Here is a 245,267-nt window from a genome sequence, read left to right on the forward strand (position 1 = left end):
GTCGGGGCCTGCGTGACAGTCGGGGCAAGGCCGGAGCCTGCGCGGGCGGGAGAGGAGTAGGGAAAGGGGACTGTGCCCGGCGGGGGCGGGGCTTGAGTGGCTGACAGGGTCGGGGCGCGGCGGAAGCGTGCTGTGGGAGCAGGATGACAGTGAGGGCAGGGCTAGGAGGGGGCAGCACCACAGATAACTGAAAGAGCAAGATGAGCCAGGGCGAGAGTGTAGCGTGTCCTGTGAAGGCAGTGCAAGGAACACAGGGCAAGGGACCCGCCCGGGGCTGAGCGACTGAGGAGGAGCTTCAGGGTAGAGGCCGGCGGGCGGCTGAGCAAGGAGAGCTGGGCGTGGCCAGGGATAACTGACAGGACTGGGCTAGGACTGGAGACGGCGGAACGCAGACTACTAGGTAGAGCCCAGCCGAACGGGGGCACAGTGACTGCCCAAGGGTCGGGGAAGGACGGCTGGCAGCTCGAGGACTGGGAAGGAGGGAGGAGACGCGAGACGTGGGCCACGAAGTATGAGTGACAAGGCAGGTGGCGGGACCTAGAATAAGGGCCGCTTCTGGGTGGGGCTAAGGGGCCATGAGTGACAGCCAAAGGGGTTGGCCTCAAACGTCCTTCCTGGCGCTCTGTAAGGAATTCCTCTTCCGGGCGAACACCGTGGGCTTTGGGCATTTCGTGCCCCAGGATGTGGTGGTGCAGAGTTATCAGGCCCGCTGGAAGGAGATTTCTATCTTCCAGTCCACCGGTCCCATCCCGTCCCATTGAAATCCAGCCGAGGGAGTCCACCTGACCCTGATCGCGCTACGGGGTGGTTCCTAGGGCCAGGAAACCCGCCATTAGCGACCGTCCCCGTGGCAGCCATGGTTCGGCGTCATTTCTGACCCGGCCCGCCTGTCCACGGTTGCAGAAGTGCTTTTTGGACTGGCCTCTGCTGGATCTGCGGGTCTTCGCGAGACGTCCTCCGAAGCGCTGCCGCCCCGGCACCTTCACTCTGGCTCTGCCCGTCGCTATACAGGCCTCAGTGTTCCGGAATCACGGCATCTCCGGAGTCCGCAGGTTAGCATGCTTTCCAGTTGGTGAGAGGAGCAGGCTTAGCCCCTCTGTCCTGACCATGCCCACTCTGTTCACCGGCCCCTCCCTCCGACCAACTGGCCGCACCCCCTTAGTGCCTCCGTTTCCCTACTCTTCTCTGGGCCCCTCTTTACACGCAGTCCCCGCACCTAAGGATAAGCTCCGCCTACTTCTACCTTTCCCTGATCCTCAGTTCTGTGCTCCGACAACCCTCATCTCTGGCCCCGCCCCTCCTGTCCCGGGTCTCCTAAAGTTCAAACTGCTCCAGGCTCCCCATGGGCCATGACGCTTTGTCCAACACCTCTTACTACTTTCGCCTTTGGGTCTTCCATGAGGTCAGGGTCTTCCTGAGTGTCTTCTCTGGCCTGAGGGCTAGGAGTGGGTCCTGCATGAAACCTGAATTGGGCCGGGGCGGAGGGGTAGTCAAACCAGCAGGATGCTGAGATCATGGCTCAGGTCTTTGTGTCTGGGCAGAATCTCGGGGGCTCCCTGGATCTGATCAAGTGCGTGAGAGGTGCCCTTTTCTATATGGGTTTCCACTGCGGGGTCTGAGCCGCAGGGAGGCTGGAAAGGGACAGATCCCTCTCACCTCCCAACCCTGCTGTTTCTTCAGTCTCAGCCTGCATTGACACGTAGGGCCCACTGCAATGAGTGGTGTGTAATACCCCATCCGGAACCCCCCTAGTGCCCACCAAGTTTCCCGGGGAAGACTCCTACTCCTTAGACCTGGGGAGGCCTAAGTGACCTGCCTTATAGGACAGTCTGACGATTCCCAAGCTCCAGACCTTGAGAGGCTGCCTGGCATCACCCCCCAGGCAGTGGTGCTGCCCTATATCAAGCTTGAGCCACCAGGGAAGCTGTCACCATCAGCCCTGGGGGCTGGCTTCCCCAACAGCTGTTGCTTGTCACAGTATCACCCCACATCTGGGGCCTGGAGTTCCCACGGAGGTGGGGGTGGGAGAGGGCAGAGAACAGAAGGCTCGAGTTCTCCAGATGTCTTCCCTTGGGAGGCCCTGTGAGACATGGGGAAACTGAGGTCCAGACATAGTGTCACTGCAGAGCAGCCAGCACTTATCCGCCCCTGGAAAGGTTTAGACTCAAGGTGTGCCCTCCCCAGGTGGCATGAAGGAGGCTCTTCCCTCATCCTTAGGGCTACTCTTCAGGACACCCTGGATAGCATCCAGAGGTAAGGTGGTTCTCTTGGGGTTCTCTCAAATCTGGAATTCTCTGGATCATAGGGAAGGGGGAGGAGCAGCCCCAGAAGTAAGCATGGCTAGTTCTGGGAGCTGGGGCCCTCTTGGACACCAGGAGACTCCCATGCTGCCTTTTCACCTCCCAGAATGAAGGTGACATGCATCCTGCCCACTCCAGGGTCTCTCTAGCACCAATTCCTGAGTCCCTGCCCCGCTAGGCTCATCTGCCCCCAGGGAACTAAGCCCTTCTTCCAGACACTTGCTAGACTGGGTCTCTCTGGCTTCACTGGGCTACCGGAACCCTGATAGATGGGTGGGTGCTCAGCACAGATCATGGGCCAAGTGCTTGGAGAAAGCTCTGGCCCCTGGCCACAGAGGGCACCCACAGCCTTCATCCATCAGTCCACCAGCAGTATTCTAACAATCCCAAGTCACATCTGCTGAACTCATGTTCTGCTCCATTAAACTACGTCACTCCCCTGCTTACCTTTGGTGGCTTCCCATCTTTAAAATAAAATCCAAGATTCACAGTGTAGCCTGTGAGGCCCTGATTGGTGCTCCAGCCCCTTTCCAGTGCTCTCTTTTGCCCCTTACACTCTGGCCAAGATGGCCTCTCTCTGTTTGTTGAACACACCCATGTTTTTCTGCCTCTGGGCCTTTGCACAGGCTTTTCTCTGCTTGGAACAGGATTGCAAGTCCTATAATGACAGAGACTGTGTTTTGTTTTGTTTGTCACTACAGCCCCAAGCATTTAACCTGTTAAACAATAGATACAGAGTAAATACCAGCTGTAATAGGTCTTAATAAATAATTCTTGAATAAACGTGCCTGATGCTTTTCTGTTGACTTACTTAATCTTTACAACAGCCATGCAAGGTAAGAACTATCATTAGCTCCCTTTTACAGAAAAGAAAACAGAAACTCAGGGAGGTTTGGCCATTTGCTGAATGTCACACAGTTAAAATTTGAACCCCAGAGGGAGGCTTTTTTCACCTCTCCTTGGGTATGGGGGCATGAGCGCCAGGTGGTACAAGCCAGTTCCCAGATTCTAGATGCTTGTAGACTTACTGGAGCAAGGGGATTTGGGTCTGGGCTGGAAAGTTGGAGAGACTTGGGTCCTCATAGGCCCTAAGAGAGCATTCTGGGTGGAATAAACAGCAGTGAGCAAAGCTGTGGAGGTGGGAAGATTCACCTCCTGGGACTACTGAACTCAGCGGACTGGGCCAGCCCTGGACACACAACACATCCAGCTGGTCCCAGGGTGCTGTCAGCTGGAGGTCTCCGGAGGCAAGACCCCTGTGGGCAGGGAAATTGAGGCGGGGAGTCACTGTGCACTCCCTCTCCCCAGGCTGTGGCTGGGAGCCCCTGGGGACGCGGGCTGGGCGCTCCCAGGCCCCTCAGAGGCGGGAGGTTCCCACGCAGGGGCGGCCCTGGAAAGGGTTGTGGGGCGGGCCCCGGAGACGGGCGCCAGCGCTCCAGTCCCTCTGCAGCCGGTTCTCCGTTACTTGGACCAGCTCGGGTCGCTCTCTCCTTCCTGCCTAGCCGGGAGGTGAGTGGGTGGGAGAGCCGGGGCACCCCAGCCCCGCCGGTGGGGGATGTGGTGGGAGACGCGGCTGGGACTCTGGCTTTCACCACCCGGTGAGGGCCCGTGGGGGTCGCTGCTATAGAAGAGGGTCGGGGGGTGGGGTGGAGTGGGGGGCTACAGGCAGCTCAGAGTTGAGGACTCCTGGGGAAGTCTCCTCTGTCCCCATATGGGGCGCGGTCTCTCCTCAAATGTAGATTACTCCCCTCTCCCCATACGTGGAGCTCTTCCACCGACTTATCACCGATGGGGAGCACTTCCTTGCCAGATGTGGAGCCCCTTCCCACTTACCACATGTGGTAACTCCTCCCTCTCTCTAATTATTGGGTGCCGCTCGCTATCCCTAGATATGGGGGCCCTTTCTCTTTCCAGAAGTGGAATACCCCTTTCTTCTTTCCAGATGTGTGCCCTCTTCCCCTCTCTGACCCAGTTTGGTCCTTGTCCTCCTCTAAATCCCCTCCTCACCCCCCTGAGATGCCAGCCCCTGAGATTTTTCTGAGGATGGTTGGGGTTGGGGTTGGGGTTGTGCTGGCCCATCACCTTCCCCCACCAGGTCCCACAGAACAGGCTCTCCAGGCACGTAGGCAGCTAATTATGGGGGAAAGGGTGGGGGCCAAACCATCTGCAGGGAACCTTGGCAGATGGCCCTGTAGCAAAGAGAGTCCTGTTCCCTCCCTACCTGGACCCCCACCCTGTTTCCTCTGGAGATAAACAGCTGAGGGAGGTCTCCCAACACAGCCACCCTGAGCTGGGGCTGGGACCAGAACCCAGGCCCCCAGCCCCAAACTGTTCAGACCCTGCCTTAAGAGTTAGGCCTCCTCCCACTTCTCAGATGGTAAATTGAGGTCCCAGGAGGCGGCTCCAAATGTCTAGGACCCCCATCAACCCCCACAGGTATATCATACAAAATTAGAAAGGTCAGGGACAGGAAGTGACCTTGAAATTCTGGGACCTGCCCCCACCACACCTGTGAAAAAGGTGTTTGAGTCCTGAGCGGACAGGCAGGGGCCAATGTGGGAGCAGGACTCATCCACACACGCGCCCCAGATGTCCTTCAGAGCAGCCTGGAGCTTGGTGCTGAGAAAAGGAGGACTTGGAATTCGAGGGATCCACAGCCCAGGAAGCACTGGTAAGACGTGGACACACTCTTCTCTAACCTAATTCCAAGGCCAGGGCCAGGGGTCCTGTCTGCAGGCTGGCCTGGTCCCTTCCAAGCTGCCCTGGGCCTGCCTGGAACCATCTCCCACAATCCCACTCCTTGGTCTGGGGCCACGTTCCTCCAACAAATGGAGCCTGGGGGTGCCCAGACAGCAGCCCCCTCTGTCCAAGTTTCCTCAGGGCCTGACCCCCAAACTTCAGGCCCCTCAGGCCTTTGGGTCCTGAAGTGGAGGGTGCTGACAGAACCTTGGCCCTCCTTTCCAGACCCTTGTGTCCGTAGTCAGAAGAAAGAGGCCCAAAGCAGGGGAGACTTCAGTCAGATAGCAGAAGGGCCTTCCTAACCCTGGGGAGAATAATAACAGATAACATTTATTGAACCCTTACTGTGTACCCTGAGCTGTGCTAAACATTTTACGTAGATTGACACATTTAGACTTCACAGCAGCCACATGAGGTGAATGCTGTGCTGTTATCTCCATTTCTCAGATGAACAAACTGAGGCCTGGGGACCTAGATATTAAAAGAGCCAGGACTCCTTGCCCAAAGCCATTCCCATGCTATCTGGGCAAGGTGGTGCCAATGCCTTCCCTGTGGGCATCTCTGATGACAGTAAACAGGAGAAGCTTTACTGAGACCCTTCTAGCACCCAGCCCTGTTCTGGGTACTCACACAGAGCCCTTGAGGGCTTAGCCATAAAGGAAGGCTTCCCAGAACGGAACCCAGAAGTAAAACCAACCTCCTTCTATCAGTGTAATTTATGGAGCATCCACTGTGTGCCAGGCACTGTGTTAAGCCTTTTGAGTGTGTTTATCTTGAAGCTTCCACAACAGTGTGAGGTAGGACCTCTTATTACCCTGACTTCTCAGATGAGGGCACTGAACACAGTGAGGTGAATGGGCTCATCCGAAGTCATGCCCTTGACCACTCATTCAAAGCATGCAGATAGCGCTTAACAGTTTGCAGAGCAGTTTCCCATCAGTCTTCTCAGGCCTAACATGCCCTCCTCACCTCAGATCTTCCAAGGGACACAGGATTTGAAGACAGAGGGGCTGAATTGCAGCCCTTGCCCGACTCTCTGTTGCTCTGTGAATTTCAACAAGTCCCTTAGCTACCCTGTCCGTAAGATGGAAATAATATCACTGTCTCAGAGTGATGCCCAGTCAATGAGTCAACCCCCCACAAGGCCTTAGAATGGCTTCTGGCACACAGTAAGTGCTTAATATGTGCCACCTCTTTGTTGATATTATGATTAGCGCTGGCACATCCCAGGCTCAGACTGAATTCAGCTCCTCCCTTGCACCCTGCAGCCCACGGCAAGGAGAAGATGTCTCCTTACACCAACTACCACGCCCAGCGCTCCTACCCCATGCCAGACGAGCCCTTCTGTGCAGAGCTCAACGCCGAGCAGCAGGCCCTGAAGGAGAAGGAGAAGGGCAGCTGGACCCAGCTGAGCCAAGCCGAGAAGGTGGCCTGTAGGTCTCAGGGTCGGGCTGGGGTTGACTTTGCAAAGAGGGGCCTGGCCTGTCAGGGAGCAGCAGGCAGGGAGAGCCCCCGGCCTGGACAGCCAGAAACTCCCAAATACCTGAATGCATGCATGAGAAGGAAAATTGATTCCTTTGTTCATTTATTTTTTTTTAAATTCACTCAGTGGCTTGTACACAGCCTGATGCTAGGCAGTTCTGGGAACACAGAGGTGAACCACTCGGATGGTTCCTGCCCTTGGGGAGCTCTCAGTCCATTGGGGGAACCACGTAAACCGAGATGACTTTAATACAGGATATGTGGCTAGGGTGAGGTGTGTTCAAGGGGCTGTGAGGACCCAAAGGAGAGAGAGCGATGGAATCCTGGTGAGCTTTCCAGAGGAGGGTTGCTCCAGCTGGCCTTGAATAGTGAGGGAAAGTGTGCTGCCAGGTAATGGGAACAGCATGGGAAAGGATATGGGAGCCAGAGAGCATGGAGAGTCCTGAGCATCACTGAGCAGTGTGGGGGTTTGGAGAGAGGCAGCTGAGGTGGGTGGGAGAGCAGGGGCCTGACCCTGGGAAGCAGGAGGGATGTGTGACTCCAAGCACTGCCCACCAGAGATGCCCCTTGGAGCCTGGTCACCAGCTCCTGGCCCAGCTTTGTACACGGTAGATGCTTAATAAGAATTTGCTGAATGGACAGCATCTGCTGCAGGGAGGGGGAGGCTGGAGATCCCTGAGGCCAAGAGTCAGCTGGATGCTTGGAATGGATGTACCTGAGGTCCCTTCTCCCCCCAACTCCCTGCCTGCCCTCAGTGTACCGGCTTCAGTTCCACCAGTCCTTCGCGGAGATGAACCGTCGCTCCAACGAATGGAAGACAATCATGGGCTGTGTCTTCTTCTTCTTTGGATTCACAGGTCTGATGATCTGGTGGCAGCGGGTCTTCGGTGAGTGGCAGGGCCTTACCTGGCTGCAGCCCTTGGCCAAGCCCTGTGGCCACGGCCTCCAGCTTTTATAGGGGAATTATGCTGACACTCATCTGAAGAGTTATGAAAAATCCCCCAAAGAGGTGTAGGGTGAAGGGCAGAGCATGGCTGCCTGGATTGGAACGTAGCGCTTCTGCCTCTCTGGACCTCAATTCCCTCATCTATAAAATGGGAATACTCGTGCCCACATCTCAGGGTTTTTATGAGGATTTAATGAGAGAGAGCTGTAGACTAGTGCCTGGCACATAGTCATGAATGGTGGTGTTACTGATTGCTGTTATTAACCATTAATTTTTCAGTATATTTTTTCAGCTGCTGTAGCAGAGTCTCCAAAAGACTTAAGAGCTTAAACAAGATAGAGATTTTGTTCTCTCTCACACAAAAGGCTAGGGGGAGTATGGGGATTCCACAGTATCAGGCTCCTTCTGTCTTATTGCTCTGTCATCCTTAACATGCAGCTTCCTTCTTGACATACAAAACGGCTTCTCCAGCTCCAGCCATAAAGCCTACATTCCAGCCAAGAAAGGGAAAGGGAGGACACACTCCTCTTTAAAGTCCAGAAGTGGCACCACGCACATCCTATTGGGTAGAAGTGGTCATATGACTCTGTCTAGCCACAAGGGAAGCTGGGAAATGTTGTCTTTAGCTGGGTGATCATGTACCCAGCTGACCATTGATTACTACAGAAGAGTGACTCTCAGAGCATTCTCCCTGGGCCAACAGTTTCATTTGCATCTCAGCCCCACTCTGGATCTCCTAAATCAGACACTCTGAGGCTGGAGCCTAGCAATCTGTGCTGTAACAGCCCTCCAGGTGATTCTGACGCCCAGCTGGGTTTGAGAAGCACTGCTCTGGAAGTAGGGGGAGAGGATGTCAGGGATGAGCTGGCAGTCTCTGCCTCAACTGGCTTCACCTCCAGGGGCCTCACCTTGTTTCCTCTTCTGTAAACGTGAGGGAATTCCTACCTTGCGTGAGGATGAAATGAGAGAGCCTTAGGGAAAACATTCTATTCTAGCCCAATATTTGGCACTAATAAGTGTCCATAAAGATCTTTCCCTTTTTTCACACCCACTGGGATGGAAAGTACCAGGGACGAAGTTCAGGATGGCTGAGTCAGCCTCAGGTGCAAATGGTCCAGGAAGAAGGATATGAGCATTGCTGGGAGTTCAGGCCCCCAGACCTTCTTTCATCCACACCTATAGGCACCTAAAATGCCTCCACGAGTTCAGCCTTTAGTTTAAGTATTTCCCTCCCTAGATTTTTAAAGTGAATACTCCTATCCCACCTCCTACTTCCAACCCTCTCAGGAAGCATAAGGAATTGTCTTATCCCAGACCCTTCCCAAATGAGTGGGAGGAATCTCAGTGTGTATGATTATAGTAGCTATCGTGTATTAGGGGCTTCAGATCTGTCTCACATTGTGCCAAGTGCTTTATAAATACTAACTCACTCAGTCCCTGCAACCCTAGTGGATAGGACCCGTTCTTGACAAGTAGGAAACCGGGGCTCAGAGAGATGAAGTGACTTGTTCAAAGTCAACATAGCAAGGGAGTGCTAGAGCTGGGGTCTGGATCCAGATGGACTTCAAACCAGAGTTCCTCTTACCATTGGGCAGTGTAGGTGAGGAAACTGAGGCTCAGAAAGGGGAGGGACCTTGGCCCAGTGCCTGCAGCAAGTCTAAGGCAGAGGTGGGATGAGAACTCAGCAGTCCCTGGAGTGCAGCTTTAGGGGGGAGTCTGGTGGGGGATGGACAGGGTGGAGAGGGGTCTTTGGTGCAGGCACCCTAACCTTGTGCTTGGAGACCCTCGCTCAGCACAAGGAGGTGGGCCTGGCAGGGTCCTGAGTGCAGCCATCCCTACCCCGGAGCCTTCCCCACCCACAGTGTTCCCTAAGAAGCCCATCACCCTGACGGACGAGTGGAAGGCCCAGCAGCTCCAGCGCATCCTGGACATGAAGGGCAACCCTGTGCAAGGCCTGGCCTCCCGGTGGGACTATGAGAGGAAAGAGTGGAAGAAGTGACCTGCTGTTCTCCCTGCGGCTACACCCCAGCCCCCTCCCCTGCCCTCCCCTTAATCCCAATAAAGCTGGCCTGCTCTCATCTGCCTTTAGTCTCCACTACAGTCTTCACCTGCCATGAAACCTACAATCTATACCTAAGATTAGGCAGGACAGTAGGTGAGGGGCAATAAGCCACTTTCCAGGGGTTCAGGGCCCCACTTATCAGGGAGGGCTTCCTGGAGGAGGAGGGGTTGAGTCCTAAAGGATAGGTGGGATTAGAAAAGACAGGAAGGAGAGGGAAGGCATTCCGGGTGGAAGGAATGGCTTGAGCAAAGGCAAGGGCACCCCTTTATTCAGTCAGTTAACAAATACTTACTGAGTCTCTGCTATGAGTCAGGTACTAGTCCAGGCCCTGGAGACAAGGCAGTGAAGAAGACAGACGAAGTCTCTGGCCTCAGGGAGGAGGCATTTCTTCATGCAGGTGCGGGGAGTACGGAAAATTGAATAAGTAAGGATAATATACAGTACGTCGTGACATGGTAATATGTGCTATGAAGGAACAGAACAGAGTAGGATAAAGGGACAGAGTTACAGGGGGACTCGGGGGTGGTGGGTGAAGCCTCCTAGAAGAGGTGACATATGAGAAGAGGTCTGGATGGGATGAGGAAACAAGCCTTGTAGCAAAGACAAAACAGCGAGTGCAAAGACCCTGAGATGGGGTTGTGGTATGTCTGTTGGTGAAACTTCAAGGCAGCCACAGTGGGTGGAGTAGAATGACTTGGAGAGTAGTAGGAAGGTGTGTGTTGGGGGAGAAAGCAGATTATATAGGGACCCCTACTCCACCCCCAACCAGCAAGAGAAGACTCCTTTCTTCTTGGTATGTCCCCTCCAGCACCCTGTACTGTAAAGGAGGCAATGCTCAGAGTCCAGCTCACTATTTTAGAGGCGGCACTGAGGGATGAATTTAGGCGTCTCTGTGTGGGCTTGTCTGGGCTCCCGCAAAGCACAGTGGCTAGGTTCCAAGAGCGACAGTTCCAAGAGAGCAAGAGGGAAGCGTATTGTATTTTTATGATCTCGCCTCAGAAGACACATAGTATCACTTCTGCTGAACCTTGTTCATTAAGGAGAGGACATGGGCCTCCCCCATTTGATGGGAGGACATTAAGGTCAATGTAAGATGTGAGATGGGAAATATGTTGTGGTCATCTTTGGAAAAGACAGTCTGCCAGCCAAAGTCAAGCCCACCATCAACGAGGAGAGAAATGTCCTTCAGCACAGCGCACGGGGAGAGCGTGGAGAGGGAAGGCAGAATTGTGAGCAAATGATACAACCTGCCGCAGACGTGTAGAAATAACCAACACAAAATCAAACTGACAGAAACTAAAACTGACTGCGTTAAATTGGATATGGACTAAAATTCAAACAGAGAAGAAAATTTTGACATTTAGATAGTCAAATGTGACCTGACAAAATTGGACCAATTGGAAATAATGGACACAGCAGACAACACACAATGGCAGGAAATGGGTGAAATCAGATGTAGACTAAAAATGACTGAGAGAAGAATTAAATCTTCATGGTGGCATTTACTCCATGAAACCAAGTGATTATCATGAAAAAATAATTTTTTAAGATTAAATTTAAAATGGGAAACATTAGCAAGAATTTAACTTTGGTGATAAAATAACTGATTAAGGATTTGAATTGGTTTTATGTAACTTGCTCACGAAAATTCTTTCTTGATGTATTGGATTAGTGTAATTCTGTTAAAAATAGTTGAACCCAAAACTCACAGTTGAAATAGTCTTGGGGTAAACACATTTATGAGGTCAAACCATTTGGGTCAAAATATCTTATAATATTAAAATTTTCAGTGAAAGGTGAGAAAGAAACTCAAAAGACAAGTGAGGAAATAAAAATTATGTATCTGTATGAAAGATAAACGGCTGATTTCCTTAATATGTTTAAAAAAAATCTGCCAAATCAGTAAGAAAAAAACAAGAATGCAGTAGAAAGTAAGCAAAAAATATGACCAGGGAGATTACAGGAAAAGATAAGAAATGGCTTAAACAGTTCTTATGGAAAAGTTCAGATACACAGAAAAGACTAGTCTAACAAACCTGCATTTGCCTTCTGGGTGTCTGCAATTATCTGCTTATGGACAGAATTTCTCCACCATTGCCCCTGAATTATTTTAATGAATCCCAGGCATCATATCATTTCATTTGTAAATATTTCAGTATGTCAATAAGCACCATTTTAATATGTATAGCCAAAATGCTATTATTAGACAAAAAGTCTTAGTTCCTTAATATCAAATATTCAGTCAGTATGCAAATTTCCCTGGTTGCCTCAAAAATTTTTATTTATTTGAATTTTCTTGGAATTGAGGACCTACCTTAAATCTAGATTGCAGTTGGTCATCTGAATCTTTATCTGGTTTTGGCATCATGGTAGGTCCCTTCCCTCTGTTCTCTGGAAAATATTGTCCAGAAATAGTGTTAATTCTACTTCAACCATTTGGTACAGTTCTTCAGTGAAATCATCTGGGTCTGGAGATTTTTTTTGAGGGGCAGCTTTTACAATGTAAATTCAATTTCTTTCACTTTTAAAAGACTATTAAAATTATCTATTTCATATTGAGTGAATTGTGGTAGCTTGTACTTTTCAAGAAATTGATCCATTCAAATCTACATTGCATTTACTGCTATAAATTTCCCCGTGAGAACTGCATTTACTGCATTTTATTTGTCACTAAGTATTTTCTGATTTCCTTTGTGACTTCTTTGACTAACTGGTTATTTAACACTGTGTTGTTAAACTTCCACATGTTTGTAAATTTTCCAGTTTCCCTTCTGTTATTTGTTTTTAGCTTTATGCCACTGCGGTCAGAGAAGATACATTATATGATTTCAATCTTTAAATTTAGAGACTTGTTTTATGATCTAACATATAGTCTATCCTGGAGAAAATTTCATATGCACTAAAGAATGTGTATTCTGGTGTTGGTGGTGGAATGTTCTACAGGTGTCTCTTTAGGCCTAATCGGTTTTTAGTTTGCTTAAGTCCTCTATTTCTTCTCATTTTCTTTGGTGTATATTTTTAAGATTTTTTAAATGGTTACCATGGGGATTACAATTATATACCATGGGGATTATAATTATAACCATTTAGTTTGAATTGTTACTAGTTTTGCTTCAATAACATCTGAAATCTCCTATATAGCTCTGTGCCTCCCCTTTTATATTATTTTTGTTAAAAATTATGTGTTTATACCTTGTGTGCCCAATAACATAGGTTTCTAATTTTTTTATGCATTTGTATTTTAATCATGTAGGGAATAGAGTTAAAAACCAACAAGACAATAATACTCCTTTTATATTACTTATGTAGTTGCCTTTATCAGAGTCCTTTATTCATATGTCTTCAAATTTCATTGATTTCTGCTCTTATCCTTATTATTTCCTTCCTTCCACCTGCTTTGAATTTACTTTTCTCTTTTTCTAGGATGTGAAGTGGGAGTCTAAGTTATTGAGCTTTTTTCTCTTATGTGATGTATGCGTAAATTTTCCATTTGGCACTGTTTTAACTGTGTCCCACAGATTTTCGTATTTTGTATTTTCATTTCATTTAGTTCAATGTGTCTTTTTTTATTTCCCTTGAGACTTCCTCTTTGACCCATGAATTACTTAGAGTTATGTTGTTCAGTTTCCCAGTGTTTGGACATTTTCATTTATCTTTCTGTTACTGATTTCTAATTTGATTCCACTGGTGGTCAAAGAACACACTTTGTATGACTTCAGCCCTTTTAAATTTGTTAGGGTTTGTTGTATGGTCTATCTTGATATATATTTAAAAGGCTCTTGCAAAAAATGTGTTGAGTGTTCTGTAAATGTCAATTGTTTGTTGATGGTGTTGTTGAGTTCTTCATATTGTGGGTCATTTTCTATCTAGTTGTTCTGTCACTTGTTGTGAGAAGGGTACTAATTGTGGATTTATCTATTTCTCTTTTTAGTTCCATCAATTCTGCTGCTTTCCTTTGATTATTGATTGTATGGTATACATATATTTTAACATTTTTTTAGGTGGGAGGTAATTAGGTTTATTTATTTATTAGTTAGTTTGTTTGTTTACTGGAGGTACTGAGGATTGAACCCACGACCTCATGCATGCTAAGCACGTGTTCTACCACTGGGCTATACCCTCTACCCCCATTGGTATATTTTTTTTCATTCTTTTTCTTTCAACCTGCCTATATATTTTAAGTGACTTTCTTATAGACAGCATATAGATGGTTTTGTGAATTTACTCTCCTAATATCTTTTAATTTAGACCATTACACTTAATATATTTATTGACATGTTAAGACACACCACCTATTTTTTTTTTCCTGTGGGTTCTCTATGTTACTCATTTCCTTGTTTTCTTTTTTCTGCCTTCCTGGGGTTATTTGAGTGTTTTTTAAAAATTCCATTTTAATTTATCCATAGTGTTTTTGAGTATGTCTGTATAGCTTTTCTAGTGGTTGCTGTGGGTATTACATATACATAACTTATCACAGCCTACTGGTACCATCATTTTCCCAATTTAAGTGAAGTGTGGAAACCTTACTTTCTTTTATGTCTCTTTACCCGCTTTGGTTATTGCCAGATGGGGGTGGAATTCCAGGTTCCCAGCGTGGTCTCCATTGGCATTGTGGGGAGAAGGGGCTGCAGGAGAGGGCTCATTAACTGGCAGCAGAGAGGAAAGCCCTGGCTCCCTTGGCCTTATCTCACAACAGCCCACAATGGTAGGGGTGTTGGGGCACCCCGAATTAGGGTGGAGTCTAGGCTCCCCACTCAGCCTTTGCTGCTGTAGCTGGCCACAGTTATCATAGTTTTTTTCAGTGGCATTTGGCTGGAGAAGAGCTGCTATTGTCTAAAAATTTTCTGTCTTGCTAGATTGTTTCTTTCCCAATCCTTTGAACAGAGAGACAGGCTTTGGTTGGCGCTGCTTTTTCTTTTCTATGTCCATTGACTTTTTTGGGTGACCTGTTCCAGTTTCTTTGGCCTCAAGTCTGGGATCTCAGAGGCAGAGAGAAAAACCAGGGAGCTTGCCACTGTGTCGTTCTTCAGGTCGTGAGGTCTCTGTCCAGTCCGCCCTCTCTCCACCTTCTGGAGTTTTCTTACGTTTGCTGCATACACACTGTCCAGGGATTCTGGTTTACTTAGCAGGAGAAACAGCAGGAGGCATATCTGCTGCATCTTCCCAGAAGCGGAAGTACAGAACAGGGGTCATTCGTCCTGAGGAGTTTCCCCTAGTCTGCATTTTAATGATTGCATTCATCTGTATCATTTATTGTATCCTTCTGGTGGTCACATTTAGAGGCTTTGGTCAGATTCAGATTTGACTTTTTGGAAAGAATATTTTGTAGGTGTTCTTTTGTCAGGAGGCACACGATGCCTCACTATCTGTGTGCTGTTTACAGCCTTCGCTGGTGATTGTGTAGATTCGTTAACTTATTAGCTGTACAGACGGCTTTTAAAATTATTAAAAGATGTCAACCTCAATTAGAGTTTCAAAAATGAAAATTTAAAATATGGCATACTATTTTTTCATTGGCCAGATTGACAAAGATCAAAGAATGTTAACACAGATGTTGGCAGGGGTGCAGGAGACATTTTCATAGGATGCTGGTTTTGGGTGTGGCCGTCAAAATGAGGAGCAGCCCAGCAATTCTGCTTCTGCAAATATCCTATGGCTACAACGCATGTGTGCAAAATGATGGATCTGTGAGGTTGTTTATTTGAGTGTTGTTTGGATTAGTGAAAGTGGAGAACTACCAATCATTCCTTCCTCAGGCAGAATTTCCCACCCATCCAACTGGTTTGCTACAAAGTCTTGTAAGTTGTGGCAGATGTCTTGGCGCTCCTGCCATGTGCCTTTGGACCACCTCGAAGGTCGTGTGCAGCTTTGGTGGACAGTTCTCACTAGAACAGGTGCTGTGTCTCCTTGACCTTAGGTTTATGCTTAGCCCAAGCATGGGTCAGGCAGGAGGTGCCAAATGCTGAGGAGAAATAAGCTAGCTGCAGCCCTCAGGCAATGAGGCGTGGGAGTTAGTGGATAAATACCTTTGTGTTCTTGCCCCTAGAATGTTCCATGGGTCTTTCAAATGATCCCCTGGGAAAGAGCCCCATTGCCTGAGGTGGCAAGTTACTCACCATTGCACCTTCTAGTGACTTCCTGTCTTTCTCAAACTCACTGTCCCCACTGCCCTGGGATTACCATTTAAACTATTTACACTTGAATCCTTTACACTTAGGTTTGTGTTTGAGGGATATCCATACTAAGGCTAGAGCTTGGGACAGTTGGAGCCCCAGACTAGTCCCCTCAGGGGTCCTTAGAGCACTGGTGGTGAAGGGTGGGAGGTCTGACAACATAGCCTGATAAAATTTATATACTATTTATGGTGCCAGAAACCCTTCTTAAGTACTTTATAAGCATAAAATTTGCATTACATCTGCAATATACCCATCAAGTAGGTATAATTATCATTCTCATTTTACAGGTGAAGAAATTGAGGCACAGACAGGTTAAGTCACTTGTCCCAGGGCCCTCAGCTACCCCAGGCTGTCTGCTAATAGAGTCCTGCTATTAACCTGTCTCTCCTCTGGCCCGCACTACTCCAGCAGGATGAGCTAAGCACAAAATTGGGGTCTTTTTTCCTGGACCTCTACTGCAGTGGTCACCTGCATGGCATGTGGCCACCATGGGAGGGCCACCATGGGAGGGCCACCCACCATCCACAAGGACCCTCCACAAAGTCTGTGGAGCCACTAGAGAAGTTAGTTTTCCAGATGCCCAGAGAGCTTGGCACAAAATCTAAGAGAGATTAATGTGCCAACCAGCTATTGGGGGATGTTCCACCATGTAAACGGTTTGCAAATAAGGCCCTTATTCTTATTTTTGTTTATTGTTATTATTTTTACCACGCAATAGGATGGGGGCACAGGTTTTTTGTTTGTTTGTTTGTTTGTTTTTGTCCTGTTTTGCTTTGTGGCTGTAGGAGTCAGGGGTTGGGGGGAGCTGTTTTCCACATCAGTGCAATTCAAGCCAAGCCTTCCTGATCCAAATATTGGTCATTTTCCACTCAGCAACATATTTACAAACCTTGCAAAACATCTAAGACAGGGGGTGGATACAGCTCAGTGGCAGAGTGCTTGCTTAGCATGCACAAGGTCCTGGGTTCAATCCCTAACACCTCTGTGAAAAATTTTTTTAATTAAAAAATTAAAAAAAAAAAGTAAGACAAACAACTGTAGCGGGCTAGGCCACTACATTATGTTACATGTTTTTTCATTTTATTCTCAGAAAACCGTTTTCTTACTTTATGTCCATTTCCTCAGTACCTTAGTGTTTTAAGATTGACTTTCTCAAACTTTAAGACTGACTTGTTAAAAGAAAAAAAAAAAAAAAGACTGACTTGTTAGAAGTTTGTAGTAAGACCCCTTAAACTCATAAGAATTCGCAAGGCTCTTTATCATGGAATTATTCAAGCTAATTATTCATGTGTGAACCTACTGAAATGGGCTGCTTTAAATAATTTAGGAGGGAATTAATACTCCATATGCCCTGAATTCTAACATTAGTGCAAGGATATTTATTAAAAATCAAAGAAGACATAAATTTGTAGGGACAATGTATGTTCATTTCTGTTATTTTCTATATAGTAAGAAAAAGTTCCTGTTATTTTTGCCTCATGATGAAGGCTGTGATGGTGGAGATAGAAAAATGGAGACCTGGATAGTATGTAATGAATTTGATCATGATATAAGTTGCTGATTTTTCTGCATGACTTGTTAATTTTAAAAAATTGCACAAGGAATGCACACAATCATTATCCTAGATGTTTATAGAATTCAGGCAGGTATAAAAAAGTGAAAGCTAACTTTCAACCTTTGGCTCGCTAAAAGATTTTTTTTAATCATAAATAGGTGTTGAATTTACAAAATACTATTTTGAGATCTACTGAAATATCATAAGGATTTTCTTTGTTAATGTTTCAATACAATGAATTACATGGAAAGATTTCCTATTTTGAGTCAATCTTGTTTACCTGAAATAAACCCTACTAGGTCATGATGTCTTACTCTTTTTATATGATGTGAAATTCCATTCATTAATATTATACTTAGAACTCTGGCTTGCATTTTCATAGTAAATTGGCCTAGAATTCCTTTCCTTTCTTTCTTTGCTTTTCTGCCTCCTTCCTTTCTTCTCCTTCTTCCTTTGTGCTTCACAGCCTCGCTCAGTTTTAATAACAGTTATATGATTTTCTCAAAAAAAAAAAAAAAAGGTTTGAAAGCTCTTGGTCATTTCCTGTATTCTGGAACTTATGATTATTTTAAAATACCCAAAATGAAAAAGTTCATTTGGATTTGAAATCCACTTCATTACAACATTGTATTTGTCAATTAAAGTAAGGGAAGAACTACTGGAGCATAGTTATATTTAAATTAAACTTAAATGAAATTAAAATATTTCAATTGTGAACTTTGGAATGGTTTAACATTTTCTTTTATCACCTCCATGAGGTTACAAAGTCCTGTTGATGCTAACTACCAAGAATCTGAGATCATGGATAATAAATCTTTATCAGGGATTGTGTAAACCATTCTGATCATTTGATTAAAACCTCAAATAAAAAAGTTACATTCACAGAGCAAGGTCAAATTTCTTAAGAAATAAATTTTAAATAATGCATTTAGGTATTTTAATCAAAGCTAATACTTCATACTTCTCTAGTTGTATTTCATTTCGCTCATCATAAAAATATATGGAAATGGAATGAATTTTCCCCCAGGACCCACAAAGACAGTCCAAAACCACTTCCAGCTTTCTCTCAGTGTGCAATTCCAAAATATTTTATGTGAGTGTCAGGGCATGTTTAAGGTTGGAATCACTGAATTCAAGGTCTAGTTAAAAAGAAAACATGGAATATTACATGGCTGGAAAAAAGAGTGGAGCTGCCCTGAATTAACTGCTGAGGCTGCAGGATGAGTACATGAGGACTCGTGTATGAAAACGGAAACTTCTATAAGAGATACTATTTTGGTAGAAAAAGCAAGGCACTGTGTGTGTCTGATTATGTTACTATTTGCATTTTTAAAAAGATATTTATATTTTTGTATTAGCCTGTATGTGAAAAGACGTTTCTGGAAGGATATCAAGCATCTGGGGAAGAGACTTGAGTGGCTACAGTAAGGGATGGGGGCCAGGGACCTATCGTTCACCTAGGGTTGGCAGGAGGCTGGATGTTTTCCTCTTAAACTAAGGGGAGTGGTGACCCCGAGCCCCGGGAGAGTCATGGAAAGCTCTGAACTTGGTACCCAATAATTGGAAGTGTCGACGTCCTTCTGGTGGGCAGAGCAGGGTCTGGAGGACACAGCAAAAAACTGGCCAGGTGGGAGACCGAGATTGTGGGCACTGTGCGAGGACACCTGGGGTTGGAGTGTCTGTCAGGTGGCATCCCTCGGCCACCAGGGGGCAGTCAAGCACGGGACGGGACGGAGCGTCCGAGGCAGGCCCCACCTCCAGGCCCGCCCAGCCAGCTGGAGTGCAGGCCTCAGGAGTCCAGCTCCCTTTCCTAGACCCCTCCCCGATCTCTGGCCACAGCCACGTGGAACACCATGAGGAGCGCCTCCTGCTTCCTCCGGGAGTGCTTGATGGTGGTGTTATCATTGCCGCGCCCCTTAACATCCAGTCCCCCTAAGCTTGGCTGGGTTATCTCATTCAATCTCGACCACAGTCTCTTGAGATGGGTACTGCCATCCTATCCATTTCATAGATGGGAAAGCTAGGGATTAGAGAGTCTAGGTAATTTGCCCAAAGACCAGGAATGGTGACCCAGGATACACACCTAGCCTGTCCACCCTCACACTGGAGCGTTAACCAATCCTCGGCTTCTCCACTCTGCTCCCCCTCCAGAACCTTCTTCACCTAGCAGCCAGAGGGCGCTTTGGGGACTCTAAGGGGTATATAGCTGACTAACTGACAGCCTTCCTCTGGCTCTCACTGACCTCAAGATCAAGTTCAGTCTCATGACACCACCTCTCTGGCATCATATTAACCCAGGAGCCTCCAGGCATACCAGCTTTTCTTCAGCCTGAAGAAAACTCTTGCTCATCTCGTGCACTTGCTTCTTCATTTTGCTTCCTCGCTTCTTTTGGAAAACTCTTACAGATTTTTCAGGCCCTGGCTCTGATGTTACTTCCTCCAGGGTGCCCTCCCTGATTCCCAGACAAGCTCAGGTTCCATAGTAAATGCACTCACTAAAAGCCCTTGGGTTGTGCTGGCCTCAGAATGTGCTTCATTTTGTAATTACAATGATATACCACTTTTCTGAAATCTCCAATCACCCTTGGTTCCTCTTCTCTAGAGCTCTCTCTAATCCATCAGCCGATCTTGTGGGATTATCTTTAAGATGTTACTTCAAGTATGACCCCTTCTTTCCTCCTTCCCCGCTAAACCTTTCATGTCTTGCCATGCTTTCCTCGGGGTCATCCTGTTTCCACCTTTGCCCTGCAACAGCTAGAGCCATCCTGATATTCATGTGGCTGTCTCTCCTCGACCAGAATGGAAGCTCCATAAAGGCAAGAGCTTTGCTCCCTGAAGAATCCCCTGTGCCTCAGACTGTGCTTGCACAGCCCAGGGGTCAGTAAACACTTCCCAAGTGGCCACTTGACTGTTTCTCCCACTAAAATGTCAGCTCCTGACAGCAGAGGCTGTGTTGTCCTGCTGACAAATAGCCCCAGTGCCCAGCACACAGCAGGTCTCAAATAAAAGCCCAGTGCACAGGTGGAGGAATTCAGGCCCAGAGGAAGGAAGGGACTTGTCCAAGGTCCTCCCCTGGAGGCAGTAGGGCCAGCACCAGCACCTGGCTCTCCTGCAGCCTCTCTGCCAGCCGAGCAGCCCCTCCTTCCCTGTCCTCCCGGAGCACACAAGAGCCCAGGCCCTTTGTTCACTGAATTAACAGTTTATTACTGAACACTTTCACCTTCACACAGACTATTTCAAAGAGCTGGAACAAGTGTGGGGTGGGGTTGGGGGGAGGGACAGGTGTCCCTCAGGAGCCAGGACCCCCGGCTGGCTTCCCCGGACCAGGGCAGGGGAGGGAGCATCAGGCCGTTCAATCTCCGGGCAGCAGCTCTCCACGTGCACGCGCACAGCAAGCCAGCAGCTCCTCACACATAAATACAGACACGCTTAACAAAAATAGTAATATTATCTTCACAAGGAATAAAAACTAGTCTCAAATATGTACAGCAGAGAGCCCGGGGTGGCCGGGGCTAGGCCAGGACCCCCAGGGATGAGACAGGCCATGGGTGGAGCAGAGGAGAGAGGGAGGCCTGAAGAGCTCCTGGCCAGGCCACTCTGACCTTGGCAGCCCAGCTGCCCAGGCTGAACAGGGGTGGGGCACAAGTTCTTCAGGCCTGGCAGGACTGGCCCCTCCAGCCAGCCCTACCTCCACCCCACACACAAGGCTCTCCTTCCTGCCCCTCCTGCCTGAGGTAGGGAAGACCCTAGGGCTCCCACAGCTGCTCCCTGTAGCTCCCCTTCACCTCTGGGCTGAGGCCCCTGAACCCCACAGGCAGCAGCCTAAGGCAAAGATGCCACAGGCTGATCTCCTTGCAGGAAGTGAGGCAGCTGAGGCCATAAACAGCTCTGGGGCACCTGTCTTGGGCCCAGTTGGTCCCTCAGTCATGGTCATGGGAGCCAGGGAAGGGGAAGGGAACTGGGGTAGTGCTACACTGCAAGGCCTACCCGAGCTTTGGCATGGGGTGCTTCCTGCGGCCATAGCCCCCTCCATCCCGCTGGGCTGGCCTCTAGTCAGAGGCCTCTAGAAGACATTGAGATTGGGGGTAGGGACTTGGGCCAGGCCAGAGGTGGGGAGGGGGTCCTGGTCCTTGTTTCTTTATCCCAAGCAGCCTGAATCCCTAATTAGTCAGAAGTGGCCCCTAAGTGGCTCTTGGACGGTGGGGATGAAAGGAAAAGGGAGCCCAGGTCCGGGAGGAGGAGGAGGAGATAGGAAATGATCAATTCTGAGGCCACAAACATCAAAACGAAGGCAATCTAGTCTCTCTTTCTAGGGAAAAGGGTCAGAAAACTTTCCAGCTCCCTGGCAGGAAAGCGTTCTTGGGTAGGCTAAGGGGGAAGAGGGTTCCACCAACCAGGCAGGGCACTCTAGCCCCCAGCCACAACCCTCCCCGCTACCTGTTAGCTTTCATGGGGCAGATTTCAGGGAAACTTTGTGGGTTTTGAGGCCAGGAGAACTGAGGTGTTGGGGAAGGCGGCTCTCACAGAAGCATGGTAGATTCTAGAAAACTAACTGTGGGGACCACGTCTAGGCCCAACCCTGTGATGGGTGGGTGGCCATGGGCTGCATGTAGTGGTTCTCCTGGTGGCAACGGTGGCTGGACGGAGGGACGCGGTGGAGGCAGGATGGGGGTGTGGGAGTGTGAGTGGGTGGTCAGTGTCTGGTCATTTCCGACTGAAGAGCGAGCCCAGCAGAACCACACCAGCCACAGTCATGCCTGTCAGGAACCAGCGGTTGAAGCGCTCCTGGCCCTTCCGGCTCTCGGCTGCTGCGTTGTTCCCATAGAGTTCCACAAAAGTGTCCTGCAGGGAGACAGAAGAGAAGGGCACATGCTGTTTGAGTCCTCACAGTAATGTGGGTGGGTGTGACAGAGCAGGGCCAGCGGCAGGCAATGGCCCTGGTGACCTGAGAAAACGGTAGCTGTCCATGCCCACTCTGAGCCAGATGAGGGTTAAGGGCTGCCCTCCTTCCTGACCTTCAGTTGGGGATAACCAATCAATTTTATCATGGAGAAAACAGGTGGGAAGTGGGAAAGAGTTTTGTCCAAGGTCAGACATCTGGGAAGTGGTACTTCAGGAGGTGGGAAAGCAATGGGCAGAGTCAAGGAACTGACAGGAGGCCGAGAGAGGAGGGGAGAGAGGTGTAGGGCTGAGCGATAGCTGGACCACACGTGGTCTGGAAGCCACAGAGGAGCTCGGAGTTGAGGCTGAGGGTAGTGCAGAACCAGCGGGCCTCAGCCTTCCCACTGCAGCAACAGAGGGAGGCAGGCAGAGAAAAGTGACAGGGTGAGATTCCGAGTGATTCAAGGGCAGAGCAGGGCAGAGTGGAGATGGTAACAACGATGCAGGACAGGGATGAGGTCTATGAGGCCTCGGCCCGGTTCCCCACCCCAGGGGGCTTGACCTTGGTCCCATGAGGAGGTGAGCATGGGACCATGAGGAGGTGAGCACCCTGAAGCCAGTCAGGAGGGAAGCACATGATGTGGGGAAGGAGGGGCTGTGGGTTAAATTTACCCAGCCTAGGGTGCAGCCAGCCTGCGGGGCAGGGAGAGGGAGCTTGGAACACCCTTTAATGAATGAGCTTTGCACCCCATCTGTCCTTTAATCCGCTCAACAATGCTGCAATGCAATGCTGTTTCTCCTCATTGACAGGCCAGGAAGCTGGGCCACTGAGCGCAGAAGGACTTGGTCGGGTGAGCCAGATTTGTGGTAGAACCAGAATCCAAACCTGGTGCCTGCCACCTAGAAATCAGTGTGTTTTGTGTCCAGGGAGGGAACAGATCACTGGCTGGTTCTGGAGCTCACACCATGGGCCCACACCTCCACCTGGGCCCAAATGGCTGAGGAGTGGCCGCCCCCGACAGCGCCTGCCATTTCCAGTTGGCCCCAGGGCCCATGCAGCCAGTTTGCTCACTGTAATACCTGCCTGGCCCAAGTCTAGTCATGACAACATCCCCTCAGTCCATGCTCCGCACAGAGATTTTTAGAAACACAGATCAGATCATGGCTCACCAACAGCTTCCCCTCACACTTAGAAAGCCAGCGTCATTTCTGTTCATATCCCTGGTGCTTAGTAGAGGGCCAGGTGCACAGAGCTGCCAACCTGACTCCAAGAATCCTCAACATTTATGAAGCCATTAGGGAGGGAGCAGTGATGCAGGAGCCAGAGTGACCAGAGAGCTTAACATGTGCTGAGGAGAAGGCACCGGGAGGGGAAGGTAGGCAGGTGGGGAAAGACCCGCCATTCAGACCATATCCCTCTCCAAGACTCCCCATCACACAGGGAATCACGTCTTAACCATGCCCAGTGAGGTCCAGTGGGACCTGGCCCCTCCCCAGTGCACATTCCACTCCAGTCGCACTGGCCTCCTTTGCTGTTCCTGGAACATCTGCTGAGCTCAGACCTTGCCGTCCTTGAGTGTGGAGCACCTGACCCCAGGTCAGCACCTGCCTTACTCCCTCATTTCACTCCTGACTCTGCTCAAATGTCATCTCCTCAGAGACACCTTCCCTGGCCACCTTGTCTAAAATGGTTCCCCCAGTCCATCTCTCTCTACCTACCCCCTTACTGTGCTTTATTTTTCTTCTCGGCACTTTTCTTTTTTTTTTTTCTTTTTTTTTTACATTTTTATTGATTCATAATCATTTTACAGTGTTGTGTCAAATTCCAGTGTTCAGTACAATTTTTCAGTCATACATGGACATATACACACTCATTGTCACATTTTTTTCTCTGTGATTTATCATAACATTTTGTGTATATTTTCCTGTGCTATACAGTGTAATCTTGTTTATCTGTTCTACAATTTTGAAATCCGTCTATCCCTTCCCACCCTCTACCCCGCCCCCCCCCCCCCCCGGTAACCACAAGTCTGTATTCTCTGTCCATGAGTCCATTTCTGTCCTGTATTTATGCTTTGTTTTTGTTTGTTTGTTTGTTTTTGTTTTTTAGATTCCACATATGAGCGATCTCATATGGTATTTTTCTTTCTCTTTCTGGCTTACTTCACTTAGAATGACATTCTCTAGGAGCATCCATGTTGCTGCAAATGGCATTATTCTCGGCACTTTTCATAAGCAGAGTCTACACTTGATCTTTGTATTCATTTGTTTCCTGCAGTAGCCGTGGCTTGCTGAGGCAGAGATCTTGGCTTGTTCCTACATACCCAGTACCCAGAACGGTGTCTGGCACAGAGTAGCACCAAGTGCTAAATAAACATGAACAGAACGAAGGTCTGCATGTCTCCTGAGTGCCGGGCACTGCCACCCCATTTCGCTTTTATCAGAATTCCCAGATGTAGAGCTCTGAGCCCCATTTCACAGATGAGGCAACTGAGATTTAGAGTAGGAAAGACCTTGCTTAGAGTCACCCAGCTAACAGATGGCAGAGACAGGATCAAAATCCAGGACTGCCAGGCCCCACAGGGAATGCTTCTACAGCAGGACGTGTCCCTGTGTGGAGGCTGGGGGACACCCAGCTTTGGGTCTGGGGAGAAAAGGGCAGCGGTGGTGGCAGCTGCCAGCGTCCTCACCCTTTGGCCTTGTTGCTGCCCAGTCTCTCCCCCTTCATCCTTGGTTAGCCTCTATGGGTGTTGGCAGATCAGAAAATTCTTATAGAAATTTGAATTTTTCTGGTCCCAAGTGAAGTAGGCCCAGGTAAAGTCACAAAAAAGACTGATCTGGGATGGGGAAGAGTCCTGGGCCATGGAGCATGGGAGAAGGGAGGCAACAGCCAGAGGCCCTGGTTATCCCACGGGGCCAAATGTCCCACAAGAAACCAGGGACACTGGGTTGCAGCCAAAGTGGGAGAGGCCTGGCTCCCTGGATGGGAACTTTCCTGAAGGAGAGGGCTGGCAGCCACAGGAAATTTTCGGCTCTGGGGCTGTGTTGGAGTAAACAGGCCCTGTCCCTGCAAGGGCACAAAGCACTCACTGTCCAGGAACAGTCATTCCAGGGAGGAGGGAACATTCTCACGTCGGTGCCACAGAGACAAGGCTCTGACTGGCCCAGCCCCCACCCATGCATTCCCGGTTGGACAACCTTCATCTCCATTTCAGAAGCTCCTTCTCCTAGGGAGGAGGGAGAGGATCTCGAAGGGCCGTGGATTCCGGGGATTGCTTTTGCAGAGAGAGCATAAGCAAAACGGGGCGTGCTGTTCCAGGGCGGGTGCCGGGGAGGCAGTGGTGTGGGTATATTTAGCCCATGGTTCACACGACACACTTGGAAACAAACACAGCCATTTTCTCAGCGGGCGGCTGCTCTGGGTAAATAAACAGGATTGCAGAGCTGCCCTGGTCTGGAAAAGCAGAGATAAGCCCCCACTGCTGCTCAGTGGCTCCCACTGTTTTGAGCCAGGGCTGGCACGGTGGGCAGGGGGTGAGATGTAAAGGTGGGCTGCAGGGAGGTCTCTGATGTAACAGAGGCTTTCAGGAGACCCAGGCCTAAGAGACTACCTGCATCCCCAGCTTGGATTAGAGCACAGTGGGCCAAGTTTCTCTCTGGAACTGTGACCACTACCATGGGGAATCCACGGGGGGCGGTTTCAGGGCAACTGGGGACAGGCAGTGGCTAATGAGCTCCATGGGAGAACCATGGACTCCTAGGCAGGCAGACCCCCAAGTCAGCAAGGCCAACCTACCCACCCACTTTACAGTTTCAAACAGCCAGTTTGTGGCAGAGCTTGGACTAGGTATTGGGGGCTCCTGATTTGGCATTGGGGCCCTTCTGAGTGGTGGGACAAGAACCAGGGTCCCCAGGAGAAGCTAATGCCGGACTACTTTCAAGGTCCTTCCTCTAACAATGCTGGCCATACTCATGGAATGGCCCCACCCCCACCCCCCAGAGAGCCTCATGCCCCTGCGTCTCCGCCAGCACTGTGTCCTCTAACTGGTCACCCTCCCCACATCTGCCCTCCTCAGTCAGCAACCCTACTCAGCTCACATGACTCCACTATGGAGTCCTGTCTTCCAAGACCTCCCTACTCATCCCTCCCTTGACTCCAGGATGAATGTCTGTCTCCTTTATGCTTCCAGGACTTTCCTCTTTGAACCTTCACTCACGCCGTAACTACTGAGCGCCTACTATGCACTAGAGACACAGGAGTGAACAAGACAAAGTCCCTGCTTTCACGGAGCTCGTGTTCTAATCCACGCATTCTCCATGGGGGGTGGTGGGGGCACAGCACAGAAAGATGCACGGCACAGCTGCAGCATTCAAAGTCATGGCAGGGCAACTGAGACAAAAATATCAGTCTGGGGGCTCAAAGCAGACAGGGACCAAGACTGACCCATATCAGAAGCCAGGGGCCCATCCAGACAGGAAGACTGACTTCAGCTAGATCTCTGCCCAGAGACAGCCAACTGAACAATGCAGGTCACCCTGCAGCCACTTGAAACCCTAGAGAAGTCAGAAAAAAGGCTGGCACAACGATGCCCCTGGGGCAGCGGCCCGAGTGCCAGAGGACCACCTGCCCTGCCAGGGGCTGAAGTACAGTCCTCCAATTCCCACCCTTCTCCTCTCTGGCCTCCCCCGTCTCCATGCTTCTTCCTAGCAGTGTGGCTCTGAGCAGGTTACTTTACTTCTGTAGCCCATAAGTGTTCTTGCTTGTTAAATAACAATAAAATAACTTATTCTAGCAACTGACCTTTATCCCACAGCTGAGAGTTGTACCCGTGCCAGGTGCCATTCTAAGTGAATCTCTTTGAGAGGAACAAATGAATGACTACTTTCATTTAATCCTCAGAACATTTATCACAGCCTCATCCTACAGATGTGAAAATGGAGGCTTCCGCGTCCACCCACGATCTGTCTCGGAAGTGGTGGGACTGGGATTTGTCTGAGTTCTGGCCTCATGCTCATTCTGCTGTCTGACCCTGCCACCTCTGTCCGAGCTGTCTCCACCTGCAGAGAACTAGCCTCTGCAGTGGCTGCGGCAGCAGCAGATGACATTTCCTGAGTACTTACCTTTTGAGACACTCTTTGTGGTCCTTCCTGTGGATTCGTTCATCTGACCATTTCTACAGCCTGTCGGTCAGTGGGTACTACTGTTAACCCATCATACAGCTGACATACCAAAGGCCCATAGATGATTTGTGACTTGCCCAAGGTCACACACTTGGTGGCCTGGCTGGGCTGCCTGCACCAACAATCCGGCTCCAGTGCCTTTGCTCCTAACCTCGACAACAGCATTCTGCTCACTTTCAAAAGGGCAGTTCTTCTTGAGACTCCATCACGGGCCAAGTGCATGCACTTCTGTTCCTGAAAGAGGTCCTTATTCTAAGCCTATGTAAACTGAGGCTCGAGACACGAGAGACCTGCCCCAAGTGAGTAAGTGGGGAAGCCAGCTCATTTTCTGGGCCAGGTCTAGAGTCTTGAGTCCCTCTAGGAGGAGGAAGGCGGCCTGAGGCCACCAGCTGAATGAATGAGTTCTAGCCCCCAGCCAGCTGAGGGGAACTGGGTGCCACAGGAAAAGGATGTGACGCACGCCAGGAGAGAAAGTGAAACCCTTCCGTCCTGGCTTCAGTGGGGAACAAGTACCTCTGCCAGACGGCCCTTCCTTCCTCTAGGGTGACTCGGGAGGGCCCAGACCCACCGCTTCCTTCCTGCTTGGTTATTTCGGGAAAGAGGTAGGTGGAGAAGAGGAAGGGGCTCCGAGCAGCCCGGGGAAAGTGCCAGGGACATCAGGATTGTACCTCACCTGGCCTCGTCACAGCCCGGCACGGGCAGGCCAGAGTCCCTTTCTGCTCCCAGCCTCAGTTTCCCTGAGGGAGGGGCTGGTAAATGCCTGCTGAGTAGACAAATGAGGCCTTACTAGGAGATCCCAAGGAGATGGCAGGAAGGGGCATGGGGAGGGGGCAAATGAAGAGACCTTATCACCCTCTTGGCAGGGAGTTGTAGGCGGAGACTCGGAAGAAGTGAGGTTTGTGGTTGGAATCCACTTCCCTTGGCTTTCCCGGGGGAGCTGTTGGCCTGGGCAATGTGAGAGGAACATTCCTCTCTCCTCTACCCTGGGGAATGTGGGCCTGGAATGTGGGCAGCCCAGAGAGGCCACTCAGTGAGGCAGGGGCAAAGGGATGGGGGGCCAGACTGTCCCGGGGCCAACGCCTCAGCCTAGCCAGCCTGGCTGTGGGTGGTAGGGCAACCTCTCTGCCTCTGAGCCCCAGCTTCTCCTGCACCGGTGGTGAGACCGGGGAAGGGAAGACTTGGTAAAGAGAGGTGACCTTGGTGTTAACTGGCTGAAGAGGGTGTCATGAAGGACCCAGGCCATCTGGGCTTTAGGGAGTATTTGGAGGCATCCTCACTGCAAACTTCGTGTTAATCTTTCTCTAACTGCCCCCATCAGCTGCCAGCCTCTCCTCCCCCGCCTCCTCCCCCACCATTAGTTCTAAGAAGCGCAGCCTGACAGATGTGCTCATTTCTCAGAAAAGGAAGTGGTTGTGCCGAGAGGAGATAACACCTCCACTGGGGATTGAGAAAGCTATCGTATCGGGCCCAGCAGTGCGAGCGTGGGCTCCCCACCTCCTCAGCTCAGAAGCGGGCACTAGTCTTGGAGGCAGAGAGAGAACTGAGAAGAGCATTCGCTGGGGGCACAGATGCTCACTGAGGGGCTCATGGCTCCTTCCAGTGGAGTGATGGCTGATATTTATATGAGCACTTACCACGTAGCAGGCATGGTGCTAAGAGCTTCGTGGTGTAGACAAATTCACTTAATCCTCATAATAACCCCACGAAGTAAGTGCTATCATTACTCTCCATGGTACAGAAGAGAAAACAGGCACGGAGAGGTCAGGCGACCTCCCAAGGCCATGCAGTTCATAAACGGCAGGGTAGGGATTTGAATTCAGGCAGTCTGGCTCCAGAGTCCAAACACTTAAGGGCTCCTGGGCAGCTGCTACCTGCTCAGATGCCTTTATGTCCTAGAATTCTGAGGCCTCCCCGCATCTCATCCTTGGTAACTCCCTATTCTTTCATCAGTAGATGGCCTTTCATTCTTCTCCCAGTGTCCAGAGTGAGAAGGCCCAAGGCTCACCCTTGAAACAGTCAGACACTCAAAAGTGACCTTTCAACATATTCATCCAACCTTTACGTGATTTAGCTTACCCCTAACGTTCTCATTTCCCAGATGGCGTTCAGAAAGGTGGGGCACCAATCTACAGATTCAGTGCAATCCCTATCAAAATACCAATGGCATTTTTTACAGAACTAGAATAATTATAAAATTTGGATGGAAACACAAAAGACCCTGCATAGCCAAAATAATCTTGAGAAAGATGAGCAAAGCTGGAGATGCCACACGCCCTGATTTCAAACTATACTAAAAAGCTACAGTAATCAAAACAGTACAGTACTGGCACAAAAACAGACACATAGATCAATGGAACAGAACAGAGAGAACAGAAATGGACCCACATTTATATGGGCAATTGATATATGACAAAGGAGGCAAGAATATACAACGGGGAAAAGACAGCCTCTACAACAAATGGTGCTGAAAAAACTGGACAGCTGCATGCAAAAGAATCAAACTGGACTACTCTCACTATGAACAAAAATAAATTCAAAATAGATTAAGGACTTAAATATTTAAGACTTGAAACCATAAAACTCCTAGAAGAAAACACAGGCAGTACGCTCTTTGACATCAATCTTTGTAATATTTTTTTGGGTATGTCTCCGCAGGCAAGGGAAACAAAAGCAAAAATAAACAAATGGGACTACATCAAACAAAAAAGCTTCTATATCGGGAAGGAAACTGTCAACAAAACTAAAAGGCCACCTACTGAATGGGAGAAGTTATTTGCAAATGATATATCAGACAAGGGGTTAATATCCAAATACACAAAGAATTCAACATCAAAAAACAAACAACCCAATTAAAAAATGGGCAAAGGATCTGAATAAACATTTTTCCAAGGAAGACATATAGATGGCCAACAGGCACCTAAAAAGATGCTCAACATCATTAACCATCAAAGAAATGCACACCAAAATCTGTGCACATCACATCTGTCAGAATGTCTAGTATCAAAAAGATAACAAATATCAAGTGTGGGTGAGGATGTGGAGGAAAGGGAACCCTCGTGTACTGTTGGTGGGAATGTAAATTGGTGCAGCCACTACGGAAAACAGTATGGAGATGCCTCAAAAAATTAAAAACAGAACTACCACATGATCCAGCAATATCTCTCCTTGGATATTTACCTGAAGAAAACAAAAATACTAATTAGAAAAAATATATGCACCCCTATTTCACTGCAGCACTATTTACAACAGCCAAGATATGGAAGCAACCTAAGTACCCATCTACAGATGAATGGATTAAGAAAATGTGATATATGTATACATATATATAAATGAAATATCAGCCATACAAAAGAATGAAATCTTGCCATTTGTGACAACATGGAGGGACCCAGAGGGTATTATGTTTAGTGAAATAAGCCAGACAGAGAAAGACAAATATTATGTGAATTCACTAATATGTAGAATCTAAAACAAAACAAATGAACAAACAGAACAAAATATAAACAAAATTATAGATACAGAGAACAGGTGCATGACAAAGTGGAGGGGGAAGGGGTAGGAAAGAAATAGATGAGGGAGACTGGGATACAAGCTTCCAGTTGGAAAATAAATGAGTCTCGGGGATGAAATGTACAGTGTGGGGAATATAGTCAATAACTATGTAATGTCTTTGTATGGTGAGAGATCTTAACTAGACTTACTGGGGTGATTAGTATGAAATGTACAGAAACAGTGAATCACCATGTTGTATAACAGGAACTAAATAAACAAACAAATAAAAACTTGTAGAAAAAGACATCAGATTTGTAGTTACCAGAGGCAGGGATGGGGGGCTGAGGGGAGGGGAAGGAAGAAGGTGGTCAAAATGTACAAACTTCCAGTTATAATACTCGGCATATGAGGTAGAACATGATAAATATAGTTAGCACTGCTGTATGTTATATAAAAAAGTTGTTAAGAGTAAATCCTTAGAGTTCTTATCATAAGAAATAAATTTGTTTTCCTGTTTAATTGTGTGTCTAAATGAGATGATGGATGTTCACTAAACTTATTGTGGTAATCACTTCATGATCACTTCATGATGTGATCAAATCATTATATTGTAAACTTTAAACTTACACAGTACGGTATGTCAAATATATTTCAGTAAAACTGAAAGGAAAAAAAAAAGTTGGAAGGTCCAGATCACATAGTAGGTCTGTTTCACTCCAGCGGGTCCATACCCCTGGGAGTTCAAAGTCATCTCCAGGGCATTCTCTGCTTAAACATTTGTGAGAAGGGGCTCCTTCCCTCCTGTGGGGAGCATTTCATCTTTGGGCAGTTCTTTTGGAAAACTTTCCCTTCAATCAGCTCTACCGGAAAACTTTTTCCTTTCCCTCTACCTCCCTCCATTGGCTGGCCTTAGTTCTGGTCCTCTCTCCTCTGCTGCTCTCCTCCAACTCTGAAACCAAGAGCTGCCTAAGAACGCAACATGAGCTGGTGGGACACCTTGCCGGTCTTGCTACGGGCCCTGGACCAGGTCCTGCTGCTCTCCAAGTATCAGTTTCCTAATTTGTAAAATGGTGATACTATCTAGATGAGGCCAAGGTGACAAATTAACTTCTATTTTTCCACCAAGCTGGGCTACCAGAGCAAAGAGTAGGCAGGTACCAAAAGAGTCTTAAAATTAGACTAAGATGTTTAGCTTTGGACCTCTCTATAAAATAGGGATTAAAAATGTACTTATTTCACAAGAACAGTGTGAAAATTCAATAGTAATACATGGCAGGCTCTTAGAACTATGTGTAACACATAGTAGACTTTAAGCAAATGCGAGCTATTATTTCTGTTCTTATTATTAGACCAAGGCTCAGCTTGAGTCTTAGAACCTTCTCCATGGCCTATAAGACCCTGCAGGTTTCCTCAGCCTTGACTAGGGCCAGGCTGCTTCACCTCGCACATGTCATGTTCTCTTCAGCCTCAAGACCCTGGCTCATGTTGGTCCCTCTGCTGGGCTCTCTCCTACTGATCTCATAGTTCTCTGAGGAGGCCTTCTGCTCTCCCCCTCCACGTCTCCTTCGGCTCTCTCATCAGTTTGCTGAGCTGCTCACTCCTGACCACGAGCTCTGCCCACCAGCCCTAGGTCAGCACTGGGCCCAGAGACAGTACCAATGAGTATGGCTGAGAAGTGAGGAGGGAAGGGAAGAAGGCCAGTTCCTTCTCTCTTCATCCCCATCCTCAGTGTCTGGCAAAACTAAGGAGGCCCTGAGACACCAGGTGATTGGGCAGGGTAACTGGGGCTCCACAGACACCAAGTTCTCCCAGGCTCATGCAAAAGTTCTGGATAAAGCATCTTTTGCATTGTGCTGAGGTAACAGGCAGGAAGGACTGGGGTAGCAATCTACAAGGAAGAGGGGCTTTGTCTCTGGGGCCAACCTCCTCCCTAAAACTCTGCTTCCTTCTGGGGTCTATGCCTCCAAGTACTCCATGGTCCAAAGCAACCACTCCTTCCGCCTTTCTGCCTGAAGCTGCCTCCACTCCCTCATCTGGTGCTGATCAATGCCGCATGCTGTGGAGAGCACTGGACTGAGAGTCAGCAGGTGTGGGCTTCATGCCCCAGCTCTGTCACTGGCTTGCTTGCGGTTAGTCCATTCTGCTGTCTGGGATGCTGGCAAAGTCTGGGACTTTCCTCATCTGCAAATGAAGGGGATCACCTCAGGGGGCTCTTACTAGTGCTGCCGCGTGAGGAGGATGAAAATAACTCACCCATGGGCAAATATGTGACCACCTGTGTTCCTCTCTCAAGGGTATCCAAAAGTTCTGATAATTTAGTGTGGAGGGTGAGAGGCAACATTCTGGAGTAGGACTTGTTGCCTCCACTTCAAAGCCTGCTGAGCCTTGTCCTCCAACCTGCAGATTCCAGAGGAAAAGGGCAATGGGCAGGTCTGTGACCAGGGCCAGCTCCTCAGTGGGCCAGACCTTGCCGGGCTCTGCCCCAGTGGCCTCAACCTCCTCACCCCAGCACCGCCTCCAACTAGCCCAGACAAGTCCCGGATATTTTCAGCCACCTTTATCTGATCGGAAATGTTTGGAATTCCACAGCAGAAGGCAATGGCTCTGGAGGATTTGGGGACGGGAGCAAATCCACCCCTCCAACATATGAATGCTCACACACACACCCTTGTAATCAAAACCTCAGAGCTGAAGGCTCCCTCAGGCTGCATTTCGTACATTCTGGTTTCTTCCAGTCTTCTCATTTCATCTCCAACTCAGTCCACCTGCCTACCTCAAGGTGCAGAACAGCAAGATGCCTGAGGTGGTGCCAGGAGAGCTGGCGTACTCTGTCTGTAGCCGATGATGCTGGGGGACAGCACCTGGAGGTTTGCTGTTCATAGTCAGTGCCCACAGGACCAATAAATTACAGATCACCAGCAGCAGCAGCAAGAGGCCCAGAAGCAACTCACTGAGTCACCTGATGTGGCATGGGGAACCACTCAGAAACCATGTTTCATGATCTGTGGTTGACAGAGATGTCTAGTTTGACCCCGACCCTAGACAGATGGGAAACTAGACCCGAGGAGGTGAAAGGATTCCCCCGCACAGCCTCTTCACCCCTGGAGCCCAATGGCGTGGATCTATAAAGTGAGAACACTGTCCTTATGTCACAGACTCAGCAGCAAGAATTAAATGGTCCATGGAAAGCACCTAATAAATGTGAACTGTTATTATCTTTTTATATCTAAACATGAATGACCCCATTTGTGCTTCTCACCTTGTTTTCTCATTATTTACAGCTACAAATAAAAAAATAACATCTCATATTGACTGAGCCCCTGCTTGAATTTTCAAAATCTTGCAAGTAGGTGTTGTCCCCATTTTATAATTTACATTTTATAAGGAAACTAGGACTCAGAAAGGTTAGGAGACCTTGCCTGAGATCTCTGGTAACTGAATGAGGGGGGCTGACTCCACAGCACGTTAAATCTGCCAGTGCAACAGGACAGATGCAGAAGGATGTGACTGAGCTCTTCCTTCCTTCCCCTTTCACCCAGCCACCACCCACTGCTTATTGAGGCTCTTGGGCCCTGGATCAGAGATGACTTTGAGGACAGGGCAGAGGCTTGTCCCCTGGGCGCCTTGGAGGGGCTGGGGAGGGGTGGGGAGAGGTATGCGGATGGCGGCTCTGTGCTTCACCCCACCCCCAACCCAGCCCCTGCAAGGCCAGTCCTTACAGAGAGCCCTTCCCTCCATCTGGTCATTATCTTGCAAATAAAATGATGCCAAGTAGCTTTGGTGGAGCTGTTAGCTGAGTTTTCTAAGATAGACCTTGACCCTTTTGTGGGTTGACCTGTGGGGTCACAGGAAAGCTTCCTGCTTTGCTCTGGACACCCATTCATTCCATAAATTTTTATAAGTGTGCACTAAATGCCAGGCACTCTGTTAAGTGCTGAGGATAAAGCAGTGACTAAATTAGATGAAAATTCCTTCCTGCATGAGTTTATAATTTAATGCAAAGAGAGGCAACAAACATATGTGTCAGCTGGTGATAAGTGCCAAAAAGAAAAATAAATAAGAGAAAGGGATTAGAGAGAAACATGGAAAAGTGCGGAATTAGAACCTGAGGTCAGGGAAAGAGAGGTGACATTTGATCACAGACCTGAATGAAGTGAGGGAAGCAGCGATGCAAGATCTGAGGAAAGGAAGAGGGAACAGCAAGTGCCAGGCTCCATCAGGAATGCACTTGGGGAACTCCGGGAACAGGAAGGATGCTGGTGTGGCTGAAGCTGAGCAAATGAGGGGAGACTGATAGCAAAGGGGTCTGGCCAAGGGTGAGACTGTGCAGGGGCCTGTCCTTTGAGTGACAAGGGAACACTCAAGGGTTCTGAGCAGAGGAGGGACATGATCTGATTTTGACTTTAACAGAGTCCCTCTGGTTGCTGGGTGGAGACCTCCAGGGGCAAAGGTGGAAGCAAGAGGTCTGATGAGGAGCTGATGCAGTCAGCCAGGAGAAATATGAGGGCGGCTAAGCCAGGATGGTGCCAGAGAAGCTGGGGAGAAGCAGTCAGATTCAGGATTTATTTTTAAAAGTAGATCTGAAAGGATTTGCTAATGGACCGAATGCGGACTATGTGAGTTGCTTGCTTCTCTGGCCCTGTTTCTCACCTACAAAAGGCAGGGGAAGAGGTCTTTGAGGATTTTTTTCCAGCTTGATAACTATGGGAATGCTATGGGATGGAGAAAGAGACAAAACCATTTCTGCTGTCATGGAGGCAAAGCCATTTGCTCACCTGACCTCCAGGTATGTGCAGGATCATGGAGTGGCTGGCCTAGGCGGTGGAATGGGGATAGCTTGATTTATATTGGGAGGGAAGGGGCATTAGAGCTGTGCTGGGTGGCCAGGGCCTGTTTGGCAGAAAGTGCTTAGTGAGTGAGTGAACGAAGCAATGCCAGGAGGCCAGGATGTGTGCAAGAACTTTCCAAGTCCTTCTAAATGAACAAGAGGTTAAGTGTGGCCCAAGAGATTCCTCTCCTGTCATTCCTTCTGCATCCATTACATTCTAGGGTGAATCTCAAGTCCCCATTCTTCATGAATGGGAGACTTTGAGCTCTGAAATCACTAAAGCAGAATTTTAGAGCTTAAGGAAGCACAGACACATCTAACCACAATTTCATTGTTTTGGCCTTATCCATGTCATTATTTATCATTAACATCTTCCTGTCAATTGATTTCCCTTAAAAAAAAAAAAACTTAAATGTATTGAAAATTCTTAACCCACCCCCCAACTTGTTCTTTCAGCAACTTTTCCCCTCTCAGTGAATGGTAGCACCTTCATCCTTCCAGGTACTGAAGCCTAGAACACCTTGGAGTCATCCTTAAGCCCTCTCTAGCTCCGATCTGTCAGAAAATTCCTCTGGATCTATATCCAAAATTTATCCAGAATCCCATCACTTAACCGCCCCCACCCCCATCATTTGGTCCAAGCCAACATCATTTCCTGCCTGTATTGTTGTAACAACCTCCTTACTGAGCTATCAGCTTCTTACTTTCTCGTATGGTCCCTGACCATACAGTAGCCAGAAGGGTCTTAATAAAAGCAGTCGGATCCTCTCTGGTCAAAACACTCCACTTCCTTCCCACCTCACTCAAAGGACGAGCCACAGGGTCTCACACAAACCTTTAACTTCCACCACTTTCTCCTCTGCTCACTCTGTTCTAGCCACACTCATCTCCTCTGCTCTTCCTCAACACTTGCCAAGCACACCTTTTTCACCTTGGGGCCTCTGTACCTGTTCCCTCTGTTTGGAATGTTCTTACCACAGATTGCTACATGTTTACTCCCTCAGGCCATACAGATCTCTGCTCATGTGGCTCCTCATCAGAGAAGCCTTTCCCAATCACTCTTTAAAAAAAACAATACATAAATACCAGAAGTTACCTAGCCACCCTCCACCCCCACCATCACTTCTTGTCTTTTGAGAATGTAAACTCCATGAAGGCAGATATCCCCAGCAGCTAGAATGGTGCTTGGCATAGAGCAGACATTCAGTAAATATTTATTAAATGAATAAACGAAATGAAAAGTCAACTTATTACTACTATAAATAGAAAATCAGTATCATTTGCCACAAATGGAAATCAACACAAAATAAAAACACTGACTATTAATAATTTTAAATGTTTATTTGCATATTACCTATAAGTTATCTAGACAATCAATGGTACATGTACTGATCTTGCTCCCACATCTTTATGAGAGAGGTATGTGAGGCCTAGGGCAGAAGAAAGCCTCAGGACAAAATCAGCCAGCCACTCAGAGGCCAGTCCAGAGCAGCCACACAGATGCCCCCTCCCGGCCTTGGAACCACAGCCCCACACCCCAGAGTATACGCAAAGACGGTGAATCTTGGGAAGGGTATAGCTAGGTTGGACCAACAGAGCTGGTCTTGACGGGCCAGGAAAGTTCTCCCTTGGGCCAGGCACAGAACTGGCAGCTCTGCTGAAGAGAACAAAGGCCAAGGAGGAGCGTGCCAGGCTGGAGGAGCCTCACAAGGCTGCATCGTGGGAGACAGGCACGCTCAAACCTGTAGGTGAAGTCCATGGAGACCAGACAGCTGAGAACAGAAATGAAAACAGGCTAGGTCCCAAAGGGTGGCAGCTTTAATCCTGTAAACACCAGACAGACGTGAGGGTTCAGGTGCAGGCTGGGGGGGCAAGCTGAGCCCAGGGGAAGATGGGACCTTCCCAGTCTCCTCTGTCAGTGATGATGACACTAAGCTGAGCTGCGCAGAGGCACCGCCAACCCTGCTACTAGTCACAGCAGCCATCAGACACTAAGGGGGAACATGACGGAGACGCCCTCCGAGTCCTGATATTCCAGACGGTCTCTTCCGGCACCCTCCTCAGTCTCAGCCAGCTCTGCCTCCATGGGCCCTTGAGGATTTGACCCCTGTTTGGAGAGGAACATCCTTTTCCCATCCCCACAGGGCTTAGCAAACATGGCTGCAGGTGCAGGGGGTAAAGCTAGAGCTGTTATAACTGCCAGGCCAGCAATGCCTGACCTACATCTCCATGGTTGGTTGCACGCAAAGAAAAATACCAGGGATTTCCGTTGGTGTTCACCAGATGCAGCTGCCAAGGGAAGGCTGGGCCTTCTGAAGGCTTATTGTGAGGAGGGCAGGACAAGTGGTGAGCTGGCTGGGAGAGGCTAGGGGGCTGGCCTCTAAATTATTTCCTGGCTTTGAGGACCTCCCTAGATTTCAGAGAATCTACCAAAATTTTACTTTTTTCTCTACCAAAATCTTCCACTGAAGTTCCCCTCCCCTCCTTCTAGTATATTACCTTTACTAAGAATTGGGAGAGAATGAGAATGAGATTCTATCTGGGAAAAAACTCCCCAAACTAAACAGTCGTTCTAATTGTAAACTGCTGGCATTCGGAGTGAGCCTTTAGATTTGCATAGAAAAAATGGCAATGTGGAAGTTTTGCAAGGCAGTATAAAAAGGATCTGAGGCCTTAGTGCTAGGACACTGGGTTTACTCCTGTCTTTGGTGGCAGAAACATATCTGGCTATGGACATCTCAGTTAAGCATCCTGGCCTCACTCTTCCTATCTGTCAAGTGTGGAGGATGGACCGGAGGGTCTCTAAGGCCCTCTCTCCAGCTCCAAAGTGCAATCATTCTATTCCTAGGCCTTCCTCTAGCACCCCCGCACCCCTGCAGGGGAGCAGTATTGTGTAAGAAAAAGTAAACTCTGTTAGGTGACAAGGGACCAGAGTTCTAATCCCAGTGTTGCCATTTATTAACTTTCTGTGTGGTCTTGGGCAAGTTACTTCACCTCAGGGTGCATCTCACTTTTTTCACATGTAAATAAAAGACTTGAAAAATGTGTTGAAAAAAAAGTACTATAGGAACTTTGGTGTTATCATGCCTCCCTTATGTCATTCACCCCTCAGCATACGCCTGCCTCCTAAAGGGCATGGTCTTCACCCTTCACCTGCAATTGCCCCAACCTGCAAACCGTAAGATCCTGGAGACACAAAATGGAAAAAGGGGGTCAGAACCCAGGTCTGTCTGATTGCAGAGCCTGTGTTCTCCCACTACAGAAATGTGGAGGCAGCGTGGATGGTGCAAAGGACTTGGGACGTGGAGTCAGAAGACCTCGGTTCTCTGCTTGGGAAGAGGAAGATCTCTTCTACGTCTGCCAGCATAGTCAGAGGCTCAATGCGACAGTGTACGGACACAAAGAAGCACTGGACAAACCTTAGTCAGTGGTCCTGTGCTATCACTTTGGGACCCAAGCCTGGGTTTCCCACGGAAGAAAGGAGAGCAGCAGGCTCAGCTGTGATATCTTAGGGGTATTACAGCTCCACTTTTCAGCCATTAGTCCTAAACCTCTTCTTGTCTTCTCTTTTTTGGTCTTCTCTCTTGTCCGTATCTGGACCAGACTCCCTTTACCCAGCACAGAGCCCAAAGCCCACAGCAGTCTCCCCTGAGAGGCTGTGGAGGGGTTCAGTTCTAAGTCTGACACTTATGCGCTGCACACTCTGGGCTGATCACTTAAACTCTGAGTCTCAGGGTCCTTCTTTACAAAAAGGGCATCAGACCCATCCCAGTGTCAATAAGGGTTTGCTACAGGTCTAACTATGTTCTGCCTCCTGTCTTGTCTGAACTCCTCTAACCCTTGTAGCCTTTTCCACTGACTTCAATACTTGCAGTCTCATGACATAGCTGTCGAGAGCTAGGCCTGTACTTTATTCATCTCTTCTTTCCCATGGAAGCAGTAAGCACAAGAGAGGTGTTCAGAGAGCACCTGCTGTGTGACTGGGAGACAGGTCCTTTCTGAGGCAGTATCAGTGGGCCATCGCCCAGGGTATCACCCACTAATCCTTGGACGTCACACTGCAGCTACCCTGGGCTCAACACTGGGGATGGGGTGGGGAGTATGAGGTAAATGGAAGCTATAGGCCCTCTCCTTTAAAGCAGTCAGTGTGAGGAAGAGAACCCAGATTCATCCTCTGAAGGGGGCACCAAACAATACAGAAAAGCAGAGAGAGCCAAGGGAAATCCACGGATGCCAGAGCGAGTGAGTGAAGGCATCCGAGTCTAACAGATTGCTATTTGGATTCTGTCCTTATTAGCATTTGACCTTGAGACAACTATTTAATTTGTCTTGCTCTCAGTTAACTAATCTGGACAACGGGACAACAAAATGCTTCCCAAGCAGGATTATGGTCAAGGTTAAAATTACAACATAACATACTTTACTGCACCTTGCACATAATAGGTTCTTAACAAATGGCAACAACTGTATTTCACTAGTATATTAATCATAGATGGGTTACGTCTATGAGCCCCTCTGACAGCCAACAGAGTTCTCACCAAGAACCAGTAAGACTGTGGTTCTCTAACAGCAACTGGAGCTCTGGATGGAGAAAGTTCTCCTGACAGAATCCTAATTAGATTTGGAAACTATCTCTATGGAAGGAAGGGAGGTAGCTCCGAAGAGATCAGAGGCCTCAGATCAGACATGTGGGTCCCACTGAGGACTCCATAGCTTCCTGGCTGTGTGTTCTTTTGGCCACTTACTCTCTCTCAATCTGAGTCCTTATCTGTGTTAGACTCCAAGAGCCCATGTGATTCCTCCTGAGAGGCAGTCAAGGGTGTTCTTTAAGAACACTGGCATTGAGGATTCAAACCTGTGTTTAGATTCCAGCTCTGCACTCACTAGATTGGGTCAGTGACGATGGTATGCTATTTAACCTTTCTGAGCTTCAATTTTCTCATCTGAAAACCTTCCTTATTGGGTGGCTCTAGTATTACCAGATAATGTGCCTGTGTTTGAAACACAATGACAATTTCATTTGATACATGAAAGTGTTATCTTTGTATCCAGGGCCTGGCACTGCAAAGCACTCAGGAACTGTGCTGAATTAAACCCTGCCCCAGTGGAAGGGGTGCAGGGAGAAAAGACACCCCTGTAAACTGGCTCTGCGGCTACCAGTCCAGGTTGGTGGTATCTATCAAAATCACAAGTGCATACACCCTTTGACCCTGTTACTCCACTTCTAGGGATTTATCCTCCACAGATACCTTGTATTCACACATGGGCCAAATGACAGGGCTGTTCACTGAGTATTCTAATTGCAAAAGACTGCAAAAAAGTGTCTACCACTGGGAACTGGTTAAATAAAAGTAGAAGACAGGACCATGTATGCAATGCTATGTAGCTATTGAACAGAATGAGAAAGTTCTTGAAGGACTGATATGGAATGATCTCTAAGAGACAATGTCAAGTGAGAAAATCAAACTACCAAATAGTGTGTGCACACCATTTGTGTAAAAATCAGGCAAAACATATGTGTTTGCTTATGTCTACAGAATCCATTCTCCCAGGAAGGGAACTAGCTGGTTAGAAGACAGGAATGGGAGGGGAGACATTTGTTCCTTTCAAATTTTGAATCCTATGAATATATTACCTGTTCCAAGAAAATGAATAAAAAGTTAAAGGGAGAGAGGTGGTTTGAGAGAAGAGAGAAGAGAGAGAGAGAGAGAAATTAATCCTCCCATGAGAAGCAGTTGGGACTCCCCAAAGACAGACCCTTTGGCCAGTTATCAGGCTATCAGAAAAGAATGACAACTCTGGTATTTGCATCCTGTGACACCAAAAGAACACCACTACTGTGTGACCAACTGCACTAGAGTTAACACCATCTCAGCCTTTAGCCCTAGGAGAGGACCAAGATCCATGATGAGGTTCCTCTATCCTCTGGGTTAAGTCCGTCCAGGTAGAGTAATAGGGAAAGAAGGTCTTGGTTAAAGTAAAAATTATCCCTGAGAGTCCCTGAAGACAAAAGGGAAGGGAGGGAACCTAGTCTTGGAGGGAGTTGGGGCAGTCAGGCTCTTAGGGGAAGGGCTGGCAAGTAGGCCTGAGAAGCCTCCTCTTTTTTCTTCCTTAAGCTCCTACCACACTTTTTCCTGTTTTCTTTAACAATTAATCAGCCTGCTGCTAAGTGCACTCTGTCAAGGAGTCCTGGAAGTAGATGGAGACCCAGCTGGCTCTGGAAGAAATATAAATGGCTAATAAAATATTAGAAAAGATGACTTATCTCATAAGCAACCCTGGAAATAGTCCTTGGACATTTTTAACTTTTTATTGAGAATATTTAAACATGTACAAAAGTAGACAGAATGATAAAATGAACTACCATCATTCAGCTTCAACAATTATCAACTCAGTACCAATCTGATTTCATCTGTTTCCACTATCTCTCACCCCAGTATTATTCTGAAGCAAATTCTAGACATAGCTTAGTATGTATTTCTGAAAAATAAGGAATTTAAAAGAGAAAAAAACCATAACCACAATGCCATTATCATATCTAAAATTTGAAAGAAAAAAAAAAGTCTTGGAAGGACTTTAAATGTGATCAAAACTCTTTCCCAAAGAGGGCACCTTTGTTCAATATGAAATATTAATGCAGTATATATAACAAGCTCTAGGTACAACTCATGTTATAAATAATTCAGATTTGTAGATGTTAAAAACCTATCGAAATAAAGGTATTCCCCTAACAAAAATACTAAGATGACATGAGAGTCAATTTCAGATCTCTTAAGGACTTAAATGTGAAAAGGCAAAACTTTAAAACTTTTAGAAGAAAATATAAACAAATGCCTCTAGGACCACAGATTAGGAAAGGATTTCTTCAACATAACATAAAGGGTGTAAATCATAGAAGAAAAGATTCAACTATGGTAGAATTCTAGTCATCAAAAGCCATCATATACAAAGTGAAAAGGCAAACTACAAAACCAAGAGCCTATGTTATAACACACGTGGACAAAAGCATTCAGTATATATATAGAATTCCTATAAATCCATAAGAAAAAGGCATAAGAAAAAGAAAACAGCAAAGATTTGTACAGAAGAGGAAACATGAATGCTTAATAGATGTAAGGAAAGATTCTCAACTCCACCTGTAATCTGGGAAATGCAAATTAAAACCACAAGATACCATCTCACACCTACCAGCTCTATAAAAATTTTAGTCTGACCCTATCAAGTATTAAGAAAGATGTAAAGCAATGGAAACTCATACGCTGCTGTTTGCAGCATAAATTCTTACAAACACATAGGAAAATATTTGGGCATTACCTTCCATCAAGCAATTCCACTCCTCGGTATACACACACAGTACAGCAATATCTGTCGAAGTGTGGTCCCAGGACCTGCAGCAGCATCACCAGGGAACTTGCTAGAAATGCAATTTCTCACGGCCCCAACCCAGACATACAGAATCAAACCCTGTGGAGGTGGAGCCCAGCAACCTGTGGTTTAACAAGTCCTCCAGGTGATTCTGATGAGCGGCTAAAGTCTAGGAACCACTGCCTGGGAGAGATTCTTGAACATGTGCATGTGAAGGAGACATAAACGATGTTCAAAACTCAGCTGTTTGAAACAGCAAAAAAAAGGGAACAACCCAAATAACCACTGACAGTAGAATGGTACATAATTTGAGATATAATCATCCAAAGGGATATGAAAATGAATGAACTACAGCTATACAAACAACATTGATGGATCTCACAATGTTGAATGGAAAAAGCAGACTCTAGATGAATACATGAAGTATGGTATTTATATGAGATTTAAAAGTTTGCAGAATATATATCTATATATATGTATGTATATATGTAGTAAAATTTTTTTTTTTTAAAAAGGCAAGGGAATGATAAACACAAATCCCAGGAGAATGGGTAGGGTATGAATGTAATTGGAGAGGGGGCTCTAAGATGTTCATAGTTTGATTTCTTAAACTAGGTGATGAATTTACAGATGATCATTTTCCTATTCTTGAAATTTACATAGTCATAAGATATTCTCTGTTGTATTTATGATAAATTTCTTTAAAAGGGGGGGGGTTACTGGAACAGTGTAATATATGGAACCAGAACCACAACCACTAAGTGGCTACATGTGTGGTGTCCAAAGGGTTAAACCTTTTCTCAGCCTGTGGGTAGGAGGGCAGGCAGCAGCTGGGGCACAGTGGGAGTTCCTGGCTCCAGCTGGCTCCAACCTAGATCTGCCTGGGTCAAGCACCATGCCCAGGAACTGGCACCTGGTGGGGGGGGCTCCGGACAGGTGGCACCTGAAGCCCTTGATGACCTGAACCATGAGAGGGATTGAGCCCAGTCAGACGGATGGTAGCCTCCTCCTTTAGGAGCCCCTCCACCTGGTAAGAAAGTGTGCTGGTGGCAGCTTAGAGCTGGTGAGGAGGAAGAGGGTCGGGGACTCCAGGTGGGGGTGGGGAAGGAACAGGGTGGGCTGGGCTCAGATACCAAGGGAGGCTGCTGGGATTAGCACCTGCTGAGAATGAGATTAGGTTTCTTGGGAAGGGCTCATCTATCTAATGCCCCCCAAAAGCTGTCTCCCTGTGGCTTTTCTCTGCTGGACAGATGGTGTCTGAGCTGCCTCTTGGAGGGTGGGCTCCTTGAGGGGGTGGTGGAGGTGGGGTGGGAGCTGATGCCTGCTTGGTCATGGGATTCCCTGTCTTCCACAATAATCATGATCAGAGCTCTTACTGAGGACTTACTAAATGCTAAGCACTGTCCTAAACCCTTCACACAAATTACCCCCATTTAGTTTTCACAGCACCCAACTGCCTATGGCCTAGAGAGTAGGTTTACATTTGAGGAAACCTAGGCTTGGTATACTTAAACACTTGCCCAAAAGTTAAACAGTGAACTAGGACTTGCATGCAGGCAGCCCTTGCAGGAAACTACAACGATGATATCTTCCCCTTCTCATTAAAGGGCAGCAGGCTCCTTTCAGTTGCTCAGGCCAAAAACCTGGACTCTGTTGTCTCTCACACACCCTTATCCAATCATTAGCAGATCCAGCTGGCCAGACCTTCAAATTATATCGACGCTCTGACACTGCTCACCACTTTGGCCACACCTCTACCCCCACATCATCCACATCACCACCTGCCTAGCTGCTAAGCTCCCACCCTTGCTCATATAGTGGATACTGGGACTTTGGTTTGTTTATTACCCTATATGCCCAACTTATAGCTCAGTGCCTAACACATGGAAGCCACTCAATAAATATTTGTCAATGAACAAATGGATGACCAACATCTCTCAGGAAATGACTCAGATTCAGAGGGGAGGAAGGCCTGCCTGAGTGCCTTTAGCTTTCTCAGTCCTGATGACCTCTGGTATCCCAAGGCAGTGGTCAGCGCCCTTCCCTATTATGAAATGTCCTGGGTGTACAGCATCACCACTGTGTCACCTACTCATGCCTGCACACAAGCACATACACAGGGACACAGGAGCTGGACAAGGGCTGCTCCTGAGAAGGAAAGAACCTAGGGCACTTATTTCTAGGGGACTGTCCTCCACCTGTCCCTTCACTGTATACACTTTGGTTTTTATTCTCAAGAAGGAAGTCATTGGAGGATTCTGAACTGAAGAATGACATGATCTGACCTCTACTTTAGAAGGATCACTGGTTGCTACATGGATAACAGAAAAGAGGGAGGCAAGGGCAGAGGCAGGAAGGTGGCTGGTAGAGTTGTCCAGGCGAGAGAAGGAAAGAGCAATAGCTCTGCCCTCTCAAATCCCACACACAGCCTTTAACCTGGCCAGCTCCCCTGCCAAATAAGAAACAGCAACAGCACATGCTTGGGACTCCCTCAGCATTTCCATGATCAATATAGCACCCCATTAATCAGAGAAGAAAACGGAGGCTCTGAGAGGCAAAGTCACCTGTCAAAGACTTCACAGTAGATTGTCAGCATCGAAAGTCTGTCTTCTTCCCACCTGAATAGGCTACTTCCAGCCAGCATCCATCCACAGCCCACCCAGACTCCAAAGCCCAACTCCCGGACCTTAACTCAATGGCCTTCCTTTGAGAACCTATCTACAGGGCTACCATTCATGGTGCACCCCCTGGGTGCTGGGTGCTCTGCTGATTGCTTTACATGTGTTACATAATATCCCAGTGATCAAGGGGCCAGATACCCTGGTGAAATCCAATTTACACATGAAAACAGTGAGGCTGAAGAGGCAAAGTCACAGAGCAAGTAAGCTGTCTATTGTCCTTCTCGCTTGGCACTAAGCCAACTTTTTTTTTATTACTTTCTTTTGATTTTCTTTCTTCTTTTTTAAAAAAAATGTATTTCACTTATTTTTCTCCCTTTTCGGTCACTGGGTCAAGGGAGGAGATACAATAGATCATGGTGTGAAGGATGCTCTGCTCTAAAATGTAAGCTGTCTTTTTGTCCCCTTGACTCAATTCTAAAATGTCTTAAGGTCAAAGTTCACAAATAACATTTGTTTGTCTATCCTACAGTGCTGGGCCTGAGCCTTGGACTCGGGCAAAGGAGATCAGAAGGGTCAGGAGTTCTTGTCAAAGTCACAGGGCTAAATGAAGTTGGAGGAGAGGCACAGAGGCACTCTTGGGAATCCTACCCCTCAAAGGTTCCCCTAGCTTGAGAAGCCTTGAGGGCACCTTTCTCCAGGAAATGCACCTTCCAGCTTTTTTAAAGCGGGAGAGAGCACTATTCCAGCTAAGACCCTGCAGATAGGTGGAATGCCTGCACTCAGCCTTGTTCTGAAGAGACTTGCAGAGTGGGAAGGAAGGGGCAATGACTTTCAGTTCCCGTTAATGTGTCTAGAAGCAGCAGCTGATTCAGCTAGATGATGTCACCTTCCCAAACCTCCTGACCAGCAGCTGAGATGGTAAAAGCAGGAAACTGGGGGATACTCAGCTGGCTAAGCCTGAACATGCCTCTGACAAAGGCCAACTGTGACCCCAGGCTCTGGGGCATCCTCCTGCAGTTGAGCACAGAGTGCCCTCAGGTGAGAGGACAGCAGGTGTCCTTCAGGACCCTCATTCCAAGATGCTGCCCAACTCTCCTTTTGCTCGGCAGCCTTCCGCATGTCCTGGACTAACAATGCTTCACTTATTCCGAGGGTGGAGCACTGCAAAGAAGCCTGGATTTGGAGTCAGACCAATTTGGGTCAGAATCCAGGTTCCACCATGTCCAGGCTGCAGGTCCCTGGGCATGGAACTTCCTCTCTCTGATCCTCAGTTTCCTCATGGCAAAGAAACTGGGGCTAACAGCCCCCTCACCCACAGACTGGATGGGAGAATAAACGAGAAAATGGATGTGGAGTGCCTGGCGTGGGAGAGCGGCTCAGTAGGCGGTAGTCACACTTACTCCCTGTGATCTCTGGGAGGGAGGAGTGAAGGACCCAGAACACAAAGGGAGGGCGAGGCCCAGACTGGGCCCACCAGTGTCAGAGCTGAGTATCTGTGTGGGCCTGAGGCCTGGCTGAGCCAGGTTCAGTCTGCCTTGCTTTTCTGTTTGCAAAATCTTTGCTTCAAATCTTTCCAAGCTGGCTCTTTCTCCTTAATTTACTCTCAGGTCAAATATCACCTCCTCAGAGAAGTGTCTTGACCTCCTTGTATAAAATTGTTTCCCTAGATACAGCATTACTCAGTTTCTTTAAATCACTAAATCCTCTATCAGGAATCATCTTATTTGTTTATTTCTCGGGCTAGCTGTCTCCCCAGCTAATATAACAGGTCTGCCAGAGCAGAGTTCTTGACAGTCTTATTCATCACAGTGCCCCCGGCACTGAGCACAGGGCCTGGAATGTAGTTGGTGTTCAATAAACGTCTGCTGAATCACCAAATGAATGAACGCACTTGGGACGGCCAAAGGCTGAACTGATGATGATCCCACACTTCTCTGCTCACTGACAGTTCAAGGTCCTGGCTCTCATTCCAGATGCTGGCACTGCTGCCTGGGAATCAGTGGACTGACAGGCGGCCGGGATGGGCATCCATGCCTGGCAATGACTCATATACTGAGATACCAGGACTGACAAGGAGGACCTCAGGACTCTTTCCCTGGCACTCAAGGATCCCACAAATCTAGCTCCAGGTGACCAGTTTCCGGCTTTATCACCTAATAAGTGACCCTTCTTCGCACACTCCAAAGTGGACTGCACTCCTATGGGCCTCTTGAGAGTTCACCCCAGCCTGCACAATTGTGCTTGCTCAAGTGGGGTGCCAGCCCCTCCTTTGCCTGTCTCCATGGCAACTCCTGCACAAACCTCACCTCCTCTGTGAAGTGCTTCTCTTATTTGGCATTTAGCATCTATTGTGGGCTTTCACAAGATCTCTTCTCAGGTGCATTATTTCTTCTCTAACTCAATTGGAAGTGTTCTGAGGGCAGAAACAGTTCTTCGAATGGCGTTATTTCAATTAATCTTCTGGGAAAAGGCTCTCTTTGAAACAAAATTGGCTGGGCCCAGAGGGGTTTGGGGAGAGGACCAGGCTCCTCGTTGCTGGACTGGGCCCTCAGGTGAAGGAGGAGGAAGAGGCCATTATGCTGCCTCAGCCCAGGAGCCCAGCTATGAGGCAGCGAGGGAGCCAAAAAATCCTGGACCATCACATGCAGTCTAGGACAATCCCAAGGTCATGTGTGTGACTGGATTTTTAAAACACCATCATTTTCAAGAATCTGGGAATAATTTAATTATCAATAATAAAGAGTGAAAGAAAAACTTTGCTCAGTTCAAAGGGACTTTGTGGTACCTGCTTCTGTGAATTAAGCTTAGTCCTGGCCCTAGTCTCCTTACCCATACTTTCCTTTCCCTAGACTCCCCTCGCTATTTTATCCTTTTGATCGTATGAATTTTCCTAAGTTGTCTTCAACTCTTTGTAAAATAGAGTGAGACTCCAATAAAACACAGGAGTTGGTCCAGTTTTCTTTTAAATGCCACATGGTGTACAAAAATGATGTTCTAAACAACTCATCAGGACAATTAAAGATAAGTGCCAAAACTCATACATGTGAATCACTGAGTATCATGCTTGGCACTCAGTGAGCATTCAAAAGGTTAAGTTGAAAGAACACACAATTCTTATTAGCGTCTCTTCTCTGGGCTGACTCAGTTTTCTCAGGGGTAAAATAAAAACAATGTCTTAAAAGTTGTTCATTTTTTCAATCATTCTTTCCAATATCATTCATGGAATGTTTACTGTACCTATAAGGAAAAGTTCTAGGTACCAGAGATAAAATGATGAATAAATCAAAGTCCTTATAATCATGGAGCTTATATTCTAGTAGAAGAGAGGCAGAAAACAAGTAAACAAACAAAAAGAAAATTTCAAATAGAGGTTGGTGCTATGATGAAAATACAAGAAGGTAAAAGACTAAAGAGTGATTTAGAAGCAGCTCGGCTACTTTAGACCAAAGGTCAAAGAGAACCTCTCAGAGGAGATGACCTATGAGCTGTCAACTGAAAGAACTAGCAAGACAAGCACCAGGGGCAAAGCACTCCAGGAAGAGGGAACAGCAACCACAGAGACCCTCAGACAGGCATAAGTACGCCAGGAACCAGGAACAGCAGGAGCCCCAGTGGCTTGAGTGCAGAGAGGGAGAGAGAATGATGCAGGATGGAGAGGCAGTCAGTACCAGAGACTGCAGGCCTCAGAGGCCTTGGTAAGAACTCTGGGTTTTATTCCAAGTGAGTATTGGGTTGTAAGCAAGAATGAAACAAGGTCTGAACTTAAGTTTTCAAAAGACCACTCTGCCTGCAGTGGTGGAGCAGAAGTTGGTTTTTAAGGTCCCTTCTTAGCTCCAAATATCTGACTCTTTTCTCTGTTCATTCTAGGTTTCCATGAACTGGTTGCTTGGGCAAGAAAGATGCATCCTCCTCAATAGAGAGGGAGCAAAGAGAAAGAGCCTTTTCTGTCCCGGCTGAAGCAGGGAATCTGTGTCACCCTGCTCTGCAGGAGACGGAGGGAGTGGCCCAACCAGGGAGTGGTGGGAATCCCAGCTTGGAAAACATCCCCAAGCCACCTGTATTGTTTCTACCTCCCTGTGGAAGTTTCTGTCAATGACACAGTGCTCTGGAATGCTCCCCCCCACCATGCACACCCAATCTTCCGTTTACAGAGGCACAGTTGTACTTTGCATTCCTCCCAGGATTTAGCTCAAATCTAGCCTACAGGAAATGGTCGATAAAAAGCTACTGATTGATTAATGAAGAGAGGGAATATTCTCAGCCATTAGGCAAATATTAATGAGTACTATGAGTACTATGTTGGTCTCTGGGGATACAGGGTGATTAGTATGGGTTTCTTGTCTTCACTGAGCTCAGAATTCAGCAGGCAGACCAAAAACCACAGACAGCTACAATGCTGGATACAGGAGTAACAGGAGCTGCATTTACTAGACCCTCTTTATCCAAAAGCAGAACACTGTGAGCTCTGGAGCCAGACTGCTGGGGGTTCAAATCATGACTTCACCACTTACTAGTTATGCATTTTTGGACAAATTCCCTAACTTCCCTATGCTTCTCCTCTGTAAAATGAGAATTACAGTAAGAATGCCTACCTCATTGGTACTCTTTTTGAGAATTCAATGAATTAACACAGACGAAACACTAAAGTGTAAGTGCTCTATAAATGTTAGCTATTAAAATTACTGTCGCATTTGTGCTAAGCTTGACATGTATGATCTCATTTCATCCTTACAAAAACCCTACAAGGCAGGTATTATTATCTCCATTTTTCAGATATGGGAACTGAGGTTCAGGAAGAGGGGAGCATGTGCCCAAGATCTAACAGTTGGCATGTGATGGAGCCCAGATTCAAATTCAGCTCTGTCTGACTCCAGAGCCCGGAATTCCAACAGTGAAATGATCCCATTCTCTTAAAAAGCCCCCAACACAGTGCCCAAAACATGGCAGAGGCCCCATAAAGGGAGCTACGGTTATTATTCCATCGTTCCTGGAGATTTTCCAGTAGTAGGTGCTGTGGAGCCTAGAGGAAGTGCCTCTTTCACCCTGAAGGAGTCTGAGAAGGGTTCAAAGGTAAGTGACCTAGGCGCCAACTGCAGGCTCTGCTTTGGAGTTCTATGGGTTCTTCTAACTAAAGCTTGGGGTACTAATTTGGAAACCTACCTTCCACCACTAAATCAGACCCAGAAACTGCCCCCAGGTGCCCAGACACCTGCATGGACAGGCAGGCAGCTTCCTCAGGGCTGACTTCTCGTCTGGCCCTACACATCTCTCAGTTTCACCACTCAGCCACCAGCCTGGGGCCTCAGGCCTGCACCTGCTGCTGGACCCAGTCCCAGGGGACCCTTTCCCAAAGGACCATCTCTGAGTGACTTTCTGGGGACTTTCTTCATATGGTAACCCCTAGGGTTCCATATGAATGTGGGTGCTGTGAACAAAGGGAAATTTTTCTCACCAAGTAGCAGACGGAGTGGGTAGAACAAAGGGGTGGGTGGTTCTTGTTCTGAATCAGAGGTGAGTGTGGGGTGAGGCCCACTGGGCATCCCAATTTTATATTTAAGCAGCACTGATCCTGGCCAGTCAGAGCTCCTACCCAGCAGTCTGGCTGAGGTGGGTGATGATCTCCTGGGCTGAGGAGGTGATAGTCATTTCTACTTCCCATCTGAGTCATACTCAGAGGTCTGGCCTAGCCGGGTAATTTACCTGCAGAAGGCAGCCAATGGCTGAACCAATGACTGACCAAACTTGACAGTGAGAGGAAAAGGAAAGACACACTCTTTGGGGAGGTTTTACTCCTCACCAGGCTCTGTGCTGGGGCACTTTTCATGCACCGCTCATCATTATGAATGTTTATCAACTCGGACACTAAACACTCAGCCACCAAGTGCTAGGTCCAACAGTAGCTGATGACAGTGAATGAGACGTGGTTTCCACCCTAAATAGGCTCAGAGCACCTTGCTCAGCCTTTCTCCCAACAATCCTGTGAAATGAGTATTATTTCCCTTGTACAGATGTCTAGGCTTAGAGAAGTAAAGTAACTTGTTCAAATTCATGAAGCTAGATAAGTGAGAAAGCTGGGATGTTACTTCTACTCAAAAAGTGCTTATTGGTTGAATGAAAGAATGAAAGAATGCATAAATGGCACAGTTATGGTTTTGATCTCAGTCAAGGAGCAGCAACAAGACCAAACATTTGTAGTTCTCAAAGTGCTTTTTCATCTATCATCTCCTTCGGCCTCTCAGCTAGCCCACGAGGGAGGCACGGCAGGCGTTATCTTTCTTCAGCAGATGAGGCAACAGGCTTATGGCCGTGCAGCAAACAAGGAGAGGGGCCATCCTGGAAAATTTCCCAGTCCCCATGGCACCTTGTTTAATCATTCGAACACATGTCAAGCATCTACTATGTGCTAAGCATGCTCCTAGGCTCTTTAAATACTCAACTCATCAAGTCTTCCACTCAGTCAACAAATAATGATCGAGCACTTTCTACGTTCCATGTTCTGTGTCAGGATCTAGGGATACAGCAATGAACAAAGCAGAGTAGGAGACCCCTGCCTTCCTGGAGGCACTCAGCAAAGATCAAAGACAATATGCCCCATTGCCAAATGCCCAGTCAGCAACACTGGCCAAACCCCTACTGTGTACAAAGCATGACTTGAGGTCCCTGTGGAGGAGGCTGGGGACAAGGTTATGAGCTATAGTCCCCAGCTTTAGGAATCTTAAAATCTCCAAGCTTTTGGTTCAAAGGACATCCACATTCTCTGTCAGCCTAAAAGTCTGCTCTTGGAGAGTAGCTACAACAGTGATCACAGCTACCTGATCACCTGTGAAGGCAATCTGCTCATAACAGTAGTAATAGTGGCCGGCATACCACGTAATTACTATATGCCAGGCTCCGTGATAAGTGCTCCATGTATTTTACCAGTTATTTTCATGATCAAAAGAGTCTTTCAAGAAAAGTACTACATATTATTTTCACCTTTTAATAGATGAGGAAACTAAGGCTGGGGGAGATTAAGTAATTTGTCCAAGGATAATTAGAGAGCAAGCAGGATTCAGCATTGGTTTGTCCAATTTTATACCTGGCTCTTAACAGTGACAGAATTTCTCCCAGGAAGGCACTGGTGAGGCAGACACCAAGAATACCAATAGCAGCTGCTGCCTGGGAGGGCTGGGGCCTCTGGAACCCCCAGCAGATTCTTCCTCACCCTCTTTTATCAGGTTTGAAGGTCACACTGATATGGAAAGGTAAGGAGGGAACGGTTAGGTATGCTCAAGCTACCCTAGGGCCACAGGAGTCTTTCCTTTGCTGCTGAACCTCCAGGGAAGAAGTTTGTGACCTCCATTTGCCACCACCAACCCCAGAGAGAGACAGAGGGGGTGGGGATGGGGGTAGGGAGGGGGTCTTTTCCCAGAGATAGGGAGAAGTGGGGCACACCAGGGAAGATGGGAAGAAACCTGATTGACTCCTTCCTGTCTTGAACAAGAGGCCTGCGCATGCGATATGGTTCATGTCCTTCACATGGAAGCCTCATGGGGGAATGCCAGGGTACCTTTTGGACCTAAGAAGCCTCAGAGAGGAGAGACTGGCACAGCCCTGAACTGCAAGCTACGCTAACAATTTCTAAGCATTGTAACTAGGTCATCAGGTTCCTGGAGAAGCCAGCTGTGGCTGGGGGATGGGGAGGGAAATTTTGCAGTCTACCAAGATCCTTACTTCCCTTCAGGCTCCACCCTCCCCGAAATCTGCACCTGCTCCCAAACTGACCCCTCCCCCAAGCTGGGCCCAGCTGTCAACGGCTCCCAATGCCCCACCCCTGCCTTCCATGGGCCAGAACCATGCGGAGGGGGGCATGGGCTCTTGGGCAGGAGGTACCTTATTGCCGCCTGAACCCCTTAGAAAGGAAGCTGTGGGGCAGGGAAGGAGTGGCCTCTCCTGGGGGTATTTCTTGCTCCACAAGGGCAGCAAGAGAGCTGGGCCCCATTGGGCCTGCCAAGGGTACCTTCCTGGCATTGTTGCCGCAGGTGGCAGGAGACAGGTGATGTTTACCCTGCTGAGACCAGAGTTGCCAAAAGGCTTCAATCAAGCCTTTGAATCTGCACCTGGCCTGGAGCACCAAAATAACAACCAAGGCAGCCTACCTGATTGGCAGGTCACAGGTGCCTCTGACTCTTTTCCCCCTGCAGCTCTGCCTGCTGAGCCCTGGCTGCCAAGGGATTCTCTTTTCCAGTGATTACTGGAGACCTCTCCCCTTTCGGCCCACCTCTACCATCAACCATTCCCATCCCTCTGCCCAAAGGCCTGCACCTCAGGCATCCTTCCCTTCTTCCTTCCAGAACCCAGTCTGCCTCTTCACTGTCTCCCAAATGCTTCATACACATTTCCTCCAGCTCTGTCTGGGTGGTTCTTACCTACCAAGGCTGCCCTTGCCACATTCTTTCCACCTACTGAAAGCCTTCATGGTCCACACCTTCCTAACAGGTAGTAGTAATGCTGCCCAACGCTGACAGAGCACGCCGTGTTCAGGCACTGTACTAGGTGGGCTACAGTCACTCACTCATTCAACAAGTATTTGCTGAGTGTCTCCCATGTGCCAAGCATTCTACTAGATGCTGGGGATGAAGAAAAATGAGACAAAGCCCCTACACTCTGGGAGCTTAGGTTTTACAAGAGGAGATGGGCAGTAAAGAGGTAAACATGTGTGGCCCCTCTGGAGAGGTGATATCTGAGTTGAGATCTAAATGATAAGACAGCCCTGATCAGACCTAGGGGAAGGGTGACCCAGGCAAGCCTTTGCAAAAGGGATCACCACCACTATCTTCATCAAGGGATGACTATTACCTTCATTTTACAGATGAGGAAACTGAGGACTTGGTGTGAATTGCACAAAGCCACACTGCTGAGAAAACTATTATTCAAGCCTCTAGTCACCTTTCCTCTTCCTGACACTTTCCAATTCTGCCAAAGAATTGGGCCTGGGCTGGCGATGTAGGTGGAGAGGGAGAAGGTGGATACTGATGATGCAGGCTGAGGGTGGAGGCCGCCGGTCTGACAGAGGTCCAGGGCACCTGTGAGATGCAGCCAGTGGGTCTGTCCTCTTCCATTTCTGGAGCCTATACTACAGATTTGGCATAGTTCGCCTGGAGCCATTCACCAAGTGTTGTGGGTCTATTCCTACTGCTTTAAATGAGTTTAGCACAGAGACATCTTTGTAGTCTAACTTGCATCTAATAATAACAACTCTTCATGTTCATTGAGCAGATCCTGGCTGAGCCCTTGCCCAACCCCAGGCCCTGTGCCAGGTACTCAGGGTAAAATAAGCCAGTCTGGGCCTGCAAAGAAGCAATGACGCTGTTGGCTTAAGTGTAGGCTTTGGCACCAGATACAGCTGAGTGCAAGACCCAGCTCTGCCTATCACAATGTGTGTTACTGTGGACATGTTACAGAGCCTCTTGAAGCTCTGGATTCTCCATCTTCCCACAAGAGCAGTTGTGAGGACCAAACAGGATGATTATGTCAGGGGAATAAACATAGCACCTGGCACAGAGCAAGCACTCAACACATAGCATCTGTCATTATTACTAAAAAACACTTCTGTATTTCACTTGCTCATCTGAGCCTCACTTCCTCTGGTAGGCTGGTACTACTCTCTCAGATCTATGGATGAGAATTTAGAGATGATTTGCTTAGTGCCACAGCACCAGCAAAAAATTAAGCTAAGTGTCAAATCTTGAGTGCAGTTTTATCTGTGGGTGTGTCGAAAGTGATCAGTACATACTATAATGAACCCTGCCTGGTGTGTCTGGGAGCTGAGGGGACGGAAGGGTGATGCACACGGCCTGACTCAGACAGCAGAAGGACAGCAGCAAGGCCCAAGGTGTGGGGCACGGAAACAGGCCACTGAGGGATGGGACCCAATCCCCCTGACTGCAAGAGCCAGTCTCCCCAGCATTTAGCAGGTACAAAGCATTCATTTGCTAATTTAACAAATGCAATACAACTCGGAGCACAGCTCTGAGCAATGAATCCAGCCTTAGGGAAGGCACGCAACATCGATAACACTGAGTTAAAAGCCAGAACACAGATTCTCAGCCATTTACTGTGGGGTAAGGCCTCTTGCCTTAGCTTCCGCTCTGATGTGGGACTGAACATACCCACTTCACCCACCTCACTTTGAAATGATATATACAAAAAGGTGTGGTAAATTATAAAGTATTATCATGCATATAAGAGCAATTATCCTCATGCTATAGACCACTATGGTGGTCAAGGGTTATGAAGTCAAGCACCTCAAGGTTGAATCCCAAGTTGTCCTGGTACTAGCCTGTGAAGCCCTGAGCATGTCACTTTTCTCTGAACCTCAGTCATCTTAACCATAAAATGAGGATAACACCACCTACCCCGTAGGGTTTTTTAAGAGGGCTTAGAGATAAAGAACATAGGCGTGGAGTATGACAGACTTGGTTTCAAACCCTGACTCTACTTCCCACTGAGTCCCCCCAAATCCCATCATCCTATAATAATAACGTTGTTGGACGGTGACACAGAGAGGACATTGGTAAAAGCCCTGTCACACGGTGAGCACTGGATAAATGCCAAAAATCATTTAGACATTGGTACAGTCGGGGGAGGGCACAGTGTAGTGTTTAAAAGTGGGAGCTTGGATGCTACCCTCACAGGCTTTGTCACTTACTAACTAGGCTACCTTGCATAAATTGCTTAACATCTCCGGACCTCGGTTTCCTCATTTGTAAAATGGGGATAATAATAGTAGCAACTTCAGAGTGTTGCTGTGCGAATGGAATAAATGAATACGTGTAAAGCATTTTGAACAATGTCTGGCATAGAATAAGCACTTGATAAATGTTAGGTGCTATTAATAGTAACATTAACAATAATATTAATCACCAAGTGGAATAAGAGGGAGGGACTATATAACCCTGGGACATGGGCATCACATGGAAGAATACCAGGGAAGCCCCTGGGCAGCTGTTGCAGGCCAGTTCTCAGCCTCTGAGAGAAAGACTCTTCTACAGAAAGGACATGAGGCAGGGGGCTCCTGAGCAAAAATCTCAGTCCTGCTGACCAGGAGGCCAGCCTCTGGGGAGGCAAGTCAGGCTCCTTGGAAGGACACAGTGTTCCTGGCCCCGCCTGACTCAGGGGAACAAAGGCACGTGTGTGTGGCCAGGGAGGAGGGAGGGGAATGTTTCCCTTTCAAGAGCGGAACAAAGGATCTGAGGCATAGTTGAGTGCGTTCCAATCCCCTCCCAGGCTAGCTCCCATTCCTCAGATGATTGTCCAACAAGGTTTTCAACCTCCTAGCTTCCTCCTGAAAGGTGACCGCAGGGAGCGGTGGTGGGCTCTGCTTCGCTCTACCCTCTGTCATCGGTCTCCCAGAGCAGGGTTTCTATGTGCCAAACCTCTAAGACCTCTCTCAGGAGTTCCAGGCCTGTGCAGGGGGTGGAGGGTGGGGACTCCTAGGGGAACTCAGGGTTAATGGATGACACAAAGCACTGCAAGTGACAGGTTTAATGTCCCTCTAGGGGGAGTCCAAGACTAAAACTGCTACTTAGTGGTGGAGCCATCAGAGAACACGGGAGTTCTGACCAACCCCCAATGTGGAGTGGGTGGAGAGGTCTGACAGAACTCAGTGGAATACATTTTCTAAAACTTAAAGGGATGATCTTGGGTCAAAGAAAGAAGTTAGGTGAAGGGTGAGGGGGAAGGGAGCAAAGAAAGTAACTGACAAGAAAGGGAAGGACATGGCCAAAAAAAGTACTTTGTGTGCGTGGGGGGGGCAGCCTTTGGGGATACTTTCCAGTTTCCACACTCTCGCCAGCAAGAATCCGGCTGCAGGGCTGGGACAGGAAGCAGTCCATGGAAGTCATTGCAATGGTATTTCCTGAAGAGCAAGAGAAAAACCTCTAGTTCCGAGGGGAGCTCTGGAGTCTGCCCACAAAGCCCTGTAGCTCGGAGCTAGCCTTAAGGCTCCTGCTTGGCTTGAGAGTCTCATCAGGGATGGAACCCAGTAGCAGAAGGTCCCAAAGGCAGTTTCTTTCTGCAAAAACACTATTTACAAAAATCAATATGTAATAAACAGGAAGCCAGATGTTGTGACTGAAGGAGCCCTAGAATGTGGCTGCTGATATGAACAGATACTATTCTGAGAGGCTTACGACCTGAACTAACTCACGGAATCTTCAGAATAAGGTGTTGTTATTATTGCCATTTACAAGTTAAAAGACTTGCCCAAGGTCATGCAGCAAGTTAAGTGGTGAAGTCCAGATTTCAAAGTCCTGCGTCCTCCTCCTGCTGTAACCTTGGCCAAGTCACTTCATCTTTCTCAGCCCCATTTCCCTCTGCTCACTTTCCTGGACAGTTTATAAGCCTCAAAAAGGCCAGGTGGATAGGAAAGCACTTTCTCAGCTGTAAAGTGCTACGTGAATGTGGGGTAGCATTTACTGTGGGATCAGTGATAAACTACCCTCCATGGATACTGGGATTAGTTACTTTTTAGCAGTCAGAGTGCTGCAGTTGTTCATAGGAAAGAGCCATCCTAAAGCGTAACTACTGTGAAATATGCCATAATGGTGGAATCTGCCACAAGGTCTAAGGCCAGTGAGAACCAGGATTCCTAGACTGTCTACTTCAACCCTCCATCCCACAGATGGGGAAGCTGAAGGCTAGAGGTGAAGTGACCTGGCTAAGGTGAGACAGTGAGTTGAAGCAGATTTGAGTGTAGAACTGGGATCCTGCCTCTAAGACCAGTGCTTATGCCAACATGGTAAAGAAGCACTACAGAGCTCCTGCCATGACAGGAACCCTGCTAGAGCCTGCCTGCCCTAAGGATGTGCCACAGCGTCACTACGGAGTCCAAACAAGGGAAAATAGATGCTGAAGATCCTGTGAATGGGTATCTGACATGAGTTCTGTGGCAAAGATGATCAGAATTATGATACCAACCTGTGCCAGGCTCTATGCATCTCAGGCAGATCTCATTAGGTCTTTGCCATGACCTTGTAAACAGGTAATATTTGTCCCAAGGATCAGAGAGTTCAAGGAGCTTGCCCAAGGTCATAGAGCTAGACATGGGTAAGCTGGGACCTCAACCCAGAGTAGTGCAGTTATTCAGACAGAAATAATGCTAGAGTAGGGGGAATCATTCAGGATACCACATCTGAAAAGAACTATCCCCGAAGAACATCCAGCTTATTAAGCCCTGATTTATGATCTTCAAGTTGTTAAAAACTGTGGCTTCCAAGGTGGCCAGACCATTCAATACACCACATGCAAGCCTGGTCTTGTCCTCTAGTCCGTTTTTACTATTTCCACTTTGGCCTCCTGATCCAAGTCACCATTCTTCCTCACCCAGCAGTTACATCAGCCTCTTCCCTGGACTCCCAGCTGCCACTCTTGCAGAATTCGGATCACTTCCCCCTCTCACTCCAGATATTCTCCTGGCCTCTTTCTCACTCAAAGCCACATCCTCATCATGGCCTACAATGGCCTATATGATCGGGCCCCTGGCGACCTCTCCCTGCTCAGTCCCAACCACTTTCCCTTCTCACCTTTGGCCACTTCCCTTCTGCTGTTTCTTCTCCAGCCACACCGGCCTTCTTGTTCATCCCTGAACCTGCCAAGCACACTTCTTCTTGAGCCCTTCTCTCTGCTTATAATACTCTCTCTACAGGTACCCATAACATTCACCACTGACCTTCTTCAGGTCTTGGCTCAAGTATCACCTTTCAGTGCTGCCTTCCCTGACCACTCTTCAAACTGCAGTCCCACCTCCCTTGCTAGGAATGCCCTATGCCTCAGCCTGCTTTATTTTCTTCACAGCTCTTACTATCACCTGGTACATGTTGTATATGTATGTAATTACATGCTGTCTGTCTCTCCCCACTAGAACGTGAGCTCCACAACACAGAAACTTGGTTTTGTTTAATGCTATACTACTAGTACCTAGGACAGCCTGGCACACAGTAAGAAATCAATTAATACTATTTGAATTCATGAATGAATAATTAGATAAAAGGCAATTCCCATTATGATTATTCCAGTTTGATAACTATCTGTTTCTTCAGAAATGTGGTGGGCAACTCTTTCATTAGGTACCTGCTACGCCTAAGACTTCTGCTAGCGCAAAGGAAGCAAGTATGGACAAGATGTGGACTCCACCCTCCGGAAGCTCCTAAACCTAGGAGAGGTATGGTAGTTTTAGAAATGCCTTCTTCACACTCACTTAAACTGTACCAATGTGACTTTCCTCTCATATATCCAAATTCTGCTGGGTACCATGCCATTAAAAGGCTTAGCCCCTCTTCCTACAGATATTCGAAACCAGTGATCATGCTCTCTTGGGTCTTCCCTTCCCCAGGCTAAACAAAAAGACCCAGTGGGATTGTCTGACTCAGATCTGCCAACTGGGAACAGGGAAGACAGACTGTTGGCTGGAGAAGCAAAAGAGGAGGGGATCCAGGAGTAGAGTGACTCCTTCAAAGAAAAGAGCGAGTCCTTGGGGAGGACTCCATGGAATTAGGTTGGGGGTGGGGACAGGGTCTTGCTAATTAAGGTAGTAGGAGATTATGTTTCTATAGCAGAGCAGCCCACCGGGATCACCCCCAAATCTATCTGTGCTAAACCCAAACAAAACCTTGGCTGCTGAAAGAAAGTCCTGTGATGGAAGGCTGCGGGCACTGGAAAAACCAGGGAGGCTGAGCACAGAAGAGATGCTCAAGCCCACTGGCCTAAGGATGGATACCTGCCAGGGAAGGGACAACTAACAACTGCTGCTTCCTGTAGCCCAAACAAACCTGGTGACTGCCCACACAAAAGTCAAAAAACTCTGGGTTCCTCTGGGGCTGCCTGAAAAAATACCTGGGTAATTTTCTACCAAAAGCTGAAGGGTTCTGTGGGGCTACTGGGGAAACTAGTCCCAGGATGTCTGGAAAACCCTGTGATGGTGATGGAGTTTTAAGGGCAACTTTAAATGTACATCCAGAACTGGGTGTTTTGTTTTGAGGGGGAGCCCCTGAGACACTTCTACCTCACTTTGGGACCTGAATGAGATTACTAAAAATTTCCACGTTTGGGGTTTCTAATGGGGTTTCCCCAAGAAAACCGCAGAATTGCCAGCAGCTGCTGAGACCTGCAAAGGTCACGGAGGTGCTTCAGTGAAGCACGTATCAGTGTCAAAGAAGCCAGAACAGGCAAGAAGAAACCTACGGAAACTAGAAAACCACGGAGCCATGAAGCCCGGGAAAGGCCAAAGTATGTTTTCTCCCCCCACACACTCTTCATTGCTCTCAACAAGGTGTTTCCATCAAGCTATGGGGTTTTCCAGGGACAGTAATTCCAAAATGGCCTGGCCCACCTGGGTCCTCACTCCAGAACTGTTCAGATTCCCATTGGAAAGCCCCAGAAACATGCTGTCCCTTCAGGGAAGGTCACATCATTTACCATTCTAGGTGAATATCTCAGGGGCTGGCTTTGTTTCTCCAGAAACTCTGGGGGCAAAGTTCAGTTTTCTGAGGCAGGTAGCCCATTCATTCAAAGAGGTGGCTCCACCCTACAATTAAGCCCAGGAAGAGCCTTTGTTCTAGAGCCTTTACTAGAGTCAAGCTATGGCAGGTGGCTGTCATTATTTCATTTTACAGGTGGGAGAGATGGATGGACCAGAGAGACAGGTTCAGCATCTTGCCAGGTGACTCCAGGTAGGCAGCATGGCTATAAGCCTAGAATTCCAGCCCTTAGAGAATCATGTACAACTAAGCAGATATACCTGGAGCAGGCCGTCATCCCCTTTTATGCACACGATATTCACCTATTGGTTTTAACAACAAAAAATTAACCAGAAGCTCACTGTCCCTGGACAAACCCCTGATAACCCCTTTGAGTTTTGCCAATGCCAGAATCTACAGAGGCTACACCCATGCCTCGGGGAACCTGTTCTTCCCGCAGTTTCTGAACTGCTCACAAAGGTGCTGCTCTTCCTGCAGCTCCTGAACAAGGCCAGCATCACAGATCCGAGCGAGCACCTTCACAGGCATGATGTGCTTGGCCCAACAGCATCTCTGGCTCACATGATTTCTCCTACCACAACCTGATATGGATGGAAAGAACTTAGGCTTTGGAATCAGGCCCACTTAGGTGTAAGTTCTCACTTAGTCACTTAACTGGCAAAGGGATACCTGGGGCCAGTCACTTATCTACCAGGAGCTTCATATGTAAACTGGGAATAAACCCACCTACCTGAGAAGGTTATTGTGTGGAATATATGAAATAGCATGTCATTTCCATGAGGGAAAGTACTGTGTCTGGCTTATGGCCAGCACCTAGCACATGCCCACCTCATAGGAGATGCTCAGTAAATTTTGGTTGCATAAGTAAAAGACCTAACACAATGCCTCATGCCTAAGATGTATTCCATAAAGGCTCATTTCCTTTTCCTTTCCTGTAGGGATGCTAAATTTAGAGCATATCCCAGGGTGGAATGGCTCATAACTCTTATACTCATGGACTCCCCCAGCCGCAGCCTCCAGGAAGGTTATGAGATGCCACTGCAGTAGCCAGTCTGTAGCTCAAACAGGATGATACCTGAGAGGGAAGTGGGCAGGTACCTTCTACCCAAAGGATCCCACGTCAAACGTTCTTTACCTCCTGGCCTCAGGGAGAATGCGTGCACAGAAATGGTTCTGACATAACTGGCTCTTCTGCACACATCCCCTCTGTTCACCAAGAGGAAGTAACATATGGTATGTTGTCCAACTGGCTCTGACAATTCTTGAGCAAAGAGACAGAAGATGGAATTTCAACCCAGGATTGATCTAATGAACTTGCCACATGCTGTGTCTAAAGCCTCTTTCCGTGTGCAACACTGGGTGACTAGCAATTCTCTGATCCAGGTAGCCCTCTCAGAAGCTGGCTGGCAGACCAGGAACCTCTCCCACACTGCTTTTTGTTAATAGCTGGCAACAATCCACCTGGTATTAGGACCACTGGCCAAAGACAATAGTCAGCGAAGTGGGCAAATGGCCCAAGTCTCTACCTGGAGATGCTTCTGAGGGTGTGTCTGAAGTGCTGGAATCCTGTCCCTCCTGTAATAAGCTGAACAAATATTTGCCCCAAAGAGAATCAAAGCAGGAGGGAATAAGAGAGGTCCTCACACTAACCAAGAGGAACTATTTAATCATTTATCCCCCCAGGGAGTTCATTTACAGAACCGCTTTCAAGTCTGGTCAGCCCAGGCTGAAGAGAGCCCTCCACCTTCACCTTCCCCAACCCTACCCCAGTCATCTGACCCCTACTGACTTGACCCCTTGGCTTACAAGAACCAACAGTGGGAAGAGTTGATGAAGTTGCAAAAAAATGGGTGGGGTTCCAGGAGGTCCCCGGCTCAGTGGTAAACTGAAGTGCCTGCCACGCCTTAGGCCCAGCCTCTGGATGATTGCATTCTTAACATTCCTGAGTCCATGGTGCATGGCCCTTCCACCTCAGCTCCTTCAATAGATGATGAATTTTCCACAGCCAGCTCCATATTCTGGGTTTTCTGAGGGGAAGGAATACCTCTCATAAGCCCTGCACCTCCCCTAGGCAGGGAGATAAGCAAGGAGATAGGACTAAGTTCACCGCAAAGAGCAAAAATAGCCTACAGTGACCACTGGTAAAGGCTCTCACCACTATCTCATCCTGACTTGGAGATGGGCAGGGGAATTCTCTTCCCTGGGAAAGGAATGAGGCATGACTCCCGGGCCCAGAAAGTGTATCTGGGACCATTAACAACTTCTACAGCAAACTTGCTGGTGTCAGTCAGTGCACTCATATTAGATCCAAGATTTACAATATCTGCAAGGCAAGGAGGGCTTGCCACACATTTTTAGTGGAAGAGACTGAAGGTAAAACTGGCCTGTCCAAGGTCACATGGCTAATTAAGTCACAGGGCTGGGACTTGCACCCGTGTCAGTTTCCTAAGTCTGCCACTGAATCTCAATGTCCCACACAGCCCCACAGACCGGGTTCTTGCTTTGCCAGCAAAACAGTGCTCAGTGAAGAGGCCCCAGGGCCCCGGCCGGAAAGCAACAGGCAGAACAGCTGGAGCTCCCCAACCGACTCCAGGCACTGAGGTGCAAAGTCCCTGGGCTTAATGCGTGACACAGCAAGAGCTCCGCAAACAGGCCAACCACACAGAAAGTTGCACACTTTAGGGCCAATGAACACAGGGGTGCAGGAGAAACACAACTGGCCCACCGTAATGGCTTACACCCTAAAATCAGACAATCCTCAGCCATCCAAGCCAGTGGAGCTCCTGCCTGGCCATATAAACCTGAAATAAAGTGAACTCGATTTGGGGGAGGGAAGCTCGGGACACCACTGACATCCTGTGGGAGTAAGACTGGAGAAGCTTGTGGGTCACTGATTCTCCCTATCTTCTCCAGGTGTTACACTCATCACCCCTTAGCGTGGTGAGCCATTATGTCAGGGTAACAGGAACACTGGACTAACTTTCAACTCTCAAAGTTTTGGGACCAAATGAACACACAGGCTATGTTTTCTTCAGCAGAGAAACTGGAACACAAGTATGAAAGAGTAGGGTCATGAGGATGACCAGAATAAAGATGTCTGGTCCTTGTGGAACTAGGTCATGTGTATTTTAGAACAGTTAACCTCTTGTGGTGCAATGAGGCCAGTACATCTCCTTAACAATCAACATCTCCAATAATCACCCAGCACAACAGAAAGAGATACAGGGGAAAGGCTGTTAGAGATCTGCCAAAAGGTCAAGGAAAAGGAACACACAAGGGGCGTGGTCCTTACCCAGCCGCCGTTCTCCTGGATCCAAGGCTCTAGGTGATCATTCAGGTAAGTGGCCATCCAAGTTGCGATCCGACTCACCAATACCTGCATCTCCTTGTCTACGCTTTCCACGCACAGTGCCCCACCGAAGGAGAAAAAGGCCACAATGCGACCCCAGTTCACCCCATCCCGGAAGAGTTCATTCACTACCTGCTCAAAGCTCTGATATGCTGTCCCTGGGGTGATGTGGAGCTGGGACGTCAGGTCACTGAATGCTCGCCGGTACCTCAGTTCAAACTCATCACCTGCCTCCCTCAGCGCTTGCTTCACCGCTGCCATGGGGATCACCTCCCGGGCATCCAAGCTGCTGCTGCTGTGGCCAGTGGCTCCATTCACCGCGGGGCTGTCTGCCAGGTGCCAGGATGGGTTGCCATTGATGGCACTGGGGGTTTCCATCTCTGATTCAGTCCCTTCTGGGGCTTCAGTTCTGTTCTCTTCCACATCAATAAACTGACTCCAGCTGTATCCTTTCTGGGAAAGCTTGTAGGAGAGAAAGTCAACCACCAGCTCCCGGTTGCTCTGAGACATTTTTATAATAGGGTTGGGCTCGACCAGTCCATTGTCCAAAACACCTGCTCACTCACTGAGTCTGGTCTCTGCTTAGTGGTTCTCTTCTGAGATCCAAAGTCAAGATGAGGTTCTGAAGAGAGAGAAAGAGCTTAAGAAAAAAAATAATAAATGCATGCTATTTACGCTACAACACCCCATTCCCGCTCCACGTACCAGAACTGGGTTCTCTGTAGCTCTTAAGAAGGTCTAGGTCTAGCTTCCAAGGGACTTCAATGAAGTCAAATTGAAAGCACCAGTGGACTCTGAATCATCACACCGGTCTTTTTTTTTTTTTTTTTAAACCCCAGCCACCCCCTTTTCTCCGAATTGTCTTCCTCAGAAAGTCACCCCCATGGGCAGTCTGCCCCAACCACAACCCCCGCACCACCTACATTCAAATCCGTCTCAGGCGACGGCAGGCAGGTGCAGCCCCCGGAAGATCTTTTGTATCATATAGGTCGGGAGAAGAGGTGGCAGCCGGGATGCCGGTAACTCAGCCGGCCTCGAGGAGGCTGGCAAAAAAAAAAGGCAGCTCTGGCTGGAGGGATCATACGACCCGGCAGACCGAGAGCCCAGAAGGCAACACAGGAATTACGAAGCTTAGGAACCGGCCCCCTCGCTGGCTTCTTCCTCCATCGCCCAGATCGAGGGCGGCCGCTCAGCAGCCGCGGCCTCCTGCCACCCGGGAGCCCAGCCCCCTCGCTCTTGCACGCCCCTTGGCTCTCCGCCTCCTACTGGGAGCCAGGAGAACTCTCCCGGAGGTGGCTGGTGTGAGGTTTAGTTTTTGTTTTTTTTTCTATTTAAGTACCAGCCCAGTGTGAGGCTTCCGAAACCCTGAAGGGACTTCTCAATGAGGCTCAAGGTTTCGATGAGGGACGGAAGGAGGGGGAAACTGCCTCGGATCTGCGGTCTGACTTCGGAAAGGCCATCCCCGGGCCTTTCTGGGAGGCTGAAAGCCGGGGACCCCCCAGAAACGCCGCTGGTTTTTTCTGAATTCCCCAAAGGCCCTGGACGTGGCGGTGGCAGTGGGGGATTGCAGGGTCCTCCATTCCCCGCACGGACACAATGGCCGCCGGCGCCCTGCACAAAGACCGGTGAGGGTGAGGCGCCGGGCCTCTCCTCGGGTCAGCGAGAGGGGTCGAGGCCTGCTCGAGGGCCCCCACAGCTGAGATCACGTTTTCCTGGGGACAGGCCCAGGGCGGCTTCTTGGCGCCCCCGGGAAGGCTTGGGGGCCGGGGGCTGCACCTCCCCGGAGCCCGGGGTGGGAGGGCTGCGGCCTCGCGGCTTCCTCCGCGCGCTAGGCCGGGTACCCACCGGGCCACCGCCCCGTTGCTAGGCAACCGCTCTCCCTCAGGGGCGCCCCCTAGACCTTTCTGGGAGGAGGGGTCTCGCCCCCGGCGGCCCGCCCAGGCGTAGCCAATCAGCGAGCCCAGGCAGCAGGGAAGCAGGACGGCGAGGGCTCCCATTGGGCGCAGCGCCTGCCACGCACCGGGGAGGCGGCGCTCTCACCTGCGAGCCCCGCGAGCCGTTGGGGGCCACATCCCCCCTTCATCGGCCGGGTCGTTTCCAGACGCGAGCGCTCTTCGCGGCCGAGTTCTGCGCCGCGGACCCGGGCCGGCCTACCTGGCTGACGGCTCGCGCTGTCTCTTCCGAACGAACCGGCCTCAGTTTCCCCTGAAGAGACCCGGGGAACTTGCAAGCTCAGTCACTTCCGGTGCCGCGGCAGCGCGCGCGAGCCCGAGACGCAGAGGGAGTGCGCGCCTTGAGGACTGGCGTCAAGACCTGGGCGAGAGCGCCCCCTTGCTGTAAAGCTGGGGAATCCGGAGACGCAAAAAAAAAAAAATTTACATTCACTTTTCCATCCATTCATACGCTTATTCAGTTTCATCCACTCATACGCTTATTCAGTTTCATCCACCTGTCAGTTTGCATATCGAAAAAACACCGTGTTGTGGCTAAGAACCTTGTGTCTGAGATTCCAATTTTGCCAATTGGGGAAGTTACTCAACTGTTGTGTGCCTCAATTATCCCTAACTGTAAAATGAATAAAAACCAACCTTCCTCATTGATTTATTGCCATGATTAAAAGAGTTGTTATTTGTTAAGTCCGTAGTGTATGCCGCATAAACTCATTCAGCAAATGTTTCTTTGGGTTGCTGAAGATAGAGTTAGGAACAAGACAAGACGTGGCCCATGCTTTCACAGAGACTTAAGCCTGTGAGATGGAGAGACAGTAAACAACTAGGATAATAACAAACAAGGTAATTTCAAATAGTTACTAATGCTATGAAGAAAGCAAATCAGGGTGTTGTTATAAAGAGGGTGAAGGAAGAGGTGCTGCTTTAGGGTGGGTGGTTACGGAGGTAAGCCCTACCCTCCCTGCCCAGGGAGGAAGTGAGGCATTTTTTTCAACAACTGTGCGTAGGGTGGCCAGGGATGCCCTCTTTGAAGAGATGACATAGAACCCAAGACTTAAGCATAAGAAAATGCCAACTCATCTGAAGAGTTTAGAGAACATCAACCTAGACAGAGAGAACAATTTGTGCAAAATGTCCTCAGGCAGGCAGATCTTGGCACGTCCCAGAAGGTGAAAAGGTAGTGATGGAGGACACACGTGAGGCGAGAGGAGTTTGGAGAGTTGACCATAGAAGTGAGTTGGACTTGATTGTAAACATTTGAAAGGTGTCTTATTTTATAGTATTTAATCGAGTAAAAATAGAATATTAAAAATATACCAAATAGCATAGAATTAAAAAGTAAGTCCTCATCCCACTCCTGCTATTCAATCCACAGTTCTTGTCACAGAGGTCATCACTCTTAAGCCCTTTCCTCTGTTGTCTTTCAGGAGATGGTCCGTGTATTCACAAGCAAATTTATATATATAAAAGTTTTACACAGATAGTAGCATGCTATAAACACTTCTACATCTTGCTTTTTTTTTCTTTTTTTTTTTTTTTGCTGAGCTCTGTGCTTTGAGTCTGCCTCAATTTTTTAAATTAATGCACAACTTTTTAAAGATACACTTTAATTTATTTGCCCAATCCACTGTTTGGGAACACTTAGGTAGTTTCCAGTCTTATCTTATTACAAATAAAGCTATAACTTGTCCATTTGTTATTTTGAATATGTGGGAGTTTATCTGTTAGGTAAATTCCTGGAAGTGGAATGACTGGTAAATGAGTATATTAATTTGTCTTTGTTTTGTTTCAATGGATATTGGCAGAGTGCTCTACGTAGCAGTTGTACCAGTTTGTCCTCCCATCCATACGGTATGAGACTGCCTCTTTCCTCACATTCTGAACTACGCAGTGTGTTATCAAACATTTTTACTCTTGCCAATCAGATAGATAAAAACTGAGAGGCGCTTTTATTTTGCTTTCCTTTCTTTCTTTCTTTTTTTAATGGAGATGCTGAGGATTGAGCCCAGGACCTCCTGCATGCTAAGCATGTGCTCTACCACTGAGCTATATACCCCTCCTCCCATTTCTTTTTATTAAGAGTGATATTGAGCAATTTTTCATGTTTATGAGTCCTTTTAGGGGGGGCTCTTATTCTGGCGAATTCTCTGTTCATTTGCCCTTTTTTCAGTCAGTCTGTTGAACTTTTTTTTCTCATTGGTTTATAGAATTTTTATCCTTTTTTTCTACATGTAAGTTGTAAATAGTTTTCCAGGTATTATTTATTACCATGGAAAAACTTTTATTTTGTATGTATTTTTATTTATGAGTCTCTTCCTTTGTTGTTTCCGGGTTCTATGTTATTCTTACAAAGACCTTATCCAGTTTAATATTATAAAAGGAATTCTCTGGTTTCTTCTAGTTTTTACATGGTTTCATATTTTATGATTCAATCTTTGCTCCATCATATGGTCGCTTTGGTGTGACATGTGAAGCAGGAGTCCATCATTTTTTTCCAAATAACTACCCAGTTATCCCAGTATTATCCTCTTTTCCCAACTTACTTGAAATGTCTCCATTATTATAGTCTGCTTTCCCCAGTGTACTGTGTCAATTTCTGAACTTTCTGTTATGTTCCATAGAAGGTTTTAAACCAGAGCAGGACATGATCTGATTTCCAGCTTTAAAATTTGTGGTATCACAATCATTTCAATGTGGAAATTTTCATTATAGAGGTTTATGACGTGCTTTGGGAGCCCAGCAGAGAACAGATCAACTCTACCCAGAGACATGGGCTTAACTGAATTGGTCCTTAAAAGGAGAGTAAAATTTTGCCTGGGAGAGAAAAGAAGTGAGGGATATTTTAGGCAGAAGGCACTGCCTGAACAAAGGTATGGAGGGTTAATGTGAAAGCCCAGGTGTATCCTAGAAATAAACTGGGATGACTGAGAGGGAGTGGTGGCAAAGAAGACTGAATGGAAACATGTATCCACGTGTGCAGGACACTAAATAGACACTGGAGAAGCCAACTGGGCTTTCTGAACAGAAAGGACATGAAGAGATTTATGTTTTGGGAAGATAGAGATTTTGGGGAAGAGAACTTTGCAATATTTATCAAGAGCCTTCAAAAATGGCTCTGGAAAGATCATTGAGAAATAATCTTTGACTGGAATCAAATTTAAGAAAAGAAGTGAAATGCAACCAAAGATTTACCAACAGAGATATTTACACAAGGTTATTTATAATACAGGAAAGAAAAACTAAAACTGAGCAGTTCAATAAACAGGGTGATGCTTTAAATGGGTTAAATTCATACAGATTTAATGATGTGGAAAAATGCTCAAAATATAACACTTTGTTAAAAAAATTAACAAAGTTATACTGAGAATTATTCTAATTTATTGAAAAATGTACAATTTATGCAAAATACAGAGGAAAGAATTATACCAGAATGCAAAAAGGTGATTATTGCTGCATAGTCAAATTATGGATGATTTTATTTTCTTTTTTATACGTCTCTGTATTATCTAAACATGACTGTATTTTCTTTGATTGGAAAAAACTATTTAAAAAAATATTTGCTAAGATTTAGATGATGAGGACATGCTTATGGTAATGTTTAGTGACAATAAAATTATACAAAATTAGATGTGTGACATGATCTCAACTCTAAATACCATGCAGAGGAAAAAAGGCCGGGAAATCAACATGATAAAGGCACAAGAAAAATGGAGGAAGCCCTGTACAAATGCTAAAGAGGAACAGAAACAGAGTGGTCAATAAACCAGAGTTTGAGGTAGATGCTCAGCCTCACTAGTTATCAGGGAAAATGCAAATTAAAACCTCAGTGAGATACCATTTCATACCCACCAGATGGGCAAAAATGAGAAAATCTGATAAAATCAAGTGTGGTTCAAGAATATGGAATAACTCTGGAAAAAAATGTATTGTTAATGAGTACAACTGAAGATGCCCACAACCTATGACCCAGCAATTCTATTCTTTGATATACACTCAAAATAACCCCCCCCCAAATAACTCTTGCATATGTGTGAGATGCAGGTATAAGAATGTTTATAGCAATACTACTTGTAATAGCAAAAATTTGGAAACTACTCAGTTGTCCATTACAGCAAATGGTTAACCAAAGAGTAGTATGTTTAAACATAGTAATATGATACACTGAAAAAAAATAAGCGGATTTAGCTACACTCAGCATGAAGGAATCTTAGAAACATAGTGCATGAAAAATATTGTAAAAGAATAATGCAATAGGATTCCATTTATATATAGTTTGAAAATAAGCAAAATTAATCAACATACTGTGTAGGGTTTGTGGCAGCCAGACTCCTCCAAGATGGCCCCCTGCCTTCTGGTATTCACACTGTTGTGAAGTCCCCTCCCACCATGTACGAGAGTTGTTCTATGTGACTGATAACAAATGGCAGAGATGTTGGCATGTCATTTCCAAGATTAGGTTACCAATCTCCCTCTTTCTCTCTCTCTCTCTCTCTTTCTCTCTCATCACCCTGGGAGTAGCCAGCTGCCATATTGTGATCAGCCTTATGGAGAGGCCCATGTGTGATAGGGAACTGAAGCTCCTGCCTCCAGTCACAGGGGGGTCCTCCTGCTCCAGCCAAGCATTCGGATGACTACAGTCAACACTTGACTTTAAACTTTATTTGAGTCCCTGAGTCAGAACCACTCTCTGAATTCTTGACCCTCAGAAACTGTATATGATAATAATATTTGTCATTTTAAGCTGCTAGATTTGGGGGTAATCTGTTCTGCAGCAATAAATAGATAACTCATACAGGGAAATATACCTATATGGTAAAATGATAAAGAAATATAATGGAATAATCAACATGAAATTCAAGATAGCCATTGCACATTAACAGGGGAGGATACAGAATGAACGGGAGAACAGGATAAAATTGGGACCTTGAAAGAGAATGGAAATGTTCTTCTTACTAAATTGAATTGGATGTATACAGAATGTGTTGCCTCATTACTCTTTAGACTTTTTATGTATTTTACACACATATATATTTATATTTGTATCTACTACTATTTATTATATCTAATAAATCAGTTTTAAAAGGACTGGAAGGAAATACACTTAAATGCTAATAGTGGAGATGTTGCCTGTAAAGGCTAGGTTACATTTTTTTTTAATTTCTTCCTTAGTAAATTCTGTATTTTCCAAAAACTACAAACAAGAAGGTGTTACTTTTGAAATGAAAAAATAAAGACACATGTATAAAAGTATAAAAATGCATGTGTGTGTAGATATAGTTATATGAAGGTTTGTATTTGCATCAAAAGATTTTTAAAAGATACACATTTATCTTTCAACACTAGTTTTTTAACTGAGGCATAGAATTGGCATGTGAAATGGGGGCATTTTCACTTTTGACTTCATACCTATTTATGAACACTGATGGACCTGGCTGCAAATCTTAACCCTGCTGTGTGACCTTGGGTAAGTCATGTCACCTCTTTGAACCTCGTTTTTTTTCCTTCTGGAAATCGGAAATAAGAGCACCTACCTGGTAAGGTTTTTACAGCAATTAAATGAAAGAATAAATGTACAGCATCTAACATACACTCTCATTCTGTCATAAGCATGTATTATTTTTGTAATTTAAAAACTTTTCTAAAATAGAAAAGTCTTAACTATTAACTATTACCTTGGCCTAGGCCAGGGCCGACTGCAAATGCAGAGGATGGAATTTCAAGCGATTCCCTTCTTCCTGCTCCCAGAAGAGGACAGAAGCACCACTTGAGCCTGGTTACTGCTGATCTTACATGAGCTTTTTTTTCTTTAAACTTTTTTTAACTGAAGTACAGTCGGTTTACAATGTTGTGTTAATGGCTGGTGTACAACATAGTGATTCAGATATACATATATACATATTCCTTTTCATATTCTTTTTCATTATAGGCTATTACAAGATATTGAATATAGTTCCCTGTGCTGTATAGTGGGACCTCACTGTTTGTCTGTTTTATACATGAGCTTATTGGGAAAAAATCTGCATCAGTAGTTACTGTCTATCCCTCCAGCCCCCAGCCCCTGACAACCACTGATCTACTTTCTGTCTCTATGGATTTGCCTGTTCTGGAAATTTCATTTGCATGGAATCATACAATATTTGTCCTTTTGAGTCTGGCTTCTTTCACTTAGGATGTTTTAGGTTCATTCATGTCCTACATATCAGTACTTTATTCCTTTTATTAAAGAATACTACTCCATTGTATGGATTTATCACATTTCATTTATCCGTTCATCAGTTGGTGGACACTTGGGTTGTTTCCTATAGTCTATTACTTTTAATCACAGTGTGCTAAGGTCTCTGTAGTCCTTCCTCCAAAATAAATTCCGTATCAGCCATGAAGGAAGAGACTGGGACACCCACAGAGCTTCCTGTGCTTGTTTGGATGGGAACTGTGGAAGACAAAGTGGTGGCCCCTTCCCCAGGGATCCTTTTGATGACTGTCACCTGCAACCTTCTGCAAGGAGTGTCTGTGAGTGATCACAGCCACCTCTCCTGGAAGTGTCTGAGGGTTGTGTTGCACCCAGAGCCAATGACCAACAGTCCTCTGTTCTCCACGAAGGAGGTCTCCATTGAGTTTGAAGGCAGGTCCATATTTCTGGCTTGGAGACACCAAATAGATGGTGGAGAGGGTGACAGACACAGAGTGAAGAAGATCTGGAAGGGGCAGGTGTAGAAGTTGGGGCTTTTCCCTCTCACTTTTTAAAACAGAGCCTGAAGAGCCTGAATAATTTCTCTCAGACAGGCTCCCCCTCTACCTCTCTTGTAAAGGGTTTGGCCTCTAGAGTTGGCCTTCCTGGGTTCAAATATTGGCTCTGTCACTTACAAACTTGTGTGTGACCTTGAAGAAGTTATCTAACCTCTCTCTGAGTCTCAATTTCCTCAGTCTATAAGATGGAAATGATAACCTTACCTACCTTCCAAGGTTATTGTTAGGATGAAATGACTTAATACGAGCAAAGCATTGCCAACAGTGCCTGGTAGACGTAAGTACCAGGCAAGTGCTGGCTGTTGTCACTTATTCACACCCTTGGGAAAGGTGGAGCATTGTTCTGCATATTTTTAAAAAACCTAATGGTTTCGTAATGAATTTATATTAATCAGCAATTTATGTTTTAACTAAAAAATGTGTCTCAAAAATACCTCCCTGTCACTTCAGATCTGTACAAACTCTCTTAGAACTGATGTTTTGTATTTCGCTCTGTAGACACTTGATTGAAATACCCCCAACAAATAATGGACATTTAGGTGGTTTCCAATTTCTCATGACTTTGATGCAACAGCCTACTCATTGATTTCTTTATTTCCATGCTCGTTCCCCTTCCGTCTGTTTTCAGCACAGCAGCCAGAATTATCTCATTAAAAGCACAGACTAAATCAACGCTCCAAACCCTCCCAGGACTCCCACCTCATTCAGAGTGAAAATCAGTTTCCTTACAATGGCCCAGCTGGTCTGCATCCAGCCCAGAATAAATCTGGCCTCATTTACCGGTACTCCCCTCCTTGTCTGTTTGCTCCAGCCACCCGGACTTCTGACCTCTTTCTAAAACGTGCCTCTCTGCTCCTGCCTTTGCACTTGCCGTTCCCTCTGCCTGGAACACTCTTCCTTCAGATATCTGCATGGCTCACTCCTTCACCTTCTTCAGGTCTTCGTCCAAATGTCCCTGAACTACCTTATTTAAAATTGCAACCCCTTTCCTGTGGATAAAGCCAAAAGCATAATGCCTGCAATTGTGGATAGAGTGGACCAGGTGTGTCTAGGCCTCCTTTCAGCTCTAAAATTCTGCTTCAGTGATTTCAGGCCTCAGTCTCCCATTTATAAAGAATGGTGACTTGCGACTCAGCCTACAATATAATGGATGCTGAAGGAATGACAGGAGAGGAATCCCTAGGGCCATGCTTACCTCTTGTTAATCTGGAAGGACTTGGTAAATTCTTGCACACATCCTGGCCTCCTGGCATTGCCTCATTCACTCACTCACCTTCTGCCAAACACGTCGTGGAAACAGCACAGCTCTAACACCACTTCCCTCCTGAAGTAAAGTAAGCTACCTTTACCTCCACCCCTACCCTGGCTGCATGTACTTGGAGATCAGGTGATGTGTCTGCTGAAAGTGGACAGCCACAGCCTGGACAGACTCTGTCCTCCCTTTGTCAACGTCAGCTTCCCAAAGACAGAGATTTTGTCTGCCTTTTCTCTGCTGTTTGCCCATACTTAGCACAGTGGCTGGCACATAGTAGGTGCTCAGAAAATGCTGCAAGTGACTGTGCCTCTGTGTCTCTGTCAAAGTTGGTTAAGTGTGTCTTTTGGAATTAAACCTAGAAATAGAAGTCCTAGGTTGCAGGGCACACGTGTTTGACATTTTTAAAAACTTTAAATGTTAGGTTTATGGAGGTTTAATTGATGTAAAATAAACTGCGCATTTAATGTGTACAATGTGATGAGTTTTGCCGTATGTATAAACTATTACCACAAGCGATATAAAGATATCCATTGCCCCCAAAAGTTTCTTCATGCATATTTGTAATTCATGCCTCCCATGCTCCATTCCCACACATTTATTTGCTTTGTGTCATTATAGATTAGTTTGCATTTGCTAGAACTTTACATAAGTTAAATCAAACCTTTTAAATAGATGTTGCCAAATTGCCCTTTCAAGCAGCCAAACCCATCCATGGTCCCACCTGCTGAGTTACCTTGCACATCCTTGATACCATCAAACTTTTCATTTTGGTCAATCTGGTGGGTGAAAAATGGTACCTCTTTGTTTAACCTAAATTTACATTTTAACTTCAGTATTACTAGTGAGGCCAAGCACCTTTTCAAGTCTTTAATGACCAGTTTTGTACCTTCTTCTAAGAATTGCTTATTTTCCCCATTTTTTTCCTATTGAATTTTTGTCCTTCTCTCATTGATTCATAGATTTTTTTTGTTTACATTCTAGGTTCTAATCCTTTTTTACACGTATTGTAAATATTTCACCCCTCGATCTTTGTTTTCCTTTTTAAAATGTAATTTTAAAATTGTGATTTGACCAGTGTTTTCCTTTATTCCTAGTTTTCCCCTTATATCTTACTTAAAAAATTTTACCCACTGTCGTAAACATATTCTTTTAAACCTTTAAAATTCTTAATTTTGGTATCTTTAGGGTTTTAATTCATCTGAAATTTGTTTTTGTAAACGGTATTGGATACAAGTCTAACATAATCTTTTTCCCAAATAAAAAGCAAATGTCCCAACTCCGTTATTTGTTTGTTTCCATCTGATCTGAAATCCTACTCAGCATTTACTAAATTCTGATATACATGGGATGGTTTCTGGACTCTTAAAACTTTTCTATACTGATCTGTTTATTTTTAAGTATTTTGTGGCAATATCCTGTTTAAAAAATTGTGGATAAACTATAAACAACAAGCTCCTACTGTATAGCACAGGGAACTATATTCAATATCTTGTAGTAACCTATAATGAAAAAGAATATGAGAAAAATCTATCTATATATATGTATAACTGAATCACCACACTGTTCACCAGAGACTAACACAACATTGTAAATCGACTATACGTCAATTAAAAAAAAACAAACTGGGGAAAATTTCAAACACATATATATGTATGTGTATGTATCTATGTATCATGAACCTGTCACTCAGTTTTAACAATTTAATTTGTGGCCAATCTTGTTCTATCTATACTTCCACTTACTTTCCTTCCTGGGAAACTCCTGATTATTTTGAAGCAAATTCTAGAGTCATTTTATCCCTACCATTTCTATATGTATCTCTAAAAATAAGAAGTATTAAAAACAAAAACAAATAAACAAAAAAATGCCACTCTTGCCGTTTATCTTTTGAAGAAACAAGACCTTTTGTCCTGGAGAGTTTTCCAATCCGGATTTTGCTGATTGCACCCCATGGGGTCAATTAATAATACTTTAAAAATTACTGTAATTTCATAATATATTAATATGAGATCTGGCATGGCAATTCCCCTACCCCCGCCCCGTCCCCTACTATTTTTCAAAATTCAGATGCCACTTCTCGGGCTTTTCCTCTTCCGTACGAATTTTAGAATCAATTTGGCAAACTCCATGACAAAACCAATTGGAATTTTCACTGCAATTGCCTTGAACTTTTCAAATGGAAAATTAACATCTTTACAATATTAGATCGCCCTATCCGTTAATTAGGTATGTAACCTTATTTAATTATTTTTATAATTATTCAACAAAGTTTTACAGTTTAAAAAACTTCCCGTAAAAGTCTTGCTTTTTTTTTTTTTTAAACTTCGTAGCCTTTTTTGTTATTACGAACGTCGATCTTTTTGTTCTCTTCTGACTATTGATGTATGGGACCAGACTTTCTTAATTCAAATCCCATCTCCTCCACTTAAAAAAAAAAAATGTGGTTTTAGACAAGTTTACTTAGCTTCTCTGAACCTCTTCCACAATTTAGGATAATGAAGCCATGGAAGTAGATGCAATTAAAACGGAAGAACCAAGCACACAAAATACCGCCACTTTTGCCAGGAACAGGGTGTGGATTTGGATAGAGTTTGAGAGACTCCTTCACGTTTGGCAGAGACTCTGGGGCGAGTCTATGTTGCATGCAGGGGGCTCCATGATAAAAAGAAGTGAATTCCTATGAATATTCAAGAGACTATGTACAACTTCAGGGAGAATAATAAATGAAGGATTTTCTTCCGCGAAACTTTTGGGGGGGTAGAGGACGTGCACCATCTGTTACCTAAGTGGACTCCCCTGTCTCTTCAGTTGGTGGTACCACCTTTCCCAGTTTGGAGCCGAGCATTTTGGGCTTTGTAGTAATTTCCTCATTCGGGCTGTTCCAACAGGCTCACGCCATCTTACGAGACTACATTTCCTAGGAGTCTCCGGGGCCGGTTGTTTGCTTGTCCCTCATCCTGACTTCCGGCGTCGCTGCGCTCTCTAGAGCCAATCGGGAGGTTGGGATTGCCGGTTCCCGGCACTCTGATTGGTCCGTTTGACTGAGTCTGGGTTCAAATTTTCAACCGTAGTGAATGAGTCCCGCGGCGGGTCTTCCGGGCGGTTGGTTGTCAACGCTGAGGCGAGGTGAGCCGTGAGGAGAAAAGGGGAGCCGACTGGAGCACGGGGCCACCTTCTCCCTGATTTCCGAGCGGCAGGAGGTCGCCTCCCAGCACCCAGCGCGGCTCGCGCCTCGAGGGACAGGCTTCTGGGACGTTGTGGTGCGAGAGGCGCCGTCCTGTCCGGCGGAGCTGGAGCGGGGCTTCCGGCCTCCCTTCTCTTGGCGACAGGATTCCCCCTGAAGTTCGGCGGCCCGGATCTAGCGGGCTGTGTCTGCAGGTAGAGGCGGAGGCGGGCGGCGGGAAATAGGCAGAAGGAGGAGTTGAGGAAGGCTGTGGGCTAAGGATAACGGTGACTACAATTAGATTATTATCCTGCACACATGAAATAAGCATTTACTGGACGAAACGCTCTGTGATTTCTCATTTAATTTTCGCCGCGAGCCAGTGAAGTCAGTACTGTTCGTAGCCTTCCTTTATAGGGGGGAAACTGAGGCCTGTAGTCTAGACACATTTCGAGAAATGGGTGAAGCAGCAGCCCTGCCCGCAGGACGTGTGGCAGTTGGTGAAGGAAAACAGATGTGGTTACAAACAACTACATTTAAAAACTACTGTGTAAGATAGAAAGGTAAATGAGGTAGTGTGGGAACATAATTGAGGGAGAGTTTAATTCCACTTGGAATTGTCTTTCTGTTTTGAGAGTTAAAATTCTCTGTTTTATTCCTATTTGCCCAGCCCTCCCCTTTTGTGGCGAATCACTAGGTATTCTTACCTTTCTAATTTCCTGTCCTAAAACAGGACAGCAGGAAGGAAAAGTGAACCAGGCTATGTAATATTGTAGGATTGTTTTGCTCTCTGTTTTCTTAATATGTGGTTACTTTTTCTCACACACAATTTTCCAGTATTTAAGTACCAAGGACTTCCCTCCGGTCAGTCCTGCTTGGGACTTGACAGCATCTGAGTGCTCTACTGATTTTGCTTGGAATTTTCCCTGGTTCAGCCTTACCTTCTCTTGACATCCTATGGTCTGTCTTTGAATTTGTCACACTCATCAGATGTCAAAATTCGAACTATTTTCTGTGATAATAAGGAGATTTTTGTTTTGTGGCCTCAGTGTATCCTGTGTCCTGTCAAGCCACCCTTAAATCAAACTTGAAGTCTTATTGTGGGTATGTCAATTCAGTATTAAGTTGTCACACACGGGATCAAAATTATTGTGGCTCCTAGCTCACTTAGCTAATTAATTGACCTTTGACGTTTTACTGTGTGCTTAGATTGGTGTTAGATACTTCGTGTATACAGAAAAAGGGTTTTCTGGTTTGCTTGAGGACAAAAGTCTGATTCAAATGGACAAGTAACAGAAAAGACAAGATAGCATCTGAGTTCTCTATTGTTTTGTACTGTAAGTGCCCTGGCAGTTTAGAGGTGAGGAAGATCTCTGAGGCTTAAGCAGACAGGGGTGGCTTTGTGAAGCAAGTGGGACATAAACTCCTCTTGAAAGGGGAGTTTGGTTAGACAGGAACTAGAACAGTCTTGGTGCACAGAAATCACTCATTCAATATGTGTTGAATTGGAGAGGCAAGAAGGCGTTGTCTAAATTGACTACAAAATTTCAGGTATGGAAAACTGGGCAAAGTGAATTAGGTTGATACACTTGTTTAAACTTTCAAATTATTTAAATGAAATAGAGTTAATTTGGTCAGGCTTATTCTTAAGTCTGTATTCCCAACCTTAAGAAAGTTAATTTATCCTGCAGTTGCAATTAAGCTTCTCCAGGAAACAGGATTACGTGCAAAGGTCCTTCATTTCTTGTTTAGGTACCAGGAGAGGTTCAGAGTTTTATAGTCCCTAAATATTTTTTTCTTCAGCCTTTCCTGGATCTCTTCCTTAATTCTTTTTGAACTGCTGAGGAAGAAAGGAGGAGGAGAGATTTAAATGTCCTTTGGCAAACTGAATTTTCTTTGTGGTAGGTGAAGGTAGGCAGCAGAATTGACTCCAGAGAGATTGAACACCCCAATCCATTCTGTGAATAGATTGTGTTTGAAACAGATCAGCAGCCCAAGGTGCTTTGTGAAAAAAGTATAGATGACTGGGAAGGGTTCTGTTTTTGTTTGTTTTCATCGAGAAACTTGATTGGAGAAAATTAATGATTACTGAGAAAGGTATAAAATTGTATGTAGGCACTTACTTTAGAAATTTTTAATAAAATTCTATTTCTACTTTTTTTAAACTGAAAAAGATAGTAAAATGTTTTTCTTATTTTAAGTGTCCCTACTGTTTCTCCTGATGTTTGAATAGGATAGAAGTGCACACTACCACCTCTTGGTATCAGTGTTCCTAAATTGCAGGGTTTGGAAAGGTTGTTTGTAAGTGGCAGTATGTAATGTAGAAGACACCAGGAGACAGCAACTGTAGACTGAAAAAAATTAAAAACACTTTTATACTAATGGAACAACAATCTGCTAAGTTTGGCATTTGAGGGTATCCAAGCTATTTAGACCTTAGCTCTCAGAAGAACTCTTTGGTTTTAAGAGTGGGGATCCTTGGTCTTTTAGCTCCTCTGTTTTCTGTTAAGCTTTTTTACTAACCTTTTTTCTGCTTCTTCAAGGTTCCTGATAAGAAGTACTTTTTAGACTTCAAAATTTCAGAAGAGAGGTGAAAGAGTGTACTGCAACTTTGAGTCAAGTTTATAGGCAGGTGGACTGACAGACGGATTAAGCTACAGGTAAGTCTGTATCCACGGTGTTAAATTCAAAATGAATAAGGGTAACATTAATATATTAGCTTCAAAAGTGTTAAAATAATTTTAGTTTATTATTATAAAGTAACATATTTTGGAAGAAAATTTATGTAATATGGAATAGCAAAAGAAAGTAATGTTACCCACTACCCCATCTCTCAGATAAACTATGGCTAGCACTTTAATAGATTTCTTTCCAATTTTTTTGTGTGTCTATATTTGGTTTTAAAAGTTAATGTACTAAAAACCTTCATTTTTTTGCTTAATAACTAGGTTATGCCTATTTTGTCATATCATTAAAATTTTCTGTAACATTGTTTTAATGGCTATATGGTATTCCACAATATGGTGGAACCATTGGTCAAAAAAATACATATTTTTTGTATCTAAAAAAAAATGATATAAATGAACTTATTTATGAACCAGAAATGGACTTACAGACATAGAAAATAGCTATGGTTACCAAAGCGGAAAGGGGGAGCAGAGGATAAATTAGGAGTTTGGGATTAACATATACACACTACCATATGTAAAATAAATAGACCATAAGGACCTACTATATAGCACTGGGAACTATATTCAGTATCTTGTAATAACCTATAATGGGAAATAATCTGAAAAAATAAATATGTATGTAGCTGAAACACTTTGCTGTACACTTGAAACTAACACAACATTGTGAATCAACTGTACTTCAATTTAAAAAATTTATTTCTCCTTTAATTTGAAAAAAATGCGTATTTTTAAGATCCTTGGTACATAACACCAAATTGCCTCATAAAGTTATGCTAATTTACATATCCACTAACAGTTTATATTTACACAGACACAACTTTACATTTTAAAAATATGTAATAGATTCACATGACACAAAAGTCAAAATAATATAAGAAGATTTATAGCTAAAAATCTGCTTCTAATCCCTGCCATCTCATTGGTAATCACTTTTTCAGGTTCCCAGGAAGTGTGTGTGTGTGTGTGTGTGTGTGTGTGTCTACTTTCCCAACCAGATACCTTTTGAGGGATATAAATCTCTACAAGACTGAGTAATTGAGATTTGACTAGGATTATAACCTCCTACAGCCCCACTGTCAACCCTTACAAACTCTTTCAGCTTCTTTTGGAACATCAGAACACTTTGGTATTACAAAGATCTGTGTAATTTGGCCTAAAGGTATAAGGCATCTTTGATTTCTATCCAGGTTCTAGTAATCGTGTCAGAGTGGATTAAGGTTTACAGAGTTCTGTGGATGAATTTTAAAAAGCAGAACTGAACTGAATTTGTAATCCTTGAAAAAGAGCGGTATGAAACTCATATGTTTGGGAGGGAAATGATAGAAAAATGTATTTGCTTGAGATTTCCGGACAGTGATGAATTAGAACAAGTGTCCATGTGTCCTGTGCTGACTTCTGAGTGCTTGGACAGTGAGGAATTGTCATTGGATTTTAAATTGACCCAATTTTGGAAGCTTCGTAGATCTGTTTCTGTAAACAGATCCGATTTCAGCATAGAAGTTAGCAAATGAATGTGGAAACACAAGGTCCATTAACTTCCTTCAGATTTAGTTTGTGACTCTGGTTAACAGTTAAAATTGCAGTCTGGATTATGTTGCCATTTACTGTCTCCTGCCAATCCTTATATACAGAAAAAAAAAAAAGGGAGAATGTAGGTATTTTCTCCCTGGGTAAGATGAAAATAACTCAACTCTATTTAACTTGTGGTAGTGAAACAGGATCTCTTATCCCTTATGAAAATAGAGTGTCCCTGGATAAATGGCACTGCCTGGGATGGGACCATCTTAACTAACTACACGTCTAATGGGGTCTTGACTTACTCTGTTTATTCTATTGCATTTCCAATTATTTAACTCATGATTTTTCCTCCCACAGAAATAGGCAAGACACAATTCACAAGCGGGATAGTGAGGTGCTTGAGAGCACCGAGGTCTTTGTTTTGCTTATAGAGCTGTCTACTATTTCAGCCTTGCTTAGAATGCACCCTTTTGCAGCTTTCCCCCACCTCCTCTGAACCTGCAACTTCTGATTTATAGAGCTTGTCATGGCTAGTTATTTTTGGTTTGAGAGTGAAGAGAGACAGGAGGCCTTGGAGGTTAATTTCAGATAAATATGAAAATAGGATACATTGCTGCTTCTTCAGTCTTCCTCAGTTGTGTACTTCCCCCCGTATGTTTTCCCCTTTCCATTTATCTCTTCTCCTAGAAAAAGTTGATATTCATCTTGAGCTTGTAGAGCTCTGCAGGGCTGTCTTTTATGTATCACTTCCACCAGGAAGCCTTCTCTGACCCACCTCACCTGCTCCCCTTCTCTGTACTCCCATAGTGCCTTTTGTTTATCCCCCACTACAGCAAGGGTCACCCTGTATCCTAATTGTCTGTGAGTTCCTAAATGGAAGGTATTACATATATCTTTTTAGTCTTTGTTTTTTGGAAACAAAAATGAACTATATGATATGATTGATAGCACTTAATAGGCACTTTCAAAAGGAGCCTAACCAGTTCATAGCATTTGGAAGAAGCTTTTTCTTCAGGTCTGTTGTAGGATTATTGGTCAGAAAGAGCTATCTTCACTCAGAATGTTTCTAATTTTGCAGGAGTCTGAAGCTGTGGTGGATTCAGATAATTTTGAAATGTGAAGCTGATTCTTTTGCTTGGCAGCTTGATTTGTGTAGGGGAATGTGCTTGACGCATATGCCTTTTTTTTTTTTCTTCGGTGAAACCTGTTGACAGAAATTCAATCTTGATTAAGGGGTGCAGGAAGGCGTCCAGTTCCACCCTGCTTGGGGCTCTCTCATTTAAACGGTTGGCTTTGACCCTGGCCTATTCCATTTCCCACTAGGCATTTAATTTTTGAAGGTTTTGAATCCTAATATTTATTATTTGTGGGAGAGGCAGTGTAGTGAAGCTGGCATAACCCAGTAGTTAACTTTTTGTTTTGCTCATCCACTTGTGCTATCACCCGTTATTTAGGAGAGTCAGACTTCTCAATTCATATGTATTTATTTATTTGTCCTCTTTTTTTGGTGGTGGTTGTGGGGTGGTCTCTTGAGTTGGCCATATAAGACCAAAAGATAGCTCAAGAGAAGCTTTTTTAAAAAGAAGTCATTTTTAGAAAATAGTATTTTGCTTTTAAAATGTCACCTAAATAAAGATAAGGTATATTTAGGTTTGAGCTGCTTTGCCTTTTAGTAGATCTCAGAGGACATCCCTCCTTCTGATGCTTGAATACCCTTTTCATTGTCTCTTCTACTCTGGAATATCTACTGAGAGGTTCAGACTAACCTCTATCTTATTTATAGCAAAAATTTATATGCTCGAGTACAAACTTAAAAAAATGAGAAGTTAAAGGGTGATATTTTACTTTAAGGAAGATTCAGCTCAGAGCTTTCCTGGTGTATTTAGAATATGGATTTTAATTTACCAGAGTGTTCTCTATGAACAACTTGTCAGGGATGCTTAATTTTTGTATAGAGCATAGTTTATTTTTATATTTGTCTAACAGGTTAGTAAGATTTGGTTACCTACCTCATATTTGAAGGAATATTTGTAGGAAATCCTGTATATTATAGTGACCCCAGATTTTGGAATCTTATAACCTGCTAGTTGGTGATCTCAGAGTAGCTTAACTTCTCTGAGCCAGTTGCCTTATTTGTAAAATGGTGATGATGTCATCTGCCTTCTATATTGTTAATGCAGTTCACATGAGATGATTTATGTGATGTGCCTGGTAAAGTACTTGGCCTGTACTGGTAGTATTTGGAAGTTATTATCTATAAATGGTTTTGTCTCTTGCTCCTTGATATTTGATATTGTTCTTTATAAATATCTATTTTTAACTAAATATGAGAGGCAGTGGATAAGAACACCCCCTTTCGGGCTTGTCTGGGTTCCAGTCCTGGCTTGGCTGGTTTTTAGTTGCATGATCATGAACAAGTAGTAAATCTCTCTATGTCTCAGTTTCCTCATCTGGAAAATGAAGATAATGGTACCTACTTCATAGGATTACTATAAGAATTTAGTGAGTTAATACAAGTAAAACACTGCCAACAGTGTTTGGCATGTCATAAATACTCAGTAATTAATAGCTATTATTATTTTTTAACTTTGTTTTCAAGTTTATATACCTTTTTATTAGGTCAATATACAGGAACATTTTACTTTTACACAGAAACGTTAAAAAAAATGTGTAGTGTTTGGATATGTAAAGTTAGTAGCCAGTTTGCAGGCCATGTAAATGTGAAGCATTATTTCCAAAAATCAAAAGGTTTAACAATTATTGCTGGATTATAAGAATATTTAGTAAAAATTCCAGAAAGCCTAGTGACTTCTAGGCTGTAAACAAAGATTTAGGAGGAAATAATACTGCTTAACTAGTTCTTTAAACTGATACGGTATGCATTTATGTAACAAAACATATACAAAAAGTATAGAAGTTCATATATTGAAGTCTTCGCCTGGCCCAGACCTGCCAAGCTTTATTCCCAGACCCAAATACTGTTAACACTTTTGTGTTTTTCATAATTATGTATTTATAAGGGTATATATGAGTATACATTACCCCTTTCCCTCTTTTTAACCTGAATGGTAGCATGCACTTGTACATTTTACTTTTTTCATTTAATAGCTCTTGGAGTTCATTTTGTACATATCACATATATAAAGTTACTTAATGTTTCATTATATGATTGTGCCATAATTTATTCAAATAGTCTATCTATGATGGCTGCTATAGCTCTAGCCATTACATCTACCTTCAAGGCAAGAAGGATGAAGGGAATGGGCGAGAACAAGGGCTGCTATGTGAATTTTTTATACTTACATATGCATAAATACACATCAATAAGATAAATTTCTACATTTGGCAAGATCTATCAAAAAGGAAAACGCAAATTACCCTCCAAAGAGGCTAGCAGTATAGCTCCATAATTAAGAAAGATAAAAAGGATGTGAGGGGTTAAATTTGAATACTTTCCGGGTGGTTTTCAGCAGCATCCTTTGGTGGAATCATAGTTTTTAGGAGGCTAAGTGGAGTTGCTACATATTACATTCCTGCCTCTTTCCTCCCCCAGCTTTAATTGTCTTCATTACATTCCTGCCTGGGAAGTGTTCCCAGTGACCTGGGTTAGGCATTAAGATCATGGGAATCCAAGATTTTCCCATGTCTTCCAGCATGTTTGTTCACAAGAACAGGGAGACTTCTTCCTTGCAGCAGGGGAATTTTAACCACTATCAGTTGCTGGGGAATCTTTCAGTAGGGTCCTTTGAATAGAAGTGTGGCCAAGAAAAGGAAAACTATCAGTAGGTCGAAAGGCAGTGATTATATCACATGGTAGTGTATTTCATAGCACTCAAAATACTTTCTCATTTGTTTATAGGAAGCAGGTAGGCAGAAATGTGGAGTGACTTGCTTGTTGTCATGCCAGAGACGGGGCTAGAATTCTGGATTTCTATGTTGGGGGATTATTTTTGCCTATATATATGTGACAGAAAATGTGACTTTAACAGCTTATACAAAAAGAGTTTTATTGTCTGGAAATAGATGGTTGCTGATATTTGATTATCAGTGACGAGTATCTCTGATGTCTGGACCATTGTCTGTTATTCTCTTTGCCATTCACTTCTGTGTACGTGATGAGTGCTATAGCTCTAGTCATTACATCTGCCTTCAAGGCAAGAAGGATGAAGGGAAAGGGTGAGAACAAGGGCTGTAGCTGTATCAGGAAGGTAAGAGATTTTCTATGAATACCTCAGCAGATTTCAACTTTGTTCTCATTGGCTAGAACTGTCCCATGGCTACTCCAAGCTTGGAAGCTTGGTGATATAGGGGGTGACTTCTGTAAGAGTACAGTTACTATTTTGATGGTGTTTAGTGAAAAATATTTTATCATAGCTTGACTTAAGCTTGACTTAGTCTTGAATTCTCTTTATACTTATAGTTTGTACTATATAATTTAAATGTTTATACTGTCGTATTTATTGAGTGTGATAGGATTCCTGTCTAGATTTTAAATTCCTTTGTGTTACCAGTATTTACTTCTCTTCCAAGATACAGAATACTTTAAGTACATGTTGTTCTGTGTGAAGACAAATGGCTCATTGTGTTTCATAGGGAAATTATTTGCCAGTGAGTGTAGCCTCTAGGCTGTTTTTCAGATTACTTTCAGCTATTTTCTTAACGCACAAGGTTTCAGCAGGACAGGACACAGGACAGTACTTAAAGTACAGAGAAGTAGGAATGGGCCCATATCTTTGTTTGACTTGTTTCTTTTACCTCATTTGCATGTTGTGCCTTTTATATATTTTTGAGTCTTTCTCTTCATGCCCAGGAATAGTATTTTTATGAAAGCATTTTCTAAAGAAAAAGCTTGTACTTGGCAAAACTGTATTGAACTCTTACTATGTGTGAGATACTGTTGTAAGCACCTTGATGGATGGATAAGGTATACACAAGTGAGTAAAACCCATCCTTGCCTACAAGAACTTAGTGTCTACTAGGAGAGACATTTGCATAGTTAACTAATATAAAATTGGTTGGCAAAAAAGCACTATGCCTTTGGAGAGGTAACAAGTATGTATGATAGCTGGAAACTGGGGAAGAATTTACAGAGAATTGAATTGAACTTTGAGTGATGACTAAGATACTGGTTGGCATGTATAAAATTTAATGGTGTGTTTCAGAAATTGGGTTATTCAGGGCAGAGAGAAAGTAAATTTAATGTGGGGGAGGCTAGAAATGAGAAAACGGTAGATTGAGGGAAAATAAAATAATGAATGTAAAACACATGTCACAGTGCATGATGTGTTCGTCAAATTTGCCCTTTCCCTAATTCTAACATTTTTACCTTAAGGAGTCCTTCAAGTTACCAAAGAAGCAAAATTAACTTTTAGTGTGATTTGAGGAGTAAGACATACTGCCCAGGTGGTCTTCAGAATTGCAGATATGATAGTAAAAGCAAGGTAATTGCTAGGGAATCAGTACCTTAGATAAATGTACAACCAAGTTTCTGAACCATTTCTTTCCTTAGGAGGTGACTTATTGAGAAAAGTGACACGAACACTGGGGAAAAGCTGCTCTTCTGCACCAAGGGTGGGGAACAATGTCACAACTTACAACCTCTTATTCCTATGATGCTCCCACGGACTTCATCAATTTTACATCTTTGAATGATGAGGAAGATACCCAAAACATAGATTCCTGGTTTGGTGAGTGTCTGCTTTATTTGGTCATTTTTAGGGTCAGTGGTTTGCTTTGTGCTGAGGACCTTTCAAAAGTAGAAAGAGTTTTAAGAAAATAACTAAAATACAAATTTCTTTCTGCAAGGTACTTTGTCATCCATGATATGATAGAAATAATTGAAATCCTCACTATTTTGGGAAAGGACTATCAGTAGAAATCAGTATTTTACAGTTAAGAATGACAAATATTTAAGCTTTAGGAACATATGGGGAAATCCAGATAAGGCAAAGTTGATTGAAATTCTCAGACATGTCTGTAGTGAGGGCAACCACATAAAAACTTACTCTACTGTCACTGGACATAGAATATAATATTGCAACTGGGGCAGTGATACTGATACACTCCACCAATCTTACTCACACTTCCCCAGTTTCACTTGTACTTCTTTTTATTTATGTGTATTAAGTTCCTTGCAGTTTTATCACCTATGTAGGTTTGATCTACCCCCAAGATAGCAAATAGTTCTAACGTCACAAGGATCCTTACGTTACCCTTTTATAACTATACTCCCCTCCCTATTGCTGCCTCTCCCCAATTCATTTTTAAATGGAGGGATTATACTACTCAGAACCAAATCTCCAAATAGAGTTTGGATTGCTTGTTGTTGGGTTGTGTGGTATGACACAAACCCTGACACCAGGTCAACAAGTAAGGATGTGATTTTGTTTTTATATTACGTTGGAATAAAATATGAGACCAGTGATATGTCAGGCTAGTAGTTGCTGGGGCACTTTCATTTTTTTCTTTCTCATGTCCTTTTCTCTTCATTCGGAGAAATCAGTATGTAATGGGGGACAGAAATGAGTCCATTGCAGCTATACTCAACACTTATAATGTAGTGTCCAAATGTGATGGCACTTGCCATTGTCTTGGAAAAGGACTTTAATGAGATGCGGTGGGGATCCTGAGAGGAGGGGTCTGCTGGGTGTGGTGTAGGAGGAAGGGTGGATGAGACAGTCATCTGCCACTCAGAGGTCTTCCCTATGCCCTTATCCACTGAAACCCTGAGAAGTAGCTGGGTTGTTTGAACTAGCTCTTTTTCCAAGGTTTTCTTGAAAATGAGAAAGGAAATATTAGTATGACAATACTATTAAATACAGTTTGGAAGAAAAAATGAATCCCACAATTTTTTCAAAATCACCTTAGCACTAATATATTATTTCCTAATTTTCTTCTAAATAATCTCATCTTTTTACACAGTTGCAATCAGAGTGTACGTTCATAGAGTTAGTGCTGGGACTCACTGCATTCCTGAAGCTTCTATTAGTCAGCTGTTGGTGGAACACACTTTTCACTGCTTTGCCCTAGCCTTTATGTACAGCAGAACCAAAAATAAAATTTTTTGAGAGCCTAGCTCTGTTCCATCCTCACATACCCCACACTCGCCTATTTGAGGAAGAACCTCAACTCAATTATAGACTGTAAGGTGTTGCTTGTAAGCCTTGCAGATCTTGCTGGCTACAGTTTTCTTTAAGAGGAACATGATGTATTTACGTGGTAGATAAGGCCAGTTTATGCTTGTATGGCCCTAAAGTGTATCAAGCAAAGATAAGCTAATCACAATGCAGAGTCTGCACTTCTCTTTTTTTCTAATACATTGTTGCAGTGTTGCCAGTGTTTTAGTGATAGTTTTTGCAGTCTCTATCTCCGATGTACAATGTGTACTTATTTTTTCTTGATCACTAGAACTGTGCTAGTACTTGCCAAATGAGTTAGAAGTCTACTGGTAGGAGGCTTTAAGTATATGGCACTGATTTATTTTGCTTCTTTGCTGATTGTTTAGATGATGATGGTTTTACTTTTTCACAGAGGAGAAGGCCAATTTGGAGAATAAGTTTCCTGGAAAGAATGGTACAGGAGGGCTTTTTCAGGGCAAAACTCCCTTGAGAAAGGCTAATCTTCACCAAGATTTCACACCTTTGAGACCAGGTAAGAAAGAACATCTCAGAAAAAAGCTCTGTGGCAGAATGGTGAAGCAGTATATTAGGAACCTGAGGGATCTGGGGAAATTACCTAAATGCTGTATCCCTTGGTTTTTAATTGGTGAAATAGGCTAATTCATTTACTTATTTCATGGTGAATGTGAAACTAATGATGTGCTACATTTTTTCCCCAATCTTTTGGAAATTAAGCTAACATAGAATTTTATTGCTTAGATATATAACTGTTTTCTTTTTATGATAAGATTTAATGTACCCTAACCTGAATCTGGCTGGGAAACAAAACAGCAGGAGAGAAGAATGTACTGCTTGCACACTGTACAAGAATTCTTTGAGTTATGTATCTTATTTTGAAAGATGATTGACATTTAAACTAGCATTTACTAAATCTGCAAAGTATTGTCTATTTGATGTAGAACAAGAGAAGAATTCTTTAATAAGTCCTAAATTCTCAAAAATGATTCTTGTTTTGAAATAGCAGCTATATTTAGCTATAATTTTATATCATACAATTCACCCACTTAAAGTGTACATTTCAATGTTTTTTCATATTCACAGTGTAGTTGTGCAACCATCATCACAATCAATTTAGAACATTTGAAAATTAATCTTTACACCAGAAATTGACACAACATTGTAAACTGACTATATTTCAATTTAAAAAAAAAGATTTTCAAAAAAGACAATTTGGGCTTTTTCTCTTTTTCTTGATGAGTCTGGCTAAAGGTTTATCAATTTTGTTTATCTTTTCAAAGAACCAGTTCTCAGTTTCATATTGGACAATGATCCTTGAAAGGTATAGCCTCTTAATCTGGGGAGGGAATTATTTTTCTTAATATCATCTTAGTATTTTTGCTGCCTTGTTTCCTAGATCTTATTTCTTCTTTCTTGTGTTCTTTCATTTGTTCTTCATTTTGCAGGGGTACATTCTCAGGGAACTCCTAATATATTTTAGGTGTAGGAGAGGACAACTTTGAATTGTCACATGTCTGAAAATGTCATCTTTCCAGCTTCATTCACAATTGAAAGTTGAACTTAATATAGAATTGCAGATGAAAAGATTTTTTTTCTTGACTTCTCTGAAGGCATTGTTCCTTTGTCTTTTATCATCCTGTGTTAACTGATGAGGAATTCAGCTTATCCTATTTTCCTTACTTAGGTAATTTCTTTTTCTCTATGGAAACTTTCAGAATTTTATTTTTTTTAAATGTCATGAGAATGTGTTTGGGATTATTTTTTCTGAGGTAGTACCTCAGGCTGGCAAATAGGCAGGGCCCCTGGATACTTCATTTCTGCTTCAACCAAAATAGCTTTAATAAATTTTATTGGATACTAAAATTTTATTGGAACTAAAGGTTCCACTGCTTGAGAGGGATATATACACACACAAAATTTTCAATCTAGAGTTTTGTATTAAGTCATATACATGTAGATGTATCTCTCATCTCCGATTTGTTTCCTTGGGATTTGAGTACTGACTAGTTTTTGCTCTCCTGCAGTTGACAACACTTACAACAAAGAGGCGGAAAAAGAAAATCTGGTGGAAGAGTCCATTCCATCAAATGCTTATTCTTCCGTAAAAGTCAAAGGAACCACAACAAGAAATACTACAGCTCAGCCTCAGAGGTAGGACTGTTTGGGGCTCAAAAGTGGTGATTATATTAATAATGTTCAAAGAATAGTAATTGTAGCATCTACTATGTGAACTACATTGGACTCTTCGTGTTACCTTTTTTAATCTTCATAACATTTATGAGTTATACATAATATACCTGATTTATAGATAAGGGCTCAGAGGTGCTAAGTGTCTTGCCTAAGGCAAATTTATTTCAGAGACAGGTTTCAAACTGATCATTTTGGCTCCAGAGTCCTTGCTGTCTGCACTAGCAACATGGGTTGCCATTTTACGTTTATTTGTGTGGATATTTGACAGGTTTTTTTCCTGTTGTAAGTAAACTCCATAAGGGCAGGTATCATGTATGTTTAGTGCCTAACAGTGTCTGGTAGGAGCAAAGCTGAAAAACTGAGCAAACGGGTGGATGGATGGGTGGGTGGGTTAAGCTGCACTCTTGGCACTAGTGACTTCCGAAATCTAATGTCTTTGAATGTTGCGCTTTGTTTCAGTATCCTCTTTTTAACCAAAATACAGTGTTGGTCAGTCTTGATATTAGTTGCCTTCAGATGGCAGTAATCAAAAGAATACTCAAATTAGATTTTTAAAAACTTTTACCACCTAATAATTACCACTCACTCATAGAGTTTAAATTCTAGGACTGCTTATTGCTTTATACTTTGATGTCACCAGAATATCCTCAAGGAAGAGGAATGGCAGAGGTATTTCTAATACTATTGCTCAGAAGTAATGAAATGACCCTTTACAAAGCCTCAGGCTGATATAAGAGGATCACCTTTTGAGGATGGTATCATACATGCTGATTTTAATCTTTCCTAGTTAAGAAGCCCATTTTAATTAAAGAATTCTATGAGATCTCAGCCAACTAGGTATGTATCACAGGAGATATAAGAGATTGCTATTGGTTGATACTGTGGTTTCTGTTCCATGTTTAGATTGTTAAGTGAGGCATACGGAAAAGGGACCCAGTGTCCTATAGGTTTTTTCAGAATCCAGAATAGTGTTAGTGTCTTGGCTTCTCCATTTTGTGTATGTATATGATTACTAAAAATGTCCCACATTCTGACTGAATTTTGGAGTGATTTTTGAAAATGATATGACCTAAAGCCAGCTGTTCTCAGAGTCAGAAGACCTGAATTGTTTTTTTGTTTTGTTTTAAAGGTAGGTACCTCTAATACTCAAAACCTTAGTTTACTGATGTATCTCAGGCTTATTGCAAGAAATAGCAAATAAGGTAACATGTGACATTAGTTTGTAAATGATACTGCATTATGAAAATGCATGAAGAAGTAAAACATTAGTGCCATTTATCTCAGATCTCAGATTTATCTTAGTCCAGGGATGCCTAATATAGAAAGGAACAGTAGATGAAATAGGGAAGGTGTAGATAATCATACAAATTCACTATTTCATTTTCACATGGTTTTGATGAATAGGCTAAAAGATGGCCATAACTCGTTTGACACAGAATAGTTAAGAGTTAACAAGGCCTTAGTCTACAGTAATAATTTCTCCATGCAGGTGTTGCTTTACTACAAATATACGTTTTAATTCTTGTAATCTCATCTCTTAGTGATTTCTCCCTAAAGACACCCAGCAATTCTTCTCTTGACTTTATAACATCATTGTATGCTGAGTTTAAGTGATAGTCCAAAATGGTCATGTCTTCATGTACTTTGCCTTCTTTCTAATATTTATGAAGCCATGTCCATTTTAAAAAATCAATTTTATTGGGGTATAATTTGCATATAGTACAATGTACAGATCTTGAATGCACAGTCTGATTAGTTTTGACAAATGTATAACACCATGCAACCACGACACCATGATTAATATAGAACATGTCCATCACCTCAGAATGTTTCCTCATTCCTACCCCTTTGCAGTCAACTTTTACTGCTCACTCTTTCTGCTTTCTCACTCTCCCACCCGCCACCCAGAAGCAACCACTGTTCTGATTTCTGTTGCTATAGATTAATCTTGCCTGCTCTAGATATTTTTATAAACGAAATTATATGATATGTACTCTTTTATATCTGCCATCTTTCACTGAACATGTGCTTTTGAGATTCATCCATGTCATTATGTGTATTAATATTTTGTTCCTTTTTATTGCTGGTAATAAATTTTATTGAATGGATATACCACAATTTATCCGTTAACCAGTTGAGGACATCTGAGTTGCTTCCAGTTTGGGGTTATTATGAATAAAGCTGCTATGATTAGTTGCCTGTAGATTTTTCATGAGGAAATGTGTTTCTCTTGGGTGACTATCTAGGAGTGGAATTGTTGGGCCATACTGTTAAGTGTGTTTTTATAAGAAACAGCCAGAATGGTTTCTGAGGTGACTGTACCATTTTACATACCTATTAGCAATATATGAGAGTATCAGTTGCTCCACATCCTGGCCAAAACTTGGTATTATCATTCTCTTTGATTATATTTCATTGTGTTCTTAATTTGCATTTTTCTGATGACTAATGATGTTAGTCACATTTTCTTGTATATTTGGCCATTCATATATCTGCATATGTAGTTGCTTTTTTGGTCTGGCTCCCTAGAGTCTCCGCTGTGCCTGAAAATGTTAGTGGTCCGCCAAGACTGAGTAGAGGTTATACTCGGGTTTAAGTGTTCATCCTCTTTGTGGTTCTCTTGCTTCTGGAGTTTTGCCCCTAAATTTCTAGCTGTTTTGCCAGCCCCAATGTTTGTCTTCTGACACTTAAAGCTTAGTAAGACTTAAGCTGTGTAGCATTCTACTGTATACACATTGGGGAATGCACTAAATCAAAAAAGCAGCAAACTCACCAGTCTCACCTAGTGCACTTACGTCTTTAAGGATGGACACCTCACCAGTTTTTGCTTTTTCACTGGGGCCCCCTTAGACTCCCCTAAATATGCATAGTTAGCGTATGTATGTATACATAGCATATATAGTAGCACATAGGAATTTGTGCTGAGTTTTGGCTCAGATTTTGGGTGACAGCTTTTCTGTAGCTCTTTCATTTCCAGGATTTTTCTCCTAAATTTCCAGCTGCTGTACTGGCCTTGAATTCTATCTTCTGTTATCTATAGCCAGTGAGACTAGAGTTTTCTGCTGCTGTAGCTGCCACGTTTGGGGAGTGCCCTCAGGCAAAAAAGCTACTAACTTATAATTCTTAACCTTTGCAGTTGCTGCTTTTCATGGATAAATGTTCCTCTTTTTCTGCCTACTTTTGGTCACTTTACAGTGCCTTCAAATAGTTATATTTTTGTATTTTGTCTACATTTTATGATAATATGTAAGATTTGTGTGATAAATTCACTCTGCATTACTCCATGTATTTGTTTTTATGAGTACTTTTAGAGATTGATATGAAAATATTTGCAGATGAAAGATAAGAAATTTGAGATTTGCTTTAAAATCTAGGGAGTGGATGGAAGGAAAATTGACAATGTGATTGGCTGTAAGTTAATCATTTTTAAAGCTGAATGATGAGTACCTAGTGGTTTATTATAATATTCTCCTCAGTTTTTAGTTATGTTTCAAATTCCCTATGATAAAGATTTTAAAATTAGGTAGTCTATGCAATCTCATAAAAATGTGAATATATAATAATAAATCTTAAAGTGTTGAGGGAAATTAACCAAGATCTAAATAAATGGCAGGGCATACCATGTTCATAGTTTGGGAGACTCTACTGTAAATATGTCAAGTCTCCTTATCCAATCTGTTGATTCAATGAAATCTCTATAAAAATCCCAAAAGTTTTCATTTTGGATATTGATAAGTTGAGGTAGAATCCACAAAGAAAAGCATTGACATGCTTTTAGGGAAGGAGGTGGTTGTATTTGAGCATATTTACCTAATCAAATGATACCATAAAGAGAGTGAAAAGCCAATCCCCGGATTAGGAGAAGATATTTGTAACACTTAAAACCTACAAAGGGCTCATATTCACAGTATATAAAGAATTCCTACTAGCCAATTAGCAAAGGATTGACAATGCAGTAAAAGACAACCAAGAGACTTAACTAGCACTTTATGAAAGAGGACAACCAAATGGCCAATAAACATGTGAAAAGGTGCTCAAACTTACTGGAAAAAGCAGATTAAAACCACAATGAACTTCTACTGTATACCAATTTATATGACTAAAATTAAATCATCTGACAGTACCAAGTGTTTAGAAGAATGTAGAGCAACGTTGGACTCTTACGGATTTGTCAGTGTAAGCATGAATTGGTACGAGTACTTTGGAAAATAACTTTAGTTGATAAACCAACGTCCTATGACCTAGCAATCTTATGAGTTAACATATCCAACAATGTGTGCAACAATATATAAGAATCAGCAGTAGACTGGATAAATAGTAGTACATTCCTACAGTGTTATACAGCATTGAAAATCAGTGACTCAAAACTGTGAATCAGTGTGGTTGAATCTCACAGATATAATATGAGTGAAATAAACCAGATAGAAAAAATACTTAAAATAGTCTGATTATAGTATAAAGTTTTGTGTTTCCTTTCTAAATGTACCATGTTTATGGAATACATGTTTGTATGATAAAATGATAAAGAAAAAGTAATGATTACTGTAAAAGTCAAGGTAGCACCTGCTGCTAGTGTTTTGTTTCTTAGCCTAGGAGGTGATTTCATGAGTCTTCACTTTGTAATCATTTAACTTAAGTTTTGCTTTGTGCACTTTTTGTTATGTGTTACATATTTTAACAAAAAGGGGTGCCATGGCTAAAAGAGGAGAAAATAAACACGTTAGTAAATTTTCAGGAGACCTGATTTCTAATTTCAAGTCTGACAGCAATTAGCTATGTCACAGGGTCAAGTCACCTCATCTCTTTTTATTTTTATTCATACCTCTAAAAGGAGGGAGTTGCACCAAGTGATTGCCAGTGCCTTTTTACAAAATTAAATCAGCTTTATGGAGGTCTAATTTACGAACACCAAGGCACTTAAGTACCAACAATTTACGGTGAAATTTAAAAAACTATCAGTAAGACAAGAAGATACTAGATTTTTAGAGTGGAAATAATACCATTTTTTAATAACCCTTCATAGTTTGACATATTTTCACATTTCTGAATAGCATTTGCATATCTAGTAGATGTACTCATTAAAGATAAGTTTTATGAATTCTTCTACCATAGAAGATCTCTTAGACTCTCTGCTCAGAAGAATTTGGAACAGAAAGAAAAACATCATGTGAAAATGAAAGCCAAGAGATGTGCTACTCCTGTAATCATCAATGAAATTCCACCTGCCAAAAAGATGAAAGTGTAAGTAGCCTCAGCTTCTGTCAGTTGGCATAGGTTTTACCTCTGTTCGCTCCTGTGATAATAGCAAGTGGAATATGTGGTGCTTGTTCTTATTTTTATCAGTTGGGAATGTATTTTGCCGAAGGTAACAGCCATTTAACTAGAGTGGCTTAAAGAATAGTGAATTATTTGCTTCACACAAGTCTAGTTTACTGCTAGCTTTATTTGGTTCAGTGACGTCTCTGTGAGTCTTAGTTTTTTTTTTTTCCCCATACTTGTTGCTCAAGGTGGCTGCTCTTTGTTTCTTAGCTTCTTCCTTGTACTTGTTGTCTCATTGTTACAAGATAGCTGCTGTATATCTGTAGGTATCATATCCATGTTCAAGAGAAGGGTCTGGCAAAGAAAGAGGGGCAGCACCCATATCAGGAAAGTGAAATATTTTCCAGAAACCCTTATCTTATACCTCAGTTGACCAAACTGTAAATTAGATCCCCTCTAGTTGCAGTAGAGATGATTGAAACAAGTATAATATCTTTTGCCTTCATACATTGTTGCCCCAAACAAAATAGGAGTTGTGTTAATAAGAAAGAAGGTGGCTACATATTAGGAAGACAACTAGCTGTCTGGCATTTGTTCATTTGATGATGAGCATTTGGAATCCCTTCCTATCCTCCTGAACCATCACCAGACAACTTTTACCTTGACTTCTGTTGGTATTCTCAAAGTTTGCCCATTGTAGCCGTTGGTATATATGATCTGATTGATAGTATTTGGAAGAATCTTGCTGCTGAAGCATGGTTGTTGTCCTAAAGAATGAGAAAATTTAAGCCATGTGTGGTAGATCTGGGGAGGAGGGTAGAGCAGGATATGCTGCAGGGAACTGAGAGGATGTTTTTTGTCCTTTTGAACTCAAGTTCTCAAAATAAAAAGAAGGCAAAGGAAGAGGAAGAAAGCAATGCTCATCAAGATATTTCTGAAAAGAATGAGTCTTCCCCAGAGAAAGCCAAGAGCAGGCATACTGTGCCATGTATCCCACCTGTAAGGTATGATTCTTTCCTGAATTTCAGCTTTAGACTCAGTAGAATAAAATTACAAATGGGTAAATTTACAATCTGTTTGATGCACATGGAGCTTGGGAAACTCCTAAAGCTGTAACCTTGGTATGGTAAATTGTTTTATGTCCTTGTGGATACTTGAGTCTTACACGTTGAGAAAAATATATTATTAAAACAAATGTAAAAGAAATATAAAAGGAAAAAGTTAGTAAAGGTTATAACTATCTAAATTGAACAGTTTTTATTTTGCCAAGCTCCATTCTGAACTTTACTTAAGTGAAATGCATATTTTTTATAATCAGTGTATAAACAGTCTTTGGGTTCTGCTTTACTCATTCACTGTGAGACTATTTTATTTTCTGTACTGCTGCAAAATCTTCACCTTTACCCCTTTTTGAAAGATTGTTAACATTCTATAAAATTAAATTTAACTATTTCTAAATTTTCATCAATATTTTGGAATAAATTTTGTATCTTTTTACCATAGTGTTACCTAAGTTAATATTGATTTATTAGATAATATTTTTTGGTTTTGCTGGTTATTTTGTCATAGGTTAAAAATCTAATCTATATAATCCCTTTAGATTTTTTGAAACATTGAGTCTCTTTCTCCTGTCCCCTCTCATCTCCTTTACTGGTTTGCTGTTTAGGCAGAAGATTCTACAAAGTACTGAGGAGCAAGAATTAGAGAAGAGAAAAAAAATGCAGCAAGAGGTGATGGAGATGCGGAAAAAGAATGAAGAATTCAAGAAATTTGCTCTTTCAGGAGCAGGTCAGCTTAGTTCTGACTGAGTCTGATTTATGAGGGGGTGTTTCTCATAATCTTGGTAGGGTTTTTGAAGTCTCTAAAGCAAAAAAGTCTGTCTTGGTCAGTGGTCAGCATAAAAAGATGTGTTTACTTAGAAGGCTTAACATGGGTACCATTCCTATCCCAATGATCATTTCCTAGAACAATTTACATACATTGGTCCTTTCTTAGAGCGTGATATTCCTCTCCATCTTTAACTGGAGAAGTCATACCTATCTTTTGAGGCCTTTTTCATGAGGACTTCCCTCCTTTCTCCAAGTAAAATTAACTCCCACCTTCTTTTTCCTCCTAATTCCTTTTCTTTGTATTAGAAAAGAAAGAATAGGATTGAGACAGAAGGTAAAGCAATTGGGCAGACCAGTTTTTTGCTGTTTTCCCATTTTGTCCTAGGCAGAGGAAGAGAAAGCTGAGTGAATCCAGTAGTAGCTATGGAAGAAAAGGATGAGGGACCTGAAGGGATAGATTTCTCCTTTGCTCTGGCATAATTATTATTGGTGGAGTCAAGTTATAAAGCTCTGTTTACCAGGTTGAAAAAGCATCTCTAGTGTTTATAGGGTCTCTCTCTTAGAGATGCTTAGTTGAGTGTATTTTAAAGTTAATTCATAGCTTTTCCTACCAGAAGTGTTCCAGTTACTCTGTGTCACCAGAGCTATGACCACACCCAGAGATGGGATTCTTCTTCCCTGTGCTACCTTATTGTAGTTTGACCAAAGGGCCTCCAACCCGATAGTACTCAGTGAATAAGGCACATATATTGGTTTCCCTGAGGACTGTTTCAAGTGTTGGGTTGTATGTGGAGTGTAAACAAAGTCAAATCTATGATAATAGAAATACCAAAAGGACTGGTTAAATGGGGACTTACTTTATGTTCTCTATTCTTAGTGTTACATGTGTGTTTTACTCTGCTCCTCACTTAGGGCACCCTGTGAAGAAATCGGTGAGTCAGGTAACCAAATCAGTTGACTTCCACTTCCGCACAGATGAGCGAATTAAACAACATCCTAAGAACCAGGAGGAGTATAAGGAAGTGAACTTTACATCTGAACTGCGAAAGCATCCTCAATCTCCTGTAAGCTAATGGACTAAATTAATATTTTTGTTACTAATTCAGTGAGGATTTGGTGTAGTATTTGTGGTCACTACTTAGAATAATGTAATTGAGAGAAGCATATGCTTTTGAGTTAAGGTAGATCTACACCCTCACTTTGCTTCCTGTTAGCTGTATAATCTTGGATAAATCATTCTATGTCTCTGGGCGGCATCAAGTTGCTGTGAAAATTGAATTGAGAATGTATGCAAAACACAGAATTGTGTGTGGCAAACTTTAAGTATAGGCTTGTTACAGCTTGTGCGATTACGAAATTTTTGAAAAAAGCTTGTGTCTGCAAGGTTGTGTACAAAATATAACAGAGTTTATGAGGAGAATGAGGTTGGGGCAGACCACTCAGATCCTATGCAGTTTTGTTACCAGAGCACTAACAAAAACAGTAACAATCCTTAATAAAAATTCTAGCAGTGAGAATTTCTACTTGCATTTGCAGTCAGCATCATCACTTGTTGAAGTTAGTCCTTTACAGTCGTTAATCCTGGGATTGTGCTTCTTCCTTTGAGATGTAGGTCCTTGAAGATTTTTTTTTCCCCAGTCAGAGGCCAGTTTTATCAAAATTAATGATCTTAGGAATAGGCTTCTTCATCAGTCAGTTTTTGGTAGGATGTGTGGAGAAATTTGATTCAGGCAGCTGTCTGACCTGATCCAGACCCAGACCCAATTCTTTTTTTTTTTTTTTAAATGGGAATGGAAGTGGGATACCTTTGCAGCCATTGTTTTCCCTTCCAGTTAAGAAAACTTGCTCTTAATTGCTTCAAAACATTAACATGCTTGGGAAAAATCATCTTATGAACTATTACAGGACGGACAATTTGTTAAGTGCTAGATCCTTTCTCCCTTTTTTTAAAAGATGGGAATAGCCTGGTTATAACCCTTGCTCAAGGACTGAAAAACCTAAGAAGAGTAATTATCTTGGCTTTACACAGGCCCTTTTCCTTTTGATTGTCTGTGCTGAATATGTGGCTTGTGGTCAATCTGAGCTCTTTCGTAACACTTCGTTTTGGGAACAACTTCTTTCTTTCAGGCCCGAGTGGCTAAGGGATGCACCATTGTTATGCCTTTCAACCTATCCCAAGGAAAGAAAAGAACATTTGATGAAACAGCTTCTACGTATGTGCCCCTTGCAGAGCAGGTTGAAGCCTTCCATAAACGAACCCCTAACAGATATCACTTGAGGAGCAAGAAGGATGATATTAGTAAGTTTCTTTCCAATATCATACCTGGTTGGAGAATCATACCTCCGCTAGAATTCCCTTTGCTTACATCTTAGGCACAAATTTGCCTTTAGTTGAGATCCTAGCTTTTGAACTAAAGCATGGCATTCTGCCTATGGGCAGACAACAAATGTATACATAGTTGAACATTTCTCAAACCACCCAGCTCTCTGTCCACCTTGATCCTCCTGGTCAATAATTGGGAAGGGGGAATTAAGGTAACGTGAGATGTCACTACACACAAGACTATTTTTGCCATGTGTCAAAGTGCACACTTACTCACCTACAGAAAATGAAAGCATTCCATTCATTTAAGGTTGTGTGCTTTTTGTTTAGCGTTTTGACATAATGTTTTACCACTGCAGACCAGACACTCTTTGGTGTAGGGAGTTGTAGAAGTGAGAAAAATAGACTTGGTGCTATTCAACATCAAGTTTCTAATTCAGTGAGAGACAGAAACAAATAGATGGTAAGTGCTGTGAATGTGGAGGGAGATGTAAGGATCAAGGGAGGTACAAGATAGGGAGAGAGAAGTATGCTGAGAAGTCCCTGGAAGGGAAAGAAGTTGAAGATATAGGAGAGAACAGAGATAACCAATGACTAAGTCCCTGTGCAGGCAGGTAGAAGAGAGATACTTAGCATAGGTGGAGTGATATCTCTTTGAAAGGATGGAAGAGGGGAATGAGTGCAAATGCTGATGGGTTTATAGGTTTAGTGGTGAACAGATGAGAGGAATCTAGTCTAATAGTGTCTTTCTTTTTGAAAATAATTCTACAAAAAAGGTAAAGAAGTTTGAGGAGTGGAGATGTGATATAGAATGGTTGTCAAGAGCATAGGGGTAGCATAGTTGGATAAAGCAGAATCTGGTTATTTTGCCTTTGAAGGTTTCTAAATTTTTTCTACCTTTGTATAGACACTGTTTAGAGCTACGTTAGGTAGCCAGACGAGTTCCTTTAAGGGCAGCATTTCCTGATATTGTTATTATGTTCTAGTAGCCATTTGTCAAATTTTATATTATGAAAATAATTAAATGTCTTTCTTTATCCTGCTGGAAATACAGATATTAACCATGACTTTCCAGATGACATATGACTCTTAGGGTCTGATATGCCCCGCTCTTAGAATCTTGGTTCTGGCAAATAGAAAGAAAAATTATTCTCTGCAGTTTGAATTTAAAACTTTGTACAGTTATAGCTCAGTAATAGTTATAGGTATTCCTGAAGCCTGGGTTATTTCTAAAATAAGTAGATTTGGTTTCTGTCTCCTACTGTTAGGTAATAAGGTCTAACTTAAAGGATTTACTTTATATAATTATGAAAATTGACAAGGTTGCTCCTGGCTGGGTAAATCAATATTTTCTGTGAGTGATGGTGATGATCTTAATATCGATGCTTTGACATAGTTGTTTTACTTTTTCCATTTGGCTTTCTGTGAGAGATGGTCTTGATGTTTTGATGTAGCTGCTTTTAGGGAATTCATAATATTAGGACTTATTACTTGGTCTTTACAAAGGACTTATTTTAAAACTGGAATAAGCAAAAGTTTTACTTGTCAGTAACAAGCAAAATAGTTGGCATTGTCAGTAGAAAGGCAGCACAGGCCTGTGCAGTGATAAGGAATCCATCAGATACAGGTGGATTCTAGGTTCAGAAGATGATAGTAGAGTTTACCCAAAGGCTACCTTCATTGTTACCCCTCAGGAAAGAGTGACAGAGGAGAAGGGACTGAATGTTTGTCAGGTTGACTGACATGAGCTGAGCTGAGTTGTGGAGGGCCAGCCACTCTGTAGTTTGGCATCTCTGGGCTGCCTAGCTGAGTTAGCACCTACAGGTAAACGGGGTCTTGGAGAGCTGAGTGAATGTCTGTGATCTTGCTTTATAGCTCTGTTACCCTCTAAATCTGTGGCCAAAATATGCAGAGACCCCCAGACTCCCATACTGCAAACCAAACAGCGCGCAAGGCCTGTGACCTGCAAAAGTGCGGCGGATCTGGAGGCTGAGGAGCTCGAGAAACTGCATCAGTAAGTTACAGTATTTGTGAAAGAGTTCCAAGAACCTGCCTACTTTCTTCTTGGTCCTGTAAGGGGGCAGTTGCTGTTTCTCTTGCCTTGGGAATTGTGGCTTTTGAGTGTCAGGCTCTGCCCTGCCTCTGTGGTGAAAGGATTGAAAGTGTGAATATGGAGCTGTCCTGGAGTGTAAAGATGCAGTTGGGGTGGGAGAACTTACTTATAATTCCAGTTAAGGAGTGTCCTCTGAGGTTAGTTTAGGTAGATCCCACCCTTTTATGGCTACCTGAGGGGTTATTAAAGCTATTATCTGTGGAGGGAACCGGAGCTTAATGTGGTTAGCACTGGAGTTTGTCTCCTGGTTCCTTTCATTCCTTCTTGTACTTCTTTTGAGAAGGGGAAGCTTCTTGAAGACAAACCTGGTCTTTAAAGTGATGGGAATGTTAGTCTTTCTTATTTATTCTTTGTTCTTGAGGTAGAGGTAGTGGCTTGGAGAGAGCTGAAATTTTGCTGTGCATGATGGGTAAGCCTAATGATTATTATTTTTCTGGTTTTGGCTTACTTTGTTCTTTGTGTAGTTTTCATTTTATTGAAAACATTTTTTTATGGTCATCACTTAATTCTCACCCTATAGATACAAATTTAAAGCACAGGAACTTGATCCCAGAATTCTTGAAGGTGGTCCCATCTTGCCCAAGAAACCACCTGTGAAGCCACCCACTCAGCCTATTGGCTTTGATTTGGAAATTGAGAAGAGGATCCAGGAGCGAGAGTCAAGGAAGAAATTGGAGGATGAGCACTTTGAATTTCATTCCAAGCCTTGCCCTACTAAGATCTTGGAAGATGTTGTGGTAAGAGTGATGAGGCTCTGTGCTGACAAAAGTGTCCTGCGCATACCAAATGTCCACCCACTCACAAATGTTTGAGTAGATACTATGATCAGGGCTTCATGTTAGGAGCTGTGGCTGACAGAGAGACATGTCAGAGGTGGATTTTGCTCTCAGGAAACTTAAAGGCCACTAAGGAAGACAATATCGGTGTAAATAATATAAAATGAGACAGAAGTGCTCTAAGAGAGATGACAGTTAAAAGTGCTGTAAGAATTCAAGGAGAGAATGATTTCTTCCAGATAGAAGGTTCAGGAAATGCATTGTGGAGGAAGAAACATTTGACTTGAGCTTTGACAGTGTCATTGTCATCATCTTCTTGTTGTCACTGTTAAAAAACAGTAGCTGACACTTTCCCTATGTTCTAGGCACTGCTCTTAGCTCTTTTTATATATTAACCCATTCATTTTGACCACAACCCCTTTAGTTCGTTTACTGTAATCATCACCAGTTTCAGATGAAGCACTTGAGGCACAAAGAGGTTAAGTAGCATTCCTAGGGCCCTCAGCTGGTAAGTAGTGGAGCAAGGATAAGAATTCCGGCACTCTGGCTCCAGAGTCTATGATCTGAATACTTCATAATACTGCCTCTCCACTGTATAGTAGAATTTGGACTTGTAGAAATGCAAATGAAATGGACTGGTTGAGCATTCTCAGGCAGTGGGAGTTAGAAAAAAAAGAAAAAGCCTGAAGTTGGGAAGCATGGGGCAGCTACTGGGAGCTGTGAATGAGTCAGTCAAGCTGGAGAAAGGAAGTATATCAAGAGGAGCACCTGGAAATTAGATTAGAGAAATGGGTTGTAGTTTGATGGTGGCTCACAGTCACAGTTTCAAAGAAAATATACTATCAAGAAGAGATGCCACAGTCAAAGAATAAGTAATGCCGTTCAGCACCTGCATAAGTGCAGAGATGGTTTTCAGATATATTTCTGTGTAGATGGGAAAACATCCACTTCCCCAAGTTTAGGTTGACTTATGTCCAGGTACTCAGGACTCTGTTTTCCTGTCCTCTTTCTTTTTGCTTGTCCTTTAGAGTCACCATGGTTTTACGTGAAACTGTGTGCCAATATACAGTCAGTCCTCCTTATCCACAGGTTCTGTGTCTGCAGATTCAACCAGCAGAGGACTGAAAATATTCAGGAAAAAAAAAAACTCCAGAAAGTTCTAAGAAGCAAAACTTGAATTTGCTGTTCTCCGGCAACTATTTACATAGCATTTACATTGTATTTTCAACTATTTTCATAGTATTTACATTGTGTTAGATATTATAAGTGATCTAGAGATGATTTAAAGTATATGGGATGATATAGGAGGATGTGCATAGGTTATAAGCAAATACTACATCATTTTATATAAAGGACTTGAGCATCCTTGAATTTTGGTATCTTCAGGGGTCCTGGAACCAGTTCCCTCAAGATATCAAGGGATGACTGTATTACCTTTGACTGGATGCTTAGTTTTGTTTATTTTATTTTCTTAGCACTAAGTCGGAAGCAGTCTGAAGTTATATTTTTCTAGGCTTTAAAAAAAGCATGATAATCCTTAGAAATGGTTCTTCCCCTCTTCCTTCCCAGTATCTTTTTTCAGTTTGAGAGCTTTCTGCATATGAGACCTCTTTCTATTCATAACGCTTTTTTTTCTTTTTTGCTATGATGCGCATGTATGATAGGCCAAACTCTGTTACATATCTTTTTAAGAAACCTCTTTCCACTCAGGTGATTAGTCTCCAAGAACTGTACCTTCTTTGTCGTTGCTTACTCACTGAGGAAACTGTTCTGAATACAATAAGGGAAATGTAGGTTGTATGCAAATTTCAGATTCCTAGAGGCCAGAAGGGCTCAACTTTTTCATTTTACACACCAGAAACCCAAGGTCCAGAGATGAGAAATGACTTCCTCAAGGCTTCTGTAACATGCATTTGGCCCCTTACTTTTGATAGCATCCTTTTCTCCAAGCTCCTGGCTTTCCCCCCTGCTACAAGTTTTTGTTTTTTACTTAATTTGCATATCATGCTCTCAAGTTTTACTATGTCCTTTTATGTCATATACCAATATTGACTTTATATATTTGTAAAATGAACTCATTGTTAAAGTAATTTTAAAGGGAACATTAAATCATTATATAAATGGAAAACCAGTACTTTTTGCCATGAATAATGACAATAATAGCTAATACTTAAATAAAATAAGCACTTTATATAATAACTTACTTCTCATTATAACCCTATGAGGTAAACACTACAGGTACTATTATCATTCTGTTTTGTAGAGGTTAAATAACTTGTCCAAGATCACAAACTAGCCAATGGCAGAGCTGGGATATGAGTAATTTGAGTAACATGGTTTCAGGGTCCATGCTCTTGTATTAAAATAAAAGGTTCTTAGGAAAATACATGACTATTAAAAAAAAAAAAAGTCTACACCCTGCCTAATGTCCTCTTCCATACTGACTCCATTTTTGGAAACACTGATTTAGGAAATTGGTTTGGCAGTTTGTTGTACTTTGGAAATGCTGAGGTGACGTGGTAAGTGGGTTAAGGGTGACTAGAGTTCATTGGGAATTAGTTAGGTGAGATCTTAGATTAGCGTTATACCAGGTTATGCCTTGTTGAGAATTCTGGATAAACAGATCAGCAAAGCACTAGGTAAGTAAGTTGTGACTGAACTGATATGCTTTGCTGTAGGGAAGTGATTGCCAAACTCAACCGGTTCTCAGAATCCTCTGGGGATCTTATTACATAAACAGGTTCCTGGGCCCCACCCCTGGAGTTTGGATTTGTTAGGTGCAGTGTAGACTAGAGAAAGCCTGGGTGAAGAACTTGATGTCTGACACACAGTCAGAAGTCATGTTATTAGTAATAATTGTAGCATGCTTACACTGTACTGAATGTTTTACCTAAATTACCTATTTCTTATAATAGCTCTTAAGAGATAGTTTCTATCTTTATCCCTACTTTTTAGATGAGGAAAGAGACGCTAGGAGGTGTCTAGTATGCAGAACCAGGATTTGAACCTGTCATCTCCTTAAACAGTGTATTATTCTACCCAACAATGCTAACTTATCATCGTTTGTCTTGGCAATTGCAGTTTTTAAGTCTGATGTTGGCTGTTTGCAGCTCTCTCCCTACTGAAATTTCTAGTGATTTTGCTTCAACTTTTGGATTCTTGAGAAACAAAGCATAGGACACATAGATCTATTCCCTTCCACCCTCTTCATTTTTCATTAAGAGAGGCTTTGAGAGGGGAATATGGCTTGCCCATATAAACATTTTTAAAAGTTGGTGGTAGAACTGAGGTTAGGTCTTTTAACTTCTAGTCTTGGACTCTTGCAGTGGAAGAGCCTGCCCCCCAAGAGCCTGAACGTAGCTCCTCTGTCAACCGCTGTTGTGCCCATCCGTGTTCCCCGGTGCCGAAGCTCTCTTTCTGTGTGTCCTCATTGGTGTTTCTTGTGCTCTCCCACTTGTTGATAGGTGGCAAGGAGACAACGGGGCTGATGAGAGATGGGCTTGGGCAGCAGTGGGCCGTGAGGCAGAGATGGAAAAAGGGTTCTTGGGGCAGAGGTAAAGTGATGAAAGCCTTGAGCTCAAGGGTGTGAAATGTGAACTTGGTGCCGACATCTAGCGGGGAGCTGGAGCACCACAGAGGTGGGTGTGGTGACGGTGAGGCCAGTGAGTAATTTTAGCAGCGATATTTTAGGGATGACTCGGGGAGACTGGCAGGCTTTTTAAAAAAATTTTTCATACTCTGAGCTATAACATTGCTTCATAGTAATTTCCTAATTGCTCTGGGACAGGCCTGAGAATTTGTCACAGGGCACTTGGGGGCATATCTTGCTTTAGGGAGAGGTGTTCACTCCCAATATCCCATCCCCCATCCTGGGCTGCTTTTCCTAAATGCATCATCTTTTCACCCACATTGCCCACTTCTGACCGTATATGACCTCTTTAGGGATATCTTCCCTCAGCTTCCTTTCAGAGTTTCCCCCATTATCCTTCAGCTCCACATTCTGTTTGGTTTCTTTAGAGCACTTGTGAAAATCAGGAAATACTTGATTTGTTACTTTTTCATTGTCTCTTTCCTCAACTGAAATGTGAGGAAACATGGCAGGGACCATGATATCTGTATTGTCCACTTCTGATAGCAGGGACCATGATATCTGTATTGTCCACTTCTGTTTCCCCAGCACCTAAGCATCATAGCATAGACACTGCAATATTAGATAACTGAGTGACAGGCCAAGCTGAAATGCAGCAGCCTGTGTTAGACACTGGGAATTCAGGTGGAAGTAGACAGTTTTTGTCCTCAAAGCTTTCACAGTCTGGGAGAGCAGATTGGCATGTAAACAAGTAAGGACAGTGATATTAATCAACACACGTTCATTGGACAATTGCTACTTCTTGTAGGTGCTGTGGAGAATGCAAAGGAATGCAAATGGCAGTATCCATGCCCCCAAGGAGCTTATAACTAAAATATGGAAAATAGCAAAACAAGACGCCTTCTCTGTTTCTAGAAACCCAGTTTTCTTTATTTCTGATTGAGCCCCCAGTTGGCTTTGATTGCAGCAGAGATGGGATGTGGATGGATAGTTGCCTCAAAGTTGACTTCCATAAATCACCTTTGCCCCTCCTGCAACTAATTATGAGGACTGATCCCATTTGTAAACATCTCTTTCTTGGCTTATTTATTAGAGATTTCTTTTAAAGTGCACATCTCTCTGCTGAGAGGATGCAGAGAGAGGGGAAAAATAGGAAAAGAGGGATTATTTTAGAACTAAGAGTCCTTAGATATTTATTTCGATTACTTTATTTTATGAAAAGGAAAAAAAAAAAAACCTGAGGCCTGGAAGGCTATCTGCTAGTGCTATACAGGCTATATAGATTGGAATCCAAGCTAGGCTAGACCAGAGCTCTGACTCCTTGCTCAGTGTTCTTCCCATTCCCACGTGTCCTGGTTGTGTTTAGGCAAGAGGGTGGTGTCCATCTGTCCGGGATGTCTAGAACAATAAATTTTTGTTGTTGTTTTCTGACAAGCATTATTTGAAAACCCATTTCATGGACTTTTGTCGCTGATTGCAAGTTCTGCTGTATTAAATTTTACCGTACTAGTGATTCTGGTTTTCTTTAGAAAATGTATTAGAACTCCCACAGCAGAATGAGAATTACCTTTACAATGGTCACCTTGAGAATATTAATTCTTTCCAAAGATTGATATTGTACAAAGCATTTTGGAAAAGCCATTTGTCTTTTATCCTATGGCACAGTCTTTTGGATCTCTTTAACAATGGCAAGTCTTCATATTTTAAAGATTGCTTTTAAGAGCTGATCTAAAGTTATTTGGAACTAAAACTTCTGAGTAGTGTAAAATAATAGAGCTGGAAACAGTTTTGTTTAATTAAAAGTAAAGATTGAGCAACTACCTTGCATGGCCCTAAAACTGGCTTTGAAGGCCACTCCAAGAAAGACATTCCAAACATGTCTGGAGCAGTTGCAGCATTGTTGGGATTAAGGAGAAGTCTCCCAAGGTATAAATTAGAGTCCAAGAGTCTTTGAGTCCAAGTTATAAATTCTGTTATTCATACTTACTATATTCACTTAACAAACATTTACTGAATGTCTTATACTTGCCAAGGTCTGTGTTAGATATTAAGGATTGATGGAATAACAGTTCCCACTCTCAGAGCTTTCATGGACTAGTAGGAGGAGATGAACACCTGTATAAACAAGTGCAATGAAGTTTTATATGTACTGTACATAACAAACTATATTTGGGGGAGAGTGGGGTCAGCTCTTTAGGTTATGGGAGTGGAGAGATCTATTGAAAAGTTTTATAAAAGAAGAAATGCTTCAGTGGAGGCTTAAAAAGAAGGGTTAAGTCCTTCCAAGGAGCCAGATCATTTCAGAGAGAGCACAGGCAAAGGTATTGAGATGAGAACCAGTGTTAAATTCTGGCAGCTGCCAGTAGTTCATTGTGGTTGGAGGGTGATGCCTAAGGAGGGGCAAGAGATAAGGCTGGAGAGTTGGGTAGGGAACTAGATTATGAAGCATCTTGAACTTCATGCCAAGGAATATGCTATACTGCTGTAGGTAGACAGTAGGAGCCATTAACAAATTTTAAGTCAGAAAGTAATGTGATCAGATCTTCTGACTGTATACAGCAGATGGACTGACGGAATGAAACGAGAAGCTGAAAGACTATTAGAAGGCTAGTGGAATGGTACAGGCAGTAGATGATGTGGCCTGTGGTACGAGTTAGAGAAGGGGCAGAACAGAGAGCTGATGGGGCAGCATATGGATGTGGGTGTAACAGATAAAGAGTTACAGAGGATGTCTCAAGGTTGTTTTGATTTTTTAAAATTGATTTGGTCATACACTTTATTCAAAACAACAGCCTGAGAGATACCATATTCAAAACAACAGCCTGAGAGATACCATTTTGCAGTTAGGATTAATTGCCAGATTCATGATAGAATGTAAATTTGATGAGAATCAGAAAATATTTATAGAACAACTTTCTAAAATATGTTAGTTTTGAATGCATGTAGAGTGGGACACATAATTCAGTCTGCAAGGATTTGAGGTGTTGGCAGTGTTTTGGAATCACAAAAGGGGTAAAATCTTCAGAGTAGTTGAATGTATTAGAATTATGGAATATAGAAATTAAATGGCTCTCTTAATCCACCCTCAAAGAGATGTGAGAGTTAACAGTTTGGTGTTCTTTCCAGATTTTATTTTCTATACTTAGGTAAATTACATATACATTTTAAACACACACAACAAAAATATTGTCTGTTTCAGCAGCTTATCCTTCCTCCCTCAATATTATGAACACTGCTCTATGTCTGTAATAAAGATTTATTTTATTCTTTTTGATGGCTATATAATATTCTGTTGTGTGGATGTACCACAGTTTAAAGAAGGATTTAATTAATTCCTTCTTGGTAGATTATGGGGTTATTTACAATTTTTTATTCTTTTTAAAAATGCTATATTGAAGTATACCTAAAAGCCGAACTAGAGATCAAATACTAGAGTGTAATATTGGGTGAAAGAGTATGACCATTTAAAGATTTAGTAGCTAATTCCTAAAGGTTGTACCAGTTTGTGCCCTGTACCCTTAACCACTGTATGTGAGCACCCGCTTCTCTTCACATGCCAACACTGGTGTTAATCAGTTTTTTAAATAATAGTCCTATAAGAGAAAAATACCTTAATTTACATTTTAAAAGTTATTGAGATTGAGCCTTTTGTGTATCTTTGTGAACTGCTTGTTCTTTGCTCATTTGGCAAAAGGAAATTAAGCTAGCCCTTGCCCAACACGATTTTCCATTTGCTTTCTGAGGGTAATGTTTTTGAATATAAGTTCTCATTGTAGAACTGTATGTGGAATAGATTTAAGAGGATGGTATCTATTCTGTTCCTAGATAACATTTAGAAGTCTTTTAGTTTTTGAGGGATTGGGGTATAAAAGGGGAGAGAAACAATAACATATTGATATTATTTTCTGTTGAATGTTTTTCATAAATACCAAAAAACATTTTGATGAATCCTATTTTTATTGAATATACAACTCAAAACTATGTCTTTGTTGTTTGCTGGGCTTCTGTCATGTTAATCCACCTTTTGAGTGCTAATAGATACCAATTTTAGTTGGATAAATAACAATATACTGAAATATTAGCCTTTTTTTTTGATTCCTGGTGTATGAACTTCTGAAAAAGGGATTAACCTTATCACACAGCCTAGTAGAGATTGTTCTGGGATATCTAATTGAGTTGCTTACTCCTTCCAGGGTGTTCCTGAAAAGAAAGTACTTCCAATCACTGTCCCCAAGTCACCAGCCTTTGCTCTGAAGAACAGAATCAGAATGCCCACCAAAGAAGATGAGGTGATTCCCTGGGATGAGGGTTTCTATTCCTTCCACATAATCTAAGCATTACTCTTTCTTAAACTTAGTGGAATTCAAAGGCAGTTACTCTTGCTGGAGTTGTCTTAACAATGGGTATGAACGTTTGATCATCTTTTTGGTTCTTCCAAAAGCAAAGTAGTTAGTAAGGGTATGAATCTTTCGGCTTTCCGTGATAACTGGTTGTAACTTATTGGAAGCTTGTTTGTTTCTATTGCATTGAAAATTAGCCTGCTGTTGTAATGTGAGTCAAAAGTTGCCAAGACTTACACTCTTTTGCCTGAGTTATTGTCACCATTCAGTGAGAGACTTTTAAAGTTCATACTAAGCATTTAGGTCTGCCCTGTCCTATCTCCTTTAGCCCAAGGGTTGCACAGGTGACTGTGTGGTGGTGGTTTATGAAGTTGGGATACATAAACTGTCATTGATCAGGCTAGTTTCTTGTTACATCTCCCGTTTTTATCTATAAATATCCAGAGTTAAGGTAATTTTATAGCAGATCTCAAGCATAAGCCTTTTTATAGTTTCACTTGAAACTAAAATACACAGTAATCTTATGTTACCAGCTTGAACCCAAACAACTTACTTGGTCCTATTCTGGGTTTGGCTACTGAGAATACTCCCAGTCACATGTTTTAGTGGAACCTGGAGGCTGGGTCAAAGAAGAGGCCAAGGTACATGCGTGGTTAGTACCTTCCTTCTGTTCTTCATTTTATTCATGCTATTTGACCTCATTTAGTTTTTACAACCTTCTTGTGAAAACTTTTAGATCCTTTAAGAGTAATTGGGTTAGTTTATCAAATGCTTTCACATTGGTTTCACCCCTGTGAGTTGTTAGGTGACTTTGTAGGTTGGTGAGTTGGTAGGTATCCCTCTTTGATAGAAGAGGAAGCTAAGACACCTAAGAGGTTGAGTGACTTGCCTTAATTAGTGACTTCTCTCATATAATGTCTTCTGACTCCACATTCAAAGGAGGTGAGAGAGAGCAAGTAGTCTTGTTTCTAAACTGCAGTTTTTTCCTCAGGAAGAGGAGGAGCCAGTAGTGATAAAAGCTCAACCTGTGCCGTATTTTGGGATGCCTTTTAAGCCCCAAATCCCAATGGGAAGAACTGTGGAAATATGCCCTTTCTCTTTTGATTCTCGAGACAAAGAACGTCAGTTACAGAAGGAGAAGAAAATAAAAGAACTGCAGAAAGGGGAGGTAGGTGTTTCCATTTTTGCAAGTAGCACGATACTATTCTTTGATGCCTCAGAGGTAATCTTTTATATTGCACTTATAACTATAAAATCACGGACTTCCTTTGATCCCTCTGAGTATAAATAGGGCAAGCAATTTAAAATAACTGTCTGGCACAAAGTTTAAGTGACTTGCCCATGATCATGCTGCTAGTTATTGGCAACATTGGGAGGAAAACCTCTTTTTCCTTTTGAGCCCATTACTCTTTCTGCAACACGATGCTGCTTTGGTAACTGGCCTTTCCTATTTTTCAGATTCATTCAAATATTCTGGAGCAGCTGCTGCCTTCTGGCTAAAAAGACTATCTTAAACCTTAAGTTTTCTTTTCCATTAGGTGCCCAAGTTCAAGGCACTTCCTTTGCCTCATTTTGACACTATTAACCTGCCAGAGAAGAAGGTGAAGAACACAACTCAGGTTGAGCCTTTCTGCTTGGAGACTGACAGAAGGGGTGCTCTGAAGGCACAGACTTGGAAGCACCAGGTGGGGATGGGGAGAGAGCAGCTAAAATGTGAATTGCTTGATTGTTGGTTTGTTACAATAGGTAGACCCACTACACTGAACTTACCTGGAAACTAACATACTGAATTATTTCAGGGGCTCTCACTCTAAATTAGAGGTCGGCAAACCTTTTCTATAAAAGACTAGATATTAAATATTTTAGGTTTTGTAGGTTACATATAGTATCTATCACATGTTCTGTGTGTGCGTGTGTGTTTCAACCCTTCAAAAATGTAAAAAGCATTTTTTGTTCAAGAGGTATACGAAAAGAGGTTGCAAGCTGGATTTGGCCTGCAGGCTTAAGTTTGCTGATCTCTGCTTTAAGTGATCATCTGGGGAATGTGGGAAATGATAGGCTTTTTTTTGCCTCAAGAGTTAAGATCTTATCTATTAGACTTGTTCATTAAATGTTCACTCCTTTCTTTTTTTCTTTTTTTTAAATTGAAGTATAGTTGATTTATAATCTTGTGTTAGTTTCAGGTATACAGCATAGTGATTTAGTTATACACATATATATTCTTTTTCATTATAGGTTATTATAAACTATTGAATATTGTTACTGTGCTATACAATAGGACTTAATTGTTTATCTATTTTGTATATAGTAGTCTGTATCTGCTAATCTCAAACTTAAAATTTATCCCCCGCCAACCCTTTTCCCCTTTGGTAACCACAAGTTTGTTTTCTATGTCTGTGAGTCTGTTTCTGTTTTTTAAAAAGTTCATTTGTGTCATTTTTTTTTAGATTCCATATATAAATGGTATTATATGATATTTGATACTTAGTATGATCATCTCTAGGTCCATCCATGTTGCTGCAAATGGCATTATTTCATTTTTTTTATGTTTGAGTAGTATTCCAACATGTATATATACTACAACTTCTTTTTTGGGGGGGTGTTTAAGGAAAAAAAATACATATATATATTTTTTAATGGCGGTATTGGGGACTGAATCCAGGACTTCATGCATGCTAAACATGCACTCTTACCACTGAGCTATACCCTCCCTTGCTTATACCACAACTTCTTTATCCATTCATCTGTCAGTGAACATTTAGGCTGTTTCCATGTCTTGGCTATTGTAAATAGTGCTGCTATGAACATTGGGGTGCATGTAGCTTTTTGAATTAGAGTTTTCTCTGAATATATGCCCAGGAGTGGGATTGCTGGATCATCTGGTAACTCTATTTTTAGTTTTTTAAGGAATGTTCATACTGTTTTCCATAGTGGCTGTACCAAATTACATTCCCACCAACAGTGTAGCAGGATTCCCTTTTTCTTCACTTCTTTCTGTTGGTGCTTTGATAAGAAAATATACAGTGAGAATAAATTCTCAATATGGTATGTTGTTTTCTTAACATAGTGTGCTCTTTGCTCTTTATAGATGACAGGTGATTAAAAAGTTAATCGGTTGTTGGCTGATTTAATTGGAATCTAATTCTACCGTCTGAAAAAAAAATTCCCTTGAGCCCCTAAGTTTGTCAGTATTGATATAGTCTCTTATTCTGGACAATGAAAGGGGTTCTGGCCTAATCTTTTTGTCTGTGGAAAGTCACCCCTCAGAAGTGCAAGAGACGTGATTGCTTATGTGACTAAGCACTTATGTAGGCCCCTTGTTAGCATTGTTCTTGAGGAGAACTTAGGACTATTGGCTTTGGAAGCAATAGTGAAACTCTCTTTCAAGGACCATGACATAGAATGTCTATGTGTGGGGTATTTCCCATAATAAAAAAAAATGTTTAAAACTTTTTCAGACATACATAAAAGTAGAATAGTATAATGAATTTATATGAACCTGTCACCCGGTTCTCTCGTGATCAAAACATGGAAAATCTTATTTCATGTATAGTTCTACCTACTTGTCTCTATACTGGATGCTTCTACCTACACAAGATTACTTTGAAGCAAATCCTAGGTATCATTTCATTTCATCTAAAAATACTTCAGTGTGTATCTTTAAAATATAAGGATTAAAAAAAGCATAACCATAGTACTATTATTGCATTTTGAAAGATTAACAGTAATTCCTTAATAGTGACAAATAGTCAGTGTTCATATATCCCCAAATCCCTCATTTTTTTTAAACAGTCATATTGTTCAAATCAGGATCCAAATAATGTCCACATATTACATTTATTTGATAAATCTCTAAATCCCTTTAATCTATAGGCTGCTCTACTTGCATTTTATTTGTTGAGTAAACTAGATTGTCCTATAAATTTTACAGTCTGGATTTTAGTCATTGTATTCCCATGGTGTTGATTAATATGTTCCTCTATCTTCTGTATTTCCCATTAATGAGTATTTAAATCTGGAGACTTGATTAAATTCTGGTTCGATTCTTTTTGGGATTAGTGGGGAGAATACTTTATAGGTGATCCTATCCAGGGGTATATAATGTCTAATATCTACTTGTTTATTTTTTGTGATGTTAAGATAGGCCTTAAACATATCTTTAAGGTACTTTCTGATTCTCATGGGGTTCAGATATTGTTGATCTGATCTACTTAATGTAAAAGGGATTTTAATTTGGGTTTAAATTAAATCACCTGCTGTTTTTATTGATGAAACAGTTCAGAAACATTAGAATTTGAGTAATGAGGTGATAGTTAGGAAAAGTTGTGTAGTTGCCGATCTAACAGATTTTCTTTCTAATAGCTGGAAGAAGAACTGAAACAGCAGAAAGAAGCAGCTTGTTTCAAGGCTCGTCCCAACACCGTCATTTCCCAGGAGCCCTTTGTTCCTAAGAGAGAGAAAAAATCCCTCACTGGTAATAGTTTATGTGTTCTTGTGGGATTGGGGCAGTATTGTCAGACTTCCTGGGACTCAGTTGTGTCAGTACAATGTTGTGTCGATTAGAGAAGCATTTGCCTGTAGAGGATCTAGTTTTCTCCCCCTTGATCTTTGTTGAATCCAGCAGCTATGTTGATTTGTAGAATGTGTTGGGGTCGGATTGAAAGAACAAGAGCCTGGGCAGAGGCAGCTGGCAATTCAACAACAATTATACTTTCCCCATCCAGGGAGTAGCAAATAAGTGAGGGAGGGAGAGCCAGGACTTCTTTCTGGAGTTTACCCTGGAGCAAGCCTTCGATAGAAAGCATTTGATTCGTTAAACATGGGCAATGTGTCAGAAAATTGGGATTCTCCTCCTAAATCCGTCTCAAAATCACTATGTAGTTTTGAGTAAGCTACTTTTCCTGTGTAGATCTTGCTTTTTCCCTAATTAGATGATTTATGGGAGCTCTTCCAACCCTTAAAATTTTAGAACTTTTGTGGTTTTACCCCACCTTTCTCCTGGCAGGGCTTCCTTAGAGCTCAGCCTTTCTGTTTCCACGCATGTCTGTGCCACTTGCTGGAACTGTGGGAGGTTTATGCAAGTCCTGCTTGTGCACCAATATTCTCTCTGTTTCTGTACTCAGAGGGCCTAGTTCAGGAAACTTTCCAGCTGGCCACTGAGAAGAGGGCCAAGGAGCGGCAGGAGCTGGAGAAGAGAATGGCTGAGGTGGAAGCTCAGAAAGCCCAGCAGCTGGAGGAGGCCAGGCAGCAGGAGGAAGAGCAGCAGAAGGAGGAGCTAGCCAGGCTACGGAAAGAACTGGTAACCAGGCAGCCCGAGCACTGACTAACCTGTGGTTGTGTCTGTTTTGTTTTATCTGTACCTTGCCTACCTTGCCTTGTTCCGGAAAGGATCTAAGGTGGCCTACAAGGATTCGTCAAAGATGAGTGAAAATGAGAAATCACATAAGCCAAGAAGGGCGGTGACAAAGTTGAGGTGTGAACAAGGCTAAAGATGTGTAAATTGTGATCTACCGATCTGCTAAGTTTGAGCCATAATTTTGGCCCTTTTTAGGAACCAGCCTGTCAGTTACAAAACTCAAAATGATCAGGAGGAAGAAACAAGCTAGTTATTTAAAAAATACATTTATCCTTGATACTAAATTCAGCCAGAATTTCTTCCAGGGGATCTTCATAAGGAGGACATCTTGTGCACAACTATGCACAATTATGCATTTGTAGGACTTTATTTAACTTATTTTTATTGTTATTTTGTTAAGACTTAAGAAAATCAATGTGTTTTACAAGAATACGTAGGTAGAGAAGGACATGGGAATTGTGTGATGACTGTATCTTCATTTTCCTCTTAATACTTAACTCAGATTCCTTGGAGTTTAAGTGCATATCGGTCCAGGTGGCCCTCCATGCTAACACTAGATAGTGATTTACGTATTAGTTACCCGAAAAGAAAGCGTAGTTCACATTAAGAACCCTTTCACTAGGAGGGCAGCAAGCCACATTAACTTTATTAATGAAGAAGACAGTTTTAGATGAAACTGCATATGATTAGTAGAAGGATGAATAGAGAAACATGTAAGTTGTTGAGGTTCTGTCTAAAAATGCTAAGCCAACAGCTGTATCAGCTGTTGACAGAGGTGGTTGGCCACAGGAAGGCTTTAGGGACAAACTATTAAAGCGATTAGCTCCTCGACAAAATCCAAGCTACCCTTTGCTGATTGGATTTTAAAAACATATGTATAATCTTTGGTCCTTACAAAACCAGCCTTTTTTCCAGCCTCAAGTGTTTTGAATTTTCTACAGCACTTGAGTCTTGCCTCTTGTGTTTGTCCATATCATAGAACTTTCTACTAATCTGGCTTGATTCAGGGTTAATTCTAGACTGTCAGAAGGATGGATGGGACCATATGTTCTCCCAGAAACCTTTCCTGGTCATTGGTTTTGTGTGTGTGTGTGTGTATGTGTGTCTATGCTTTTGGTGAATATTAAGATTCAATAAGCTTAAGATTATACTCTAGCAAATTCTTAACATATATCTCTTTTCTTCTGCAATTAAATACAGCCCCCTTATACCCTAGTAATAAATAGTCAAACTGAAGATAGATGCAAGCTGAGGGGCCCAGCACAACCTGAATGGAAACTAACTTGGGCTCCAAAGCACATGTGTGTTGCTGTTACACTGTGTTGCCACCCCTCTGCCACCTCTTTGAATCAGTGACTAGGATCTGTGAAACTATACCAAAATTTTCTCAAGAAGAAAAATGAAATCACCCATAAGCATAGTTCTCTAACATCCTTATCAATGGTAACCCTGTTTTTCTCACTCTGCAGGTGCACAAGGCAAATCCAATACGCAGGTACCAGGGTGTGGAGGTCAAGTCAAGTGACCAGCCTCTGACCGTTCCTGTATCGCCCAAGTTCTCCACTCGATTCCACTGCTAAACTCAGCCATGAGCTGTGGACACCACCTGGGAACTGGAGCTGCTCTTTCCATTAAACCAGGAGCCGTCTTTGTCACAGGGGCGTGGAGAGAATCCATTTCTCCAGGCTTTGCCCTGCCCATGCCCGACAGAGCATGCCTGACAAGTGTGGACTCCGATTCCTTTGAGGGTTGTTTTCCTACATTATTGAGGCTAATAATGAGACTCAACTCACGTATATCTCAACTGGACTCCATGTAGTTGTTTCCTTTGAACCATCAGTTGACCTTTTGTATGGGTCCTAACTCTGACTAGAATTTAAATTCTCTGTATTAGCACAGTGTTATTTCTGTTGCCCTTACCCCTCCTTTTTTTTTTTTTCTATTTTAATCAGAAAATAAAGATAGTTAAATACTGAGACAGGATTTAAGTCATGGATTAAATGAGGAACCATCAGTAGTATATCAGATTCTTCTCTGCAAAATGAATTTAGAGTTAAGAAGCCCTTGGCTACAAGGGGGAAAGGCTTGTTAACTGCATGACAAGGAAGAGAACTTATTGACGGGGAACCTCACATTGGCCATCAGCAGGCTTCGGGTAGAGCTGCTGTTCAGGCACATTCTTCCCTTTTTGGTGCTGATGATAACAAGGAATGCTGAGTAGTGCACGTTTTAAGTCCTCCAGTGACCTGGACTGTAATAAATATTTTTGTCTTCCTCTCCCAATTTTGTTATTTGATGTTTTTAAATCTGTCAGGCCCCTTTGGAGGTCACATCTTATTGGGGGAAGTAGGTACTTTGAGAGGAGGGCTCAGGAACTTTTAAAAATATATACTCTGTCCTTAAAGGAAAGTGCTTCGTGACTTTTTTTCTGTGTTACGTCAGAATATTCTCCCATGTTTTGTTAACTCTCTCCTAGGAACCATTCTGGAAGTGTGTTATTCCATCAGACAGACTGTGCCTTCTTCCCTAAGTGTGCCTTTTCTCACCTGGTAAACTCTTCCTTATGAAACTCAGCCCTAGTAAAATCTTTTTCATAAATCCTTCCTTGACCATCTGACCTCAGGTAAGATGATAACTTCCTTCTCTGTGCCTTCCAAATGTTCCTTCTGTATGTCTCTGGTAGAATAGTTATACCACTGAGTTACTTGTATTTGTTTTTGAACTAGTAGAGATGCAGATAACTAAAATTATGTTAGTCTTTGAAGGTAAAAATTATGTTAATCATCTCTCTATTTCTCAGCACAGAATTTGCTAGGTGCATGTTAAATGGTATATTTTCTTTTAGATTTGACATTATTTATGAACTCCTACTCTGTACCAGTCATCTACTGTGCCACGGACTATAAAAGCCCAGGCAGACCTAGGCACCATGTATGATGTTAGACCTATTTTATATTCCTTTTGTTTATTCATTCAGTAAGCATTGTCTACAGACCACTGTGGATTTAGTGACAGACGACAAAGCAAGATGATTTGCAGATCCCTGGGCCTCATGTAGGCCCACAGACTGATAGAAAGAGCAGTTCCTTTATTCATTTCCTAGAGGTATATGCTCTGCAGTTCCATAACTACTTGTGTAGTTCATTTAACAAATAGTGATTTGCTGCTAACTCTATATACCTTGGCACTGTTCTAGTCTCTGGGAATATAGCAATGAACAGAAATAGAAGACCTTGACTTCGTGGAGCTTACTTTTTAGAAGGGGAGACAGACAATAAACAAGTAGTTGTCTCTTCTGTTGGGTGATAAATGTTTCTGTGACTGACTGCTGTGTGGAAAATAGACAAGAGTGGGGAGTTGAGGGCATGTGAGATTGGAAATAGGAAGGTGAGGAGGTTCTTGTTGTTCAGGGGAGAGCTGATAGTGGTTTGATAGGGTGGCAGCAGTGGAGGTGATGAGAAGTGGTGGGACCCTGAATGTATTTTGAAGCTGTAACTGACAAGACTTGCTAAGAGATTGGAGGTGGAGAGAGAGAGAGAAGATAGTCAAGGAGGGCACCCAGGTATCAGTCCCAGAGAGAGTTCTCCACCACTTGTACTGTGAGAAGCCCCATTCTACCCCAGTCCTCATATCTCTTGTGGATTCTTGGTGGTGGGGTTTTCATTTTTTCCTGGTCACCTCTTACTTTGGTTTTCCTGCACCTGTTCATCTCTTGAGCCCCCTCTGTGTCTATCCTCTGTAGCTTTTCTCTCTCTCATGTATCAGCAGTTCTCTAGCAGTTCACTGTCATTCATATGTTACTATCTGGTATTCCGTGTATTTTGTCCACTTTTTGTTTTGGTTGTTTCAGGTAGAAGAATAAATCTGGCCCTCAAGTTGAGGGTTTTGGAGAGAGTGTTATTGAAAATTATGGACCTATGGAATCCTTCCACCTCATTTGTTTCATTCTGGATTACTACCCCCTTCCCCAACACACCCATGTCAGCGTGGTAATGTGTGACAGTCTTTTAGAGGCGAAACAGGGATTATGTTACTTTAGAGCAAATAGCTTTTAAAATTAAGGTGCAGACATCCGTTGCCTCTTGTTTCCCAGAATGTCTCAGTTTCCCAGGGGCTGTCTGCTCCTCAGCACAGTCTGTCTGATATCGAGTCCTCTCTTTCTGGACCACCTCACATGACCTTCGTTTTTCTAGTGCAGCCTCCCATTTCCCCTGAAACTCAAACTCCACTTTTATTTTACAGAGAAATTCAGGTTCTTTCTCTCTCCAGGCCATGTTCAAGAGGGAGCTTCTCTCCCAACACTCAGAGGTTACCCCAGAATTTTCCTAAACAAAGACCATGTCCTCTAATAGGAATTTACTGAATTCTCCTGAGAAATCTGGCTGCCACACTTGGCAGTTTTGCAAATCTCTTAGTACACACACACATGCAGATTGTTGGAATTCCCACGATTTCTGGGAAAGACTATTTTCAGTGTTGTTTTGATTGGTCGTGGTTTCCCATTGCTAATAGTCTTGTGCTAATTAATACAAGATTACGGCTCACTCTTGCTTTGGTTGCTCATTTTATTCTTGTGTAATTGCTTTGTTGCTATCTTGGCTGCTGTTTTATTCCTTACCTGTTCTCTCTCACTGAATGTTGTCCTTGGAAAGTGAATCTTGAGTGGTAGACAGGCTACAGTGACAGTTGCTCCAGCATTTGATAGCGATAAGTCCCGTACACAAGTAATTGTAACGCAAGATAGGATGTGATTGAATAACAGGAGACAGAAAAAATGCTGCAGGAGTTTAGGGATTCTTGTTGGAGGTGAGATTGTAGTTCTTAAAGATTTTTTCTTTTTTTTTTTAAGTAAAAATTATGAAAGTAACACAGTCATCCCTCGGTATCCACAGGGAATTTGTTCTAGGACCTCCTGTGGATACCAAAATCCAGTGCTCAAGTCACATATAAAATGGCATATTTGCATATAACCTACACACATCCTCCCATATACTTTAAATCATCTCTAGATTACTTATAACTGAAAAGGAAGCATGTCAAGATTTACCTAAAGGTATACACAGGTTTAACCAGATATTCAAGCCAGTAAGCCCCCAAGGCTCACCTAAGCCAGGAACTAAAAGACCAAGTGTTGCTGACCTGTCCTCGAGTCCTTGGGACCTCAGGTCACTAGCCCAGGACATCATGTAGAGGAACTAGACCCCACTACAGGTATGCAGTGGGTTGAACCTGCAGGTGCGGAACCTGTAGATACAGAGGGCTGACTGTACTGCGTTTTGAAAACAGTACAAACTATAAAATAAAACATGAAAGTCTCCTTACACTCCCTACTCCCATTCCCCTCCATTGATAGCAGTTGTATATTCTTCCAGAATGTTTTCTATGTACATGCACAGATTTATAGAACATTTTTCTTTTTTTATAACAAGATTATCGCATTATGCATTTACCTTTAATTTTAATTTGTCCTTTGAAGGTTATGCATTCACATCGTTCAAAATTTTAAAGCTACAAAGGTGCTCAGTTCCCCAACCCAGAGATAGTGCTGCCAAGTGTGTTCCTGTGCAGAGGTGGCCTCAGCATAAATGTCTTTCTACCTGCTCCCTCTTATTTTTGCACAAATAGTATCACACTTCACACTGTACCTTGTGCTTTCCGTGTGTGTTCTGCATTGAATGATGTGGTTCAGATGCTACCCTGGGTGTGTACTAGCTGTCTTCCTGGCTGAAGTATGAAGCCTCTTAGGAGAATCTAGTGACGTGGAGACAGACCTGTAGTGGGGTCTATTCCACTATGTGATGTACTGGGCTAGTGACCTGAGATCCCAAGGACTCGAGGGCAGGTCAGCAACACCTGGTCTTTTAGTTCTTTTAGTTCCTGGCTTAGCTGAGCCTTGGGGACTTATTGGCTTGAATATCTGGTTAAACCTGTGTATCCCCTTAGATAAATCTTGACATGCTTCCTTTTCAGTTCCCTTCTGAGTCTCGTCTGCTGGGAAAGTTCCTCATTGCTGAGAGAAGCAGTTACAAAAGCTGTCAGCCACGTGGCTGGGCTCCTATTTCTGCACAGGCAGGCTGAGTTACAGCTTGGTGGTGTGGATCCAGGTAGGAGTCAGTCAACATTCTGAATCCTGAGCTGCCATCTGCCTTGCAGCCTACTGGGATGCTCAGTTTAGACAACATATAAAGTTTCCTGGATGTGGGACAAACCCCGGCCTATGGAAAGAGCAGGGAGGTTAAAGTGTGTAGTACTTTGAGCAGTGACGAAGGCGTAACCAGGGAGTTGACATGTTTGCTCCAACGCCAAAAATTCCAGGACAATTTGTTACCCAGCTGAGGCCAGTGTAGTTGCTACAAAAAAGAAGCCTGAGGACAAAAATGTACTTTTCCTTTGTTTCCTTTGTCTTCCTGCATACCTGCTTTGTTTCCTAGTGCTGTAGTGAAGGTTACTGACATCAAAAACAAATGTCTAATGGTGTTTGCTGTTCTCTTTCTTGCAAGAGAATAAGAGGCTGGGCTCAGGGCAAAGCATGGCTCTTCTGTGCTGAAGGTATCAGCTTCCTAAAAAGGCTTGACAAATGCTGACATTTTACTTGGAGGAACCATAATTGGAGGGGCTTAGGAAAATGCTCAGTTTTATCAGGAATGATTTCGCCAGATCAAGCCTAATCTGAAGGCATCAATTGCCATTTCCCTTTTTCTTAAAATTTTGTTAAACAGAAAGAAAAACCTGGCCTGTCTGATCTGCCAAAACCCATGTAGTTAAGGGACTCATGTCCCAGAACATCTCAGGCAGGTGTGTGAATGAACTAAGAGTTATAGCCAAGTACTGTTACCTTGCTTGTTTCAGCACCGGTGGTATTCTCAGGGCTTCTTTCAGGAGCAAGGGTGGGAGACGTAGGTTTCAGTGACTCAGATACTAAATAGTCAGTGGTTGTAAACTGTTGTATGAAAAACACATTGGGGTATTACTGTCAAGCTTGCTGGTAAGGAGAGATGAATAGTCTCTGGCCTGAAACTGATGTTGATGAAAAATTAATCAGCCGATCTAAGAAAGAATTGAAAATTTTTATTTGAGTCAAATTTGAGGATTATAACCCAGGAAGAGCATCTCGGAAAGCTCTGAGAACAGTTTTGTCCACTAGAAATCAAGGCACAGTTATATAAGTTTTTTGAGACAGGGCTGTACATCAAATGATGTATAAATGACAGTTTACCTAATCCAGATCTAAGCATCATCCTGGTGGGTCATGTGACCCCTTACAAGATCAAGAAGGAATATTATCTTTTAAGGAGTTGTCTTGGTACTAGAAGAATGTTGCACTTGATGGTTGAGGAGGTATTCCTGCCAATAGGCGAGGTTTGCTTGATGCATAATGCAGATACATAGCGCACAGTGGGGTGAGAGGAGGTCAAAGGGCAGAGAAGACTTTTTTTATGTTTGAATTTTTCTTGTCTTGCCAATTTTACTTGACACTGATATACTCCACTCACAGGTACACAGACACACCCTCTTCTGTCACTAAACGACAAGAAAATGACTTTGAATTTGCTCTGTGAAAAAATCTCAGCTGGGTTTTGCAACATTTTTGTTTTCAGTTTTAAAATTGGGATTTTTTAAATTAATTATATACAATTTGGAAAATTGGTAATAGGAGGAAAGAACAAAAAGATCTGTGGTCCCATCATCCTCCTTGAACACATGATTCTCTGCATAATCTTTTGTTATGTAGAACTTTTTAGTCTTGTTCTACATTGTAGGGTTTTTCTGTTTATGTATATACATTTTTTTTGTATTCTGCTTTTTTTTCACTTAGCATAGTAGTAACTCAAATATTTCTCCTATATTACTGCATACTCTGTAAATACCAATTTTAACAGCAGCATACTGTCCCATTGTTCTGAGTTTGCTTTCTCCCCATTGAAAATGTTTGTTTTGCGAAGGATTTTTTTAGGCTATTTATAGGACAGATTTGTTTGTTCCCCTAAATTTATCATATCTATCTCCAAACTTCAAATGGCTGTTTCAAACCACTTAAGTCAATCTTTGTAATTAAAATATTAAGAGGAAACATAAGTCCCTCCCAAAAGTGTAGTTAATGATGTCACCTGGCATACACATTAGCAAATTGGAAAGCTCCGTTTGACTGGCATGATTTCAATGTTACTGGCACTCGTGCCCAGTGAAAAAGTTAACTGGCGTTTAGCAAGGCCTTTCTAGAGAGAATTTTAGTTATGTTATTTTAAAGTCTTGGAATTCTACATCTTAAGACAGACTTAACACAGTAGATTGCTGCCTCAAAGCCTTCAGGTCAGATTTGAAAGGGAATGTCCTTTGTCTTTCTTAACTCTAGCTGGGCTGTGATGTGTCTTTTGGGAAGAGTGGAGGCAGGGAATATAATCTCCCTTCTGGCACTGGCACACTGGGTGACCTTTAACAAGGCACTCTCCTCTTCTGGACCTCAGTTTCCACATCGTCAAAGAGGAGATTGCATTAGAAACATAAATAAGGCTCTTTGCAGCTTGAATATTTTCAGATTTTTTTTGTAGGCAATTTGTTCATTAGCCCCTACTTTCACATTTATAATTTTTTATAGCCAACTGCTCAGTCACTGCAAGAGGGCACCTCTAGCAAGCTCCCTGCCCCTAGATTTCCATTTGAACTTCAGTGAAGTATGTTGGAGATCAGTGTGCTAACTCGTTGAGGACTTTCCAAGGGTTGTTCTGGAAGCGGAAATCTAGCCCAGATCACTCCAGGGGACTAATCCCTGAATAATGTCCTCTGACACACACACATATTTTCTGATGTTTCTCTTGACCTTGGAACTGTTTAAAGACTGCACAGAATGCTCAATGAATTCTGACAGACGACTGCAAGGAAGTCCCTCCCATTCTTGGCTTTTCCAAGCTGTGAGGTTACTCGTAGTGTTTCTTCAATTGTTGGAGGCAGTTTAAGGATGTTACAGTGAAACTGACAGCTTGCCTTGCTGCCCTTCTATTTCTCTCCACTGCATTTCAGTTTTTGCAGTGTTTGTGGTCAAAGGGACTTGGATTGTTTTAAGATAATTGTCACAAGGTTCTTTTTGGAGGATCATGAGTTATTTAGTGGAATGAACTCTGGGGATTGGGAGAGTGGCTTCTGGTTTCGTGACCTTGGGCATGTTGTTTGAATTCTCTGAGTCTCAATTTCTTCATCTTAGAAGTTAAAACAATGTTTCTAGAAAGGACCATTCTTTTGGCTCCATGGGTGAGAATTTGCTCCTAGCTTTAAAATGACCCAAAAGTATGCTCAGCATCTATGGTGACTGTCACATTGGGCACTTATTCATCCCTGTTGGCCAATGTGACTCAGTGTGACCCTGCTTGAGTTACATATTCAGTATTAACTGTCAGTGGGTATGTGTCACCAGGGGTTGCCAGAAGCCCCTTCTATTTACCCAAAACTAACAACCTGACAAGACGGGGCGAGCACTGCTGGTCAGCAACCAGTGAGAGGAGCAGTGAGACTCCTCAGGAAAAAGACTCCGGGGAAGTTTGTGCAAGCCAGAGAGGCGAGGGGTTTGAGCTTGAGCTCGTAGAAATCTCATTCTTACTACTGGGCTGGAGGCTGACATCTACACTGTCGGCTCCCTCATTCTTACTTGGGTATTAGACTTTTTCTCCCTCTTGGTAACTTGTTACTGACAATAGAAAATGAATATATACGTGTATGTATGATTGAAACATCATGCTGTACACCAGAAGTTGACACATTATAACTGACTATACTTCAATTTAAAAGAAAGTAACAGTTGACAAAGGGCAAGTAAAATTGGAGTTTAGGTTTGGCCAGGATTATTCCCTCTAAGGCTAAAATACTTGGTAAAAGGTAAAGTACACTTCATATTTTATGAATTGGTTCCTTAGAAGTGTTAAGAAGCTTAATGGTTTCATACTTGGGAATGTTTTAATATTAATGGTGTCAGAAATGCGACAGAACAATCCTGACTTTCACTTCTGCCCAAACCTCTAAGCCACTTCTTTCCGCATGGAACCTCAACCCATGTGACGCTTTGGTAGCACTTAGGAATATCAGCAGTTAGTTGACTGATAACAATACATTGTATTTTATACAGTATCTTTCAGTTTATAAAATAAAGGGATTGGGGATGAATACAGAAAGCAACACAGCAGGTCTGTGGTAGGATTTGGGAGGGGCTGCCAGTACCCGCTTGCCTTCCCTAAACAGCTTAACACTTTGTGCATCTCCCTTTCCTTGAAATATTAGCTGTACTGACCATTGGGTCTGAGTGTGTTTTCCTCACATACATACCAAAACACTTCTACTACCAGAGGCCCCAGGAAAATGGGTAGAAATTGGCAGGCAGGAAACTCAGCAACTTGGGCTGGGGAACTTTTCTCTGGGGCAGTGGTCTACAGAGTGTGACCTGCGGACCAGCAGATCAGCATCACTGGGACTAGAAATGCAAATTCTTCAGCCCCACTCCAGACCTCCTGAGTGGTGTTTTAACAAGCCCTCCAGGGTGAGGACCACTGCGCCAGAAGGTGGACAGAAGATGTTGTCCTGGTAGACAATGGGTCTCCCACCTCAGAGGCCCTGTGGGCCAGGGAGCCAGCAGCTGTCCTCTCCTGTGACCCTCAGCACCCAGGCCAACCTGGAGCCTATGTGGAGGGGAAGAACACGCCTCCTGTCCGAGCTCCCCAGAGAGCCACCTCTGTGCAGCCTGTTGATGTTACGCAGGAGAGCTGCTGAGTTGGTTAAGTGGGAGTTTATCCCCTTAGCCAAGACTCCATTACCAGAATAAAGATGGAGGAAGAATGCTTTCCCCTATGTCCTTCCAACAAGTCATATGACAGGTGAGGAAACTGAGGCTCCGAGTTTAAGTTACTTTCCCTGTCACACTGCTGTGGCAGAGTCAGAATTTAGACCCAGGTCTGTGCCCTCAGGTGCCCTTCCCACCACCCCAGTTGCAATCCTTGAGGGGATGGACATTCTAAGGAGCTTCTGGAGGACTGGGCCTGACTCTTTGGGGAACTGAGCGAACCTTGATCAAAGAGCCCCTTGGGTGAAGAAGAGATTATTTCTGTCACCTGCCAGGGCTAGCAACTCAGAACTTTGGAGCAAGTTTGGACTGGAGCCCTCCCTGAATGCCTGATGTTGCTGTGAAACCTCTGGCTACACTTCCCAGAGGCTGGGAGAGGTTCTCTCTCCTCCGTTTCACCCCCAGCAGGCCTCTCAGACCACGCCTGATGCTTGGGTTCCTGTCAGGGATGTGGCAGCTGCCAGTCAATTAAGTCACAAGGTTCGGCAAGCCTGAACGATTGCCAAGGGGGTCCAAGTGCCAAGCGGCTGCAGCCAGGAGGTGCTTTGCCCCCAGCCCACCCCTCATTCTTTGTTTGGACGCCACTCATCATCCCAGATGGGGCCCTCTTCTCCTGCGGCTTCTCAGGGCTTGCTGTGCACTCCCCGGCTCATGTGGTAGCCCAGTTCAGCAGACGGACCTGAAGTGTTATAAATAGCACAACGATAGGCCAGGAGGCCATCCTGTGCACCAGGACGGAACATGCGTTCCCCGCTTTTTGAGTCATTTCCTGGGATCGTGTGGTGGGAGTGACTTCTAGTGCAGGTAAAGTCTAATTACTCTACTCCGGGTCTGCACTCTGTACTTGGGTCTTGCTTCTCTTTTGTATGTTTGAGTTTGTCCCCCGCCCCCGTGGGTCCTGCCTTCATGGAGCAGTGCTTCCAATTCTGCTCCTGGGACATTTCCTGTTCTTGGAACAGCAGCTGCACCAGCCTGGGGTACCCTCCTGCTACTTGATCCTATAGGGAGGTGTCCAGTGGCCATGGGCAATTTTCAGTTGACCTTGTTCCTCTGACGTCATTAGATAGCTATTTTTGGTTTCGCTGTTTATGCTGCAGAGAAGTTGGGCTGGGATCGGGGAGAGGGAGAAAGAATGAAGGAGTGGCCGGTCTTGGTTTCTCATTGTCCCAGGGCCCTACCAAAGTAGGAGCATTTATTCTTCAACATTTACATAGCACCTACTGAATGTCAGGCCCTGGGGCCACCAAGTTGTAGACATAATCTGAGAATTCTTCACTCATCCACAAATTCATTTTCCACCAGGCATTTACTTTGTGGTATGGAGCAGTAATTAAGAGTAAGGGCTCTGAGCCTGATGGCTTGGGTTTAAATTCTGGTCCCACTGGAATCCTACCTCTGAAACTTTGGGCAAGTTACTCCTCTGTGCCTCAGTTTCCTCTCAGAAATGGAAGTGATAATAATACCTATCTCATGATGTTGCTGTGAAGATTAAAGGAGTTAATATCTGTGGCACATGGTAAATGCACAATAAATATTAACAACGATTATTATTCACAACAGAAGCACCACTTTTTGTACGAGGTCCTTGGGATATAAGGTTGACCAACATAGTCCCTGTCTGTTCTGAGCCAGCACCTGATCCCCAGACACCGGGACAGTGCACAGTCGGTACAAGTCAGAAGGGAACACCTGCCACGCGCACCACTTTACCCTAACTTGTGGGGACATTCCAGGGAAACAGGTGAATTTCCTGCCCTGGGAGAGCCTCGGAGCAGTGGCTCTCAACCCTAACTGCACATCAGAATCTTCTGGGCAGTTTGGAAAAATATCAACATTCAGGGCCCCACCTCCAATGTTCTGATTTAATTGAGCTCAGGAGGGGCCCAGACATCAGGAGTTGGGAAAGCTCTCCAGGTATTTCCCCTGGACGTCAGGGCTGAGAACACAGCCCAGGTTAGACTATGTGTCCTGCAAGTACTCTGCCGGTAGTGCCTCAGAGCTGGCCCTCTGGCTCACAGCTTCTCAAACTTGGGAGTGCATGAAAACCACCTGAAATGCTGGTTAAAAAGACAGATTCCTGGGGCCCCATTTTAAACAAACTCCAGGGCTTAGGCACCAAGAAAGCCTGCCCTACCCGTGCCATCAGCTGTCATTCCTGATCCTCTGCCCCAAAGACTCTGCCTCTGAAGGCCCATGTATCTCATTATGTAGCTCTTAACATTTTCTGTGTTGAATTGTAGAAATAACGTGTCCATATTGATATGTTTTTTAAAACATTTTTATTGAGTTATAGTGATTTTACAATGTGTCAAATTCCAGTGTACAGCACAATTTTTTAGTTATACATGGACATACATATATTCAGTGTCACATTTTTTTTCACTGTGAGCTACCACAAGATCTTGTATATATTTCCCTGTGCCATACAGTATAATCTTGCTTATGTATTCTGCATATTCCTGTCAGTATCTACAAATTTTGAACTCCCAGTCTGTCTCTTCCCACGTGCCTCCCCCTTGGCAACCACAAGTTTGTATCATGTTGATATGTTTTGAATTAATAATCTTCTAAGAGTTACAAATGGAATTTGCAAATCAGAAATATTTGCAAAATCCAAATAAAAATCATCTCTACTCCTACACCTGTGTATGTGTGTGTGTGTGTGTGTGTGTGTGTGTACACACACACACACACACACACATATCCCTTAAGATATTTTCTCTATAAATATTTTTAGCAACAAAAAAGGATCCTGCTTCATGAATGATTTTACAGTCTTTTTTCATCTAAAATGCACTATGTGGTGATTCTATAGCTCTTCCCCAGTTTGGTCCTTGCCACAGAGTGGAGCACTCAGAAGTAATCTTAGCAATAAAACTCTGCAATTCTGGAATGGGACAGTGTGTCATTTGAACTTCCAGATAAATCTACATTCAGTTGGCCACACAGAATGTCTATAGATTTCTGCTTACCAGCCTTGGAGGGAAGGACAGGGTCTGCGGTAAGGACAGCAACCTTACCGGGGCTGTCCCAGGGGCTGAGAGGCGCTGCCAAAGCCCCGGCTCGGGAGCCCAAGGTGGGAGAGGGCAAGAGAAAACAGCCCTGAGTGGCTCCCATAACAGGACCGGAGGGAAAGTCGTGAGGGGAGTTGGCTGCTGTCTTTGGATTCAGAAATGTCGTTGCTCAACTCCCTGGATTTTCCATCACAGCCGAGCAGGGAGAGGGTCAGGCTGGGAAATGTCTCCTCTGAGCCGGTCCTTTTAAAGCCTCTTGGCTGGGTCTATTTCCTCCAGGAGCCAGGGAAGTAGTGCCAGCGTGGGGTTAACCCATCCATGCCCAAGAAATTCTCCCAGGGATGGGGGCGCCCGGGAGCTCGGGCTTCTGGAATGCAGAGCCTTCCAGGGCAAGAGGCCTGAGGAGCCGTGAACTCTGGCTAGAGAAACCTTCCCTCTGGCTTTGTTAAATCCAACAGGCATAATTGCATCCTGCTGACCTTAATTCCCCTGGCGGTTTTAATTGGACCTGGCTTTGCCCTACTTCCTGCCCTGCCGCTGTTGAGGCAAGGAGGGTGGCTGTGCAGCTGGTGCAGGGCGGGCAAGCCCCTTCTGAAGGGTGGGCAGGGGCTCTGCCAGCCCCCAGCTGGGTGGAGGAGGTTTCCCTGTGCCCCACCCCTGTGTGTCCAAGGGAGCTCTGAGAAGAAGCTTGGGGACTCCCAGGGAGCAGCTGGCTGAGCTGAGCTCAGCCCCGGCGGGCAGGCGGGCAGGCAGCAGGCAATCCTGTGCATCCGGAACCAGGCCAGGCTCTCCTCTCAGCAGGAGGGACTGCGGAGGCGCCTACAGGGACAGCTGAACCCCTGCCTGGGGTGTCTGCGTTATCAAGACCCCACACCGCTGTGGGTGCTGGGCCAAGCACACTACGTACATGTGCTTACCAAACGCCACCAGCCACCCTGGGAGAGAAGCAACGGGGCAGAGTAGTTAGGAGCTGAGCCTTGAGTTAGTTGGTTCAGCCCAACTCTGTGACTCTGCCCCATGACTCAGTTTTCCTGCCACATCTGTGAAACGGGGATGAAGAAGCTGATGTTTACACAGCACTCATTAAGTCCCCGTGCACTGTTCTAAATGCTTTACGTACCTCCCCCTGTGAGGAAGGTGCGTGTCCTACGGATGAAGAAACAAGTGAAGGCATCTGCCCAAGCCTCACGGTCTTTAGTCTCAGAGCTTCATGGCCAGAGCTCCTCAGCCATTGCTCAGCAGGATTTTGGGAAGGACTGAATGGAGGACGGGGCCTGGCCCGTTCAATAGAGTTCAAGAAATGCTTGTTATTATTTGGGAATCATAACAGTAACAAGTGTAGCAATTAAAGCGCCTTACGTTGTCCCAGCCTGAATTTTGGTCTCATCTGGATATGAACCTGGATAGTTTGAAATTACTTAAGAGCTGTGTGGCTTTAGGGACAAGCCTCTTACCCTCTATCAACATCAGTTCCCGCACCTGTAAGATGGTCTAGCTCTTGGCCCTTGGAGTCCCTTGTAAAGATCCAGTGAGCTGGGGAAAGCCCTTGGCTGAGCCCTAAGTGGTCCTCTGTGGGCCCACACTCAATATGTGCTCAGTAACTACAGTCGTAATGAGGGGATGTCAGCAAGGGCTGTCACAGTAGAGTAGCCCCACAGACCCAGTCCACTCACCAGTGTCTGACTGGCGAGTGCCCTTTGTGCCGGGGACACATACAGCCCCCATCCTGGAGGGGCTCCCAGACAGTGTCAGTGGTGGGATCGGCCTGGAACTGAAGGAGCCCAGAGGACGGGGTTCCAACATTTCAAGCTCAACCAGAACGTGCTGTGGGGACAATCACATAGAGGGCGGGGACCCAGGTACAGACAGGAAGCATTTCAACTTTCAGAATGCTATGAGACTCAGAAAGGGGGTACCCAGTAGGGAGACACAGGCTGGGAAATTTTAGGGAAGAGAGAGGACCTTGGGCTGTGAAGAAAGACATTTCTGGCCCAACTGCTTTCCTTGTGAAGTGACATTGGGCAAGTTACTCACTCTTTTGCTCCTTCCATCTTGATCTAGAAAGTAGGATGAAAGCTCCCTACAGAGTGATTATCAAGATGATGTTTTCAGACAAAATGGATAAACCTAATAGCAGGCACTCAAAAAATGGGAACCTGGCCTAAGAGCTTGCCCCTCTTCTTCCAGGTCCCCCTTTCCCCTGGCTCCCAGTCCTGTTCAAGCCAGGGATACCAGGCAAAGCCTGAGAAAAGACTGCTCCCCCAGGGCCCCAGGTGCCCCCTCCCTCTTTCTCTTCCCACTTGTTCCAACACCACTCTCCCCCCAGTCGGTCCACGGGAAGAATGCCGTGTCCTCTGAACGGGGGCCAAGAGTGACAGGTGGTGGCAGTCCGAGCTGCATGGCCCCTGGTGTAAGAGATCCTCTCCTCCGTCCCCGCCTCCCCTGCTTGCGCCCCTGCCTCCGCCTCTGCCCACCCGGCCCCATCCCTTACAACTGCCCCAGGACTGCTCCCGGGCAGCCGCTGCGAGACAGACGGACACCAGGCTGCCCCTTTCTGCTCCAGGTGCCTCTCTCCCCTCAGTCAGCTGGCTTTGGCCTCCTCTCAGCCAGACCAGAGGAGGAATCCAGCAGCCTGACACACCTTTCTCTTCTTTCTGCAGCAAGAAAGACTTGAGTTAGACAAGCAGAAGCACACGCCTCCCTACCTCATGGCGACAGAAAATGGAGCAGTCGAGCTGGAAATCCAGAGCCCGTCAACAGGTGCCAAGCTGGGGCAGGAGATGGAGGGAGGAGCTTGGGAAGGGGTGTTTGAATCCAGAGTTGAGCTGGTTCTTCAGTGGGAGTTCTGCGTCTGAGGCCTTTTTGTATGGCGCACGGAGGACCCAGAAATCAGAATGATCTCTGGACGGGGTGAGGCTAGGCCAAGGGCCTACGTGAAGCCCTCCCTGGAGAGACTGGGAAAATGTAAAGTCCCCTTGGGTGGCACCTAAACACTCAGCAACGGATGACAGGGGCATCAGGGCCACCAGAGGACCTGAGCCTCCCACATAGGGCCTCTGAGGTCCTGGTAGCCCATCTCTGAGCCCACTGAGTGGCCCCAGGGGCTCAGTGGGACAAGCACTTGCAAATTGTGGCCTGGGTGGGGACCTGGGCCCAGAGCTGGTCTCTGCCCGGCTTGGCTGGGGAAGGAGGAGGGGAAGGGTGGATTCTGACTGGTGTTTCACTCCTTTGCAGACAAGGCACCTAAAGGGGCAACAGGTGAAGGACCCTCAGCTGCAGAGAAAGACCCTGGGCCCCCAGACCCAGAGAAGGATCCTGGGCCCCTAGACCCACAGAAAGAACTTGGTCCCCCAAACCCAGAAAAAGAACTTGGTCCCCCAAACCCAGAAAAAAAACTTGATCCCCCAGACCCTGAGAAGGATCCTGGCCCTCCAGACCCAGAGAGAGAACCTGTTCCACTCACGCTGAAGACAGATGCTGAAGTCCCAGCCCCAGAGAAAGGGGATGGTGCCTTGGCCCCACCCTCATCCAGCAGCCAGGGCCCTGAGGGAGAAGGCAACCTGGGTGGGGGTCCTGCGGAGGGCAGTGCTGGGCAGCCGGCGGCCCTGCCCCAGGAGACTGCGACCGCCGAGGCCAGTGTCAAGAAGCCTGATGCCGAGCAGGGGACCCCAGGCAGCCAGGACCCTGGAGAACCCAAGGCGCACAAGAAGGTGGCAGAGGGCCAGTCAGCAGCCAGGAGGGGCTCACCCGCCTTTCTACACAGCCCCAGCTGCCCTGCTGCCCTCTCGAGGTGAATGGCCCCTGCCCGGGAGTTGGGAAAGGGTCCTGAGGCCCCTCTGCCCCAGGCCCTGTCACATTCAGGGCTGGATTGAGTAGTTCTGACTTTGAGTTTGGGTATCAGCCTGACCACGTGGTCTTCCTGCAGAAACCAGGACTTTGTGATAGTTCACAGAAGCCTGGAATGTCAGGCCAGAGAGCTCCTCAAAGACCTCTTCTCTAGGCACCTGGAGTCCAGTGTTCCCCTTACCCCGTGAACTGGGGTCTTGCCAACGGCATGACTGAGATGTCAGGAGGAAAGGATAACCCTTCTTAGTATAATTATTGATATAATATGGAAAGGTGACTAATAACCAGACTGATAGATTATTACTTTTATAACCATAATATAGCACCTATCTTATGATGCAATCCATTATACTTACCTGAGTGCCAATCATATTAATGAGGTATTAATGATATATTCATTATAAAGCACAATAATAACACTTATCATATCAGTTTGAATTATGTGGTAATATAAGTTAATATCATTAAATACATTAATCCATTGCATCACCACAGTTTTATGAATCAAGAGCTACTTAACCTGCCTAATGGTAGTCACATACTGGTTAACCAGATCAACCATCCTTTTAATAGTTACTAATGATCTATTAATGCATTGATAGTCAAGATAACAGCCACAGACATTTATGGTGTTACTAACGTTCCTTGATTTTGTGTTCAGATGCATTAGCCCATGCATTTGGGGTGGGGGGCAGGGCTGTATTAGCTCCAGATTTCAGATGAGGCTCTGGGAGACCTGCCGGCAGGACTGTGGCTGCTGAGGGCGTCACCTCTGTGTGCTCACATTCTAGCCCTGAGAAGCTGCTGGCTGAGAAGCCCCCAAATGAGGCATCAGAGCTCATCTTTGAAGGGGTCCCTGTGACCCCCGGCCCCACGGATCCCGGGCCAGCCAAGGTAGCAGAGGAAGAGAAGAACACCCCGGAAGGGAGCCAGAAGGAAGCAGGAGAGGAGGCTCAAAGCCAGGCTGACCAGGCTAAGGTGCAAGGGGACACCCCAAGGGGGATCGAGTTCCAGGCTGCTCCCTCGGAGAGATCGGAGGTGGGGCAGGCCCTCAGTCCCACACCCAGGGAGGAGGACTGCTTCCAGATTTTGGGTAGGCTGGGGCTGCCCTGGGGCCGAGGGAGGAGGGAGGGGGCTCCCCATGTCTCCCCTTGCCTTTCGATTTAGAGGACTGAACCACTCTGAGCCACCTCACCCAGCCCAATTCATCTAAGTGTCACCCAGCCCCAGGAAGTGCGAGTGTCTAGTCCCTGCTATAGATGGGGAAAAAGAAGGGGAGTGGAGTGCCCCAACCCCATAGCCAGGACAGGATATGAACCTGTCAGGACAGCCTGACTCCAGAGCTCACTTTTTGCTTTCTTCTACTTTAGCTAAAATGGGTTAAAAAAATCAGACAGAATATTGGAGTAATTCTCTGGACAGTGGAATTTGAAGCCAATCTGTAGAAGCACTCAAATGCCAGCTTTGGTAGTTAAACTGCATCCTGGATGGGTGAGGAGGGTCATGGAAGCCATAGAGGGTTCATGAACTAAGGGGCACAGGTGTCTGTATATGGGAGTGGTGACCAAGGAAGCTGGGCACATGAGATGGGGCAGGACTGCGGAGTGGCCTTAAGTGATGATGGTTTATTCAGCAGGGAGCAGGGAGCCATTGAGCATGAGTGAGCTTGGCGAGCAGGTGATTAGGGAAAGGGCCTGGGCAGGGCTGGGGGGTGGGGTGAGATGGGGTCAGAAGAGCCCAGAGTGTCCTGACAGCCCCTCTCCTCCAGGCCGAGGTGCCCTGGGAGACCCGCCAGCCTGCCTGGTGAGCGGCACAGTGCCACCCAGACAGGGTGGGAGGACCTGGCGGCTGGCGGCAGCCAGGAGCCCTGCCTCCTCCCCTGAACAGCGGCACAGACCTCCGGGCCCACTCCACCCAGAAATCACATCCTCGAGTGATGGACCTGAACAACATCCAAGGGCCATCTGATTTATCACTAGCCCGGCTTCCCTGCGGCTTCTTGCTATTTATAAAGAGGTTTCCATTCCCGATGACTCAGCCTGTCCTCGGCCAGGGCCTGCTGTTCCCCATGGTTGTCACTAGGTGGCAGGCTCTCCTTACCAAACATCTCCATCCCTGGCTCCTCCATGCCCACCCCTGGGCTGGGTCCTGATTGGACACCCACTCCACAGGTGGCGACAGCTTGTGGTGTTATTTAGAGGGGAGGGTGGGTAGGTCTCATGGCCTACTCCATCAGACACAGTAACCCCTATCTGGCACTCCACCATTACAATTGCCTTTTTCTTTCTTTAATGGAAATGCTCATAGCTTGGGATGGAGCCTTCATACCTTATAACGTGGGAGGGTCCGAGAAGTCCAATCAGCCGTCCCGCCTGTTGTGCCGGGAGAAGCTGAGCTCCTCTCTGACAGAGGCAGAGGCCTCCCAAGGCCATTTTGTGTGTTGGTGGCAGAGCAGAAATTGGAAACTGGGCCCCTAGCCCCTGTCCTGGAGCCAGCTGTCCCCCAGGTACCGCTCGATGAACTTCCCTGGATGGGGCCCAGGCCAGGCAGGAGGGGCTGGTGTCCAGGGGAATCTTCAGCAGCCTCGGCACTGACTGTGATGGCTCTGCTCTGCTCCCCAGATGACTGCCCGCCACCCCCCGCTCCCTTCCCCCACCGCATCGTGGAGCTGAGGACTGGGAACGTCAACAGTCAATTCAGCCTGAACTCCAAGGAGGCGCTTGGCGGGTGAGAGCTAGGACCCTGAGCCCCTGGCCCCTGGGGCCTCACATCTCCCCCACACAAGGCCCAAACAGAAGGCCCAGACACACCCCAACTGGACAGGAGCCACGTGGACACAGTTTCTTCCATGTGGCTGCACTTGTCATGTGCAGGGTGTCACATGGCTGGCGTGTCCTCGTCTCACTGTTGCTCACACAGACACACCATCGGTCATTCAGTGTTTCTCATGGGAAGCACATAGTATTTTCCTGTCTGTCTCAGTTTTAGGCACCACACTGACCCCCTCAAGGTGATTCCTGCCTTATTAAAAGTCCCGAAGGTACCCTCAGGGCCCAGGGCCTGTGAGCTGCATGTCAGGGGCCGTCCTTTGATGAGCTTATCCTTCCTGGGCCTGTGGTTGGTGTGGTTCAGCCATTGTCCCTGCAGCAGGGCTCACAGTTTCAGGAGGGAGTCAGAGCTGGCTGGGACGTGCATTCCCATCTCACAGGGAACTGAGGACCAATCCCCTTACCCCATGCCCCCTAGAATTCCCTCACTCCAGCCTCTTCCCTCTCCAGGGGCAAGTTTGGAGCCGTCTGTACCTGCGTAGAGAAAGCCACAGGCCTCAAGTTGGCAGCCAAGGTCATCAAGAAACAGACACCCAAAGACAAGGTAGTGGGGGCTGGCTGTGTGGGAGGGGCAGGGATCCTTGAAGTGGGTGCTTCTTACCTCCCTCCACCCACGTGTCTGCATCTGGGGCCTGGTGTGTGAACCTGGATGCGCCGAAGACCTCACACAGATAGACAGATGGACAGAGAGACAGCCCTGCCACAGGGGCCTGACGCTTCTGGCCATAAACCAGACCCCTCAGTTAGTGAACTTACCCTGGGGACCTCCCCTTCTAGCCATTTCCTCTTCATGCCCTCTGTTTGGTTCAAGTCATCAAGCGCTGACGAGCGCAGGCTCTGGCCCTGTGCTGGGCGCTGGAGATCCCGAGGGGAAGCCAGTGTGGTCCCCGCCCTCAGGGGGCCCCAGGGTAAACAGGCCTCTAGGGCTTTGCCTCTAGCACCGGCTTGGGCCTGATTCAGAGGAGGCCGAAAGCAATGTTTGCTCAGGAGTGAAGGAAGGAAGGAAGGAATGAATGAGGCAGAGGCTCACACGGAGTGAAGCAGTCGGGTGTGCGAGGAGTGGTGGTGACCTAGTGGCCTGGTGCAATGGGAGCTGTAATTCAAGAAAGGGCGGGATGGGAGTAGGAGGTGCAGAGGAGGCCCCTGACTCACCCTTGGGGTCAGGAGAGCTTCCTGGACCAGCTGTCTCCTGACTGAAGGCTCTGAAGAAGGAGGAGCTGTTTTCCAGTGGTGAAGGGAAGGCAGGGGAGAGAGCACCAAGCAGAGGGGACTGTGGAAGGAAGGCCAGAGGGCCAGCAGCGCAGGTGCCTGCTGGGAACCCTTGAGCTGAGGCCGGGGGAGCTGAGAAGGGAGGTGACTGGCACTTCTGGCAGAGACAACAGCACCTGCAGAGGCTTGGAGCCCAGAAGGAGCATGAGAAGCAGCTCTGGAGGGAGGCTGAGCCCTGAATTCCTCACAGTGGCTCTGAGCACATTGGAACAGCACAGATTGTCTATGTGACTCTGTCTCTCTCTCTTGCTCCCGCTCACCAGGGCCTGAATCCTTATTATTGACAGCTGGGTCCCAGGCCTCTACCATGGACCTGGCTCAGCATCAGTGCTCAAGACAAATGTGCTGTGTAAATGAATTGGAGTCAGCTATCGCTTCATTCATTATTGGGCACTTTTTCTGTGCCGTGTGCTAGGGAAATGGCAGTGAACCAGAAAGTCCCTGCTCTCAGGGACTGGCATACAGAACAGGGACAGACAACTAACACCAAACCAAAAGAAAAAGTGTGGAGTCAGGAACTGAGGAGAAGTGCTAGGAAAGAAAGTCAAGCCAGGTAGGAACAAGGAGTATGGGGCCGCTCAGGTAGGTGGGGAGGTTAGGCTTCCCTGAGGAAGTGGTGTGCCAGGTGGGATATGAACCAAGGAATGGAATAATGGGAGAAACAGAGCAGTCCAGGCAGTGATGTGATGCTCTGGGGGCACAGGTCTGGGGAGACGCCTGATCTATAGCATTTGCTAATTTTCCTGGTGTAAGTATTCCTACCGGTGGCTTGATAAAGCCATGAATGTGACCACTGGCTGGCCAACTTTTTGAAAGTGATAAATAATGACGGCCTTGACTAGGAAGGCAGTGTGGAGGAGATGAGAAATTACTGGGTTTGTAATCTAGTTTGAAGGCAGAATTAAAGGATTTACTGATGGCTTGGGTGTGGGGTGGAGGAGGCGAGAATAAGAGAGGAGTCTGGAACAGCGCCTGCCTTTTTGTCCTGCGCACCTGGGTGAAGAGTGACCTCCTTTTGCTGATGGGCAAGCTGGGGCAACTCAATTGTGGGGAAGAATTTAATTTTGGACACAAGAAATTTGAGATGCCTGTCAGGCAGACATCCAAGGGAATGGCAGTTAGGTGGTTGGAGATATTGGTGTCTGATTTGAGACTCAATCACATTTGGATGGAATTTCAAGTCACAGGACTTGAAGAGAATGCCCGGGGAGACAGTGTGGGGAGGGGAGTGTTGAGCAGGGAGGGTGGGGCCCAATATTCAGCCAGGGGGAGGGAAGAACCAGCAAAGGAAAGATGTCTCAGCAGGAATGATGGGGGTGGTGAGGGCACAGGCTTGAAAGTGGGGAGAAGTGGGAGGCAAGGAGACCAGCGAGGACGAGGAGACAGGGCAGTAGTCTAGGCGCGGTCCTTCAGGTCTGGTCCAGGACGCGGGTGTGGCAGGTGGAGGGCAGGGAGTGACGATCCTGGATGATACCCCTGACTTCCCTGGTCCCCAGGAAATGGTGAAGCTTGAGATCGAGGTTATGAACCAGCTGAACCATCGCAACCTGATTCAGCTCTACGCGGCCATCGAGACCCCACATGAGATCGTCCTGTTCATGGAGTAGTGAGTTCCAGCCCTGGGGGCTGGGGGCCGGGTGGGGGTGACAGTGGGCCCGGAAACAAGCCTGTAGAGGGGTCTGTGCACACAGCATCGAGGGCGGCGAGCTCTTTGAGAGGATTGTGGATGAGGACTATCATCTGACTGAGGTGGACACCATGGTGTTTGTCAGGCAGATCTGCGACGGGATCCTCTTCATGCACAAGATGAGGGTTCTACACCTGGACCTCAAGGTACTGGGGTTGGGGCCTCCTGGGAGGGGTCAGGAACAGCATCCCATCATCTGAAATCAGTGTTGCAACCAGCCTCCTACCCCTCCTTCTCTTCCTGCATCTGGCCCTCCATCTGTAGACTCACTCACTAAGTACCAGGAGCCGGAGATACATCAGAGAGCAAGAAAGCCGTAGTCCCAGCTCTCAGGAGTTCTTAGTTTAGTGCTAAGTATTTGTTGAAAGGGTCCCTTGAAGTCCTGTGAGCCTCACAATCAGTGTCTCACAGATAAAACTTACTGACAAGTGTTGCAAAAGCGCCTACATCAGTGCAGGCCCCTGTGAATGTGTGTTCATTTGCTCCACAAATATTTGTTGAGGGCCTACTCTGTGCTAGTCAGTATTCTAGGTGGTGGGGATCCAGCGGTGAACAAAATAGACAAAAATGCCTGCCCTCGTGGAGCTTATGCTCTGGAAGGGGAATCCAAAAAATACATCGATAAGTACAGCATCGATGTGGCCGTATGCAGGGGGTAAGCGCTAACAAAAATTTCTAGGGAAAGAATATTTATACCCCTCTTCTGACCTTGCTTGGTACCTTGCCTGTAGCAACTCAGGGAGAGCAAGTAGATTTCACGGATCCTAACTCTGATCAGCTGGCAGTGGCTGTCGGAGATGTCAGCCGTGGCGTGGAGAGGGCGGAGAGCCCCATGAGTGCCGGGTACTCCCCCGTCCTTACAACAGTTGTTAATGTTTGTGGGGTAAGTGGCAAGGCAAGGGGAAGATGGAATATGAACACTGAGGTGGGTTAGCACCTATCAGCAAAGTGCATAGAATTTTCATGTATTCATTTGACAAATACGTACTGAGCACCTGCTCTTGGGTACAGTGCTGAACACGAGCCAGATCATAGGGATGACGAAGACACACCCCCATCCTGTGGAGCCTCCAGGTCAGTGGGGGAAACAGACATCCCTACAATAATGACAAAATGATTAGGTCATTTTAGACCATCAAAAGTGTTATGGAAAAATACGTGAGAGTAATGGGGAGATGTACGAGGTGAAATTGGAGAAGCAGTCTGGGACCGGAGCAGGAGACGTTGCTGCTGGGGCTTGACACCTACTCCGTGTTACTAGGGCTCAGAGCTGCTCAGGGCTGTTCCGGGTGCTCCTTCCGACAGCCCACTGGGTTGGGTGTGCTGTTACCATTCCCACTGACAAGGGAGGGTAAGGAGATGGGTATCTATGGGGCCACCGTGGCAGCAGGGAATTTAGGAGGCAGTCATAATAAGCCAGGAGACAGATGACAGGGCTGGAACCAATGGCAGTGGGGGAGGGATGGGAAGTGGTCAGATGATGGACACATTCTGAAAATAGAGCCCACCTGACCTGTGATGGTCTGGATGTGGGAGAACAGAGGGAAAGGAAGGAGTGAGGGTGCCTCCTGAGTTTCTGGACAGAGCCGATGCTTGCACGGTGGCTTTGGCACCTGCCATTCTCCCGTGAAAGCCACTTCCTTTAGGGTAGAGCAGGGACCCCGATTAAACTGCAGTGTCCTAGGAAGAAGCTCAACCTTAAGTTTCTGTATCCTAGAATGTGCCGTTTTCAGGACAGCAATGTTTTTCATCAGTAAAAGGGTTCATGGTCAAGTAAGTTGGGTGAACCACAGCCTGAAGGCACTGCCCAGGCCTCTAGCTGCAGGGATTCTCAGGAAGTCCCGTGTCCCCAAGAAGGAGGTCTGAGTCTGTCTTTTTCTTATTTTTTAATTTTTTTGGTCTTTTTTTAAAAATTGAAGTGTAGTTGATTTACAATGTTAGTTTCAGTTGTAAAGCAAAGTGTTTCAATATATATACATATAGATACATGTATTTTCAGACCATGATAGCTTAAAAAAATTTTTTTATTTATATATTTATAGTCAGTTTTGGGGGAGGGTATAGCTCAATTGGTAGCATGCACAAGGTCCTGTGTTCAATCCCAAGTAACTCCATTAAGTAAGTAAATAAATAAATAAACCTAATTACCCCCTCCTCAAAAAAAAAGTTTAAAGTATAGTCAGTTTACAACATTGTCTCAATTTCTGGTGTACAGCATAATGTTTCAGTCATACGTTAAGCTTATTACAAGAATTTGAATATACTTCCCTGTGCTATAAAGTAGGTCTCTGTTGTTTATTTTAAGATAGTAGTGTGTATCTGTTAATCCTAAACTCCTAATTAATCTCTCCCCTCCTTTCCCCTTTGGTAACTATGGTTTGTTTTCTATGTCTGTGAGTCTGTCCCTGGCTTGTAAATAAAATTTGTATCTTTTTTTAGATTCCACGTATAAGTGATATTGTATGTTGTCTTTCTCTGTCTGACTTAACTTCACTTAATATGAGCATCTCTAGGTCCATCCATGTTGCTGCAAATGGCATTATTTCATTCTTTTTTATGGCTGAGTAATATTCCATTGTGTGTGTGTGTTTGTGTGTGTGTATACTGGATCTGTCTTGTTTCCCCTACCAGCTGGGGCCTTTCTTTCCTTCCCTGTTTTGGTAGAACACCAGGTAGAGCTACTGAAGTCACTAGCGTCCTGCTCTGAGTGAGCACAGTAGTTTGAAAGGACCTTCCAAAAGCCTGTCATGGGGCCTCTAAAAAGATGCCCAAAGAGCGCAGACGAAGAACAAAAGTCTGTTAAATGGCCAGGTCGGGAGGTGGAGGCCTTTGGCCAGTCTCAGAGGTCAGCAGCAACTCGCTTCAAGCCATGCGTGGCCGTGTTGCTGGGGCTTCCAGTATGTCAGGAGGTGCTGAAAAATCAGGAAATCAGAGTTTTTGTGTAAAATCTGCCTTTTAAACATTGTTAACTACTTAAAAAGTTTCTGCCCTACAACCTCAGATTAGCCCTGTGTCCTTGTGTCACATGAAGAGGAAATGGAGGCCCAGAGAGGGAGGGACTAGACTTGCAGTGACTTCTCATGATCCCCTGTGCTTGGGGCACAGGCTTCCTGGGAGCCTTGGCTGAGAACCTACTGGGTGCTTTGTTAGATGCTGAGGGTGGGGAACAAGGAAGCCTGGAGAAGACGGTTCCTTCCCTGGAAGAGCCCCTCTCAGGCCTCCGGATTCTCCTCTGTGCCTGAAGCAGGCAGGTCTGAGGGTCCCTAATAGGCTGTCCACTCTGGTGGCCTGGGTTTCTGCTCCAGGGAGCCTGGGACTTGGGTGGACTTGAACGAGGAGGGAGGGTGAGCCAGGTCAGAGGTCAATCCAGGCCACCCCCTTCTTCTCAGCCAGAGAACATCCTGTGTGTCAACACCACGGGCCATTTGGTGAAGATCATTGACTTCGGCCTGGCACGGAGGTACCACCCTGGTGGGCAGGGAGGATGGGTGACAGGGGGAAGCTTAGAGGGTCCCTGGAAACGGCTGGAGTTGTTCCCTGAGCTCTTTGTCTCACCTCTAGGTATAACCCCAATGAGAAGCTGAAGGTGAATTTTGGGACCCCAGAGTTCCTGTCACCTGAGGTGGTGAATTACGACCAAATCTCCGATAAGACAGACATGTGGAGTATGGGGGTCATTACCTACATGCTGTGAGTCCTGAAAGAGAGTGGTGTTTACGGGCTTGGGGTACATGGTGGGCGGCTGAGGCCGAGATTGATTCCACCTACCCACTCCCTCAGTCAGGGGTTTGCTGAGCATTGGGAGTGCTAGGGAGGACCACGAAAGGGAACTTTGTACCCATTTTATAGATGGAGAAACCAAAGCCTCCGAAGGCATAGCATCCCAGCCCAGGGCTCTGGACAGCAGACCTTTGATGTCCCAGTGCACCCATCATTCCTCTTCTTCACTGTAACCCTGGGAAGCTGGGATGATTAAGCCCATTTTACAGATGAGAAGAGTGAGGCTCAGAGAGGGAAAGTGACTTGCCCAAGGTCACCCAGCCAGATTCGAACCCAGGTCTGTCTCACTTGAGAGGCTGGGGGTCTTTTCAGCACTCCGTGCTACTTCCTAGGATCTGCCCGCATCCCTGACCCAATTTCACCTCCCTACCCACTGCCATCCTCTCCCTCCAGGCTGAGTGGCCTCTCCCCCTTCCTGGGAGATGATGACACGGAGACCCTGAACAATGTTCTATCAGGCAACTGGTACTTTGATGAGGAGACCTTCGAGGCTGTGTCAGATGAAGCCAAAGACTTTGTCTCCAACCTCATCGTCAAGGACCAGCGGTGAGGCTCACCCCAGGACACGAACCCTGTGTGTGCAAGCCCAGTGTGTGCTTGTGCCAGCTGGGTGGGTAACCGGGCTGGAAGGCCAGCAGGGTGGTGCCTTACTGGATGCCACCCACCCTTACTGGACCGCCCCCTCCCCACAGGGCCCGGATGAACGCTGCCCAGTGCCTTGCTCACCCCTGGCTCAACAACCTGGCAGAGAAAGCCAAGCGCTGTAACCGACGCCTCAAGTCCCAGATCCTGCTTAAGAAATACCTCATGAAGAGGCGCTGGAAGGTACCACTGGGCTGGTGGGGGGGAGGAGGGAGGGCGTACAGGCAGGAAGAGCTCTGGCCCCACCAGTCCTGCCTTGGCTGGTTCTGTCTGGAAAACAGAATTGGTTTTTCTCTCTTTGTCTTGGGCTGGCTCCTGCACTGGGTGGTGGCCCTCTACCCACCCCCTCCACCCTGAGAAAGGCATCCACTTGTGGCTCGGGCTCAGGAAAAGGTCTCTGACTCCATCACAGCCTTTGCTCCCTCATTTCACAAATATTTCTTGAGCATCTACTACTTCTAGGCACTGGGGATACACTAGTGGACAAAGAGACAAGGATTTCAGTCTTTTGTGGCCTTACTTTTAGTAGGAGGTGGGAGTTATTAAAAGGGCTTAAGGAAGGGCTCTAGAAAAAAATAAAGATCTTCAGGAGTGCCAAGGAGAGACTGCTCTTCTAAATAGGGTGGCCATGGAGGGCACACTAAGAAGGAGCATGTGAACAAAATCCTGGAGGTGAGGGCTGAGCCACGCTGGTACTGGAGGGAAGAGTGTCCCAGGCAGAGGGAACAGCTGGTGCAAAGGCCCTGAGGCAGAAGCATGGTTGTCAAGTGTAGAGAACAGGTAGGAGGCCAGTGAGGCTGGAATAAGCAAGAGGGTAGAGGAGACGTTGAAGAGGAACATGAGGCAGGGCATGGAAGGACTCGGCCATGGTGAGGGGTTTATCTTTTACTTGGACTGCAATAGGAACCACTGAAACGTCTTGAGCAGAGCGGTACTCAAGTTGGCTGATGAATCTGTTGAATGAGGGCAGGAGTCCAGGAGGCTGCAGTGTCATGGCGCCTCCTGTGGCCATTTAGGGCACTGCACCCACCCTGGCGTTGGGCCCTCCTGGAACGAAGGGGACCTTGGGAGACACTCAGTAGCCCTACAGCTTTTCCTCTGCCATGTTGCTGACTGGGACCTCTCTCCTTCATCCCTCAGAAAAACTTCATTGCTGTCAGCGCTGCCAACCGCTTCAAGAAGATCAGCAGCTCGGGGGCACTGATGGCTCTGGGGGTCTGAGCCCCTGGAGCAGCTGATGCCTGGACGCAGCCGCACGGTGGTTGGGGCTGAGGCCACACAGCCCAGAAAGCCGGAGCAGATGGGCCAGGTCCCCAGGGCAGGCTGGCCAGGACAAGGCAGCGCCAGGCTGGGAGGCTCGGGGCTCCCCACGCCCCCGTGCAGTGACCGCTTCCCCGACATGAGCCGCCTCGGATGTGGCCTGACTCCATCCTGCTAATGCCTCCCTAGACAGGGCTCCGGCCCATCAGCCAGAGCCCAGACTCCAAAGGCCCTGTGGTTCCCGCCCCAGCTCCCGCTCCTAGAACTGCTGCTCGGTGACCCCTGCTTGGCCTCACCTGGGGCATCCCTGGCCTGGGCTTGCTCCTAGCCGGAGTGGGAGGGCTGGGGGGGTCCCAGCTTGTGGGATTTCTGCCTTTGTGGATGGGAGGCCCTTGGTGGGGCAGGAAGGCAGACGGCTGATTCCTAAGGCCCAGCTGCCAAGGGAGACAGAGCAGCCTTTGTGAAAAAGGACCTCTATGCCCCCATCCGCCTCCCCACTCCCAACAGATAAGGCCTAGCACACACCATCTGGCTTGGGCCCGGTCCCCGCCCACCTTCCTAGCGACCACCAACACACAGGAACTGCGAGTGAGAGACAGGATGAGAGAGAGGACGCCCAACCCAAGTCTGGTGGAGGGGGAGGGGAGAGGCCTGGGGGACAGAGGAGACCACCCCCGAGCTTGCCTGAGGGCCAGGCTGGCCCAACCCAGCCACTCTGGGCCCCCATCCCAAGGGTCACCCACAGCCTCAGATGATAGGGTTGGCAGGCCCAGGAGGAGTGGGGAGACTGTTGGGCAGCCCCCAACCTGCTCTCAGCTTGTGCCTTGTAAATAAATGTACAGGTTGTATGTGGCCTCCTTCTCTGTGTGTGTGAGGTCACAGTCGGCCACTGTTCCCCAAGCACTTCTGCGGGCCAGGCACTTTAGTGGAACTGCATATGCAGTGTTGTTGCTCTGGATGCAGCCTCAGGAGCCAGGCTGCCCAGCATGTAATCCGGGCAAGTGGCTACCCCTTTTGTGCCTCAGTTTGCTCATTGGGGGAGTTGGGGAGGGTCACAGCACCAGTCAACGTTCATGCGTAATGACTGTGTGCCAGGCTTTATTCAAGTGCTTGTGTGTTTATTCATTCATTTACACCTCACAGCAAGGTGATGAGGTAGATATTATTATTATTCCTATTTTACTGAGGGGGAAACTGAGGCTTAGAGAGGGGAAGGAAGTTGAAGGCTTGTCAACAAATCAGAACCTGGGGCTTAGAATGAACTCTGGTCACCCCAGAGCAAGGCTCTGCCCAGGGACCCACCCTGCTTCTCACAGAAAAAAGTGTCTAAGCCGAAAGCAGAGTCTCCAGGTGGAGCCAGGAGTCTGAGCAGGTCTGTGATGCTGAGTACTGTGGGAGACAGCTGTTTTCTCATTTCTCCCATGGGCCCCAGCCCGCCCCACCCCAGGCCTGCAATGCAGGGGGTGGGGTGCCATTTGCTGGAGGGGGCAGCCCAGAGGGCAAGAGAGATTAACCCTAATAGGGTGCAGCTTTCCGGCTGCGAGGATGACTGTGGGACTGGCCGAAGTGAGGCAGCTGGGCGGCCTGCTGGGGGCGTAGCAGTTCCAGCAGGAATGGCAGTGATGAGAGTTCACGGGCACTGAGCTGAGTGCCTGCTGGGTGCCTGCCCTGGCCCAGCTCTGCGATCACACGGACTGCTCTTAGTCACCCTGCATGGCAGGCGTTATGTCCATTTCTCCGAGGAGGAAGCCAAGACTCAGGGAGGTTAAGCCACTTGCTCAGGGTCACACAGCTAGTTGGTGCAGAGCCAGGATTTCTACCCGGTCTGGACCCAGAGCCCATGCTCTTAACTGCTACCCTGTCTGCCTCTGAGAAATCATAGAAGGAGACCTTGATCCTTTATCCCTCCATCCCCTGCCTCCATGGACCCTGGCCTGGAGGGCCAGGCCAGCTCCTCAACCCGACCTCTGCCCTGTTCCAGCAGATGGGTTCAGAGTCCCACTGTAGCAGGTGTCACATGGGGCAGGCTATAGGGGCCTTTGAGGTCTGAGCCTGCTAGGGTTTGCATTTGGGGCTTGCGGAGGCAGAAGGGCCTGGGGAGCCTGGTTTGGGTTCTTGTTGGAGGATGTGCTTATGCACAAGGCCCCTAGGGCTGTGGATCCCTGCCTGCCTGCCCGCCCGCCCGCCACCTGCTAGCTGGGCCAGGCCTGTGGTTTCCTCTGAGTTCTCTCGCCCTTGCTGGCCCCCACCCAGGCTGAGCCTTGGCCACACAGCGTGATGATGAGGGATGAGTCACCACCATCGTGGAGGGGTAAGGAAATGAGCTCCAGCCAGTGCAGAGATACAGGGTCTGGATCCAGCTGGGGAAACCGAGGCCAAAGCGAGAAGGCCCCTCAACAGAGACAGCAACAGTTGGGACTAGAACCCAGGACTCCCGACTCCCAGCTCGAGCCTCAATTTCTTCCCTGATGGTATGCAAATGACAACCTCAACCCACTGTCTTCTGCCACTCTGAGGGCCATTGTGACACCTGAGAGGTGGGATAGGGTGCTCATTCACCCTGTTTCACAGGCGAGGAAACAGGTTCAGAGAGGGAAAGTGGCCTGCCCAAGGCTACACAGCAAATTAACATGTCCTGGGAAGGAAGCCCACCGGAACCTTGGAACAGGGCTAATCACTGCCTCTGTTCCTATCCCCTCCTGGGAGTACATCTCAGAAAGCTCTTTTTGATTCATCAGTTGCCTTTTGGGCCTCCCCTGGTCCCTGGAAGTAAAGGCTACAGACTTGACAATATGGAGGGGGAAATGATGGGGGCCTCGGAGCACACCCAAGAGAAAGCTGGGGTGACAGCCCCTGCTGTGGGACTGTCTTTGCCTCTCTGCAAGCCTGGGTCCAGCCCCATGGCCTTCACCAGAGCTCCCATCCCCAGCAGCCTTGGAGCCGCCCTGGTGGAGGGGGTAAATCCATGCTCATTTGGGCCTACCAGCTGGAGCCAGAGGCACTGGGTCTGGATCTGGGGTTCTACAAGTCCCGAGTACCAGGCTGTGAGCATCCCCTGCACCTTGCTTCTTGGTGTGCCCCCCCACCACGGTGCCTGTGTTGTGGGCTCCCCCTGCACGGTGCCCATCCCGATGCTGACACTAACTTCCTTGCAAGGTGCTCTGTGTACCAGGGGGCCAGGGCCACGAGCTTCTCCTGCTCAGCGTCCTGGGCCCCCCTTGTGGGCTCAGAAGGGTTAACACCTTCAATAGGAGAGTTCCTCCCCACGGGTCCCAGCCCAGAGAGCGTTCCTCCAAGACTATTTCCTGCCGCTGGGCCTTGGCCAGGCCCACAGTGACCACCCCCATGGGTCTGAGGCCGCATCTGGTTTGGATTACACCAGGGCTGGTGACGCTGCCTTTTCCTGTTGGCGTCCAGTGGCCTTGAATTCCACCGGCCACCTTGGACCCAACAGGGCAGTTGTGGGAAAAGATTCAGCCAGTGACAGGGCTGCCCGAGGGTGTGAAGCAGCCAGGGCTGTCCTGAAGGATGTGCCCACCTGGACCCAACTCCTGCTCGCACAGCTAGCTACACACCTGTTCTTCCTTCACTCTAATGGGTGTTATTTACTGAGCACCTGGCCCTGTACCATGTGGTTCCCAGGGATACATGCGTTTCATCCCCACCCTGTTAGTGGGGTATTTTCATTATCAGCATTTCACAGGTAGAGAAACTGAAGCCCAGGGAGTTTACAGGTAAGCCCATGGGTTCCAAGCCAGTAAGTAGTGGAGTCAGGATGCAAAGACGGCAGCCTGACCTCAGACACATCCAATCACTTCACAGCTATGTGTTGAGTCCCTTTTCTGGGCCTGGCCCTTGAGTCTGGAGAGGAATTAGTCATGGTCCCGGCCTTCAGGGAGTTCTCAGCCTTTGGAGCCCCAGAGATGGGAGGATCATAGTAAAGCTGGAAGGGCGTGGAAGAAGACACTAGCTCCAATTCTCTCCTCTCCAGTGGGAATTTTGGCCAAGCTGAGAGCAAGTAAGGAGCAGGCCTTTTCCAGTTGGAGCAAGGGGGTGTGTTCCAGGCAGCGCCAAAGCCTTAGAGCTGAGAACAAGCTTGTCAGTGGGGCTTTAGCATATAATGGAGCGGGAAATGTCTGGAGAAGTTGGCAGGACCCTCAAATGCTAGGCTGAACTGGGGCCATAGGGAGCCATGGAAGGGTTTGGAATGAAGGAGAGACATGGTCAGATCTGTGGTTTAAAAGGATCCCTGCTGCCAGCGATGTTGGTGAGTGGGAGGGGGAGACTGGAGGCAGGGAGGCCAGGTGGAGGTTGGTCTGCTAGAGGGGCTGTGAGGACTGTGGGGACCAGAGGAGCGAGCTGTAGAGATCACACACCTCCAGGCTGATGACTGAGAGACTGGGTGCAGGTCAGGCAGAATAGGGTTCATGTCTACTTAGTTGCCCTCTCTGAGCCTCAGTTTACTGTCTGTAAAATGGGATAATAATACCTGCCTCCCAGGGTCAAGGCAACAGTGACATGAGATGTGCAGGTGGAGCACCTGGCCCGGGCTGCTGAGCTTCTGTTTGGTCCACAACAAGTTTTCTAGCCCTTACTTATTGTCCTGGGTGCTGGGCACAAAGCAGCCAATAGACCAAAATTCCTGGACTCCTGGAGCTTCATTCTGCTGGGAGGATGGACGGCAGTAATACATTTAGATGGTGTTGGTGGGGCGGATGGGGGATGTGATGGTCAGGGAGACTTCTCTGGGGACATTTGAACAGAGACTGAAGGGTGAGAGGGAGTAAGCCCTGTGGGTATTTGTGGAAGAGCATTCCAAGCAGAAGGATGAGCAGGTGCAAAGGCTGTTTGAAGTGAGGGAGCAGAGGGCCGAAGCCAGATCACACAGGCCTCTAAGGACTTGGCCTTCGGCTCTGCGTGCGCCAGGGAGCCCCAAGGGGGTTCTCTGAGATTTAATCCATGGCAAATGGATTTATCCAGTTGTCCACTCAGCAAACTTTTATTGAGGGCCTGCTACATGCCGGCCTGCGGGCTAGGGGAGGGGATGAAGTGAGTAAGGCAGAATCCAGCCCCTGCGCCCACCACCAGGCTCGTGTCCTAAGGCAGAGACACAAGAATAAGTGCATACACACAGAAATGCATCATTCCACGTGGTGACACGTGCTGGATGCAGAAAACAAACAGGGTGCAGAGGTGGAGAAAAACCTAGGGGCATTCTATCGGAGCAGGGGGTGAGGGGAGGCTTCTCTGAGGAAGTGATATTTAACTCGGGCTCTGGAGCTGAGAAATCAGCTAGTGGGGAGTGAGCACTCCAGGTGGAGGGAACAGCACGTGCAAAGGCCTCCAGGTGGAGACACTCACCACGGAGTCAGATTGCCTTAACTCAGGGCCAGAGGGTCAGACTCCTGTTTGTCTCCCAGAAGAGATCAGGGCACCCTGAGGACTGTGGTCTGGAGGAGGCAGCCCTGGCCTTTCCAGGGGCCACAGGCAGGCTTCTGACCGACTGTGGGACGAAATAGGTCTCTGGGTTTTTTTTAGCCTGAAACCACTTCCTTCAGCCCCACCAGCTGCCTCCCTGAGTCACCACCTAGTTACCAGCCGAGTGGGAACTGGGGATTAGGCACCTCAGGACCTGGACTGGCAGGGACAGAGGTTTTGCCACGTGCAACAAAAAGGACAGAGAGGACTGGACTGAGGGTACAAGGCCCGCCAGCCGGGCTGTTTTAAGTTTCAATAGTTGACATAGGTTATTATATTAGTTTCAGGTGTCCAATTTCATTCTTGTTGACTGAATCGTACACGTGGTATGCAAGATGAGGTTTCCTGCATGCCAGTCCTGGGGGTGGAAATCCTTACCCCATTTTACAGATGAAGAAACCAGTACTCAGAGAGGTGAATCTACTTGCTCAAGCTCACACAGCAAGGAAGTGAAGATGCCAGGTATTGAATCCTAAGTATGGCCTCTATAATGGTCTTCCCTCCCCCTGCATCCTCCCAGCACTGCTGCAGCTGGACTTCCCCCTGGGAGTAAATCAGGTTGAAGGGACAAGCCCCCAGGGCCCAAATATTTATTTATTTAATTTAAACACTTACATTGCAGTTTCCATGTGCCAGACCCTGTTCTAAGCACTTTGCAAATATTAATTTACGTCATCCTCACAACCACCTTGTGGACGTCAGGATTGTTAGTGTCTGTATTTTATAGATGAAGGAAGCAACAGAGAGGGGGAGCAACTTGCTCAAAGTCACACAGTAGGAAGTGACAGCTGGGATCTCAACCTAGTCAATTGGGGTCCAGATCCCCTGCTCTTAGCTGCTGTACCTACTGCCTCTGGCAGCCTGGCCTTTTTGGGGTGATGGGAGCCTGGGTAGGGAGGGGATGCTTTGGCTGAGGCCTGGATTCCTGGGTTTGTATACTCCCAGGAGGCCGACCTGCCAGGCTGGTTGGCAGAAACTTCCTCATCACTGTGGTGGCCTCAGAGTGCCCGCCCTACGAGGGAGAGGGTCTCCCCACCCTAGCCCAGGCGCTGTCTGGGGTGTGGGAAGGAGTTTGGTGTGCTGGGCAGCGGAATGCCATAAAACAGGGAAGGAAGCGGGTGGGCGGGAGAGGCTCAGGGAGATAAGATGTGGAGGGTGGAGGAGCCGGCTGAGGAAGGCCCAGCCCTATGGGTGGGGGTAGCCTCCCTGGAGGCAGAGAGAGCAGAGACCAAAGGACCAGCAGGTGAAGAACTTCCTGACAGCCCTTCCAAGCTGCCAGACTGGGGCGGGAAGGGCCGGCTCTGAAGGCAGAGGGCTCCCCTTTCCTGGAAGCCCACGTGATACGCACCGCTTGGTGTGGAGGGGATTCAGAAATTGGGCAGGAGACGCCCTTTCAAGTCTGATATTCCAAGAATCTGAGCTGCTGTGATTAAAAACTCTGGAATATTCTGAAATACTACAGATTCTACCATTTTAGATTTTGATTTAGCTTAACGCTACAAGGCCACTCGACATCCTTTTTGGCTCTAACCTGCTGAGGAGGAGAAGTGGGGGCTGGGATCCCCTCCTGGAGACAGACAAGCCTCCAGTGAGGAGAGTCAGATGGGATGGCCCCTGTCCCCTATGAGCTCTATAGTTGAGGCAGCAGAGGGAGACCTGCTCCTGCCTTGCTGTGTGACCTTGGGCATGTCACTTACCTTCTCTGGCCTTGGTCTCCCCATCTGTGCCGAGGTGCTCTCCTGGGTCAGCCCAGCTTAGGCATTCTGAATCTCTGCTAAGCAATGTCTACCCCATCAGGTGGGGGTGGCCAGGCAGGAGCCAGAGGGTGTCTGTTGGTCATGGAAAGAATGCGAGGGCAAAAGGCCCAGTGGGTGGGGGCCCTGGGCTGGGCAGCAAGCGGAGGGCAACATGAGATCATGGTGTCTGGGCCTCCTGGTCCAGCATCTCTGGGGAAGGGATCCCTTCCAGGCTATCCCACAGGTCAGACCTTCCCTGGGATCTGTATTCAAAGAGTCAGGCTGCCCATTCCCCTCACCGCTCCCCCCTCCCCAAACTTCCCACAGGGCAAAGGGAGTGAAATCAGGAAGATGGGGACTGGTCCAGGCTCACACAGCAAGTCCAAGGCAGGCTATGAGCCCAGGGTTCAGCTTAGGGACTGTGGCTGAGGGCCTGTCTTCACTTCTTGACTCTTTTACGGGACCAGAGAGGGCGTGGAGAGCTGAGTCTGTGCTGCTGGGTGTGGCTGATTCTTCCTCACTCGGCCCCATGGCAAAGGGTGGGCAGGGGGGCTCAGCTTTCTTTTCCCCAGACCCCACCCCAGTTAGATGCTAAACCTTCTCAGGGGGTGGGTGGGGCAGGATGCAGAGGCTTGGCCTCCCCACATTGGGCCAGCCTCCCCATCCTCCCACTAACTCAGGACACAGGCTGGGAAGGGACTAGGGTCACCAGGTCTCCACAGGAATGCACCGCAGGGAACAGTGCCCGGCAGAGGCCTCTTTCCCTGACCCAGCTGAGAAAGAACCCCCGCCCCCCTCAGTCCGTTTGTCCCTGTCTCTGTAACTGTTTGTCTCTGCTCATCCCACTCCCTCTCCCTCTCTCCCTCCTTCTCTCTCTCTCTCTCTCTCTCTCTCTCTCTCTCTCTCACACACACACACACACACACACACACACACACACACACACGACTCCCTCCCCTCCCCTTTCAGCCGTGAGGCAGCCCAAATGCCACAGGACAGACCCCTTCTCCTTCTCCCCACTGCTCCACAGGTTCTGGGTTCCAGGCTGGGGTCCGGCACGCACAGTGGGAAGGGTCTCCACAGCTGGCCAGGCACTTTTCCAACCCTTCCGGCCGCAGCAAGCCCCCACCCTGCAGGTTCCCCCCTCCATCCCGGCTCTGGAGTCTGTGGGAACCAGACAGTTGGGGCTGTCCAGCCGGGCTCGCTTCCTCCCAGGCCCCAGGGGACCTGGGGGAGGAGGGAGCCACAGAGACTGAAGCCAGCGTGGCTGCCTGCTGGAGGGGGGCCTCTAGAGGAGACTGGGCTGCTTGCTCCACGAAGGGGCCTCCAGGTCCCCTGAGTGTCACCAGTTGGGACATAAGACCCTCCAGGCTACTACACCAAAGACCAGAGATGGGGTTCCCCTGGTATTCCTGGTCACTCTCTTCTCTCCTTATACGCATGATCCAGATGAGGGGACTGAGCTTCCAGAAGAAAGCCATCTGCCTCAGCAAGTCTAGTGTTGGAGGTGTAGAGACAGTGAGGTTTTGGGTCCCTAAGTCTGTTTCTCTGATGGGAGCCATGAATATACCCATTTCTCCTGCTTCCACCCAAGAGGGCAGCTGGAGAAGGCCACGGTCAGGGCTCAGGCACTTCTGATCTGTACCCCGCACAGCCACCCCTGCCCCACACAAGAGAAGTGCTTTCTTAGAGTCTCTAGGAGACCTCAGCCTCAGGTCATATGCAAAGTCCAGACAAGGGCAGTGATGCCCGCCCTTTGAGTCTTGGGTTCCCTGGCTGTGCAAGGGGTAAGGGATGCCTTTTTAGCCCTGGCATGCCAGGACTCCAAAAAAGCCCTCCTCCCTCTGGAGGCCCCCACCAGCTCTGTGCCACCCTGCATCTGCGCTCAAACTGCAGGTCAGGGGCTGGGGGGCAGAGCCACACAGATCTGGTTTTGATTTCCTCTCTGCCACTTATTGGCCATTTGGAGCCAGAGCTAGGGAGCCCAATGTCTTTGGGTGTCAGTTTCCACCCCTGTAAATGGGGATAACACTATAGCACATAGGATTCACTGAAAGGATAAATACAAGCCCGAGACAGAATAAATGGCACAAATGGTCACAGTTATTGTGACTGTTCACAATGGGGGCTGCTGAGTCACAGAGTTTGGGGCTGGAGACTCAGCTCTTCAGCCCAGCCCATCCTCACCCCTGCCTGGTGAGATTGCATTCCTCCTCTCTCTCTCCCGTCCCCTGCTCCCCTGTTCCTCTGCCTTCCTGGGAAACTCCCTGAGAAAGTCCCCAGCAGGAGAAAGCCTCATGTAGGATATTTCCATCCGGGGTCCCCCGCCTCTGCCACACGACCCCACAACTCCACTCACCCCTCACAGAACCAAGTGTTCCAGCCCTCAGCCCCCAACCATCCAGCAAACCGACCCTCATCATCACACTGGCTTTATTGGCCCTGAGAGCCACAGAGTAAATCCCAAGGGGGCCCTGCTTCCCCGCACCCCCAAGTCTGTCCAGAGGTCCTGGGGGCTGGCCGAGTGTTCACTCCCATCTTAGCTTCCTCGCCAGGCCTTCTCCTTTGAGCGCTCCCCAGATCCTAGAGTCAGGCTTAGCCTGGAGGGTGGAGTTGGGAGGGGCTCCGCAGGGACTGCCTGAGGCCGGCTGGCTTCACTCAAAGAAGAACATTCCTGGCGTCCGGTATAGACAGGGGGTCAGCCCCAGTGGATAGCTGGAGCCTCCCTGGACAGGGAAGCTGCCTGCAACCCAGGGTTCTTTGGGGTCAGCTGGCAGGGGCAGTGGGGCTCGGAGGGAGGCTGGAGGGGTGGGTGGGGCAGGGGAGGGGGCTGCTGAGGCCAAGAGGTGCTCAAGGCCTGGGTCAGTCCCCACGCAGAAATTCAGTGCCTGCAGCCGGCACTGGTAGCTGCTCCCGATGGCCGCCTCAGAGGTCAAGATGGGCGCAGGGGTCTTGCTGAACCCCTCAGCCTCAGAGAAGCTGGCAGGAAAGCCAAATGCTGGGCACGGGGAAGACGAGGTGGCCATGGGGAGCTCCCCTGGGCCTGAAGGCTTGGGCATGGGCATCTCCTTGGGCTCTGCAGGTGGCCGAGGCCTGGCATCAGGGGTTGCTGAGCACATGCTGGATGGCAAGGCCCCTCCTGGACCCCCAAAGCTTAGGCCCTTGGGCTCCGGCAGCTCCGGCGGGAATGTGCACTGCCTGCCAGTTGTGGCGTCAGGGGCTCCTGGGTCCTGGCCGGTGGCTCTGAGGGGTCCGCGGCGTGCCTTGGCAGGGCCCTTGGCGCCCTCGGTGCCTGCCCGCCGGGTGAAGCGCCGGCGTCGGCGCAGGAAGCTGCCGTGCTCGAACATGTCGTGGCAGTCGGGGTCCAGCGTCCAGTAGCTGCCCTTGCCCGGCTTGCGATCATCGCGGGGCACCTTGACAAAGCACTCGTTGAGTGACAGGTTGTGACGGATGCTGTTCTGCCAGCCGGGCCGGTTGTGGCGGTAGAAAGCAAAGCGGCCCATGATGTAGCGATAGATACCGCTGAGCGTGGCCCGCTGCCCCGGCGAGCTCTGGATAGCCATGGCAATCAGGGCGATGTAGCTGTAGGGCGGCTTGGTCGGCTCGGCTGTTGGGGCTAGGGGCCCGGCTGGGGGCTGCTGCTGCATGCTGACCGACTGGGTTGACTGGGCTGGCCAGGCTGGCGGCTGCCGGAACCGCAGGGGCCAGGCACGGTGTCCAGGGCCGGTGTCCGGTACAGCCTGCCCAGGCTGGTTAAAAGGGCCACTGGCCCAGCCTCCCAGCCTGGAAAGGCAAAAAGGGGTGGGCCCGCCAGGCTGCCCTCCCTTCCTCCCTGGCCCCCCCTTCCTCAGGGCCCAAGAGGGGCGGGCAGGAGAGGCCAGGACTGGGAAGCTGTGAGCAGCTGCCAGGGGTGAGGAGATGGGAAGGAAGGGACTGAGACCCTCAGCCTATATGTGCTGGGTGGTGGTGGCCAAGGAGGGACAGGATGTGAAATTGAGCGAGACAGAGACAGAAACAAAAAGAGACAGAGGCAGAGATGGGCAGAGACAGTGAAAAAGTCAAGGGGACAGAAACAAAGAGAGGTAGGGACATAATAAGAGGGAGACAGGAACACACAGAGAAGACAGAGGCAGAGACAGAAAAAAGAGAGACACACAGAGAGCCAGCCCCACACGTACACACACACTGTCCAGAAAAAAGTTAGAATCACTGAAAGAGAAAAAGAAAGAAATCTACAGAGACAGAAAGAGGGAGATAGACACACAGACACACAGACACACAGACACATTCACGCACTTGTGGGAGAGGAGAGAAGAATCTGTGCCTGTGCTAGAGAACTGGGAGTCCCTGAGAGAAAAGCCTCAGGGGCTTCTCGAATTCCCACCCCTAATTCTCCTTTTCTCCTCTCCTCCTCCCAGACCCATAGTCTACTTTCTCCTCCCTGCAGTGTAGAGCCCTGGAGGTCACACTATTCCCTGGCCTCCGAGCACTGGGGTCTAGGATGGTTGGAGCCCCCTAGGATGGTGATGAGGGCCAGCCCAACCCCGTTTGCTGAGCCCTGGCGCCCTCTAGTGACAAGCACGGGGAGGACAGACATCTGGACAGAGATACCCACCCTCCCAAGAGGCTCTCAACCAAATTCCAGGCTGAGCCTCAGTTTCGTATCTTTAAAATGGAGCTGACGACTCTGCAGCTGTCCAGGCCATGGTGGGGAGTCAACAGGCTCCCTTACACAGAATCCAATGCCCTTTGAGAGCCTAGCACAGAGTAGAGGTTTGGGCATGGCTGAGGACTGTCACCCTGAGCTGAGGCTCCCCAATAGCTTCAGCCTTGGGCTAAGGGTATAGCGAAGCCCAGAACAGACAGTCAAGCCTTCTGAAGGACAGGGCAGCCTCTTCATGCTCTCCCACCCACATGTCACCAGGTCAGCAGGCACCTACTGTGTGCCCCTCTCCATGCCAGGCAAGCTTCCCTGCTGCTTTCAACATTTACTTCTCAGACCAACTCTGATCAGAGGCCTTGAGAGCTTCTTTTGAATAGCTGAGGAATCTGAGGCTCAGAGAAGTTAAATGACTTGCAAGCTAGTGAGTGACAAAGCTGTGATTTCAACTCAGGATTCTGTAACTCCTTAACACTGCTTCTTCTGAGAGGGGCAGGGGTAGAGGACAGGCAGTTTCTGGGCCCCCACTGGAAAAAAGGCTGTGAATCCCAAGAGTGCAAGGACTATGCTGTTTTGCTCTATCCCTAGTGTCCAGCATCTGCCTGGAACAGAGTAGATGCTCAAGAAACATCTGTTGAATGAATTTAACAGTGATTGGATTGACTCCTGTTCTTTGTTGAATCATACAGTTTCCCTCATAAAATGTATCACTAAAAGAGATTTATTATGTTGCCATCTGTAAGATGATTCTTATAAAGTCAGAAATCATTAAAGGTAAAAGGTCTGATATCTGGGGTAGAAAATAGTGATTTCATTGACAAGGTAGGGTCATAGCCTTCATGGTTGAGGGGTTCCCTCCTGATTCCCAAACACTCCTTACAACTTACAGTTTGCAAAGACTGGTGGGGCTTGGGGAGGGGCTGGACTCTTGGCTCCCACTTTGGCTTCTGCCATAGGCTTGTGTTTGGGGGCCTGCCTCAGTTTCTCCAAAGACAGTATCCACTGGTGGTGGTGGTTGTGGTTAGCATCCAAAGTCAAGGGTTCAGGCCAAGTGCTCTGTTTTGGGAAGATCCTCCTCTCACTACTCCCCACTCATCCACAAAGAAGAGAGACTAGTGGCTGGTGGGAAACTCTGAGCCCCTCAGAGGCCAGGCAATTATGTTACTGGTTGGTCTCAGTCTAAAGCACGCTGAGGATCTAACTGTTGGTAAACCTAGCTTGAAGCAAACCTTATAACGGATCAATCGCGGGTAAGGTATGCTATAGGTAAACCGCTATAGGCATGTCAAGCTCTCAACAAAAAGCTTAAGTCTTGTTTCTGCCCTAATTGCTGCTTCTAGAACCTCAAGGTCAAGTTTGGTTTTCAAGCCTGAGGCCCCAGGCCCAGCTGCTCCGCTGTCTGCCTAAGCGCCAAGTTGCTGGGCTCCATCTCCGCAGCTAAGTAGTTGAAGGGCCGTGATTGGCTTCCGCTGTCCCCACCTACCTGGGCGATGGGCGGGGCGACACTGCAAGTTCCCTGCTCAGTTGGGGCATGGCTGAGGTGAGGTCTGCACCCTTTGGGGGGCTGACTTTAGAGGGTACGGCAGGAAGAAGCAGCCGCTTAGGGTTGACTCAGCTGTATCAGCAGGTGAGTGACGCTGTCGGGGATGCGGGGCTGGGGACCCGCCACTGAGGCAACTGGCCTTGGCGCTTCGAATGTAGGAGGAGCTCGCGGGCGAAGACTGGCTCCACCTGCGGAGGTGGGGGTGGGGCAGTGAGCCACCCTCTCCTTTACCCGCCCCCTCTGTTCCGGTGGGAAGTTACAGCCCCTCCCCACATGCATTTTACACGCAGGGTCTTACAGATCCGAGGGTCGTACGGCAGGTCAGGGGCGGAGCTGGGACTGGAGGGAGAAGCAAGGGGCCATTTAGAGGGGACTGGAGTGTGTGGCTCCCTGCTGGAGTGGGAGGTGACTCACGTGGGCCATGATGAGCCGCTCTTCGGGCTGGTCCGGGGGCCCCGGGTATTCCTCGCCAAAGCACAGTCGGATCTGATACTCAGGCTCTGGGCGACCATCCTGCAGGTGGGCGCGCAGTTCTACGAGCCAAGATGGGGCGTCCCACCTGGTGCCTACCTTGTGCTCACATCCTATGCCCATGTCCTGTGAACCCACATCCTGTAAGCCCACATCCCCATTGTGTGCTGTGTCCTACACCCACTTTCACGTCCCTATGCCTGTCTCATGTCCCACATCTGCTCCCACTTCTGGCTCTCATACTCCGTGCCTCAAGCCCCTATGCTCACTACCACGCCTTTATACCACCATCCCATGCCGACTGCCATTCACCTATGCCTATCTTGTGCCCAGTGCCTCTGATGCCCACGCTACGCTTAAGGCCCTATTACAACACACGTGCCCAAGTCCTATGCTTATGCTCCACACCCCATGCCCCAAGCCTGCCCCGTGCCTACACCTCCCATACGCCGAAGTCCATATCTGTACCCAGCCCTCCTGATGCCCATATTCACTCCCACTCCCAGTGCTGCTGTGTCATGTCCTTTGTTCTCATGCCCACCTCATGCCCAGCATCCTCAAGCCCATCACTCTGTGGCCACTATCCTCTGTCGGCGTCCCTTTGCCCACCCCTGTGCCCGGCCACTCTTCCCGGCGCCGCCAGCCGCCCCGCGGTCGCGCTCTTACCCGCGAGGAAGCGGCGCGTGTCGAGCAGCTGGCAGGTGCGCTCGCGTTCCAGTTTGTTGGGCCGCGCGCGGTGCGGGGCGAGCGGGCCGCGCCAGTACACGCGGCCCTGGCACAGGCGCTTGGCGAAGACGCCCTCGGGCGCCACCCACAGCAGCACGCCGCGCTCCAGGTGGGGCAGCAGGCGCTGCAGCACGCGCGCGCCGGGCGGCGGCTCCGGGAAGCGAACCTGCGCGACGCGCGGCGGCGGCCCCAGCAGGCGCTCGGCGGCCGCGGCGGCTGCGCGCGGGCTCAGGCGGCAGCCCTCGGCCGTGCGCGCCGTGGCCTCACGCACCAGCTCCGCGCCGTAGAAGAGCCGCACGTGCAGCCAGCAATCTGCGGGAAGGGGAGGGGGAGCGCGCCTGGCGTTGGTGGCGCCCGCTCCCCTCCCCCACGACGGGCCGGGCACCCACCTAGGGAATTTGTGGCGCTCCCTCCGGAGAAGCGATACTACTACTACTACTACTAGTAGTGGTGGTGGTGATGGTAGTAAACAACAGCAACTTCCAGTATAAACGGACTGGTAGTTGAGCTTCAAAAGCATAGGGTCTCGGGCCATCGGTACAATGGGGGCATGACACATGACACTGAGGCTCCAACTTTTGGGATTGTAGGAGCTGCTTCCCAGCAAATATTTTAATACTGATAGAAATAAAATAAAAATAAACAGTAACAATGGCAACAGCAACAACAAACAGCAGCCTCCCAGATAAAGAGCCAGCAAAATGCTCAATGGTTAGGGCTGTGGCTCTGCAGCCAGGCCTTTGGGGTCTAATCTCTCACTGCCACTTAGGAGCTGTGACCTGCTGATAACTTACTCAGGATTATTAACTGCGTAATCTTGGGCAGGGTTCTTAACCTCTGTGCCTGGTTTCTGCAACTCTAAACTGGGGATAATGGCAGTATATCTCACAGGGCTATGTGCAGAGCTTAGAAGGATGCCTGGCATAGGCTAAGCCCTCAACAAAGGTTAGCTGGTATTGTTATCTGGAGTTTGGGCAGGGTGGGAGACAGAGGCTATCTGGCCCCAACCCTGGGCCCTCCCCAGTTCTGCATGGTGGTCAGAGGAGAGGGCCTTCAGATTCCTTACCAGGGTTGCTGAAGTCCTCAGAGGGTAAGGGGTCCCAGGGGTGTGCGGGTTCCTGGGCCTGGTACCCTGGGGAAGGAAGGGAAGCAATAAGGCATCACCTCACCCTGGGTCCCTCGACCCCTAGATCAAGGTCCCAGAAGAGACCAGGGAGGAGGCAGGGGTGGGTGAGGAGACCCAGTCCTTACTGTGGTCAGCCAAGGGGCCTGAGAGCAGGGCAGCTGGCGGCAGGGAGCTCTGCTGGGCCAGCCTGGGGGGCCGCTCCTTGTTCTTATCCTCTGTTGCTGATCTGGAGCCATCCTGAGCATCAGGAGAAAGGGTCTGTGAGGGTGGGAGAGGATACCTGTGGGCCATGGGAGTTCCCAGACAGTCTGTACTGGGGCAGAGGGAGGTCTGGGCAGACTGAAGGCCAGCTGGGGTTGATAGGGACTTGAAGGTTTCAGAGCTCAAGATCTTTTCCCCCGTGAAGGCACAGAGAGAGTTGTGGGGGGTGATGGCGTCAGAGAGGAAGCTCATTGTGATAGGGAGCAAAGCACTAGGAGTGAACGAGGAGACAGAGGTGTTAGAGAGGTGGGGACAGAGTGATGGCGGGGGTAGTAGGGACAGTGGGATGAACTAGGCTGATGGGGGGATGGGAACAGAGCAATGAACCATGGGTGAATGGGGATAGGTGATGGAGTGGAGATAGTGGAGTGATACAGACAGTGATGGAGATAGAGGTGATGGCGTGATGGCAATGGTGAGAGAGCTAGAGGTGATGAAGGGGATACAGTGAGGGAACTGGATCTGAGTGGGTGAGTGGGGACAGAGTGATGGACCCAGGGATGACAGGGGAGAGAGGGTGAATTGAGAGAAAATAGGATTGATGCAGACAGAGCGATAGAGATGAAGATGATAGAGGTGATGAGACAGAAATGATGGAGGCAAGGAGATTAGAATGAAGGAGCTGAAAATGATGGCAGAGGTGGCGTAGCGGTAGGAGGTAGAGCTGATAGAGGGACAAGGCTGGGCAGGAGCTGACGGAGGGATGAGGTGAGGGTGCTGGAGATCATAGGGGGCGGTTTGGGTGCAAGGTGGCTGGGCTGGCAAGGCTGCAGGGGCTGGAAGACACTGACCTGGTTTGTCCTGCAGGCCGGCTCTGTCACTTCTCCAGGGGGATTTTGCTGGCTCTGGAGAATGTCTTCCTCTTTATGGGAAGCACAAGCCCTGGTAACTGGGTGGGGTAAGAAATAGCTGCTTGTTTCCTGGGCCCCAAGGGGAACCCCATCAATCTTGTCTGAGATAATGACTCAGGCAAGAGTACCCTAGCTCACTACATGATCTCAGGCAAGGCCTCCCTCTTTGGGCCTCAGTTTCCTCCTTTTTGAATAGGGAGATACACTGGGTGGTTTAAGGGTCCTTCTTTGTTTCCAGCCCATGGGTTTAAGCCCAGTAAAGCCCACCATTTCCCATTTTAGAGGTGGGCAAAGTGAGGTCCTTATTGCCCAGAGAGCCTCAGCTGCTACCTCCAGGGGAAGGAAGTACCTGGGCCATTGGCACCACTGGACATGAGCCGGTAGACCTTGTAGGGGTTGGAGATGTCCAGCTGGCTGCGCTCACGCACTTCACAGAAGTCGGCACTCTTGTTGAGGGCACAGCGGAGCCTCGTCTTCCAGGTGGAGGGGTCCTCCTTGTCAATGCCCTCCAGGTGCTTGCCCTTGTATATGGCCCAGGCCTGGGAGTGAGCAGGGGCATTTGGGGAGGAAGAGCCTGGGAGAGGGGGCTGATGCCATGCAAAGGGATGAGGGCTGCCTTGCCTCCTACCCCTCTCCCTCCCTCTGCCCCTCTGCCCCTCTGCCCCTCTGTCCCTCCACCCCTCCACCCCTCCATCCTTCCTTCTCTTCCTTCCTTCAGCCAGCACATATTCCTTGAGCTCCTGCTATGGGCCAGGCCTAAGGTAGGGACTGAATGGGGAACCAGACCGACATGGTCCCTGCTTTCAAGGAGCTCAAGTCTAATGGGAGAGGACACTGCAAACAGTTAAAAGGACATAATTCTGTTTCAAATTATGGGTTGTGATAAATAAAAAATAAATAGGACGAGGGACTATAGAATGATGGCAGGGATTTGCTCCCTGGAGAGCCATAAAACGAAATCCCTAACTACTGCTACATACAAAGTGGACTCCAGTTGCTTAAAAAAACCAAAAGAGGTAAAACCGTAAACGTAATAGAAGATAATATAGGAGAAAACCTAGGGGGCAGAGAATGCTTCTTAAACAAAACTTCAAAGGCATGAACCATAAAGCAGGAATAACTGCAATGGCTGAAACCAGCAAGGGGCTAAGATCTAGAACATACAGGAACTTCTGCAAATCAACAAGAAACAGGGAGCATCCCCTAAAGAAAAAATTCTTATCAAAGGACAAGAATGGGTGGTTTAGAGGAAACCAGGAGCTGTTGAGCATAGGAAGAGGTGCGGAAACTCATTAGTGCCAGAGAAATAAAAATATGAGACATCACCTGGAAGCTTACAAATTTTAGCCAGTTGGATAAACCAGTTGGGATGTGGACACTGTTGGTGGGTACGGGTGGAATGGGTACAGAGCTTCTGGATGGTAATCTGGCATGCCTTGTCCGATTAAGTATAAGCATCCCTTGGGAGCAGAGATTCCAGTAACAAAGGAATTCTCACAGAGGCTTAGGAAGGGACTGGGGCAAGCAGACGTTATTTGTGGTCTGGAAAGTAAACTGTGTCCGTCCCTGGGAAAGTAGATGGGGGTGTGCATGTAATAGATGCCCAATATAGAGTCTATGCAACATCTAGAAGCATCCAGGAGCAACAACTTAGATGGGCAGGGAAGAAGAATAGATCTTCAGAGCATGATCCTGAGCGAAATAAAAGTTAAGACACGGAATGAGTCTATCACACAATATGATAAATGCTTATAGGGTAAGAATACGCACAAAACAGCAACGGCCCACTTTGCAAGAAAACATACAAACCAAAGGTATTCATTAAGTACATTAGAATGACTGTTGTGGTAGAGGGACTAAATACATAAACAAGAAATATGAGGAGCTGCTTTACAGAGGGTGATCAGAAAAGGCCTCTTGGAGGAAGTGGCATTTGGGCTGAAGTCTGATTGAAAAGAAGGATGGAGTCTGACAAAGAGCTGGGGGAAGGCTGTTCTGGGTAGAAGGAACAGCAAGTGCAAAGGTCCTGAGGTGGGATAGGTTCAAGGAAGTCCAGTGTGCCTGGAGCAGAGTAGTCAAAGAGGAGGACAATTGGAGTTGTATTGCTCGCATTGATCATATTCAGGGCTGGCGGGGATTTAACTGATAAATCACATTCAGTTATTGCCTTCAGAGATCCCAGGACACTGAACAGAAAAGCTACAGATCCTATATTGGTGCCACTTAAGTGGTGAGACCTTTAAGGCTTGATTTTGTTGTCTGTAAACTGTGCTGATAATACCTAACCTCACATGGTTGTGGTGGGTGTAAGGTGAGTGGTCTGTTTTGTGCTTAGCATGGTACCTGGCACACAGTCAGAGCTCATTTATTGCAGTACTTATTCACTGTATTAAGGATGCTCTAACTTAAAGGTAACTTGGACTCAAGGCACAGGGTGCTGTCACCTCGATGAGAGAGGGAACTTTGGAGACACTGCTGTGTCCCCAAGCAGTTAGAGTGGCACTTGGCACACAGGAGATGCTCAATAAATATTTGTGGAATAAATCAAACTGGCTCTCGAAGGATGAGTAGGAAGTTGCCAGGTGGAGTGATGTTCTTGACAGGGGAACAGCTTGAGCAAAGGCATGGAAGAGCATGGTGCATTCAGGAGACAGTGAGCAGCCTGGTGTGGCTGGAGCTGGTGTGTGTGTGAGGGTATGTGTATTCATGGTAGTTGTGTTCTATAAAGTTGACACAAACACTGAGTTAGCGAACCCTGAACCATTGCTCCTAGGGGACACACAAGGCTAGGTTCCTGCGAGGCTCTGGTCACACCATTTTTATCAACTGATCTATACACAACCTTGTATGTGTGTTTCTGTTTAAGGACACCTTATTTAATGTAAACTGTTGATTCATTAACAGTGAACTGATGGCCAGCAGCACTATAACTCACACCTGAAAGAAACTTCTCTGACACACGGATATTCTCTGAAAGGCACATCACAGCCTTCTTGTGTTTAGAACAGTGGACAGCACTACAGCACTGTATAGGCGTGGGGGCCACTTTAAACAGTGGAATCACCAACAAAAAGCACAAAAATATTAATAACAAGGTGCTAAAGAGGCTGCAAAAGGACACCCATTTACAGTAGAAGAGCTGAAACTAGAGTTGTCACCTTGTTCAATCTCAGGTCAGAACGTGTATGTTGATGACTCATTTTTTTTTTTTTGCCATTCTGCACATGACTGTGAATGGCTGCAAAAGTGCCTTGAGTATTGATTTGGAGATTATAAATAATTTTAGCGAGTAAGCGAATTTGCAAATGTGGAATCTGTGAATAATGAGGATTAACTGAATGTGGTGGAGGAAGGAGAAGAGGAATTAAGGAAGAAGAATGAAGCTGGATCACAAATGTCCTGGAAGCCCAGGGTGTCACACGTATGTGTCAGTGGTGGGTTGGGGGATGAATCAAAGCATCCCCAAAGAGAGACAGGGAGGACCAGCCCCCAGAATCTCCCGGCTTCTGAACTTAAAAGACAGGCCAGGTAACCACCTCTTCAATACTTATTGAGCTCCTGCTGTGGGCTGGGCTCTGTGCTCAGGGTCACCACCCCCAGGGAGCTAGAGGAGGCAGACTCATACAAAGCACTCATAATTCATAGGAAAAGTTGTTCCAATGGAGAAAGCAGAAGGAATTAGGGATGACTTGGGGAGAAGCACTAAGTTAGAGCTTCATAAATGCGTTGAACAAGTGAATGCATCAGGGAAGGCTGTCTTGAGAAGTTTAAGCTGAGCATGATGGAAGTTGACCAGTGAAGGTGGAGGAGAGAGGGTGTTTCGTGCAGGGTGAATGGATGGTACAAAAGTCTCATGGTGAGAGAGACATGAAGCATTTAGAAACTGAAAGAACTGTCTGGTCAGTTCTATAGTTGGGGAGGGAGTCGAGAGAGATGGTGAGAGGCCAGGGAAGAGCAGTTCATGTAGGGCTTTGAGGTCATGGTAATGTGTTGGGACTTTCTCACAAGAGCAATGGGGAGCCATGGAAGGATTTGGAGTACGGGAGTGCCAAGGCAGGATTTACATTTAGAAAGAACCCTCCGGAGGTCTGAGGGGAGAGCTGAGGGATAGGGGAAGCAGGAAACTCATTGTTCTGGTGAGAGATGGGGGGAATGGGTCCAGGTGGATGGACAGAAGAGGAAAAGCCTAGCAGGCCTTGGTAATGGGTTAGAATAAGATTGGAAGAGAAGGGAGTAGCTAAGGTTCAGGTGCCTGGCTCTAGGGTCTGGGTGGCAGTCACTGCCATCTCCCATTTTGGGAAACGCAGCCGTGTGTAGAGGGGAGCCAATGAGTGTGGTATGGAGGAGGTGCTGAATTTGAGAGGTCTGGGGTCACTAGACTTAGACTAGCAGGCCTGAGGTTTGGAGAGAAGGGTCGGAACTATTGGGCTCCATGCTGAGGCTGTGGAAGGAGAGAGTGAAATATGAGGGAGGAGGTCCAGGAGTGAGTGCAGAGAGCCCCAAAAGAGGAGGAGAGGGGATGGAGGCTGAGAAGTAGGGACCAGGAAGGTAGGAGGAAAACAGGTCAGGGTTGGAGTGGGTGGGGAGACAGAGATTCTGGGAACCAGGTGAGAGTGTTTCAAGGAGGAGGGAGGGTCCACTAGACCGACTCACCCAGGGGTCTGAGAAGATGACAGTGATGGCATCCTTGGACTTGGCAATTAGAGGCATTAGCAGGAGGGAGAGAAACCAGACTGTTGGGGGGTGGGGGTGAGGAGGAGTAACCGGAGGCTATGAGTGAGGGAGTTGATGACCAGAAGACCTTTTCTAGGTGCTTCACCCTGGGAAGAGAGAGGGGAAGCCAGAGTAGTAGGAGCTGGAGGCAGCCACGGTGTTTGGGATGGTGGCAGTGGCTTGGTATGCAGTTGGTTGCTTATTGCTCTTGGGAGACATTCCCGAGTTTAAATCTTGTTGGGAAAGAGCCAGTTTGGAGAAAGTTAATGGTGATTGGGGGTATTCCTGGAGGAAGTCCCTGAGAAGGGCTGGTGTTGGGAAGCACAGACAATGTCCCCAAGCCTCGAGGGGTTGGCAGTTCCGGGCTGAGAAGTGGAGGGAATTCCCAGCGGTGGCGGTGGCTGGGTCTAATTTCCCCAGAGAGAAGGGAGGAGTGGTTCCCTGTGGGGTGGGGATGGTGCAGGTCATGCAGTCCTGGCTGATCTGTTTTAAGAGGGTCTGGGAGGGTCTCCCATATGGAGAATACTACCCTCGACCTAGAGGCGACTGAGGTTAAAAGCTGAGCGAGGGGCCTGAGGTGACAGCGCGTCGGTCGTCGGTCGGTCGGTCGGTCGGTCGGAGCGCTGCGACCGTGCGCAAGCAGAGCCCTGCGGGACCCTGGCCGGCGACCCTCGGCCCCTGCCCCCTTACCCTGAAGAGCGCCGCGTCCTGCTGCGCCCGGTAGCCCTGCTTGGCTGCGTGCTTCCAGGGGATGCGGAAGAGGGTCTTGCCCGCGTCCTCCCAGCGCAGCCCGGCGTAGCGCCCGCTCTCAATCTGCGCCACCAGCCAGTCGCGGAGGCGCAGGGGACCCCCGGCCCCCGCGATGGGTCGCCTGCTGTCGGGGACCTTCCCTTCGTCCCTCCGCCAGGGGTCGCAGGCCATCGGGGACGCGGTGGGGTGGGGGTGGAGGAAACAGGTCTGGGCCACCCGGCGACCGGACCCCAGGGCGACAGGGGATCGCGGGGGCCACCTGGATGGCGCGCGGAGGTGGCGAAAGCGAAAGTCTGGACTGACAGTTTCGCTTTCTTTTCCGCTCCTTCTCCCCGGGGGCCCTTTCCTTTCGCCCCTCCCCATGTCAAATGGCCTGGAGGGCGTGGGGCCTTGCGTAGGAAGCAGCACTGTGGGACGCCAAGAACCACTGGCGGGTAAGGGGTTGGGTAGCCCGGGTTCTGCCTGTCCCTGGAGGGGAGTCCGTATGGGCAGGCAGAGGCGTCATTTGCCCCACCCCTGCACCTGTTTTCTGCTCTTCCTAGCCGACTGGAAACTTAGTCTCTTTCCAAGTCCTGGACTGCAGAGGTTGGAAAGGCATAGTCCTTCTCAAACAAGCTCCCAGCAGAACTGGGAGGCAGAGACTGATTTAAAACGCACACTCCTAGCCTCCATGCCAGACCTGCAGAATCAGATTTTCTGGGCAAGAAGCCCAGGTACAAGCATTTCAGCAAGTTTTCCCATGGAATTCTGATCCAGGTGGTCCACGAGTCACACTTGGAGAAATATTTCCTTAAATGTAGGGAGTCCCCTTTTCCTGACCATTCACCACAGTACTGGGCCTGGCTAAAGCCTTTCCTGCAGTCTCCATTGGTTCTCACAACAGCCTGTGAGATGAGTATGATTATCTATTTTACTGTTAAGACTGAGGCTCTATAAAAAAGTCACAGAATTAGTGCATGGAGAGCCAGGCTCTGAACCTGTGACTCTGCCCCCAGAGCCTAAACAGTGCCCCTCACTGCCTCCCAACACCTCTACCTGGAGTTTTTGGATTTCACAGACTGCCCCTCCCCACCAGGGAAGTGTATGCAATTTTTTTTCACATCTATGCATTTTTCTAGGGTTTGTATCTTTCATTAAATTGTCAAAGGAGGGTTGTGTTATGAAAGAGGTCAAGTAGCTCAGACTGTTCACCCCTTGCTATGTACTTGGGGGAAACTGAGGCTCAGAAAGAGAGAGAAACCACCCCTCACTGCAACCAGCACAGAGCTGGAAATCCAGCCAGTGTTGACCAGAGGCTAGGAGCACCAACCCTCATGTGTGCCTGTCAGGGGGTGTACCTTCATGCTTGCCATCTTCTGTCCTCATATGCTAGCAGCCACCCAGTTCTGACACTTCAACAATGGGGCATGAAGAATTTCATACTATTAAATACAAGAATAATAATTACATCTAAGCAAGGGTCTCGATTGTGTCAGGCAATCTCTTCATTTTTCTGGAGGGCAGAGTCATAGTAATGAAGATGGGGTCCACAGCCAGGCTGCCTAGATTCAGATCCCCGCCCCACTACTCACTAGCTGACCACTTTCGGCACCAACCTCGGTTTCTGCATCTGCTAAATAGCAACACCGACTTCATAGGGTGGCTTGAGAATTAAATGAGATGCCGATGAAGTGTTTGGTACTTGGCCCCACCCCTAGTGAGTGCTCAGTTAAAGAGCGGTACTACTATTGTTGCTGCTGTTGAGTCAGGGTGTGGTGAAAGCAATGACAGAAAGCGGGGTGGGGCACCATGCTCGACCTGGAATATCAACTCAAGGTGTTTCACTTTGTCCTATAGATGATAGGTTTTTAAATACACAGACACACCAGCAGAAACAGAGACATTTTAAACCCAGTGGCTGGTGGCAGCACTAACCAGCCTGAAGGACCACAGGCTCCCTGCTCACCTTGCTCTTCACACATGGTCCTACCTCAGGGCCTCTTCACTCACTGTTCCCCCTGCCTGGAATGCCTCCCCCCAGATAGCAAAATGGTCCACTCCCTCACTACCGGATATATTTTTTCTTTTGTTTATCTGTTGATCCGGTGTCTTTCCCCCAGAATGTCAGCAACCGAGGGCAGAGGTTCCACTTACTGCTGCATCTTCAGTGCCCAGCACAGTGCCTGACACACAGTAGGTACTCTATGAACATGTGTTGCATGAATGCAGAGCAGGAAGCTGGGCAGCAGGTGAAGGCTACTTCGTCCATCCTCCTACCCTCAATGCTGGAATCTTGGTGCATAGTAAGAACCCCATACAGGTGGCTATTAGATGAATGTGATTTCAGACCATTCTTAACTCTGAGTTAATTTGACTTTAGGAAAATCCAGCTCTAATCACGTCTGTTCATCTTCGGAGTCAGTCTGCTGCTTTATTGGGCTGCCTTGAGACCCTCCCTCCTCAGTGGCTGCCCTTTAAACGGTAGGTGGGAAGGGTCATTCCCTCTAGCTGGGGGTGGATCCTCCCGGCCAATAACCTTCAAGACTAGAAGGAGTTGCTTTCTAACAACCGTCATAGGACCCAGGCCACCTAGGTTCAAATCCAGCCTTCCCTGGTCTAGCTGTGTCTTCCTTGGGCAAGCTGCCTGAACTCTCTGAGCCTCAGTGTCCTCCCTGAGGATTAGTGAACTCATTCAAGTAAAAAGTCAGGCATGAGAGAGATACTACTACTTTACCGGCTAGGGTTTGTGAATAGGGAAAGGAAGGGAGCTGGGGAGGAGGGGGCTCAGGGAGGACAGGGGCTCAGCCAGGGGGAGAGAGGTTCAGAGAGAAGGAGGGGCTGGGGGCTCTTTCAGGAGACCAGGGCGCCAGGGTGAGATGGGGGCAAGGGTCAGGGAAGTGAGATTCAGCCCAGTGGACTGCAATTCCCGACCGCAATTCCCAGAGCCGGGCAGGCTCCTCAGGCCCCTGGGGACGCAAACCCTCTCCCATTCCTGTTTCCGGAAGGCTCCTGCCCCAGGCAGAGTCCTGCAGCCAGGCCTTTGCTGAATGACTGGGAGGCGATCAGACACGCAGCTTCTGTGTCTCTTTAATATCCTCCAGGCCCATCCAACCCCTACCCACCCATTCCCACTTCCTCCGCCTTTAATGAGGAGGCCCGGGTGCACCCTCCCCCAGCCCAAGGACTAAGGCACCAGGTGGCTGCAGCAGGCCGGCCCAGACACAGAAATACACACACAGATGGAGGACACACTGACTGCAGACGGAGACAAGCGAGGCAGGAAGAGGGGCAGGGATCAGGCCGCTGCGGGGCTCCCACAGGCTCGGGGCTCGTCCTGAAGGCCGTGGGAGGCCCAGACAGCCCCCATAGGGGACCAGTCGGGAGGACGAGGGGCGCCGCAGCGGGGCGGGATCCTCACTTGCCGCCTTTGCGGGACAGACACCGCGGGAGGCAAGAGAAAGTCTGCTTGACGCGCACCAGCAGCGGCAGCGGCCGGTGGACTTCCCGGGGCGTCCGCGGCACCAGGCGCTGCAAGGTCCCCTCGGAGGCCGACGAGCTGGGCACGGGGGAGGCGGCTGAGCTCGCAGAGCCCTGCCGGCAGCGCTTGCACAGCGGCAGCAGCGCGCGCATCTCCTCCTCGTCGCGGAAGGGGCTCTCTCCAAAGCGCTCCTCCAGCTGTCGGAGAAGCTGGGGCGGGGAGGGGTGGGGTCGGTGCCCGGCCACCCGCCGGGTCCCTTCCCCATCCTCAGAGCTTCCTTGCTTATGCGAGCTTCCCACGCCTCAGTAAGCCCCTCCCTTTCCTGAGCATCCTCTTAGCTTCCCTTCCAAGTCTCCATCCCCCTCATTGAGCCCCTCCCACTCTGAGTCCCTTCCCTTTCCCTGAATCCCCTTTGACACTCCATCTTCCAGACCTAATATAGTGACCTCCCCCCACCCAAGGACCGCACGGTGGGACCACATTAAACCCTTCCCACCCTGCTCAACAACTCCACTCACGCAGGGCGTCTTCCTTGCCTGCCTCTTTCCCAACGCAGCCTTGCAGATAAACCTCTGGCCAGCAGCCCACCTTCCTGCACTTGCTGCTGCTTTTTCTCTCTTTCATCTCTTGTTCCCTGGGGGGCCTCAGTTCCTGTCATCTCCATGTGCTATCTGCCCAGTGGGCATAAGACAAGGATCTGCTTTGGCCTCATCAAGGACCCAGGGGTGGAGTAGGGAATGGACATTTCTCCCAGAGGAGCCAAATGCTCAGATACCTTTAGGTTCCAGGCAGGTAAAACAGGCAGTGCTGGGACCTGGCCAAACTAAAGGGTTCATAATCTGGCCTACAGGTATTCAAGTGCTAAATCAAAAGGAAAAGAAAACACCTGGCCACCCAGACCAAATACACCTAGGGGCTAGATTAGCTCAAGGGGCACGAGTTTAAGACCACAGAAAAATCTTCTGCCAAGTCTCAAGCACAGGCTACATTCTTTCCAATCAGTGCTCAGTTCAAATAAGAAGAGTCTCCAGCCCCTGCCCCAGCCCCTACCTTCCGGGAACTGCCCCAGCCAAACTCTTCCAGCTGCTGCCTAAAGCCTGGGTTGGGGTTGGCGATGGGCCGGGTGGCCTTGATGGCTTCAAGCACATCCCGCCAGCTTAGCCCCGTCACAGTCATCACATACGCCGTCACGATGGTAGTGCTTCGGGAGATGCCTGCAAAGCTGGGACACCCCACGCCCAAGGGTTCAGATAAGGCCCAGTCTTCCCGCTGCCCTCCAGGCACCCCATTCCCACTTCAGTTTTCCCACCTTTGCCATCCTGAGCTCCAACCACAAGGAACCTGCCAGGACCTGTCTTCCACCTCCAGGCCTTTGCTCTTGTTCCCTCTGCCTGGAGCACCCCCCCCCCACACCGCCCCGGCATTCTCCCACATCACAGGCCTGAGTGAAACACTGCTTCACTCTATCATTCAACACACGTTTCCTGATCATCTGTGATTTTTTAGGTACTGGGGATATAGCTGGGGGATAAAACAGACATGGTCTCTGCCATCCTGGGGCTTACAGTATGGTTTGGGGAGACAGTCACTGACCAGGGAATCAATTTCAGGTGGTGATAATTGCTCTGAAGATGAGTCCAGGGGCCAGGAGATTGTATAGGAAGAGGTATTAATCTGGTGGAGGGGATGCGGAGGATTAGGGAAGGGGTTACTAAGGAAATGACATCAAGCTGAATCCTGAAAGATGGGTAAGGATTGTCAAGAATGTTCTGGGCAGTATATGAAGACCACGTGGGTGGGCTCCTGGTGGACTGGAAGAACAGGGAGTTGGCCAGCGCAGCTGGAGCAAGGAAAGGGAGGAGAGAGGGTGGGAGACAAGGCTGGAGGAGCTGTCCCTGTGGCTGGGGCTCAGGCAGAGCAGCCCTGAGCCGGGCATTGTCAGAAGTTATGGGATGAATGAAATCAACTGGGCCAAGGGCCCCTGGGAAAACCTAGGGGTCCTGTCTCCCAGGCTGGGGCTCTTCACTGCCTTATACTATTGCCTCAAAGGCCAGAGGGGAGGAGAAGAAGGAGTTGGAACCATTGGAAAGTGCTGGGCTACCTGCACGACCTCACCTGTTTCTCCCAATAGCCTGCCAGGTCAATATTCTTTTCCCCATTTTACAGATCAGGAAATTGAATCCGAGGAAGAAACAGCTATTTGGCCATGGCCACACAGCTGTAAGGGACAGAGTCTGGATCTGAGCCTTCCATCAGGTGGATGGTGGACTGTCAGGCACTTTGACAGGCTGCAGAAGATTCTGCATTCCCCGTAGGATGAGGGGAGAACAGCCACTTACTTCCCCTCCTCCCCCGACTCCCCACTCACCAGTGCACAAGGCAGTTTCCTCCATTGAGACGACAACAGTGGATGAAGTTGATACATTCTTTGAAGTGCTTTTTGCTAGAGAAGAAAGCAATAGGTACAGAGCACTGGGGGATGGGGTCCTAGGAGTCGTCCCCCTCCCCATTTATAGGGTGGCAAGAGACAAAGAGCCTGGGGACCTCAGGTCACCCAGCACATGCAGTGAATAGGAGCCAGTGCTGCTGTACAGGTGGACACGTGTGTGAAGCAACAATGGTGGCATTTCCGGTGGGGAGAGGGGCCAATAATGGCAAATCCCACCACAGGGGAGGGGCACCTCTCCAATGGATCCCATTTTCATGGGGTGTTTATCTTGACCTTTCAAGGAAATGGGTGGGAGGAGTGCCACCCCTCTGAGGTCTGCAATCAGAGCGCCTGGGGACAATAAGGGTCAGCATTGGGACTGGGAGCAAAAATTCCCAAGGGCAGGAGTGTGTGCTTGGGTCCCTCCCAGGCTGGGAGGTGCTGCTGCTAATAACACCAACAAAAATCCTGCTTTCTGAGCCCCCATTATGTGCCAGCCTCTGTCTTCGATCCTCAACCCGTGCCTTCTGATCCTTGAAAGCCTCCTTGATGTTGATAGCCCCCTACCCAACATATACCCATTTTCTCTCTCAGAGAAGGGAAGTGATTTGTCCAAGGTCACACAGCAAGAAAATGGCAAAGCCTGGCCCAAATCCAGATGCCTTAATTCCAAGGCCAGGAACAGGCTGAGCCTGACCCTTTCAAGCCCACCGGGGCATCTGATCCTGAGGGACAGGGTACTTTCTCCATTTCACAGCTGAAGAGACTGAGCTCTGGAGGTTAGGAGTCTTGGCCGGGGCAAAGGCAAGGGCATGGCTGGGACAGAGTCAAAGTGATCTGGGTGACCACCTGTGCCGGGGTCCCCAGGACAGCTTTGTGGCCTGAGTCCTCTCTGTCCTCCCTTAGACCGCCTCCACTCTCCTCCTACCACCACAGGAGGCAGCTGTCTGTCCATCTGTCAGCCCATCCAGGGGGACTTACATGGGTACCTCAGGGGTGTCAGCCACTGGGATGCGAAGGTAGGTTATGTCCTGCAAGTACAAAACACACATGGAGAGTGGGGGGCCCTGGCCTGTACCCCCTGACCCAGGCCTGGGCCTCCCTAGCACCTTGTGACCCTAGGCCAGTTCCTGCCCCTCTTTGGGCCACTATTGTCCTCTCTGCCCAAAGAGGGTAGACACCATCTCTAAGAGCCTCCCAGCTCTGACCGTCTGTTTTCAGAACCTTCTGAGAAGATGGTATCCTAACCCTATAGGTGACTGGGTCACAAGGGCTTGCCAAAATGGATCCAGGGGACTTTTATTTAATGGTTGGAAAAGGGCCACTTAAAGTGACTCCCCTCCATATGAGAATTACAAAATTACACAGTAAGAAGGGCAACGCAGATTGAAAAGAAACAAAAACTATGAAGATAAGTTTTAGTTCATGAATTATGGTTATAAAACAATGTGCTAATTACTAAAATAATCAAGGAACGAATTGTCAGCAATTACTCCCACAAACGTGCTATAACATCCTTTAATTCGTGCCCAACCTTCAAACAAGACTTTAAAGATGAATTCAGCCCACAGCCCAAGAATCGTTATTCCTGAGAACTTCTCTTAATCCTTTGATATTCACATGGCCTGGCCCACTTCCAGTGACTAAGGGACCCCCAGCCAGGTCCTCATGTGAGATCCCAGACTTTCTCTGTAACTCACTCTCCCCAAGGTCACACGATCCTGCATCTTTTGCAAGGCTGGCAATTTCACTTGGCCTTGGGTTTGCAAGGCATTATCAAACCCTTACTGGTAAATTCACTGATGGATGGGGAGGGAGATGCTTGTGAGAAGGCGGGCTGCTGGAGCCGGGACTCAATTTGCCAGCAGGCATTTCATTAGCAAATATAGTTACGCCTGGAGAACTTCCCCATGCACTCTAGTGACTGCATACTGCAAATACTCTACAACAAGCCTGCCCTATAAAGCGAAATCAGACTCCATTGACCTGGAAATTTCTTCTTTAAATGACACTGAGAGCTGCAGATTATCGGAGGTTGCTCTTAGAGACCATCAAATCTGACACATGGGGAAACTAAGGCCCAGAGAAGGGGAGGACCCTGCCCAAGGCCACACAGCAAATCTGTGACAGAACCTGGTCTGGATCTCATCTTCAGAGCCCCTTCCCACCCACAGTTCTTTCCTTTCAGTGACTGACATAGACCTCAACAGACAAGGAAGAAGGGGCTCTGTTTATGAGATGAGAATATGATTAACTCTGTTATTACATCAGCTCTAATTTGTGAAGCACCTATTATGTGAATCTCAATATCCCAGTGAGGTAGGTACTGTTATAAAATTCCCCGTTTACAGATCAGGCAGCTGAGGTTGAGAGAGGTGAAGTCCTGTGCCCAAGGTTACAGAGAATAAGTGGTAAAGATGTGAACTTGGGCTTCCTAACTCCAGCCCCCATGAACCCTTCTCTTCCAGGAGTCGAGAATACTGCACCAACCCTTCTGATGGAGGTCGTGCTGTATAGTGTGCAAGGCATCTTCGCCCTCTGCATCCTCACAGCAGCCCCCTGGGGCAGGCAGGGCCGAGGAATTGGAGGCCCAGAGAGCTGAAGTCATAGCCCAAGTCACAAGCAAGACACAGAGCCTAGAATCATCTATTTGGAGTCATGTATTCAGTGGGACAATGGGAAGCCCCTGTGAGGGCCTTTTTATGGTTCAGTGTGAGGTCTCTGGGGCCAGATGGCCTGTGTTCAAATTCCAGCTCCTTAGCTTCCTGGATGTGTGACTTTTGGCAGGTTACTTCACCTCTCTGGTCCTCAGTTGCCAAACAGGGAGCAAATAGGGATGCTAATGTAAAACAGGCCAGTGAACCAAATGACCTAGCATGGGTCAGAAAGGCAGTGCAAGATTTGGCACATAGTAGGTGCTTGGTAAATGGGTGCTGTGGGGTCTGAAGCCTCCCTCCCCACCTATGTGCAGTCCTGGGATGGGGGTCGTGAGTACCTGCAGCAGAGGCTGAGGTGACTCGTGGATGGAGATGATGTGTGTGATCTTATTCCGGCCTAGTTGATCTGGGTCTTTGGCATCTGAAAGAAACAAGATGCTTGAGCTAGTCTGGCAGGTATGACTTACGTGTTCCTGATGGCCAAGTGAAGAGGGTGCTCAATGCCCTGCTCTCCCCCTCATCCGTCCCTCTCCACCTTGGCCCACCCTCTGCCAGCTCCCTGCTCCTTCATCACCTCCTGTTCCCAGCATGCCAGGTCCTCCCACACCCCTCAGCTTCAGTCATGCCACTGGGGCTCCCACAGGTACAGCCCAGCACCTCCCAACCTTGCCCACACAGTTCTTCCCATCGCAAACACCCTTCCCTGGCATATCCTGGACCCGGGAATTCTACTTCTAGGAATCTTGTCTGCAGAACGGTTCGCTCACACAGAAAGCTGTGTGTTCTCTGCTATGCTGTTTATGACAGTAAACACATCAGAAATGGTTAAAAATGGGAACAACCCAAAAGAGGCTGGATAAATAATGGTATATTCATACATGAATTCTGTGCAGCCACTAAAAAGCTCTCTCTGTGCTGATGTGCAAGGAAGTCCACAATATATTGTTAAATGGGAACCACAGGTTACAGAACAGCGTGCAGAATAGGCTTCCATTTTTGTTTTAAATATTATAGCTGCAGCTACAAAGACATATGAAAAATGAGCCAGGGATATATCCCTTACTGCTCTCAGTGGCCATCAGGGCTGGATTTCCAAACTATGCAGACCTTTCATAATCAGAGTAAATAACACACATCCCTCTACCTCCATATGCCCCCTTCCTCATTCACCACATTTACTGTTTACTATGTGCAGCCTTGGCTGGGGATAGGGTTGTAGGGTCAAGCTCATGGCCCCTGCCCTCATGGGACTGCACACTTAAAGAGGATTCAGACCTTACTTACCAAATACTCAGAAGTCAATGTAGTGTGAACTGCCGACGGAGCTCCCGGGGAGGAAGGGACCAGGGTTTAAGAGACTGGAGCCCTCAGGGAAGGCCCTGCCCCAGTTCAGATGCCCCTCCCTCTCTGAAGCTTTCTCAGACTCTGCAGATGGAAGTGACTTTTCCCACCTCAGGTCTCCCAAGCCCGGGGCCAGCCTGTTTCTTAGCACAGGCCTGGGACAGGCAGGGTGCCACAGCCTTGAGCAATGTTCACCAGTGAAGTTTCCAAGGTAGAGTCCAGTCTCTAGAGACCTCTTCTCTGAGGAGGAGGTTGTGCGGGAAAGTGTTCCCAGCGTCCCAGCTAGAGCAACACCTCCAAAGGGACCTCAACCCAGAACCTCAAGGCGGGAAAAACCCTTAGAGGTGGGAGTGGGCCTTGTGCTGAGGGAGAGGCTGAGGCTCAGAGCAGGTGCAGACTTGTCCAGTGTCCAGTTCTGAGTCCTTCACACTGGGGACACTCCCCCACCCACTAACCCCTTAGTCCTCAGGAGTGCTTCCCCCTCCCAGCCTGGCACGGCTTCCCTGCCCCCCGGCCCCATTCCTGAGAGCGTCCAAGTGCGTGGGCCAGAGTATGAATGGTGGACGCAGGCCTGGGACAGGGAGCATGCCATGGCCTTGGGACAGAGTGGGCAGTGCTCACCAATGAAGTTTCCGAGGTAGAGTCCAGGAAGTACCTACGGGAGAGACAGGCTGGGTCGGTTGGGTAGGGGTGCACCCACCCCTACCCAGTGGGGTGCCTGCAGCCCCTCTCAGTGCCATGAAGGGTGTCTGGACCTCAGGACTCAGGGAGCAGTCTCCTCCCTCTTGCAGGCCTGGACTCTGAGAGGGTCTGGGAGGGCAGCAGGAGGGCACCAAGGGAAGCCAGCTTGGGTAGGGGTGAGAGGAAAGAGGAGGGAAGGGGACGGGGGAGGAGGGCAAAGGGAGAGGTGGCCTTGCCAAGGTGGGTGGTGGGGAATTCTGAGGAGGTGGTGGGAAGCAGGGTCAGGGGAGGGTCATGCAGAGGCACTGGGGGTGGGGGGATGCAGAAACGGCATTAGAGTCCAGGGAAACAGAGACACATGGAGATAGAGAATGAAACTCCAAAAGAGACAGAGTCTGGCGGTGACCGAGAGTCACAGAAAGACATGGCAAAAAATATAGAGTCTCAGAAACAGCAGAGACAGAGACATGAACAGAGACACAGAGATACAAAGTCAGAGAGAGATTACAGCCCCAGAGAGACAGACGGAGAAGTACGATCTCAGAGTCCCAGGGAGACAGACATAGAAACATACTCAGCGAGAGCCAGAAGGTCAGAGGCGGGCGCCCGGCCGCGGCCGGGGGCGGCCAGGTGCGGGCTGCGCCATCCGCCCCCCTACCTTGGTCATGCCATTCCCCATGATCCTGGGGGCGAAGGTCCGGGCGCACCCCCAGCTCGCCGCCCGGAGAGCGCAAGGGTCACAGCTGCCCTGGCGGCCCGGCCCCGGCGCCTGCAGCCTGGCGGGGAACTGGGGGCCTGGCGTCCGCGGCCCCGCCCGGGCCTGCCCAGCCGCCGCCGCCCGCCGACCCCCGGCCAGGGAGGGAAATGATGGAGTCGCCGCTGCCGCCGCCGCCGCCGCCACCGCCGCCGCAGGCTCCTCCTACCCCCTCGGTCATGTGGGCCGCCCCCCCTACCCGTGGGTCGCGGCGGGGGGCTGGACAAAGCCCCAGTGTGCCCGGCCGAGGGCCCGCGGGACAACGGCAGCTTGTTGGGGCCGCGTGGGGCCGCCACCTCCGGAGGTGGGGGCGGGGACGCTCCCCCTACCCTGGCACGGTCAGGCGCGGGCGGGGCGGGGGTTGGGGGCGGAGAGAGCCCCCCAGACGCGGGCTCGAAGACTCAGATCCCAGTTCCGGCTCTGCTGGAAATCCCTGCGAGCCCTGGGGCAAAACGCCTAGCTCCTTCCGTCTCGGGTTTCTAGAGGAAACGGGATGGGGGGTGGGCTTTGATCGCTGGGGGTCCTCGGATCTTCAGATTCTGTTTGAGACGAGAAAAGTGGGTAATTCCTTCGTTTTGTACATCCTCCTGCCCCACTCCCCATGCAGGCACCCTACCAGCCAACCATCCTCCTCCCCCACACACGCAGCCAACCTGTTCCCCCATCCTCCACTCCATCCATTCACCGGTCCGTCTGTCCATTCATCCATCCATCCTCCCATCTACTTTGGCCTCTGAGGATGATGCCATCTGGGTCAGCTCTGCTGGGACCAGGCAAACTCCGCTTAGGGGCCCCAATAAATTACAAGTACATGGGAGGAGAGGGAGGTGAGTCACCTGGGTCCCTTGGAGTAAAGGAGACTACAGCAGGGTGTAGTTAGAGGCAAGAGTCCCAGGAGGTGAGTCTGGAGATCAAGGTTCCAGGCTCTATTCATTCACCTCTGACCTGCGCAGTGACCCCGGGCAAGTCCCCTTGGTGTGGCAGCTACCCTAACTGTAAGTCTCAATGTGTTGAGGTGAGCCCTTCCTGCTAGTAGGACCAAAGCTGGAGAATGTAAAATAATTGAGAGCAGACACTTCTTATGGGACTGAAATAGAAGCAGCTGAACCAGCTTTGCTCCCCCAGCTGTCACCTGCCCTGCTCCATCTATAGTAATAGGTGACTGTGGGAAGAATGTTCAGAGGACACTGAGTCGACAGAACCTGCTTGAAATGCAGTGACTGGAGAAACATAAAACTATTTTCTTTCTTCCTCAAATTCACAGTGCACATTGGGCTGCCTCTCTCAGTTCTGTGCCCAGGGTTCTCATAAAAGCCAAATTATTCAACAAATACTGAACACCTACTATATGGTAGGTACTAGGAACACAGAGGTAGGGAAGCTGAAGGTGGTTCCTACCTTTGTTGGCTAACAGTCTAAACCAGCATTGCCCAATAGGAATATAATGTAAGCCACATGGATAATTTTTTTTTAATTGAAATATAATCAGTTTACAATGTATCAGTTTCTGGTGTACAGAATAATGTTTCAGTCATACATATATATGTACATATATTTGTTTTCATATTATTTTTTATTATAGGTTATTACAAGATATTGAATATAGTTCCCTGTGCTATACAGAAGAAACTTGTTGTTTATCTATTTTATATATAGTAGTAAATATTTGCAAATCTCAAACTTCCAATTTATCCCTTCCTCCCCTCTTCCCCCCCAACCATAAGTTTGTTTACTATGTCTGTGGATCTGTTTCTGTTTTGAAGATGAGTTCATTAGTTTCTTCTTTTTTCATTTTTTTTAGATTCCACATATGAGTGATATATGGTATTTTTCTTTCTCTTTCTGGCTTATTTCACTTAGAATGATCTCCAGGTCCATCCATGTTGCTGCAACTGGCATTATTTTATTCTCTCTTTTTTATAGCTGAGTAGTATTCCATTGTATAAATATACCACAGCTGTTTTATCCAGTCATCTGTCGATGAACATTTAAATTGTTTGCCACATGGATAATCTTAAATTTTCTAATAGCCACATTAAAAATTTAGAAAGAAGCAGATTGTTAAGGATGTTTTTATTTGACCCAATATAGCCCAAAATATTGTCATTTCAATGTGTAGTCTACAGTCAATATTTAAACATTGTTAATGGCATATTTTACACTCTTTTAATTGTATTCAGTCTTTAAAGTCCAGTGTGTATTTTACACTTGAGAGCATCTCAGTTGAGACTAGCCACATGTCAAATGCTCAACAGCCATATGTGGCTGGTAGCTCCATACTGGACATCAGGCCTAGGAGAGAAGGCAAACAAAATAAGCAAATAGACAAAGCATTTACAAATGGTCACAATTTTCTATGGAGGACACAAAACAGGGTACAGGAAGAACTTCTCTAAATAGGTGACATGTGAGGTAAGACCTGACTTGTAAGAGGGATGCAGCTGTTTAAAGAGTGATTTCCAGCAGAAGGAACAGGACAAGCAGAGGCCCTGTGGTGGGAAAGCTTGGCCTTTGGGAAGAGCCAGTAGGACTGGAGGAGAGGGAGCCAAGGGGAGGTGGTAAGAATGAGGCTAAAGGGGAAGGGAGTCTGAGCATGTAGGATCATGTATGGCCATGATTGGGGGTTTAGGGTTTCCTTCTTGGTGTGGAAAGCCAAAGGGAAAATTTAACCAGAGAGGCTATGTCATCTGGTTTACATCAGTCACTTTGGCCCCTATCTGGAGCGTAGATTAGAAAGGTAAAGTACAGAAACTTGGGTTTTGAGGAGAGTTGATGAGAGACAGTGACAGATGATGGTGCCCTGGGACAAAGTAGGAGCCGAGAAGCTGGAAAGAAGGGGATGGACACAGCATATATTATTTTGGCAGCATAGCTGACTGGCAGATAGATTGGATGTGGGGGAAAGGAAGGAATTCTAGGATGATTCCCAGTTTTCCTGCCTTGAAAATCACTATCTGTGCCTCAGAAGTGAAACCAGTATTATTCATCCATTCAACCAACAGTTATTGGGCGCCAGGTTATACATGTAATATTGCACCAAAGATGTGCTATCTGACTTGAGTTTCCCAGAATGCCCCACCCCATGGATGGCATAAAGAAATGTTGAAAAAGGGGCCTGAAGACTAGTTCCCCGGGGTGGCCCTGGCCTTAGCAGCTCTGTGAACCTGGGCAGGTGACTGAATGCCCCTGGGTCTGTTTCCTTGTCCATACGGGAGCAGTTATCACAGCCCTTTATGCTTCTACTTCATTGTTGGGGGAGTAACCAAAGCACAAGTAGGAAAGTACTCTATCAGGTTAAAAATGCTGAAAAAATATAGTTACGATTTAAAACATTTAATATCTATGTAATGTTTAGCCTTTGAAAATGTTAGTTGTCACAAAGCACAATTGACCTTAAGTGACTCACGAAGTGACTGTTTTATAAAACCAATAATATGAAGATGCTAAAAGGCAGGTCTCACCTTGTCATTCCCTTGCTTAAGACCCTTCGTTGGTTCACCATGGTAAGCAAATTAATGTTCCCCCCAAAGATGTCCATTCTCTAATTCCTGGAAATTGTGAACATGTTATGTTCAATGGGAAGAGGGAATTAAGGCCACAGATGAAGTTGAAGTTGCTAATCAGCTGATGGTGAGATGGGGAGATTATGCTGGATCGTTTGGTGGGTCCAGTGTAATCATAAGAGCCCTTAAAAGTGAAAGAAGGAGGCAGGAGAGTGAGAATCAGAGGGATGTGATGACAGCAGCAGAGGTCTGAGTGGCATGATTTCTGGCTTTGAAGATGGGAGGGGAGCCATGAGCCAGGGAAGGCAGGTGGAAAAGCAAAGAAACAGACTCTCTCCTAGAGCCTCCAGAAGGAACTCAGCCCTGCTGACCCTTTCATTTGAGCTTAGTGAAGCCCATTTCAGACTTCTGACCTCAAGAACTGTAAGCTAATGCATCTGTGTTGTTTCAAGTCACTCAGTTTCTGGTAATTACAGCAGCGATTGGAAACTAATACACTCACCAATACCCTTGGGATAAAGTCCCGCCTGCTTAGCACCTCTCACAAGGCCTTGTGGGCTCTAGCTTCTGCCATGGTGCCCTTGAACAAATTTCTTAACTTCTATGGGCCTCAGTTTTACTATCTGCAAGATGCGGAGGGGAAAAACCCTACAGGTCTGTAGTGAGATTATATGCGAGGACATATTTAAAGTACCTGCTACAGAGACTGCACCCAGCATGTCATCATCATCATCATCATCATCATCATCGTTAGTATCATTGTCATTATTATTAGATGGAGCAATTGACAGGGAGTTAGGAGGCCTCCCCTCACTAGGGCTCTGTTTCCATATCTGTAAAACAAATCCAGATAAGACTATTTTGACCCATTTACTTCTACTGAGCTGTTTAAAAAAACTAAAACATTCCAAATAAACTTGACATAGTTGAAGTTCCCTCTCTTCTTTCCTCCTCCTTCATTCTCTCCCCAGAGGCAACACTGTCATGAATTGGTTTTGCATCTTTCCAGTCTGTACTTTTAGACTTGTAATACCCATATACCCATAAGTATATAGAATATACTTTTGTATGTGTATTTATAATTAATACAAATTATAACCTTTAAAAACATTTATCATTCTACAACTTTCTTTTATTGACTCAACAATAGTTTTGGGGGCTATTTCCATGTTGATAAGAGAGCTGGATCATTCATTTTAATCACTGTATAGTATTCTCTTATTGGAATATATATCCCATTTTATTCATCCATCACCCTACTAGTGGACACTTAGATCGTTTCTAATATTTTCCACTAATATAAGAATACTGCAAAGAACATCCTTATAGATGTGACCTATGCACACTTTAGAAAAAGTTGGCACGTTGCACATTTGCTGCAGAATGAAAGGTAGGGTTGTGCGGCTGTATTCACAGAGCCTATTGGGATATATGTCCAGTAGTAGAATTGATGGGTTGTAAGGTATATGCATTTTCAACTTTATGAGATGTCGCCAAATTCCCTCTGAAGTGTGAATGTACCAGCAGCATATAAAGATTCCCATTTCCCAACCTGCTCACAAACACTTGGCATTGAAACATGTTTTTTTGTCTAGCTGATGTATTTAAAATCATATCTTATAATTGTTTCGATTTATGTAGTTCAATTGTGTATTGGCAATTTGAATTTCTTCTGCTAAATGTCCCCTATTTAATGTTTTGCCCACATTTCTTTTGCAGGTTGTGGGGGCATCTTTTTCTTAATGGTTTGTAGGAGTTCTTTGAATACTAGCCTTTTGTTATAAAAGTTGCAGATTTTTAGTCCTAGTCTGTAATTTGTCTTTTAATCCAATCTACAATGTCTTTTGTTATATGGCAGTTTGAATTTTGAGAGAGTCATGGATCAATTTTTACCTTATGAGTTGTGCTTTGTTAAGAAATTGTTTCTCACCACGAGATCATAAAAATTATATATATATATATGTATATATATATATGAGAGAGAGAGAGAGGGAGAGAGAGATGGATATAGAACAACATGGGTTTGAACTGAGCAGGTCCACTTATATGTGGAGTTTTTCAATAAATACATACTACAGTACTACATGTCAGAGGTTGGTTGAATCCAAAGATGAACTGTGGATAGGGAGGGCCAACCATAAAGTTACAGGCTGTTTTTCAACTGCTTGGGGGTTGGTGCCCCAAACCTCTGCATTGTTCAAGGGTCAACTGTAGTCTGAAATATTTGTTTGCCATATTTATTCCTTAATCCACTTGAATTAGTCATCTTTTCTTTTACTCTGATGGAAAGCCAGTTTCTCAGTGCCACCTGTTAAGTTCTCCTTTCTCTACCAATTTATGATGCCACCTCTATTGTACATCAAGTACACAAACACATACACAAACACACACACACACACACCTGTGCCTGTTTCTAGGATCTCTGTTGTATTCAATTAATATTTGTCTCTCCCTTCACCATAATGGGACTTGATAGGCAGAGAAGTATGTCTCTGCCCTAACACATACAGTTTGGTTTGACAAGGGCTCTCAAAAATCTTGATTGGATTTGGGAAAATACACCTCTTTATGGTACTGAATCTTCCCATGCATGCACATGGTATATACCGTGGTATATCCCTCCACTTATTTAGGCCTTATTTAATGTCCTTAATTAATGTTTTGTAACTTTCCCTATGAGAATATGAATTGCAGTGTGCTTGTTGGTTTTGTTCACTGCTGTATCCTCAGAGTCAAGAACAGGGCAGAACATGGAATAGATGCTTAAGAAAAATTTGTTGTTTAATGAAATGTCTTGCATATATTTGAGAGATATATTCCCACATAACATATTTTTGTTGCTATAAAACAACAAAAATTTTAAAATAGTTTCTAATCAGCTATGCAGATATAGGTATATAGATCCCAGAGTAGTGGGAAGTGAGGCAGAGGACAGGGAGCCAATACAGGGTGCAATGACGAATAAATTGCCACTTCATGTTATTTGCAGGGGAGAAACAAGATCGCTTTTGTGTTTTAAAGTGCTTTTTGCCAGCAGTGCAGAGAATGAATTGGAATGGATAGGGCAGACTGGGCACTAGTAAACGGTCAGGAGGCTACTGCAGGATTGAGGTGACTCCTGGCATAAAGTTGGTTCCTAAGAATAAGAGACAGAGACTGCGAGAGATCAGAAGTGACTGACTGGCCACGTGACCTACTGACCAGGTAACAGTGAGAGATCGAGTAAGGAAACTTAGAATCATCGAATTTACCAAAAGCTGACAACTTGTCAGACTCAGCGTTATTAGGTTAAGCGAAGTGCAGTCGGAGGAGGCGCTGGCCAGTGAGTGCCCGCGGCTAGCAGCCAGTCTCTGGCCGATAGTACCCCAGGTCGCGGAAGAGGGGAGCTGGGAGAGAAATGTTGAGGGAGTAGAGGTGTCTGAGACGCCTTGGCGCGCAAGAGCGCCAATCCGCTCAGTTCAGCTTGTTGCGCAGAGAGGATCGCCCTTGGCTCACCCAATCAGAGCCGCAGATCTGTCCCTCCGTCGCCTTGGCAACGAGACGCACAGGCTCGCGCTCAACGCGGCGGCTGTTTGGCTCCCGCCCTGGGGAATCATATGTCGCGACCGAAGGTAGGAGTGCTTCCCTATCCAGATGTTTCATCGACCCTAGAGAGGGAGGCAAATCGCAGAGGGATTCAGAAGTTGGCGGGTCCTCGTAAAGATAGTCGGGTTATAATGAGAATGATGAATTTAGAGAAAAGTCTACAACTCCCATCAGGCTGCGTGACTCCGGAGCCTCTGCGCGAGGCCAAGGAACAGGGTTTGCTGGCGGGAAATTTACCAAACTCTGGGATTCTAAACTGTACTTAGCGACTTCTGTGACCTTGGGGGAAGCTCAGAATTTTGGATTTCCTGACCTAGAAAAGCTCTTAGAGATCTATTCACCCCGCCGCGCGCTTGCCACTCGCTCATCCGTTCATAATCCGTCCATCTGTCCATCCATCCATCCATCCCCAAAAGGCTAATTAGTATTTTCCCCCCAGGCTAGCTCAGTGCTGGCCAATGGGAACACAGCAGTGACTCTGACATGCCCCTGCCCTCTCGGAGTGCACAGGCCAATGCCCCCATTTCAAGACTCGTTAAGATTAGACCCAGAGACGGGAATGAATTAGTCTACAATCCAGCTCTCCCGCCCCAACCTGCCTCTTATTCCGTGTTTTGCCTCTTATGAATGGCACTTCTATTTCTTTAATTCCTTCCCACAGCAAAAATGAGTGATTACATTGGGCCCATCCAGATAATCCAGGATAATCCCTCTATTTTAAAGTCAGTTGCTTACTAGTCATAATTCCATCTACAACCTTAATTTCCCTTTGCCATGTAATGTAATATTTACAGATTTTGGGGATTAGGACATGGACACACTTTGAAGGAACATTAGCCTATCTACCACAGTATACTATCAGCAAATAATTGGGAAATGAAAATTTAAAAATTTACAGTAATACCACAAAATCAAATATCTATGAATAAATCTAATTAAAAATTTCCATACTGAAAACTAGAAAACATTGTGGAAAGAAATTAAAGACTTAAATTAAGAGACAGGCCAGATTCATGGAATGGTGAACACAATACTTTATGAAGTCACTTCTTCCAACATGATCTGTACATTCAATACAACCCCAATAAAAATCCCAACATCCTTTTTTTGGTAGAAATTAGCAAGATGATTCTAACATTTATATTGAAGTCCAGAGGGCCCCAAATTGCAAAGACAGTCTTGGAAAAAGAAAGTAGAGGACTTATGCTACCTGATTTCAAGATTTACTGGAAAGTATGATAATTAAAACAATGTTGTAGTGACATAAGAGTAGACAAATAAGTCAATAGAACAAGATAGAGTCTAGAGATAAAGACCCACATAGACGTAGCCAACTGAGTTTTGATAGAAGAGCCAAAGCATTTCAGTGAGGAAAGGGAAAGTTTTTCAGGCAAAGACTCTGGAGCAACTGAATAAACATACATGAACATGAGAGAATATAAGATACTATGAAAAAGATTAGGACAGCTGACTGATGCTGGAGCGGTTGAGGGGGGCTTGAATGGACGAACAGGATAAAATTTCACTTGCTCTTACTGGAGGCTTATTTCTGCTGGTTTTGTAAAGCTGTATCCTCTATCCCCTTCCACTGGCTCTTTGAGGGGTGGGATTGTGTGGTAGGCAGAATTCTAAGGTGGCCCCCAAGATTCCCACCCCCAGTATACACACCATGTATAATTCCCTCCCCTTAAGTGTGGGTGGAGCCTGTGCACTTGATGGGATAGTTATTACCATGATTACAATACGATGCATAAGACTCCATCATAGCTGACTTGGAGGCGGAGAGGATTGAAAGTCAGAGGGACACGCTCCTGCTGGTCTGGAAGAACACAAACATCCATGTTGTGAACTGCCTTTGGGGGACACTTTGAGATGAGCTGCATGTGGCCTTTAGGAGCTGAAAGCAGTCCCCAGCCGATGACTAGCAAGTAAATAGGGACCTCAGACCTACAATTCAAATAACTGAATTCTGCCAACAAACTGGATGATCTTGGAAGAGGACCCCAAGCCTCAGAGAAGAAACATAACCATAGCCATCACTTTTATTGTTGTCTTGTGAGATCTGAGCAGAGGATCCAGCTAAAATTTTCCCAGACTTCTGGCCCATGAAAACTGTAAAATATAGATTTGCACTGTTTTAAGCCACTAAGTTTCTAGTAATTTTTTAATGCAGCAATAGAAAACTAATACAGATGGCGAGTCTGTCTAAACTGCAGAGATCATCCTGCATAGAACCAATTTCCATTTCTTCCTCAATACCTGCCTTCGGGATCAGTTTTACCAGGACTGAGGACCAAACTGCTTTGGATATGGTTGATCCAGAATAATGCCCACCACCCTTTGAGGATTTGGAAGGTCTATTTTGGGTGGAAGGAATTAACATTGCTTTGAGTCATTGACCTAGCTTATGGGTCTAATTCACAGTTAGAGCAGAATGTCCTTCTCACAGAGACTGCTGAGTTCAGCCCTCAAACTGATGTTCATGTTTGAACCTTTGGAGCATTGAAAACCAGACATTTTACTATGCTAGTCATGCCTGTGGAGTAAGCCTACAGTGAGGTGGACCCTTGGATACTTGGGGATTCATTCCAAGGACCATGTTGCTGGGCACATGTTGACCAATGAGAACATGGCCAGGCTGGACCTTCATGTCTTAGAATCAGGGCACTGTTGAGTCTGATGGTTTGAGCATTTTAATATCTCCAGTAAGTTGAGCTGGGAAGACAGGGTGGATATTCAAAAATAATCACTTTCCTTTTCTCATAGCAGAATCAGAATTACAAAGGCCATGGATTGCCAAAGGGAAAAGAGCGGTGAGTGGTCCTACCCAATCCAATATACACAGAACCAACTCCTTCCTTCCTTCCTTCTTTCTTTTCTTCCATCCCTTCGTCGATTCCTCCTTCCCCTCTTCTTTACTTCAGTAATGATAATACTAAAAAAATAAATATTTATTGAGCGTTTACTTTGTGCCAGGCACTGGGCTAGACACTTTACTTGTATACCTCATTGAATAGTTAGCACAATTATTTGAAATAATACATAAAAATGTCATTTTACAGGTGGGGAAACTGAAGCACAGAGGGGCTAAGTTACTTGCTCAGGACCATCGGATCAGTTAGTGGCAGAGCTTGTTGGACTCACATTGTTCTAACTGTGCTCTCTAGCCTCCTTCAACAGCCATGTGAAGTTAACTTGATAACTCAAATGACAACTCCACCCCGATCCTCTGCTTCTACTCTGCATCAATAACCTGGATGCAGAACTCAGCATCTCTTTGGAGTTCCTAGACAGAATCCACTTGCACAAAGCAGGAGTGAGCAATGTAGACTTTACTGAAGATTTCTGTGGGGAGTTAGAAGAGATAGTTTACATTGCACACACCATGGCAAATATTTTAGATTTTTCGATTCCCTGTTTCATTAATATTTCTATCCTTTCTAAAGTCCTTCTTGGTTACACTACCACTGGGGAGGGCATGCATGGTTCTGGCCCTTCTCTCATGCGGCACCATCTCCTTTGCATTCTTTCTCTACAGAACTTACACACTCACTCCCACCCCAACAAAACAAAGAGCACTTTGGTTAACAGGACTCATCCATCTATTTTATTAGGAGAGATATCAGTTAGAAACATGCTCAGCTGCAACTAATAGGAAACCCAGCTAACAGTAACTTTAAAATTTTGTATTTATTTTTCTCATATGACAAAGAGTCCGGAGAACTGGTGCAATGGTTCAGCAATGTCAGAGCTAGTATCTGTGATTGTCTTGACCTTTACCTAATGGACACCAAGTGGCTGCTGTAGCTCCAGCCTTCTTATCATGATCAAGATGGGAAGAAGAGGGGAGGGAAGACTTATGCCACTTTTCTCTCTCTGTCTTTCTTTTGAATCAAAGGAACAGACGCTCCCTAGGAACCCTCCCTCCTTAGCAGTCTTATGCCTTTATTTTATTGACCAGAATTGCGTCGCATGGACACCCTTGTTTCATGAGTGGCTAGGAATACAAGTTGCATACGTGGCTTTACACTGTTATTATTCTACACCCTGCTTTTGTCACACAAAATTATACTTCCAGGATTTATCCATGTTCGTGCTTGTTGCTCTGGATACATTTTAATTATTGTATAAGTTCCATTATATACCACAAGTTATTCATATCTTCCTCTTGAAAGGCACTTAAGTTGTATCTTAGCATTTGTTTCCTCCAGAAGCGAACCCTGAGACAAGGATATAAGAGCAAGCTGTTTATTTGGAAGGCGATTCCAGTAAGCATTATCAGGAAGTAGGGAAGTGTAACAGCTAAGGGAAGGAAACCAATAAAAGGTGCATTATTGACAAGTTATTGCTGTGGGCAAGTGGGGCTCCATCCCACTGGGGATTCCTAGGAGATAGCATAGAACACACTGCAGACTTAGCCCAAATGAGTGATGAGAGAGCTGGAGGATTTACCCATCAACTGCAGTCATCATTGGTTGTATGCTGTTAGGGGAGGGCAGTTAACTCCCTGGTACCTTAGATCTACTTCAAGCACTGGCTGAGCAGACTAGGGGCTAGAAAAAGCCCCCAGACAAAGAGCTGCAGGTACTGGCAGAGAAAAGCCCTCTGGCTGGCATGCACAGGAATGGTGAATGCCCAAGGGACAAGGATGGACTGCCCACAGTATGTGCTGTAGGTTATTGCCATTAAAAAATTAACCATTACAAATGAACAGCCTTGTATGTATATTGCCTAGTACATGTCTAGGGTATCTCTATCGGGGATACAGATAGGATAGAATTGCTGGATGTAGAGTACATGCACATTCAACTTCTTAAATATTGCCATGTGGTTCCCCAAAGTGCCTTTTACCAGTAGAGGAGTTTCTATCTTTGTACATTGTTGATAAAACATGGACTTTTAGATTTTTGCCAGTCTAATATGTATGAAAGAGTGTCTGGTGGTTTTAATATGTCAAGTTGCTCTTCAAAAGTTCATCCAATTTACACTCCCGTCGGCATTATTGGATGGTTATCATTTCTCCAAATTCTGGAGAACACTTGCTATTTGTCTGATTTTAAACATTTTCTCCAGTCTGATGGATTTTGAAATTGTGTCTCTTGACTGTTTTGGATTAACTTTAAATACTTCACTACTTTAGAGCACTGGTTTTCAAAATTTGAGCTCAGGATCCCTTTACAACTTAAAAATTATTGTGTAACTTTTGTTTAAGTGGCTTATACTTATCAATATTTACCATATTAAAATTTTAAATGATAAATTTAAAAAATACTTATTTATTAATTCATTTAAAAATTACATGAAAGCATAAATAACACATTTTTATGAATTATAGCTATTTTCTCCCTCCTCCAAATCTACTGAGATGAGTAGTGATTGTTTTATATTTTTGTGAATCTCTTTAATGTCTGCCTTAATACAAAACATTCTACTTCTCATATTTTCTGTATTCAGTCTGGACCATCCTAGGGAAACAGTTGATCCTGAGCAAGTGTTCCGTTGCCTTGTCTTGCAGAGAGCAGAGAGCATCAATCCGATTCAAGACCACTCTTATAAATACTCTCATGGATGTCCTTCGCCACAGGCCAGGATGGGTGGAAGTAAAGGAGTAAGACATCCCCCGACCCCAGCCTCGTCTCTCTTTCCTTTTGTCTCACAGATCCTTCTATCCTTTCATTTTCCTTCCAGGGTGACCACTGGGACTTGTCCCAGTTTGGCTCTGACAGGGGCCAACATTTATCTAGCATTCACAGTGTGTCAGGTGCATTACTGACTGCCATCGCTGTCTTATTTAAGCCTTATAATCATCTGGCAAGATATGATTCTGTTCAGAAATATTAAGCCACTTGTTTAAGGTCACACAGCACCTAAGCATCAGAGTGGGATTCAAACCCAATTCAGTTTGACTATTCCACAGCCAGTATCCTACAGCTCTCTCAGTAGAATCAAGGAATGCAGCTGTCACAGACCTGCTGGATGAATCCTCTGGGGATGGTAGGTCGTGGCCACTTACTAGTTCTGTGACTTTGAACAAGTTATTTTACCCCTAAGCCTACATTTCTTCTATGCTGGGCCATGGGGATACTGAGATGAACAAGCATATACTTCCTGGCACGTAGTAGGTACTTATATTAGTTAGGGTTAAGGATGCCTGTTTGGATGCCTGTAACAGAGACTCAAAGGAAGAGAGGCTTTGACAGACTAGAAGTTTATTCCCGCCCCCCCCCCACCTGAAGTCCTGATGTAGGAGGTTCAGAGATGATTTGGCAATGGGGGACCCGTCTGCTTCCGTCTTCCCACTCTGCTCTCCTTTGAGTGAGGCCCTCATCCTCATCCTTGCTGTCTGAGGTGGAGCTCCAGCCTTAGGCCCACATTCCAAGCAGCAGGAGGTAGGAAGGAGACAAGGAAAGGCATGTCCTACCCTGGAAGGACACAACCCAGAAGTCCTTCTCATTTCACTGGCCAGAGCTTAGCCATACAGCCACACTTGGCTGCAAGGGAATCTGAAAAAATGTAGTTTTTATTCTGGAAAATGTAGCCTACACTGAGGTAAACACTGAGAATTCTGTTACTTTAGAAGAAGATGAGAATAGATATGAGGCTTAAGGGCAACCAGCTGCACTCCCATGGTGCTCAGTAAATATCTGTTGCCTAACAGTAGCGAAGCCTGCTAGACGCTCTCTAGCACTTTGCATGCACAACCTCTTTGAATCACCCCAACAAACTTTCCGGTAGGTGCTATTATCATCCCATTTTCCTGATGAGAAACCTGGAAGCAGAAGAGTAGAAAATACCACGTTGGAGGTCACTCATCTTGTAAGGGCTTGCGCTAGGGTCTGCCCCTCATCTGGCTGTCTGCAGAGTCCCAGGCTCATCTCCACCCTGTTCTAGCAGCCTCTCAGTAATGAAGGAACAAATGAGTGACTAGGTGAATCCATGATTCCTGCTGCCTGGTGCTGGAGTCTGCAGAGGAGACAGACTGACTAAATCATGCCACAGCAAATTTGGAGTTGGCTGTCAGTGGCAAGCTGTGGTACAGGTAATCCATGATGGCAGAGTCCTCTCTTTGGTGCTCTGGGGTATATTACACCGATGACAATGATGGTAATATTGGTGATCACAGCAGCTACTGTGGATATTCCTTCTTGGTTCTCTCCTATGTTACACTAATACCAGAATGAGGTTTCCTTCCCTGGATCTGAAAGAACTGGATGTAGGGGAGGATGAGGTGGAGAGGTGACCGGCAGGTTGTGGTGGTGTATGGGGAAAGGCACTGCCCTGACCTGCCATGTGACCTCAGGCCACCCCTCATCCCTCTTCAGCCTCGATCCATAGTCAAGTGGAAGAGGGTCTGAGGGTTTATCTGGTGCTGATGGTGCGAGAGTCCATGAAGCAGGTTGTTTCATGGCTGATTCCAATTTGCCTCAAGAGTCCTCAGATCAGAAAGGGCCAGAGGCCAGGGCCTTTCTGCATGGCTCTGTGAATACAAAGCCTTGTCCTTAGGCCTTAAGCTGGGGTCTGATATTTCCAGACAGAATGAGGTCCTAGTTCAGACCATCAACCTGTTAGGTCAGAGTTTGGAATATATGTGGCCAGAGCTGTCCCTTCCCTTGCTTCCCACAAAGAAAGCTGTTGTGATGCCTGGAACTGAAGCAACCATCTTGTGACCTTGAGGTGATGAGTAAGAAGACAACATGTTAAGGATGGCAGAATGGGAAGGTAGAAGGAACCTGGATCCCTGTTGGCTTTGTTGAACAGTTTGATGTCTTCCTGGGTGCTTTAAGAGCAACTTGACTGTGATCATCATGAAGATGATGTACAAATGAATGAACTTTTAGAATTAGAAAAGAATCCAAAATCCACACTGTGTCTAGAAGTCCCTGCTTGTTGGGCCCTACTCCACTCTTCAGCATTATCCCTGACCTTTCTTCCTTCACTCTGGCTTTTCTTCATGTCCTTGACCATGCCCTTTGCAACCTCAGGGCCTCAGTTCCTTTCCTTCCCTTTCCTGGAACCCTCTCATCACTGCCTTTGATCTAGCTGCTCCTCCTTACCCTTCAGATCTAAGCTGAAATGTCAGCTTTACAGGGTGACCTCCACCCAATGTAGGTCCCTCAGCTGCTCTGCCTCATGGCCTCCAACTAGATTACTTGTTTTGCCTATCTTTTCTTCTAAGAGGTTTATTGTCTCTCATCTTATGTTTAAGTCTTTAAAACATTTTGAGTTTATTTTTGTGTATACTGTGAGGAAGTGTTCTAACTTCCTTGATTTACATGCAGCTGTCTGGTTTCCCCAGCACCATTTGCTGAAGAGACTGTCTTTACGCCAGTGTGTATTCTTGCCAAGAGGAGGGCTTTTTGAACTGGGAAGGGCTTACAAATGTTACCTAATTCCACTGCTTGGTCATGTGGGCTCAGGGTTCGCAACTCGGATGCTTCCAGAGCCCAGGCAGATATCATGACCAGGTGAGACTGGCTGGTTTTCATGGACCGTATGGTGTGGTGAGGACTGTAAGCTGGCGGTGGTGTGCCCTGTCTAAGGCGGTGGGTGCCGGGAGGTACCCGAGGTCGGTGTGGCCAGATCTGCTGATTGGTCAAAGAGAGACAGCAGTCCAGATTTTTGTAGGAACGTTTCTAAGTTTTCACTCTGGCCTAACAAAGCACATCGTGGACAGCGGCAGCCCATTGCCACCTCCCTGAGATTCCTGATGCCCATACCGCTGCTTACTCTTTAGCTGCCCCTCCCTGGCCCCCAGTCCCCCAGAAACAGTGAAGTCCTGAGGTCATGACTTTTGGCCCATCCCCGCCCCCAGCGAAGGTGAGTGGGATTTCTACTGGTGTGACATCAGCTGGCTCCGGGAGAACTTTGACCACACCTACATGGATGAGCACGTGCGGATCAGTCACTTCCGAAACCACTATGAGGTGAGCTGGGTGGGCTGAGGGGACGCGGTGTGGTGATGAGCAGGAGCTGGTGTGGGGGTACAAGGACCAGAACAGAAAAGCGTAAGGGAATTTGGGGTACATGCCATGTGGGGAATATGTGCACTAGTTACATGATGAGCTAAACAGGGTGAGGGGGTGAGGACCTAAGATCTGAGGACCAGGCCATCCTGGGGAGGGGACTGAGATCATGCGCTGGCTGGTTTCAGGTGCAAAGGCCAAAGGATCAGGATGGTTGGGGGATGATGTGATTTCAGGCTGAGATAAGTTGGGCAGTTTGGAGTCTAGGGAAGGGAGGGAGGTCTGGGAGGAAGCAGACCACAAAGCCGGGACTGGAGGACCCAATGGTGGGAGATTTCAAAAGGTTAGTACAGCTTCGCAGTGAGAAAAAAGAACTTTGGAGTCGGACAGGCCCAGGTCAAACCCCAGCTGTGCTGCCTGTTAGCTGGATAGCTCTAGGCAACCGACAACCTTTCCTAAACTCAGTTTCCTCACCTATAAAATGGGGATAATTATAGAACAGTAGGCTCTCAGTCAGTGTTACTCTTACTGTACAGAGAAGGGGGGCTGTAGGGGGTGGGGGCAGGGGGTGGGATGGCTAGGGTTGGGAGGTGGAGCAGGGCAGTGGGCACAAGCTCCGACGGCCTGCCTGCCCATCCCCTGCCCAGCTGACCCGTAAGAACTACATGGTGAAGAACCTGAAGCGGTTCCGGAAACAGCTGGAGCGTGAGGTGGGAAAGCTGGAGGCAGCCAAGTGCGACTTCTTCCCCAAAACCTTTGAGATGCCCTGCGAGTACCACCTGTTTGTGGAGGAGTTTCGCAAAAACCCGGGAATCACCTGGATCATGAAGCCCGTGAGTGTCCCCGTGTCCCCGTGATGGGGGCTGGTGGGTGGGGGTGTCCCAGGCACCAGAGGAGGGATCCTCCATTGGCACATCCCAGAACAGGAGTCTGCCTGAGAATTCAGCCTTAGATGTACCGTCTGCCTTCCCCTAAAGGGCTGACTTCATCACCTCCTCTCTGCAGTGTGTGGACCCAGCACCTATGACTGCTGGTACATAGTAGATGCTCAATAAATGTTCACTAGATAAACAGGTGACCCTCAGGACACCAGGGAAGGGAATCCAGAGCCTCTCTTCCTGGTGTGAAAGAAAACAACGGCCAGGATGCAAGAAGTGCTTTACTCACGTTACCTTGTTCTCATAATGGCCCTCGGAAGGAGGTATTACCAGCCCCATCTTAAAGATGAGGGGCTTGAGACCTATTTATTCAAGCATTCCACAAGTACCTGCCATGTGCTAGACACGGAACTAGACAGTGTGGGTATAGCTCTCATTGAGTCAGACGTGGGTCTCTGCCCTCCTCAAGGGCAGACAGTATGCAGAGGGTGTGTGTGTGATTACAGCTGTGTTAGGTGTTGATAAGGAGACTGGTGCTGTTAGAGGAAACGGCAGGAGGATTTCCCCCAGCTTCTCTGAAGTGAGAGATGGTGCTCTGAGGCCAAACCGCTCGGTTCCAATATTAGCTGTACCACCTACTGGCTGTGTGACCTCAGGCAGATTACTTAACTTCTCTGTACCCCGTTTCCCCATCTGCAAAGTAAGAGTAACTATTGTACCTATCGCAGCATGTTGTTGTGTGACTAAAGGAGTTAACACAGGCACAGCACGTGTTAAGTCCTCGATGAATGAGAGTTTTTATTAGCATAGTAATAAAAACTAGTATGGAGCTGTGACCTGAAGGATGCAGAGGAGTCAGGCTGGAGAAGGGCGGAGCTAGAGAAGAGCATTCCAGGAAGAGGGAACTGCGTGCACGAAGGCCTTGCATGGGGGGGGGGGGGTGGCCCTTGGGGGATCAAGAAACTGAGTGGAGGGAAGGCTGGTAAAGTACGTGCCAGCCCCTCAGCCCTTCCTCGTGCCAGGGCTGCTCTCTCTCCACCATGAGTGGCATCATCAAAGCCTCCTAATACTTTCTGGTCTTGGGAGCGTTCTGGGCCCCAGGAAGGGAGCTGGGGTTAGGCTAGGAGGGAGCAGCCCTCCTGGAGGAACTGGAGACAGGCTAGTCGTGGCTGATGCAGAGTTAGCCAAGAGCACAGGTGCGTGGCGTGGCGGGGCGGGGCGGGGCGGGGAACTGACCAGGGATGCTCCCAAAGGGGGCTGAGCCAGGATTTACCCAGGCCTGCTGCTGTCTGCTGCAAGGCTTGCATCCCCTTCCCGGGGAGGCGGGAAGGTGCAGTGAGGAGGGCTCAGAAGTGGGAGCAGACGAACACTGCAACCCACCGGTGGATTCCAGCTCTCAGCATTATCCTCTCAGACAAATGGTAATTTGTGCTAATTGGGAACAAGCAATCGAATATTAAGTTGATTCCTTTCCCAGCCCCCGGGCTTTGTTAGCGGCAGACACGATGACAGCTGTAATTAAGAGGAGGAATCTTGGCTCCCTGCGCTTGTGTGGGTGCGTGTGTATTGCCTCTCTCCTGAATAGCTGGGCGTGGCGGGTGGAAAGTGGGTGCTTCTCATCACACCAGCCTGGGTTTGAAGTCTGATCCACCACTTACAAGCTGTGTGATTCAACCCTTCTCAGTCCATTTCCTCATGTATAAAGTGGAATTAACCAGTATATCTGCCTTACAGGGTTGTGAGAGAGTTCAGTGATGTTTTCCATGTTGTGTATGTGAATTATACAAGCTCTATAAAGGGCTTGCCACTGAGGCACTGTGTGTGTGTATTTAAGGAGTTGGCTTGTGTGATATTGTGGGGCTGGTAAGTCTGAAACCTGTGGGGACAGAAAACTCAGGCGGGATTTCTCTGTTACAGTCGTGAGGCAGAATTGCTTCTCTTCCCAGAAAGCTCAGTTTTTGTTCTTAAGCCCTCACTGATTGGATGAAGCTCACCCACCTCATCCAGAGAGATATCCTTTCCTAAAAGTCTACTGATTGTAGATGTGAGTCACATATGTAAAATACCGTCCCAGCAGCATCTAGGCAAGCATTTGACTAAACAGCTGCGCACCATCGCCCAGCCAAGTTGACGCATAAAATTAACCCTCGCACCAGGTTATGACGGCGCAGCTGATCTGGGTGCCACTGGGCTAGATCGTTAGTTCTGGGACTCCACAGTTTGGATTCCTTTGGTGCCGGGAAATGTTGAAAATAGGACATTACCCTAAATATGGAAAATAGAGGGGAAAAGCCTCTCAAATCCCTCCAGTCTTCCCTCAAGGCCTGTCTTTGTGACCCAGGCCGTCCTTGTCTGACCACACACAGGAGTTTTCACTTGGTTGCAGTGGTCGGGCCTGCTGAGTCTTCATCTTCCTCTGCAATGGCGGCAGAGCAGCCCTGGAAGAAGGGGGTTGAATTGGACTCAGAAGGGAGCAGGTGGCATCACCCACTTTATGCCACCTTATAGGAACCCCTCTTCCCACCCCACCAGTCTAGTGTAAAAAATCAGCTCAGTCCAAACTTTGTTTCCATCTAAGTGGGCTCCCCTCCCACCAACTCAAACCCTCTAGGTTGGCAGGGGAGTGGCCAGGACCCTGGTCTTGGAATCACACCTGCCCCTCAAGCCTCCCTCGTGTGGCTGGGAGGCAGGTGCTGGGCTGTCAGGGCCCTGGCCTGTCTGTCAGTCAAAGTCTGTGTATCTGCAGAGCTGGGCCGTGAGTGTCCTGGACAACCACTGGGCTGTTCTGGGCTCTGGGGGCCTCTGGGCAAACTGCAGGACAGGAAAAGCCAAGCCTTAACATTCTCTCAGCTGAGTTTACCCCAACCAGAGCTTCCCCTACTTTTTTTTTACTGGAATCTCCTAACAGTTGGCATGTTTGGGACAGCAGATGACAGAAAACCCAACTCAGAATAGCTCAAACAGGAAGGCAGGCGTTGTGAAGTGTTCTTATGCCTTGGGCCCCTATGACATCTAATGAAAAGTGTGGACCCCATCACGGAATAGTGTCTTTATTTTCATTTTATTTTTAAAATATTTTTTATTGAGTTATAGTCATTTTACAATGTTGTGTCAAATTCCAGTGTAGAGCACAGTTTTTCACTTATACATGAACATACATATATTCATTGTCACATTTTTTTTCCTCCTGCTGTGAGCTACTGGAATAGTGTTTTTAAAAGCATGTTTGATTGTAAAAGAAAGCAACTGTATTGAAAAACAGTTACAAACTGTGTTAGTCTGGGTCCTCTGAGAAACAGATGCCAAGACGAGCCCAACAGGCCAGAGTTTCGACAGTGAGGGACGGAGCCGGGGGAGGCTGGGGCAGCTGGCCCAGCACCAAGTCCGACCCCAGTGAGGGGGAGAGGAAAGGGAGGCTGGGTGGAAGCAGCCTGAGTGAAGTTCAGCAAGGCTGCGGGAGGCCTCAAGCCCAAGTCACTGGCAGGAGTGCCCTGTCTCCCAGGATGGGCCTGCCTTCGTGTCCCTGTGTCCTCGGTCACTGGCCTGACCAGCGCGGTGTGGGTTTCAGCCATGGCAGCTGGTGGTATCAGCTGCTCTCCTGCAGTTAGAGGCCGGCGGGTGCATTCTCACGGCGCCACCAACTATTAAAACGTTCTTTAGACTGTAGTCATGTATGTGCTTTTCATTAACAACTAAAGAGGGTCTACCAGCAGGCCCAGTAGTTACCATATTTCAAGGTCATAATGAGTATAAACAATATGTGCAGTTAGATACCAGCAAGAGCTGTAATGAGATATGAAAATAACCGATTTCTTTTGGGAGTGAAGTCACAGGCATGGCTAATACTACGTTTCTTGGCTGCATTCCTAATGGAATGAAACGCAAACAACTGGTTAAGGGTCAGTGAAAATAAAGATGAAATTTTTTTCTCTTTCAATTCCACAGACCCCAGAAAATTTCTTTTGATGATGAAAGGTTGACTCCAGGGATGGTTTATCGGGCAGCTCAACAGTATTATCATCAATTCCCAGCCCAGAAGGCTGACTGTTCCTGTTAGTCACAAGGTGGCTGCTGCAGCTCTAGCTCACCTCCTCACATCCCCACCTGCCATGAGAATAAGGGAATCCCCTGGTATTGTGGCCCTCTAGAGGAAGACGCAAATTCCCAGAACCCCCCACAGCAGACTGCCCCTGGCATCCTGCTGGCTCATGCCCAAGCGGATCACATGGCAGGGGCATGAGACTGCCGTGAGGGCTCAGACTTCCCCAGAGGGCAGGGTCACTGGAGAGAGGAGACCCAAATGGGGATCTGCTGACTGGGAAAAAAGGGAATGATTGCTGGGGAGACCACTAACCACATCTGCAACACCCAGTGAATGCCACGTGATGCATGGCCCCTGGGAGGTAGGGGGTCGAGGGCTGTGAGTGGCCACAGGTGGTGCAAAATCAAAGTATGGTTCATTTTAATAACCCACTCACATTTTCCAATCAATAACATCTTTTTACAAACATAATATAAAAATATTTCCCTCCTGAATTATCAAGTAAGATCGATGCTTCCAGAAGTAGCACTGTGCTTACTGCATGATTTTTGGACTCCCTGGCACTTTGCAGGAGCTGCATGAGCCCCTGGCTTGTGAAATTTTGAGCAGAGTGCTTGGCCTCTCTGTTCCTTGGTTTCCTTGACAGCAAAATGGGGATATATTAGTGCCTACATGTGAGGTTTTTTTTAAGCTTTAATGAGGGAATGTGTAAATCCTTGTGCTTGATTCATAGGAAACAGCTGAGAAGTATTAGCTGCTAGTGTTACTGTTGTGAACCATTCCCCTAAAGCAGTTTCTGTTGCTGCTTCCCAAAACTCCGTGGCTTAAAACAACACTCATCTCTTATTTAGTTCATGAGCCCCCAGTTTGGACAGCACTTGACAGGGAAGGCTCATCATTGCTCCAGCATCTACCAGAGCGGCTTTACCGAGGGCTGGAGGATTCGCTGCCAAACTGGCTCACTCGCTTGGCTGGCAAGTTGATGCTGGCTGAAGGTTGGGAGCTCAGCCAGGGTTGAGGGCTGGAAGACACAGTTGCTCTCCACCTGGGCCTCTTTATGTGACCTGAGCTTCCTTCCAGTGTGGCGGCTGGGTTCCCAGGGTACCCATCCCCAAAGAGAAAGCTGTGTGGAAGCTGCGTTGCGTTTTATGACCCAGCAGGGGAATTCACACAGCATCACTTCTGCAGTACACAATTGGTTGAGACAGTCTTAAAGGCTCATCTGGATTTAAGGGGAAGGGATGTCGACTTGACCTCTTTACAGAAGGTGGTGGGTAGCAAGGCTATGAAAGACATATGGAACTGGAAATATTGTTGTGACTGTCTTTGGAAACTACAGCCTGCAGGAGCTGGATATTAGGTAGTTTCCGGACTCAACAACCCTGATATATCACCATGCAGGAAGTGCACAGCATGGCAGGTAGAGGGGGCTGGGTTTCAGCTCCCCCTGCCCCTGCCCCACGACTGGGAGCTGTTCTTGGAGCAGACAACCTGTACAGCCAAGCCCGACATCTCTGCCCACCTCACATCATACAAGGAGCCTCACTTTGACCAACTGGGCCATGCTCAGAGCAGACGAGAGGGCAATGAGAGTTTGCACATGCTGGGTACCTTTATGATGGAGAAAAGATGACTCAGGGGCACCTGCCCACTGTCTACAGATAACTAAAGGGCTGTTCTGGGGCCCAGGAATCAGATTTATTCTAGGAGGCCCTAGAAATCAGAACCAGGCTGGAAAATTTTAGCTCAACAAAGGATAGGCTGTGAAGGCTCAATGAGGTCTGGGTTACTGCTATAGCACGCCAAGCACACAGTAGGCACCTAATATATACCTTTTGGATGACTGCTTAATAGAGCCATCATGCCGCAGAATGGGCTGTCGGGGGTGGCGGGGGTGGGGAGGATGCAAGGCCAGGCAGGTGACTGATGTAGAGGATGTCACAGAGGGAGCAATGCCTCTGGTGCTGGCTGCTCTGCAGGATATAAAAGATTCTCCCAGCCCCTGGACTCTGTGAAGCTCTGAATTACTCATGCTGGAACTCAGTAAAGGCAGACTGATTTCAGTATTAGCTGAAGCAAAACCTAATTAGGAAGGCAAATTGATTTCCAAAAAAAGAATTGGATGATATGTTCCCAGGACTGTTAGAAATGTTTTTTTAATTGTCTGCTCCTTTATATTATTCATGCAGTTGTGTGCCTTTGTGAGCTAAGTTGGTGTCTCACTTTCCTCCCCTATTTTCCCTCTCCCTCTCTCCAGGCTTGGCATCTTCTCTGTTCAGCCCCTTCAGGGCTGGGCTGGGCCATTCCTCGGGGGATTGCTGGGGGCCCATTGGGGAGATGGAAACAGAGAAATGCTGGGGAGGGGTCACAGGCCCAGGGGCCAACAGGGAATCACCCTGGAGCCGAGAGCCAACCTTTCTGCCCTGACCCCCACTCCAGGTAGCCCGGTCGCAGGGGAAAGGCATCTTCCTCTTCCGGAGGCTGAAGGACATCATGGACTGGAGGAAGGTGAGCTGGCCTCTCCCCCTTCCTCCCCAAACCCTCCTTTGCTCTTGCAGAGACAAAGGTCCCCTCCTCCTCACCTCAAAGCTCCAAGGGCTGGCAAAGAAACCCTGCCTACAGGCCTGCCCATGGGTATGGGGTCTCTGGAGCCAAATTGCCTGTGTTCAAATCCTGACCTTGCCATTTAAAAGCTGTGTGACCTTGGGCAAGTCATTTCACCTCTCTGGGCCCCAATAAATGGGGATAGTAACAGTAACTGCTGAAGATGCAATCAGTTAATGTGCCTAAAAGAGCAATGTATTCTTTACCTGGGCCTCCTGCTCACCTGGCTGGGGAGAGCTTGGCTAACTCTTCCTCTAGGTCCTAGACTGAGCCTGAGGCAGCTCCCTCCCTCCCCCAACCCCATCTTTGACTCAGGAATCGGTGCAGTAGAAATCCTGGTTCCAGTCCTGCCTCTGCCACTCAGCAGCTGTGTGGTCCAGGGGAAATCACCGATTCCCTCTGAACTTTAGACATGGTAATGGTGCAGGGTGGGTGAGAGGAGCAGGATGACAGAACTCCTACACAACCAGCACCTGCTGCACCAGCAGGCTCACAGCAGGTGCTCAATAAATGAATTTCCCCTCTCCACCTGATGTCCCAATTACTCCCGTGAAACTGTCAGGGCACTGCTGGGAAGAAGCTCACCAGCCTGGAGGCCCAGCCGGCCCGGAGCGCCGTCAATTCCTCCGGCAGCCACGTGAGTATAGATGGGGCAGGGGCGGGGGTGGCAATCGGTCCTAGAAAAGGAAGACCTGGCTGCCTTGATCTTGAAGCCGCTTTGAGGTGGAGGTGATGGTAGGTGTGGAAAATTCTTCCCTTGGGCCCAGAAGGCCCGAGTTCCAGTGCTCAGTGCCACTGGCTGTTGTGGGACCTCACAAAGTGGGTGACATTTGCCTTTGGGCCTTGAAGCAAAGAATTAGCAGGTAGAGAAGGTGGAGGAATGTCCTCAAGGGCCTGTGTGGTGCCCCAGGCAGCACTGACAGATGGAACTTTCTACAGTGGTGGAAATGGCGCACACCTGTGCTTTCCGATGCCCTGACCACTGGCGACATGTTGCTATTGGACACCCAAAATGAGGCTAGTGCGACCGAAGGACTGGATTTTCTATTTATTTCCCTTTTTGAATTTACCAGTTAAACCACACTTAAGTGTACAATTCAGTGGTATTAAGTACATTTACAGTTTTGTGCAACAGTCACTACCGTCCACCTCCAGAACTTTTTCATCTTCCCCAACTGAAATTTGTGCCCATTAAACACTAACCCCTCTTTTACCCACCTGTCCCCAGCCCCTGGAAATCACCCTTTTCTTCTCTGTCTCTATGGATTTCACTGCTCTGGGTACCTTGTGTAAGTGGAATCATACAATATTTGTCCTTTTGTGTCTGGCTTATTTCACTTAGCATGAAGTCTTCAAGTTTCATCCATATTGTCACATGTAATGTCATTTCCTTTTAATTAATTTAAATATAAATGTACATAGTCACATGTGGCCAGTGGCTACCTAATTGGGCAGCACAGATCTAGAGGCTGAATGCCAGGCTCTGGGCCCAGCCTGTGTGAGTCCCCTTCCCAACTGTACTACCGATTGGTTGTGTGACCTTGGGCAACTCACATCCTCTCTGCTTCGGTTTCACATCTATAAAATGGGGATAACCTTAGTACTTTCCTGACAGGGTTTATTTAAGGATCAGATCATATACCCCAAGTAGAGTGCCTCATCCAATACCCAGGAAATGCTCAATCAATTTTTATAACAATTCTCATTACCACTAGGACACAAGAAGTTCTGATGACCAGAAAGATGAAATTCCGGTGGAGAACTATGTAGCTCAGCGTTACATTGAAAATCCCTACCTGATAGGAGGTGAGGTGGCTGTTTCTGCTCCCTGCCCTTCCACAGAGTGGTCGTTCAGTCACTCAACAAGCCTTGATTAGCAGCCCATCTGGGCTCAGCCTGGCGCTAGGCATGATTGGATGCAAAGATGGCGCTCAATCCAGCATGCTCCCTCCTCCTAGCCATCGCCCCTCCGACTGCCTACTCAGTGCCAAGCACTGTCCTGGGTGCTGGCTGCCACCCTGCTCTCTCGGAGCTGACACTCTGGATGAGCAGACAGCAATAAGGTAGAAACAAAGAAATAAGATAGTCCCACAAAGCCGTGAGCCTTGTGAAGAAAATCCAGCATGGAGTGAGGGAGGGCCTCTCTGCAGAGGTGACAGGTGAGCTGACACCTGAATGACAACTAGGAGCACCCTGGGGTAGACTTGGAGGGAGGGGGAGCTGCAAGGGCCAGGGCCCTCGGGTAGAACTGAGCCTCCCCCATGAAGCCTTCTTGAATTTCCCCCGGTGGCTCCAACGACTTCCCACACAGGGTCTGTGAAATACACACGCATCAAGCGGTGTGTGAGAAGGGATGGGTCTCTGGGCGTCTCGTCTGAGAGAGGCCAGGTGCTCCAAAGGGGCCTCATTGCATAGTGTTAATGCCGCAATGTCCTTCCCCAGGGGGCCGTTTTTGGGTCTCTCCTTCCTGCCTCTCTCTCAGTGACCCCATCCTCCTGTCGCTTTAAACACCACCCAAATCCAATGGCTCCCAGCTGTCTCCAGCTTAGACCTTGCCCCTGCACTCCAGACCCTGATGTCCTGCAGTTTGCGACATCCCCTCTCGGGCATCTTTCAGCAACTAGAATCCAACAGGACTAAAATCCAGCCCTTGTCCTCCCCCATGCCATCTGGTTCATTCCCCAGCCTCCCCACCCGGGGACACACCCATGTGGTTTTATTGGGATTCACGTCTGCCCGTCCACTGCTGTGTCCCCTAAACCTAGCACAGGGCCTGACACACAGTCAGTATTTGTTCTTTCCTTGCCTGACAGGCCGCAAGTTTGACCTGCGTGTCTACGTGCTGGTGATGTCGGTGAGTGAACAAGATAGGTGGAGAAGGGGCAGCTGGACCGGGGAGGGGGCAGAAGCCATTCTGGGGGCACCTGTGTGAGCTGTCCGGTTGTACCTACCTGGGAGAGCCTGGGGGGTGGGTAAACCGTTCCAAGCTTTACCACCTTAGAGGCCTCAGAATCTGGATTTTTCCTTAGCCTTCCTTCCTTATTTGTTCATTTATGGTAACTGCAGCTGGAGTTTATTGAGCACCTACCAAGTACCAGGCCCTAGTATTTAGCAGGTTTTATCTCATTCAGTCCTCCTAATAACCAGGGAGGTGGGTTCTGTTATTAGCTTCATTTTACAAATAAGGAAATAGATCAGAGGGTGGAGTGACTTGCCCAAGGTCACACAGCTGGTGAGTGGCAGAGCTGGGACTTGGATCCAGGCAGTCTACTCCCTTAACCAAGGAGTCGCTATGCTCCCTCCACCCATGTCTTCAATGAATGCTTAAACCTTTAGTGTGCAACACTCTATGCTGTAGCTTAGGATATAGAGGTGTCTGAGACAGGCTTAGGATATAGAGGTGTCTGAGACAGGCTGGGTCCCTGTCCTGGAGCTTACTGTCTGCTTGGGCATGTGGACACACCCTGAGCTGGCAGGTGTCACACATGGTGGTGGAACAGAGAAGAGGCCCATTAATTTTGTTCCCTTCTGCACTTTCCTGCCCCCACTCCTACCCTTAGGGAAGGAGGGGGATAAGATCAAAGGAGGCTGATGTTTGAGCAGATTCTTAAAGGATGATGTGGGGAAGAAGGCAGGGCATTCCAGGTGGAGGAAACAGCAGGTGCAAAAGCTCGATGGCATGAACGTGCTGGTATTGATTTCCTTTCCCTTTTCTCTCTCTCCATCCCTGCCTCCACCACAGTACATCCCGCTTCGGGCCTGGCTTTACCGGGATGGCTTCGCCCGATTCTCCAACACCCGCTTCACACTGAACAGCATTGATGATCAGTGTATCCTGAGGTTCCCCACTACTGTCCCCAATGCACCCTGCCCTGCCTGTCCTCTGGCTGGTCCTGAGAGAACTCATTCATTCCACAGATGTTTGTTGAGTCTGGGCTCTGGTCTGGGCACAGGATCTATAGCAGTGAACAAGGCTGGGAACTTAATCTTGTGGGGGTGTGGTATCCCCAAGTGATCCGAGGGGAGCAGCCCTACTCTGCTCAGAGCAACTCACCCCAAACTTCTCTGCCTGATGGGCATTTCTGTGGCAGAGACATGCCTCATATTCACATCGATTCATATTCATAGGATTGGACAGTTTGAGCCCCTTTGGAGAATTTTTCATCATTTTATGCCTACTCATTAGCTCACTCCTTCGCTCGAATACAAAGCCCTTTCACCCATCAAATTGGCAGATATGAGAAACTTGATAACACGCTGTATTGGTGAGGCTGAGGGAATTCATACATTGCTGGTGGAGTGTCAACTCATGCAGTCATTTAGGAGGCAGTCTGGCAAATGTCTATCAAGAGATAAATGCACAGACCCTCTGATCCAGCAATTCCCTTCTGGAAATTTATCCTACAGGTACTCAAAATATAGGAAAAGAGAGGTTTAAAGGTTATTCACTGCACAGCTTTATTATGAGAGTAAAAAAAAAAGGCAATAACTAAGTGTCTCAGTTATACAATGGAATATTATGCAGCTGTTAAAAAGGAATGGGGGAGGTGCTTTATGTACTCATAGGAAATAATCTCCAAGATGTATTGTCAACTGAAGAAAAACAAAGTGTAGAATTCTGTGGAAACTATGCTCCCACTCATGTTAAAAATATCTCTGCATATGTTTTCATCTGTGCATAGACATGTGTGGAAGGATGTACAAGAAACTGGAAACAAGTTGCTTTTGGGAGGAGAAATGGATGGATGGGGACTAGGGTGGGAAGAAGAGAATTCCTCATATACATTTAGATGCCTTTTGACTTTTGAACCATGTGAATGTATTATCTGGTTAAAATATGAACATCAAAAAGTTGTTTTTTTAAGATTTTTTTAGACCTGAGCATCAGAAGAAAAGTAGACAATCCAGAAATATTTAGCAGCTAAATCATCAGGACTGGATTCCTGCATATGGAAGAGATGAAAGTAGCAAGTGATGCTGCCAAGCCTCTGGCCTGGGCAACCGAGCTAATGCTTTTAGCCAGTTCACAGCACTTTGCCTTCATTTCATCATTGATTAGATATCTGTTCAACGTAATGCCTGTGCGTTACCTGTACGTTAGAGTGGGCTTAGGCCCCTCTGAGTACTTTTTACAATTTCTTTCTTTCTATTTAGCCAACTTCAACATTTCCAGGATGTTTTCTTTTGTGATTCTAACAAGCATTTATCATATGCAAGTCATCAAGTTGATTTTAGTTTCATTTTTTTGCCATCTCATTTTTAAATTAAAATTAAATGATACATGTAAAGCACTTAGTGCCTAATCCAGAGTGACTGCTCAGTACACACTAGTGGTCCTCCTGCCCCCATTGAAAAATGTTTGCCCAGAGAGGGCATCACGGGGCCTTATGAAACCAAGGCCTCTCCCAGGGCTAGTTTCTGTTTAATGAGGCTTTGCCATTTTCAGTGAGTGAAGACACATAATTTCCTGCCCCTTCTTTTAATTGTTTTTAATTTTTTAATATTGAAATATTTAAATTCTATTTAAAAACTGCAGAAAAGACTATACTGGAAATCTACATCTACTATCCAGATTTAACCAATATTAATATTTCGCCATATTTGCTTCAGATAGTACACACCAACTTTTCAACTTTGGATCACAAAATAATAAGACATGTATTTTTAACCTGATTTTAAATAAATAAATATACATCATATATTTTGTTCACACGCAATTATTCAAATATATATGCAGATAATCATACCCAAAATACAAAAATATTCACCTCAACACTGTAACGGTAAATAAGCAGAAACAGCTTAGCCCACCCTGGAGGGATGGTGAATCCTTCATGAATGATGCTGTTGAGTACAATGAGGTGATTGAAATGGAAAGTATCTAAGATGGACCATGAGGTGAAAACAACATGCATGGTGTAGAACTGAGATGTTTATTTAAAAAAAATTTTATTGAAGTGTAGTCAGTATGCAATGTTGTGTCAGTTTCTGATGTTTCAGTCATACATATGCATACATAAATTCCTTTTCATATTCTTTTTCATTATAGATTACTAGAACTGGGATGTTTATAATCCCATTCTTGCTTTTAAGGAAGAATGTTTCTGTTTAGAAAAAAGTATGAAAGATTGTTCACTAATCTATTAACTGAAAAATTTGAAGGATTAGAATCTTAACTCTGAAGAATTCGGAGGATTAGAATCAGGTCAGGAAACATTTATTTTCAACTTTATACGTGTCTCTATGTAATGAGTTGTTTTTACAGCTGATATGCATTACTCTAATAGTAAAGATAATAAAACATTTAAAGGATATAGCTTTCATAATAAAAGGACATAATATAGCTCTTTAAAGACAAGTCAGAAAAATGCGGAAATGTACAAGAAGGGGGAAAAAAGGAAAAGAAACCTTTTCTAGTCACACTTTCTAGAAATAACTACTTACCCTTTTGATGTATTTCCTCTTAGGTTTTTTGTTGTTCTTTGGCCTCTTACATAAGAGTAATCCCATTGTATAAATATAAGCCTTTTTTTTCCCACTAAACATGATGTATTTTCCTGGTAGAGATGTTTTATTAGTTACAAAATATTCCACTGAGATTTGCCGGTTTAATAATCGTCCCTGTTGCTGCATTTGGGAAGTAGTCAGTTTCTTCCTATTATGACATACAATGCTGCAAAGAAACATATTTTTTCATAAATCTTTTATTGTATTAAAGTTTTCCTTTATAATGTCACAGAGGTGTAAACACTGGGTCAAGGCCATATGAGCAGGTTGTTTTCCAGAAGATTTCTTTATATTTTTACCCTCCCATTGACAAGGCCCATTTCACCCCAGCTCCCCAGTACTGGGGACAGTCATTTAAAAAAGACATTTCCAAAACAATTGGCACATCTAGGCGAAGCATTTATGGACATTTATTATACTCCTCTTGCAACTATTCCGTGGGTTTTGAGTTTTTCCAAATAAAAAGATTTAAAAAAAATGTAACTGACTTAATAGGGAAGCTGATTTTTGCCTTAGAATTTGCATCTCTTCCAATTTGCATTTTGTTCCCATTTACATCCCTTTAAAATTTTTGTCATCTATGACAAGAAACTTTGGGCATTTTCCCAGATGGTCTTTTATCAGTTTTATTTTCTCTTTCATGTTTTTATATCTTTTATCTACTTATCTATTAGAGTCATAAAATTTAATTGTTAACAATTTATGCAGAATTTTCACATGACAAAACATTAGCCTGTCATATTTGCTGCAAATATTTTCTCTAGATGTGTTTGCCTTGATATCTGATTAATTTCCTTTTTACGTAGGTTGACTATATTCACTGATTTTCTCTGTGATTTCTAAGCTAAGAAAATTCCCAGGGGAGGATATAGCTCAAGTGGTAGAGTGCATGCTTAGCATGCAGGAGGTCCTGGGTTCAATCCCCAGTACCTCCATTAAAAAAAAATACTAAGTAGACCTAGTTACCTCTCCCCTGCAAAAAAAAAAAAAAAAAAACACACACACACAGAGAAAATTCTCTCCTCTCCCCCCACCCCCCTTTCCCCCCAAAGATTTCAGAATCACTTATTTCTGCTTCTCTACAGATTGGTTCAATTATTTGCTTACTCTTTGCTAAGGCTCTTTGGTCCACTGAAGTCTAGTTTCAGGTCCATCTGGAGAGGGGAGGCTCTGAGGTCAGCTGACAAGTCACTCACTCTCCTCTTTTAGCCTCAGCTTCTCCCCCTGAACCTAGGGAAGTTCCTGATTTCTCCTCCCCGAATGCAGAAGCAGTGTGCAGAGGAACGTGAAGTGTGGAATCACTGCTTCCTCCATCACAAGGGAGAGATTTCCCCTCTTAAAGCCAATATACATCCTCTGTTTCTATTTTTCAAAATAACAGCTTTACTGAGATGTATTCACCTACCACACAATTCACCCAGTTAAAGCCTACAACCAAATGGTTTTTGTCATATTCGCACAACCATCACCACAATCAGTTCTAGAACATTTTTGTCATCCTCCAAAAGTAACTCCATACTCGTTAGCTGTCACTTCCCATTTCCATCCAACCCGCCTTCCTAGCCCCATGCAACCACTTTCATTTCTATATATTTGCCTATAACGGATGTTTTCATATAAATTGATTCATACACTATGTAATCTTTCATGTCTTCTTTCAATTAAGCATGTTTCCAAGAATCAACTATGTTGTAGCATGTATCCATACCTCATTCCTTTTTATTGCCAAATATTCCATTGTATTGTATGGATATAGCATGCTTTATTTATCCATTCATTGGCTGATAGACATTTGAGTTGTTTCCACCTTTTGGCTATTATGAATAATGCTGCTGTCAACATTCATGTACAAGTTTTTGTGTAGATATATGTTTTCATTTCTCTTGGGTATATACTAGGAGTATAATTATTGGTCACATAATAATTATATATTTAATATTTTGAGGAACCATTAGACCATTTTCCAAAGCACTGCACCATTTTACATTCCCACCAGCATGGTATGAGGGTTCCGGTTGCTCCACATCCTCACCAATGCTTGTTATTATCTGCTCTTTCTTATTACAGCCATTCTGGTGGATGTGAAGTGGTTTTGATTTGCATTTCCTTGTTGACTAATGATGTTAAGCATCTCTTCATGTGCTTGTTGGCCATTTGTAAGTCTTTGGAGAAATTTGTACTCAAAGTCTTTGCCCATTTTCTTCATTGGGTTATTTGCCTTTTTTATTGTTGAGCTATAAGAGTTTTTAATGTATTTTTAAATACTGCTCCCTTATCAGATACATGATTTACAAATATTTTCTCGCATTCTGTGGGTTGTCCTTTTTTTAAGCACTGTTTTTTAGTGCAATTTTAGGCTCACAGCAAAACTGAGAGGAAGGTACAGAGGTTTCCCATATGCCCCCTGCCCACCCCCCCGTCATAGCCTCCCCCATTATCAACAGGACTGATGAGAGTGGTACATTTGCTACAACTGATGAACCCACGCTGACACATCATAATCACCCAAAGTCCATAGTTTACTTTAAGATTGTTTACTGTAAGGTTTAAATAATACATTCTGTGGGTTTGGACAAATGTATACTGACATGTATCCGTCATTATTGTATCATACAGGCTATTTTCGCTGCCCTAAAAATCCTCCATGCCCTGCCTTTTCATTTTCTTCCTAATGTCCTTTGAAGCACAAAAGTTTTTCATTTTGATGAAGTCCAATTTATCTATTTTTTCTTTTGCCATCTGTGTTTTTGGTGTTATATCTAAGAAGCTCTATTTAACTCAAGGTCAAATGACTTATTCCTGTATTTTATTCTAGGAGCTTTATACTTTTGGCTCCTATATTTAGGTCTATGGTCCATTTGGAGTTAATTTTTGTGTACAATATGAGGAAAGGATCCAACTTTACTCTTTCGCACGTGGATATCCAGGCATCTCCACCCCGTTTGTTGAAAGGACTGTGCTTCCGCCCACTAATTGTCTTGGCACCCTTTTCAAAAAGCAATTGACCAGAAACCTAAGCGCTCTCTTCCTATTTAGTGGATAGTTTGTGCTTATTCTTTTGAAATTGAGGCAGGAAAAATTCTCAAACAAATGTGAAAAGTCTCTGAAAAGCTCTAAAGAAGACATTCTAGGAAAACGGTGCTAAAGAGGATAAAGCCATGCTGCCCTATCTGATATACCATAAACATGGAGAAACAGATGTGTTGGGGGCATTAGACTTGGGTCAGTGACTTGGAGCCTCTACCTCCCCATCTGTGAAATGTCCCAGCAAGTCCTGGAGAAGGTTACGTCTTTGTCACTTTACAAGGTTTTAGGGATCCATCCTTCTTAGCTGTGTGGGGGCAGATGCTGAGAGAGGGGTTATTCTGAGTGGTTGTCACTTAACTTCTCTGAGCCTCGAAGGTCTCTTCTGTGAGATAGGAATAATTTGGGGGAACAAGTGAGGCGATGGGTGTGAATGTGCTCTGTAAGCTGCAAAATGTCGCCGACATTACTGGTGCTGACGATCGTGATACCGGAAGGAAGACTGTCCGGGCTGGGACTTCGAAGGCCGTCCTGACCCCACCCCAATGCTGGGTCACTTTCCTGATATTCCTACAAAGTGGCCACCCAGCCTGAACCCCTCGAGTGACAGAGAGCTGAGAATGTCCTGAGATGGCTGTTTTGTATTTGGTCTCCCTCCTTGTTAGAGAGTGTTCTCTCCCCTTGAGTTGAAAAACCCTGATACAGTGATATCAGCCGTGCCAGGCACTGCAAGAGGTCCTTCTACACAGTATATTCTGTGATCTCTCAGATAACCCTATGAGGTCAATATACCATGTGCCCCCGTTTAATAGGTGGGGAGACAGGCTCAGAGAGGTTAAGTGACTGGCTCAGGGACCCACAGCCAGTAAAGACAGATGCAGGCATGATTTGAACTCAGGCCTTTCTGACTCCAAACCCCATGCACATGCCCTCTGGGGTTTTGTAGTCTTCCCCCATCAATTCCCAAGCAAGGGTCTCAGTTTGGTCCCTGGGGGCTGCCTGGGGCAGGGCTCACCCTTGTCCACACTGGCCCTTGACCTCTAACCTCTGCCAGACGTGCACCTCACCAATGTTGCTGTGCAAAAGACGTCTCCCGACTACCACCCAAAGAAGGTGAGGTGGTCGCGCTTCTGCCCTCCAGGTGCAGCCTTCTGGGACTGGGCTGGGGTCAGGAGGCGGGGTGCCAGGGAGCTCAGGACTATTCACCAGCAAGGTCAGGTCACCCTTCCCGTTTGCAGAGTCTTCCCGTTTGCAGAGTCTTCCCATTTGCAAGGGTACAAATGGAGGCCCACACATCCTGTGTCTAAATATTTAAAATTTACAAATCAAACTAACACACCTTTTGTAAAATATGTTGTATCCTCCCACCTTGACAGAAATACTCTTCGATTATCTATCTACCTACCTACCCACCTACCTACCTATCCATCCATCCATCCACCCACCCACCCACCCACCTACCTATCTAGTAACCTGCAAGGCCAGGTTCATATTTAGAACACTCAGACTTCCCCGAGTTAAAAGCCAGAACAGAGGAGCAGAGGGAGAGCCAGTCCCCAGCTCCATCCCACAACGCGAGGGCCTCCTGCAAACACACACACACACATACACACACACCACCAGCAACCTGTTGGTCAGTCCCTGGGCCTTGAGGGGCACGCATGGTCAGTGCTGTCTGTCCTCAGCAGGCCAGGCCCAGGGAAGAGGCCCGTGCAGGGCATCTGAGCAGGGACTTCTCGGGTGGTGGATGCCAGGCTGTGCTCTAGAAAGAGAGGCACAGGCTCTGAGTGGACACGTCCCCTTGGGCATGTAGAATCTTTGCTCTGCAAAAAGGGACACACTCGGGGTTCTCTTAATCACAGGACTCAGGGCTGGACCCCTCATGTCCAAGCCTCAGGGCTGTGCTGACGGTAAATGAGGGTCTCGGCTGGCCAGGTCCAGGTTGATTGAGGCTCCCTCTCCCACCCTGGGTCCTGGGGCCCCAGGGCTGCAAGTGGATGCTGCAGCGCTTCCGGCAGTACCTGGCCTCCAAACACGGGCCTGAGGCAGTGGAGAGGCTCTTTAGCGACATGGACAACATCTTCGTCAAGAGCCTGCAGAGCGTGCAGAAGGTGATCATCAGCGACAAGCACTGCTTCGAGCTGTATGGCTACGACATCCTTATAGACCAGGACCTCAAGCCGTGAGTGGGTGGGCCTGCGGTGCTGGGAGCCATGGAGAGGTCTTCCCTGCCCTGTGCCCACGTCTGATCTGTTCTGCCACTTCCTAGTTGGGAACACTTCCTTCTGTGCCTCAGCTTGTCTGTTTATAAAATGGTCACTGTGCCTATAGGATTGAAAGAAATGAGATCTTGAGCCCTATGCCTGGCACCGAGGCCCATCCTGAGCATCTGAGTCAGCAATCCTCCCCTTGTATCAGGCTTTAAGCTTTCCCTCTAGGTCCTGGTGCTTTGAGGATGCAAAGAACCATGTAAGGGAATGATGTTACTATGTTGATCCCTGCCAAGAATTTGGTACTCTCCCCCTGTGCCCAGGAGGAGGTGGAGCTGATGCATAGAAGCAGCCTGAGCTGGCAGGGAACACAACGGTGGCCCTCACGTGATACAACAGGCACAGAAGCCCAGTGGGGTTGATCAGGCAGCTTGAGGTCATGCAGTAAGTCAAGGCCGAGCCAGGCTGAGGGTTCACATTCCTGGGCTGAGCTGCTCCCACCAGCTCCGTGGCTCCTGGATCCCACTCCTCCCCAGAATCACCGTCTGGCTGTTGAGAGGCTTTCCGAGCCAGGAATAGGAGCCCTAGAGCAAGACCTGAGTTGGGTCCAAGTTCAAGAGAACCGGGCTGGCACCAGCAGTCTCTCTCTCCTTTGCCCCCTGGGATGCAAGATGTGCTGCAGGCATGAAAGCAGACACTGAGGAGGGAAACAATCTCGGGAGGAGGCCGAAGATGGTGGAAAGGGGGCCCTAGTCTCCCACTGATGTGCTGGGTGACCCCTCCCCTCTCTGTGCCCCAGGCTTCTGTCTGTAAAATGACTGGGTTGCACAAAACAAGAGTTTGCAAGCTGGAGACCTTTGGGCTGCTTTTGGCCTGTAGACAGTTGAGTTTGGCCTTCACAATGTTTTTTTTTGTTGTTGTTTGGTTGGATCTCATTGACAATCTCTAATAATTAGAAGATGTTTACACAAAAATCTGGATTTGGGGCTTTTCTGGAAGACTTGGAGGATCTCGCCCTTCTGAGCTCATATTCCCACGGGGCAACGCCCTCCTAGAGCTGGCCAGCGCCACCCCTTGAGACGTGGAATGCTCTTTCCACCAGTCTCCACCCTTCCCCACTGCTCCCCATCCCCTGACACAGCAGGCTGGTTGCCATTTATAGGCAAACATTCACTAGGAAAGAAAAATTTTTCTTGTACTCACAGCTCCTCTAGAAGAAGGAAAAGCAATAATGGGGCAGAAGGGCCCCCAAATCATTCCTACTCCCACCAACTTGCCTCATTTAAGTTAAACCTCCTGGCCCCTGTTGGGGTTTCAAGTTTATGACAGCTGTTTTCAAAAAGTTTTAGCCACTAAAACTTTTCTTCAAACGGAAATGTGGAGAAAGCAGCCCTGGCTGCATTGAGGGTGGGGCCCAGGCACCCCACCTGGCCTCTCAGTAGAATTCCAGGTCCTCCAGGGACCAGGTACCCTTAAGACGCCCCACTCCCCTCTCCCCCCAGGTGGCTCCTGGAGGTCAATGCGTCGCCATCACTGACAGCCAGCAGCCAGGAGGACTACGAGCTCAAGACCTGCCTCCTGGAAGACACCCTGCATGTTGTGGACATGGAGGCCAGGTGAGGGAAAGCAGCCTCGCTCATGCATCTCTGTACCTGATAGTCGGGGCTCCCAGCAGGAAAAATAGAGAATACAGAACCCTGGGACTTGAGTGGTCCTCAGAGATGGCTCTCTCCCACCCACCCCCAATTCTATGGATGGAGAAACTGAGATGTCCACACAGGATTGGATCCCAGCCCAGTGCAGCACCAACTACAGCTGTCTGAGATTCAGTCCAGCACGATTTCCTCAACATTTCCTGACCACGGGACCCCAACCCAGTCACTTCACCTCTCTGAGCCTCAGTTTCCTCATCTGTAAAATGGGAGACTTCCTATCTACCTCTCAGGGTTGTTAAATTAATTACCAAGATCATTTATTGTAAAATGCCTAACTCATAGGAAATGCTCAATTAGAGGCTATTTATTGCTCTAACAATGTGTATACAATGGAAAGGTCCAGGTTTTGACTTCAGGAACGGCTCAGGCAGTGTTGGTTGGTCTGTTCTCACTTTCCTCTCTCATCTCTTTCTTCTGTATCAGCTTTTCCCCAGTTCTTCCAGCAAAAGTTTAAGGGCTGACTCTGATTGTTCATTGGTGGGGACTGAGTCACAGGCCCATCCCTAAACCAATCATTGTGACTTTGACCAGGCCGAGGTCTTGTGTCACCTCCCTGGGGGTGCAGTCATCCCCACCTGAGCCATGAGACTGACAGAAGGAGGCATGATTTTCAAAAGAAAAACTGAGGCACCCTTAGCCTGAAAGAGAGTGAAAATGATGCTGAGCAGGCAGAGCCTCAGGTGTCCACTATATCCACCATCACTTATTCATTCAACAAACATTCGAGCCCCTACTGTGTGCCACCCCTTGTGTCATACACTGGGGACACAGTAAAGGACATGCTAGATCTAAGGATGGACTTATTACAGCCTCCCTGCCTTCATAGAGTCTGTGGTCTGGGAAAGACAGCAGACTTTAACCCAGAAAGCACAAATAGGTGCTCGTTACTGAGGGCAAGTGTGGGAGGCTAGGGACAAGTCGGGGATGACCCCTCTGAAGCCTGAGTGGGTGCCTGGGAAATGGCCAGTGAATGCATGGATGAAGAAGGTATTCTGGCAGGGTGGGCACCAGCAGGGTGTGGAGAGGGATCAGGGACCTGGCTGGAGTCTTAGGGCCCCACCAGGTGCACCTTCATTAACCCCGTCCAGGCTCACAGGAAGAGAGAAACGAGTCGGCGGTTTTGACCTCATGTGGAACGATGGCCCTGTCAGCAGAGAAGAGGGGACTCCCGACCTGTCGGGGATGGGGAACTTTGTGACCAACACGCATCTCGGTATGTGGGGCTGGTGGGGGGCAGTGGGCACTGGGATGAGTCATGGGAGGTGCCAAGTAGTCTAAGAAGCAGCTTGGCACAGTGGTTAGACTATTTTCATTTGACCTACAATTTACCAGCTGTATGACCTTGGGCAAGGGACTTAACCTCTCTGTTCCTCATCTGTAAAACAGAGATTAAATGGTTTCTATCTCAATATATGCCTAGAATACTGCCTGACACATAGTGAGAGATATTATTAACCTGTCAGGACGTGGATTTCAAAAGGCTTAGGTGGAAAACACAAAAGGTTTGTTTTGGTGGAAACAACCTGTTTCCACCAAAACAGGAAAAGCACAACAGGTTGTTAAGAGAAATTAAGGACTTCAGGGTGTGATTTTAAACTTGGTTTTTAAAAAGTGAAAAATTTCCCTGATTATAAAAATCATTCACACTCATTGTAGTATATTTGAAAACTAAAGAAGGAAAGGAAAAACCATCCAGACAATAACCATCTTTAGCAATCTGGTGTATTTCCTTCCAGTTTTGCAAAAATGCATATATTCATGCTTTTTCTTTTACAAAATTGGCATTGGGCTGGAGTTTTGAGTCCCAACTTTATCATGTAGCATTTTACGTGTCATTCAACAATAAGAGTCTCTCTTTTGGAAACACTTTATGGCAAGGTCCGGACTATTTTACGTACGTTATCTCATTTCATTTTTAGGCAGCTTTTATTATTTTACAGATGAGGAAATTGTCTCCAGATGTTACATAACTTGCTGACAGTTCTTGATTACAAGTGCTGAACCAGGGCTTGAACTCCAATCTGTCTGACTCCAAAACCTGAATGCTCTATTGCTAATACTTATTTAGCAGAGTTAAAAACAAAATTACCATACTGCTGCAAAACATTCCAAAATTTACTAAACCAATTTCATATAACTAAGCATTTGGCATGATTCCATTTTTTTTTTACTTTTATAAATCATGTCATGAGAACATCCTCTCATATAAAGCTGTTTCTTTAGGACAGATTCCTTGGAATAGAATTACTAGGTCAAAAGGATGGACTTATTACAGCCAACTTGCTTTCTAGAAAGATTACATTAATTTGAGAGCTCTGAATTTAAAACAACAAAAACTTTGCCAACTAGATAGGTAAAAAATATTGACTTGTTTTCTGTGCATTCCATTGATTATGGGTGAGGTTTCAGATTTAAAATTTGCCTTCTTTTGTAAGCTGTCCATACTTTGTTTTTCAGTGGGCTTACATTTTTTTTTTAATATATGAAGGCCTTGGATATTAATACATTGAGGCTATTACCACTCTGCCAAACTTAAAAGTATTTTCGTGAGTTTGTCATTTTGCTTTCAAAATTTTGTTTGTGGCATCTTTTTTTTCTCTTTTTTGATGAAAAGACATTTTAAATCTTTTTTTTAGCATTTGGTATGATATAGGATGGGGTTTGGCTGCAAGCAACAAACAAGCCAGCTAATAGTTACACATAGAGGAACTGATTTGTCTCAAGCCACAGGAAATCTTGGGGTAGACCATACAGGGCTTGACACAACAGCTGCACAATGCCCCCAAAGACCTAACTCTTCTTTCTGCTTTGCCACATTCTGCCTGTTGCCTTGATGTTCATGTTTGTTGCCTCATGGCTGCAAAATGGCTGGTCCAGCTCCAGACACTGTGTCCCTGTCCCAGGCAGGAAGAAACAGGAAGGCCCAAGGGCCAAAGCCTTTCCTTCAAGCTTTGATTCTTTATTCCAAAAGGGAAGACCTTGCAGAGAACCCTGCTGACATCTTACCCACCAGAACTGGGTCACACAGCCACCTCAGCTGTAAGGAAGCCTGTGTGGTCAAGTAGTCTGCTTTGAGGAAGGCAAAGGAAAGGTTTGTGAATGGTTTTTTCCATGGCAGACGCCTTGTGCCTGCCACACTGTGTTGTTGGAGGATGACTATACAGGGCTTTCAAGCCCTGCATACAATGCAGGTATGATTCAGTAGGTCTGGAGTCGGGGCTAAGAGTCTGCATATCTTAACAAGCTCCCAGGTGATGCTCTTAGTTAACTACTGTTGTGTAACAAACTCTCCCCAAACCTAACGGCTTAAAACAACCATCTTTTTTTTTTTTTAATGGAGGTACTGGGGATTGAACCCAGGACCTCATGCATGCTAAGCACCTGCTCTACCACTGAGCTATTACCCTCCTCCCTCATCTTATTTGCTTAATGAAATTCTTCAGGTGTCACCTGGCGTCACTCATAGGGCTGCAGGCACCTAGCAGATTCGCTGAGACTTCATGTGATGGCCTAGGACAGCCTCATTCACGTGCGTGGTGGCTGATACTGTCATCTGGGGCTCTCTTTCCAGGTGGCCACTCGTCCTCCAGTGTCCTGCCCTGGCTTCCTCACATGGTAGTCTCAGGTCTCCAAGGTGAGAGAAGACGTAGCGAAGCCTACTAAGGCCTAGGCTCAGAAATCCCACAATGCCATTCTGCCACAATCCATTAGCTAGAGCTAGTCCAGCTCAGAGTCACGGGGCAAGAAATATACTCTACCTCTTGATGGGAGAAACGGCAGTCATTTTGCAGAGAGGTATGCATATAGGACTGGGAGGAATCGTTGCAGCCATCTCCATCTTTTTTTTTTAATTTAATTGAAGTATAGTCAGTTTACAATGTTGTGTCAATTTCTGGTGCACAGCATAATGTTTTCAGTCATACATATACATACATATATTCATTTTCATATTCCTTTTCATTGTAGGTTACTACAAGACACTGAATATAATTCCCTGTGCTGTACTAAAGAAACTTGTTTATCTTGTCTATATATAGTAGTTAGTATCTGCAAATCTCAAATTCCCAATTTATCCCTTCCCACCCCCCTTTTCCCCCCCTGGTAACCATAAGTTTGTTTTCTATGTCTGTGAGTCCGTTTCTGTTTGTAAATAAGTTCATTTCTGCCTTATTTTTATAATTTTTTTTAGATTCCACATAGGAGTGATATCATATGGTATTTTTCTTTTTCTGTCTGGCTTTCTTCACTTATGATGACAATCTCCAGGTCCATCCATGTTGCTGCAAATGGCATTATTTTATTCTTTTTAATGGCTGAGTAGTATTCCGTTGTATAAATATACAACTTCTTTATCCAGTCATCTGTTGATGGACATTTAGGTTGCTTCCATGTCTTGGCTATTGTATATAGTGCTGCTATGAACATTGGGGTGCATGTATCTTTTTGATATCTTTTCCCCTCCGGATATACACCCAGGAGTGGGATTGCTGGATCATACATTAAGTCTAGTTTTTTGAGGAATCTCCATACTGTCTTCTATAATGGCTGCCCCAAACTACATTTCTACCAACAGTGTAGGAGGATTTCCTTTTCTCCACACCATCTCCAGCATTTATTGACTTTGTGGACTTTTGAATGATGGCCATTCTGCCTGGTGTGAGGTGATACCTCATTGTAGTTTTGATTTGCATTTCTCTGATAATTAGCAATATTATGCATTTTTTCATGTGTCTACTGGCCATTTGTCTTCATTGAGGAATTGCTTGTTTAGGTCTTCTGCCCATTTTTAGATTGGGTTTTTTTTTGTTATTAAGTTGTATGAGCTGTTTATATATTTGGAAATTAAGCCCTTGTCAGTCTCATCTTTTGCAAATATTTTCTCCCATTCTGTAGGTTGTCTTCTTGTTTTGCTTATGGCTTCCTTTGCTGTGCAAAAGCTTACAGGTTTAATAGGGTCCCACTTGTTTATTTTTGCTTTTATTTCTGTTGCCTGGGTAGACTGCCCTCGGAGAATACTGCTAAGATTTATGTCGGAAAATGTTTTGCCTATGTTTTTTTCTAAGAAGTTTATAGTGTCTTGTTTTATGTTTAAGTCTTAAAGCCATTTTGAGTTATTTTTGTGTGTGGTGTGAGGGAGTAGTCTAACTTCATTGATTTTACAAATGGCTGTCCAGTTTTCCCAAAACCATTTGCTGAAGAGACTGTCTTTACTCCATTGTATATTCATGACTCCTCTGTCAAAGATTAATTGACCATAAGTCTGTGGTTTTATTTCTGGGCTATTTTGTTCCATTGATCCATATGTCTGTTTTTGTACCAATACTGTGCTGTTTTGATTATTGTAGCTCTGTAGTACTGTCTTAAGTCTGGGAGAGTTATTCCTCCAAATTTGTTCTTTTTCTTTAGTATTGCTTTGGCAATTCTGGGTCTTTTGTGATTCCATATAAATTTTAGGATTATTTGTTCTAGTTCTGTGAAAAATGTCCTGGCTAATTTGATAGGGATCTCATTAAATCTGTAGATTGCTTTGGGTAGTATGGCCATTTAAAAAATATTGTATTAATTCTTCCAATCCAAGAACATGTGATATCTTGCCATTTCTTTGTCATTAATTTCCTTAATCAATGTTTTGTAGTTCTGTGTATAAGTCTTTCTCTTTTGTCAATTTATTCCTAAGTATTTTATTGTTTTGAATGCAGTTTTAAAAGGAACTGTTTCTTTCCTTTTCTGATATTTCATTGTTAGTGTAAAGAAATGCAACTGATTTCTGTGTTAATCTTGTAACCTGCTGCAGCCACCTTTGCTAACAATCTGCCTCAGATATCAATGCTGCTGGGATCCTGGACCCTGTTTGAGTAGCAAAGATTCAGAACAGTGGTCCTCCACCTCGGCTGGATACTGGAATCACGTGGGAGCATTAAAAAACATACTGATGCCCGTCAGAAATAAAGATACAACTAGTCTGAACATCAGTAGTTTTGAAAGCTCCCAGATGACTATAAAGCACAGCCTAGGTTGAGAGCCACTGCTTCAGAAGTCTCTAGGTTAATTCCCAAGTCTTCAGTTGAGTATCTGGGCGAATGGTGGTGAATACAAGAGGAGCTGGCTGGGGGTGGGAAGAGTATTGATGGAATGAGTTAGGAATGTGTTGTGGGATCTTCTGGTGAAAAGATCAACAGATAACTCAGAGCTGAGTCTAGAACTCCAAGAAGAGATTTGCATTGGGAGTTATGAATGAGCCAATTACAGCTAAAGCCAGGAACTCACTTTGGAAGACCCTGGGAATGGATATAGTGAGCTCTCAGCTCAGAGAAGCCTTTGATGGCTGGTGAGAGCCTAGGAGGTAGGGGAGGGTTTTGGGGTGCTGAGGAAGATGACAGACACCTCCAGGTCAGTTGAGTCAGTCACTCAGCCACCATTCGTGACTGCCAGCAATGTGCCTGGCACAAGATTAAATGACCATGGAGTTGCCTCAGGGATTAGCTCTGAGAGCAGAAGGAAGTGGGAGACACTGTGAATGTGCTGGGAGAGGAGGTGTCTCCGAAGCGCGTGTCAGCCTCTCAGCATGGACTGCCTGGCACACACGTCCATGAGGGTAGGGACCACGTGTGGGGAAGAGTCATCTCTTAGCTGACACATGGGGTTGGGTAAGGGAAGAAAGCCATTTAGGTACCAGGCCCAGTGCCAGCTCTAAGTGCATTTTCACTGAGCAAAGCCAGAAGGCGAAGCAATGAGACATAGGGGTTAAAGGCTTGGCCTCTGGTGCTTGGGTTCAAGTCTCAGTCCTACTATTGTGTGACTTGGAACAAATTACTTAACCTCTGGGCCTCAGTTTTCTCCTGTGCACATTATCACTGTGAAGGCACATTCTATACCTGAAGCAGTCCCTGGTTTGAGGTAAATGGTACCTTCTTTTGATGATCCTTACATTCGCCCCCTAAAGCAGGTATCCTGGTTTACAGATGAGAAAACTGATGCTCAAAGGTATAAACGAACTGCCTGAGGGCTGTGGCAGTCGTGAGTGGAGCGAGGATGTAAAGCATAGGCTACCTGTGGTCGCACAGCTCCAGCTGTCCCCTCCTCCCACTAGGGAGTGGGAGCACAGGCCCCTCCACTCCCTCCAAGCCCCCCTCTACCAAGGACAGGCCATCCTGGCGAACACTCCACTTTCCTTCCAGGCTGTGTCAATGATCGGAAAAAACAGCTGAGGCAGCTGTTCCGTTCCCTTCAAGGCCAGAAGAAAGTTCCCAGCTAATCACCACTGCTCGGAGGAAAGCGACCCTGGAAGGTGGCACACAGATCCTCTCCCTGCTCCCAGTTTCCAGCACAGCAGCACCTCTGAGCACTCGCCTCCCTCCCTCCTGTCTGGCAGCTGTTTTGCTGGCCTGGCACTGCTGCTTGCTGCTGGTTCGATGCCCCCACCCCACCCTGGGCATCTTGCACCAGAAGGCAGCCAATCCCCGGGACTGGACAGATTTTAACCTTGACGGATTGGCTGGATTGGTGATCAGGCCCAAAGAGGGCAAATGCAGCAAGTTCTGCTACCCCACAGAGATCACAGCTAATAAAGGAACACAGGAGAGTCTTTGGGCTCTAGGCTTGGCTCAGGGGATGCTGCTGACTGCAGCCAAGTCCTCTTGGCTTTGACCCTTTGATGACTCTCAGGAGGTAAGTGCTGAAAGGATCCTCCAAGAGCAACGGTTCAGGGGTTAGGGAACTTGTCTTTAGCTGCGAAGTTATTAGGTTGTGTTTATCAGGGGTCTGAGGAAAGACTGAGCCCTAAATACATCCTGCCCTCCTTACAATACCCTGACCTTGCACGTCAGGGGAACCCATTGAGCTCCCCTGACCATCTGAAAACCAGTGGGCCAGAGCATCCTCATTTCTCCAGTGGACAAGGTAAGGATCAGGAAGGCAGCGCTGCTTAGTGAGGGTATCTTCAAAGGTACACTCATCTAAGTGAGCTGGGTGACCTTGGTGCCTCTCTGGGCCTCCTCGTTTGGGGTTGGGAGCGGAGCCTTTTAAACCAGAAAGCCCTGGGCTGGCAAACAGATGGCTTGGGGAGTTGGGCGCAAGTAAGAATGTCTGCATTTTTCACATTCCTACGCCTCCTCTTGGTTTAGGAGGAGTTGCAACAAGAGTGGGCTGGTGGCTTAGAGCTAAAGGGGGACCTATCATGGGGATCACAGGCAACTCCCTTACCACTCTCCCTGCCTCAGGAGAGTTCTATTGGCTGCAAATAGCAGAATCTGACTGCATAAGGAAGGGTTGGGCTTTTGGAAGGAAAATACTGGCAAATCTAAGATGTGAATCCACCAGACTTGAGAAGGCCAGAAACTGGGCCATTCTGGGCCTCCTGCCTCCAGGGTGTGGGAACCTCCCTCCTGTCATCCCTGTGACTGGGGCAAGCCCAGACAGCCCCAGACATGGTTCCACATCTCTCAGACAAAGAATCTGACTGGCTCTTTTTCAGGTCCAGCATCCACCCACCAGACAGGGAGGGGTAATGTTCAGACAGAGACACTCTAAGCCAGGCAGTCATACCAGACAGTATCTACCAAAGTGAATGCCACAACTCCCTACTTTTTTACATTTTTATTTTAAAATATGCAACATAACAGCAACATGTCCTTCCCTTCCCCTCTTGTGCTCCAACCACGGTTTCTACTTCGAGGGAATCATCTAATTGCACACAAATTATCAGCTTATTAGACACCTGTCCTTGCTTCCTCACTGTATCTGGGAGCTTGTTCTGAATCAGTGCTCAGAGCCTCCTTATTCTTCATACAGCTGTATAGTACTCCCCTATCTAGAGCTATCAAGATATTAAGATATTAAGACTAGTCTACTGTGGACAGAATTTAGTTTTTAATTTCACCTCCCTACTTCTTAGGGCCATCATAGGGAAAACTCAGCAAGCATTTTTACTAAAACAAACTCAAGAGGATGCAAAATTGTAGGTCTGGACCAAATTTGGCTTGTGTAAAGTTTGGCCAACACCCAAGTTTTTAAAAAATTTCTGAATTAGTCAGCAATATTTAAAAAACAGAAGGTTCAACTTAAAAATCAAAATTTCTAAATTCTCTTGAAGAAAACATAAGATCTGACCATGCCACCCCGTGTCCCAATAGAACGCCTGCCTGGAACCAAATGGAGTGCGCTCTCCATTTTGTCGTCATCTGTTACTGCCTCTCTAATCCTGACTCCGTTTCAAAGGGGAAGCACCACTCCTTTGTAGATGGTATCCCAAAGGGAGTAGCATGCCCTCAGTTAAGAAACAAAAGAGGTAAAGACTAGAAACTATTATTCATTCATTTTGGTAACAATTATTCTGTGTTGCCCAAAGGCACATGGAAGACATCCTTTGCCCTCACGGCCCAGTCACGTTAGGGTCTTCAGACCCCGAAAGCAGACGGGAACTCTGAGCAGCGATGGCCCAGGCCCTGCTTCAGAGGTGGTGGAGGCACATACCGGACAAGCGCAGCATGGCGAGGGCAGCCCTCAGTCACCTCTGGTGCAGGAGTCTGCAAGGCCTTTTGACTAAAAAGCAGTTGCAGCGGGTTGATGAGCAGCACCTACCCTGCAATCCATCCTGGGACAAGCAGGAAAATGGGCCAGAATGGAGGCAGTGGGGGGGACTGGCATCTCTGTCCCACACGACTATGGTGAACCACAAACCAGTGAGCCTCCTGCTTTATTTCAGTTCCGTTACACACACTACTTGAAAATGTCGCTCCACTTCTAAGAGGAATGCTGGAATGAAGCTCCCACTCGTCCCCACTCCCTTCTCCCTGGCCTGGGGCCCATGTGAACAGCAGGCTATTGTTGAGAAGTGCCTACTGCAGTCATTCTCACACCCCTACAGGCGCTGCCCCTCCTACCCTCTGGGGCTGCCAGGGCCCATCAATGGGTCTTGTGTCCATCCAGTCCCAGTGGTCAGGCCCAGGAGATAACTGGCAGGCTGAGGGGTCCCTCCCACCATCAGAGTAGCCACGCACTACAAAGAAGCTTCAAACAGAGGCTGTGGCCAGATTCCTCCCACCTGTCCCCTTGCAGGGAAGATCCTGTCCTTGTAGGTTTCAAGGCTGGAAAGTCCTGGGTCCTCCATGATCCCAGGAGGGATGTTGGTCTTAGGTGCCCCATCTTAGTTCTTGAGTTTTACCCTTTCAAGATGAGCTTGAGAGCTTTAAGCTCATCCGGGTTGAGGGGGTTCAGGTTAAAACCCTTCAGCTCCGGTTTGCCTATGGGGAGAAGACAATTCATCAGCGAGTCAGGCCTGGAGCTGTCCAATCTACTGGCCCCTGGAGTCAGGCTTGGGAAAGGGGCTTACACTGCATTCATGCTACAAACCCCTGGTCTGACAGAGATGGGCCTTAAATTCTGCAATGCACTGAACAATGCACATTGATACCTGCTCCTGAGTCACCAAGAACCTGTAGAGTCATGACTGCTGCCCAGAAACCTCCAGATCTCTGCCAGACTGTGACCAATCTGGAGTGGCTAGCTTTATCTAGAAATTCAGCTCTAATCTGGACCACCTGACTGAGGCCTGAGCCCCCTCAGAGAGAGCTATCCCGGTCCCCACACCATGCCCTGGCACAAAATGTGAGATACTCCAGGCCATTACTGATGTCTGGAAAAGAACCTGTGAAAGGAGTAAGACCTCACAAACTTCCTATCCATTCCACCTCTGGATAGCTGAAAACAACCCTGTCCACTACCCACAGCTACGATACCATTCACCAGCTGTCCAGGCCACCGCCCACCTGGAGAGGCTTCGCACCCCTGCCTTCAAAGTCCATGCTCTCACCCATCCTGGTTTCCAGCCCTACTCACAGCCCTTGGGCCAATACCTTGGGCCTCAAAGAGGCGGTTGACCTTCACTTTAAGTTGTTTCCGGAGTCTCTCTATTTCTTTATCCAGATGCTCCTGATCTGAGAAAATGAGATGGGGCCAATAGGGTAAGGTAAGGGCAAGGGGTCTCAGCACACAGGAAAAAAAGGGGGGGGGGCGGATTTCAGAGACTGAGGAAGAAACTAAAGGCTTGAGAAGGGACATAACCTGCCCCGACCCCTGAGTGAGCCAGGAAAGGGCTGAGCGCACCAGTCCCCTGACCCACGGTTCACCAACCTGTCCTCTTTGTGCAGAGTGGATGGGGAAGGCACCATCAGGATTTGAGGTCACCCCGAACAGTGAAATTATGGAAAATTCAAATGTAAAAACAAGAACAAGAACCTAGACCCAGCCTACCCGAAGATGGATGGAAAACAGGCAGCTGAGGCATTTAAAAAAACCCATATCCATCAAGGTAAGGGGTTTTTACAAAGGCAGGACTGTGGTAACTGACCTGAACAATCAATGTTCAGCCTAATGTTCATGTTTAACCTAATCCATGGCAGTGAAGAGGTTATCTTACTGAACGGGCTGCACCTAAAGGCAGATGTGCTGTGAGAAGTGTGACTGCCTAGTGCCACCCAACCAGCCCCACCTGCTCTGTTTTCAGCCACTCACAAGTGACATTCTAGTCAGCATGTCTTCCCCACAGACTTCACTCTTTCTGATGGGGAGAAGCCCTGACCAGCCGACCCTCTAGCCTGGGCAGTAGTTCTGGTTCTCTTTTTAAATGTGTAACCATGCTCACACAAGCTTGTTGAGCTTGCGTCCATCTCTGAGAACCACAGATGATGATGTCCCAGAACCCCTCGAGGTCAGTGACTACATTTGTGGGCCAAGAGAGTGGAGGATCCGATCCTGAACCCAGGCAGGTGGTGCCCTCTAAAAGCTTAGTCCGGGTGGCTTTCAGCCTCCACTCAAGTGCAGTGACAACTCTTAATTTTATATCCAAATATCAGTGTATGTTTTTCAGTGGTAGAGCCTGAAGCTTCTCCTCCAAGCTGATCCAGTTTCCTTTGTCAGAATTTTGATTTCAACAGGGATAGAAACTCTCTGCCTTCAGGGACAAAAGCAAACTTGCCGGTCCTCTTGGCCCACACATTTTCAGGAGTGGGGAAGAAAAAACACATGTAACCTGCCCCTCTCCCAGCCAAGGGCTCACGTGCAGCCTGACTTTTTGCCTTTATGATGCTTCTCCAAAGAGCCTCCAGGACTGTGGTTGTGAGATGTAACATGCTGTTGCATACCCAGGCTGTGGCAGACCCTACAGGCTCACTCTCCCTGAACCTCCATTTTCAACTCAGTCGCTGTTGCAAGAGATGTGAAAACTAAAAGCTCACTCTGCCAGGCTCCCTGGCAGATACTGGTGGCCATGTGCCACAGTTCTGGCCAATGAGGTACCAGCAGAAGTCCTGAGGAGGACAGTTTTATTTTCTACAACAGAAGGCAAGGCCTTTGCTCCAGCCTAGCACTCGGACACAAGGCCTGCAATGATGGCACAGTCACCATGAGACTATGCTAGAGTGACACTGCTGAGCAGCTGTGCCAGTCCCGGAAAGCCCATCTCTGGATAACTTCTACATGAGAAAAATAGACCTCTTATTTCCTTAAGTCTCCATTTGTTGGATTTCTGTTATCTGCAGTCCAACTTTTCCTCACGGATAAACAAGCACTGCGCTAGACACGCATCCTTTTTTATTGCAACTTCACAACTGTGCTATGTAGATGTCCCCTTTTTAAAGATGAGGAGATAACTCCCAGAAGCAGAGCAGGGACTGAAATGCACACAGCTGCCTCTCATCAAGCTGCCTAAAGCCAGACTCTTGCTTCTTGGTTGAGACAAAGGGGAGGGGGCAGAGGGGTGGATGTCCCTGACCCATCCCCAGGAGGCCTTACCTTTCTCAATCATTTCCTTCGTCTCAGGGTGAGGCATCCTGATAAACATGTTCCCGAAGCAAACCATCACATCTTCTGAAATGGCAAATAGTCATTTCTTCAACAAATATTTTTAAGCACCTACTATCTGACAGGCATCATTTTAGATGCTGAGAACACAGGAGAACAAGATAAAGTTTCTGCCCTCATAGCTTATGTTATAGTGGAGAAGAGAGAATAAACAAAAAAAGATAATAACAAATATCAGTAATGCGCTGGGGTGTTAGGAACAGCAAGCAGACCAGCGAGGGTGGACTCAATGAGTGAGGGGGAGAGTAGAGAAGATGATGCGGAGAGTTCAAGGGGGTCTGGATTACAGGGGGTCTTGCAGGACTCTGGATTTTACTCTGGTGAGAGAAGCAACTGAAAGGTTCTAGGCGTTCCATTCACTTTAAGCCCTTGGCCCCCGAGGCCCTTCATTATGGCCTGGCCTCTGCCCATCTCTACAGCCTCATCACATGCCCCTCCTCTGCAGCTTACTCTGTCACAACAATTTGGCCTCATCTAAAGAGACACCATCCCCTCCTCCAACACTTACCCCACATCCTCCATCACCTTTCTCACACTCTTCAATTCTGTATGCTGTTTTACTCTTTCACACAAGGGCAGGAACTGCACTGTTTTTACATCCCCTAACATTTTCCCAGTGCCATTTTCAATTAGCCAGCAGCTCACAACTTGTCACTGAGATGAGCAGCTGAAACTGTAAGCCACCATCCATGTCAGACGTTCAACACTGCCTCCCCCATCTCCACGGGCTGTGGTTTCCTGCCTGGTCTCCATCAGGAATAAGTGGAAGGCCTTAGAAGGAAAACTGAGCAGGCCTCCTGGGCTGCAGCGAGGAAGTCTTAGCTTACCAGAGAGGCTGAGATCCTTCTGCAGAGCCCTCAGGCCCTCCCGGTTCCGATTCCTTTTGGTATCCAGGTCCACAATCTGAAAAGCACAGGGGCAGGAGGGAACTCAGCTACCTCTTATGTCAGCCTGTACTGCCAACAAACCGGGGCTGTTAAAACCTAACAGACAACAAAGCATTGTCCCTAGGTCAATTCCAACGTCCTGCCTGAAATGGACTGATGTATGAAGGTATTTCTTCCCCCACTCAGCTTCCAGGTCCTTAAAGATAATGCTTTGTGCAGATGTCTCCCCCCCAGAGAAGGTGCTAGGGAAATGTTTAAAGACTAAAGAAGTAATTTTCTTTATCATCCACTGGAACACTAGTTCTCGAGCTTTAGGGCATTTCAGAATCACCAGGGGACTGGAAACCACTCCCTGCACAAGCTTCTCCAGCTAACTGGGACTTAGTATTATGAGAAACCCAACACAATTAGATTGGAACAGCAGGGGTGAGGCACTGAGATGATAGTAAGAACACAAAAGCTACTAAGGAAGTGAGGAGGCAATACAGCACACTGTGTGCTGGCTCTGGAGCCCAATACCCAGGTTTGTATCCTATTGCCCGTTGTGTGCTGTGTAATTTCACCTCTCTGAAAAACGAGATACGAACAATACCTACCTCATAGGTTATCAACCCAGGCATTAAACGAGTTAGCACAGTACCTGATGCACAGTAAGTACTCAACAAATTTTAACTGCTATTATTTTTATTGCCCAGCACACTCTGATGCAGTGTTTAATAGGCTCTTCCTCAAGTTTTCCTCTTCCCACTAAATACCCCACCAACCAACCATTCAATCACTTCAACTGGAGGTAAGAAATCATGAATTATTCTTGATTCCTCCTACTCCCTCATCCCTATATATAACCATAATCACGGCCTACTAGGTCCATCTCCAAAATATATTTCTAACCCATCACCACCACCCTGGTCCAAATCCATCCCTCTCCTGGACCATCGCAATGGTCCCTCACCAGGCCCCTGCCCCCTTATATTCTGTGCTCTACAGAGCTGCCAGAGAGGTCCTTTAAAACCTTAAATCCATTACAATATATCCCCCCACCCCAAGAACTCCCTTCAAGCCCTTGGCATTTCCATTTGAACCAGGCCCAGACTCCTTGTGCGAGTCTAAAAGGCCTTCCACGGCCAGGGCCGCACGCTCCTCCCACTCCTGCGCGATCACGAGACCACTTAAGTCTCTGTTCTGCTCCTCTTCTCCACTCAGATCCTTGAACCGGGCGGTGCAATCTAGGTCATTGAGGGGGCCCATGAAGAGGATTTTGAAAAAGGGGTTGGCGTCAACCAAACTCCCCAAGAGGTAACGGGCAGGAATCCGGAGGGCACAGCAAGGGGCAGAGAAAGGGCGGCGACTGAAGGAATGCCTGGCACAGAGAAGCGCTCACTCAATACGTGCGGAATAAAGGAGCGAGGCGCGGCGCTGTGCCACGCACCTGACCCACATAATCTCACAGCCGCCGAGGCTGTCGTCACAGCCATTGGTCCACAAGCCTAGGTCAATTCACCGCGAGCCCGTGCTGGAGCCAGATTCCGGACCTCGCGCGCTTCCCTAGGCTCTCGCCTCCAGGCCCCAACCGCCAAACCCGGGCCTCAGCGCCGCGGACGGGTCTCCTACCTGCCGCTTGTCTGCCAGCACCTCCTCGGCGAGCTCCTCCACCTCCACCAGGTACTGCAGCACCCGCTCCGCCTCGGGCGACAGCATGTTGCCCACCAGCTCCGACTCCGCGGGGTCGCGACCCGTATCAAGCTCCGCTCCGGTTTCGCCGCAACTCTGCCTGCGCCCGCGTCGCTCTGACAGGGCTTCCGACGCGCATGCGCAATTAAAAGAAGAACGGTGGCGCGCAGGGTCCAATTCACTCTCGTAAGCCGGACGCGACAGGTGGAGCCTAGCCTCGGAGGCGGGTCTAGCCTTGGGGCGGAGCTGGAGCGCCCCCTGCAGGCCCACATAGCACAGTCGGCTGTGCAGCCTCTTAACCTCTTCCCTCCCTTAGTGTAGTTCTTGAGCACCCACTTTGTGCCAAGCAGTTTTAGATGCTGAGGATGCAACAGTGAACAAAAGTCTCTGCCTTCAAGCAGTTTCATCCTAGTGGAAAACACCAACAATTAATGAGAAAACAAAGAATTATATACTACGGCAGGCGGTGATAGGGCTTTGGAGAAATCAAATCATACTTCCCCTGTAACACCCAGGAAGCCTATGTGTGATTTACAGTAACCTCTGACACCTTCAGTTTCCGATTTATAAAATCAGAGTGAATGAAGATTCCCCCATTGTCTCTCAGGATTGGAAGGAGGCAGGGATCTTTTAAAAATCAGTTTGACTCCCACTTTTGAACTCCTGTGTTGAGCCCAATGTCCAGAATAGCTGACCTAGACCCAAGGAAGGGCCTGGAAAACCATGGGCAGTGAGCAATGAAGAAAAGAAGTTCTGTACGTGCTGGGAAGTGAAACGGTGTGGGCTAGAGGACTTGGGAGGACCTCCATCTGGACAGTGGCTGCCTTTCAGAACTAGAGGGTTCCCTGGAGATCTGCGTGCCCAAACCCCTCGTGGTACAGCTGGAAAAACCAAGGTTCAGAGAGTGGCGAGGACTTGAAAAAGTCAGCAGCAGACCCAGTACTAGCGCTCTGACCTCCTGTCTCCCTGAGTACAGCTTTTATTTCTCTCCTTTTGGCCACTGTAACCAAGCCCTTTCACATCCCTTGCCTAGCTTGAATTTCACAACAAGCTTTGCATAGATGTGTTATTACTGTCCCATTTCACAGTTGCGCACTGAGGCCGGGAGAAGGGCAATGCCTTGTCACCCAGCAAGTCAGGAGCAAACATGGGTCAAGGAGTGCTCTGGCTGCCAGACCACAGCTGTCTCTGGACCCTGAAAAAATACCCTCTCCCAAATTTTAGCTCCAGAAGTCCCAGGAGCACTGTGTCTTTGCCTGGCCTTTGGCTTCCTTCAACTGCCAGCAGCAGAGCTAATTTTCCCTGCAGCCACCTGGCATGGGGAAAGGAGATTCATTAAGGATTCCTCATTGAGGGTGAATTTGTCGCCAAACCCAGGATATTTTGTGTAAACACCTTCTGGTTCAGAAATGCAGACACAGGCCCTGTGAAGTAAGGAGGAACATTTCCCAGAGGAGAAACAGGGCTCACCAGGCATCGCTGGGACCTGGACCCCAGGACTGGGTCTCCTCCACCTTGGGGCCCAAAGAGGGCTGGACCAGGCTGATCCTTGACCCCTGCCAGATGGGCTTGGATGGGGAAGGGTTGAGGAAGTCTCCCAAATTGGCAGCTTCTTGACTGTGACTTTCCCTTAGAGGGTATCCCTGGCCACCAGCCATGTTGGGGAGGGGAGTTTTATCTAAGACTCTGACACAGTCAGATCTGGAAGGACTCCTGTTTCAGAACCATCTATTTCATAAATATTTATTGACCACCCTGGCTCTGTTATAGAGATTCTACCATGAGCAAGACCTGGTCCTTGCCCTCAGAATGCTTTCTGTCTGGTGGGAGAGAGACAATAAACACATGAATACACAAAATACATCCTATGTCTGGTGGCAGGTGATAAGTGCTGTGGAGAACAAGGTGGAGAGGGAATAAACGAGGGGCTATTTGAGATAAGGTGGTGAGGGAGGGCTTCCCTGAAGAGGGGCATTTGTGCTGAGACATGGAGGAGGTAAGCGGGTGAGCTACATGGATATCTGGGGCAAGAGCATTCCAGGTAGAGGGAACAGCAAATGAGAAGTCTCTTTGATGAGCCTTCATGTGGCAAGTTGGAAGGTCAGCAAGGCCAGGGTAGGTGGAACAGAATAAGCAAGGGGGAGAAAGCAGGAAATGAGGTCAGAAAGGGGAAGGAGGCATTGAGCATGTGGGGCTATAGAAGCGGCCATAGGTGCCCCGCCCACATCGGCAAGGCTGTTCATGCGGGTGGCCTACAGACACTATGATACCCGCCAGTGGCTTCCTGCTTCTCTCTGCTCATGGACGCAGGCGCAGTGGGGAATGTGGGTGAGTTAAAGCCCACAGGAGTGATCCTCAACCAAGAAGAGGGAGGAGCTAGTGGCTGCCTACCCCAGCTTCTTTGCTCCTTTGGGAGACTCATGAGGAGGCTGCTATAATCGTCCAGGTAGGAGAGGATATTTGCTGGACAGAGGATAGCAGTGGAGACGGTGAGCACTGGTGAGACTCTCAGGGCCTTTGCACACACTCCTCCATCAACCTGGATTCATTTCCTTGCACACCTTTGTGCCTATGTAACTACACATATCCCCCACTTATCAGCTTGGTGTCTCTTCCTTCCAAAGGTCCAGAGTCCTCTCTGGACCCCAACAGCTTCCTGGGCTACCCCATCTCTGCCCTTAGCACACCATCTTTTTTCTCTAATCATCTCCCTCTCCAATCGAGAGCTTCTCAGGGCACGGACCTTGTCTGTTTTGTTGCCTGCTGTGTCTCCAGAACCTATGGTGGTGCCTGGCATACAGTAGGTGCTCAGTCAGTGTTTATGGAATGAAGGAGTGGACTCAACAGGAAGTAGAACTTTCTAAAACCCCAAATATCCAAAGGTTAACAGAGTGAACTCCAGGATAACTAGCTCCCCATCCCAGAAGGTGCATAAGGCTGGACTGCCCCTTGGTCAGGACATTGCAAAGCCTGAATCCCTTCGCAGCCCAGGTAGGGGTGATCCCTAAGTTTTTCCTAACCAGAAAAGCTACCTGGTCACACTGGGGTATGCCCCCATCTTCAGCCACCCCCAGGCCAAAAGGGATGAGTCTGCTGGGACTTTGGTGTTTGGGGACTGGAGACCACAAGATTGACGCTACACCCCTTCACCTTGCACCTCCTTTTACAGCTGCTGTGCATCCCCCTTGGGTAAGCATTCAGTGACCAGCAGCCAGCCACTTCTGTCTTTAAGGAGCACTGCTCTGAGGCTGCTGGAGCCTCCTGGGGGAACTTACCCTCCCTCCTGGGCTGTAGCTCATCATTTCAGACATATGAAAACCCACCTTCCTTGCTGGCAGGGATGTGGGGGATAACTCTGAGGTATAACTTATGCTCCAGAGCTCCCCAGTGGGATCAGGCTGAAGCAGCCATTCATGTGACATCCACAAGACCTGCTTGGCTTCCTCTTCTCTGTCCTGCCTCCCCCACTCCTTTATGGTCAGAACCCTCCAATGCTCCCATCTCACTCAGTAAAAGCCGAACTCCTCACTAAGATCCTACATGACCTGCCCTACCTCTCTGAGAATCTCCCACCTCTCTCCCCACCTCCTTGCTGCTCCTCAAACCAGCCAGGCGCAGTCCCACCTCAGGGCCTTTGCACTGCCTCCTCCCTCTGTCCACACTTTCCCTTGCTGTCTTCACATCTCACTCCCTCGGGTCCTAAAAGACTTTACTTAAATTTCACCTTCTCAATGAGGCCTACCCTGACCATTCTATTTAAAAATGCAACCCCCGCCCCTCCTAGTACTCTGATCAATGTCCTCTGCTCTACTTTCTTTCATAGCATTTGTCACTTTCCAGCATGCTATATAATTTACTTACTTATATTTATTGTTAATTTCCCTCTGTTAGAAAGGAAGTTCCATGGGGACAGAAATCTTTGTCTCATTTGTTACTGATGTACCTCAAGTACCTAGAGCAGATCCTGGTCCATAGTAGGTGCTCAAGAAACATTTTGAATGGATGAATGAGGAAAAGAGAATGCTAACCAAAAGAGATTCTCTCTGAGGCTCAGCTTTTAACCCTTATGCTGGAGGTGGGAGGTGGGAGGTTGGAGAGGCAAATCAGGCCAGGCCTTGTCATTAAGGTAAGGGGGTTGGATTTTGTTCTCAGATCTGTGTGAAGCTACTGGAGGGTTTTGAGCAAGCACAGGACGTGATTGGGTTTGCTTTGTGAAACTCCTCTGGCTGTGGGGGTAGGACAGACTAAAAGGGGCAAGTATAGTGCAGTTCTGTGTGTGTGTGTGTGTGTGTGTGTGTGTGTGTGGTGGGGGTGGGACAGTGATGATGGGGGCTTGGAGAAGTGACAGGGCTGTGACTGCACTGGGGTTGGGAGCAGTGGGAAGCTGGATCAATATCCCAAGTTTCCAGGCAGCCTGTGTGGCTGCCCCATGGGCTCTGGCCTGTGAGTAGTCCGGGCCAGGCCTCCTAGCTGCTGACAATGTGCCCCTGTCCCACAGATGGACTGTTTGCTCTCCTGGGTGGTCCCCAGCTCCTCCCTCCACTGCCTTTGAGCCTTGTGGGCTTGGCAGGTGGAGGGGAGGCCTCCCCTCCCTCTTCCCCCTGACCCAGAGAATAATCCTTTATATTCTCCTCAAGCTCTCACTTCGTCCTCCCACATCCCCGGGTAATGAAGAAATCTGATTCCCATTGGGCAGATGAGGACATAGAGGCCCGGAAAGGGGATGGGACCCTCCCAAGGTCATGCAGCCAGATGGGGACGCCAGGTGGCGACCTGTGTCCCAACTCCCTATGCCTTGATCTCATCAGGCAACAGATGGTCCTAAGGCTTGAACTGAAAAATCTTCAGTGACCTCAAAGAGAATACAAGCCCAGAACATTCCAGGCCTCCCTGAGCTGGTCTTTACTACCACCTCTAATACTAAATCCATTCATTCAAAATTCCATGAATAGATTCTTCTTATTGAAAATGAAAACATTACAGAGAAGATTAAAGTTCTGTTTTGACAACTCTCTCCCATCTCAGTTCCCTCTAGAATCCCAGTTTGGGTGTGTCTTTTCAGAACTGTGATGTTCCTTTAAAGGCATAGTTAGGAACCCAGAGAACACATGTAGGACTATCACGTGCATGGCAGGGTAGGAAGGTGGCATGCAGGGTGCTGTGTGAGTGATCACACGAATGATCACTCCGCAGCCTGTTTGCTCTTGGACATATTTGATGGGTATATTTAGATCTCTCTCTTATTCCCTGACGGCTGCAAAATAATCTATAGTGTATAAGCACCAGAGTTCATTTATCTAGTTTTCCAAATTAAATTTTACATTGATTTTTCCTGCACTAAAGTGCAGATGATTGAATTAATCCCACCCCTCAGTTCTTAGCACGTGGTCATGAGTTAGTCTTCAAAGACCCTCTCTTGCCTTTGCTATTTCCTCCTTTTCCCCGCACCCCTACTCAATTCTGACCTCACCGAATCTCAACTGTGTTTGATACATGTCCTTAAATATTTGATTTCTTGAAAAATGCATGGTAGTTGTGTTATATGTTGATGTATTTTTAAAATTCTTACTAAGGTATAACACACACAGGAGTGCACAAATCAGAAATATACAGTTTGTGAACATTCAAAAACTGAACACACTCATGTAACTGGTCCTCTGAACAAAAGAATGTCCGCAGCCCCCTTCCCAGGAGCCCCGTCCGAGCCCTGCAACCACAACTGCAAGGTGACCACCACACTGACTGCTAACACCGTATGTTGGTTTTGCTTGTTTTTGTATTGTATACAAATAGAATTACACAGTGTGTGCTCTTTTGTGGTTGACTTCTTTCACTCCACACTTTGTTAATGAGCTTTATTTCTGTTGTTATGTGTAGTTATAGACTGCTTACTCTCAATGCTGTAGGGTTTCCCATTGGAGGACTACAGGGCAATTAAACCATTCTGATGTTGGTGGACATGTGGTGGTTTCCAGCTTGGGACTGTTGCAAACAGTGCGGATGTGAACCGTCACGTATACGTCTTTGACTACATACACGTATGTCTCATTTCTGTTGTGTGTACACCTAGGAGTGGGATTGCTGGGTATGCTAAGTTTTAGTAGCCACTGATAAACTGGGTATGTATTTTTAATCCATATACATATTATTGTGCTGTAAGTCGTGTTCATTTCCCACTGTTTTTTTTCTCTCTCTCTCTCTCATCTACATGTTTCTTGGGTCTATTCATGTCCTCTCTGTACCTCTGGTTTCTCGCTCCTGGAAGTTCCAGGGAACTCAGAACTGCTTCCACCACATTTCAAGTGTCCTCTCTCTTGGTTGCAAGTGCTTGAGTTCCCTTTTTCTCCGCATTGACACACACGGCCACACTGAACATCCTAATGTGCTGTTGTTGACTTGGGGGCATCCACTCACTTCTTTTTCCTAAATACCGCCACATTCCTCGGCATAATGGCTGTGCTCATTTACCCTCATTTACCAGTGATGCACATCCTCCCCAACATTAGGTATTATCCACCTTTCTAAAGCTTGCTACTGTGGTGGTTGTGAGTATCACAGTCATTGACCCATTCTTTTATGAAGGGACACTTAGTTGTTTTCCATCTTTGGGGAGTATAAGTCCTGCAGTGATCCTTCAGGGACATGCTTCCAGGTACTTGTCTGCAAGGTCAACTTCTTCTCCGCCTCATCTCACCCCACTCCCTTGAACCCTAGTTCCCAATCACCCCTGGGTTGCCCACTTCTCTGCCTTTGCTGAAATTGCACCCTCTGCCTGGAATAGCCTTTGCTCTCCTTCTTCACTTATTGAGGCTTACTCTTCCCTTAAAGATCCTCCTCCTGGAAGACCCCACCTTGTTCCCAACCTGATCCTCCAGGCGGCTGGCTGTCCCTCAGGCCTTCCAGAAGGATTCTGGCATCAATCACTTTCTTGTTTTGGACTAAGCCTATTTTTGCCCTGGTTTTGGCTTTCTCACTGGCCTGGGAGCACCAGTGAGGCTAGGGGCTCTGTGAGCTTCCCCTTGGGTGCCCAGGGCCCTCAGAGGATGCCTCAGGAGAGGTCTGCTGAATGACTGAGTGAGGCCACAACCTAATCATGCCTTGGAGGGAATTAAGGGTCCAGTCTCTCTCCTTCTCTCCCTCTCTCTCTCTCTGCCTTTCCTTCTTTACCAGCCAGAAACTTTCATGCTCTTTCCACTGAAAAAGAGTGGAACATGGAGTCAAGACTTCCCTTGTCTTGGGTGGGGATGTGTGGCTCAACCTCTCTGTAAAATGGGTGCTGGCACTCACTCATTCACTCAAGGCCATGGTTACTGGGTGCCTACACTGTGCCAGGCCCTGGGGACCCAGTGGTAAACAGGACAGGTCTAATCCTGAGTCTCATGGGCTTTTGGTCACAAGGATAAGATTGACACTCATGTGGTTACCATTCCTAATTGTCATAAGGCTCAAATAAAAAGCTCAGAGTCCAAATAGTACATAGGGGGGTGTCCCAGCCTAAATCAGGGCCTAGAAGTAGAGGAAGCTATCTTAAGAAAGTGCCATTTGACCTGAGACCTAGGATGGGTAGAAATAAACTAAGCAGATGGAGAGGTTATGGGTGGGGATGGGGTAGAGAAATTGTTTCAGGAAGGGGAAACAGCAAATGCAAATGCAGTGTGGCAGGAGGGAAACTGGAGGAGGCAGTGTGGCTGGATCCCAAGGAGAAGGGGAGAAAGGGGTGGGAGATGAAGCTGAATAGGTAGACAGGAGCTAGGTCATGGAGGGCCTGGTGGGCAAAGCAAAGCTGGAAAGTGGATTCGTTCATGTAATAAATAATTATTAGGCATCTTCCATTAGCCAGGGCTTTGCTATAGCAGCAAAAAAGGCAAACAAATCCTTGCTCCCACAGAGCTCACAGTCGGTGGGCAGATAATTACATCAAGCAGGGGAGGGATGTTAACCTTCCTAGAGGCCCTACTATGTGCCAAGAACTGTGCTGAGAACTTTCCATGCACTGTCTCATTTGATCCTCATCATCATACTGTGAAGTAGGATACTCATTTTACTGAAGAAGAAATAGGTTTAGCAAGGTTGAACAATTTATCAATCTACTAGGAGTCTTGAGGGCTTATTGCATTTTAAAAGGCCTTTTCTGCACACTTTTATTCAATACCGGTATGTGTGGGATAAATTGATATAGTCCCTATAGAGGGAATCTATCAAAATTATAAACACATAATACCATTTGATCAGTAAGTCCATGTATTCTACAGATATCCCAAATGGTGTGTCCACAAAGCCATTCACTGAAGTATTATTGCTATAGGCTGGAGACAACCTAATTGCCCACCATTTAGGGGATTGGTGAAGTAAATTATGGAACATCTATACAATGGAACGCTGTGATGCCACGAAAAACAACAGGAGTGCTCTCTACGCACTGATATAAACCAATCTCCAAAAATGCTATTATGTGAAAAAAGGCAAAGTACAAAACTGTGTGTAATTAAGCTACGATTTGTTTCCAAATGGTGTAGGGCAGATAAGCAGAGTATGGGCGAGAGAAATAAGGAAAGAAAGAGAGAGAGAAAGAAAGGGAGGAAGGGAAGAAGAAAGAAACGAGAAACTTTACTATCGGGTGCCTCTGGGAAGGAGAACCTTGGAGGACAAGATAGGAGAGACAAATGTGTTCCTTTTGTACCTTTGAATTTTGAATACTGTGTGTTAACTACTAAATAAATAAATAAGCACAATTATGTTTGTTTTAAGGACTTTCAGATTCCATAGGGGAGAAAGTGACATTGGAACAGAGAAGACATCTCAAAATTATTGAATTGGAGGTATTTTAGTGACTCCCTTGTTTTATAAAGGAGGAAACTGAGACCCAGAGATGTGAGGTGACTCACTCAAGGTCACCTAAGCAAGTAATGACAGAATCAGGACTGGCTGTCACCTAAATTGTAGACTCTGTCCTTTCATGTCACAGCTGTTTCAGGATCACTAAGCATCTATGTGCCAAACTCCGATAAGGGCTGAGGACACAGTGGTGAAGACTCTAGGCATGATTGCTGCCTTCACAGATCTTATACTATAGACCAGAAACAAGTAAACATGTGTTATAACATCATGCAGTGATAAACACTGTGGGTGAAAAATAGGGCAGGGGAAGGGACAGGGTGTCATGGGAAATGATCAGGAAAATCCCTCTGAAGGGGCAACATTTTAGAGAAGAGAGAGATGGAGGCTTGTGAACCCCTGGGGGAGCAGCAGGAACAGAAGCCATGCGGGAGGGACAAGGTTGGCATGTAAAGGAATAGCAGGGATTGTGGCTGGAACAGAATAAGCGAGGGGAAGACAAAAGGAGGTGAGGTTGAAGAGGAAAGCAGAAGAGATCGTTTGCAGGGCCGAAGACTTGGGCTCAAATTGAGGTAGGAAGTAGGAAGTAGTCAGAAGTTTCTAAGCAGACATGAGATCTGATCAGATTTCTCTTTTTAAAAGGCCCCTCTGGATGGTGGTGGAGATTGAACAATAGGAGGGGAAAGAAGGGCTGCGGGGAGCCCAGTGAAGAGGCTGGTGCCATCCACTTGTCCAGTAGAGAGGTGACGAGGCTGTGGCCTGGGCCGGGGTGGTGGGGAGCAGAGATTGGTCTCCCCATCTGCGCAGCCAGGGGCTTGGATGAGATGGTCTCTTAGGGCTCTTCCCACTCTGGCATTTTGTAATTTTGTTGAAGTACCTCAGCACACACCAACCAGGTGCAGTCAAGCCCCTATTTTCCTCTTCTCACAATCTTAGATTCTGAGCCTGGACAGAACCCAGTGATCTGAGGCTCAGAGCGGAGACTCCTGCCCACTCCCATTCCTGGCAGCCCCACTCCTGTCCCCACCTCTCAGGGACAGATGGGTGGGCAGCAGGAGGCAGCTGGGCCTCGATGCCTGCAAGGCCCCAGGGGAGGGATTTATCTGAGCGTTCATAACCCCTCTCTGCCTTCCAGATCTTGAGTTAAAAGCCCCAAATGTCACAGCCCCAAGGGGCAGGGGTTGGAGGGTACCAGCAGAGGGGCAGGACAAGACAATTTTCTGTCCACAGCTGCCCACATGGGGGCGGAGATCCTGGGTGCTGAGCACTCCAGCCCAGGGAGCAGGAAACCTTTAGAGCTGAGACTGAAAAGGAGTGGCTCTCGGCAGCGTCTGACCCACTGACCTATTTACTGGGCCTGAAAAGTGTCTGAGAAAAAATGGAGCCAATGTTTAGGAATCAAGAGATTTTACAATAAAGATCCGGATTCCTGGCTTCTCTGGAATAATTGGAAAACCTGACCATACTGACATCCTATTCCCATATGACAACACTCAGCAGTAGCTGAGTAGCAGCTGGCCCCATTATTATTTCATTTTATTAATAGGTAAATCCATTCACATGATTCAAAAAAATTATAAACAGGCATATAATAAAGTTTCCCTCCCATTTGCCTTTTCCTTCTGCCCAGTGCCCCCTAGTAACCTCATTTCCCTTTGTAGACATCCAAAGTTTCTTTATGCATATACAAACAAATACAAATAGTGGTTCTTAGTCCTACTTTTCACCCAGCCTTCCCCTGTTCAGTCCCTTGCTTTTTCCTAAGGACATCTCTTTGTGTAAAGAGATAGAGTGCTTCGTCACCTCCTTTACTGCTACATGCCATTCCATTGTCAGGAAGTCCATGATTTATTTAGCCAGTCCCCTACTAAAGGGCATACAGGTTGTTCCCAATTTTTCTTGATATAAACAATGCTGTGTCAATTATCTTGTGCAGAGTTTGCACTGGAACCAAAGGAATATTATTAGAAACTGGTCCAAGCAGAGGGTGCAGTAGGTATGGACTGAGCTCTTGGCTAATTGAGGAAATGTGATGAAGGCTGTTCCTAAGAGTGATTCCCGACAATGCCCAGAGACCATGCCCTTGTGGACTAAGAGCTCCCAGATTTTCTGCTTGCTATATATACTTCTCTCTGGGCTTCAGTGTCCCTGTCTATAAAGTGAGAGAAGTGCTCAGGGAACTGGATGAGGTCTCAAAGGACCTACCCACTTCTGATCAGCTATAGTCCACCTTCACCTTCCACACCAGCCAGACCCAGAATCCTCTTAGCCCTTAAATGAGCCTGGCTCAGTCCCATTGCAGAGACTTTGCCCAAGCTGTTCTGTCCCCAACCTCAGTGGAACACCATCCCCTGTACTTCCTTACTGGTGTTAGTCTGAATTCCTGATTTCTGATATCAGGCCACTCAGAATACACCAGTCCAAACTCACTGAGGGCAGAGTCCTCTCTATAGTACCACTGACAGGTGGGTCACTCCCCCTGACCCACACTTTATGCACCCCATCAGATCCCTACTCTGTCTCACTCCTCCAGTTGCCTGAACTAGAGTTCTTGAATGAGAACTCTGCTACTTTCTAACTAATGGTCCTGAGTAAGTGACAGCACCTCCCTGAGTCCCAGTTTCCTCACTCCCAAAAATAGCTGGTTTCAGGATAACATATGGTAATATTAGTACATTTCTTAGCACAGCTCCTAACACACAGAAGGGCTGGATATATACAGAAGTCACTGCCCTTGTCTGAATTAGTTACTTTGTTTATAAAATGGGGAGAATAGCAGAATGTATTTCACAGGACTGATCACTCACTCATTCATTCATTCATTCATTGGTTCAATGATTTGTATAGAATACCTATTGAGCGCCAGGTATAGAACTGAGCACTGGGCAATTTCTTAGGGAAGAAAATAGATGAACTGTCCCAACTCTCATGGAGCTCCCAGGCAACTCCAAACAGGCAAACATAAAAAGATAAATTGCCAGTGTACTGATGCTAAGAAGGAAAAGACTAAAGTGTCATGGAAGCTCTTAATGGGAGAGTCAGGGAGACTTCTCTGAGGGATAAGGAGCAAGGCACAGCTGGGAGATCTGGGAGGGCTTCCTGAAGGAGGCATCACCCCAGCTAATAATCAGTATTATCTTTACCACAACCCTAGAAGAAAGGCACTGGTTATCACCCCACCCCCATCATTTTACTTTCTTTTCTGAAGTTAAGAGAAATTGAGTGACTTGCCCAAGGTCATGGAGCTAGGAAGGAACGAGTAGGTTTTAAACCCAGGTTTCCTGGCTCTAAAGTCTTAGACATAAAAGGGTGTCTTCTACTGCCTGTTTGAATAGACTGATCCTGGGATGTGATGAGACATGGAAGGTAGAAGGGCTACTTCCACTGGGTGGGGCCCAGAGGAGAGACTCTAACTCTGGCCCCATCCAGACACATGCAGAATTGGCCCAGGGCCATAAGAGGATCTGGGGTCAGATCTTCCCTCTGTCCAGGGCTCTGTGCACTCCAAGAATCTCCCTGCCTAGGGTTGTAGGGGAGAAGGGAAAGGAAGAGACTGCTCCTGCCTAAATTACTTTGGGATTTGGACTCCCTTCCAGCCCAGCCCACAAAAACTCCCACCAGTCTACACATGCCAGTGAATAAAGACTGTCAGCTTTGAATCCAGCCTGGAAAATTCCCTTAAAATTATTTAACTCTTCCTCCTCCATTTTCAGCCTTAAATCACAGCTGGCACTCCAACCTCCTGAGCATTGCTGGGACCAAAACTGTCCCTGGACACGAAAGAGATGCTGGGCTGCAGGACTGCAAATGGCTCCTCCTTCCTGACCCCAGGCCACAGTCTCTCTCTGTTGCCACTCTGAGATAGTGATCCTCAATCCTCTCCTCCTTCCCTCTTCTTTCCTCCCCTTCTCACCTCTCTCATCCTCCCCTTGGAAGGTAGAAAAGATTATTCTGGAGCCAGATGATGGATTTGAATTTGACTGTAGCACTTACAACTGTGTAATTCCAAACAAATTAACTTCTCTGTGATTCAGTTTCTTCATCTGTAAAATGGGAGGAAAATGTAAACTATCTCACAAATTCGGAGGATAAAATGAGTTAGTAAATGTACTGTGCTTAGAAAGGTCCTAAGCAAAGAGAAACTGCTACATGAGCATTTGTATAATAAATGCCCTAGTACATCCAATCTGAGCAAAGGAGGAATGGGCAAGGTGGGGTGGTGAACAGGGGATATCTGGGATGCATGAGGGACCCTACCCTTCTTCTGGATTATTGCTTTCTCTCTCTGGTCTGTCCACCCCTAGGCTGCTTCCCTGCAAGCACATCTCTCCTCTGGCTGCAGGGTCTTCTTTCCAAATCCTGATTACTCCCCTGCTCAAATTCTGCAGTGGTTCCCCAGTGCTTCCTAGATAAAGCACATCTTTTGGTCCTTTACGATCTCATGCCTCGAAACCCTCCAGCCCCATCTTTCCTAGA

General features: G+C 46.6%; 9 protein-coding genes and 1 long non-coding RNA gene across 29 annotated transcripts; 4 read left to right on the top strand and 6 right to left on the bottom strand.

Moving 5' to 3' along the window:
• Window positions 1-3,368: 3,368 nt before the first annotated feature.
• On the top strand, window positions 3,369-9,550 carry COX4I2 (cytochrome c oxidase subunit 4I2). Of its 3 annotated transcripts, none has more exons than XM_072943585.1 (5): window positions 3,369-3,809; window positions 4,821-4,971; window positions 6,308-6,472; window positions 7,379-7,408; window positions 9,330-9,550. In XM_072943585.1, the coding sequence occupies exons 2-5, from the start codon at window positions 4,854-4,856 to the stop codon at window positions 9,464-9,466; spliced, it is 450 nt and encodes a 149-aa protein (XP_072799686.1). In that variant the 5' UTR covers window positions 3,369-3,809; window positions 4,821-4,853; the 3' UTR covers window positions 9,467-9,550. The 3 variants fall into 3 exon arrangements, with proteins under 3 accessions (XP_072799686.1, XP_006202741.2, XP_072799685.1); XM_006202679.4 differs by having other exon boundaries at window positions 3,380-3,809; window positions 4,890-4,971; window positions 7,277-7,408; XM_072943584.1 differs by having other exon boundaries at window positions 3,385-3,809; window positions 7,277-7,408.
• A 10,889-nt stretch (window positions 9,551-20,439) lies between these two features.
• On the bottom strand, window positions 20,440-66,760 carry BCL2L1 (BCL2 like 1). Of its 8 annotated transcripts, none has more exons than XM_015237902.3 (3): window positions 66,650-66,760; window positions 64,439-65,117; window positions 20,440-22,102 (listed from the first exon to the last, which is right to left on the bottom strand). In XM_015237902.3, the coding sequence occupies exons 2-3, from the start codon at window positions 65,003-65,005 to the stop codon at window positions 21,965-21,967; spliced, it is 705 nt and encodes a 234-aa protein (XP_015093388.1). In that variant the 5' UTR covers window positions 65,006-65,117; window positions 66,650-66,760; the 3' UTR covers window positions 20,440-21,964. The 8 variants fall into 8 exon arrangements, with proteins under 8 accessions (XP_015093388.1, XP_006202738.1, XP_031543795.1 ...); XM_006202676.4 differs by having other exon boundaries at window positions 66,536-66,750; XM_031687935.2 differs by lacking the exon at window positions 66,650-66,760 and adding an exon at window positions 65,419-66,317 and having other exon boundaries at window positions 64,628-65,117.
• Window positions 66,761-77,508: 10,748 nt separating this feature from the next.
• Window positions 77,509-119,011, top strand: TPX2 (TPX2 microtubule nucleation factor). 2 transcript variants are annotated; one of them, XM_072943987.1, is made up of 18 exons: window positions 77,509-77,824; window positions 80,153-80,269; window positions 87,327-87,504; window positions 89,348-89,467; window positions 90,978-91,104; window positions 96,256-96,384; window positions 97,278-97,406; window positions 98,069-98,190; window positions 99,144-99,295; window positions 100,359-100,530; window positions 102,430-102,568; window positions 103,188-103,404; window positions 111,226-111,321; window positions 112,364-112,540; window positions 112,911-113,057; window positions 115,735-115,846; window positions 116,496-116,671; window positions 118,198-119,011. In XM_072943987.1, the coding sequence occupies exons 3-18, from the start codon at window positions 87,399-87,401 to the stop codon at window positions 118,306-118,308; spliced, it is 2,232 nt and encodes a 743-aa protein (XP_072800088.1). In that variant the 5' UTR covers window positions 77,509-77,824; window positions 80,153-80,269; window positions 87,327-87,398; the 3' UTR covers window positions 118,309-119,011. The 2 variants fall into 2 exon arrangements, with proteins under 2 accessions (XP_072800088.1, XP_072800089.1); XM_072943988.1 differs by having other exon boundaries at window positions 77,540-77,572.
• Window positions 119,012-119,123: 112 nt separating this feature from the next.
• Window positions 119,124-146,729, top strand: MYLK2 (myosin light chain kinase 2). The gene is made up of 14 exons (XM_072943989.1): window positions 119,124-119,351; window positions 133,225-133,324; window positions 133,799-133,883; window positions 134,010-134,354; window positions 135,202-135,503; window positions 137,032-137,137; window positions 137,689-137,782; window positions 140,004-140,113; window positions 140,199-140,340; window positions 143,584-143,654; window positions 143,756-143,884; window positions 144,368-144,520; window positions 144,667-144,799; window positions 145,757-146,729. Exons 2-14 carry the CDS (start codon window positions 133,273-133,275, stop codon window positions 145,835-145,837), a joined length of 1,803 nt encoding a protein of 600 aa, XP_072800090.1. The 5' UTR covers window positions 119,124-119,351; window positions 133,225-133,272; the 3' UTR covers window positions 145,838-146,729.
• Window positions 146,730-155,506: 8,777 nt separating this feature from the next.
• On the bottom strand, window positions 155,507-159,270 carry FOXS1 (forkhead box S1). Its single transcript, XM_072943998.1, has one exon. It carries the CDS (start codon window positions 156,735-156,737, stop codon window positions 155,745-155,747), a length of 993 nt encoding a protein of 330 aa, XP_072800099.1. The 5' UTR covers window positions 156,738-159,270; the 3' UTR covers window positions 155,507-155,744.
• On the bottom strand, window positions 158,454-168,479 carry LOC107033385 (interferon regulatory factor 4-like). 7 transcript variants are annotated; one of them, XR_012061679.1, is made up of 9 exons: window positions 168,132-168,479; window positions 163,078-163,267; window positions 162,669-162,766; window positions 161,742-161,874; window positions 161,557-161,622; window positions 160,431-160,802; window positions 159,708-159,826; window positions 159,234-159,481; window positions 158,454-158,806 (listed from the first exon to the last, which is right to left on the bottom strand). XR_012061679.1 is itself a non-coding variant. In XM_072943997.1 (9 exons), the coding sequence occupies exons 2-9, from the start codon at window positions 167,436-167,438 to the stop codon at window positions 159,371-159,373; spliced, it is 1,146 nt and encodes a 381-aa protein (XP_072800098.1). In that variant the 5' UTR covers window positions 167,439-167,548; window positions 168,132-168,270; the 3' UTR covers window positions 158,454-159,370. The 7 variants fall into 7 exon arrangements, 4 of the variants coding, with proteins under 4 accessions (XP_072800098.1, XP_072800096.1, XP_072800095.1 ...); XM_072943997.1 differs by adding an exon at window positions 167,382-167,548 and having other exon boundaries at window positions 158,454-159,481; window positions 168,132-168,270; XR_012061681.1 differs by lacking the exon at window positions 158,454-158,806 and adding an exon at window positions 159,592-159,632 and having other exon boundaries at window positions 159,341-159,481; window positions 159,708-159,806.
• Window positions 168,480-171,241: 2,762 nt separating this feature from the next.
• Window positions 171,242-179,799, bottom strand: DUSP15 (dual specificity phosphatase 15). The gene is made up of 7 exons (XM_006202672.3): window positions 179,414-179,799; window positions 178,696-178,729; window positions 177,072-177,154; window positions 175,058-175,107; window positions 174,017-174,091; window positions 172,699-172,870; window positions 171,242-171,857 (listed from the first exon to the last, which is right to left on the bottom strand). The coding sequence occupies exons 1-7, from the start codon at window positions 179,432-179,434 to the stop codon at window positions 171,585-171,587; spliced, it is 708 nt and encodes a 235-aa protein (XP_006202734.1). The 5' UTR covers window positions 179,435-179,799; the 3' UTR covers window positions 171,242-171,584.
• Window positions 179,800-181,563: 1,764 nt separating this feature from the next.
• Window positions 181,564-186,482, bottom strand: LOC140687408 (uncharacterized). 2 transcript variants are annotated; one of them, XR_012061683.1, is made up of 3 exons: window positions 186,264-186,482; window positions 183,707-183,845; window positions 181,564-181,801 (listed from the first exon to the last, which is right to left on the bottom strand). It is a non-coding gene; the product is annotated as an uncharacterized lncRNA (long non-coding RNA). The 2 variants fall into 2 exon arrangements; XR_012061684.1 differs by lacking the exon at window positions 181,564-181,801 and adding an exon at window positions 183,050-183,196.
• A 52-nt stretch (window positions 186,483-186,534) lies between these two features.
• Window positions 186,535-223,920, top strand: TTLL9 (tubulin tyrosine ligase like 9). Of its 3 annotated transcripts, none has more exons than XM_006202671.4 (15): window positions 186,535-186,623; window positions 189,367-189,410; window positions 192,113-192,205; window positions 195,410-195,521; window positions 196,208-196,393; window positions 202,920-202,988; window positions 203,647-203,721; window positions 204,800-204,890; window positions 205,898-205,938; window positions 206,827-206,914; window positions 213,670-213,728; window positions 214,601-214,797; window positions 216,328-216,441; window positions 217,629-217,753; window positions 223,719-223,920. In XM_006202671.4, exons 1-15 carry the CDS (start codon window positions 186,609-186,611, stop codon window positions 223,793-223,795), a joined length of 1,386 nt encoding a protein of 461 aa, XP_006202733.2. In that variant the 5' UTR covers window positions 186,535-186,608; the 3' UTR covers window positions 223,796-223,920. The 3 variants fall into 3 exon arrangements, 2 of the variants coding, with proteins under 2 accessions (XP_006202733.2, XP_072800100.1); XR_012061682.1 differs by having other exon boundaries at window positions 186,570-186,623; window positions 189,364-189,410; window positions 214,601-214,726; window positions 223,719-223,735; XM_072943999.1 differs by having other exon boundaries at window positions 186,570-186,623; window positions 189,364-189,410.
• A 1,200-nt stretch (window positions 223,921-225,120) lies between these two features.
• Window positions 225,121-232,081, bottom strand: PDRG1 (p53 and DNA damage regulated 1). The gene is made up of 5 exons (XM_006202670.3): window positions 231,897-232,081; window positions 230,226-230,301; window positions 229,330-229,404; window positions 227,394-227,474; window positions 225,121-226,781 (listed from the first exon to the last, which is right to left on the bottom strand). Exons 1-5 carry the CDS (start codon window positions 231,981-231,983, stop codon window positions 226,699-226,701), a joined length of 402 nt encoding a protein of 133 aa, XP_006202732.1. The 5' UTR covers window positions 231,984-232,081; the 3' UTR covers window positions 225,121-226,698.
• Between the last annotated feature and the right edge of the window lie 13,186 nt (window positions 232,082-245,267).

This window comes from Vicugna pacos, chromosome 19 (genome assembly GCF_048564905.1).
Source record: "Vicugna pacos chromosome 19, VicPac4, whole genome shotgun sequence".
Taxonomy (NCBI): Eukaryota; Metazoa; Chordata; class Mammalia; order Artiodactyla; family Camelidae; genus Vicugna; species Vicugna pacos.

Coding starts and splice junctions, on each gene's coding strand:
- COX4I2 (XM_072943584.1), top strand. CDS start 4,854: ATGTGGGAGCAGGACTCATCCACACACGCGCCCCAGATGTCCTTCAGA. Junction 4,972..6,307: donor CCACAGCCCAGGAAGCACTG/GTAAGACGTGGA, acceptor TGCACCCTGCAG/CCCACGGCAAGGAGAAGATG. Junction 6,473..7,276: donor CCAAGCCGAGAAGGTGGCCT/GTAGGTCTCAGG, acceptor GCCTGCCCTCAG/TGTACCGGCTTCAGTTCCAC.
- BCL2L1 (XM_015237902.3), bottom strand. CDS start 65,005: ATGTCTCAGAGCAACCGGGAGCTGGTGGTTGACTTTCTCTCCTACAAG. Junction 22,103..64,438: donor TCCAGGAGAACGGCGGCTGG/GTAAGGACCACG, acceptor GTCTCCCTGCAG/GACACTTTTGTGGAACTCTA.
- TPX2 (XM_072943987.1), top strand. CDS start 87,399: ATGTCACAACTTACAACCTCTTATTCCTATGATGCTCCCACGGACTTC. Junction 96,385..97,277: donor CCTGCCAAAAAGATGAAAGT/GTAAGTAGCCTC, acceptor TTTGAACTCAAG/TTCTCAAAATAAAAAGAAGG. Junction 100,531..102,429: donor GAGCAAGAAGGATGATATTA/GTAAGTTTCTTT, acceptor CTTGCTTTATAG/CTCTGTTACCCTCTAAATCT.
- MYLK2 (XM_072943989.1), top strand. CDS start 133,273: ATGGCGACAGAAAATGGAGCAGTCGAGCTGGAAATCCAGAGCCCGTCA. Junction 137,783..140,003: donor AACAGACACCCAAAGACAAG/GTAGTGGGGGCT, acceptor CCTGGTCCCCAG/GAAATGGTGAAGCTTGAGAT. Junction 144,800..145,756: donor TCATGAAGAGGCGCTGGAAG/GTACCACTGGGC, acceptor TTCATCCCTCAG/AAAAACTTCATTGCTGTCAG.
- FOXS1 (XM_072943998.1), bottom strand. CDS start 156,737: ATGCAGCAGCAGCCCCCAGCCGGGCCCCTAGCCCCAACAGCCGAGCCG.
- LOC107033385 (XM_072943994.1), bottom strand. CDS start 168,362: ATGGCCTGCGACCCCTGGCGGAGGGACGAAGGGAAGGTCCCCGACAGC. Junction 162,767..163,077: donor CAGTGGTGCCAATGGCCCAG/GTACTTCCTTCC, acceptor TACCCCACCCAG/TTACCAGGGCTTGTGCTTCC. Junction 161,623..161,741: donor AGGCCCCTTGGCTGACCACA/GTAAGGACTGGG, acceptor TTCCTTCCCCAG/GGTACCAGGCCCAGGAACCC.
- DUSP15 (XM_006202672.3), bottom strand. CDS start 179,434: ATGGGGAATGGCATGACCAAG. Junction 175,108..177,071: donor CACCTCAGCCTCTGCTGCAG/GTACTCACGACC, acceptor TTGTACTTGCAG/GACATAACCTACCTTCGCAT. Junction 171,858..172,698: donor GCTGGGGCAGTTCCCGGAAG/GTAGGGGCTGGG, acceptor TCCCCGCCCCAG/CTTCTCCGACAGCTGGAGGA.
- TTLL9 (XM_072943999.1), top strand. Junction 189,411..192,112: donor TTGCCAAAGGGAAAAGAGCG/GTGAGTGGTCCT, acceptor CTTGTCTTGCAG/AGAGCAGAGAGCATCAATCC. Junction 196,394..202,919: donor TCACCTGGATCATGAAGCCC/GTGAGTGTCCCC, acceptor CCCCCACTCCAG/GTAGCCCGGTCGCAGGGGAA.
- PDRG1 (XM_006202670.3), bottom strand. CDS start 231,983: ATGCTGTCGCCCGAGGCGGAGCGGGTGCTGCAGTACCTGGTGGAGGTG. Junction 230,302..231,896: donor TGCTGGCAGACAAGCGGCAG/GTAGGAGACCCG, acceptor TGTGCTTTTCAG/ATTGTGGACCTGGATACCAA. Junction 229,405..230,225: donor GAAGGATCTCAGCCTCTCTG/GTAAGCTAAGAC, acceptor TTGCCATTTCAG/AAGATGTGATGGTTTGCTTC.